The following is a 288,358-nucleotide window of genomic DNA, read 5'->3' on the forward strand; positions in this document are numbered from 1 at the left end:
CATTTTTAGCGCAGCAATACCCTTGTATATATCTTCACAATAATAGCTATGGATCCTTTTTGATGAGGTCAAAGAATATGAACATATCTAGTCATTTCTTTGAGAAACAAACAACAGCCAGGAAAGAGGAAGTGAAGAGAAAACGTGTCATCCTAGAGCGGATAATTGAAACCATCAAGCTGATTGGAAAGAGAGGCCTAAGCTATCGAACGACAGCTGAAGCAGCATATACTTTAGATAATAAAAAGTTGAACCATGGAAATTTCCTTGAGATTTTGCTACTCCTAAGCAAATTTGATCCCTTTCTGAGAAATCACCTCGATACAGTTATTAAAAAGATTAAAAAGCAGCATCAAAGTGCAGCAAGTAGCAAAGGACGTGGTGGCTTTGTTACATTAATTTCAAAAAACGACAGTAAACAATATCCTCAGACCAGTGTTCAGTAATAATTCGGTATGTCACAGATGTGGTCCATGAACGTTTGGTTGCTGTGGTAAACTGCACATCCACGACAGGGAAGGCTTTGTTGAACTGGTTTGCGATGTGTTGGAATCCATGGAAATTGAAGTTACAAACTGTGTTGGGAACTCAACAGATGGAGCTTCTAATATGCAGGGTCAGTACAACGGATTTAGCACATGGCTGAGTAATAAAGCACCTGGCCAGATTCATGAGTGGTGCTATGCACATGTTACTAAATCTGGTGATGAAGGATGTCACAAAGATATCTGTTCAGTCAATACTATTGTTCGGCTTGTTAAAACTCCTGTGCTGTATTTATTTGTGAATCCTACCTCCGGATGAATGTATGGCGTGAAAAGTCTCAGGAAGAGAGATTTCGATTTCTGTTATTGGAGAAACAAGATGGTGGTCCAGAGATGCAGCACTTACAAAGGTGTTTGGTTCATTTAATGATCCAAGTCAAGCCATGTATGTAAATTTGATCTAGACCATGGCAGAGATATCTGATCATTTTAATGCTGACATAAGATACAAGGCTGGAACTTACTTAGAATCCCTTAAAAAATTCCACACAGTTATAATGGCACAGCTGTACTTATTTGTTTTCAATAAATACCACTCCACTATCCTTGTACCTGCAAAAAAGGTATGGATGTACTGCAGGCATACCGAATGGTGACAGAAACGGTTAACAACTTGCAAGCACATGATCGTGATTCCCAAATGATTGTAGATGCAGCAAAGAAGTTTGCAGTCTGGGCAAACAGCAAGTTGGATACAACTGCCTGCCATGTTGTGATTGAGGAAGACTTTCCATCGCCTCGAAGAATACAGCGTAAGAAAAGAATGGCTGGTGAGCTTGAAGTAGACAAACCAATTCTGTTGGCAAGTGATAAGTTCTGGATGGAGGTGTACAATGTGACCTTAGAAAAGATCAATAGTCTGCAGAGCCGATTTACAACACATGGTCAGTTATTTGCAGATTTGGCATGTTTGGATCCCAAAAATGTTGAAGATATTTTAGTAGACCTTCCCAACAGTGCATTAGAACGACTGAGTAGACTTGTGATTAAATTTGATACCAATGCAACTAAAGAGAAACTGCAAAGTGAGCTACTTGATTTTGCATCAAAGTGGCAAAGATTGAAAATGTCACTTGATGAAGAATATAGTGATAACAATGAAGGTCAAGATGAAGACACCATCCATTCTCATCTCATCTCTGAAACTGAGGAACAGCCATTCTCAAATGTTGGTGATAAAAGTGGAAAGTGCAAGACTTGTAAGAGCTGTATAGCCTGCTGCTACAATGTATTAGTGCATTACAACGTATACAGTCTAACATATAGTTCACTTTTTAACCACTTGCCGACCGGTCACGTTGACCCTACTGCGGCAAAGTGGCTCAATATCGTCCAGCGACGTAGAACTACTTCGCTGGACTTCGCTGGACTTCTCCTCTTGTGGGCGGCGTGCGCGTGCTGCCGGAGGCTCGCTCCTGCTGTTTTCAGTCACAGCGGGAGTCAGGCCAGGGGAGGAGCGGCGGTGATCACCGCCGCTCTTCCTCGATTGTCGGGGATCGAGTGTGAAAATCCGCCCGCTTGTGTAAACAAAGCGGGCGGATCTCCTAGGTGACATTCAGGGACAGATTGCAGGATTCAGCATAGCTGAACCTGCGATCTGTGCCTGTGTCACATAGTCCCCTCCCCCCACACACGTTAGTAAGCACCAGGCATACATTAACCCCTTGATCACCAATAAAAGTTAACCCCTTCCCTGCCAGTGTCATTTTTACAGTAACAGTGCATATTTATAGCACTGATTACTGTAGTAATGTCACTGGTACCCCCAAAAGTGTCAAAAATGTCAGTCAAGGGTCCGATCTGTCCGCCGCAATGTCGCAGTCCGGCAAAAAAAATATCGCAGATCGCCGCCATTACTAGTTAAAAAAAAAAACAATAAAAATGACATAAATTTCCCGTAGTTAGTAGCAGTGATAACTTTTGCGCAAACCAATCAAAATATGCTAATTGCGATTTTTTATACCAAAAATATGTAGCAGAAAACAAATTGGCCTAAAATGTTAAAAAAAATGGGATTTTTACATTTTTTGGGGGGAATTTAATATAAAAAAATGTGAAAAATATTGCTATTTTTTCAAAATCGTCGCTTTTGTTTATAGTGCAAAAAGTAAAAATCGCACAGGTGATCAAATACCACCAAAAGAAAGCTCTATTTGTGGAGAAAAAAAAGTACATAAATTTAATTTCGGTACAGCGTTGCACGCCCACGCAATTGTCTGTTAAAGTAACGCGGTGCCGAATCGCAAAATATGGCCTGGTCAGGAATGGGGTAAAATCTTCTGGTCTTAAATAGATTAAAATTACGCTCATTGAGAATTTTTTTGTCAAAGACATGTAGCTAAATACATTTTGGCCTAAATATATGCCGAAAATTGAATATATTGGATATTTATTAACTGTCAAAGTAGAAAAATATTGTTATTTTTTTTCAAAAGTTTTGCATTTTTTTATTAATATCACAAAAAATGAAAAGCGCACAGGTGATCAAATACCACCAAAAGAAAGCTCTGTTTGTGGGAAAAAAAGGACATAAATTTTGTTTGGGTACGCCGTTGCATGACCGCGCAATTGTCAGTTAAAGTCGTACAGTGCCAAATCGCAAAAAGTGGCCTGGACCTAAGACAGGAAAATCCTCCGGTGGTAAAGTGGTTAATGCATATAAATTGACACTGACACTTTCCTCTTCTCAAGTAGCATGTGAGAGGTCATTTTTCAAAACTTAAATACATTTTGAACAGACTAAGAAATTCCCTCTCTCAAACGCATTTGGAGGCCCTTATGCTTATGTCCGTGGAGAAAGAGGCCTTGATTGAACTAAGCAATGAAACCATCATTGATGTTTTGGCTTCGAAAAGCAGCTTACAAGGGATGTTGCTTACATAACATTACAATGTTGGTTAATATTTATTTTTCAAAATTTTGATTAGATTATTTTATTTTAAAGTTCTAATTACTTTTATAAGTTGATGCATATTTTATCCTCTAAAACTTTAGAAAACAGTTTGCACATTGCAACCTCCTAAAGCAGGGCTGTCCAACATGCGCCCTCCCCAGATGTTACTGAACTACAACTCCCATGATTCCCTGGCTGTCTGTTTCATTAAGAGGATCATGATAGTTGTAGTTTAGCAACATCTGGGGGGCCCCGCAGGTTAGACCTCTGCCCGAAAGGTTAATGAGCCCTGTTTTTATCTACTGTTACACTAATTTACTTGTTTTAAAGCACTTTTTGAGTAATGTTTGTACATTATGTTTTGAAAACTGCTGGGTTGCTTGCCAAGATACTGGTACTATTTTCCAGTTCTAAAATTGGACTAGAAAGCTAGTTAGCAATTTGTTTCAAGGTACTTTATTGAGTTCCAAATGTTTTTGCACATTTTGTACTGTTACAGAATTAACAGCAAGTTTATTATAACTGTTACAATATTTAATTACTGTCTAGTAAAACATTTGCACTTTTTGTGACCTTCAGGCCCCATTCACATACGAGCGACGCTACTTCCAGGGGCGACCTCCAAGGTCGCGGTGCGAGTAGCGCGCCGCGACCTCGGAGCGGCCGGCACGGACTTCATAACATTGAATTCTATGGCGGTCGCCTCCTGGTCGCCCCAAAGAAGCTCCGGACCCTTTTTCTAAGTCGGAGCGACTTGTTTTTTTTTTTTTTAAAGCCCGTAGCGTGTGCAACACACTCAAAAGACTCCACCCCTTGCATAAAAAAGTGCACACACACAAAGTGAGAACACAAAAAAGCACAGGGTGTGCAACAACGTATGGTGTTCCCTCCGAAGAGGTAGGACCCGAAACCTCAATCCCCCGGGGCGCAAGACTCCTGACAGGGACATAAGGTACTCATGGTCTGTCTGGCCGAAACCAGACCGACCCCGTTCTTCAGGGGGACTGCCGAAACAGCCCCCACCAAGTACTAAGTAGGGCTCCCCCGAAGGGAGACCCCATGGGAGAGGGCGAACTAAGCCAAAAGGCCATATCCACCCCCTCCCAAGACTTAAGGCTGGGCCCGAGGACCCACACACTCCAGTCTAGTGTGAACGGGGACTTAAAAGTTTATTTGCATTTACTACTGTTTTGTGTGTTTATGAGTTATTTATATATGTTACATTAATAACGTTTGGAAACTAGTTGCGTTTCCTATACTTTGAAGTAAAGCTCTTTGATTATTCTTTATTTGGACAATTTTGATACGGCTGGCACAATTTCATGGGATAATGGTCTACTGTGATATTTGGAACAATGGGGGTTCTAAATAAAGAGCCATTGTGGGGCAAAGTTTTAAATGTAGTCTAATCACCAAAACAATAAAGGGTCTAATCTTGATGATTGCTCCACGTTTACAACTTTTTTTTTGCTCTTTATATATAAGTCCTTTGTGTGCTTTTATATCTGTCTTATCTATAAATAATGCACTCAATAAATGTGCTTTAAAATGCATGATTTTACCTTTTATGAACAAGAAATTGACGTTGTGCTGGTATGACCAGGGCTGGTTTTCATATCCAGTCCAGCCCTGCCTCTGTCCTCCACTCGTTACCTAGTTATCAGTATCAAAGACACCTGTCCACAACCTCAAACAGTCACACTCCAAACTCCACTATTGGCAAGACCAAAGAGCTGTTGAAGGACACCAGAAACAAAATTGTAGACCTGCACCAGGCTGTGAATAATAAATCTGCAATAGGCAAGCAGCTTGGTGTGAAGAAATCAACTGTCGGAGCAATTATTAGAAAATGGAAGACATGGAAGGCCACTGATAATCTCCCTCGATCTGGGGCTCCACGCAAGATCTCACCCCGTGGGGTCAAAATGATCACAAGAATGGTAAGCAAAAATCCCAGAACCACACGGGGTCCTAGTAAATGACCTGCAGAGAGCTGGGACCAAGGTAACAAAGACTACCATAAGTAACACACTACGCCGCCAGGGACTCAAATCCTGCAGTGCCAGATGTGTCGGAGTACCATTAAGGGGATGTCGAGCAGGATGAAGGGTCCAGAAAAAGGAGGAGGGAAATGGGCTGAAAGGGATATATAATCTGGCAGGAGTAGATCTGAAAAAAAGGAAATAAATGTTTTGAACGCAGGTTAAAAAAACAGTAAACAAGTTCAATGTTTATATGGACATTCAAAAAAATATAAGGAAAGTTAACATGAAAAGATACTTCCTAAATAGTACGAATAGAAATCCTAGTTTAAATCCAAAACTCACAATTGGAGTTGATAGTGGATTGAAGAACAAATCGTTATTCAACCCTCCACAAACATCAAATCAAAATATAGATGTCTTTAGGCAATTAGTGATTAACCACTTGCCGACTGCCTAACGCCGATCTACGTCGGCAGTCAGCCCCTCACAGGCAAAGTGACGTAGGGCTACGTCACTAGCTTGTGAGGGTCTAGGGAGCGAGCGCGCGCCCCCGGAGGCGCGCTCCCGCTCCCGCGTGGTCACGGACCCCCCCGCGCGTGTGACCGGCGGACCCGATGTCCGCCGGTCACTCGGCGATCGGCGGGGGAGAGGGAGAATGTCAGGCAGCTTGTGTAAACAAGCCACCTGTCATTCTCCTTGCTGTTTGGATACTGATCACTCGGATCTAGTATGTAGATCCGTTGATCAGTGTCCATACAGCTCAAGCCCCAGCCAATCACAGTAGAAAGCACGCCCCTAGGGATACACACAGCCCCTCCCTCCCAAATAAAGTTAACCCCTTCACTACCAGTGTATTTTTACAGTAACAGTGCATATATATAGCACTGATTACTGTAGAAATGTCACTGGTAACCCCAAAAGTGTCAAAAATGTCAGTCAAGGGTCCGATCTGTCCGCCCCAATGTCTCAGTACCGCAAAAAAAAAATCGCAGATCGCCGCCATTACACGTTAAAAAAAAACAACAAAAATGACAGAAATCTTTCCCTTTGTTAGTAAACGCGATAACTTTTGCGCAAACCAATCAAAATACGCTTTTTGCGATTTTTTTTACCAAACATAGGTAGCATAAAACAAATTGGCCGAAAAAGTAAAAAAATTTTGATTTTTAAATTTTTTTTTGGGGGAATTTCATATAAAAAAATGTGAAAAATATTGCTATTTTTGCAAAATTGACGCTCTTTTTTTGTTTATAGTGCGTGATCAAAAAATCGCACAGGTGATCAAATACCACCAAAAGAAAGCTCTGTTTGTGGGAAAAAAAGGACGCCAAATTCGTTTAGGTACAGCGTCGCACGACCGCGCAATTGTCCGTTAAAGTCACGCAGTGCCGAATCGCAAAATACCCCCTGGTCGGAATGGGGGTAAAATCTTCCGGGGCTTAAGTGGTTAAAGATCTTGAAAAAAAATCAAACCTCGAAGAGATGCTAACCCCAGATACATCCAAGAAGGCATTGAATACCTGGAGAAACGTAAAGATGTAATCATAAGGCCAGCGGATAAGGGTGGGGGTGTAGTGATTCTGAACAAGTCCTTTTATCACACTCAATTATCCAACATGCTGAGTGACACTACAGGTCCTTCTCAAAAAATTAGCATATTGTGATAAAGTTCATTATTTTCTGTAATGTACTGATAAACATTAGACTTTCATATATTTTAGATTCATTACACACAACTGAAGTAGTGCAAGCCTTTTATTTTTTTAATATTGATGATTTTGGCATACAGCTCATGAAAACCCAAAATTCCTATCTCAAAAAATTAGCATATTTCATCCGACCAATAAAAGAAAAGTGTTTTTAATACAAAAAAAGTCAACCTTCAAAAAATTATGTTCAGTTATGCACTACAGGTACAGGGACCGACGTAAAGGGTGAGTGGGTAGATTTCTGAGAGATGAGGAGGCGCCAAGATCTCAGCGAAGCTTGGGAAGTGATGGGCAGAGTTTTCAAGTCTAGAGGTTTCCACGTATCTGCAAGCAGAAGTAGGCTAAGGTCCGACGAATGAGACAACGCCGCTTCTATTGGGATTCAGGGAAGGCGGTAGTGGGTGGAAAACCAGTGTTGGAGGGGGGCTAGTCTCGTCGCATGGTAATAATCTGTTATATCTGGTAATCCCAGTCCTCCCACCCGTTTGTGGCGTACCATATGCAAGTATGTGCATCTAGCTCTTTTCCTTTGCCATATGAACGTGCGCAGGATTTTAGATAGAGAGGCAAGATAGGCGTGGGTGATGTGTATGGGGAGGGTACGGAAAATGTTTAGAATTTTTGGTAAGCAGACCATTTTAAAGGCCGCAATGCGCCCCGTCCAGGAGAGTTCGGAGGCCTTAAGTGTAGCAACATCCGTGGTTATAGTGGAGAGCAGGGGTTTCATGTTGGAGGAGAGTAAGTTGGAGGTGGGAAACGCTAGCTGAATCCCTAGATAGCGTAATGATTTAGAGGTCCATGCGTATGGGAGGTGTAGCTGTAGATGCTTGCGGGTATGTTTGTGTACGTTCATGCCTAGTATCATTGACTTACTAAAATTGACTTTGTAGAAATAAATGTTACTAAAGTCCTGAAGAATCTGATGTGCTGCCGGGAGGGACACTACAGGATTTGTCAAACTAAGGATGAAGTCATCGGCAAACAGTGTGATGACGTGTTTGGATGGTCCAAATTTGAAGCCTGAGACCAGTGGGGTAGTGCGAAGCAGTTCTGCCAGTGGCTCTATCAGTAAGTTAAAGATGAGGGGCGATAGCGGGCATCCCTGACGCGTGCCATTGGTGATATCAAAGGATTTGGAAAGCATGCCAGTGGAAAGGACCCGGGCTGAGGCAGATGAATAAAGGGCCAATATGGCCGTTAGAATTGGCCCTGAAAAACCAAACTTACGAAGGACCGTCTCCATGTATCCCCAATGTATGCGGTCAAAACGCCTTCTCTGCATCTATGGAGAGAAGCAGAGAAGGCGTTTTGGCGTTCTCGGCATGGTGCATCAGGTTAATCACTCTTCTGGCCGCGTCAGGTGCCTGTCTACCCCGGACGAACCCCATCTGGTCCCCTCCTAGCATTGAAGGTAGAATTCGTGCCAGACGGTTTGCAATGAGTTTAGCGTACAGCTTAACATCGTTGTTCAGCAGGGAAATGGGCCTAAAGTTTGCAGGAGTTGTAGGGGGTTTGCCGGGTTTGGGGAGGGTGGTGATGTTGGCCTGGAGCATCTCTCGTGGGAAGGTACCTGAGGAAACGGCTGCAGAGAACGTCGTTAACATATGAGGTGAGAGTATGTCAAGTAGGGAGCGGTAATACTCGTTTGTCAATCCGTCGGGGCCAGGGGATTCGTTTAAGGGAAGGCACTCAACCGTTTGGGACAGTTCCTGGGGCGTAAAAGGGTTATTAAGGGTTGCTAGGTCTTCAGCCGACAGGGTGGGTAGACGCATACGAAGCAAAAAAGCCTGGATCTCCGCCGCCGTCGGGTTGGGGGTGCCTGCGTCAGTGTGAAGGTTGTACAATGAGCCATAATAATCGGCAAAGGTGTCGGCAATTTGTTGCGGGTGGGTATGCTTCTTGCCCGTGTGTGGGTGGGTAACATAAGCAATTTTGGATTTGACCCTCCGGGCTCTAAGCCTAGAGGCTAAGAATTTGCCTGCCTTATTGTGGGCCGAGTAGTATTGGAGGCGAAGTCTCGCTAACATCTTATCATGTTTAACAAGGAGAAGCCTACGAAGTTCTGTGCGCAGGGAGGAGAGCTTAGACGACACTAGCTGGGATGGGCTCTGCTTATTAGTGGTTTCCAGGGATCTCATTTCTTCAGGAAGATCTGTAAGTGATTTCTGGAATTTTTTCTTCAGTCTAGAAGCCAGTTGTATAAGAACCCCCCTGGCGTAAGCCTTATGGGCATTTCAAAGAGTGAAGGGATCTGTCTCAGGGATGGCATTGTGTGAAAATAAGTCTCGGAGTTGAGCGTGGAGGTGTTTGATGGAGTCGGGATCGGAGAGGATGGAATTGTTACATCTCCATATATAGGTCGATGGCGGTGAAGCACATGTGGAAATGGACATATGTATGGCGGCATGATCCGACCACGTGATAGGGGAGATGGAAGTGTGTAGAACCAGGGGAAGGGTAGGGGAGTCAAGCAAAAACAAGTCGATTCTAGAGTATGATTGATGACATGCTGAGAAGCAGGAGTAGTCCCTCTCCTCAGCATGTTGGTACCTCCAGACATCGTGGAGACTCTCTGAGTGTAAAAGAGCAGCCATAGAGGTTGATTAGGATTTACCCCCTGACGGCGTATCCATAACAGGGTCTACCACTAGGTTAAAATCCCCGCACATGATCAATTTACCCACTGTAAGCTTGTGGACTTTAGTAATCAGTTTCCGCAAAAATCTGAGCTGGTGTTGCTTTGGGGCATTAACATTAACTATAGTGTACAAACAATCATCAATACTACAATTAAGGATGATATATCTGCCTTCTGTGTCCCCCACCACCCGAGAGTAGGAGAAGGCCACAGAGTTACGTATAGCCAGTAAGACACCTCGTTTTTTTTCTGAAGCATTTGACATAAAAACGTGAGGGTAGTCCGGATGGGAGCAGCAAGGTGTGGATCCCTGTTTAAAGTGAATCTCCTGAATCGCCAAAATATCGACTTTATGTGACTTGGCCTCCTTCCACATTGAAAAGCGCTTAACGGGGTGGTTTAGCCCCTTAACATTCAACGACAAAAATTGTAAAGACATGGCTGCGGGCAAAGGAGACCGGGGTACATGCAATTATACTTTGGCGGTAGGGGTGTAGGCAGTCTATATCCCATGTGGAAGGTGAGGGAGACAAAACGAGGTACCTGAGAGGTGTCTGCAGTTGCAGCGATTAGAAGAGGGAAAACAAACGACACTTGAGCAGTCCTTATAAGGAGCTTGTTGGGTGACACTGGAAAAGACGTGGAGTACTGGAAATCTGGAGCCAGTAGAAGAGGCAGGAAAAGACAGTCGAAGGACATTTCAATAACCGTAGGTGAGTTCTGTTCTGAAAGAAAGATGCAAAAAACAGCAAGAAAAAACAACAAAGGTAAAAAAGGCATGGTCCTGGCGGACCATAGGAGCAGCTGTGGCTGCATGGCTGGTGGGGTAACTAGCACAATAGCAGGTGCTATAAAGAGCGGGAGGTCCAGGGTACCCAGTCTTAGGCTAAAAATCAGATATTACTTGGAACGATGAGAGGACCTGGATCTGGAGGGCCTGGACACTCTGTGCCATTCTGGTTGTAGGTGTTGCAGCGGAGGTTCAGTAGGCTTTGTGCGCTGGTCGGAGGTGTCAGGGAGGATGTGCCACTGTTTGAGGAGGCGAAGGCCTTGCTCCATGGAGGCGATTTGGGATGTCGCACCCAAATGGGTCACGCACAGCTTGGCAGGGTATTTCCATTTGCATGTAATTTTGTTGTTTCTAAGGGCCTTGGTGATGGAGTTCAGGTTCCTCCTTAATTGGAGAGTGTATTGATAGTCAGGCAAAATTTGAAGAGACGTAGCCATGTCTGGTAAACGGTCCTTCCGTCTAAATGTGTCTAAAATTTTCTCTTTAGCCTGAAGGAAATGAACCCTCAGGAGGACATCACGAGGAATGTCTTGCGGCAAGAAAGAGGGCTTGGGGATCCTATGTATGCGGTCTATGGTAAGGTCCTCGTTAGAGAGCTCAGGCACAGCTTTGTGGAAAAGATCCTTAACAAAGGTGGGCAGTTGATTAGGTTGGACCGACTGGAATTCCACGGATTTTGAGGTTATTACACCTCGATCTATCCTCGAGGTCAGCTATTTTTGCCTGCATGCGGTGGATATCCTCCTGGTGTGATGAATGGGCATCCACTAGAGTGTTATAGGAGACTGTAAATTCCTCCATTCTATTTTCCATAGTGTGGACTCTGTCACCCAGACCATGTAATTCTCTCTGGCAATAGGAGATGGAAGCCTGAATATTGGCCTGCATGGAGGTGTGTAACAGACAGCATGTCCTTTAGGGTAGTGTCTGACACTGGTTGCCCAGAAGTTGCTATGTGTGCAAATGGGTCAGGTGGTGGGGAGTAGGCCCAAGGGGTGCATGGAGCAGTATTACTATTGCTCACCTCCATCGACGTTGTCCCTGCCATCAGCGGTACCGTGTCCCTCCTGGGACGAGATTTTGCGGGGCTCTGGGATGATGGAGTCGAGGGAGAGGAGTCCGCTGAGCGTGCCGGCCGCATCGGGAGAGAGTCCAGTGTTCGCGCCACTAACGGCGCCACGGTGACGTCATAGGCCCGCGACTCAGGCGATAGAGGGTGCGGTTGACAGGGCATGGAAGTGGCTCCGCCGCCATGTTGACGGAGACCAGGTGGTAACGGTCCGAAGAATTCGGACAATTTGCGGACCGGAGGGACCCCCTTGTTCTTCCTTGTCATCACGGCGGTGGTCTCCGAGAGTTCCCCCGCAGGATTCCAATCGATCCAGGTACGTGAGGTGGTCTTGAAGGGCCGTAGATGTGGGTAAGACTGAGCACTGGCTGGAGCTCCTCGCTTAAGCGGCCATCTTTCTCAGCGGTCGCCACGCCCCCTTTTTTACCTGGATAGGTTTTTACAAGACGGTGTGGTCTGCACAAAGGCCTACTTAAAAGATACTAAGGATTTTTTGAAATGTCATTAAAGGGTTAACACTGCCAGATGTACCAAATATTTTCCTGGTAACAGCGGATGTTACATCCCTTAATACAATCATACAGCATGATGATACCCCCCTGGCCCTAAATTGGGCCTTGTGCCAGAGATCTGATCTCCCTCATAGCCAGAAGACATTTTTGGGAATGGTATTAGATTTTTGCCTTTCCACAATTACTTCTGGTATGGAGTTCAGCTCTTCACCCAGAGAAGGGGAGTTGCGATGGGTGCAAAGTTTGCGCCCAGTCTGGCAAACCTTTTCATGGGTGAGTGGGAAGACTGAAGTGTTTACGCCGTAAGAGGGAGGAGTTGCTGATATAAGAGGTATATTGATGATCTCTTCTTTATTTGGGCAGCATCAGAAGCCTCACTTAATGACTTTGCCACAGAGACTACTTATGCTTTCGCCCCTCAGTTTTCTGCTATGATGTATTCATACCGCATGTAAATTGTATTGTTTTTATCTCCCATTGTATGTCATTAAGAACTATTTTTTATGTCTTTAATAAATTTACATATTTACTTTTTTAATTTGTGCATACACCTCTATTATTATTTTGATGGTCCTTTGCCCTAAAAGTCCCGAACCCAGGGGGATTTTCTCTTTTTCTATATCCATATTAGGGATGTTGGCAATCTTCCATCTAGACACCACTGCCCAAGCATAACCTATATTTACCTTACAGGGTAGCAAATACCCACTCCCCGTCTCTGCTTAGACCGTGCTGTCAACTATTGAATATACTATATTTATCCATTAAGGACACGCACTAATGCTTATATAATATACTTATATATTTTATTTTCTCTTTTTTCACCTTTATCAGAAAATACTTTTCTTTTTTGGAACCACAACCATGTTTAGGGGCAACGGCTTTGACAGCCTTATGTTAACGTACAGGGAACATACCAAAAGGGAAGCACAGGATACAGAGATAGAATCTCTTTTCTTCCAACTTAGAAGAGCGGTGGAAAGAAAAATCAACCTCTACCTACATATCGAAAATTTTGAAACTTACAACAGAGAGAATTTGAGCCCCCTAGGTTTGAGAGTTCAGATTTTTCCCACATTGGAAGACATTGACGACTCATTTAAAAATAAATGGGAAGCCAACTTACAATTATGCTCCTCCTTACAGAGGAGTACCAAAAAAGAATAAAGGATCTAGACATTACAATAGACAAAATCTATGAACAACTTATTCCTTTCCAAGAGGTGCTTAAATTCAAAACCTTGGAAAACAGCACAAAAACCCACCTAGACAAAAACATCAGAGAGACGATCAGTAAAAAGGAACGGAAATTATGCCGCGACAGGATAGCTTTTAGGGACAAAAAAGCGTATAAGTGGCAACAACCACACAGTAGAATCCAACGTAGGGACTTTAAAAGAGCCGAATCAACATTGGGTTCCAACTCGTCTCTAAATTCTTCATTGTCTTCTTCATCCCAGCAGGTTGATGGACGACCCAAATCTTACAAAACTAAACGTACATCCCCATCAGAGGATTCCAATAGCTCAAAAAGACGACCTTCCATCACAAACAGGCCAACATCTAAACCTCAGACTCTCAATGAAACATGTTGAATGGTAAGCACAAACATCCCCAACAAAAAAACATCTGACAATAGAATTAGTAATATCACTGACAACACATGCTATGGCCCCTGAAGAAATAACCCATGGACGATCCTTTATGAACTGTCCACCCCACTTTACATCGACCTACCATGCCATGTGACGACAACAACAGTGATATTATTAATCTCTCGACATACCAATTAAATCCATATCAAAAGTCAGTCCTACGGAAAGGACTTAGTTTCTGTCCTGACATGAACTTCAATAAATTTGAAGTTAAAAAAAGACCTGGACCTATTTGCGCGCAAGTTGCTCCTCCAGAGACAGCACGCACAGAGGTTCAACCCCAGTGCCCTCCAACCGAAATCTAAACGTCTGGAAGAAAAAGCACTGGACGCTCTAATTTCATTATTAGAAGAGCAGGAAAATGTGGACCTTATTGACAAAACTGACTTAGAGGCTCTCCTTAATAAACAAGACAATACTGATCTCACTACTTTTAGGTGGATAACACACCATTTCTTCCTATCCGTGAACAGTGGGAGAAGGAGAACCAAATATTTATGTATAATCTTTGATAAAGATATCCTGTGATACCTTCAAAAATGTTTTGTATTTTCTAAATTTTGTATACAATTGTGATATGATTAATCACTATATCTGTCTTCTCTCTGAGATATAGTGATTGACTAGAGACATTTGATTTAATATGGCAGACTCTAGGAAATGATTGGGAGGGTTACATGTTAAAGATTCAAAAGGAATGTTCTGAAACCATAGGAGGGGATGTAGAACTAGAGGTGGTAGTACAGAAACTATAACTTGCACTTGAGCGTAAAGCCAGCCTATTCTGGCATATAAGATATTTTCAGAGATATATTGCGGAAGACCTGAACCCGAAAGAATTGCGGGTTCAGGTCTTCCCCAATATCTGGGAGATCAGTCCGGAATTTAAAAGTCAATGGGAACATAATTTAAAATTATGTTCAACCAAAATGATGGAACTGTTGATGGGCTACTACCAACAACAGCTACAAGCCCTTGATTTAGAGATTACTAATATGCAGACTGATTACAAACAAATATTTGCGAAAGCAACCTTTAAAGAAAAAGAAAAAAAAGGAGGTAAAAGAACACCTAGAAGGCTTTACCAAAGACCTGATTCGGAAAAAAGAGAAAAAAGTCTCTAGGGACAAGCTAGCATTTGGGGGCAATCAGGCATATACATGGCCTCAGCCACGCAATAATCCCATCGGTCATGAATGGAGGGGATACAGTAATAGAAATAACACCTATCCTAATGACAGTGAATCTGATTCTAATATGTCTCAAATTTCTTTCTCTTCTCGGACTAACCAATACTCACGACTACGGCATCGATCAACTAGAAAGAGGACCAACACGCAGGACGATCACGGTGGCACTAATAAAAAAAGGACTGGTGGAGGCTGCATCTCACTCACAGGTTTCTGGTAATCTTGGTGATGGGATTACTAATCCGGGGCCTATCCCGAACTCTAACCTTAACACTCAGTGTAACACGATGGAAACGAATCCTAATTACAAACTGCGCAGTAACAAAACTCACAGCAGTAACGATAATGCAACTACACATACACAACAAGTGCTTCTTACCACTTACACTGGAACACAAAACATCAATACAGGAGCCACACCCAAAACCACGAACAAGAAACAACAAGTGCCTACTAGGTCACCCACACTATTTTCTATTGACTATGACACAGCGATCTTTTCTATTATCAATTTATCTTCATACACTTTATCACCAAATGAAATGGAGGTCCTTTGCCGTGGCCTGACCTTCTGCCCAGATCAAGATACTACACATTTTGACATTATAAAAGATTTAAACTTATTTGCACGCAAATTTACGTACAAATACATCTTCGACAAGGAAAGACAACAAGTTAGAAAAAAATAAGGAAATGTCCGAGCTGTGGAAAGACTTCACAGTACGAGACTTTAGAGCACCGAAAGACGTCATTCAATTACTAGACAAAAACGAATCTCAGTCACAAGACGAACTAATAACGACACCAACAATGGATGACACCAGCCCCTCCATTATATCCATCACACAGACAAAGAATCCACTAAATTTCCCCCCCTACAAACCAACCCAAATGTTTGGGCTTTCATGAATAAAATGATGACAGATATCAATTGCCTTACACTAAAAAATAAGGAACAGGAAAATATACCCCCTTCTCTAAAAGAAGCCATTCTGTCCCTTAAAAACAACTCCGAAATAGTGATTAAACCTTCGGATAAGGGGGGGAAAATTGTAGTGATGGACCATCTTGATTATCGGAATATGTGCTGGGATATTCTCAAGAACTGTGAATGGTATCGACCAGTTAACATAGAAAGACTCAATGTTGCCCATGCACAGTTCACGAGATATCTAAACGAGGCATACAATAATGGTACCATTGACAAAGAAACCTATGACTATCTTAAGATTGATGTACCACGAACACTAACGTTTTATTCGCTACCAAAAACACACAAAGACACGCACCATCCCCACGGTCGTCCAATCGTCTTGGGAATTGGCTCATATACAGAGCCCTTAAGCAGGCTGATTGATCAGTACCTCCGCCCACATGTGGTCAGCTTACCATCATACATACAAGACACCCCAGACTTAAGCCCTGTACACACGTAGCGATTGTCGGCCGTAAATATTCGGCCGCCGAACGATCGGCCGATTGTCGGCTTGTTAGTATGATGCTTCCGACAACCGACAGCAAATTTTCGGCCGAACAGAATCTGGCGTGCAGACTTTAAAATTTTTGTTGGCCGTCACCAGAACGGCCAATTGTTCGCCAGTCAGTACAGAATTCGGCCGACAAACAGCAGATTAGCAAGACTGGGCATGCTCAGAAAAGAAAAAACACACGGAAAGTTAACCATCACATGACATCACTTCTGCAGTCGGCTGTTGCTGGCCGACAAAATTCGCGTGCAGTCTTTAGCACTTTTCAGCCGACAGGACAGCACAGGATAAAAGACGGCTGATCGCTCAGCCGACATTTGGTACGTGTGTACGGGGCTTTACTAAGAACTTTGTATGACAAAAATATGCCACCAAATTGCATTCTAATAGCTTTGGACATCGAGGCCTTATACTCCTCCATCCCACATAATCTAGGTCTAAGAACAATAAAACATTTTCTCAATGAACGGAGTCCATTATTTGAAGCATACAATCAATTCATCTTAGACGGGTTGTCACACATACTTCACAACAATATATTTACCTTTGATGGCTCCCACCTCATCCAGGTGCAGGGAGTGGCCATGGGCACTTGCTGTGCCCCGGCATACGCCAATCTGCACCTGAGGGGGTGGGAGCAAAATTTGTTCAGTGATGAGTCCCTCGATATGTACCTGAGCAACGTTATCTTGTGGCTCAGGTACATAGACGATGTCCTCATCATTTGGGATGGAGGTAGCCTTCTTTTGGGAATTACACAAAAACACCCTAAATCTCAAGTTTACCATGAATTGGAGTGAACATAGAATTGACTTTTTTGATACTACTCTTTTCTTCAAAGAGAATGGTCAAATTGGGTCTACATTATATAGAAAACCCACGGCAGGAAAAACCATTTTACACTCTGCTAGTGCACATCCAAAAACATTAATAAATAGCATTCCATATTCACAGTATCTCAGACTAAAACGTAACTGATCTGAGGATACAGATTTCAAAGCGGATATTCCAAAACTATATTACGTTGATCGTTCAACAAAGCAAATAAGAAAAATCGTCATGATCTCCTCTTTGCTAAGAAGGAGAAAAACGATGACAATAAGATAAGATTCATTACCACATATTGCAAACAACACAAAGAAATTCACAATGCCCTTACGAACAACTGGGATATTTTGATGAATAATCCAATTTTATCGAAATACCTGGATACCCATCCTAATATTACTTTAAGGAGATCTAAATCCATTAATGTAGTCTCAAGTCATTACAGAAGACCCAATGATACTGACCGTATTCAAAAGGGCCTATACAAATGTGGGGAATGCGATTTCTGTTCATTCATTTTGAAAAGGAGATTCCTTCAAGCTACCCAACGGACGAAGGAGGTTTATCAATCAGTACATTACATGTCAGACCAAAGCCGTGGTATATATTATGTTTTGCCCATGTGGAGCATTCTACGTGGGCAAAACCATCAGACCACTATGGAAACGCATTTCTGATCACGTTTTATACATTAACAACGGCCACCTTCAGTACCCTAGGCAGGACACGGAGAGCCATCAACCCCAAAGGTATGTATTGAAATACTTCTGAAAACAATTACAGCGATGGAGTTATCAACATAGCCCTACATAGACTATACATGCCTTGTGATTATAGGTTACCCCGATGGTCATGAACGGATATCATGGCTTGGAATGGTGTTTAATCTAAACCATTCATTATCCTGCCTCCATACCCCCTTTTGGACTATACTGAAGGTATGTTACCCACTAGATGGATCACCTATTGGTAGCAAACTATCCCTATCTATCCCCTCTTCCTTCTGGTCCCTATACTATTTGATCACTTTCAAATTCCTTCCTAGTATATTCCTGCACCGTGTGGTTTGTCCTCTACCCCCTAATAAGGTGGACCCCAAATATGGGCTGGATGATTACGTCCTAGGGCAAAAAACAGACGATAAAGTTAAGGAGGTAGGTATAGGAGTGTTATCTTGATTCTTTTGATACTATACAGAACCCTAGATGAACAAAAAACTCCCCCCTATCCGAATGTCATCCTCAATAATATAATATTATTATTCACAGCCATATTACGGTGTTCCTTTGGCTTTTTGAGTCGGGAAGAGGGTGAAACCTCTACAGAGGTATATACTTCGGGATCGCTACTACAACACGAGGGCTCTATATCACTTGACAGAATAATACGAATACTGGTTTATACCTTCAGCCATCACCATAATATACATTCTACCACAGGGACTTGGTTTTCCTGCTTGCTATCAATACTCCCACACACAGCAAGGTCAGTGCAAGATATCCATAAAGGCCTTAACAAGATGTGTTCCACAGTATGATCTTTTGAAATGAATGTAAAATTGAAATATACTGATATCATGTTATGTATATTATCTAATGTTTTTTCTTTTTATATATATATATACTGCAGAAATATCGGTATTGCTCGGTCTCTCTGGCCCTGACGAAGCCTGATGTGAAACGCGTTGGCTCATTGGGACCTTCAAACCGAATATCAACAAAGACTTCTTGCATCAACATTAGCTTGAAGCATGTATTGTTCCCGTACTAGGGATATATTTCTGTGCTGCTGTTTTTAAATATGTTGGTGAATATATGAGGGATTTATTTTTCTTGTCTACATATCCCTCATATTCTTTTATATACTTTAATAAATTGTTCAATTTTAAGTGGTTGTTTTCCTGGTTTTCCTTCTCCCAACTGGCCATAAAACCCCTACTTTCTCTGTACTTTGTCCTTGTATACATTTTGGGGCATGGGCCAACCTCCACGGTTGATTTGCTCACTACATGTCATGTACCTGGGTGTCCTTGAACCGGGAGGTTCCCTGTTTCATAGCTTGCAGTCTTATCTGTTGTGCCACAAAGAAGCACTGGAGTTTTTGCAGTGATTTTCCAGCCTGATGCTTTACCTTTGGACTCACTAGCTCCACCTGCTGCCAGCTGCGAACAATGTACAATTTATCCAGCATTTAAATAGCAGCACTTCCTGTTCCTCAATGCCCGTTTGTTTGGAATATCTTCCTGGGTGTGGTGTTTGCTCTTTTACCGACTATCGTGTATGAACTTTTGCCTGTATTCTTGACCCCTCTTCAGCCTGCCGAATTTGTACTTCACCGCCAGCTTGAATCCTCAGCACTCAAACTCCACTTCGAACTTTACCTAATAGGTACCTAACATGAAAATGGGTCATAATGTCAGTGGACCCTGCTGAGATTGTTAAGGCGCTTACGCATCAGGGACAACTGATTGGAGCTCATGAACAGCATATTTCTTCTCTGGATGCTAAGCTAGATGAACTTTGTGCTATGCTAAAATCCTGTTTGCCTGGCTCCTCTGTATCTGTCCAGACTCCTGCTCCAATCCAACCCACCTCTTCTGTGCCCCTCAAACTTCCTTTGCCTGAAAAGTTTGGTGGTGACACAGAGGACTGCAGAGGTTTTTTAAACGTTTTTCGTTTGCACTTCCGCAACAACCCTGGGGCTTTCAGTACTTCTTCTGCCAAAGTGACATTTGTAATTTCATTGTAAAAAGGGAAAGCCCTGGCATGGTTCTCTCCTTAACTGGAACGTAATTGATCCTGTGCTGCAAGATGCTGATAGATTTCTGGCTTCTCTTCAGACTGTATTTGACAAGCTAGATAGAGCTTCTACAGCCGAGTGCTCACTTTTGGACATACAACAAGGTAACAGGACTGTGGCTCAGTATGCTATTGAGTTCCGTACCCTGGCGGCTGAGACCAAATGGGACTCAGGGGAATTACGTGCAGCTTTCCGTAAAGGTCTTACAGATCGCATTAAGGATTAATTGGTCTATAAGGACTCCCCAGAAGATCTTGAAAAATTCATAGAGTTGTGTGTTCGTCTGGATCTTCGGTATCATGAAAGGTGCCAGGAGAGACTCGGAACTCGTAAGCTTCCTAGGCCGGTATATCGCTTGGCACCTAACTTCCAAGCACCACCTCAGCCTGAACCTGAAATTTCTGTTGAATCCAAGTCTCCTGTGGAACCCATGGAAGTCAGCCATCTCCACCTCTCAGAATCGGAGAGACAGAGGAGGCGTGCATTGGGCTTATGCTTATACTGTGGACTTAAAGGAAAGGACATTTGCTATCTGGTTGTCCAACCCGTCCAGTTAAAGGCAGGGTCTAACCAGTGTCGGAGGAGCTGGGTTAGACCTAACAAGTACTTCCTCCAAAACCAAGACTACTGTACCCGCAATCTTCCACTTAGCCTCTAAACTTGTCTCCTGTGAGGCTTTTGTAGATACGGGAGCCGCTCTTATATTCTTGGATTACAATTTTGCTAAAGAAAATGACATTCCATTTGTTCCAAAGTCTAGACCCCTGAGTATTACCACCCTGAATGGACAGCCGTTGGGAGATGGCCTTGTCAAGTTTGAGACCACCACTATCACCCTTCAGGTAGGCGCACTCAATAAAGAGGAAATCATTCTGTCTCTTATTGATTCCCCACTTCTGCCTGTTATCCTTGGTTACAACAACACAACCCTTCCTTTGATTGGGTAAAGGGAGAATTAACTTCTTGGGGGTCTTCCTGTTATTTGAACTGTTTATCTCGACCCACAAGACTTTCTGGTTGTCTCTTGGCTTCCACGGCCATCCCTCCTACCTTGCCTCCTGAATACTATGAATTTGCAGACGTGTTTTGCAAGAGAAAGGCGGAGGTTTTACCTCCACATCATTATTTTGACTGTGCGATTGATCTGATCCCTTGAGCACCTCTTCCCATAGGAAGGACTTATCCCCTGTCTTTGCCTGAACAAAAGTCCATGGCGAATATGTCAAGGACAACTTGGAAAGAGATTTTATTCGACCCTCTTCTTCTCCAGTAAGGGCAGGTTTCTGCTTTGTCAAAAAGAAGGATGGGGGTCTTCGACCATGCATAGACTATCGAGGGTTAAATCAGATCACTGCAAAAGACACCTACCCATTGCCTCTTATTCTGGAGTTATTTGATGTGCTTAAGGGAGCCATTATCTTCACTGAACTTGACCTCCGAGGGGCTTATAATCTGGTTTGAATTAGAGAGGGAGCTGAGTGGAAGACAGCTTTCAACACCCGCAATGGACACTGAGTATCTGGTTATGCCATTTGGACTCTGTAACGCTCCTGCTGTCTTCCAACGTTTCATGAATGACATTTTTCATGACTTCAGTAACAGTTTTGTGATAATCTACCTGGATGATATCTTAATTTTTTCCAAGACTCACCTTGAGCACTGCTCACATGTAAGGCAAGTATTACAGCGGCTGAGAGAAAACCACCTTTATGCAAAGATTGAGAAGTGCAATTTTCATCAAAACCAGATATCTTTTCTTGGATACATCATCAATAGAGTCGGTTTCCAAATGGACCCACAGAAACTCTCTGCTGTCTTGCAATGGCCCCAACCGACCACTTTGAAGGGACTCCAAAACTTTCTGGGGTTTGCAAATTACTACATCAAGGGTTTTGCCTCCATAGCTGCCCCCCTTACTGCTATTACTAGGAATTGCAAACTGTGGCCCTCAGAAGCAGAATCAGCTTTCCAACTTTTAAAAGGTATGTTCAGCAAGGCTCCATTTCTTCAGCATCCAAACCCTGATCTCCAGTACATAGTTGAGGTGGATGCCTCTGAGGTAGGAGCAGGTGCTGTGCTGTCCCAGAGACAACCTAAGACCGGTAAAATTCATTAAGTGGCGTTTTTTTCTAAAAAGTTTTCTCCAGCGGAGATGAATTACGATGTTGGGAATCGAGAACTACTGGCTATAAAACTTGCATTAACCGAATGGCGACATCTTCTTGAAGGTGCTCTAAAGCCTTTTTCTATCCCGACAGACCATAAAAACCTGCTGTATCTTCAGACTGCTAAACGTTTAAATTCACGTCAACCTCGATGGGCTCTGTTCTTCTCTCATTTTAATTTTGTCCTTTCCTATGTCCCTGGGCATAGGAACAGGAAGGCAGATGCTGTTTCCAGACAGTTTGTTACTTCTGAAGAAGATCAACCTACCGAACAATATATAATTCCACCTCACAAGATTGTCGCACAGATCTCTGCAGCTCTTTCCCAACAGTTACAGGAAACCCAGAATCGTGTTCCTCAAGGGCTGAAAGTACCACCAGGTCGCCTGTTTGTAGCCCCCAACCTCAGGAAACCTGAACTCCTCTGGGCACATGATGGAATGTTATCTGGTCATCCTGGTGTCACAATCACTCTTAAGACCTTGCAGCATCATGTTTGGTGGCCTCATATGAAAAGAGATGTTACAGACTATGTGGCTGCCTGTCCAACCTGTGCTGCTAATAAAGTACCTCAAACATTGCCTGCTGGGCTATTACAACTGCTTCCTGCACCTCGCCAGCCTTGGACCCATTTAACTAGTTACCTAAATCTGATGGCATGACTGCTATATGGGTCATAGTGGATCACTTTTCAAAAAGGTCTCATTTTGTACCACTCTCTGGATTACCTACAGCGGAGGCTGTGTCTACCCTCTTCCTTTCTCATGTTGTGAAACATCATGGTATATCTACCAATATCATCTCAGACCGCAGATCTCAGTTCATTTCCCAATTCTGGAGAGCGTTTTGTAAGAAACTGGGAGTAACGCTCTCACTCTCGACCTCACATCACCCGCAAACAGATGGTCAAACCGAACGCATGAACCAGACCCTTGAAACCTATCTTCGGCATTACATCAACTCGCTACACTCCAATTGGTCTAAGTATTTGCCCTTGGCTGAATTTGGCATTAACTCTCGTTGGCACAGTGCTCTACATACCACACCATTCTACGCAGCCCTGGGATATCACCCTCAGACCTTTCCATTACTTCAGCCTTCATCCAGTGTACCAGCAGCAGATCAACGGGTGAAGAATATCTTGCTACACTGGAAAAAGATTTGCTTATTGCTACGGAAGTCAGCAGGCAGATATGAACGTTTCTCCAACAGACGAAGACGCCATATAGACCTCCATATGCAGTGTTGGACAGAGTTTGCCTGTCTACCAAATACGTAAGACTGAAGCAACCCTCTACCAAATTTGGCCCTCGATTCATTGGTCCTTTTAGAGTAATTGCCAATGTTGGACCAGTCTCCTATCGGTTGAAATTGCCCTCCTCGCGGGTGAGAGGTGAGTTGGTTGGACATAGAGAGGAGACATTGGTGGAAGTGGCAGCAGAGGAGAGGACCAGAGTAACATGACCTAGAACATATTCAACCTCAACCTAGAGATCATCTACCTGCTGCCCGGAGAGATATTTCCTCCTCTAGTCAGGTGATTATATGACTATCACAGTCCCTCAATGGGACTCCCTAAAACCTGAGAGACACAGCACGCAGGCGATTCTAAAAGTCATCAAGAAGAGGATGGAGCTGCTGACAGCAGAGGTTCCTATAAGCCATCAGGAGGAAACTCTTTATTACTCCGTGGAGGAGACGGTGACTATCATGTATGAACTTTTGCCTGTATTCTTGACGCCTCTTCAGCCTGCCGAATCTGTACTTCACCGCCAGCTTGTGTATGACTTCTGCCTGCCTGACCATTCTTTGGATTACGTTTGGATACCGCTTTGCCCGATCTGTTGCCGGCCTGATCTCTGACTACGTTTTCGCCTGAATCCTCAGCACTCAAGCTCCACTTCGGGCTTTACCCAACAGGTACCTAACACTACACCCCTTGAAACAGGACCCTCCTTCCATAAAAAAATCAGACAAGTTCCCTGCTCTTAGTCTAAACACCAACCTGGCTGCTTTCGTGATGCTAACTTCCGCCAAAATTGAAAAACGTAAACCCTCACGGTCCCTCTTCAACCTTAACCTCAAAGAGAAACTTGCCCTTGAGACCCTATCCAAACAGTTCCACCTCACTATCAAGCCCTCTGACAAAGGGGCAAATATTGTGGTGATGTCGAACGACCAGTAAAAGAACATGTGCCAGAGAATTCTGGAGAACACTAACTGGTACAGAAAAATCTCCAAACTGACAATAGACCGATTTTACACTGAATTCTACACCTTGGTAGACAATGCTTACCTAGCCAATATCCTAGACAAACCGACTTGGGAATTTATCAGGATAAAATACCCTAAGGTTCCAACTTTCTATAGTCTCCCCTAAGTACATAAAAATATCCATGATCCCCCTGGGAGACCCATAATATCCGGAAAAGGCAACATCACTAAAAACTTGAGCAAATGCATTGACAGTAAACTGTCTCCCTTTTTTCAAAGCTTACCTTCCTACATAAAGGACACCATCCATCTCCTTCAGACACTGGAAGACTTGTACGTACGCCCGGATGCCCTGCTGGTGGCCATTGATGTGGAAGCTCTATATAGCTCCATTCCCCACCAGCAGGTCATCCGGGCTGTTAGTCAAGTCCTACTACAATGGAACCATGATTCACCATTAATACATAACTTTATTCTACAAGCTCTAGAATACATATTGACGCACAACATTTTTTCCTTTGACGGCTCCCACTTTCTCCAGGTATAGGGCATTGCGATGGGGACTTGCTGTGCCCCATCGTACGCCAACCTGTACCTGGGGGAGTGGGAGTGCTCTTTTTTGTCAGACGAACGTCTGTCCCAATTTACATGTCATATACTTTCTTGGAATTGTTACATTGACGATATACTGGTGGTTTGGACTGGCACCAAGGAAATCTTGCTAGATTGCATTAAATGTATGAACATAAATACAACTTAAATTTCACTATTACCCATGACACACAACGTATAAACTTTTTGGATGTTACAATCGAGAAGGACAGTGAGGGCCATATTTCAGCTACCCTTTTCCGTAAACCTACTGTGGCCAATACAATACTGCATGCCTTAAGCTCCATTCCCACACCTTGAATTAGATCAATACCGTATGGACAATACAGGCGTCTCCACAGGAATTGTTCCAACGAGTCTTCTTTCAGGATCGAAGCAGACAATCTCAGATACAGACACCTCCAACATGGCTACTCTCATTCTTGCCTTAAAAAAGCCTATCGCAGAGCCACCCTACCAACCAAACAAGATCTTATTTTCAAAACCAAACAAGAACCTGACTCCAAAACATCAACTTCTCATCAAACACGCATTCATACCAAATACACACGACAACACAGACAGATACATAAAATTATTAACAAGTATTGGCACTTGCTCACAATAGATCCAAACCTAAACCCCTTCATTGCAGGTAGACCTAAGATCACATACCGTAAGGCACGATCATTGAGAGACCATCTAGTTACTAGGGAGTTTGTAGGGGAGTATAGGTGAGACCCCTGCAAAAGACCTGGCACCTTCAGGTGTGGAGGCTGCAACCTATGTAGGTACATGAATACCAACAACAACATCTTACTACCAAATGGGCAACAATACAACCCCATACACTATGCGAATTGCAGGACTTTTGTGTCGTCTTATCTCCTCCTCTGCTGCTGTGGGTGTTTTTATGTCGGCAAGACAAAACAAGAATTCATCAAAAGAGCGCAACATCATATTTCTACCATGCGAACATGCAATCCAGATCTCCCTCTGGGGAGACATGTCCGCAATACCCACAACGGGATCTTTCCATATATTCACTTTACGATCTTGGATAGAGTGCACCCCAGCAGCAGAGGAGGAGACAAGACTCTCCTGCAAAGGGAATCCAAATGGATTGTCCATTTATGGGCCACAATGCCCCCGGGCCTTAACGACAGTATCAGCTTCAAACCATTCTTAGAGGGTTTCTCTTCAGGGAGTTGGAAACTATAAAAAATCCTCCTAAAATCTTGATTACAATATTTACATTCGTGATTCCCCTTACCCCTCTTCTCTTCAGAATTCTATATTTTCATACGTTTTGTTGCTATCCTGGACTTGCATGTCCCACACAACCGGGGTATTACCAGGTGGCACACACTTTACACAGCCTACAAAGGGATTTCCTCCGGTATGATATCTGAAACCCCTGATGTGAAGTTGGGCTGCAGTTGACGGCAAGCAGCATATACTACAGACCCTAGGTTCCTGCTTACACCGGGTCCCCAGAAAGATGTCACAGTAGCTTATTTTTATCCCTCTTCCCCTCTCCTCTTTGCCCTCAAAGTCAAGCAGGCCCTTTTAAGGTATCTAAAATCTTCCACCTTTGGACCAAGAAATTGGTCTTTAGAATACAACGCATATTTTAACATAACTATTGACTTTTCTCTACTGTTTCTACACATATTCTTTTATTTTAATATTTATTTTTTCCTCATCTGGTTGATTTTGTTATCCCTTATACTTTTGGGTATGCAAGACATCACAATACCTGTTAACTCTGTATGATATGAATAATGGATCTATTTGTTGCTCCTGTTAAATTGTTAAATTTGCAAATAGTCCCCATTGTGCATCCTCATTGTGCCTTTCTTATTGGGGGTATTTTTTTGACATCTGGATATATTGTATTTGTTTTCTCTTCATTTGGTTGATGTTGCTATTGTCTATACCTTTGGGCATCCAAGACGTCATAATACCTTTTAACTTTGTATGATATGAATAATGGATCTATTTGCTGCTTCTCCTTAAATAGTCCCTATTGTGTATCCTCATTGTGCATTTTTATTGTGGGTATATCTGATATTTACAAACATTGCATTTTGGGGTCCATTACTATTACTTTCACATTTTTGCATTTGGGGTCCATTACTATTACTTTCACATTTTTGCAAGAAATTTTTTGGGGGATTTTCTCATTGTCACGGCTCCCTCTACCACCAGACACCTCTCCCCTCCCCCTTCATATTTTTTCTGGGGATTTTTTTGTTTTTGCCCTTACCCCCATCGGTGCGCTTCCATATAGCACTACGGCTCTTTCGAACCGTGGCAGCTTCTTATATATGCGGTCACAAGCATCTGCAAACCTGGCGAGCAGTGCGTATACATACCTTCATGCGTTTTCACCATTTTAGAGACAACAAATGCAATGTATATATACAAATATTTTGTTTTCTTACTGTACAAAATCTGGTGCTATGAAATTAAGAACTATTTTTTTTTTTTTTTTTTTTGTAGAGCATATTTTTTTTTTATTCTTAAATCAGATATACATTTTTTTTTTCTTGGAAAAAATTCTGTTCATTCTGGTGTTTTGGGGCAGAAAAAAAAACAAAACGATAAAAAAAAATTGAGGGGCAGAAAGGGGGTGTTGGTGAGTGACGAATCAGGTGGTTGGTCAGAAAGTTGGCAGCTGGAACAGGCAACTGAAGAGGCAGCAGCATCAATAGCTTACACCCCTCAGGTACTTTATGGTTTCATGACATTTTTGGGTCAACTGTCCACCGTGAATGCCGTTCCCTCCTTTGAGGAGGAAGATTGCTTGACATGTTTTGGCTATGTGTATGTTGAAGGTTGTTCCTCCGTCTGAGCTTTTTGTCCTTGTATCTAGGCACTGTTGTGATTTGTGAAACCAGAGGTCCCTGAGCACACTGCATTTCACCCCTCCAATCCCTATGCCATTGATAAATAATTGGCTTCGATCTTTGGCAATGATAGCAGCCAATTCTTGTGATGAGATAGAACCTAAGCCCCCTCCGGGGTAGGCGGCCCACACGCAATGCGGAGGAGCCAAGGCGTAGATGGCGCAGTCCATGCACGCGGTGCCGTCCACCATGGTGTTGACGTAGTCTATCCAAGACATGGCGGGGCGGCTGTGGGTGTTCTTCGGGCGGGTGTGAGAGGAGAAGGGAGAGACGCCTCGTGCTTTTTGGAGGGGTGCGCGCGCAGCTAAATTAAAATAATTTGTACTCTCTTCATCCATGCTTAGAAGTGTACCCCAACTGACCTTTTGGACAAAGGGTTTTTACCCAAAACGCAACAGATCTGACCTTGGGAGACTACTTATGCTTTCGCCCCTCAGTTTTCCGCTATGATGTATTCATACCGCATGTCAATTGTATTGTTTTTACCTCCTATTGTATGTCATTAAGAACTATTTTATAGGTCTTTAATAAATTTACATATTTAGTTTTTTACATCTGCGCATACACCTTATAATTTTGATGGTCCTTTGCCCTAAAAGTCCCAAACCCAGGGGAATTTTTTCTTTTTCTATAACAATTGGCAATAGGATTGTTAAAAAGGTATTAGATCCTCCGCAGATACCAAAAATAGTTTGGAACAAAACTGGCTTCTATGCGTGTATGAGGTATAAAAAGCCTGTTGACAGGTTAACACACGTCTAAGAGGCCTGACATCATTCACATCCAGCGCCAACGGAAAATGTTTTGAATTCAATGATTTTATAACCTGTTCCTCAACACATGTACTCTATGGCCTTGAATGTCCATGCAGCCTCATTGGCTGTACTAAAAGGACATTAGGTAAACGTGTATCGGAGCATATATACAAAATTACTATAGGCTTCAAGGATCATAGTGTGCCCTTACACTTCAGAGAAAAACATGGTAGGGACCCTTCAGGTCTCAAATTTTGGGGAATAGATAAGATGCCCCCAATCTGGCAAGGATCCAATAGGGTCAGGGAATTGTCAAAGAGAGAAACACAGTGGATATATGTGACAAATTCCCTGGCTCCTAATGGAATGAATATAGATTTGGACTTGAATTGTTTTTTGAGTAACTATTATTCTGGCCATTAATGGATCTAGAGGTTCAGATAATTCAAGGTAAATTACTAGTTTTTGTACCAGGAGATAGAAAGTGGACCATATGTGCAAGTAGGAGAAAGATGGCTCTCTAACATGTAAGAATTTTAAGTATCATATATTATGATTAAGATTTCAACATTGTCATGGATAATATATAATTGTGTATTTAATTGGATTTTTAAGATTCATATTATTATTGATGTATTTTAATGGGAAGTATGTCTATTTATTGTATTTCTATATCTAATTTTTCCTTTATATGAATGATTAGAATGTTACATTTTAAACATGAGATATAGTGTGTTTACAATGCACCGCTATCGATTAGGGGTGAATGTAATACATCTATGCAAAATGTGATTCAAATTTCGTTTATGAAGCTTGCCCCTAAAAAAAGTAAATATGCGGGACCTGTCTTAGAATTATTAGAACAATTGTAACTAAATCAGAAATCCCGTGTGGACGTTGTATTAACATTCACTCAAAATATAGTGTGGATGGTTGGTTTTGAATAAGCATCGGCGTCAGTGGTTTTGCGGAGTCTAGCCTGATAATCGCTGACGGCCATCTCCGCTATATCAGTTGAATAGGTGTTAAATCCAGGTGGAGTCATAGATTGCAGTACATATAAACCGAGACCCATGCCACGCGCCCACACCCTCTGTAGAAGTCGTAATGATGAAACGCGTCAGTGTGTGAGCACGTGGTCTTCTAGGACACGGTGACGCCAGGTACGCTACTACGGAACTCCCTGCAAGAAGCGACCCGGCAACAGCACATTGTGCGGGGAGAGCTACACGGCTTACACCGGATCCAGTAGGAATATTTAGGAAGAGAGGAACTCATACCCATATCGGTGAGGAGAGGAGCTTTTCTATTTACCTATTCTTTGGCAAATTTTAAAGATGCATACAATGTAAGCAGAATGATTGAAGGGGAGGGAGTTTTGCTGCGTTGTGGTTTTAATAAAAGTTTGAAATGATATCACACTATTGGTTCCCCCCTGTTTTTCTTCCTGACCACTTATGACCTATATGTTCCTATGGTGGAGATTATCGGTATACACTTAGATATATCGGCCAATTAAAAGAAGGCACGTCTGTCCAGTGGCTATACCTATAAGGAAGTGTCTAGTGGAGTGAATTTGGAGAAGAATTGAGAAAGTTCTTATACAAACAAGTGTCTATTGCATTTATATCTGGTGAGTGACCATTACCTTAAAGGGGAGCACACGTGGTGTGGTGAAGGAAGACACTATCTTGATAGCACCCAAAACACATGGAGGAGCACCAATGGGATGACTTATATGGACTTTATGTATTTATGCGATGACCCTTAAGATCTTTATGTACAGTCACTCATTTATTTTCATATTTGAAAGAATAGTGTGTAACAAGAACACACTAGCGCTGCTAAGTATTGTTATTGAAGTGTGATTAGACGTGCTTTTTAATTACATTATTTTGAGGAAAGAAGGATAGCCAAACGTTCCAGAACGGATTACAGCGTCGCTGGAACCTCAAAATCATCTTCGATAATTACTGCAAATTGCAAATGCAATTATCATCAATTTCCACAACCGAACAGTTGGCACACATACTGGGCAATTTGACTTTCCCTCAAAAAGTCTGAGGAAAGTTATATAAAATTAGCAAAGAGTTTGTGAACTTGGATCATTCATATTCACAATATGAACATGAATCCATACCACCCCTTCATGCATCCACACCAGACACCCATTCAAATCGGAAGCCTATACGATCCTCAAACATCATTATTTGTACAACACCTCAAGAAATTGACCCATTGGATTGATCATCTCCTTCCTCGACTTTTTTTTACAAACTCCCGAAACAATACAAGATGATAATATGTCCATTTTGGGGTCTCCATCTGAAAAAGTTGGAACAAAAAGAAAACTAAAATACTATGATGATCCAAGCTTTCATGCATCCGATTGTGATACACCACAAAAATGCGATATTAGTATTTTGGAAAGTGAAAGTGACATAGCACCTGCACCAATCGAAAAATACCCTCTCAAGTTGCTGAAGAAAAAAAAAAATTATTGTTTTTCGAAAGCTGTTTGGACCAGTTACTATTGAAAATGAGATGTCCCCAGCAAGCTTGTTTTTCAAAGGTTACAAAAATAAAAAAATAATTATTGGAAGCATGGTTTTGATATATTCTGTCTGTCCTTTGATGCATAGATGTAAAGTTTGGTAAAGCCAGCCGAAGATCAAAAGTTTTGCATCTGGTAATATTTTGATTGCTGGGGCCATATGTTTATCTGGGGCAAGCTATGCCAAAGTAAGGCCCCTTTCACACGGGCTTTCTAACCCGATCCGCCTGTCAGTTTTTCAGGTGGACCCAATCGGATGCTGCATGCACCTCTATGGAGCAGCGGATGTCAGTGGTGACATGTCCGCTGACACCCGCTGCTATCCAATCCGATTCTGTCCGTGAAATCCAGATGGATGGAAACCCTATTTTCCATCCATCTGGAGGATCAGATACAATCGGATAAAAATGGACAGGCGGTGCGTTTTCACCTGATTTCCCATAAAGGAGAGCGGGGATCTGACAGCCCCATCTCTGCAAAGTAAGCAGGGATGGACCTGTCATCCACCTGCTCAGCGGGGATCGGCGGATCGATCCCCACTGAGAAAAACAAAGTCTGCCGAGCGCACCGCTCGTGTAAAAGGACCCTAATATAAATGTGCGATCTCTCAGGTATAATGATTTTTGGAAAACCCTTTTATTCTTTCTCAAAATCATTTTATTTTCCCAGCACTAATCTATCAAAAAATAAAAATGAAGTTAGAAATTAATTTGCCTATAAACCACTATTCATTGTAGAAAATAGGTTTAATGCGCTCCCAGATAGCGGCAAACTGGGTGCCTATATATGATAATAAGTGCCACATCCTATTGCAAGACTATAGAACATGGACTTTGGAGGCACTGGGTACTTAAAACATAACATTTTATTACATCACACAAGTTAAAATTTACATCACATAAGTTAAAACATCAAAAAAGAAAAAAGCAACAATCACAAACATCCCCTTCCAAAAAGATGGGGGAACAAAAATATAAATCTAACCAATTCTTGCAATTCCATTGCTGATTTTTAATTAACAGATGCAGATCATTGGAATATTATGATATAATGGTTGATACTTTACATCAAGGCGATCCGCCGAAGGTGACAGGGAGATGATCTTCCCAGGGAGATCGATTGATATGTTTACACATAGAGATAATTAATTGAGCCGTGTTGCTCGACATGTTTCACATTAAGTAGTAGATAGAAGTGTTTTTCAATAGTACCTAGTCAAATGTACCGACATCCCTTAAGATCGTTGATTACAAAGTTGGGGATAGCCCCTTAGTAGAAGAGAGGCAAGACCAGGTGATAGGGTCTGTCCTACTCAAGATAAAGGAGGAAGGGATCTTCCCAGAAACAATAGAGCAGAAAGAGGGAACAGAATAAAGCATGTGAGGGCAAATGGGATTTTTATGGTACTTAGCCCTGATTAAATAAAATATGGTATGGAATGATAAAGAATATATAAAAACTTTATAAATTTTATTCCAAAAATTTAAAATGACAGACAGAAAGAATATTAGACATACAATAGACAATATAAAAATTATCAATACAGGAGTACATGTGAAGGATCTTGTGTATTAAATATATCCAGTAGAAATACTGGATCAATCCGACATGTTTCGCAGTTTTCCTTTACTGCTTCTTCAGGGGTATATATTTAATTGATATTGTAACTTTCAATTTTCCTGAGTATTCCTGCATAACAATAAGGCCCCTTTCACACTATTGCGACGCAATTTTACCACGATCTTGCGGCGCGATTTTTGCCGCGATTTTGAAAGCAATGGCAAGGCTATATGCCTCAAAACGCATTAAAATCGTGGCAAAGTAGAGCAGGAACTACTTTTGAAGTCGGTGCGACTTCAAAACGCACTGATATGAATGGGGCTCATTGAAAATAATGGAAAACGACTTGTCATGCGATTTTGCGGTCCAAAATCGCGGGACAAGTCGCACTAGTGTGAATGGGGCCTAATCGTATTAGTATACATAACATGATTACAATTTAATTATAAATCTTTATAAGGAACAAACGATTTCTCAAGGTGCGCCCACCAGAAAGCCTCAAAAAGTCCCAGTAGGTGCCGAGAGAGAGGGAAGAACACCACAACCATACGTCTCACCGACGAGTGTGGAGGCAACATGCAGCATGCATCGGCAGTTTAACATATAAAGGACCCATAGAATGAGTCAACCACTATAGAACGAGCTTCAAAAAAAGGGTGTTGAGAGATTTGAAAATATGAGGGTACGTGAAAATAGAACAGTATTAAAGATGATGATGATGATAATCATACTCATGGATACATCATAAGATGTACAGAGAAATGGTAAACATACCCAAGGCTATACATCGCTGAGGACACGGTCTTAAATGGAGATGGACATAAACATGTTTAATATTCCCAGATGTTCAATATGGTATACACCTGAATTTATACCTAAATGGGATGGGAAATGGTATCAAAAATAAATACTACCAAAGGGCCAACAAAAAGGGAATCAATAATATCCACCCCTGATTATTACACATATAACATACCTCATTCAATAATGAGTTGTGGGTGTATAGGTATATACTACCACACCCCTGAGGGGGAGAGAGGGGGGGGGGAACAGGATGGTCCTCTGTATGTCCCCGACCTTTGGGTCAAACCACCCTAGCTCGGAGCGGTGAGTTTTCAGGTTGAACTGGAGTACAATATGTATGGCACTAGTCACAATCTGGATAAAGGACAATACATAAAATTAGGCAGAGGGGAAACATCCATAGCCATTCAGCACTCAGGTCTCTAAGGGCCAATGTCCAATGCATGGAAAGTCACAGTAAACTTACCCAGTGTGTCGATCGTATGGGAATACCTCTCGTAGTGTGGGGAGGCATCCCATAAGCTGCCATTTATGCTGCGGCCTCAACCCGGCGTGTGAGGTCAGACAGCCCTGGGCCGAGCGCCAGATATGACGCACGCCGCCAATACGATCCACGTGCGTGAGAACGCCGGAACTCCGTCCGAGGCTCCGGAAATGACGCAACACCGCCGGGTCAGGTCTCTAAATGGGCACGCCTCTGCAAGGAGGGGACGTACACAGTGCTGCATTCATGGGCGGTCATTATTGACACGACCATTAGCAGCCACAGTGCGATTAATAAATTGGCCACAATGTCTGGAGACCACACACCTGTCCGGGACATATTGGGCGGACACCCATCTCCAACACCCACAGTGTGAGACAAGGGGACAGAAAGGATGGCGCACCAGAGACATCGCGATTCACCTACATATATCATACAATTTCATCAAGGATATATATATTAATGAAAATCATAAAACAAAAACAACACCTTGCAATCAACAAGATATCTGACATACATATAAACAGAAATGGCAGTCAAATAAAGACTTCGCATACATAACAGGCCATAATAGACCTGGAATATTATGTGTAACAATAGTTATATATATGTGTGTGTGGCTGTGTAGGAAGGCCATACAGAAAGGGTTGTCCAGAAAGCCACACACTCTAAATAACAGCATCATACTGGGAAAAAGAGATGTATTAATGTATTAGTACATCGGTTGCAAAATAAATCTTTCAAAAACGGAACCTATCCAAAAATCACACAAAATTACATAATGAGATCTACCAGAGAAACCATTCTGAGCCCGCTTTCACAAGGTCTCCATAAGAACAGGAAAAAAGAGGCAGCCAGTTATCCCTCACCAAGGCATCCCCACCAGTTATGGCGAAGCTAAAGAGGCCACACCACACTGGATAGGATGTGTCGCCTTGGATCGAGCCATTCGTTTAGAACAGACAGAAGACACCAAACAACCAGTGCAGCAGCTAAGCAAGAACAATGTATTTAATATATTTTTTAGCTGCCTAAAAAAGGCTTCTAAGATATTGCCTCAATAATTCCAGGAGGCTTGGTCGCATCCAATGTCTCTATCCAGAGAGTCTCTTTTTGGAGTATACGCTTATCCCAGTCCCCCCCTCGGGGGTCTGGGAAAATCACCTGTAAAACAAAGAATGAGACCACTGTATTGTCTTATCTATGGTGGAGGCCTATATCGCTGGTTACGCTCGTTTGGATTGTACCGCCCTCAGAATAATAGGTATGGTCTCCTATTCGTTGACTAAGCTTGCGCTTTGTTTTACCTACAGTATGTAAAATGCTCCGCAGGTAAAGGTCATCAGATATACCAAACTCTGGGTATTACAATCCGCAAATTGTTTTGATTTATGCCATTTACCATTAGGCAAATTGATACCCCTGCCGGTCAAAACCCACGGGCATTTGTTACAAGACCCACATGGGTACGTGCCTTTTCTATCACGGGAGTGCTCCTCATGAGGAGTATAATGGCTCTTGGTGAGCTGATCTCTTAGGGAAACGGCTCTCCTAAATACAAGATTGGGTTGAGGGTTCAAATACTTAGCTAGGGTATAATCCTGAGTTAGTAGTGGCCAATGTTTTTTTAATATATTGCGTAGGGGCACTTCATGTGAGGAAAATTTGGTAATGAATCTTACTGTGTTTTGATCCGTTTTAGGCTTGGTTTTATATAATAGCTCTGCTCGAGGGCGTAACCTAGCCCGATTGAAGGCCCTTCTCAAGAGGGTCCGGGAGTCTCCTCTAATAAATGGGTTTGGAGCTGATTAGCCTGTATCTGAAAATTTGCATCAGTAGAACAGTTCCTTCGAAGCCTCAAATATTGGGCGTAAGGAATACTTTTAATTAGGGGGGTGGGATGGGCACTTGCTGCGCATAAGATGGTATTTCCCCGCGCTAGGTTTGCGGTAAAGATCAGTATCGAGCTGACCATTGGGCAACAAACTGATCTGTAAATCCAGAAAGGATATTCGTTCTTTTTCAATCGTGTATGTAAGTATGGCTAATTTGTTTATGGCCAAGTGGGAGGATGACATCCTCTATGGTAACCGTAGACCTGAATTAATTGTTTGGCGAAGGTACATAGATGACGTCCTCCTCCAATGGGATGGTGACAGAGAATCCCTAGATCAATACATCTGTGATCTTAACAGTAATGTTGTAATTATTACAACATGAGGTTAGCCCTGTACGGATTAACCTTTTGGATTTAACGGTAGAGGTTAAGGATGGTGCTTTTATTACCAGCACCTTCTTCAAATCTTCAGATCACAATAGTTTTATAGGACAGGGAAGTTGCCATCACCCTTCATGGCTCAAATCTGTACCTAAGAGCCAATTCCTGAGACTGAGGCGTAATTGCACATGTTTAGAAGATTTTTTTCCAGCAGGCTACTATTTTGAAAGATACATTTTTAGATAAGGGTTATGATAATACAGAAATTAACACTTATAAGTGAGGTAGGCTGCCTTCATAGGACCTCAGAGAGGGTCGACCTAGAATTCAGAAAGATGCTAATCCATTGGGGCATCCTGTCATTACCACCTATTCCAAGCAATTTAGTGATATTAAGCGCATTTTCAATAAACATTGGAGTGTTCTTAAGAACTACATAGTTTTGGGGTCCCAGTTACCTACTACCCCTCAGGTTGTATTCCGAGGGGTCCAACCTCTGCGATTGTATGTCGCTCCTAACGTTTTTGATAAACCTAAGAAAGTTTCCTTCTTTCAAGATTTAAAAGGTTTTTATACTTGTCAGAAATGTGCCGTTTGTCGAGTCAATGCTTTGTCCGGTAGACGTATTTGCGCATTCCAGTCCATGGCTAATTCTAAGAAATTTGATATCAAATCATTCATTACCTGTTTCTCAATGAACATAGTTTATCTTTTACAATGTCTGTGTGGCTTACAGTATGTAGGCCGCACTATCAGAACATTAGCGATCAGGGTCAATGAGCATCTTGCCAATATTAGCAAGGGTTTTCCAAAACAGTGTTTCTAAACACTATGCACAACATCACAATAAAGACCCTAAAGGAACCCTTATTTGGGGCATCGATCAGTTCACACCTCACTGGAGGGGTAGTCATGTCCGGTGGGATTAGAGACCCGCTGGATTTAGGACATTAAAATCTTACACTCCGTGGGGCCTGAACATTGATTGGGATGTGAGCTGTTATATAAACAACAGTTAACCTATTTTATTTTTTTCATGTGAGGTATAATTTAACATCAATCATTTCTGAGGATGCCCTTGCACCACGACTAGATTTGGTTTTTATTTTTGTGGTACTAGAAAATTTCTTATTTTAATCATTATTACATTTTAATCATTGTCACATTTAATGTTTTATTCATTGGTGCCTTTTTTCCATGAGTGATCTGTTAATTTGTTCTTAAGAACAAACCCAGCTGTTATTTACCCATGTATATGTATGTCATGTATACTTCTTTTGATTGAGATCATTCTTAGTTAGCTGTATGGCTATGCTGCTGTTTCTGGAAGTGTAGACCGGTCTTGGAACGCAGTTAGCTATTGCCGGTTATGTTATTCGTCACATCCGGCAAAATGCTGTGGTTTCCATTTCTGGAGCTCGCAGAATAGTGGCGCACTTCCTGGTGCATCATATACGAAGCCAGTATTATTTAGAGCGTGCTTGCGTCTGACGGGCCATGCCTCTGATGACGTCAATTAGATGAAAAAACGTGTAAGGCGGGATCCTTACGTCGGACAACAGCACGCCGTGTACTGCGTTTTTTACCATTTGTTTACATGCCAGCTTTCTACTGAATCCATGCGAGTGTGCTTTTAATAAATGTCATTTTATTTGGAACGTATTACACCACTCCAGTCTCCATCTTACTCTAAAGTACAACCTTCATCATATGCTGAAAGTCACCCATACATCATTTGTTTGGTGCCATTGCTGCTGGATATCTATCATCATTGCCCATATGACCACTCTATAATTTGAGAGTCATGTGTGTCCAGTAAGCAGTTTGGATTATCCACGCGGTGATCTATGCATTACATCTGCCTCTATTCACTGGTGCTGGACGTATCTTTATTTCATCTTCATATGGACTTTTATAGTTGATTTACGAATTATACTCCATTTTTACTATTGATGCTGTATATACAGTGCCTTGCAAAAGTATTCGGCCCCCTTGAACTTTGCGATCTTTTGCCACATTTCAGGCTTCAAACAAAGATATAAAACTGTAATTTTTTTGTGAAGAATCAACAAGTGGGACACAATCATGAAGTGGAACAAAATTTATTGGATATTTCAAACTTTGTTAACAAATAAAAAACTGAAAAATTGGGCGTGCAAAATTATTCAGCCCCTTTACTTTCAGTGCAACAAACTCTCTTCAGACTAATGATGATAAATAGAATCCACCTGTGTGTAATCAAGTCTCCGTATAAATGCACCTGCACTGTGATAGTCTCAGAGGTCAGTTTAAAGCGCAGAGAGCATCATGAAGAACAAGGAACACAGCAACACCAGGCAGGTCCGAGATACTGTTGTGGAGAAGTTTAAAGCTGGATTTGGATACAAAAAGATTTCCCAAGCTTTAAACATCCCAAGGAGCACTGTGCAAGCGATAATACTGAAATGGAAGGAGTATCAGACCACTGCAAATCTACAAAGACCTGGCAGTCCCTCTAAACTTTCAGCTCATACAAGGAGAAGACTGATCAGAGATGCAGCCAAGAGGCCCATGATCACTCTGGATGAACTGCAGAGATCTACAGCTGAGGTGGGAGACTCTGTCCATTGGACAACAATCAATCAGTCGTATACTGCACAAATCTGGCCTTTTTTTGGAAGAGTGGCAAGAAGAAAGCCATTTCTTAAAGATAGCCATAAAAAGTGTCGTTTAAGGCTTGCCACAAGCCACCTGGGAGACACCAAACATGTGGAAGAAGGTGCTCTGGTCAGATGAAACCAAAATCAAACTTTTTGGCAACAATGCAAAACGTTATGTTTGGCGTAAAAGCAACACAGCTCATCACCCTGAACACACCATCCCCACTGTCAAACATGGTGGTGGCAGCATCGTGGTTTGGGCCTGCTTTTCTTCAGCAAGGACAGGGAAGATGGTTAAAATTGATGGGAAGATGGATGGAGCCAAATACAGGACCATTCTGGAAGAAAACCTGATGGAGTCTGCAAAAGACCTGAGACTGGGATGGAGATTTGTCTTCCAACAAGACAATGATCCAAAACATAAAGCAAAATCTACAATGGAATGGTTCACAAATAAACATATCCAGGTGTTAGAATGGCCAAGTCAAAGTCCAGACCTGAATCCAATCGAGAATCTGTGGAAAGAACTGAAAACTGCTGTTCACAAACGCTCTCCATCCAAGCTCACTGTGCTCGAGCTGTTTTGCAAGGAGGAATGGGCAAAAATTTCAGTCTCTCGATATGCAAAACTGATAGAGACATACCTCAAGCGACTTACAGCTGTAATCGCAGCAAAAGGTGGCGCTACAAAGTATTAACTAAAGGGGGCTGAATAATTTTGCAAGCCCAATTTTTTAGTTTTTTATTTGTTAAAAACGTTTGAAATATCCAATAAATTTTGTTCCACTTCATGATTGTGTCCCACTTCTTGTTGATTCTTCACAAAAAAATTACAGTTTTATATCTTTATGTTTGAAGCCTGAAATGTGGCAAAAGGTCGCAAAGTTCAAGGGGGCCGAATACTTTCGCAAGGCACTGTATTTCCTTTTCAACTAAATCATGGACTTTTTTTGTTAATTGACTTATTATATTGGCACTACCTTGTTTTTCTATTGTATTTTTGGGTGTTTAATCTAACCTTTATGGTTGGCTGCCTTCCTAATCTGCTGATATATACATAGTGTGTTCCAAGCGCAAATTATATTCCCCTCTTTTCCATTTATATACGTCTCTCAAAGCTTTTTTTTTTTTTTTTTTTTCCTTGGGCATATTTGCTTAGTTTCTTATTATCTTACACTGCTCAAAAAAATTAAAGAAACACTTTGAAAACACATCAAATCTCAAAGGGGAAAAATACCATGGTAGTCTAGATATCTAAACTGATAGGGAGTTGGTAATGTATTAGGAACCAAATGATGTCACATGGTTTGATGAAAATTATAACTATCAGCCTACAGAGGGCCTAATTTAAAGACACCCCAGAAATCAAAGTGAAAAAATGATGCATTTTGCTTGGTTTGTTTGTTGCTTGGCTGGTTTTTGATTGGTTTCTCCAGCCTGTGGTACAACTGACTAAATCCTACCTCCGTGATATCAAACATCTAATTCAGTTAATAGAGGAGATCAATAGGAGAACAACACCCCTAATACTAGCAACAGCAGACGTAGCTTCCTTATACACCATGATCAATCATCAAGAAGCTTTTAATGTTACAGAATAGGCTTTGAAGCGATATAGTGACATGAAAGGTACACAAAGAAGATTTTTATTGAAATGCTTAGATTATAGTTTGGGAAACAATTATTTTTGGTATGGAAAAAGCTGCTATAAACAAATAAAAGATATTGCAAAGGCAGCTAAATTTTCCCCAAAATTTAGCAAACCTTATTATGTCCCAATGGGAACAAGTGATATACAGTGGGTACGGAAAGTATTCAGATCCCCTTAAATTTTTCACTCTTTGTTATATTGCAGCCATTTGCTAAAATCATTTAAGTTCATTCTTCTTCCTCATGAATGTACACATAGCACCCCATACTGACAGAAAAACACAGAATTGTTGACATTGTTGCAGATTTATTAAAAAAGAAAAACTGAAATATCACATGGTCCTAAGTATTCAGACCCTTTGCTCAGTATTTAGTAGAAGCCCCCTTTTGATCTAATACAGCCAGGAGCCTTTTTGGGAAAGATGCAACAAGTCTTTCACACCTGGATTTGGGGATCCTCTGCCATTCCTCCTTGCAGATCCTCTCCAGTTCTGTCAGGTTGGATGGTAAACGTTGGTGGACAGCCATTTTTAGGTCTCTCCAGAGATGCTCAATTGGGTTTAAGTCAGGGCTCTGGCTGGGCCATTCAAGAACAGTCACGGAGTTGTTGTGAAGCCACGCCTTCGTTATTTTAGCTGTGTGCTTAGGGTCATTGTCTTGTTGGAAGGTAAACCTTCGGCCCAGTCTGAGGTCCAGAGCTCTCTGGAGAAGGTTTTTGTCCAGGATATCCCTGTACTTGGCCGCATTCATCTTTCCCTCGATTGCAACCAGTCGTCCTGTCCCTGCAGCTGAAAAACACCCCCACAGCATGATGCTGCCACCACCGTGCTTCACTGTTGGGACTGTATTGGACAGGTGATGAGCAGTGCCTGGTTTTCTCCACACATACCGCTTAGAATTAAGGCCAAAAAGTTCTATTTTGGTCTCATCAGACCAGAGAATCTTATTTCTCACCATCTTGGAGTGCTTCAGGTGTTTTTTAGCAAACTCCATGCGGGCTTTAATGTGTCTTACACTGAGGAGAGGCTTCCGTCGGGCCACTCTGCCATAAAGCCCCGACTGGTGGAGGGCTGCAGTGATGGTTGACTTTCTACAACTTTCTCCCATCACCTGACTGCATCTCTGGAGCTCAGCCACAGTGATCTTTGGGTTCTTCTTTACCTTTCTCACAAAGGCTCTTCTCCCCCGATAGCTCAGTTTGGCCGGACGGCCAGCTCTAGGAAGGGTTCTGGTCGTCCCAAACGTCTTCCATTTGAGGATTATGGAGGCCACTGTGCTCTTAGGAACCTTAAGTGCAGCAGAAATCTTTTTGTAACCTTGGCCAGATCTGTGCCTTGCCACAATTCTGTCTCTGAGCTCTTCAGGCAGTTCCTTTGACCTCATGATTCTCATTTGCTCTGACATGCATTGTGATCTGGAAGGTCTTATATAGACAGGTGTGTGGCTTTCCTAATCAAGTCCAATCAGTATAATCAAACACAGCTGGACTCAAATGAAGGTGTAGAACCATCTCAAGGATGATCAGAAGAAATGGAAAGCACCTGAGTTAAATATATGAGTGTCACAGCAAAGGGTCTGAATACTTAGGACCATGTGATATTTCAGTTTTTCTTTTTTAATAAATCTGCAACAATGTCAACAATTCTGTGTTTTTCTGTCAGTATGGGGTGCTATGTGTACATTCATGAGGAAGAAGAATGAACTTAAATGATTTTAGCAAATGGCTGCAATATAACAAAGAGTGAAAAATTTAAGGGGGTCTGAATACTTTCCGTACCCACTGTATGCAAATAAACCCAAAGACTTATTATTGTACAAAAGATTCACTGGGGATGTACTGATTCTATGGGAGGGAGATGAAAAAAGCCTAATTCATGGAAAAACTTAATGATAATCAAAAAAATGTCAGATTGTCATGGGAAATAAGCACAAAATGAATACACTTACTTGACCTAGAAAGATGTCAAGAAATAAATGTATTATGAATAAAAATCTATTTTAAATCAGTGGATAAAAATAGCTATCTACATATTGATAGCTGCCACCATGAATCTTGGTTAATGTCCCCGAAAGGGACATCTGGACTATCTGATTCCTCTACTTCTTTTTATCAGCAGTACCCACAAGGATTTACGCCAACTGCACAAGGAGGCAATCACTCAGGGGCACGGAAGAGGAATCTCTTCGGTGGTGCTAATGACTTTTCACAACTCTCTAAAAAACGCCCAGATGAAAGGCGTTCCTTTAACTTTCAGACTTCACAAAATAGTGATGTCAATACTAGAACTGGTGAAGGTTCTCGTCACATCACGAAACATGGTAATTTAGGGAATACCACTAACAAAGGCACACATTTAAATCCAGTAGCTGCACAGGCTTTACAACTCTTTACATCTCAACATTTGTCACAATACACAAACCAAGGACACACTACGAATAGTGGAAACACAGAGTCACAGATTTCAGGAGATAGAAATACCTCTATGCCTTTTAGCCAGGGGCCTACCGTATTAGGATCATCTCATCCTGAAGGAGCAAGACAGGGTACATTGGACCCTTTTGTTTCGTGCGCGATTCCTATACCCCAAACTTAACACCAGAATTTACGGAGTGCAGTGTCATCAATCTGACTCAGTTTGTGCTCACTGATAAGGAGGTTGAGGGTTTTAAAACTGGGACTGAGTTTTTATCCGGCTATGAATATTGATAAATATGAGGTCATTAAAGACCTGTACTTGTTTGCTAGAAACCTCACATTCAAGTACTGTACATGTTTGATGATGATAGATGTAGGATTAAAAGAGACAGGGAACTCACAGAACAAATGAAAAATTCCAAGATGGAGGATTTTAGAGCTTTGAGAGATTTGATTCTACTTTTAGAAGAAAATGAATCCAATGATGATAATACAAATATCAAAAAAACAGAGAAGCACCAAAGAAAACTCAGTTTTTGCCTAGTTTACCTTTATGCATTGCCTTTTATCTTTGCTTACCATGCAAGTGCATAGGGAAAAGGTGGGTTTTGTGGATTAAGTGCTTACAGACTACACTATGCGCTGTCCTCTTTTCCCATGATCTATGGTCCGTATGCCTCTTTATCCATCTGGAGTGGACAGGATCAGCGCCAGTGTCTGACGATATGAGATCTATTGCCTTGTAATAATAAGGTTTTATTGGCGGTGAGTTTTCTACTATAGGGAGAGGGCTTCCACGAGGTGTGGTGACGGTGTTTTCAAGTTTGCCTTCAGCCATATACATCCCGATCATTTATAACCACCATTTTTTCACTGGGTGCTATGCAATACTGTATATGGACAGTGATTATAGGACTGCCATTATTCATTTGCAGCACTATTTATTTAGCGTCACTAATGTTGGATCTCAGGCCAGGGTTATGGGACTAATGTCCTGAATATAGTGACCGAAGTGCGGTGAAGAGGCTGTGAGAAGAAATATTTGTGGAAGTCACGCCAAATTGGGATGATTTAAATGCAAAGCAGCGGAAACTCTGTGGTAAGTGTTGAAGGTGATTTCCTATTTGCCCAACTTTTTTTTTTTACTTTATTTTTATTTGCATATAAAATTTAAAATTTATTACAACATTTCCCAAATTGGGATTCACATATTATGCATTAATTTTATAAAGGAAAGAAAAACAAACCCAATCAGCATTCCCCTCTCTCCTCCCACCCCATCCCTCCCAAAGGATCTCCTCCTCCCCTCCCCATCCCTAATCCTACCAACTTCCTAAAGGTAATTATGCTGGGCTGTTTATTTCAATATATTTAATTGTTTTTTTAAATTCATTCCATTTTCTCCATTTCCTTTTCATATTTATTGGGTTCTCTACTTGCGTGTTACTTATGTACTCCATATTGAAATTTATGTCTATCTTTTTACACCATTCCTTCACGTTCGGGCTCTCTTCTTCTCTCCATTTTTTTGGTATAATTCCCTTGGCTGCATTTAGCAGGGTTGGGACCAGCATCATTTTGTATTTTTTTAAGGGAATAGTTGTTTTGTGGAAAAGGCAGACCCACGGGTCGTCTGATATTATTATTCCTGTCATTTCTTCGATCAGTTGTCTAACCTCAGTCCAGTAACCTCTTATCCTCGGACACTCCCAAAATATGTGGTACATTGTTCCTATACTACCACATTTCCTCCAGCATTTATCTGTCTTGTCTGGTTGGTATTTATTTATTACTTCTGGAGTGATATACCATCTTGTTAAACATTTATAATTTAATTCTGTTGTGCTTACATCCATAGCAGAGGATCCTACCGCCCCTAGTATAACCTCAAGTTCCTGTCTTGGCAGTTGTGTCCCTATTTCTTTCTCCCATTTAGTTATATATGGGGGTCTCTCCAGACTATGCCATTCCGTCAACATTTTATATATCTGAGATACTCCATGTCTCTGGTTAGAGGAGTAACTCAGCTTCTCTATGTTGTTAAGATCTTTTTCCGACCTAATCGGCTGTGGCAGCGACCTAACAAAGTGTTTCAACTGAAGATATCTCCAGTCATCCAATTTCATATTTTTATTTTCTTGTTTTAATTTCTGAAGTGATTTTATGTGACCTTTGTGAATGATATCTTTTAATTGCGTGTTTCCTACCCAATTCCCAAATTTTTCTTCCTCTCCTGGTGGGAAGTATTTAGTGCCATTTAGTGAAATCATAGGTGAATTGTATTCCCATTTCATTTGTTTGTTAATCCCATCCCATACTTTATAGACTACTTTTGTCAATTCGTGTTCTCCTTGTGTTTCTCTATATTTTGGTGGTATCCATATTGTTTTGTGAAGGTGATTGTTATTTTGTGCACATTCTATCTCTACCCATCTTTTTTCCCTTTCTATTTTTGTCCATTCTACCATTCGTGTAATAATTACTGCCTTATAATATCTTTCCATATCTGGTGTTGCTAACCCTCCTTGTGTTTTACCTCTTGTTAGAATTTTATATTGAACTCTAGGTTTTTTCCGCTGCCATATATATTTTGTTAGTAAAGTTCTAATTGCTCTGAAGAAGGTTGCGGGGATGTTTATTGGCAATAAAGAAAAGGTGTATAAAATCTTTGGAAGAATATACATCTTAACTACGTTGTTTCTTCCGATCCAGGAAATTTGATTATTTGATTTCCTTCGTATTTCTGTTTTTATTTCGTTCAATAATGGTATATAATTAATTTGATATAATTTTTTTATTTGTGGTGTTAAATATATCCCTAAATACTTTAATTTGTCTTTTGTCCACGTGTACGGGAAATATGTTTTTATTGTTTGTTCTTCTTGGGTATTTAACCTTAGGTTGAGGATCTCTGATTTTATAGGGTTTATTTTAAAGTTTGATAGTCTACCATACTCTTTCAGTTCCTTTTGAATATTTGGGAGTGTAATCCTAGGATTTGTTATGATGAACAGTAGGTCGTCGGCATATGCCGCGACCTTATGTTCATCCTGGTTTATCTCTACTCCTTTTATGTCACGGTTTTGTCTAATTTTTGCCAATAATGGTTCTAAGGTAAGGACGAACAATAGAGGCGACAGGGGACATCCCTGTCGCGTTCCATTGCTCATTCCAAATCTTTCCGATAGGCTCCCGTTTATTTTAATTTTTGCCATGGGTTTCTTATATAATGCTTCTATCCATTGTCTCATTCTTGGGCCAATCCCTATATTTTTTATCGTTTCTTTCATGAAGTCCCAATCTACCCTATCAAAGGCCTTTTCGGCATCAATCGATAATAGGATGGAGGGGACCTCATGTTTTTTTGTTTTTTGTAAGAGCAGCAAAGTACGAATTACGTTATCTTTCCCTTCCCTACCAGGGACAAATCCAGTTTGATCCGGGTGGATCCACAGTTTTAATAAATCTTTTAGTCTTGTTGCCAAAATTTTCGCAAACAGCTTCGTGTCCGCGTTTAGCAACGCAATTGGCCTATAGCTAGAGCAGAGGGTTTGGTCTTTCCCTTCTTTCGGTATTATCGTGATATAGGCCAATAAAGATTCTTCCCTTAATTCTTCTTTCCCAATTCTGTTCATATAATTTTGCATTTTTGGGATTAGTATTTCTTTGAATCTTTTATAATACCTTACCGTGTATCCATCCGGACCTGGACTCCTCCCATTCTGTGTAGTTTTTAACGCTTCTCTTATTTCGTTTTCCGCAATTGGTGCTTCTAAAAGCTCCAATTTATCTCCTAGAATTTTAGGTAGATTTGCTTCCCTAATATATTTTTGGATCTCTTTTATTCTTTCCTGTCTTACATCAGAGGTTTCTTCCTTTCGCACGTTATATAAGGTGTTATAATAGGCATGAAATACCTTAGCTATTCCTGTGGTTGAGTTAATTATTTCATTTTTACTGTTTTTGATTTTTTCTATGTAATTTTTGGATTTCCCCTTCGTCAGTAATCTGGCTAAGGATTTCCCTGGTTTATTTCCAAATTTATACCTATATCTAGCTATCTTATTAAAATAATTTCTGGATTTTTCCTCCAGTAGTTCTTTCAATTCATCTCTTTTTATTATTAGATTTTCTTCTGTTTCTTTTTTAATTTCTCTTTTATGTTTTTGTTCTAATTCGTGTATTTCTCCTATTAGTTTATTGATTGAGTTATTTCTCTCTTTCTTTTTTTTTGATGCTAAGGATATCAATATTCCTCTGATGTAGGATTTATGTGCTTCCCAAAGTGTGGCCGATGAGGTTTCCGGTAAATCATTCTTTTGGAAATAAAACTCTAATTCTTGTTCTAGTCTGTTTCCTATTTCTTCATCTTGAATTAATTCTTCATTTAACCTCCATATTCCCATATTTTTATGATTATTTGGTATCTCAATTGTTAATGTTGAGGGGGCATGATCGGATAGTGTGATTGTACCTATTTCTGTATTTTCTATAAATTCCACAAGCCGGTGGTCGATAAAGAAATAGTCTAATCTTGAATACATTGAATGTACTGAAGAGTAGTAAGTATAATCTCTTTTTTTTGGATGTTGAACCCTCCATGCATCTATTAATTGGGTCTGATGTAATTTTTTCCTTATTTTTCTGAGTTTTTGTTCTCCGAGCGTCCTTACGACCGATGTACTATCAACATTTGGGTTCATACAAAAATTTAAATCTCCTGCGATTATCAGGTAGCCTTTTTTAAAGCTTTCTAAATCATACAGAATTCTCCCTAGATATTCACTCGGATTTTTATTTGGGTTATATATATTTGCTAATGTCAGATCCATCCCTCTTATTTGGCCTTTAAGAAAAATATACCGGCCGTTTGGGTCTGTTTTAATTTCTTCCAGGGAGAATTCTGTATTTCTTGCCAGCCCTATTGCTACCCCTCTCGCACGTTCTATTGGTGAGTCCCCATAGTACCACTTAGGGAAGTATTTGGAATAAAGTTTTACGTTTGAATGTATGGAGATATGTGTTTCTTGTAGGAAAGCTATATTTGCTGCTTCTCTTCTCAATTCATCTAAGATTTTATACCTTTTTATGTGGGAATTTAATCCTCTTACATTATAAGTTATTATTTTTATTTGTTCATTTTTCATTTTTAATTTTTGATCGGTCCCGCTCTTGCTCGAGCGTAGTAGGGCTGAGTCGATCGGAGTCTCTCTAGTAGAACATTACCCATGTTGGTGGATTGATCCTTCCTTAGCATTTTTATTCTTTTTTGGTAGTAGGGATTTCCCCTCCCCCTCCTCCCCCCTCCCCCGCACCCCATCCCTCCTCCCTCCCTTCCCCCACCCCACCCCTCCCTCCCTCTCCCTCCCTTCCGTCTCATATTGATGTTTCCTTGATCTACTTTTGATCTCTGGGTATCTAGTTGTGTCCTTGGGTTAATTACCCTCATACCCATTTCCTTTCGGGGTGATGCTCTGTTGGCCTGACACGTTCTATCCCCTCCACCTCGGAAGGGGGTGTTGGCCGTCTGGGTGGCTGTTCGTCCTCCTTTTTATATCCTGTTCCTCCTCCCCTCCTCTCCCTCCTCCCCCCCCCCCGCCTCCCCCATCCTCCACATAAGGACATATCGAAGTCAATCATCAAACAGCAGAGAGAAAAAAAAAAAAAAAAAAAACCGGATGGGGAGATGGAAGGGGAATTCCTCTGCGGCGGTTTCCCTCCTCTCTATCTTTGATATTTATTCCTTCCAGTTAGTCTCCATTGCTGTTCTTCTGTTTGTGGATTTTCCTCCCATCTTTTTCTACTGTTATCATCTTCGTACCATCCAGGCATGTCTGGCTCTTGGATATCCAATTTTTTACAGAATTCCTGAGTTTCTTCTGGGAAGATAAGTTTTGCAGATCGTCCGTCTTTTTTCCCTATCAGGCATGCCGGAAAACCCCAGTTGTATCTAACTCCTTGTTTTTGCATTTCTTCTATCAGGGGTTTTAAAATTCTCCTTCTCCTCAATGTTTCTGGCGCCAGATCGGTGAAGATCTGTATCTTATTATTTCCTGTATTTATAAAAGTTTTATTTTTCTTTAAATTTTCCCAGATTTGTGCTTTGTCTGTATAGTTTTGAAATCTGATTATCACATCCCTGGGTGACTCTACTGGAATTCCTGTTGGTTTTCTTATGCGATGTACTCTTTCAATCTGCAATTGTTCGTCTTCTCCTCTTCCTAATACTGGGTTGAGAATTTTTTGCATTTTTTCTCTTAAATTTTCTTCTTGTAGGTCATCTGTCAGTCCTCGGATCCTCAAATTTTTTCGTCTTGCTCTGTTCTCTTGATCTTCAAGCCTATACGCCAGGTCCCTGGCTTTTTTCTTAGTTTCATTTATTTCTTTTCTCATCCCCTGTATTATTTTTGTCTGAGTTGCTTGTTGTACCTCTAACTCTTCTACTCGTCCCAAAGCATGTCCTAGATCTGTTTGAACATGTCTCAGGTCTGTCTGGATTTTGTTCAGTTCAACTTTTAATGATTTTTCTAATTCTGCAAACATTTCTCGCATGTCTCCTTTTGTAGGGGCATGTTCCTTTATTACACTCTGGTCTTCTTCTTCCTCATTTTCAGTTCTTAGGCTCGATTCTGAGTTTGCTGTACTTATTGGTGATTTATTCAATTCCATTTTTTGACTTTTCTCCTTTGTCTCCCCTCTCTTCTTCCCTGTTCCTAGTTGTTTATCTTGTTTTTCCTGAAAAGTTTTTTCTAGAGGGTTTTCTTGTGTCATGAATTTCTTAATTGTATTTGGACTTGCGGTTGTCCGCGGTGATCTTGCTGTGGCTCCTCCTCTTGTTGTTTTCCCCCTCATCATTCAGAATATGCTTTAAGGCTTCCCTATATGTTTTTCCCGCAGGATAGGTTAGCAGGAGGGAAAAAATAGGGAGGGTGGAGGGTGTTGGGATGTTTTACTGGGGTGTGGATGCGAGTGGACAGGTTATCACTGTGTTGCTTCCTTAGCCGGAAACTACTACAATACAGCGCCCACACACGTTCTCCAGGCTTCGGATTTGCAGTTTTAGCTCTCAACACCACGTTGGATTTACCCCACACCCTTCCTTAAGAGAAATCAATAACTCGATCAAATAGTAGAAAAATAATTCTTATTCAGCTACATGTATCAGTCCTCTGACAGACCTTAATTGGTGTCGGGAGAAAATAGGTGTTTATCTCACAGCCAATTTTACATGAGGTGAGGTAAATAAAGGAAAACTTCTGTTGCTACCAATAGATAGTCTTTATTTTATACGTATGAGGGGCTAAATGAGGCTTGCTTGATACTGTGTTTTCTTCCTTCACAGTCCCATTTAAGGCTTTAATTAGTTGTGTAGTTATATCATGTGTTGTGGAATTGTTTTCAAAAACTACATCAAACTCAGTTAAGGCATTAAAATTGTTAGAGTATCCTGTGCTTAAATCGGCATTTTACCAAAGTCTATGAAAAGCCACTCTGCAGGAATCCAGTGTTTTATCCTAGGTAACTCGCGGTTTTGAATTTAACAAAATCTAGATATGGCCTCCAAAGCCGCTGCTGAGGGGATGATCCGAAAGGTTGCTGTGAATTTTCTGCCACAGCATACAAAATTACCGTCTTAATTAATGTCATAGACTATAGATCATCTACTGATTCCCAGTTAGTTTAGGTAACATTTATAGTTAAATGAAAGGGTTTTTACTCCCAAACTCACAGTTTTGCAGTGTTACCAGTTGCCTCTGAGGTTTCAGTCCATAGTCGTGCTGTTTCTTGGCTGGTTAGAAAAGGGTGCTTGGGGCCCTGGGTTGTTGTGTGGTGATGCTCCTGTATATTGCTGCAGATCTCTCACGTCAGCCGTGTTCAGGGGGGGGGGGGGCATCTCTCTCCTCAGCTCATCATTGCTCCTCCGTTCTCACAGCTCCACAGTGCCTCCCTTTCACACAGCTCCTCAGTCCTTCAGACCGGATACCACCGGACACCCGAGCACACCACCCGGGATCCACGCGACCGGGAGCCCTGGAGTCTCGGAGCAGAGCGGAGCGGCCGGTGAGTAGAGGCTTATGTGGGGGGGGAGAGAGCTGGGAGTCCGTCTTCCGTGCCGGGTGTATGTCCACTTATCCTCGGCTTATCTTCGGCGGCTGTAAGACATGTAGCGGCTGGGTTCAAGGTGCGGGTCTCGGAGGGGTGAGATGTCTCGCTTCATCTTCAAACAGCCTTCCCGGCGGCCTACGTGCGTGCCGTCAGGCTCCTCCCCCTCATGACGGGCTCTGGTTCCCTATTTGCCCAACTAAATACCTTAAGTGTATATATATAATAAGTCCCTGACTTATAGCAAAGTCTGGTCTGTTCTATGTAAAAGAAAGGCAGAGCTCTGGAGAATGCTTTGTCCTGTGAAATAGACACATGCAGTCAGTGTTCATTCAAAAGCATTCTAAACTTTATTTTGAAGTGGGGTAATTTACGTCTTATACAGAAAATGTCACAGGAAATACAATTTGGAGGGGGGAGAGTGCTCTCAGAAGTTAAACAATGGGTTAATACAGAATGTTCGTTAGAAATTGCAAAATATGCCTTGTCTAGACTCTATAGCTCATAATAACAAATGAGGAAGTGAATGTGCGATAAACAGAGGAAACAGAATGTATCTTTATCTAAGGTGCTAGGACATGGGGGGACATGGGGTGATTTATGAGTTTCATTGTTCTTGTAACTAAAGCCTTAAAGCAATCTTTAACAGTATATAATGAAATAACTCAACTTAAGTCAGAGCTGCATTAAAATGGCGTGACACAGGTCAAGCTAGAAAATGGTGGCGAGCAACAAGTTAGAGGTGCACATTCCTGTCATTCCCCTTCAAGTGTCTGCCTAATATTTTGGGGAAATTGTGATCAGTATCACCGGGGGGCATACTGGAACTACTATGTATCTATTCTTTGTCATGCTGACACTTGTAGTCCACCTACATATCATCCTATGGCATGCTGACACTTGTAATCCACCTACATCTCATCCTTTGGCATGCTGACCCCGTTAGTAAACCTACAGCCCACCCTTGGCATGACACTTTTAGTCCACCTACATCTCATCCTTTGGCATGCTGACCCTGTTAGTACACCTACATCCCACCCTTGGCATGCTGACACCTGTAGTCCACCTACATCTCACCCACAGCGTGCTGACACCTGTAGTCCACATGTGCTCTTAAAATAACATTACGTTGTTTTGGAAATTCTTTCCAGTCATTGTGTCTACTATTCAATAGGTCTAGGAAAAAAAAGTAATGAGAAGGTGGAGATCAATCAGGGACCGTTACAGATGGGACCTCAAGAGGCAGAAGAATGCCGTAGTGGTTCTGGAGCCGGGAAGAAAAAGGTGGCCATCCTTTTCAACATGCTGGACTTTCTGCAAAGTGTTATGGACGTAAGTGACAACTATTGGAACATGTTATATCGACCTTTTCAAAGCAATGGCTTTGCAAAGAGCAGTTTGATCCCCTACTTCTCAGGTCCTATGATGGTGCCCCATGGTTTACTCCCAGAGAGTGCGCCCATAGCAAACAGCTTGCTATCTGGGAAATTGTGCATGCTCACTACCTAGACTCGCTGCCTGTATCCACTGACACAGACAGTGCAGCTCAGCCCAGCTTCACATGCTATGCTCAGTGGCTGTGATTGACAGCAGTGGGAGACCATTTTTTCCGCTGCTGTCTTTAACTAGGTTTGGGGGTTGCAGATTATTGTAGAAGGTATGGTGTACCGGGGCACCGCCTTATTAGTCAAGGGGACTTTTAATCCCTGCAACTTAATATCCTATTCATACCTATGAGGGTGTATGGACAAGAGGTATTTGAATTGGTCAGCATTGTCACATGGACAGTGCTGACCTGTCAGAATCTATCAAGCCTGTCCTATCATAGCTGCGTGGAGAGGAGAGAAAGCTAGAAGGATTTCAAATCCCCAGATCGGTGAAGTGGCATTTTGGTGCCTGCCAACAGGGGATCACATGACACTGGTACAGTGGAAATGAGGAGGGGGGGGCAGTGTAAGGTCACCTTACAGATTTTTGAAGAACTTACTCAACGGGTTTATTTACTAAAGCTAGAGAGTTTCAAATTAGTCACAATTCTGCAGAGAAACCAACCAGCTTCGAACCCAAGCTTTAGCAATAAGGCTCATATCATACTGGGGCGAAAAAGGTTTCTGCACTATTTGGGACCGACTCTGGAGCGTCTTGCATTATCTTCTATTGAAGAAGTCCTTTCTGACACCGCCCTGTACAGCGTGACTTCAGTGTGGCTTGCAGTCGGGCGACTTTGAAGCCACCCCAGTGTGAACCGAGCCTAAAACATGGAAACTGAGTTTCTCTGAAGAATTGTGACTAATTTTACCTTTAGTACATAAACCCCATGGTTATCATTTTTATGTTATCCTCCTATAATGACCGATTTAAGATATATTTGCAAACATTTTTACATTCTTTGTTATAGTACCACCTCAAACCTCTCTGATGAGGAACAAGAACCAGAGGAGGATACAGAAGCAGGAAGCAGACGTGGGAGGAGCAGATGTACTGGAGCAGTTTGAGGACAATGCTCAAGTGTCCCCGCAACCCAGGGCTTCCCAAGATCGAGGAGGACAACATGTGCCTGCAAGGATTTACAAAAAAAAGCCTTAAAAATTATTACAAAAATCAACATGTTTTAGAAAGTCAAATATCAGAATAGGATTGTACTCTAGAGAGTCATCCCTCAAAGAACAAGAAGCTCTGCAAGCTCCGGGAAGTTCTCTGCAGCCTAGCGGAGGTTCAAGAAAGACATGGATGCAGCCATGCTAGCATTTATGGAGGACATGAAGACAATGCGACAACAAGACTACAACACGGATCCGTTTGCGGACAGAAAGGATCCATTTGTCGTATACTCTGTAACAGTCGAAAGTCTGTATAATCATCTTTTTTTTTTTTTTTTTAACATTTTTATTATTATCCAACATTATCATACGAGTAATATCAAAGCACATGACAATCAGCCTATTCCACAACATATATATCAGAGAGACATCCAAACCGTTCAGAAAAAATGTAACACTATGTAAGCAGATAACACAACAGTACCTCCTATCAATTGTGCAATAGCTGTAAAACTCAGTTGGATAAGGAGAAATGTTTTTTTCTTTTTAAAACTGAAACTAAATACCTAAGTATTCCCTCTCCGCTCCTCTTCCCGTAACAAGGAAGGGGAAGCCATCCAGGCTAAACATAGCCCCAAATCCCCCCGTTGTGACCAAGGTATAGGAACTTCCCCCTTCAACAACAAAATAAAAATAAGAATGAGGAGAATGGTGAGAAACATGGGAAGGCAAAAAAAAAAAAAAAAAAACCCACCCCCTGTACCTCTTTTGGTGCGTGTTCGGTAGTCAATCAATTAGGGATCCTGAAGATCTTTTCCCCTCCTCTGCCAGTTAAATTGTCACCAGTCTAGTCGTCAGTCTCTCCCACAACCCATCTATACCATATCTTCCAAAACTTCTTGGGAGATCCCCTAGCTTCATACATCATACGATACATGGGAATGTCAGCGTTGACCACCCTCAACCACATAGGCAGCGTTAAATTATCAGTATAGATCCACCGTCTTGCAATCAGCTTTCATACACAGAAAAAGAGTATACGCAGAAAAAGCTTTGTTGCTGTATTCATCCCATCAATCTCTATAACCCCCAGGAGACACACCAGAGGGGAGCATATATTGGGAAGACTGAATTTCTCAGCTATAAATTCAGTTACCTGAGACCACAAGGGCCTAACTCTAGTGCAGTCCCATACCATATGAAGAAAGGAGCCCTGTCCCACAGAGCATTTATGACAGGTATCCGAGTCTCTGTTATGCATACGAAATAAGCGTACCGGTGTATAATAAGTTTGATGTAAATATCGCAGCTGAATCATCTTGTCTGTAGAGGATATTACTGTGCTAAGGTACGTCTCAAGTACCTCCTCCCAAAGTTCCTCGGACGACTCTGGTATGATGCTCAGCCACCTAGCTCTAGCACGATCCACCGGGTTGGAACCCCCAGGACAAAGCGCCCCATAATATCTGGAGACCTTCTTAAGTGGATCCGGGTCCAAAATCACAGCTTCAAGAGGTGAGTTAGCCAAAGGAACTGCCTCCACCCCAAACTGCGCCCTCCTGTATAATCATCCTAGCCAAACTCCTATCACTCGGAAAATGGATGTCCAAATGCCCATTTGTGTTAGGGCTGCAGTTGCTGGAGATCCCATGCCGGAGTTCCATTATGTGATCCCTCAACGCAGGCCTTTCCATATGTACCCCTCTGATGCATCTCCACCAAACATTCAGCAGCTACATGTCCAGCAACATTATCTGCCTCACCTACATAGCCAACTCCCACCAAGCAACATTTGCTCAACTCCACCAACTGCATCCCAGGGATCATACATCAGTCCCAACAATACCCAATCCCAATCCTACGAGTCCTCAGGTTCCCAGGTCCATTATGGAAGTTCCTCCCAAATTTTTTAGCCCGGTTTTCAAATTACCACAGTCCGTATTATCAGGATCTTTGAAATGGTGTGAAACATGTATCCAGTGAGCTGAACTCCATCTTATGTCTGACATTACATACAGTGGGTACGGAAAGTATTCAGATCCCCTTAAATTTTTCACTCTTTGTTATATTGCAGCCATTTGCTAAAATCATTTAAGTTCATTCTTCTTCCTCATGAATGTACACATAGCACCCCATACTGACAGAAAAACACAGAATTGTTGACATTGTTGCAGATTTATTAAAAAAGAAAAACTGAAATATCACATGGTCCTAAGTATTCAGACCCTTTGCTGTGACACTCATATATTTAACTCAAGTGCTTTCCATTTCTTCTGATCATCCTTGAGATGGTTCTACACCTTCATTTGAGTCCAGCTGTGTTTGATTATACTGATTGGACTTGATTAGGAAAGCCACACACCTGTCTATATAAGACCTTCCAGATCACAATGCATGTCAGAGCAAATGAGAATCATGAGGTCAAAGGAACTGCCTGAAGAGCTCAGAGACAGAATTGTGGCAAGGCACAGATCTGGCCAAGGTTACAAAAAGATTTCTGCTGCACTTAAGGTTCCTAAGAGCACAGTGGCCTCCATAATTCTCAAATGGAAGACGTTTGGGACGACCAGAACCCTTCCTAGAGCTGGCCGTCCGGCCAAACTGAGCTATCGGGGGAGAAGAGCCTTGGTGAGAGAGGTAAAGAAGAACCCAAAGATCACTGTGGCTGAGCTCCAGAGATGCAGTCAGGAGATGGGAGAAAGTTGTAGAAAGTCAACCATCACTGCAGCCCTCCACAAGTCGGGGCTTTATGGCAGAGTGGCCCGACGGAAGCCTCTCCTCAGTGTAAGACACATGAAAGCCCGCATGGAGTTTGCTAAAAAACACCTGAAGGACTCCAAGATGGTGAGAAATAAGATTCTCTGGTCTGATGAGACCAAAATAGAACTTTTTGGCCTTAATTCTAAGCAGTATGTGTGGAGAAAACCAGGCACTGCTCATCACCTGTCCAATACAGTCCCAACAGTGAAGCATGGTGGTGGCAGCATCATGCTGTGGGGGTGATTTTCAGCTGCAGGGACAGGACGACTGGTTGCAATCGAGGGAAAGATGAATGCGGCCAAGTACAGGGATATCCTGGACAAAAACCTTCTCCAGAGTGCTCTGGACCTCAGACTGGGCCGAAGGTTTACCTTCCAACAAGACAATGACCCTAAGCACACAGCTAAAATAACGAAGGAGTGGCTTCACAACAACTTCGTGACTGTTCTTGAATGGCCCAGCCAGAGCCCTGACTTAAACCCAATTGAGCATCTCTGGAGAGACCTAAAAATGGCTGTCCACCAACGTTTACCATCCAACCTGACAGAACTGGAGAGGATCTGCAAGGAGGAATGGCAGAGGATCCCCAAATCCAGGTGTGAAAGACTTGTTGCATCTTTCCCAAAAAGACTCCTGGCTGTATTAGATCAAAAGGGGGCTTCTACTAAATACTGAGCAAAGGGTCTGAATACTTAGGACCATGTGATATTTCAGTTTTTCTTTTTTAAAAATCTGCAACAATGTCAACAATTCTGTGTTTTTCTGTCAGTATGGGGTGCTATGTGTACATTCATGAGGAAGAAGAATGAACTTAAATGATTTTAGCAAATGGCTGCAATATAACAAGGAGTGAAAAATTTAAGGGGATCTGAATACTTTCCGTACCCACTGTATGTCCCTCACTAACGTGAGATCAGTAGATGCACAGTCCAAACTGTAAGCAGCTGTTGCAAAATACAGCATACCGCACTTTACGGGTTCAAGCCAAGCACTCAGGGCACAGTGCGGTAGGCTGTATGTAGCTGCAGCTACATACAGTTTAGACAGCACATCCAGAGGCCTTACATATGTTAGCGAGTTACAAGTTTGTAGAATGACGCCGACTATTGTCCCAAAGTCTGTTGCTTCAGTGTTTTTGAATTTTCGGTCAGATGCTACTATGGTATAAAGTATAATTACCATAATTAATATTTGTGGCATTCAGCAAACTTTGGGAAGAGAATCACTCTACTCCACACAACTCACAGGGACAGAGCTGGGTCTGTCAATATGGTGGAGGTTCCTTCCCTTGCACCATTTTTGTTTACTAGTTCTATTTTCTTGTTAGATACACAGTGAAGTTACAAGTTCGATGGCTAAAATACCCACCTACGTTTTTTTTTACTTTTCTATCTGCAGCACTTGCCTCTCTACATCTGTTCAAAAGTGATACATTTCAAAGGCTTGTATGAGAGTTCCTAAAACTGAAATTTAACTTAATTCATAATGTAGAGTGATTTGTTTTCTTCATGTGTCATGTCTCCATTTATTGGCAATGTTGGGATACGTAGTTGTCTCTCACTGAAAATAAAAATATCATATTTAATGCAAGAACAATGGGCTATATTTCTAAGTTTAAACATAGATGCAAAGATTACACACATTGCTAATCAGCCAGTCACATGGAAGCAACTCAGTGCATTTCTCATCTATACGTGGTGAAGATGACTTGCTGAAGTTCAAAACGAGCACCTAATAAAGTGGCTGATGAGTGTTATTTACACATGTCGATACTGCCATGGAAGGTTCTTCGTAGGTTTATACATGCGTATAGAAAAATAAACCGTTGTCAACCATTAGCCCAATTCAAGGTTATGTGAGAGGAATTCAATTATTATTTTTCACCTAAGTGCCCATTCTGATTCCAGTTCAGCATACACTTATTGCTATTCTTTTAATCATGATACACTACATACATCCTACCTTGAGCCATGTGTAAATTAAATCGGGAAGTGTGCACTTGCCCATACATATACAGTGCCTTGGGAAAGTATTCGACCCCCTTGAACTTTTCGACCTTTTGCCACATTTCAGGCTTCAAACATAAAGATATAAAATTGTAATTTTTTGTGAAGAATCAACAACAAGTGGGACACAATCATGAAGTGGAACGAAATTTATTGGATATTTCAAACTTTTTTAGCAAATAAAAAAAGGAAAAATTGGGCGTGCAAAATTATTCAGCCCCTTTACTTTCAGTGCAGCAAACTCTCTCCAGAAGTTCAGTGAGGATCTCTGAATGATCCAATGTTGACCTAAATGACTAATGATGATAAATAGAATCCACCTGTGTGTAATCAAGTCTCTGTATAAATGCACCTGCACTGTGATAGTCTCAGAGGTCAGTTTAAAGCGCAGAGAGCATCATGAAGAACAAGGAACACACCAGGCAGGTCCAAGATACTGTTGTGGAGAAGTTTAAAGCCGGATTTGGATACAAAAAGATTTCCCAAGCTTTAAACATCCCAAGGAGCACTGTGCAAGCGATAATATTGAAATGGAAAGAGTATCAGACCACTGCAAATCTACGAAGACCTGGCCGTCCCTCTAAACTTTCAGCTCATACAAGGAGAAGACTGATCAGAGATGCAGCCAAGAGGCCCATGATCACTCTGGATGAACTGCAGAGATCTACAGCTGAGGTGGGAGACTCTGTCCATAGGACAACAATCAGTCGTATACTGTACAAATCTGGCCTTTATGGAAGAGTGGCAAGAAGAAAGCCATTTCTTAAAGATATCCATAAAAAGTGTTGTTTAATGTTTGCCACAAGCCACCTGGGATACACACCAAACATGTGGAAGAAGGTGCTCTGGTCAGATGAAACCAAAATCAAACTTTTTGGCAACAATGCAAAACGTTATGTTTGGCGTAAAAGCAACACAGCTCATCACCCTGAACACACCATCCCCACTGTCAAACATGGTGGTGGCAGCATCATGGTTTGGGCCTGCTTTTCTTCAGCAGGGACAGGGAAGATGGTTAAAATTGATGGGAAGATGGATGGAGCCAAATACAGGACCATTCTGGAAGAAAACCTGATGGAGTCTGCAAAAGACCTTAGAATGGGACGGAGATTTGTCTTCCAACAAGACAATGATCCAAAACATAAAGCAAAATCTACAATGGAATGGTTCACAAATAAACATATCCAGGTGTTAGAATGGCCAAGTCAAAGTCCAGACCTGAATCCAATTGAGAATCTGTGAAAAGAACTGAAAACTGCTGTTCACAAACGCTCTCCATCCAACCTCACTGAGCTCGAGCTGTTTTGCAAGGAGGAATGGGAAAAAATTTCAGTCCCTCGCTGTGCAAAACTGATAGAGACATACCCCAAGCGACTTACAGCTGTAATCGCAGCAAAAGGTGGCGCTACAAAGTATAAACTTAAGGGGGCTGAATAATTTTGCACGCCCAATTTTTCAGTTTTGTTAAAAAAAGTTTGAAATATCTAATAAATTTCATTCCACTTCATGATTGTGTCCCACTTGTTGATTCTTCACAAAAAATTACAGTTTTATATCTTTATGTTTGAAGCCTGAAATGTGGCAAAAGGTCGAAAAGTTCAAGGGGGCCGAATACTTTCGCAAGGCACTGTATGTATGTACAATCTTCAGTAATGTAAAGTGTTCAGCTCAGTTTTTTTTTAATCCTTATCTTTTTTGTGTGTGGATTTTACATTTTATTATTTTCTACGAACGTATATAATTCTTAATCATTTTTTATATGTTTTTTTTTTCATATATGTTTTATAAAATACCTTTTATGTGTATACATGTAATTGATATAAGTTATACTGACACAAATGTAAATAATTGCTCTTGGTATCGTCTGGGTAAGGGAAAAGCAATTAGAGAACATAGCCTCTTTTCGGTCCCACCAAGCTCCTGTAGATTACATCTTAGCTTGTGCCCTTTAAAGCCATCTTCCAAACTGGTACATGGCCTGAAGGAGCCCAAGCTCGGCAAACTTGTCAACTAGGTCTAGGCATCACAACCCGGAAGGGACGTCACGGACAGCCTTACGTTCCACGGACCTGGGAAGCAGCGGAGGCCACCGCTGCAGTCTCTGCACTGGAACTGCGTGAATATCATGATGGAGCACCCCCAGGACAGTGATGCTGAGGACCTCCACTTAGTGCTACATGCCTTTAGTAAAAACTTACCTTTGTGAGTAGTACTTTACCTTTGAATTGAATATAACATCCCCTATATGCTGCACTTAGAAGGCGCGTGTGTGTTTCCTTATACCAGTAAAGTCTGTTCTTTTTCTCTTTTCTTTTTTGGAGAACTTATAGGGCTCTTTAACATTTGCAGTAAGCTTAACGCCTTTTTTTTTTTACTTTTATATATTTTTTTTAATTTAAATCTTTTTTTATTTTATCGTTGTTGAAAGTTACAATCACTGTGTTACAAAATATCACCATAAAAAGAAAAAGAAAAAAAAAAAAAAAAAAAAAAAAAAAAAAAAGCACATTCCGGCAACACCAATATAGTTATCAACATCTTCATATTCTTAGATGTCTTCAACTAGAAAAAACATGTTAGACCATATCTGCTATAAACCCCCCTCCCCCCTTACCTGTGAAAAAAAAAAAACCCAAGGGTGAGGGGAAACCCCCTCATACCCCCAAAATCCAACACTGTGATCATCATGGAGGAGACCAGTCTACCAACCGAACAACATACTCTACCGACCACACAATTGTAAGGCTCCTTCCTCAGATGTCACAAATCCATCCCAGCCTCCCCATAGTAAAGTGAATTTCTCATGCTTGTATTTAGATGCCCATACTAACTCTTCCATCCTCCTGATTGCTTCCACTTTAAGTATCCAACTCGAAACCGTAGGGGGTGAGTTTTGCTTCCATTTTGAGGGTATGCAAGCCTTCGCTGCGCTAAGGAGATGGCCAATAATGCCTTTTTGAAATACTGACATCAGAAGATCCGACATATTCAATAAAAAGAAAGCAGGATCATTTGGAATCGTGTGTACAGTACATTTCTGAATAATCCTACGGACTTCCGACCAGAAATGTGTTAATCGGGGGCAAGCCCAGAAAATGTGGAGCATAGTTCCCTCTGCACTGTTACAGCGCCAACATGCCTCTGACGCTTCCGGGTAGCATTTATGCAGTTTAGCTGGTGTATAATACCACCTTGACATAATCTTATAACTTGTTTCCTGCAATTTAGTGCATTTAGATACTTTTATATTTTACTTTGAGGGATAACCATTGTGAGCTGAGAATTTGACGTGCAGTTGCAGTGCGGCCCGTTAAACTCAATAGGCAAGTTCAACAGGGGCTGCCACATGTCAAACCTTATACCCTGAGGTAAAGATGCCAGGACCATGGTACGTGTACAGCCCCATGCGGCTGTATTTAAAAAATTTAGATTTTTTAACTTTTTTTTTTTTGGGAATATTATATAGCAGATTGTGAAACATATATATATATATTTTTTCCCCATAATTGTTGCTCTTTTTTTGTTTATAGCACAAAAAATAAAAATCGCACAGGTGATCAAATACCACCAAAAGAAAGCTCTGTTTGTGGGAAAAAAATGACATCAATTTTATTTGGGTACAGCGTCGCACAACTGCGCAATTTGTCCGTTAAAGTAACGCAGTGCCGAAATGCAAAATATGGCCTGGTCATTAAGGGGGCAAATCTTTCCGGTCCAGAAGTGGTTAATCACCGCTGGGTTTTTATTTTTTGCTTAAAAAACTAAAAAAAGATCAAAAATTTTGGAAAAACAATTGGCTTTAGTTTTCAGTAAATTTTGTAAATAAGTCCTCTCTACTGATGTGTGCTGATGAGGCGGCACTGACTGGCATCACTAATGGGGACTGCTGGGACTGTACTGTAATCAAGGCCCTGATTACCAGTACAGGTCTCCCCTGCGAGGAGATGCCGCTGATAAACGGCACTTCCTTGTTTACATGCGACCACCAGGAATTGGACACAGCTAATCACATGGGTAAAGAGCCACACCACCAGCTCTTTAGGAGATTGAGGTTGCACTGTGTCCTAAGAACACAGTGCGATCCTGTGTTCCTTGCGATCCCCAAGGTTCTGTCCTGGGACCAATCCTGTTTAATTTATGCATAAATGATCTAGAGGAGGGGATATCTACAAGCACTGAACTTATTCTCTCTGGAGAAGAGACGATTGAGGGGGGATATGATATCAATGTACAAATACTGTACTGGCGACCCTAACATAAGGAACAAACTATTCAGAGAACGGGAATACAATAAGACACGTGGCCACTCACTAAAACTAGACGAAAAATGGTTTAACCTTAAAATACGTAGGGGGTTCTTCACTGTCAGAGCGGTAAGGATGTGGAATTCTCTTCCACAAGCAGTCGTATCAGCAGGGAGCATCGATAGTTTCAAAAAACTATTAGATGGGAACCTTAAAGACCACAACATACAGGGGTATACAATGTACAACATACAGGGGTATACAATGTACAACATACAGGGGTATACAATGTACAACATACAGGGGTATACAATGTACGGTTAACAGCAAACACACACACACATCATAGGTTGAACTGGATGGACTGATGTCTTTTTTCAACCTCACAAACTATGTAACTATGTAACTGTCATACGCCCCCCGCGAGAGCGGCGGTTCTAGGGCGCTGTCATATGATGGCATCTCACCCGCCATTTTACTATACTGTGGGTGGGAAGTGGTTAAGCTTTTACCATCCTAGACTGGTCCTCTATCATCACAGAGATAACGCTATTTAATTCTTGTCACCCCAAGTACATATTACCTGGGAGAGGATCATTTTCTAGGGGCTCTTTACATATTTATCCACTTTCCGACTTCCAGCAGTACATCTACTACGGCAGGTCGGCTCATTCCTGTACGTCGCTTCGCAGGACCGTGAGTGGGGGCACACGCCCAATCGCCTCTGGGGGAGCCAATCAGCTGGTCTGGTGCCTGTGAATGCCGCCGGGCACCCACGATCCATCCCTGTGGAGACAGAACGGCGGTCTGCCATTGTAAACACAGCAGACCACTGTTCTGTCAGTATCGAACATAGGGATCCTGTGTTCCTCTTATTTAGGAACACAGGTCTGTGTTCATGCAGCAAGCCCATCCCCCTAGGGCAGTGATGGCAAACCTTGGCACCCCAGATGTTTTGGAACTATATTTCCCATGATTCTAATGCAGTTCTGTAGTTGAGAATCATGGGAAATTTAGTTACAAAACATCTGGAATGCCAAGGTTCACCATTACTGGCCTAGGGAAACATTTAACCTTTTGATCATCCCGCAGAACACAGGAGCCCTGTTTCCATCCACCAAGTCTGGCCCCCATACAGCTAGAATCACTCCCTAGGTACACAATTAACCCTTTGATCGCCCCTGGGGTTAACCCCTTCCCTGCCAGAGTCATTAGTACAGTAGCAGTATATATTTTTATGCAACATTTGTCTGCCGCAATGTCGCAGTCCCGCAAAAGAAAAAAAAAAAAAAATTAAAATGACAAATCTAGTTTGTAGAACGCGATAACATTTGCATAAGCCAATCATTATACAGTTATTGGGATTTTTTTTTTTTATACCAAAAATATGAATACAAATTAGCCTAAAATTATGAAAAAATGAGATTTTAATTTTTTTTTCTTTATTGGGAATATTATATATAAAGCAAAAATTTTTTTTTTTTTTTTCAGAATTGTTTAAAAAAAAAAAAAAAAAAAAAAAAAAAAAAAAAAAAAAAAAAAATCGCACAGGTGATCAAATACCACCAAAATTAAAGCTCTATTTGTAGGGAAATAATAAAAAAGGATATAAATTTTACTTGGATACAGCGTTGCACGACCGCGCAATTGTCTAAGTAACGCAGTGCCGTATCGCAAAAAATGACCTGGTCATTAAGTGGGTTAAACCTCCCGGTCCAGAAGTGGTTAATACAGTTTTACAATCCTAGACTGGTCCTCTAACATCGCAGAGATTAGACTTTTTAATTCTTGTCATCCCTCACTCCAAGTACATTACCCAGGAGAGGATCATTTTCTAGGGGCTCTGAATGAATTTAAGTCCCTTTCTCCCTTTTCCAAAGGAGTGCAAGTAGTCTCAATGGTTCCCGAGGGAGCAAGATCAGTCCAAATGGCCAATGGCAGACTTCGTGGTGCAGCTTCTGGACCACATTCTCCGTTCTAACGTTTTTACGTTCAATGGCGTCACCTACCTCCAGGTACAGGGGGTGGCAATGGGGACATCTTGTGCCCCATCGTACGCCTATCTGTACCTAGGGGGTTGGGAGAGGGACCTGTTTTTCAGACGATGGCGCATCGATGTATCTGCGCCATCTTGTTTTGTGGTGCAGATACAGCGACGATGTGCTCATCGTCAGGACAGGGACCTCGGCTGAGTTGCTGGACTTTGTTGAGTACATATCAGGAAACAGCTATAACCTCAAATTTACGGTCCAATATGATACAAGGAGCATCTCGTTCATCAACAATGATGGTACCTTATACACCTCACTGTACCGCAAAGAAACGGCAGGAAACACCATACTCCATTCAACAAGCGGTCATCCGCTTTCGTTGGTAAGGAGTATTTCTTACACCCAATACTTAAGAATTTGACAGAACTGTGCTAAGGAAGGTGATTTTCAAATTGAGGCAAAAGCCCTACAACAATTATTAATGGCTCGAGGTTATAGCAGGAAGTCCCTAAAGAAAGCATACAATAGGGCAGTAACTCACTCGAGGGAGAGGCTCATTTTTGGGTCCAAAATTCGTAAATCAGTTGATACCACCAAAATTGTGACCAAATACAATTCTCACCATCAATTGATTCGAAATGCAATCAAATAGAATTGGCGCTTCCTTACTGACGATGTGACTGTAGCTAAATATATTTGTGCATCACCTGAAATTGTGTATCGCAGGGCCCCATCCATTAGAGACCATTTGGTCCACAACCACTATCGTCCTCATGAGGAAACTTTAGAAGGAGCCACTGGAGGTCTGGGTACCTACGGTTGTGGCAGCTGCAAACAGTGCCCCAGGGTTAGGGAGGACAATACACTTCCCCTCCCACGTGGAGGAGTTTTGAAACCCTGCTTCCACGCTGCTTGTCATACAGAGGGTGTTGTATATTTGGACAACTGCATTTGCGGATCTTTTTATGTTGGAAAGACCAAAAGGCCTTCTCACGACGCATACAAGGCCATCTTTAATACATCGATGTTGGCCTTCTATACACCCCCATCTGTAAACACGTGGGTTTGAACCATAGTTTTGATCGTCATAATATAGTTTTCAGTATTGGAAACTATAATAAAAAATCCCAGGGGTGGCAATTTTGACAACCATATACTGAAATGCGAGGCCAAATGGATATATAACCTGCAGGCCACACGATCACCTGCTCTAAATACAGCCCTGTCATTTAAGCCATTTTTGGAGTAGCAAATTCCTATCTGAGATTTATATATGTAAATTTATATTTATTTTTATTTATTTTTTATTTTTGTGTGTATGGCTTTGCAACCCCCTTGTTCCAGAGAAAATATGGTTTTCATTATATGTATTTCTCTTTGTTTACATGTATCAGCATTGATTTTTCCATATAATATTCAGTTATATGTTTACTGTATCTGTGTTACATAACTGACATTTTTCTGTGTCATATTGATAATTGTGACATTTTTCTGTGTCATATTGATAATTGTAACTATTGTTGTCCATTTTTCCGCAGAGCATGCTGAATTTTGGCCCCTAGATGGCAATAGAGCTACGATGGCTAAGACGTTTTTACCCTTTTGTTGGCGTGCACTCGGGCGCCAAGCCGGGGTTGGAACAGGGTTTCCATCTTAGGCCCTCCCCTCGAGACCCCGAGCCCACCCGCGTGACGTGGCGGGCTGTTCTGCGACCCCTCTCAGCGTTTGTCCACAGTACCATATGCGGTTCACGCTGGAGTGCATGGTTCGTAAATGGCGCCCACACCGGAAGTGACGTATGGGGGCCAGGTTACGGCCCAGTCACTTCCAGTGGGACCGCTCTATTTAAAGTCTGTGGCGGTGTAGGAAGCCGGACATGGCTCCCTCTACATGCCGGACTTGGGAACAGGGACTTTGTAGCATGGCGCTTCTTCGACCAACTGCATTTCACAATTAGGTAGGCTCCGCTGGCGTCTCTCTATAATGAAATAGTAGGCATAACTAAATTGACTCCTTTGTCTTTTGCTATCATCTGCTTACCCTGGAACTTATACGTTTTTGCTTTACACTGCTTTTCACTCTCTTTCTCCTCCATTAGATATTTACGATGGGAGCGAGTAGGGGTTGAAGCCGAGGCACATCATTACCCCTTTGTTTCTTCACTGTGGTATAACTCCCTCTTATGGTGGAAGCTCTATCCAGGAACCTAGGGTATTAGGCCATTTATGTAGCTATGACCTAAATTTATAATTTGATGCTACGTTTATTAGGATTGATTACAGGGGTTTTCTTTCCCTTATTCCCTTTTTCTCCCCCCTTTTTTGAATTATATAGGCATAGTCATCTGCCCTTTCCCTGTTTTCATGGTCACGGCAACATTCTCCATGGACTATAGACTCGGTCCAGTGCCCGCCTTGTGGTTGTTGCCTTATTATTGTGTGCATAACTCTCCCCTTTGTTTATGTAATTTTCTATATAGAGCATGTAAAAACAGTGGTGTGACTCCATCATTTGGTCCTTGATAAAGCCAAAATGAGAGCTTTTTTGCCTCGGCGAAACATGTAGGACTTATCTAGTCACACTCAGTGCTTTAAGTGGGCCAGTACGTACCATTACTCAGTACCGCCACTTCCAAATATAGCTCTTGAGCGTACCACCACCTCTCCATGCGCCCAAAACGTGCTTTTAGCGTACCGATGCGCTCATTTGGACATCTGCCGCTTTTCAGAGCGCCCTTCACAATGCACGCTTCCTAATTCCTCCCAACGAGAGCAGAGACTACATTACCCATAGTACACCCTTGAGTTTTACAAGTGAAAAGCGCATGCGTCGCTTTTGCCGATGTCAGTGTCAACAACTCAACGTGACTCGGAGAGGGTGTGTGAAACACGAACACTCGGCTCGGTAATACAAATACAGTGTGAACAACACTAGATGTGCTCTCCTGGCTTCAGACTCTGAGTACTAAAAGAACACGGTCAGAATCAGATGACTCGCTGGCTGACACCCCACCAAGCCAGAATGATATCGCTGCAGGTCAGACGCAAGCTAATGAAAGCAGCACTTGTGCCGCGGTCGAGAACGAGGACTAGAATGGCATCACTCCTTCTACCGATGACAACAGCCGCATTAGCGATCAAGAGTGGCCAGAATGTTGGTCCCAAGCACAAGTCCAGTATTTCTCCACAAAATTACAAGTGGCTGATGAGCTGAAATCAAAAGTTGAGTTGTAGTTTGTGTAGTCAAGTTTGTGCTCGCATGGACATGCAGCAAGGGCAGAGAGTGTCGCAGGAGTGGAGTGGGTGCTTAATCTCGTCTTTTGGAAGGGACAAGGCTGCACAACAAAACTCACTACGAAAGAAAATAGAGCACAGAGACTCAATTTATCACAAGAAAGCAGTTGAAATAAAAGAGAAGGCAACACAAAATACAATGCAAAAACACATTGAAGATATGAGAAAGGCTGAATACGCTTCAACTTGCAATGTGTTTAGAACAGCTTATAAGATTGGCAAGCATGGGCATCCCTTTACAGACATGCCAATAGATGTCCAGTTGCAAGTCTTAAAAGGGGTCAAGATGGGCAGAGTTTTGCACTCTAATAACTCATGTGCAAATATACTGGATCACGTTGCAGCTGAAATGGAAAAGAAAGCAGTCAATGACATAGTGATGAATGAAAGAAAATTGTGTGTGCTCATTGATGAATCCACTACAATAAGAGGAAAGTCTGTGCTTGTCGTGTGCCTGCGGTCAGCTATTTCTAGTGAACAGCCACACACAATATTTTTTGAACTGATTGAGCTGCAGGGGACCACAGCAAAGGACAGCACTGAAGGCCTCTTTCACACGGTCCGCCTCCGTAGGCGGATCCGTGCTGCTCAGCAGGGATCGATCCACGATCCCCGCTGAGCCGGCGGATGACAGCCCCATCTCCGCTTGCAGAGCGGAGAGGGAGGTGTCTCAGCCCCCGCTGCCCTCTATGGGGGATCGGATGAGAGCAGACTGCCTGTCCGCTCTCATCCGATCCGATTACTGAACGGATGGAAAAATAGGGTTTCCATCGGTCCAGATTTCACGGACAGGATCGGATACGGATGGCAGCGGGTGTCAGCGGAGGTGTCTCCGCTGACATCCGCTGCCCCATAGAGCTGCATGGAGGATCCGATCAGATCCGCCTAAAAAACTGACAGGCGGATCTGATCGGATCGCCCGTGTGAAAGAGCCCTTAGGATGTCTTCATAACAATGGCTTTGACCCTCACTACCTACAGGAACATTTGTTGGCATTTGCTTGTGATGGAGCCTCAGTGATGCTTGGGAGGAAAGCAGGAGTTGCTGCGCAGCTTTTCTCCAAATTCCCTTAACCGTTTGTCTGGCATTGTTCCAATCACAGACTGGAACTGGCAGTTTGTGATGTTTTGAAGGAGGTAGGAGGAATCAACCACTTTAAAATATTTTAGATCAGCTTTACTCCCTCTACCACGCATCCCCAAAAACCAAAGGGAGTTAACCGAGAGTGCTCACAATGTTGGACAGTGTCTCTTGTGCTAGCCCGTGTTTTATCAGTGCTTTGGGTTGCTTCAAGTGAAAGAACAGCGAAAGCAGTATGGGAGAACTACCAAGCTCTGCAGGTACACTTTACAAATGCTGCTGCTGATACCAGCAGGGATTCAAGAGAGAGAGAAAAATACAAAGGACTCAATAATGTTCTCACTACGGTTTCTTTTGTGGTCAATCTTGGCATCATGGACGACGCTCTCACAGAACTCCGTGACCTCTCAAGAATGCTCCAGAGACAGGACATGACTTTGGATCAAGCCAACAGGTAGCTGGACCGACAAATCCGGGTGTTTGAGTCAATGGTATCCACACCTGGTCCCTTCACACAAACTGCCATTGATGCTGAAAAGAAGAAAATCTTCAGAAATGTATGTCTGCATGAAAATGACAGGGTTATAAAAATCAACCCTGGGCAATTTTTTTGTAGCCTGGCTGAAAATGTTAAAGTGCAGGATGACTCCAACAACTTCCTCACATGTCTGTAGAACCTCATCTGAAAAGACAGATAGTCACCTCCTCTCAGACATCAAGGTCCTCCAATCTGACTCATGGCCTGCATCTCTAGATATTCAAGACGGGGATGCAGCGGTCAGACGTTTATGTCAGAGATTCAGAGTTGGGGAGAGGGAAAGTGTCCTAGGATTTAGGGAGTATAAAGACCTAAAAGCTTCCAATACACCAGAAGCCCTGAAGCCTCTTCTTAAAGCTGTCCACACCATTGCAGTATCAACAAGTGAATGCGAGCGAGCTTTCAGCTCAATGAATGATACTTTGACAGATAAAAGAACCTCTCTCTGGTAAAAAAAAAAAAAAAAAAAAAGGCTTTACAATCACTTTTAAGAGTTTTCACAGTCAGCCCATCTTTACATACAAGTGACATTAATTTCTGTTATCTCTGAACACCGTATCAAATTTACTGACCTCCAGACTCCCAAATACCTCATTGTAGGATAAGGAGACCCACTATCGCTATATTCCACAACAAGACATTCCAAGGATCTGGAGATCAACAATTTGTTCTGATAACATCATTCTGAGAAGTCTTTCAAGCAATCCAGCCTGTCAATATAGAAAGAACCCAACATAACATTTGTAAATCATATAATAAAAAAAAAAAGTTATCATATGCTTTACAAATGTTATGGTGCATTCTTCCTATATTGACAGGCTGAATTGCTTGAAAGACTTCTCAGAATGATGTTATTAGAACAAATTTTTGTTCTCCAGATCCTTGGAATGTCTTGTTGTGGAATATAGCGATAGTGGATCTCCTTATCCTACAATGAGGTATTTGGGAATCTGGAGGTCAGTAAATTTGATACGGTGTTCAGAGATAACAGAAATTAATGTCTCTTGTAATTAAAGATGGGCCGACTTCTGAAAACTCTTAAAAGTGATTGTATTTTTTTTTTTTTAATCAAAATGATATACCTCCCTCGTCACCTGCCACAATACAAACAAAGCTTTAAAAAATAAATAAATAAAAAGAAAATGGCTGTTCAATGACATCTGTTCATCATTTACACATTTATTATAGAAAAAGAAAATTACATTGATAGTGACAGATGAGTCCCCGCACCCGTGTCAACCATAACCGATAGAAACAAGACTAGCACTGGCTGTGCTAATAGTGAGGATTATTACAGCCGATCACAGTGAAGGGAATGAACAATCATAGATTAATGACTTGTGAGGACAGAATTGAGGAATTCTCATTGTGGATAATAAAGGGTGTGTCTAGACAAAACCTATTTTTCTAGTTTTGGACGGACCAAAACCATTGCTTTTTACTGCTACCTGGGGATCCGTTAGTTAGATAGTTTTCAATCACTTCCCATCCTGGTAATATTTTGCTAGACAGGAAATGAAGGAAAATCTTCAACAGGGACACAGAAATATAAACCAGACAGGGGTTCTAGCCCACTTTTATTTGACAAAAGAATTTTTTTTTGTCTCCATGGTGTCAGATATTTCCCTTCACTCCCTTCCTGGTATATCGTGGTCAGCAGGACAGGTAATAAAAGGAACATTTTCTGAAAGAGCCCTGGAAAGAAGTAAAATAAAAAGGAGAGACAGGGGTTCTAATTCTTACCAACTCCAACCAAACCTGAAAAAAAAAACATTTTTGGCTACAGATACTCTGTACAGGTTCACGCTTAGGGGCTGTTCTCACGATCCTGGCTATACTACCTTGCTTTTACCTGGAACAAGCATGCAGCCAATGAAAGTCTAAAAATTAGACGACCTGTATGCTTGTTCTTGGCCAGTGACACACTGTGTAGCCTGCAGATTTATAAATCAATAAAGTTGGTTCTCCACTGCTTCCTCCTATTGGCCAAGTATTTCCCCAGATTCTCCACCTTGTGATGTCACCAGTCTCTGGGCAGACTTCTCACATCTGATTCCCCCCAGATATCTTAATACAACCTCCCCATACACCTAACGCAGCATGGAGGGGCTCAGTGAAGGTGGTGGTGAAGGTGTGGAGGTGTCGGATCGGGTAACGCAATTCATAAAAGGAGATCCGCCCGGCCTCATAATCCAGCTCTATCCTGACTCTGTTACTGCAGACTTTGCCAGGTAATAGGATCTGATTACCGTCATGTGTCACCGAGTGCAGATTATCCCCCCACCAAGCTGAGGACTGATCCTTCCTCAACCTCAAACTCCAGGACTTCTTGTTTAATCCAATCAGAGACTGCTCTCCTCTCCTGTCTATACTGGGGTAACACATTCCGACTCTCCACAGATCTGACCCCCCGACATCCACTTCCCAGTAATGTCGACCTGAGGAGAAACTTTGACTGCTCATCACCTGAGAACTCTGAAATCTCTCAGGTGTTTTTGGGAGATTCTGATGGGATGAGGTGTAGGATGCAGTTTTCCTGTCATCTGATATAAGTAGATTATTACCAGCTGTGCTTACATCCAGTAATATACCTGTAACCCCCGATGTTTGCTGTACAGTCCCAATATCTGGTCCTCCAGCCTGGCGGTGTGAGTGTTGTATGGTGGAGGTGGGTTGGGGACATCTCCTGAATGGTTCATCATAGATGTGACCTTTGCCCTTTGTAGTAGAATGTGGATAAACATGTGTGCCTGTATATTTCTCTACATTTACCCCAGACATGATATCAAATAAACCTGTGTGTAAGATCCCCGCCACATCCAGATTGCCTCCATCATGGAGGAGTTTATCATGTCTCTCTCTGTGCTCATCTCCATCCTCCGTATCACACAAGTCACCTGTGTCTGATTCCTGTAGGACAGTCAGTGGATTTGTCATGTTACACAGCTCCTCAATGTCCTCCATCTTCCTGGACAGCTTCTCCTTCTTTATTTCCAGCTGTTGGATCATATCAGACAGTGATAGAGAGACCCGCTCTGCCTGCCCAGAGATCTCACTCAGGACTTTCATCTCCAGGTCTTCCAGACGTCTCCAGAGGTCTCTGAACAGGGCAATGACTTTCTCCGTTTCATCATCTGCTTTTCCTTGTACTTTCCTCCTGCGTTCCTGCAGACTCTGGACTCTCTTCTCCGTCTCTTCTCTCTCTGTCATCAGTTTCTGCAGAACATTTCTCAGCTTTTTTTTCTTCATCTTAGAAGCCTCATCCAGAGTTTCCACCTGGTGACTCCGATGTTCTCCAACAAGCCTGCAGGACACACAGATACAGGTGGAGTCCTCAGTGCAGTAATACTTCAGTAGTTCCTTATGGACGGAGCATTTCCTGTTCTCCAGGAAACTGGTGGGGTCACATAAGATGTGTTCTGGGGACTTGCTGTGGACTCTCAGGTGATTGTCACACAGAGAAGCATCACACAGCCGACAGGATATCACAGCCGGTACATGATTATGAATACAGTAAGTACAGAAGACCCCGGACGACTCCTGATCTGGCTGAGCAGACAGAAAATTCTGCACAATGTTACGCAATGTTATGTTCCTCAGCAGTGCAGGCCGCTCCTGGAACTCTTCTCTGCATTCAGGACAGGAATAACCTCCAGACCTCTCCTGTGTATCCAACACACGGCCAATACAGTCCCAGCAGAAGTTGTGTCCACATTTCAGGGTTACAGGGTCTATATAAATGTTCAGACAGATGGAACATTCCAGCTCCTTCCACAGATCAGCAGATGCCATCCCTGAGAGCAGAAAAGATAAAGGACAGTGAAAGTCTCTGATACTCCGTAACCAGTATGATCAGTTCTGTATATTCCTATAAAAAGGGCGAGGCTGAGAGGGAAGTTAGCCATAGATGGATCACAATTTACCCATTCAACAGGAACTGGCTTAATTTTGATCCCATCTATGGCTGCACCCACTTCAGATAAGTCAGTCTAATTACCAACTTCTCTCAAGTGGGAATATTAGAAACTTTCATTTCGATCAGTGCCTGCAGCCAATTGGTTGCTGCACTGATCAAGGATTCCCCACTGTCAGAATAAAATGGCACAGCAGGGAGGATCCCCCCAATTAACCTCACTTGTGTGGATGGCAGAATCTGATCTCTTTTTAATCAACCTGGTGGCAGAACCAAAAAAAAAAAAAAAAAACACATAATCCATGTGTAACCAGTCTGACATTCTTAGACACGGGTTTGAGCCTGCCCAAGCCACCAGCCAATCATAGGTAGTGGGGAAATCCCTGCCCCCACAGTATTTAAAGATGATCTCTAGTAGCCATAGGAATCCTTATAGGGAGGGACACAGATGATTCCTGACAATCTCCCTATCTAGGATAAAATAAAAGTCATTAAATAGGCTGTGGAAACATTGTTTAGTCTAAAAATATAATCAGGATTGATATGTGCTTAATGCACCCCCAGAGCTGCTGCCTTGTCTACCTCACCTGAAAAGACCAAATCAGATAAATATACATGATGCCAGTACTTTTAATTTTGAATTAAACTAGAAAACTTTTAATGGGATGATTTCTGTCCACCTTTGTGAATATCAGCTTCAAACACTTCAGGGTAATTATTAATCACAATCTAATACAAAATATCATTCCATCCCTTATTATACCTTTTCATTTGGATAAATTCCTCATTCAGCCTTATCCCCAGCCCAGACAAAATATCTCTCCTTAGTGTAGTACATGCCAAACTCATCCTATATAGAAGAGCTCTCCTAACAGAATAGAACCCTGCAGAATTTGTCCTGATCACATCCACCTCTTCCTGTACACACCACTTACATCTCGTTCTGAGTCTGGCACTGCTGCTTGTAATCCACCTTTCCTACTTCCACCCAGAGCTTCCCCCCCCCAGTCTATGGCGCACTCCTCTGGTCAGCGCTCTCCCCCAGTCTATGGCGCACTCCTCTGGTCAGCGCTCTCCCCCAGTCTATGGCGCACTACCCCGATCAGAGCTCTCCCCCAGTCTATGGCGCACTCCCCTGGTCAGAGCTCTCCCCCAGTCTATGGCGCACTCCCCTGGTCAGAGCTCTCCCCCAGTCTATGGCGCACTCCTCTGGTCAGCGCTCTCCCCACAGTCTATGGCGCACTGCTCTGGTCAGAGCTCTCCCCACAGTCTATGGCGCACTGCTCTGGTCAGAGCTCTCCCCCAGTCTATGGCGCACTCCTCTGGTCAGCGCTCTCCCCCAGTCTATGGCTTGCTCCTCTGGTCAGAGCTCTCCCACAGTCTATGGCTTGCTCCTCTGGTCAGAGCTCTCCCACAGTCTATGGCTCACTCCTCTGGTCAGCACTCTCCCCCAGTCTATGGCGCACTCCCCCAGTCTATGGCGCACTCCTCTGGTCAGAGCTCTCCCACAGTCTATGGCTCGCTCCTCTGGTCAGAGCTCTCCCACAGTCTATGGCTCACTCCTCTGGTCAGCACTCTCCCCCAGTCTATGGCTCACTCCTCTGGTCAGCACTCTCCCACAGTCTATGGCTCACTCCTCTGGTCAGCACTCTCCCACAGTCTATGGCTCACTCCTCTGGTCAGCACTCTCCCACAGTCTATGGCTCACTCCTCTGGTCAGCACTCTCCCACAGTCTATGGCTCACTCCACAGGTCAGAGCTCTCCCACAGTCTATGGCTCACTCCACAGGTCAGAGCTCTCCCGCAGTCTATGGCTCGCTCCTCTGGTCAGAGCTCTCCCGCAGTCTATTGCTTGCTCCTCTGGTCAGCACTCTCCCACAGTCTATGGCTCACTCCACAGGTCAGAGCTCTCCCGCAGTCTATGGCTCGCTCCACTGGTCAGAGCTCTCCCGCAGTCTATTGCTTGCTCCTCTGGTCAGAGCTCTCCCACAGACTATGGCTCACTCCTCTGGTCAAAGCTCTCCCACAGTCTATGGCTCGCTCCTCTGTTCAGAGCTCTCCCACAGTTTATGGCTTGCTCCTCTGGTCAGAGCTCTCCCACAGTCTATGGCTCGCTCCTCTGTTCAGAGCTCTCCCACAGTCTATGGCTTGCTCCTCTGGTCAAAACTCTCCCACAGTCTATGGCTCACTCCTCTGGTCAAAGCTCTCCCACAGTCTATGCTTCGCTCCTCTGGTAAGAGCTCTCCCGCAGTCTATGGCTCACTCCTCTGGTGAGAGCTCTCCCGCAGTCTATGGCTCGCTCCTGTGGTCAGAGCTCCCCCACAGTCTATGGCTCGCTCCTCTGGTCAGAGCTCTCCCACAGTCTATGGCTCGCTCCTCTGGTAAGAGCTCTTCTACAGTCTTTGACTTACTCCTCAGATCAGCGCAACACAATTTTGTTCCAGAATGGGAAGGAAAGTTCCTGTCCCACTGCCACATCAGTATTGTTTATAGCTTAGGATTCATACAGTTTAGACAGCGCACCCAGCGGTGCAAACTCTAATATAGACTAGCCAGCTTGACCCAAATTAACTAGTGACCGTAAAAGGTGGAGATCAGGTTTAAAACTGAAAGGAAAGAATAATTCTATGATTTTGACAGCTGTTGGTTACTTTCAGAGAAAACTGGCATTGTTCAATAAAGATCTTTAAAGTGGATGTAAACCCCCACATATACCCAGCTGATTGTAGGAAAAGGCACTCCCCCCTCCCCCCCATAGGCAGAGGAATGAAAAAATTTGCAGTGTGCTGTGAATAGACAAGTTCATTGCTTATCTACCTTTAAGTTACCTCCATTAAACAAACTTACAGGTGCTTTAATTTCCTGTGTCTGAGAGCTTGTCAGAAGTTATCATGCTAACAGAGGAAGGGAGCAGCAGAAAAAACACGGGACTTAGGGCTTTGGCAAGAGATAAGTAAACACTACAGATGTGGGTGCCCATGTCAAATTTCATGAATGGGGTTTACTTCCAATTTAATGAATGTATGCATTTCAGTACCAGTCAAGTTGTGATATGGCAAACAGTGGTGACTTTACTGGTGCCATTTCCGGGTACTGCACAATGCTTCAGAGGAAAAATGAAACTTCAAACAAAACATAGGCATGTCTCAGCTCTATCTACACATTAGCAATCCCAACTAATAGGCTGCCCAAACCTATGGTCAGCCTCCACATACACAATTTTTACCAACCTTTAGCTCTAACAGAGAAAACCTGTTCCCTCTCCAGACATCTGACTGGGTGTGTCAGGTGAGACTAAATTGACTGAAAGGGAGAGGTGGAAAACCTGGAATAGATAAAGAATCAGAGGTCTTGAAAAGTGTCTGGGAGATATGTAAAATCTGGCTGCAGGAAATAGTTTCAGGCTCCATAGTTCTTTCTGGATCAAGCTACGACAAACGGAAATAGCTGTGTGATCTCACAGGAATTCAGGTGTTTGGAAATCTACTTTTCATCAATGTCAAAACCACTTTATTTTCCCTGCAATAGACCTACACTGGCAAAAAGAACAACACGGAGTAAAATGTTAACTAAAAACCTGTATTCCTGGTGGGCGATGGAAAATGTGACAGCCCAGGATTTTTGGCAAAATATTGTACATACACATTCATGGACTGAGTGTCTAAGAAAGTAGTTGAATTTCAGGCCCTGTTCACACCTGAGTGTTTTTCAGCTCGTAAAATGCTCATCTTTGAAGTCTCAAAACGCCCAACAAGCAAAATCCCATTCATTTCAATGGCCCCTGTTCACATCTGAGCATTTTGTCTCCGGAAGCAAAGCGCCTGAAGCTCAAAAAAGTACATGAGCTTCTTTTTTGGCAGATTGCAGGCGTTGTTAGATGTTAATGCCTGCCTCCAAACACCTGCAAAAAACGCCTGAAAACGATACGCTCAGGTGGGAATGGAGTCTGAAGTTGTACAGGTCACTGTCTAAGCACAAATGCTTAGACAGAATTTGGGACGCATGGCTAGAAGTGCATTTTGTTGGCACAGATCGCCACAGGAATTCACAAACTGTTAAGCACGAGTACACTGATCAAAATTGTAAACGCAACACTTTTGTTTTTGCCCCAATTTTATATGAGCTGAACTCAAGACTTTTTCTATGTACACAAAAGGCCTATTTCTCTCAAATATTGTTCACAAATCTGTCTAAATCTGTGTTAGTGAGCGCTTCTCCTTTGCCGAGATAATCCATCCACCTCACAGGTGTGGCATATCAAGATGCTGAGGAGACAGCATGATCATTGCACAGGTGTGCCTAATGCCTCGTACACACGCATCGATAGTTGGCCGTGAATTTTCGGCCAACGTCCGATCAGCCGATTTTCGGCTTGTTAGTATGATGCTTTCGACAACCGTCTCCGACTTTTCGGCCGAATAAAATCTGGTGTACAGGCTATAAAAATTTTGTTGGCCAACAACATAACGGCCGATTTTCCGTCAGTCAGTACAGATTTCGGCCAACAAAAAAACTGATAAACAAGTCTGGGCATACTCAGAGAAGAAAAAACACAAAGAAAGTTAACCAAAACATGACATGACTTCTGAAGTAGGTTTTTGTTGGCCGAAAAAAAACGTGTGCAGTCTAGAGCACATTTCAACCAACACAACTAGACAAAAGACGGCCGATCGGTCGGCCGATAATCGTTGCGTGTGTACGAGGCATTAGGCTGGCCACAATAAAAGTCCACTCTAAAATGTGCAGTTTTATTATACAGCACAATGCCACAGACTTTCAGGGAGCGTGCAATTAGCATGCTATGCTGACTGCAGGAATGTCCACCAGAGCTGTTGCCCATGAATTGAATGTTCATTTCTCTACCATAAGCCAACTCCAAATACATTTCACAGCATTTGGCAGTACATCCAACTAGCCTCTCAACCACAGACCACGTGTAACCCCACCAGCCCAGGACCTCTACATCCAGCATTTTCACCTCCAAGATCGTCTGAGACCAGCAACCCGGAAAGCTGCTGCAACAATCGGTTTGCATAACAAAATAATTTCTGTACAAACTCTTAGAAACCGTCTCAGGGAAGCTCATCTGAATGCTCATCATCCTCACCCGGGTCTGGACCTGACTGCAGTTCATCGTCGTAACCGACTTAAGTGGGCAAATGCTCAAATTTGATGGTGTCTGGCACTTTGGAGAGGTGTTCTCTTCACGGATGAATCCCGGTTTTCACTGTACAGGGCAGATGGCATTGTGTGGGTGAGAGGTTTGCTGATATCAACGTTGTGGATGGAGTGGCCCATGGTGGCGGTGGGGTTATGGTATGGGCAGGCGTCTGTTATAGACAATGAACACAGGTGCATTTTATTGATGGCATTTTGAATGCACAGAGATAAGCCCCGTACACACGCACAGATTGTAAGCCGTAAATTGTTGGCCAACGTCCGATCGGCCGATTGTAGGCTTGTTAGTATGATGCTTCCGACAACCAACTGCGAATTTTCGGCCGAAAAAAATCTGGCGTGCATGCTGTAAAATTTTTGTTGGCCAACAACAGAGCGGCCGATTGTTCCTCAGTCAGTACAGATTTCGGCAGACAAAAATCAGATGAGCAAGACTGGGCATGCTCAGAGAAGAAAAAACACACTGAAAGTCAACCAGAACATGACATCACTTCTGAAGTTGTTTTTTGTTGGCCAACAAAAGTCCAGTGCAAGTCTAGAACACATTTCAACCAACAAACAACACTGGACAAAAGTTGGCCAACAATCTGTGCGTGTGTACGGGGCTATACAGTGATGAGATCCTGAGGACCATTGGTGTGCCATCATCTATGACCATCACCTCATGTTGCAGCATGATAATGCATGGCCCCATGTTGCAAGGATCTGTGCACAATTCCTGGAAGCTGAAAACATCCCAGTTCTTGAATGGCCAGCATACTCACCGGACATGTCACCCATTAAGCATGTATGGGAAGCTCTGGATAGGTGTATACGACAGCGTGTTTCAGGTCCTGTCACTATCAAGCAACTTCGCACAGCCATTGAAGAGGAGTGGACCAACATTGCACAGGCCACAATCACCAACCTGATCAACTCTATGTGAAGGAGATGTGTTACACTGCATGAGGCAAATGGTTGTCACACCAGATACTAACTTGTTTTCGACCCCACCCAATACAGTAAAACTGCACATTTTAGAGTGGCCTTTATTGTGGCCAGCCTAAGGCACACCTGTGCAGTAAGCATGCACATGCTGTCTAATCAGCATCTTGACATGCCAGCCGCTGCAACAATCAGTTTGCATAACCAAAGAATTTCTGCACAAACGGTCAGAAACCCTCTCAGAAAATCTCATCTGCTTTCTCGTTGACCTCATCGGGGTCTCGACCTGACTGCAGGTGCCCCCCCCCAGCTTGTGTATAAAAGGAGGAAAGATCTTTCTTGGAGATGCCAGCACATTTGAAAAGTTGTCAAAACTTGACAACGACTGAAGGTACATGTTTTTAAATGTACAAGTGTTCCAAACGTTGGTACCTAAGTGCACTTCTAGCTCAGCAGGACCACGGAACATTTCTCATTCTCAAACTTATAATATGGCACACTCTCAAACTTTATCTGCTAACTCTGGTAATATGGCTACAGAACCTTCTATTTATTTTCAGACACCTACTTTGCCTAAGGTAAGCCATTCAAGCATTAACACTATAGGTCGGGATGTATGCACTGCACCTATTTTTTTTTACCACCGGCAACAAAGCTCTCCAATGTGGAAACACAGGAGTTAAAAATACTTTTGAGTCAAATACACTCGAACTAAACTTTCTTCACATATCTTAACAAATGATCAAATACAGTTTGCCCCAAAAATGGTACCTTGATAACAAAGGGTTCACCTCAAATCCAGATTACTCTATAAAGGAAGCTATGTTAAAATCTCAATTCCAGATCTATGTTAATGAGATTTTTTGAAAACAAAAGAGAAAAAAAATTCTAAATCCTCCAATAGGCAAGGAACAAGGAAAAATAATACTTCTGTTACTCATGATGGTGATTTCAGAAAATTCTTCTAACTTTTCTTCTGTTTCCTCTACACTAGCAGGTTCTTCACGAGACCCTTCTAACTTCAATACTTGTAAAAAACGAAAAGGTGATGGGGACAAAGTGCACTTTCCTACACCTATTTCTAATTCATTATCAAAACAGTCACAACCCTCTTTAAACAAACAGCACAAATGGTAACCCTTTACAATCACTTCCCAATGGGGTACCTTCTTTTTCTTCTACCTCCAATCTCACTGGTGGCTTACAACACTCAGAATACTACTAGTAAGGTATTCAATGTTGTAACCACGAATTTCATGTGAACCATGCCCTGCACCTATTTTTGGAGTCAACCCCTCCGAAGAAAAAACTCCAATCCCAATTTTTAATTTCTGAAACTTCCCCTAATCAAAACCAGTTTTAAGTAATACATTTGTCTTCATATGATCTATCGCTGGACAAGATCCATGTCCTCATCCTGGGCCTGACCTTTTGTCCGACTCTGGGTGTGAGCGTGGTCAATCTGATCTTATTAATGTCCATTTGTTCGCACGTAGGCTAATGTATAAAGTGATGATGTTCGATAAAAGTAATTACACTTCCCAGTTTACCTCACTAACAAATCCAGAATGGAAAAATGTACCCATTCAAGATATGAGAGCACTCAATGACCTCATAGAACTGTGGGAAGAAGGTAGCTTGAGTGGTATGGAGGAAAAACAGCCTAATCCTCTTGCTGTCTTTCTGCCTCCTTCAAATTATAAACCAGCATCTCGATCCTTCCCTATTTTGCAGGCGAATACCAATATTTGGGCCTTAACGTAACAGGTCTGTATTGAAATTATCAAGACAGATTGGAAATGTATGTTAACATATAACTTAAATCACTTTCAATGTAATGCTATTATGTCACTTGAAAAGAACAAACAGATCATTATCAAACCCTCTGATAAGGGGGGAAACATTATGGTTATGGACTTGTTGCAGTATGAGTCGCTAGTGAATGATATTCTTAAAAATCGCACATGGTTCAAACAAATATCAGCAAACCGGGTAAATTCCACTCAGAGTTCAATGCTCTAATAAGCCGAACATAGAGTTTAGGTATTATTGACAAAATCACCTGGTCTTTTTTTAAATGTGAAACATCCTAAAACCCCAACTTTATATGCCTTAGCCAAAATTCACAAAAATCAGAGAACCCTTGCAGGTCGACCCATAGTTTCAGGATGTGAATGCCTTACTTTAAAGGCAAGCCATTTAGTAGACGGTTATTTACATCCCCATGTGACTTCTCCTAACCCCTACGTTCGTAATACTTCAAACTCTAGCTGCAATGCATGTAGCAAAAGATGCATTGTTGGTTGCAGTTGATGTTGAAGCTCTGTACAATTCTATTCCACACAACCAAGGAATTCAAACTGTTGATTTGTTTCTGTCCAAAAGGGGGCAATCGGCCCATAAATATAATCAGTTTTAGATCTATTATATTTAATTTTGACCCACAATATTTTTATGTTTCACAGCTCCCACTATCTTCAGGTGCAGGGAGTGGCAATGGAGACACGGTGTGCCCCACCCTTTGCAAACCTTGGGGGGGGGGGGCAAAATCTTTTCTCTAGGGATGACTTGTAACAAGACTTGAATAACATAATTACTTGGCATCGTTTTATCGATGACATTTTATTGTCATAAAAGGAACCCAACATGAACTTCAACAATTCTTATCAAAGATGATCATTTACTGTAATCTTTAATTTACTATGAACTATGATCAAAGATACATTTCATTTTTAGATGTCGTTATCTATATTGATAATGATGGTAACATTGGATCATCTGTTTCGTAAGCCCTCAGCAGGCAATACAATCCTTCATGCAACCAGTTCACATCCCCAAGTTTTAATTTTAAATATCCCTTATAGTCAATATTTGATAAAACGCAACTGTACCAACTCACTAGACTTTGAAAGAGAGGGCAAGCCTTACAAAATCGTCTCCAACAAAGAGGATATAGCAAATCCTGTTTAAAAAGAGCCTATAACCAGGTTAAGGATACCAAGAGATCCCAATTGATACATCAATCTAAAATCAAAACCAACTCTACTAGTACCAGACTCATTACCAAATGTATGGGTCAACACTAGACCGTACGTCAAATAATGAGTAAATATTGGTATCTTTTGCAAGCTGACACCACTGTATCCAAATAAATTGGTAAACATCATGAAATTACTTTTAAGGGATCAGAATCTCTGAAACAGTACAGGGATATCCTGGACAAAAACCTTCTCCAGAGTGCTCTGGACCTCAGACTGGGCCGGAGGTTTACCTTCCAACAAGACAATGACCTTAAGCACACAGCTAAAATAACGAAGGAGTGGCTTCACAACAACTCCGTGACTGTTCTTGAATGGCCCAGCCAGAGCCCTGACTTAAACCCAATTGAGCATCTCTGGAGAGACCTAAAAATGGCTGTCCACCAACGTTTACCATCCAACCTGACAGAACTGGAGAGGATCTGAAAGGAGGAATGGCAGAGGATCCCCAAATCCAGGTGTGAAAGACTTGTTGCATCTTTCCCAAAAAGACTCCTGGCTGTATTAGATCAAAAGGGGGCTTCTACTAAATACTGAGCAAAGGGTCTGAATACTTAGGACCATGTGATATTTCAGTTTTTCTTTTTTAATAAATCTGCAACAATGTCAACAATTCTGTGTTTTTCTGTCAGTATGGGGTGCTATGTGTACATTCATGAGGAAGAAGAAGAATGAACCTAAATGATTTTAGCAAATGGCTGCAATATAACAAAGAGTGAAAAATTTAAGGGGGTCTGAATACTTTTCGTACCCACTGTATAATTTGATTTAGTCCATCTAAAAATTACATAAATTAATTGGGTCCAAATAGAATTTGCGCTAGTTTTTCACACATTTTCCAAGTATTTTTGTAGTTTATCTACAAGACAACCAGCAGCATTTTTTATTGACCCCCATTCATGTATAAATTGACTTCAGGTGGATAGTCCTTAATTGTATCCAAAGCTAAATATCCAAGGCGCTTGATCACATATATTTTTTCATTTATCCTAGACCTAGAGGATGTAAAAGGGAAATCGATCTGTGTGAATAAAGTTTGGGGTCTGAATTAGACTTCGAAGAAGAGAAGAGCATTATTGTAATCAGAAGTTTAATAAAGAGGGGGCGTAACCGGAAGTCGACCGCGCTGGACGTTCTCTTCAAGTGCTCCAGAACGCCGGAGCACAATCTACTATCATCTGAGCGTCCAGAGCAGTTTAAACTTCCACATCCACCATAAAAATATTGTGGAACCCGAGAGGCACCTGGGGATATCCATATTTTTTGCCTAGCTGACCGGAAATAGGAGCTCCAGGACCCGAGGCCTACTCGCGATCCGCCGCAGCTGAATCCCCGGACTCGCGTAGGCCGCCACCGGCCGCGATCGGCATCGAGGTGAGCGATCCGACCCTCGGTCATCCTGAGTACATGTAGCGGAACATCCTAAGCTTCCAACCGAGGCTGCCACCACTGATTCCCTGCATAATCCACCTCCTCCAGCCCGGGCCTAGCACGGCCGGCCGCCATCTTGACTAGGCCGCAAATATCTCATTTGTATCCAGGGACCCTCCGGAGGCCACTGATTCATATTCTCCTGCAAAAAAAATAGAGACTCTCTCCTCACCGCTGCCACCCTGCAGATTTGGCCCATATAAAACTCCTGCCATTAAGGTAGACACTGCTCAATTAAAACCTCTCACTGGGCCCAGGCTTTAACATAAAGACCTCCATTCTCACCTAAGAGGCGCTGAGTCCCACCCTACCCCCACGTGACAGCACACCATTCCAGCCATCTGCAACGGTTGACAATTAACCTCCTTCTAGGAGGGATAGCATAGATCAGGACTACTAATGACCACTTAAGCTAACTGCTCCATGTGGCCTTAATGAACCGGACCCCATCCATCCACCCCTATACCAAATCCGAAGACTCTGACCCCTGCTCACCCCGCAAACTTCTGTGGTCATGACACGTAGGCGCAGAGAATCAACAAAACTTACTAAACTTGAACAGATCCACACAAACACCCTACAACAAAACATCTGCAGCAAAGGCAGTGGGGGCCTGCAAATACACCCACAAACGACATCAATAAATAACAAAAGAGGCAATTCACAGACTCTGTGCCAAATAGGGAATCCTGACAGTGAATACTCATCAGGATCTTCCTCCCCGGAGTCCCCCTTCTCAAGAAGTCCAGCTAAAAATAAGCCCCGTATCATATCTCCAGCCAAACAAGGCCAGGAGCAATATAAAGGGATGGACCCAGCTCAGTCTTATGCCTCGGGCTCTGCGCCCCACCAACAAGATACATTTGCTGCCTTTCCCACAGAGGGACGTCTTTTCTCTGACATTATGCTGAAAGAAATGCTGCACTCCTTTAGATCATCACTCCAAGCAGACATAATGAGCTGGATGCAGCAATACAGACAGGAAGTCCATAGTCTGGGGAATAGAGTAAATACAGTCGAATCCTCTATTAGCAGCCAAGCTTTGTCCTTTAACACAATGGTTGAGGCCCACAATCAACATTCTGATGAGATAATGTGGCTTAAGGACAAGGTTGCTGATTTAGAAGACCGATCAAGGAGAAACAACCTGAAACTGAGAGGAGTTCCGGAATCAGTGCAGCCACAGCAACTAGAACAATATGCCACCCTTCTACTTTCTACGCTTGTTCCTACACTATCCGAAACGGATAAGATTATTGACAGAATTCATAGGGTGCCCAAACCGGCTTTCCTAGCGCCAGAAGTTCCGAGGGACGTACTCCTGCGAGTTCCTTTTTTTCTATTCCAAAGAGAAAATAATGTCCTCATTCCGCCAATCCTCTGAAGTGCCAGCTGAATTTTCAGCAATCCAAATTCTACCTGACCTTTCAAGACACACCCTTCAGAGAAGGAGGAATTTAGCGACAATAACAAAAGCGCTAAGAAACCATAAAATACTACATAAATGGAAACATCCGGCAACCCTCACCATAACTCACAACGGTACCACCACTTCAATATCAACCTTGGAAGAAGGAATTTCATTGCTCCAGAAATGGGGCATTGTCCCTCCAACTCAGGATTCCCAGCACAGGGCTCCTACCCCTCTGCCTGTCAACGAGGATTGGAATGTCGTTACTAAGAAGAAATCTCAAAAAAGAAGAATAAGCTGCAGGGTGGATTACCCAACACCTCCAACCAGCATCACACCGGTTCCAAGCCAATGGAGTGAGAAATGTCCTTATGGCCCCTTATCCACACAGGATATCGACCACCTTTGTCGATCTCGGACCACCTTTATGGTCCTTTTTTTACAATGTTCTATTTTTGTATTTTTTTGTTTCCTTCATCAGTTTTGTTTTAAATTCCTCTTCACACAACAAGGAATCTTCATCACTTTCGACCCTTGCCTCTCGAGACCAAAGATATGAGTGCAGTACATCCCCATTAACAAGTAAATCCATTCCAGAGCCTACCCAGCACATCCTTTCTACACATAAGAATGCCATTTAAAATAATCTCGATAAATGCAAACGGCCTGAATCATCCAGCCAAAAGATACGCTCTTTGGAAAGAAGCCAAATCTTCTAATGCAGACATTACAGTACAAGAAACACACTTCCAGACGTCCAATCATCCCAAATGCTCTCACAGAAACTTCCCCAACATCTATCTAGCTACATCACCATCGAAGAAAAAGGGAGTCCTCCTAGCAATTAAAAAATACTATCAATTGGCAACTCAAGGATTTAGTGACTGACCCAGATGGCCGCTATATTATCCTCACAGGATTGTTCAACGGACTACCCATGACCCTAGCATCGATCTACGCTCCTAACATGCATCAACTGCGATTTCTCAGAAGAACACTCAAAATCATCTCTAAAGTCAAATATGGCGACCTTCTGATCTGTAGTGATTTCAACTTGACATCCAATCCAGAGATGGACACTTCCTCCTCTCCAAACAACAGAATAACTTCCTTACAGGGTTTGTTCCATAAGGAAAGTTTGTACGATGTTTGGAGGTGTCTCCACACATCTGAAAGAGATTACACTTTCTACTCCTCCAGACATCGTACATACTCAAGGTTGGATATGTTTGTGTCTGATTGGCGACTTCTGGGGATGATCTCATCCGTGACCATCAAGGATATCACATGGTCTGACCATGCTGTGGTGGAGGTGACCGTAAATGAGGGAATACCCAGGGGGGCTAATTCTGTATGGCGTTGCAACATCAGAAACCTACAGTCCGATTTGTGTAAAAAACATGTTTGCCAACATCTTACTGAATTCTTCAAGCTAAACGCAAATTCGGTGTCAGACCCTTGGAGCCTCTGGGAAGCACACAAGGCCTACATGAGGGGAATCTGCGTACAGCAGAGCTCTAAACTTAAAAAGAAATATAATCGAAAGCTCTCACACATCCTATCTCAAATTCATGACCTTGAATCCAAAAACAAAATTCTCCCAGACTCGAAAATTACGAAAACTTTGGCTAACCTAAGAATGGAACTTTGTTCTGTCCTATTGGAAAAGAGCGATATCCAATTTAGGAAACTTAAATTAACATGCTACGCACAGTCCAACAAAATAAGTAAAATCTTAGCAAATAGGCTTAAATCCCGACAAACTAAATCTAGGATCTCTCATCTTACTCAGTCACAAAGCACAAATTAACACATCCCCAAGTAATAGCAGATGAATTTGCTGACTATTACTATTCACTTTATAATTTGGAGTCAGATCCCACAATCCACAAACCAATAAATACAGATATTTCAGCCTTTCTAGAAAACCTTAATCTACCCCGTCTCTCTGAAACCCAACTCCAAATGCTTAATAAACCCATGACTATCGACGAAATTAGAAAAATAATAATTGCCTTACCTCAAGGTAAATCACCAGGCCCAGATGGCTTCCCAAGCGAGTACTACAAACTATTTCAACACACCCTCACGCCATTTTTACTCGATGTATTCCAAAAAGTGGTTGACACGTCATCATTCCCAAAAGAAATGCTAGGAGCATATGTGACCACAATCCCTAAACAGGGGAAAGATCCCTCGAAACCCGAAAACTATAGACCGATCTCTCTGTTAAACACAGACCTCAAAATATTTGCTAAACTTCTGGCAAAACACCCGCAGAAGGTATTACCCTCTCTGATCCGGAAAAACCAGTTGGGATTCATCCCTGGGCGTCAAACATTAGACGCAACCAGGAGAATTGTAAATATCCTTGATATAGCGGGAAAACGTTGGACGCCTTCTCTGCTGCTTACACTAGATGCAGAGAAGGCGTTTGACAGGATCAATTGGATGTATATGTCGTCCGCCCTACGTAAATTTGGCCTGGAGGGCAACATCTATTCAGTAATTATGGCACTCTACTCCCAACCTACAGCCAAAGTTTTCACGTCTGGAACGCTTTCCAAATCCTTTAAAATCTCAAATGGCACAAGACAAGGATGCCCCCTTTCCCCAACGATCTTCAACCTATCCATTGAGCCCCTAGCCGAAGCAATAAGAAATTCTCCCAACATATGAGGCTTCACCATTGGTGACACAGAACACAAGATTACGTTGTTCGCAGATGACATTATCTTGATGTTGACGTCTCCAGAGTCATCCCTACCTGCAGGCCACACTATCCTTACCTGTTTCAGTAAGATCTGTTACTATAAAGTAAATAATTCCAAATCACTGGTCCTGAATCTAAATGTTAGTCCTGACACAAAAAAACGTTTGCTAGAAAACTGCCCTTTCTCATGGACAGATGAAAAAATATCTTACTTGGGAATTACCATCACACCTCGAACCTCTGACCTTATTCATTCAAATTTAAAACCCCTAAAGCAAAAAATCTGTGAAGACCTTAATAATTTCTCAAAAATTGACCTAACATGGGGAGCGAGAATGGCGGTAATAAAAATGACCATCCTTTCTCAAATTCTATACCTATTTAGAGCATTACCGGTCCCCATGCCCAAAACACATTTGAATGCCCTTACAAGTATTATTAGAATTGATATGGTCAGGAAAAAAAGTCAGCATAGCCTTCGATGTACTCACTGCGCACAAATCCATGGGAGGAGCTTGACTACCAAATTTACAAGCTTATTGGTGGGCCTCCAGGCTAGACCAAATAAAACATTGGAGAACCAGTAGTGAAACCCCATTATGGGCATTAATTGAGGAAGACTTGGTGCCAACTAAAAACCTGACATTCAGGCTTCAGTGTGATTTATGGATACCTTGGTACTGGCCAAACATTCTCATCACGGTCAAAGCTTCTCTGCAAGCTTGGAGAGCCATTTCCAAATTAACACCCACAGTAAACCTTTTCCACGCCTGTGATATTCCCATCAAGATATTAGAATCTAAATTTAAAAAGCTTAATGTCACTAAGTTAGGTGATCACGGTCTATCACTCATAAAACAACTCTACAGTAATTGTAGGCTCAAAGATAAAGAGGAAATTATCCAGGAATTCTCCCTTCCTCTTGACCTATCACTCACCATCTCTAAGATAATTTTCACTCTAGCTAAGCATCCAATATCAGAACTACTAATTCCCAAACATGGAATTTCATCTCCACTGTACCGCCCCTTACTAAAAGGTATATCCCTCTTTTACTCCTGCCTTACATCTGATTCCCTTAAAATTAAATCGCCACATATGCTGAAATGGGAGAAAACGCTTAATAAATCCTTCACCCTAAAGCAATGGCAAATAGAGATCAATTCTACCCACACACTATCACATTGTACAAATCATTGGCAAATGATGACAAAAATTGTAAATAGGTGTTATTTCACTCCCTATAGGTTATCCAAAATAAATCCCTCCCTTTCACCACTATGCTGGAGAGAATGTGGTAGAGTGGGTACCTTACAGCACGTCCTCTGGGAGTGCCCCTCCCTCACAAGCTTTTGGAAAGCAATTTTCAATTGTATGGCATCTATCACTGGAATCTTAACTCCACCAAAACCAGAGTTGGCATTATTGAATCTAAATATTGAATTATACCCACTGACATATAGACAAATGATAGTACATCTACTTTCGGCTGCCAGAATTTTAATACTTCGTAAGTGGAAAACCACCAATACCTTTCTGACGCAATCACCCTGGTTAATGAGAACTATAAACTAGAAAAAGCTTTATCCTTCAACGCATTAACCCATCACAAAATTTCAAAAGGCTTGGTCGGAGTGACCCTATTTGACACCTGATATTAGAAGCTTATAATGTAACTTTCTATTCTACTCATTCTGATCCGCAAATATGAGGTTCCCCTTGGGGTGGGACTTTTTAGGCACTATTTGATCAGAAGTACACAATTCTTGATTTTTTGAAACTTTATTGAAAAAATATAGTTTCAAAAAATCAATTTTTTCTGATTTCCGGACACAATCTACATCCCTAATTATTGAACTTTTGCTCAGCAGGATTGCCCAAATTTGGGGTTTCAGCTACTCCCACCCAGCCTCCTAATAGGAGTCTGGTTTGCAAGCAATCTCGAACACTGTGATACCTAAAGACCTTCCTTGGTTTTCCGGATTCAACATCTAGAATCCACAGACGGCACCCCAGCAGGCGATTGTGGGCACACTGATTTCCTGTTTTTAGCCTTCAAAGGCAGGCAAGTTCTTCCATTCATTACAGTGAACTATGTAAGTGTTTTGAACCTCTTTTTGATAATATCTTTATAACATTAATGTATTTGATATTTCTGTGTATAACACATTACCTATATATTAATTACATTTAGACCACCCTATGCGGGCACCCCTGAAGAAGGAGTCTGGTGTTTCTACTCCGAAACGCGTCGGGTGATTACCCGGGGGTCATGTGGTTTAGATTCTCTGTACATGTAATGTATTAATCAACTTGCCCATTTGATTTTATCCATTTGTACATATTTTTTCAATAAAGTTTCAAAAAATCAAGAATTGTGTACTTCTGATCAAATAGTGCCTAAAAAGTCCCGCCCCAAGGGGAACCTCATTATATTTGTAGTTCTAGTTTGGGATGTGGCACTCAGAGGGTCACTCCACATGAACATAACGTTTTCATCATTCTGATCCGGGAGATGATGAGGGGTGTCGACAGCCCGTGGCTTGGTGACATTGTTCCCCTATGGGGTTCTAAGTCAGGGTAGTTCAACACCTATCTTCTCCTCCCTTCATCAGAATAAACTTTATTAACCTTAGCATGCATGATGCCTAAGCACTTGTACGAAGCTAATACTACTGCTTGAAAAATGTATTATTCATTTTTTGACAATGTTATACCGTGTTGTGGTTATTTTCCTAAATCACATTCTGTTACTGTGATTTTCTGTTTTTTTTTTTTTTTTTTTTTCATCTGTATTTGAAACTCAATAAAAAAATTTATTGATTGAAAAAAAGAAGTTTAATAAAGATAAGGAAACCTTGACAAGCAGCAGTCCATCAAGACCATCTACAGTTGGCTCATCAGGAAAATTTGACAATGCAAGAACTTAAAAGACATTACAGGCAAAGTGGAGCTCTGGATGTTTTTTGGTTTTATTAAGTCAGCAGCTACAAAAACTGTAGCTGCTAACTTTTGAAAAGAACACTCACCTGTCCCACTATCCAGCGATGTGATCACCCGAGCCGCCCCCTTCCGATCTGCTTCTCTCTCTGGCATCAGCATTTCAACTGTGGGCACCCAGCTATGACAGATTGTGGCTTCAGAGCCAGGTGACCACTGCGCATGCACTAGTCACTGGCCTAGCCAATCCGAGCAGAAGTGGAAGGGGGTACCTGTCATAACCAGGTCCCCATTCCCCCCACTAAACAGTTGCATGTGTAGAAGAGAAGGGGGGAATAGAGGCCTTAAAGGGGAACTTCCCCTTTTGGGTGGAACTCCACATTAATATGCTAAATATTTTTTTATCTGCTGCAGTTGAGGATTAGAATCTCTGTCATGCTTTATTGCTGTCTGTGGCCTCCTCATTATAGTTGTAATCCAGGAAAAGAAATTAGAGGGTTGTGGGATTCATTGGGTCAGGAATGCATGGACAGCAGTAGAATACCTTACAGAAGTTCTGACCATTCTTCACTCCATTTTTGGAGTTTTGTGTGGAATGTGTCAGATTTAGTTTTTGGTTTCTCCGCTTTTTTGTGTCCTACCTATACAAACAAAAGAAATGAAAAGAAAAAGGGGCATTTTATATGCCCCCTTTTTCTACATGGGAAAATGGCAGGAAAAATAATAGGTAGTATAGTCAGGTTTTTGGAGGGAAATAGAGGTAGGTATTCACCTCAGGAAAAAGCGGGACTCTGCCTGGAGATAGCTCCAGGAGGAGGGATTAGGAGCATCCTGACAGGTGATAGGCTAGGTTTAGGGAAACTTCTGGAAGATCCAGGAAGCCTATTTATGGTCGGTAAGGTACCTCAGGGGCTCATTCTCCTCAAGAAAGCACCAGTGTTCGTCTCCTTTCACTGGTTCGGTTAGCTTCCCTTCAACATGAGCTTGATTAGGCAGCTCATTGAGCGGGCTGGGGAGGCAGGAGGAGAGGATTGGGTGAGACATTGCCTGAGCCTACCTCGTTCCAACATATCCGGAGCAGAAGGAGTCGCCGGGGTCTCTGAGGGCCGGTCTGGAGAAGCGGAGGAGAGCGGGCCGCCATTGCTGAATGCCAGAGGACAGCTAGTGACAGTGACGGAGGTTCCGGGTCACGGTGACATCATATCCGAAGTTCGGGGAAAACGGAAGAGGACCCCGAGGCGACGTCAGTCCCCATCGCCGGTGCGGTCATTTCCGGCTAAAGGCGCCGGGCGTACTCCTGTGCGCCGGCGTGAAGAACGGACGGCATCGGTGGTCAGCGAAGGAAGAGGAGGTGGAGACCGTCGCGCGGCGAGGCAACGGGACCCCCCTTCTGCAGCGGAGGTTCGGCAGACCAGTGGACAGTCGCCCAGCAGCGCAGCGGTGGAAGGCACAGAAGACCGGATGGGAGGTCGCTCCATCCCGGTTCTGGGAGCGGCAAGCGGGATCGAGGAGCAGTCCATGGGACAGGGTGAGTCAAATCTGCCTGTCCTGTCCAATATCCTGGAGCTGTTAACAAAGCTTAGCAAAGATGTTCTGGAGCTGCAGGGTAATAGACAGCAAGCTCAGAGGAGCGTTAGTGATGTGTGGTTGCCATCTTGTGGCAACATTGCAAACTGCAGTGTAGAGCAAAGTTCTCCCTTTTCACCATTTGAAATTGCTAGATCACAGAACATCCGAGGTTTGTATGGAGGAGGCTCTAGCTTGTGACATTTCCCCCCTGGGTTTTCACCTACCAGTAGCCTTGAAAGAAAAAATCTGGAGGGGGGAGTTTATTGATATTCTCTCTTACCATCAGCGAAATAATTTTTACTAAAGGGTGATAAGAAGGAGGACAAAGAGGATGATAGGAGACGGCCTGTTGTCAAAAGTTTTAATAATTGGTTGCAGGCTTTCTGCATATACGCTGCTGTACTCTGTGAGAAGTCCCCTGAAAAGAGTGCTGGTCTATTTCAGCACGTTGACATCATCCTTGAAGCGTACAAGAACTTTAGCAGTTCAGCGTGGTTTACCTATGACGAGGCTTTTCGGCAGAAGCTGTCCATTCACAAACAACTCAGATGGGGGGTTAAGGATGTCAGTTTGTGGCTGAACTTGTTCCTCCCACAAAAGCCATCCTTTAGTAAGCAGCCTAATACCTTGAATCAGCAAAACACTACTTCCTTTCGTAAAGGAGTGTGTTTTAATTTTAATGAAGGACAATGCAAGTGGGCAGCAGCGTGCAGGTACAAGCACGAATGTGCTTTCTGCGCCGGTACACACTCAGTGGTCAAGTGCTTTAAAAAAATGGCCAGTGCCAACATACAACAACCACTGGTTCCAAAAGGCTCAGTCACCAAAAAAAATATTGTACTGTTGGAACTTTTTCCAATTTTAGTGGCATTGGAGATTTGGGGGGCTGAATTTAAGAACAAAAGGCTTCTTGTTAGAACGGACAATAAAGGAATTATGTATGCGCTAAATTGCTTATCTGCTAAGTCTCCGCCCGTCATTGCCCTGATGAGATATTTGATTTTTAAATGCCTGAGTTTAATCATCTGGCTGAAAGCGAAGCATATAGCAGGCAAGGACAATGACGTGGCGGATGCTCCCTCTCGTTCGCAGATGGAGAGGTTTTTCGGTCTACTTCCGGAGGCAGATCTGACTGGCATCCCTTGCCCTGCAAATTTGTGGAATCTAATTTGAGCTGCATCCCTACCTTCATAAAAAATTTGGTTGCCCCCTCCACGTGGGCTGGGTACCAATCGGCCTGGATATCGTGGTTGGCTTTTCTTGAGGAGGTCGGAGAAGAGCGGTCTGCTTTTTCCGAGGGCCTTATTCTGCGTTTTTTGGAAAAATTAATGATTGAACAATATTCTGCTGCTCATATTCAAAAAGTACTGGTGGGTATATCTTTCTTTTTCAAATTAAATGACTTACCGCCTTGTATGTCATATTTTTCCGTCAGACAAGCAGTAAAGGGGTATAGAAGAAAGAATTTTAAGAAAGATACCCGTATGCCAATTACACCTGATATTTTAGGTGGCTTATGTAAAATGACTATTGGGATCTGTTTTTCAAAATTTGAGGCGAGCCTTTTTCAAGCAGCATTTTCCATTGCATTTTTTGCTGCGCTAAGGATCTCAGAAGTCGTTAGTATTCGTCGGGAGGGTGTTGTTTACAATCAGAAAGAAGTGAGGATTCTTTTGGATAGTTCAAAAACGGACCAATTAAGGAAAGGAGCTTGGATAACTTTGAGGGCTCTGAAAGACTCTCCAATTTGTCCAGTCAGTTTGTTGGGCAGTTATATTAGCCATAGGCCCGTAGGTAGTTTTACACCTCTTTTTGTCCACGAGTCAGGAGCTGGGATGTCGAAATACCAATTTGAAAGGGTTTTTAAATTGTGTATGGCAAAATTAGGTTTGAGTGACCAAAAATTTACCTCTCATTCATTTAGGATAGGAAGCCGCTAGGGCAGGTTTGGAGCCAGCAGTCATTAAAAAAAATGGGTAGGTGGAAGTCTGACTGCTTCAAATTATATGTTCGTCCTAATTGTTAATATTTTTCTTTTTTAGGTGTGCACAGAGTGGTCTGGATTATTGGCCACTCGTTTGTATATTGGGCGCACCAGAGGGCGAAGCGGAGAGTATATACCCAGAATCTAGGATTGGACGCACAAGAATTTAACGTTTTTTGGTGCGGTAGACGAGGTATGGTTTGGGAGGATTTCTGGTTTGAGGTCGGTAGAATGTCAAAGGTCTTTCCTTCTCCAGATATTCTGATAGTGCACCTTGGAGGAAACGACATAGGTCAAGTGAAAACATTGGAGCTTATTTTTAAAATTAGGGATGATCTTTTTAATTTCAGTGTAGCATTTTCCAAGTCCATAGTGATCTTCTCGGAAGAAGTGCAGAGGTTGAGATGGTTGGTCTCCCCGTCTCTGCGCCCTTTCGAGAAGATGAGGAAGAGGATAAATAGAGCTGTAGCAAAATTGCTTAAAAAAGTGGGCATTTTGTCTTTCAGACATACGGAACTAGAAAATGGCTCAGATGGCCTTTATAGATTTGATGGGGTTCATCTTTCTGATATAGGGCTGGACATTTTTAATTCTGATTTAAGCTCGTGTGTTGAAATGGCCGCGGTGGTGGGGTAGGGACAGAAGAGGTTGGTCGTTCTCTCCCACCCTTCTTCTGTCGTATGGGAATTCATTTTAATGAATAATAAAATACTTTATTTATGATGCAGCCTGAGCTTCTTATGGCTAGGCTGTCTATGGATGTTTTAATATTTATTTCAGTCTTTATTATTTATTTATTGCTGTTTTTAAAAAAAACAATAATAAACGGCCGCGGCCAATTTTTAAGCCAAACATTGAGTCGTTTGTATTTTTATAGTTTAGAGGTAATAGAATCCTAGCCTATTATTCCCATAAACATGAGATGCCTAAACATTTGTCATTGCAACGATTTTCTGGGCGAAGACTGAGGAGCCTGCTTTGTAATGACTGACCTTTTTCCTAATTAGAACATTTTTGCCTCTGAGATGCCCAACTTTAACATGAAGACCATAAGAAAATCGGATTATTCCGGAGAGAACAACTGTCTCTCATTAATGATGTTATGTATGACCTCACATTATTAGGAGAGGAGGTTTCATATGGAATTTAAATGGGACATTTAAATAGGGTTATGTAAAACCAGAGGTCTTGTTTGTTGCTGATGCAGAGCAATGCTTTAATTCACTTTCCCTGTAAAAGGACAGTTGTAGTGAACTTGGAAGTGTTCAGTCCTAAAGTGGTGCTGACATGCAGTGGAGCTAAAAGAGAAGTATGGCCAAAGCTTTTTTAGCCCCAATTCTCTTCAGGGTCACTGGAGTGCACTTATTTCTGCACATTCAGCCAACAGCAGACTAAAGCTCACTGTTGGCTGAGATCACAGAGACGGTCCAGGCTCTGCAGGCAACCCAACAATGTCTCGATTCTCCCAGATGCCTGACCGAAAGCAGCCTCAGCCTCTCAGTGCACCACTTAGAGCCAAAGCCAGCCACCCTGGCACCCTTTAAAGCCCAGCACTGCAGTGGGTTCTGAAGGGGCAGAGCAGTCACCGCTCTGTTTAGTGAAGACTGGGGGCTGAGTGATCAGTGGTCATGTGATTGCTCAGTTCTCAGGCTTAGAGCTAACAGGTTTATGCTGCAGCCATCTCTGTGAGCATGAATGTTTTTTTTTTTCCCTTTCATTCATTGATGGACACAGCTCCTGATTCTTCTTGACTTTTGGGTTATACTGTTCCCTACAGGAGTAGGACACTAGGCAGGAAAAAGCTTGACTACGCCTATGGGCAGTCCCAGGGGGTATACACCCACTCTCAGCTATAGGCTCTCAGTTTTTGTTCTGCCTAGTCAGGAGTAGGGACCTAGTTCCTTGCTGGGATCTCTGGTCCTGGCAATTTATTTTTTTTTTTTTTTCATTTTTAATGGAATTTTTTTCCCTCTTTTTTTATTATTTTGTTCCTGTGAGAACTACAATCAAGTTCCGGACTGGGCGAAAAACTGGATAATATAGATCCTTTGGGTCCCCCCAGTCTGGCTAGCGAGCGCGTGCAGACCGAGACATAGCCCCAAAACTGAACATTTAATAATTATTTACTTCTAGAAACCTGATGTGACAGCAGTGCGCACCCTTGTGCTCCGAGGCCTCCCTGTTCTACTTGGTGATGACCCCAGCGCATTCTACATCACCTGCTTCGTAAGTGGTCATAGTTGCATCTTGGCACACAGAATTGTGGGGGGATTGGCTTTGTATTCCCTAGAAATACAGATTAATGCTGACTATATCACTAGAACAGTGGTGGGCATGGTAGTTTTTAGAATGTAAACCCTAAGATCCCATTCACACTAGCACGACCTGTGAGGCGACTTGTGTAGCCCCAGGTCGCTTGACATAACAAAAGCAATGTTAATCAATCAGTGCCGTCTTAATTGGCACTACTGAAGTCGCTCCGACCTCAGAAAAGGGTCCTGTACTACTTTGAGGCGACCTGTGATCCGACTGTCCCATATACTTCAATGGGAGTCGCCTCCTTATCTTAATTGAAGCGACTTGTTATCAGACTTTCCAGGAAGAAGAAAGAGATTAGCCAGGCATTCCCCACAGACAAAGTCGCCTGTCTCTTCAAAGTAGTGCACAAGTCTCATCCAAGTCTCTTCCAAGTCTAATCCAAGTCTAATCCAAGTCTAATCCAAGTCTCTTCCAAGTCTCATCCAAGTCTCTTCCAAGTCTCTTCCAAGTCTCTTCCAAGTCTCATCCAAGTCTCATCCAAGTCTCATCCAAGTCTCTTCCAAGTCTCTTCCAAGTCTCTTCCAAGTCTCTTCCAAGTCTCTTCCAAGTCTCTTCCAAGTCTCATCCAAGTCTCTTCCAAGTCTCTTCCAAGTCTCTTCCAAGTCTCTTCCAAGTCTCATCCAAGTCTCATCCAAGTCTCTTCCAAGTCTCTTCCAAGTCTCATCCAAGTCTCTTCCAAGTCTCTTCCAAGTCTCTTCCAAGTCTCTTCCAAGTCTCATCCAAGTCTCTTCCAAGTCTCTTCCAAGTCTCATCCAAGTCTCTTCCAAGTCTCATCCAAGTCTCTTCAAAGTCTCTGAACAAGTCTCTGAACAAGTCTCTGAACAAGTCTCTTCAAGTCACGGGGCGACTTTCTGGTCGTGGTAGTGTGAACCGGCTCTTAGTGATGGAGGGTAAAACAAACGTTTAACACCTAAACACAATTTTGCAACTTTGACATGTTAAGGCCCGTGCACACGTACCGATTGTCGGCCGTAAATATTCGGCCAACGTCCGATCGGTCGATTGTCGGCTTGTTAGTATGATACTTCCGACAACCGACTGCGACTTTTCGGCCGAACAAAATCTGGTGTGCAGGCTATAACATTTTTGTAGGCCAACAAAGAACGGCCGATTGTTCGTCAGTCAGTACAGTTTTCGGCCGACAAAAAGCAGATGAGCAAGACTGGGCATGTTCAGAGAAGAAAAACACACGGAAAGTTAACCATCACATGACATCACTTCTGCAGTCAGCTGTTGTTGACCGACAAAATTCGTGTGCGGTCTTTAGCACTTGTCAACCTACACGACAGCACCGGACAAAAGACGGCCGATCGTTCGGCCGACAATCGGTGCGTGTGTACGGGGCTTTAGTAAAACTGTTTTATTGCAACTACTTTGTGTAACCAGGTGGATTATACTTTTTTTAAATAACAAACGTGTTATACTTGCCTGCACTGTGCAGTGGTTTTGCACAGAACAGTCCAGATCCTCCTATTCTCGGGTCCCCTGCTGGCACCTCCCTCCTGCTTAGTGCCCCTACAGCAAGCAGCTTACTGCGGGGGCATTTGAGCCAAGGCTGTGTGTGTGTTCTTTTACACACACAGCCGTGGTTTGGCCCTGCCCCCTCTGTTTCTCCTCATTGGCTCACTGACTTTGATTAAATGCAGTGGGAGGCAATGGTGCCCTTCTGCTGTCTCAGCCAATGAGAGGAGCGAGACCCCGCCAGTTGAAACTTTCCTGCAATGTTGCTGGATCGAGATGGGGCTCAGGTAAGTATTTTTTTTTTTGGAGGGGGGGGCTGCTACACACAGAATGTGTTTTCTCTTAATGCATTAAGATAAAAACCTACCTTTGAGAACTACTTAAAAAAAAAATGCTTTATAGGAAAAAACTTACCCAAAATAGACTGATCTTGAACTTTTGATCATTACCTTGTACCTAACACTAACCCTACACGATGCAGTAACAAATGATCATGTTTGTTGTTTTTGTACAGCCTTCTGACAGCGATGAGGTCTGGGCACATTTATCTGTTGGACTGCTGACTGTCATTGATGAAAATATGCCCGATTCGCCAAATCCTCTTCATCTTGACCCAGTGTCTATCGCCATCATAGCCGAGGGAGGTATTGTAATGGATGATTTCCAGAACCTACCTCAAGCACTTTGCCTCTTATTTGGATTTGTATATGCTTTACACCTGGAATACCCTAAAGTCATGAAAAACACTTTCAACTTTATTCAAAGAGTGATGTTTGGCCTGGGAGAGAACAAACTCCCACCAAAACTGCAAAGTCTCAAAAATCTTAGAATGTTAACTGTTTTTTTTTTTGTGCACTCCTTTGACCTGTTTTTAGGAGACTAAAGTTAGCTGAAGTCACAGAGCCCAGAAAACCTTAGTGCACTGTTACTTTTAGATTTATTGTAAGGGCTCTTTCACACATACGGAGTCCGCCAGCTGTCAGATCCCCATACATCCCTATGGGGGAATCAGGTGAGAACGGACCGTCTGTCCGTTCTCATCGGATCCGCTGAACGGATGGAAAATAGGGTTTCCATCCGTCCAGATTTGACGGATCGGATGTCAGCGGACATGTCTCCGCTGACATCCGATGCCCCATAGACAGAGATGTATAGTAACTAAGTAGAACTACTTCACTGCTGTACTTAAGTACCGAAAGGCGGTATCTGTACTTTCCTGGAGTAGAATTTTTTTCTCCTACTTCCACTTTTACTTCACTACATTTTTTCAATGATTTCAAAACTTCTACTCCAATATTTTTTTTTTGTGCTGCATAATTACTCGTTACAATTATAAAAATGACCACTGCCAGAACAATAGATGGCAGGTTTCATGAAGCTCAAAACATGTGTATTATCAGCGCATACGAAAATATATGATGTTCAAACTTTTGACTTCTTTCTTTAATAACTACATAACACAGTACTTCTACTTTTACTTTCAGTACTTGAGTAGCAACATTTTTTAAAAAACTACTTGCAATACTTAAGTACAAAAAATGTTGAATAGTTTAGTACTTCTACTCAAGTCACTTTTTGATCGAGCACTTGTACTTTTACTCAAGTATGGGTTTCGAGTACTTTATACAACTCTGCCCATATGGCGCTTTTCCACTGCATGGAACCGTACCGGTTCGGCACGCTTTTGTGCTTTTCCACTGCGGTACCGCATGGTATAGGGTCGGAACGGTTCGGTACGGTACGGTATAGGTTTGCTTTTCCACTGCATGGAACCGAACGGTACGGTACGGCTCTGAAAAAACAGTACCTACTCGATTGTGGTTCCAACAGGTACCAAACTGGTACCATATCCCACAATCCTTTGCATGCAGTCACTACTAGCCACTGATTGGTCAGAGAATCACACCCACCCCGTTGTTATCCCACCCACTTAACTTTAGTACTACTTTAGTGGAAAAGCAAACCTATACCGTACCGTACCGAACCGTTCCGACACTATACCATGCGGTACCAGCAGTGGAAAAGCAAACCGGGCCAAGCAGGGCCGAGCCGGTACTAGCCGGTACTTGCAGTGGAAAAGTGCCAATAGAGATGTATGGGGGGACCGTTCAGATCCGCCAAAAAAACTGACAGGTGGATCTGAACAGTCCGCATGTGTGAAAGGGTCCTAATAGATGTTCAATCTGGCCAACTGCATCAAAGTGATCTCTCCTGTCCATGCATACCAAATCACTAAAATAGAAAATATAGGTGGTTGTATATTACCAATACAGGCTAAAGTAATTTCATATATAATGCAAATGATGTTCAATATGTCCAACTGCCTCAAAGTGATCTATCTCCGATCATATAACAAACATACCTGAGTGGTTGTATAGTACCAATTTGGACTAAACTCATTGCATATATCATAATTATTATTAAAGCTGACCAACTGCCTCAAAGTGATCTGTACTTGCATAGAATAAACTCATTGATGCAGATGGCCAGCTTGTACATCATTGTGATATATGCAATGAGTTTATTCCACGTAAGCAGGGCCGCTGATAGGGGGGGGGACCACCAGCCCTCTTGTAGGGGGCCCGAGCACACAGGGGGGCCCACACAGAGAGGGGGATTAGTGATGGACAACAAATACAGAAATCTTCCTCCAGCACCTGAATCTGATCTGTCCCTCTCCCTGCTATTAGCTTTTATCTGTTGAGAAAGAGACAGTTGTCCCTCACTAATCCCCCTCCCTTGTGTGGGCCCCCCTCCCAGCACTTATCTCTGCTCAGGAGTTTATTTGTAAATTGTAACTTTGTTTCTCTCTCTCTGTCTCTCTGATCACTGAGCTTTAACTGCCCAGCCTGTATATTTTTCTCATCTCATCTTTTTTATTTAACATAGTTTTTTTTTTTAGTTTTAGCAGGAATTATGTGAGTTATGTTATATTTGTGTCTGATAATAGTGATTTTTTTGTAATTTTAGCTAAATATATCTTTAATATTTTCTTGGGGGGGCCCTGCCAGGTAGTCTGTATGGGGCCCCGCGATTTCTAAAAGCAGCCCTGCGCGTAAGTACAGATCACTATGAGGTAGTTGGTCAGCTTTAATCTCAATTATGATATACAGTGGGTACAGAAAGTATTCAGACCCCCTTAAAATTTTCACTCTTTGTTATATTGCAGCCATTTGCTAAAATCATTTAAGTTCATTCTTCTTCCTCATGAATGTACACATAGCACCCCATACTGACAGAAAAACACAGAATTGTTGACATTGTTGCAGATTTATTAAAAAAGAAAAACTGAAATATCACATGGTCCTAAGTATTCAGACCCTTTGCTGTGACACTCATATATTTAACTCAGGTGCTTTCCATTTCTTCTGATCATCCTTGAGATGGTTCTACACCTTCATTTGAGTCCAGCTGTGTTTGATTATACTGATTGGACTTGATTAGGAAAGCCACACACCTGTCTATATAAGACCTTCCAGATCACAATGCATGTCAGAGCAAATGAGAATCATGAGGTCAAAGGAACTGCCTGAAGAGCTCAGAGACAGAATTGTGGCAAGGCACAGATCTGGCCAAGGTTACAAAAAGATTTCTGCTGCACTTAAGGTTCCTAAGAGCACAGTGGCCTCCATAATCCTCAAATGGAAGACGTTTGGGACGACCAGAACCCTTCCTAGAGCTGGCCGTCCGGCCAAACTGAGCTATCGGGGGAGAAGAGCCTTGGTGAGAGAGGTAAAGAAGAACCCAAAGATCACTGTGGCTGAGCTCCAGAGATGCAGTCAGGAGATGGGAGAAAGTTGTAGAAAGTCAACCATCACTGCAGCCCTCCACCAATCGGGGCTTTATGGCAGAGTGGCCCGACGGAAGCCTCTCCTCAGTGTAAAACACATGAAAGCCCGCATGGAGTTTGCTAAAAAACACCCGAAGGACTCCAAGATGGTGAGAAATAAGATTCTCTGGTCTGATGAGACCAAAATAGAACTTTTTGGCCTTAATTCTAAGCGGTATGTGTGGAGAAAACCAGGCACTGCTCATCACCTGTTTAATACAGTCCCAACAGTGAAGCATGGTGGTGGCAGCATCATGCTGTGGGGGTGTTTTTCAGCTGCAGGGACAGGACGACTGGTTGCAATCGAGGGAAAGATGAATGCGGCCAAGTACAGGGATATCCTGGACAAAAACCTTCTCCAGAGTGCTCTGGACCTCAGACTGGGCCGAAGGTTTACCTTCCAACAAGACAATGACCCTAAGCACACAGCTAAAATAACGAAGGAGTGGCTTCACAACAACTCTGTGACTGTTCTTGAATGGCCCAGCCAGAGCCCTGACTTAAACCCAATTGAGCATCTCTGGAGAGACCTAAAAATGGCTGTCCACCAACGTTTACCATCCAACCTGACAGAACTGGAGAGGATCTGCAAGGAGGAATGGCAGAGGATCCCCAAATCCAGGTGTGAAAGACTTGTTGCATCTTTCCCAAAAAGACTCCTGGCTGTATTAGATCAAAAGGGGGCTTCTACTAAATACTGAGCAAAGGGTCTGAATACTTAGGACCATGTGATATTTCAGTTTTTCTTTTTTAATAAATCTGCAACAATGTCAACAATTCTGTGTTTTTCTGTCAGTATGGGGTGCTATGTGTACATTCATGAGGAAGAAGAATGAACTTAAATGATTTTAGCAAATGGCTGCAATATAACAAAGAGTGAAAAATTTAAGGGGGTCTGAATACTTTCCGTACCCACTGTACGCAATAAGTTTAGCCCAAATTGGTATTATACAACCACTCAGGAATGTTTTGTTATATGATCAGAGATAGATCACTTTGATGTAGTTGGACATATTGAATATTAATTGCAATATATATGAAATTGCTTTAGCCTTTATTGGTACTATACAACTACTAAGGTATGCCTAGGTTTTTCTATTTTGGTGAAGTGGTATACAAGGACCAGAGACAGATCACTTTGTTGCAGCTGGTCAGCTTGTACATCTCTATAATATATGCAAAGTGATTTGTCTTTGACTAGTCCCTACTCATCCTGTAAAAGGTCCTATACTTGCAGGCAGTTGTTTTAGTGGACCTATTGTCAGTATGGTGTAAAATGGCATATTGTTATAAACCAAGCATCAAAGTTTGTTATTATGGCTGTTGCTTAAGCCCCGTACACACGTACCGATTGCCGGCCATAAATATTCGGCCGACGACCGATCGGCCGATTGTAGGCTTGTTAGTATGATGCTTCCGACAGCGCATTTTCGGCCGAACAGAATCTGTCGTGCAAGCATTAAAATTTTTGTTGGCCAACACCAGAACGGCCGATTGTTCGCCAGTCAGTACAGAATTCGGCCGACAGACAGCAGATTAGCAAGACTGGGCATGCTCAGAAAAGAAAAAACACACGGAAAGTTAACCATCACATGACATCACTTCTGCAGTCGGCTGTTGTTGGCCGACAAAATTCATCTGCAGTCTTTTGCAGTTTTCAACAGACACGACAGCCCTGGACAAAAGACGGCCGATCGTTCGGCCGACGATCGCTACGTGTGTACGGGGTTTTACTTGAACAGTTTGTATATGTAATATGTAAATTCTCTACAAGGGCAATAAACAGTTCTATGTAGTTCTATGTGCCCTGTTCACCCCACAATGCTCATGTCAAGTCCTTTCCTTTTTTTTTTCTTCTCACAGAAAACTCCATACATGTTGCAGATTCTTGTGCAGACCTCATCCAGACACAATACCAGTTTTGTGGTGTGAACGGGGCACAGAAAAAAATACGTTTTCAATCTTTTGCAGAAAAACTGTGCACAAAAACTCATGTCTCTGTACATGATGTGAACGAGGCCTAAAAATATTTTCAAAAGTAAGTTGTTATGGAAGTTTTTTGAAAGAAAAATGTAATTTCTTATAACAGTAAGAAAAAGAAATGTTTTTGAACTTTGGAACTGTGTCATTTATTTTATGTGTAACTGTGAGAATAGAACCACTTGCCCCATAGAAGGTTTCTCCCCTTCATGATCAGGCCATTTGGTTTTCTATTCAGCACTGTGCTACTTTAACTGACAATTGCGCAGTCATGTAACGCTTTACCCAAATTTAATTTTATATCCTATTTTTGTTTTTTGCACAAATAGAGCTTTCTTTTGGTGGTATTTGATGTTGCAGATTTGGCATAAAATATCCAATAAAAAAATCTCTTCATAAAGAAAAAAATACATTCTTAATATGTATTCTGATACATGTTTCTGGGGGAAAAAAATCAAAATAAGTGTAAATTAATTTGTTTGTATGAAAGTTATAGTGTCTATACAAATAGGGAATTTACACAGCTATAGATTCTATCCTGTAATGGCAGTGCAGCAACTTAGTGTGACTGTGATAGAATGGTGGGCAAACTGGAGCTAACACACTGGCTGGGAGGGACAATAACTGACATCAACAGTGACACTTAGTGCCGGGTCACACTTGTGCGATGCGGGAAGGCTGCAAATTCGCAGCCTGTTCCTGCATCGCAAACGCACATCTGACAGTTCACACTGCCATATGCAATACGCAGGGGGTGTCAATGAAATCTTAACGACATCCCCAGTTTGATCGCATATCGCAGTGCGATCTGACAGTTCGCACTGGATCGGATCGCACAAGTGTGAACCACTGTGCGATCCGATCCTGATGCGGCGGAAAAAAAGGGTCCTGTGCGTCTTTGGTGCGGGTTCAGTGCGAATTTAGCCATACAAAGTGTATGGCTAAATTCGCACTGCACATCCGATCGCATGTAATGAAGGAGCAGTGCGCTCTGATATTACATGCGATCGCCGCACACGCTATAGTGTGAACAGGCACTAATGGCACTTTTCCACTGCAAGTACCGGCACGGCTCTACTCGGCCCGGTTTGCTTTTCCACTGCTGGTACCGCATGGTACGGTATGGTTTGCATTTCCACTAAAGTAGTACTAAAGTTAAGTGGGTGGGATACTCTGACCAATCAGTGGCTAGTAGTGACTGCATGCAAAAGGATTGTGGGATATGGTACCAGTTATGGTACCTGTTGGAACCACAATCGAGTAGGTACTGTTTTTTCAGAGGCGTACCGTGCCGTACCGTTCGGCTCCGTGCAGTGGAAAAGCGCCACCGTACCGTACCTACACCGTACCATGCGGTACCAGCAGTGGAAAAGCACAAAAGCGTGCCGAACCGTTGGGTTCCGTGCAGTGGAAAAGTGCCGCCGTACCGTACCGAACCGTTCCTACACCGTACCATGCGGTACCAGCAGTGGAAAAGCACAAAAGCGTGCCGAACCGTTCAGTTCCATGCAGTGGAAAAGCGCCATAATACAGTGATAAGATAATACTGTATGAATGACACTGGCTGGAAAGGGGTTATCTGTAGTGTAATGTGTGTCATGTGCTGCTGTTAACAGATTTGGTTATCAGGGAGAAGAGACATCCAGGGTTCTGTGTCTTTGTAAGCGATGTGATTTGAAAGAACCAGTCAGTAGGTTTCAATCATTGGCTGAAACCTATTGATTAACTTGCTGCGTCCAATCACAGCAGGGGGTGCCCGTGCCCCAAGCCCAGAAGCAGGCCTAATCCTGTACAGTTACATGGTCTAGCCTGCCTGTGCTGCTCGCCCGAAGTAAAATTTGAGCAGGTGGCAAGAGTTTAAAGGGTAAGTTCACCTTTACAAAAAAATCTATAAGGTGAACTTACACTGGATCCCCCCTCCCCATCGCACCCGATCCTGCAGTAATAGAAGCTGGCAATCTAACACACTGACACATCATAAAGCCTCTTTACTGGTCCGGAGATCAGAAATCCCCCCCGCGCTGCCTAATCTCCTACACCTTATAAAAGGTACGTATAGATGAAGGCATTCTAATTGGTCAGCGCTGACCAATCACAACCCACGTAGCGTGTCCTTTCAGCGCTGGAGAAGTGGACAGAAAGATGGGAGGGATTTCAAATCCCAGGACCAGTAAAGTGTCTGATGTGGCAGTGCGGGAGATTGCTGGCTTCAGGTACTTCGGGACCAGGTGCATTGGGGGAGGGGGTTCAGTGTAAGTTCATCTTACAGATTTTCTGTAAAGGTGAACTTGCACTTTAATGCAGGGATCCTCAAACTACAGACCTCCAGCTGTTGCAGAACTACACATCCCATGAGGCATTGTAAAACTCCAACATTCACAGACATGACTAGGCATGATGGGAACTGTAGTTCCTGAACAACTGGAGGGCCACATTGAAGACCCCTGCTTTAATGTAATATGGATGTTTGGAAAAACGAAAACACAAGTAACACTTACTTGGTTTTTTTAAGGCAATCAGTTTGCATAGTTTTAACAAGTAAATCGGAAAGCTATGGAAGTACAACTCAAACATTCAAAGTTGCAGTAAATATCACATTAGTTAGCCCAACCTAAATAAATGTGTAATTTGGAATACAATACAAAGTAAACTTAACTTGAAATGATTTTGTTTTTTAAAATGGCAAATCTGAGTACTTCATAGTGACTTAGGAGTTCACCTAAATTAAAATTTCCAAGTACTATACACTATTTTTTTGTTAGTTGTGTATACTAAAGTGTAAGTGCACCACACTCAATAAGCATTTGTGAGTAGAAAATACATTTCCTATTCTAGTTTACTTGGTTTTTTTGAGGCAATCGGTTTGCATGCTTTTTTTAAGTAAGGTTTACTAATTGGATTTTACAGTGTTCCTTTAGAACAGTCAGTGGATTTGTCATGTTAGGGCTCTTTCACACGGCCGCTCCGCTTGTCCGCAAATCATCCTATTTTTTTTGCGGATGATTTGCGGACATAATGTAAGTCTATGGCATTGCGGATGTCAGCGGAATACCATCCGCTGACATCCGATTTTCTTCCTTTCAGTCCTGTTCCGTTTTTTGGAACGGAACAGAACCCTATTTTTCCTCCGTTCAAAAAACGCAAAGGAAGGAAAATCGGATGTCGGCGGTGTCATCCGCAATGCCCATAGACTTAGACATTATGTCCGCATATCATCCGCAAACGTGAAAAAAAAAACAAAAAAAGTCCAGCAGCGGACAAGAACAGCGGAGCGGCCGTCTGAAAGAGCCCTTACACAGCTCCTCAATGTCAACCATCTTCCTGGACAGCTCCTTTATTTCCAGCTGTTGGATCATATCAGACAGTGATAGAGAGACCCGCTCTGCCTGCCCAGAGATCTCCCTTCAGGAATTTTATCTGCAGATCTTCCAGACATCTCTGAACAGGGCAATGACTTTCTCCTTTTCATCATCTGCTTTTCCTTGTACTCTCCTGTGTTCCTGTGGACACTGGACTCTCTTCTCCAATAAGCCTGCAGGACACACAGATACAGGTGGAGTCCTCAGTGCAGTAATACCTCAGTAGTTCCTTATGCATGGAGCATTTCCTGTTCTCCAGGAAACTGGTGGGGTCACATAAGATGTGTTCTGGTGACTTGCTGTGGACTCTCAAGTGATTGTCACACAGAGAAGCATCACACAGCCGGTACATGATTGTGAATACAGTAAGTACAGAAGACCCCGGACTCCTCCTGATCTGGCTGACCAGACAGAAAATTCTCCAGTGTTATGTTCTAAAGCAGTGCAGGCCGCTCCTAGAACTCTTCTCTGCATTCAGGACAGGAATAACCTCCAGACCCCTCCTGTGTATCCAACACACGACCAATACAGTCCCAGCAGAAGTTGTGTCCACATTTCAGGGTTACAGGATCTGTATAAATGTTCAGACAAATGGAACATTCCAGCCCCTTCCTCAGATCAGCAGATGTCATCCCTGAGAGCATAAGAGATAAAGGACAGTGAACGTCTCTCCCACTCAGTATGATCAGTTCTGTATATTCCTATAAAAAGGGTGAGGCTGAGATTGAAGTTAGCCATAGATGGATCACAATTTACCCACTCAACAGGAACTAGTTTTTTTTTTTTTTTTATCCATCTATGGCTGCATCCACTTCAGAGAAGTCAGTCTAATTAACTTCTCTCAAGTGGGAATATTAGAAACTTTCATTCGATCAGTGCCTGTAGCCAATTGGTTGCTGCACTGGTCAATGTATTCTGACAGGAGAGGATTCCCCACTGTCAGAATACAATGGCACAGCAAGGAGGACCCCCCCCCCCAATTAACCTCACTTGTGTGCATGACAGAATCTGAAGTCTGTGAAGTCTAAAAATTAGACGACCTGCATGCTTGTTCCTGGCCAGTGACACACTGTGTAGCCTGCAGCTTTATAAATCAATAAAGTTGGTTCTCCACTGCTTCCTCCTATTGGCCAAGTATTTCCCCAGATTCTCCACCTTGTGATGTCACCAGTCTCTGGGCAGGCTTCTCACATCTGATTCCCACCAGATATCTTAATACAACCTCCCCATACACCTAACACAACATGGAGGGGCTCAGTGAAGGTGGTGGTGAAGGTGTGGAGGTGTCGGATCAGGTAACACAATTCATAAAAGGAGATCTGCCCTGCCTCATAATCCAGCTCTATCCTGACTCTGTTACTGGAGACTTTGCCGGCTAATAGGATCTGATTACCGTCATGTGTCACCGAGTGCTGATTATCCCCCCCACCAATCTGAGTACTGATCCTTCCTCGACCTCAAACTCCAGGACTTCTCTCCTGTTCTCCTCTCCTGTCTATACTGGGGTAACACATTCCGACTCTCCACATATCTGACCCCCGACATCCACTTCCCAGTAATGATAGAGAGAAACCAAATAGGAAACGTAATCTTTCTCCTCAATCTACACCAAATGCGCAAACCACTCCAACTGTAGGAGTTGTCAGGGATCTAGGAGCAGTCCCTAAAACCTCTAGAAATGAGATGAGTTCGGGTTTAGCGACAGGGGACTTACCCCAAGGGCCCCCTTTGGGGACCCCTCTTCCCTCACAATTGACAGACGACAAGGTAGAAAAAAAAGAGGAGGAACCCTAGTTACCTTCGTAATATGGGGCCAAACTACAGACCCAGAATAAGTGATTCAACTAGGGATATTCAAGTTTCAGCCCTTAAAAAGAGATCACTAGAAGGGAATAATAGATTAGTACCTACTAAATTACATAATGTTGATAATCCTCTTGATATCATTAACCTGTCCTCTCGGCTATTATCAGAGACAGAAAAGGAAGTACTTCAACTTGGCCTAAGCTTTTGTCCTGACCAAAAATTTAATAAATTTGAACTGGTGAAGGACCTTCACCTGTTCGCAAGAAACCTTACACATATATACCTCTTTGATAAAGACAAGGGAAACACCAATACACGTGATGAGGACCTCTATAATTCAAAGCCCAGGACTTCCGCAATTTGAAAACATTAATGCAATTACTGGAAGAAAATAGACAATACTCTGGAGATTCGTCATCCTGCTCCTCCTCTGATGAAGATGAGGGGCCGCGTGACGATCCTAACAAGTTTAAACCCAAATCTACGCGTTTCCCCAAGCTCCAAACCTGCCCAGCGATTTGGGCATTTGTGAAGCACACTCAGAAGGAGATAGACAACTTGGAGGCCCCCACATTTGGGACCTCGAATTTGTCTGCCTCCCAAAGAGCTGCTTTAGATGACCTTGTCCATGACGACCTCGTTGTCATTAAACCCTCTGATAAGGGAGGCAACATGGTCGTCATGGACAGGCATCAATACGAAACCATGTGTTTCGACATACTCTCAAATCGAGAATGGTACAGACCGATATCTATGGATGAAGTTGACGCTATGAAAGCTAAATTTAAATTGATACTCCTTAATGTCTTGCACTCCCATGTCATAGATCAAGACCTGTACGATTATTTAAATGTGAAATGGCCAACACTGCCCACTTTCTACGCACTACCCAAGGTGCATAAAAACTTGGAAAAACCACCGGGTCGCCCGATTGTTTCGGGGATGGGCTCAATCACCGAGCCAATCTAGTCAGTTCGTAGATGACCAACTCCGCCCAATTGTCATGGGTTTTCCATCATATTTGAAAGATACCCTGGAATTGCTCAGAGTTCTGGAGGGTCTTACGGTCCCCAAAGACTCTTTACTTGTCACGCTGGATATTGAGGCCCTGTACTCCAGCATTCCGCACACTAGGGGTATAGAAGTCATTACTTCCTTCTTGAAAGAGCAGACCCACCACAAATGGGCCCTTGCCGATTTCACATTGCAGTTGTTGGACCACATCCTAAGATCAAATGTGTTTACATTTGGCGATACCACTTACCTCCAGGTACAGGGGGTAGCGATGGGGACTTCGTGTGCCCCATCGTATGCCAACCTGACCTGGGGGGGGGGGGGTAGGAAAGGGAGCTTTTCGCCAATGATGCCGCCTCGATATATCTGCGCCACCTTGCATTGTGGCGCAGATATATTGACGATGTCATCGTTGGCTGGACCGGTACAGTCCCACTATTACTCGAATTTATTGAGTTTATTTCCAACAACAACTACAACTTGAAATTCACAGTCCAATTTGATATCAACAAAATAGCATTTCTTGATACCATGGTCTATCTAAACCCAGATGGGAACTTGTATACCTCGCTGTACCGCAAGGACACAGCAGGTAATACAATCCTGCATTACACCAGTAGTCACCCACGATCACTTGTACACAGCATTCCCTACTCTCAATATTTGAGAGTGCGACAAAATTGCGCTCTGGACTCTGATTATAAAAAAGAGGCTAAGGATTTACAACAGAGACTTTTAGCCCATGGCTATAGCAAAAAACTTTTAAAAAAAGCCTTTAACAGGGCCAATCTCCAACCTCGTGACAAACTAATCTTTGGGTCTCGACAGAAAATGGCTACAAACACTACTAAACTAATTACTAAATTTAATTCCCAGCATCACACAGTACGTAATATTTTGACTATCAACTGGCACTTTTTGGCGGATGATGCCAGAATCTCTAAGTACATTAAACCTTACCCCGAAGTGATGTATCGCAAAACAGCCTCTTTGAGAGACAAACTGGTGCATAGTCATCATAAGCCTATGGATGGTGAGGAAGCCATGGGAGCGGTGGGAGGCTTAGGCACATATAGATGTGGACAATGCCCCGAATGCCCTTGGGTAAGAGAGGGGTATTTATTCCCCTTACGGCGCGGGGGCACCTTTAGACCTTGGTTCCGTGCTACTTGCCTCACAGAGGGTGTGGTATATTTGGCCACATGCCTCTGTGGGGCATTTTACGTAGGCAAAACGATAAGACCCTTTGCCCGACGGGTCCATGACCACCTTTACTATGTTGACACCGGCCTTATGTACACACCAATATGTAAACATGTAGGTTTACACCATAATTTTGATCCGCACACTATTCAATTTATAGTGTTGGAAGCGGTTAAAAAGAACCCACGGGGGGGGGGGGGTAATTTTGACAACGCCATTCTTAAAGCAGAGGTCAAATGGATTTATAGATTACAGGCCACCAAACCGCCAGGTCTAAACACAGCCTTATCTTTTAAACCGTTCTTGGAATAACATCTGGATACAAAAACTATCTGTGCCTCCCCCATATCTTGGGGTTATTGCTGGAATTATCTAATGACCTTTGATGTACTCTCTATCTCTCTGGTATATATCTCCATGTGATTCCATAATGGGATTAAATGGTTAGATATACACGCACGTATACTGATATTTGGGTTACTTGTAAGCTATTTTTGATATAAAAGCCCCCCTATGTTGTATGGCATAATGTTTGTGCCATTATAAAGTGTTAGTATGATATAATTCTGACTTTATATTTTTCTGTATGTATTAAATAAGATTTGATTATTGTTTGTATAGGATTAATGCACATGTATGTAATCAAAACTCTGTTTTTTAAATGTATAATTCATTTCCGTTCCCATGAGGGTAGGTTGTGGTTATATTGCATCCACCAGGCTGTGACACGATCCTCCCCCTTTTATTATCGGCAGGGATTCGGGCGCCAAGCCGGGGTTGGTGAGTAGAGGACACATTTCCACTTCCTTGTCTCCTCCCATTTGTTCCCCGAGTCTGCCCTTCTCTGGGCGGATGTGCAGCGATCCTCTCCGGTTGCCCCGCCTCTTCCTCTTAGGCGATGGCGCGGGAGAGGATTGTAAAATGGCGCCCGCACCGGAAGTGGTTAGTCAAAGGTCAGTTAGGACCTCATCACTTCCGGTGGGACCGGATATTTAATGCCGAACACGGCGAGGTACAAACAGGCCACGACTACTGTGGCGCGATTGGATGTACCGCTACCGCTGTCGCTAAAATACCCATGTAAGTACCTATCCCTATTGATGATCTATCGGCCCAATGGTAAGTTTGGATATTCCCTTCTCACACCTTACTCTTTGCTTTAACTAAGCACTTGGTGGCAGATTCTTCTGATGGAACGTGGGGTATCTTTTTCACTATTCTCTTTGGCTCTATTTTTTCAGTGCTTGCCCCTGGCTATTTGTTACATGTATCTTCCTAGTCTGACTATTACACAGTCTCATTCTCAACCTTTTTCCCATCCTCTTATCTGCACTACAAGCATATGGTTGATGCTTGTCTAGCAACACGGTGATGTGGTTTACCTATCTCACTGCCTATTCCTAGGATGGTGCATGCATTTATCCCTCATTTGGGTCTTGAGTTTAATACAATGGCTCATAGCCAATACACGTGGTCCTATCTCTTTTTTTTTGTGGCCTCAAGGTTGGCAGTAAATTTTGTACTATTGGTTCTACAGATTTTTTCTGTGGTCCGGTATTGCCCGGTCCGGTTCCTGTCATTCAGGGAGGACGTGTCCAGCTGGACTTTGTCCAGGAGTAACACTCCCATGTGGGATGCAGAGCACCTGCCTCTTGGGATAGATGTATTGATTATGCCCCGGATGTGACAATTGGTGAGCAGAAATTAAATAATAACTTTTTTCATAATTATAGTAATTTTAAATTGTTTGAAAGACTCATAATGTATTGTTTATATATTTAGAACCCTCTTTGAGGTCACCAGTTTCTAAATGTCCCTGAGGAAGCCAGCACTACAAGATACGGTTCTCTTGTCGCAATATTGTATATCCATGTATATTTATTGAACATCAGTATTGTGATTTGATTTTACCATGAAATTGTATCAATAAACTTTTTGTATTTTATTTATCTGCCGCCTTGTATTATTGTTTATCCAAACACACCAAGTGAACCCCACCTTTAAAATCCCACCTCCTGGGTTGTTCCCACCATAGGCATGTACTCATTGGGGCAATAGAGAGCCCACAGCTCTGGTGACACCCATTTTTCCCTTTAAATTGCTCTCCTCTCCTGTCTATACTGGGGTAACACATTCCGACTCTCCACAGATCTGACCCCCGACATCCACTTCCCAGTAATGTCACCCTGAGGAGAAACTTTGACTGCTCATCACCTGAGAACCCTGAAATCTCTCTGGTGTTTTTGGGCGATTCTGATGGGATGAGGTGTAGAATGCAGTTTTCCTGTCATCTCATATATGTAGATTATTACCAGCTGTGCTTACATCCAGTAATATGTCTGTAACCCCCAATGTTTGGTGTACAGCCCCAATATCTGGTCCTCCAGCCTGGCGGTGTGAGCGTTGTATGGTTGGGGTGGGTTGGGGACATCTCCTGAATGGTTCATCATAGATGTGACCTTTTCCCTTTGCAGTAGAATGTGGATAGACATGTGTCTGTACATTTCTCTACATTTACAGACAAGATATCAGATAAACCTGTGTGTAATGTGTGCAAGATCCCCACCACATCCAGATTGCCTCCATCATGGAGGAGTTTATCATGTCTCTCTCTGTCCTCATCTCCATCCTCAGTATCACACAAGTCACCTGTGTCTGATTCCTGTAGGACAGTCAGTGGATTTGTCATGTTACACAGCTCCTCAATGTCAACCATCTTCCTGGACAGCTCCTTTATTTCCGGCTGTTGGATCATATCAGACAGTAATAGAGAGACCCGCTCTGCCTGCCCAGAGATCTCCCTCAGGACTTTTATCTCCAGGTCTTCCAGACATCTCTGAACAGGGCAATGACTTTCTCCGTTTCATCATCTGCTTTTCCTTGTACTTTCCTCCTGTGTTCCTGAAGACTCTGGACTCTCTTCTCCGTCTCTTCTCTCTCAGTCATCAGTTTCTGCAGAACATTTCTCAGTTTTTTTTCTTCATCTTAGAAGCTTCATCCAGAGTTTCCACCTGGTGTCTCCGATGTTCTCCAACAAGCCTGCAGGACACACAGATACAGGTGGAGTCCTCAGTGCAGTAATACTTCAGTAGTTCCTTATGGACGGAGCATTTCCTGTTCTCCAGGAAACTGGTGGGGTCACATAAGATGTGTTCTGGTGACTTGCTGTGGACTCTCAGGTGATTGTCACACAGAGAAGCATCACACAGCCGACAGGATATCACAGCAGGTACATGATTGTGAATACAGTAAGTACAAAAGACCCCGGACTCCTCCTGATCTGGCTGAGCAGACAGAAAATTCTCCACAATGTTACGCAGTGTTATGTTCCTCCGCAGTGCCGGCCTCTCCTGGAACTCTTCTCTGCATTCAGGACAGGAATAACCTCCAAACCTCTCCTGTGTATCCAACACACGACCAATACAGTCCCAGCAGAAGTTGTGTCCACATTTCACGGTTACAGGATCTGTATAAATGTTCAGACAAATGGAACATTCCAGCCCCTTCCTCAGATCAGCAGATGCCATCCCTGAGAGCATAAGAGATAAAAGGACAGTGAACGTCTCTGACACTCAGTATGATCAGTTCTGTATATTCCTATAAAAAAAACGAGAGTGAAGTTAGCCATAGATGGATCACAATTTACCCATTCAACAGGAACTGGCTTTTATTTGATCCATCTATGGCTGCATCCACTTCAGAAAAGTCAGTCTAATTAACTTCTCTCAAGTGGGAATATTAGAAACTTTCATTCGATCAGTGCCTGTAGCCAATTGGTTGCTGCACTGATCAATGTATTTTGACAGGAGAGGATTCCCCACTGTCAGAATACAATGGCACAGCAAGGAGGACCCCCCCCCCCCAATTAACCTCACTTGTGTGCATGGCAGAATCTGAAGTCTGTGAAGTCTAAAAATTAGAAGACATGCATGCTTGTTCCTGGCCAGTGACATACTGTGTAGCCTGTAGCTTTATAAATCAATAAAGTTGGTTCTCCACTGCTTCCTCCTATTGGCCAAGTATTTCCCCAGATTCTCCACCTTGTGATGTCACCAGTCTCTGGGCAGACTTCTCACATCTGATTCCCACCAGATATCTTAATACAACCTCCCCACACACCTAACACAACATGGAGGGGCTCAGTGAAGGTGGTGGTGAAGGTGTGGAAGTGGCAATGGGTACAAGCTGCGCCCTGTCATATGCCAATATTTATCTAGGGATGTGGGAACAGGACTTTCTGGCCGACAAAACAAATTCACAATACTCCAGTCACATAATGCTTTGGCAAAGATATATTGATGATATCTTCATCATCTGGAATGGCCCGGGACATCTCATCAAGATATGCTTGAATAGAATGAATAACAACCAATATAATATGTTGTTTACTATGCAATATAGTAAGGACAAAGTAAGCTTCCTAGACAACACATGGGTATACAAGGATATCAATGGAAACCTAAACACTACCCTATTCAGAAAAGAAACCGCAGGAAATACAATTCTCCACACGGAAAATTTTCACCCGATAGTCTTGAAAAAATGCATTCCGTATAGTCAATATTTGCGAATAAAACGCAACTGCACTAACCCAGATGATTTCAAATGGCGCTTTTCCACTGCATGGAACCGTACCGGTTCGGCACGCTTTTGTGCTTTTCCACTGCTGGTACCGCATGGTATAGGGTCGGAACGGTTCGGTACGGTACAGGTTTGCTTTTCCACTGCATGGAACCGAACGGTACGGCTCTGAAAAAACAGTACCTACTCGATTGAGGTTCCAACAGGTACCATAACTGGTAATATATCCCACAATCCTTTGCATGCAGTCACTACTAGCCACTGATTGGTCAGAGAATCCCACCCACCCCGTTGTTATCCCACCCACTTAACTTTAGTACTACTTTAGTGGAAAAGCAAACCTATACCGTACCGTACCGAACCGTTCCGACACTATACCATGCGGTACCAGCAGTGGAAAAGCAAACCGGGCCAAGCAGGGCCGAGTAGAGCCGGTACTTGCAGTGGAAAAGTGCCAAAAGAGGGTATACAAATACCTCCTTAAGAAAGGCATTTAATATGGCTAAAACAATGGATTGACAAGAAATCCTCTTCAAAAAAACAACTGAAACAGGAAAAGAAAGAAGAAAGTAGAATCATCATGGAGGTACATAAACCAACACCCACAAATACGCAAGCTTTTGAACAAGCATTGGTCTATTCTAACTGAGGATCCCACCGTAAAACATTTGATCACCGACCATCCCTTAATCACCTTTAGGAAAGGCGGATCATTAAAATTATCGCTGGTACACAGCGAGTACAAGGAGGGACCAAGAAAAGATCCATGTAGAGATAAGGGTACTTTCCCATGTGGCAGCTGCACCCAATGCAAAGTTATCCCCAAGTGCACCTCAAAAGTACTTCCTAATGGGGAATCCTTTAAAGCAATGCATGTTAACTGCAAAACGCATGGAATTATTTATTCAAATGTGAATGCGGTGCCTATTACATAGGCAAGACTTGACAAGAATTCAGAAAAAGAATCAGCAAAACATATGCAAAGTTTGCAAGTTGGCAACTTCTATCTCCCCCTAGGGAGACATATGGCTTATGAACACAATTGCAAGATGCCCATGGTCAGGTTTATGGCCTTAGACAGACTCCACATACCAGTATGGGGAGGAGATTGGTATAAAACACTGCTGCAACAAGAAATGTGCTGGATTAGGCGCTTAAAGGCAACGACTCCCCCAGGCCTGAATGAGGCAGAGAGCTTCCACCCATTCTTGGAAGGATTTGCATCAGGTAAAACTGACTAGGACAAAAGCACAAAAAATTTGGTTTAAAACACCGGATTCGAATAGCCACTATTAGCCTACAAAGGTATGGCCGGAAAATGAACAATCAAATGCGCTAACACAAATTAGGTACGCACATGCCCGTGAGTACCACACATCATGCTCGCATGTGCGTATACTTATCACATTATTAGTACTATTTTTTATGATTATTTCTTTCATATTTCTTTTTCTAATTTTTCATCTTTATTACCATTATTATCCAAGTAATTCATTTCTCATGTTTGGTTTCTTTGCCCTTTGTTAAGCATAAGACATATACAGAAGACAGAAAAAAGGAGGCTGATTCTATGAGGTACCTTGTAATCTCACTTGCCTGTCTCTGTATCAAACTTTCACCAAACTCACAGTTTTATATCACTTCCCATCCTGGTAATATTTTGCTAGACAGGAAATGAAGGAAAATCTTCAATAGGGACGCAGAAATATAAACCTGACAGGGGTTCTAGCCCACTTTTATTTGACAAAAGAAAATCTTTTTTTTGTCTCCATGGTGTCAGATATTTCCCTTCACTTCCTGGTATATCATGGTCAGCAGGACAGTTAATAAAAGGAACATTTTCGGAAAGAGCCCTGGAAAGAAGTAAAATAAAAAGGAGAAGACAGGGGTTCTAATTCTTGCCGACTCCAACCAAACCTGAAAAAAACATTTTTGCTACAGATACTCTGTACAGGTTCACGCTTTGGGGCTGTTCTCACGATCCTGGCTATACTACCTTGCCTTTACCTGGAACAAGCATGCAGCCAGTGAAGTCTAAAAATTAAACAAATTGCATGCTTGTTCCCGGCCAGTTACAGTGTTTAGCCTGCAGATTTATAAATCAATAAAGTTGGTTCTCCACTGCTTCCTCCTATTGGCCAAGTATTTCCCCAGATTCTCCACCTTGTGATGTCACCAGTCTCTGGGCAGACTTCTCACATCTGATTCCCACCAGATATCTTAATACAACCTCCCCATACACTTAACACAGCATGGAAGGGCTCAGTGAAGGTGGTGGTGAAGGTGTGGAGGTGTCGGATCGGGTAACGCAATTCATAAAAGGAGATCTGCCCTGCCTCATAATCCAGCTCTATCCTGACTCTGTTACTGGAGACATTGCCGGCTAATAGGATCTGATTACGGTCATGTGTCACCGAGTGCTGATTATCCCCCCACCAAGCTGAATACTTATCCTTCCTCAACCTCAAACTTCAGGACTTCTTATTAAATCCAATCAGAGACTGCTCTCCTCTCCTGTCTATACTGGGGTAACACATTCCGACTCTCCACATATCTGGCCCCCCGACATTCACTTCCCAGTAATGTCACCCTGAGGAGAAACTTTGACTGCTCATCACCTGAGAACTCTGAAATCTCTCAGGTGTTTTTGGGCGATTCTGATGGGATGAGGTGTAGGATGCAGTTTTCCTGTCATCTGATATATGTAGATTATTACCAGCTGTGCTCACATCCAGTATTATGTGTGTAACCCCCAATGTTTGCTGTACAGCCCCAATATCTGGTCCTCCAGCCTGGCGGTGTGAGCACTGTATGGTGGGGGTGGGTTGGGGACGTCTCCTGAATGGTTCATCATAGATGTGACCTTTGCCCTTTGCAGTAGAATGTGGATAGACATGTGTGCCTGTATATTTCTCTACATTTACCCCAGACAAGATATCAGATAAACCTGTGTGTAATGTGTGCAAGATCCCCACCACATCCAGATTGCCTCCATCATGGAGGAGTTTATCACATCTCTCTGTCCTCATCTCCATCCTCAGTATCACACAAGTCACCCGTGTCTGATTCCTGTAGGACAGTCAGTGGATTTGTCATGTTACACAGCTCCTCAATGTCAACCATCTTCCTGGACAGCTCCTCCTTTATTTCCAGCTGTTGGATCATATCAGACAGTGATAGAGAGACCCGCTCTGCCTGCCCGGAGATCTCACTCAGGACTTTTATCTCCAGGTCTTCCAGACATCTCCAGAGGTCTCTGAACAGGGCAATGACTTTCTCTGTTTCATCATCTGCTTTACCTCCTCCTGTGTTCCTGCGGACACTGGACTCTCTTCTCCATCTCCTCTCTCTCTGTCATCAGTTTCTGCAGACCATTTCTCAGTTTTTTTTCCTTTATCTTAGAAGCCTCATCCAGAGTTTCTACTTGGTGTCCCCGATGTTCTCCAATAAGCCTGCAGGACAGACAGATACAGGTGGAGTCCTCAGTGCAGTAATACCTCAGTAGTTCCTTATGGATGGAGCATTTCCTGTTCTCCAGGAAACTGGTGGGGTCACATAAGATGTGTTCTGGTGACTTGTTGTGGACTCTCAGGTGATTGTCACACAGAGAAGCATCACACAGCCGGTACATGATTGTGAATACAGTAAGTACAGAAGACCCCGGACTCCTCCTGATCTGGCTGACCAGACAGAAAATTCTCCACAATGTCACGCAGTGTTATGTTCCTCAGCAGGGCAGGCCGCTCCTGGAACTCTTCTCTGCATTCAGGACAGGAATAACCTCCAGACCTCTCCTGTGTATCCAACACACGACCAATACACTCCCAGCAGAAGTTGTGTCCACATTTTAGGGTTACAGGGTCTCCTAGGACATAAAAGGATACCATACACTTCCTTCAAACACTGGACGGCATAGTGATTGCAAGAGATGCTTTTCTAATAACGGTGAATGTAGAATCACTCTACAACAACATCCCGCATGAGAAAGGACTCATGGCGGTCAGACAAGCTTTGGGACAAAAAAGCAGATATGACAAGAAATTCAATGAATTCATCTTACAAATGTTGGAATTCATCCTCTATCACAACTACTTCTCGTTCTCTGGCTCATACTTCCTCCAGACGTATGGAGTGGCAATGGGTACAAGCTGCGCCCTGTCATACGCCAACATTTATCTAGGGATGTGGGAACAGGACTTTCTGGCCGATAAAACAAATTCACAATACTCCAGTCACATAATGCTTTGGCAAAGATATATTGATGATATCTTCATCATCTGGAATGTCCTGGGACATCTCATCAAGGTATGCTTGAAAAGAATGAACAGCAAATATAATATGTTGTTTACTATGCAATATAGTAAGGACAAAGTAAGCTTCCTAGACAACGCATGGGTATACAAGGATATCAATGGAAACCTAAACACTACCCAATTCAGAAAAGAAACTGCAGGAAATACAATTCTCCACGCGGAAAGTTTTCACCCGATAGTTTTGAAAAAAATACATTCTCAAAGCACCAATAAGGCCGGGAACCCCTTCTGTGGATCTTTGGGGTATCATGTGCAGTGTTTCCTCATAGGAACGCATACTGCCACTGTCTCTTTACATCTCAGATGTTTGGATTTGCACGAGGATCGTCTTTTTTTTTTTCTCTTCCTTTTCCTCTCTTTTTTGCAGGTGTGATTCCCCTTTATGTTTTCCAATACTTTTTTTTCCCCTCCTCCTCTCCTGTTCCTTTTCCTCTCTTCTCTCCCCCTTCAGTCTCTTTCAGTTTTTGTTTATGTCGTTCCTTCTCCCTCCTAATCTACATCTTTTCCCTTCTCTTTCCCATCTTTTTCCCATTTGCTTCCTTCTTACCTCCTCTACAGTCTGTCCCTTTAAATTCGGCAAGGCATCCAATCCTTTCTTGATGGCTTCCAGCCCTGATATTCCCCATGCAGCGCCATTTAGCTCGAGGCCGCCCCTCTCCTGTACAGTTTATCGGCGTCTCTGCGGGCCTCGAGGGAGGGGTTTTCCCTGTTCCCTTGCTATTAAAGGGCCATTCCGCCTTCTGTCTACCTGAAGACAGCCTCTCTTCCCTGCTCCTGCTGACTTGCTAAAAGCCCTTGGTAGGTAGCACCTTTTGACACTTTTTTTTCCTCTCTCTCCTTTCCCTTTTAAACAGGTTTTTTTTTTTTATTTAATTTTTTAAATATTTTTTTTTCTTTCTTTCTTCTTCTTTTCCATTTTTCTCTCTTCCCTCTTCTTTTCTCCTTCCTTACACAGCCGATTCTCCTGCAACGCCCTGCAATGAGCCACTCGTCACGCAACCAAGATCCTCACAATAGGTATGGGACCACCTTTTTTTAAGTATTGAATAAAGAAGAAATAGAGTGCTTTTATGGACTGACAAATGTCCTTTGTTCCAGCCCAACGCATCGCGACCATGATAGTCCAGACCGCAGATCAAGATCTTCCCACTATAGATCCTCAGAGAGATCGAGGTCTAGACACCATCGCTCTCCTTCTCCACCATCCCACTCCTCGAGGAAGAAGTGCTGGGCTTGTGGCGCAGTGCCTTTACCCAAAAATTAGTCTGTCAGGACTGTTTTCGGGACTACACGTCCAACCGCGAGCTGGAGAACCAACAAGTGGTAGATCTGCTCAAGCAGACTATGAAGGATTCCCTCTCAGAATTGACAACTCTGATCCCCGCACAGACGGCTCCTTCTACAGCTCAGGTTCCGGACAGGGATGCTAGCGCTCCAGGCCCCTCAGGCCTAAACCCTTCGTGATCTTCGACTCTATTACATGGGGAGGCATCTTCAGGGCACCTATCAGAGGAATCCTCAGAGGAGTCGGACCCTTCAGGCTTTAATTATGCCTTGATCCCACCCTTTATTCAGGCAGTCAAGACGGCGATTGCCTGGGAGGATCCTATAGAACCCATTCCAAAATCAAAGACATATTTTCCCTTCCTTAAAAGGAAACAGGTATTCTTTCCTCTAATGAGCGAGATGAGAGAAATCATTGAAGAGGAATGGAAGAAGATGGATAAAAAGTTCTCCTTAGGCCGTCTTAATAAGCTCTACCCTCTAGCCGAGGCTAAGGCGCAGTCATTAAATTCCATGCCGGTGGTAGATGCTGCAGTCATACAACTCGAAAAATCGAACTAGACCTAAAAAGGAGCTACTTGGCTTCGGCGCAGCCTGTAAACCAGCTATTACCCTCAAATCTGTCTCCAATGCCATCAGGGCATGGACTGAAAATGTCGAGACAGCTCTATGCCAAAATGTCCCCAGAGAAGACATTGTCAAGGCACTGGAGGAATAAAACACTAGCTGTGGCGGCTAAACCCTAAAAAATCCCAAGTGAATGGGAAAGCAGTCCATGATAATATGTCTCCACTTTTGAAGAGGCAAATCCAGAGTTGAAGAACCACCACCAGAAAAGCACTCCAACACCACCACTCCTTACCAGATGTTGTTGACCCCCATAACAGAGATCAAATGCACATATGTAAAGGGTATATAGACAGGAGACTTCCCACTCAGATGTCCAATTCACAGGCTCAGAGGTAGTGTATGATTGTAAAAGAAAAAAGGGAACATCACATAGCGCAGACTGCTTATTTGTACTTTATTCCCACTCATAAAATCAGCCACTTACAGAATCCAAGAAGGTATCTCGCATCCATATATATGAGAAATCCTCCCCGCTATTTCCTGGGCATTCCTGATGTTTGACACTCGATTGATGGCCGCTCTGTCTCCTTCACGCTGTGGCATGCGTCACCAAGCACGCCACCCGACGCACGTTTCGACATGAAAAGTCGTCGTCAAGGGGTGTGGCTGCGAGGTACGCTAATGCCTTTTAAAGCGGCGGAGGAGAGACAGCCCATCGGAAGTGCGCAATGACCGGAAGACGGATATGCGCTCCACGGTCGGGAACCAACACCCAAACCGGAAGGAAGAGAGGGGAGAGGCGATATGAGAAGATAATGAAATGAATCAGGAATCATTCCCTATACTAATATTTATAACTCTATCCCCACCTCCAAAATGCCCTAAACTTCGGAATGACCTAAATGGAGCAAATAATAAAATACTCGGTGATAAATATATCCACCATAGAGCTTAAAGCCGTAGCCCGGGGAGACAGCGCCACCTACCGGTGCAAACACCAAGAGCACCCAAAGAGCTGGGGAGTTACAATAGTCAATCATACAATGAAAACTGGATACCTAAAATACTTTAAAATACATAAAAATACAAATACATACAAAGTATAAGGCACATATATGACAATATTAAAAAGCATTAAAAAAACATTTAAAAAGATAAATAAATATCAGCACCCAAAAATGTCACATATTGCACTGAAAGATAGGAACTAAGAATTATTAATATGGGCATTCAAATCCCATTCAATATTGAGGCCTAAGGGGGTATAAGATCTAAGTCTATAGATCCAACTAGTCTCAAGCTTTGAGACCCCCCTTGTCATGTTGCTTCCCCTCCAGTGGCCCGAAAACCTATCTATGCCCAAAAATAGGGTTCCACTGGGATCTCTGTGATGACACTCATCATAATGCCTCGAAAGGCTGTGCTTGGGGAAAACGCAGCCAAGCTGATAACAAGAACACAGTTAGGTTTATAACTGGCTACAATGACCAATATAGGGCCATTTCACACATTATCAAGAGACATTTCAATATTCTTCATCTCCACAGTAGATTGGGTCCCATTTTATCTCCAGTGCCACAGGTTACTTTCAAAAGGGCACGCACAATTAAAAACATCCTAGCCCCAAGCAAATTAAAACCTCAGGTGCGTGCTCCTAATGACAGCAGGTTTTACTTTGATAACCGCACGGGCACCTATCAGTGTAAGAAACGCGGTTGCCTGACATGTCAATCTATAGTGCAAGTTTGTACTTCCATCAACAATAGAGATGACATCTTCCACATCAAGCAATTTATTACATGTTTCACCGAATATGTAATATATGTGCTAAGATGTCCATGTCAATTGATTTATGTGGGTCGTACTATGCGGACATTACGGAATAGGATAGGAGAACATCGCCGACTCATCCACAAAGGATGTGACAAGCATAGCGTCCAACGTCACTTTTTAAAGTACCATAACAAGGACTTCAGGAAACTTGAGGTCATGGCAATAGAAAGTATTCCTAAAGGTACCCTGACAGAAAACGAGCGTTTCTCTCTTTTATGTAAAAGAGAGACTTATTGGATCTATAAATTTAATTGCCTAGCGCCCCAAGGCCGAAACAAAGAGTTAGAGGTAAATTGTCTTGTCTGATGCAGTTTTTAACTTTTTATCTTTTATATTATTTTTTAATCCACATATCCTATTATTGGTATTTTAGAATTGAGCCTGCTAGTGTATAGAGAGATCCAGGTGCATATGGAGATTTTTTAAGCTAAGTATAATAGCAATTCTTATGAATATAGGGTGTAGTACCCATTTATTTATTATTTTATTTCCATGTTATATTGATAGCCATTGTTCTAAGATGTCCTTTATGGTCTGTTATATGACAGTGCAGGGGCTTTGTTTATTTACCATCACATTGGTGTATAATTTGATATACACATGGATTATTTATGCATGATTGTAATGTTTTGCATCATCATGCCCTTACCTCCATGAAGCATTCTGGGTTTCCAATATGCCAGAAATATATTTTTTTCATTTTTTGACCGCCATTATTATTCATTTTTTGCATACAGATTTTTTCATTTATTATTTAATTTACATTTAACTTTCTTTCTTTTCTAGTTCTACCATTTCATCCATTTGTTTTTTATTTATTGTTTATTTCTTGTCTTTATACCAATTTTTTCTTATTATTATTCCGTTTTCTATATTCAGCCTATAGGGGTTTTCCTATTGGCCAGTTAGCCAACCCCGCCCACCATTTGGCTTCTTAGAGCCCCCGATTGCCTCCAGCCACAACTTGACAAAGCTACAAACGTAGCGAAACATGTCGTCGTGGCAATCGGGAGGCTCTGTAGAAGCGAGTGAATCCAGTCCTCCGCTCTCCCCGGCCTCCAGGTGACTCCTTTGCCGGCTGCGTACGGACTTCCAGTCGACAGCGGTGACGTCATCCGCGTGCGACCTCCCGGTGCTCACAGCGGGCACTGGGTGAGCACAGCGTGGGCTCCGGTCTAGGAAGCGGCCGCACACCGGACCGTGCGAGCCCTCCCCCCCCCCCGGCTTGGACCCGCTCCTCTCTTCCATCCACCTACTCTGCTTCTTCCTTCCAGCTGCTAGCCTTCTCCCTCCCTTCGGGACCCACATCAGGGATTCCTGTCGCAGGCAGCTGTGACTGGTAGGATGATTTATTTTAATATATTGCTTCACCATTGTGGATCCATTCAATACATTTTTATCAGACTGTCTATTCAAGTTTCCATTGGGGCTAATCGTCAGCAACATACATACCTGAGTGCCATCCTTCATTTTTTCCTATTAGATCAATATCCGAGCTATCTGCTCTCTCCTCGGCCTCTTCACATTTTTCGCCATCACGGCATATTTTCAAGACCAACCGGGGACGCAATAGAAAACGTGGAAACAGTGGTGGTCAGGATAACTCATCAAATGATCATAAAAAACGGGGTGTATCAGTTCAGAATCCCGGCTCGGGGAGGAATACATTACCCCTAGCCGAGGGCTCACGGAACACAAGAAATGAAGGCAGTGTGTCGATGTTTCAGGGGAATAGGAACCCCAATAAAACTGGTAAACCACATCCTGACCCTGGAGCGGTCCCAAAGAACCCCTCAAGAGTCGGTGATTTTCCTCCCTCTGACCCCCCTTTGGCCCCCCCTTCAGGGGTGGCCCCTTTGGAACAGCCGATGACCAACTTGGCCACTCCTTTGGGAGCGGAAAGGAGGGGGGGAACCTTGGACACCTTTGTACTGAGACAGGTAGGGACCCCCACACTTAGACATTATTAATTTATCCTCCCACCAACTAACTGACTTGGAATGTGAGGTGCTCAGACTAGGTTTGAGTTTTTGCCCTTTGCGGGGATTGAGTAAATTTGACCTCGTAAAGGACGTGCAACTCTTTGCTAGAAACCCAACATTCAGATTTCTCTATGACAAAGAACGGAGTAAAGCCAAGGGTGGTGATATAAACCCCTATAAGGACTTCAAGGTCTAGGACTTCAAAGTTTTGAAGATCCTAATGCAGTTATTGGCGGAGAATGAGCATAACGACCCTGGGGGTACAGATTCCCCCTCTTCCTCCGAGGATGAAGGTGCCGACTCAAATCGAGCTCAACAGCCTACCCCGTTTAAACCCAAATCGGAAAAATTTCCTAGACTTCAGACTTGTCCCTCAATCTGGGCTTACGTCAAACAGACAATGAAGGATATTGAGAAGTTACCAGATAAGTTACCAGATAACCTGCCATACAAATCCAACTTGACTAAACCCCAGAGGGAGGCTTTGAATAGTTTGACCCGCAATGCCAATATCATCATAAAGCCCTCTGACAAGGGAGGCAATGTGGTGTTGATGGAATGGCTAAATTATGAAAGGATGTGTCTTAAGATCCTGTCAAATGAGGAGTGGTATTCTATCATCCCCTTCGAGAGGATTCAAGTGTTTTCAAACAGATACTGGTCCATAATACTGGATGCCTATCATCAAGGAATTATCTCTCATGACACGTACCTGTTTTTGAAAGTGCAATGGCCTATTATCCCCACGTTCTATGCGTTCTTATGAACCTTGGGGATCCCCCCGGACGTCCCATAGTTTCGGGTGTGGGATGTGAAACGGAACCCACAAGCCAATTTGTAGATAGCCACTTGAGGCCGCTGATCCTGGGGTTACCCTCATATTTGAAGGACACCCTGGATTTATTACGGGCGGTAGAGGGCATTGTGGTTCCATCAGGGGCCTTATTAGTCACAATAGACATTGAGGCTTTATATTCAAGCATCCCCCATTCCAGGGGTATTGAGGTCATTTCCACCTTCCTCTCTGAGCAGGATCAGTCTGAATGGCCAATGGCGGACTTCATTGTCATCCTTTTGGACCATATCCTATGGTCAAATGTATTTTTGTTCCAGGATGTTGCCTACCTCCAGGTACAGGGCGTGGCGATGGGGACTTTGTGTGCCTGGGGGGCTGGGAGAGATCAGTGATCCTTTTTTTGGTGCAGGTACATTGATGACGTCTTCGTCATTTGGACTGGAAGCGAAGGGGAGCTGTACCAATTTATGGAGCTATTAGCAAGAAATACCTATAATCTAAAGTTTACTATGCAATGTAATATGGAAAGTCTCCCGTTTTTGGATACCAGGCTGTTTGTAGATGAGGATCGTATGCTCCGCACTACCTTGTACCGCAAGGAAACTGCGGGCAATACGATCCTACACTACACAAGTAGTCACCCTCGTCCTTTAATCAATAGCATCCCGTTTGGCCAGTACCTCAGCCTTAGGAGAAACTGCGCAAGGAATGACGACTTTGAAGTAGAAGCTGCAGCCTTAAGGAAGAGACTTAGGTCTCGGGGCTACAGCAAAAATGTACTTCGTAAGGCATATAACAAGGCTAAAGCCCGTACGAGGTATGAACTAATATTTAACTTTAAGAAAAAAGCATCAGGCTCTGGAACTACAAAACTGGTTACCACGTACAACGGCCATCATTCGCAGATTAGAGCAATGATGAGGCAGAATTGGCACTCCCTGACAGATGATAGGGTCTTATCCAACTATGTCCGTGAATGTCCAGAATTAGTCTTTCGGAAGTCCAAATCACTCCGTGACTCTATGGTTCATAGCCATCTTCAGCAGGCGCAGTCAAATGGTGATCAGACACGGAGAGGTACGTATCCATGTGGCCAGTGTGACATCTGCCCGTGGATACAGGCAGGAACAACCTGCACCCTCCCGAACGGCTCTATACACAAACTCAATTGTTATGCAGACTGCCAAACAATTAGAGTGGTCTATGTGGCCCTCTGCGAATGTGGCTCATTCTACGTGGGCAAAACAAAGAGGTCCCTAGCTAGCCGAATAGGTGATCATTTGTACTATATGGAGGTGGGGTTGATATATACGCCCATCTGTAAGCATGTAGGCAATCATCATAATTTTGACCCTGAAGTAGTCAAATTCCATGTCTTGGAGGTTATTAGTCCCAGCATTCGGGGGGGGGGGGGGCAACTTTGATAATAGGATTTTAAGATTAGAGGCCAGATGGATTTACAACCTGCATGCCACAACTCCTCCTGGCTTAAACTCGGTTATCTCATATCAGCCTTTTTTTAAATAAAAACCTCCCCCCCCTTTTTCTAAAAAAAAATTTTCCCCCCTTTTCTATATTTTTTTTTCCAAAATTATGTAACTAATGTGTCATGTATTTAATAATAATTTGCAACAGTAATTGATATATCAATATACTGTAATATATATGCTATTGTCATGTTTGTATTGTTTTATGTTTAGTGCTGGTTTCTGCTGGAATGCTGGGAAGGTATCCCGAGCATGGGCTGTGCACCTTACACTTCAGGGGCCAAGGGATCAACTATGAGATGTTATAGGGAAGTGTCCGGGCGAAAGGCGGTGAGCAATTGTCTTCTCCTCTCCTGGTCTGGCTAATTAAGGTTAGCCTGTGATGAGGCTACATCCCGTATGTCTTCTGACATCCGGGTGTATGCCTCCTCCCGCTGCGCCGCCCTGAGGGCGACGTCAGTTCCGGGTTCGTCATTTCCGGTGGGGTCTTCGGTACTTGTGCCGGAGATGACGCGACTTCCGGTCGCGTCACTTCCGGTGGAGTCCCGTACTTTAGGGGGAGGGCGGCCGGCGTTCACACGCGGCTGTCTCTCTCCCCCTTGGATGTACACGGGGGGGCTCTTCTCCACTGGGGGCTACCTATTCCTTTCGCGAGACCACTCATTGAGGTTGGGCTTAGCTGTCAGATACAGCGGGTGTCGTGCTGTCCTCGTCTTGCAAGTATACTGGGTAAGCTGGAAATCATTAATCCCCTTCTTTCCTTCCTTGCAAGAGGGTTTATTATTATCCCTGGGGATGCCTTAAGCCATCTATTCTGACTTTATTTTGTACATTATATATTGGAAACTTGGTTAAGGGGTGGGATCTATAAGCCGCTGTGGTAGGTGCCTGATGGCAGACCCCCTCCCATTTCTTTATTTATTTAAATGTATATTTATACACGGGGAAACCTGTATGTTTTTGTATCAACTTGTTTTCAGAGACCTGTGCTTACTCCCTTGATATTAGGAATTTCTCCTTATTATGCTTATTCCCTAGATGGGATTCCCTCTGTGCCTTGGGGGCTCTCGAGTGTGAGGGGGTGTACTTCCCCGTCTGCGTTTTGAGGGTATGGGACTCGGCACTCTCCCTGTCTCTACGAAGTGAGGAGTTAGGGGTGGTCACCCTGAAGTCCCCACTTGGTTGTATCCCTCCTGCACGTGGCCCTCTGTGTGGTGTTCAGCACGGCCTATGCTTCTGGTTTCATGTCCGCGCATTTGCAGCACTAGCACTTTGGTTAGCATCAATTTTTGTTCTATAGGATTTATTTAGATACAAATGTCTGTTTATATAAATACGTACGCATCTCTTAAATGAATATTGTATGTAATCTCCTTTTGTGTTTTTTCCTATATTTTTCTACTTTGTGATAGTCAACTGAGGATTATCAAGCGGTCTTTGAGAAAGCGCTACCTATGTGAAATGCGTTAGACCCATCCTCATCGGTTGCTAATTGTCGCCTATTGCAAGACAAATGATGTCAGGTTTATGGAGTTGGCTCCATTTTTACCTTTTTGTATGTCTTAATAAAATAAAATGAATTTTTTATACAACATTGTTCTTTATTCTTTGGATTTTGATGTTTTGATGCTCTAACTTACTGGCTTATGACACCCTCCTTACCATCCCTTTTCTTTTATAGGCATAGTTGGGACTCCACTTTTTAGTAGGAGAATCCCACTATCCCTGTTGTGTGTTTTTTTGTCTCCATGGTGTCAGATATTTCCCTTCACTTCCTGGTATATCATGGTCAGCAGGACAGGTAATAAAAGGAACATTTTCTGAAAGAGCCCTGGAAAATAGTAAAATAAAAAGGAGAAGACAGGGGTTCTAATTCTTACCGACTCCAACCAAACCTGAAAAAAAACATTTTTGCTACAGATACTTTGTACAGGTTCACGCTTTGGGGCTGTTCTCACGATCCTGGCTATACTACCTTACCTTTACCTGGAACAAGCATGCAGCCAGTGAAGTCTAAAAATTAGACGACCTGCATGCTTGTCACGGTTATGACTAAGCGAATATAGTTTTGTGAAACGCGTCAACTGTTATTTGCCCTCCTGTCCCTGGTTTGTCGTTTTGGATTTCATGGATTTTCAATAAAATGTTTTTATCATTTACTATCACTCTCAAGTTGGTGTGCGGTTGCCTTCTTCTAATTGTACAGCTGTCGGGACTACGGACCTAACCTGCACCCTTCTGATTGTGAGGACATTTCAACACCAGAGTGGTCTCTGTGCTCTCATATCTATTTGGCTGATTCCCACCATCCCACCAGATATCTTAATACAATCTCCCCATACACCTAACACAGCATGGAGGGGCGTGGTGAAGGTGTGGAGGTGTCGGATCGGGTAACACAATTCAAAAAAGGAGATCTGCCCTGCCTCATAATCCAGCTCTATCCTGACTCAGTTACTGGAGACTTTGCCGGCTAATTGGATCTGATTACCGTCATGTGTCACCGAGTGCTGATTATCCCCCCACCAAGCTGAATACTTATCCTTCCTCAACCTAAAACTCCAGGACTTCTTATTAAATCCAATCCAATCTATACTGGGGTAACACATTCCGACTTCCACAGATCTGACCCCCGACATCCACTTCCCAGTAATGTCACCCTGAGGAGAAACTGACTGCTCATCACCTGAGAACCCTGAAATCTCTCAGGTGTTTTTGGGCGATTCTGATGGGATGATGTGTAGGATGCAGTTTTCCTGTCATCTGATATATGTAGATTATTACCAACTGTGCTTACATCCAGTAACATGTCTGTAACCCCCAATGTTTGGTGTAAAGCCCCAATATCTGGTCCTCCAGCCTGGCGGTGTGAGCGTTGTATGGTGGGGGTGGGTTGGGGACGTCTCCTGAATGGTTCATCATAGATGTGACCATTGCAGTAGAATGTGGATAGACATGTGTCTGTACATTCCTCTACATTTACCCCAGACAAGATCTCAGATAAACCTGTGTGTAATGTGTGCAAGATCCCCACCACATCCAGATTGCCTCCATCATGGAGGAGTTTATCATGTCTCTCTCTGTCCTCATCTCCATCCTCAGTATCACACAAGTCACCCGTGTCTGATTCCTGTAGGACAGTCAGTGGATCCGTCATGTTGCACAGCTCCTCAATGTCAACCATCTTCCTGGACAGCTACTTTATTTCCAGCTGTTGGATCATATCAGATAGTGATAGAGAGACCCGCTCTGGTGACTTGCTGTCACACAGAGAAGCATCACACAGCCGGTACATGATTATGAATACAGTAAGTACAGAAGACCCCGGACTCCTCCTGATCTGGCTGACCAGACAGAAAATTCTCCACAATGTTACGCAGTGTTATGTTCCTCAGCAGTGCAGGCCGCTCCTAGAACTCTTCTCTGCATTCAGGACAGGAATAACCTCCAGACTACTCATATAATTTGAACCCTTAATCAAAGTAAAAAAATTCTGTGGATCTATTTACAATAAAAACTATTGATCCAAATTTATGACTATTTACTTAAATGGTTATACGTTGAATATTATTAATATACCTTTTGGTATGACATTTAGGCTCTTTTGAGCAATCACCATTAGATTGTCGAGCTTACAAATTTTTCCTTTGGTTTATATTAATTTAAATATTTATCCTCTTTTCCTAGTGGTATATTCCATATTCGGGACCTTCCAACAGTGTCACCTTCATTGGTTCACTATCTTATATACCTTTCTGGTTTTTCCCTTGATTTTTGCCTTCATCAAACATGGCGAACAGTACACCGGATGTTTACCTTCTCCACCTCCGGTTTGCGTCACGTGACGCCGTCGTCCAATTACGACGAACGCTGTTCGCGGGTTCTCATTGGCTAGTCTGGAGCACCTAGCTCTCACTCCCTCGGTGACATCAGACGCCGCAGGAGTGGAGGGGATGTTTAAATGCCGGCGCACTTGTTCAGAGTCTTTCTGGACAATCGGGGAGCAGGAACGGCGGCTTTGGACACGCGGTAATGGCTGACTTTGCTTTTAATGCTCACTATAGACTGGAGTGACCAGCTTTTCTTGGTCTGACTTCTCTATATTATGGCATTTATAGAAAAACCTTTTCCTCTTTCCCTTTAGTTTCTTATCCACTGGAGATGGTCTGAGGGGCTTTATTCACTTATACCGTTGTCCTCCCAATCGGATGCAGCTCAAATTTTTGAGTATTTGGGATTCAGTGTCTTTGCATTCCTATGCCTCTCGGCTGTTTTGCGAGGTGACATTGGACTATAAGGGTGAATATATATTATCATTTTCTTTTCACTATATGTGGATACATGTACTTTTTTCCTTTCAAATTTAATGATTGTGAATTTGAACGCTCTCTCCTTCCCTTGTCTGTTGATCTTTTTAGGACATTGGTATAGTTCTCTATTGAGGTTATCTCCCCTCAACCTTATGAAAACTTGAATCATCTTCTATAAATCTCCTAAAAAATCTTTCAAGTTCACGACTCATCCTCCTGAACTAAGGGTAATTGGAGCTATTTTAAATTTAGATTATATTTTCTATCAAATTTAAAGTGGAATTTAACTCTGTATAACATTTCCCCATGTTCTAGCCGTCCCATTTTTCATCTTTGGCTTTGCCTACATCTCCTCTATGGGGTAACGCTAAAGGGCAGGTGTCTCCGCCCCTGTCTCTTTCTCCCCTCCTTTGGGCCCTTATCCATCCACGGCTCTCCCCAGCATATAAGGGTTCAGGTTCTCCTTTAAAGGTACAATATATATTTTGTTTCTATTTTCATTAAGTGTATACTTTTTGAATATGACAGTATGATGTCACAATGAATCTTTGTCTTGGGCATTTAATATGCTTATTGATATATGCTAATTTTTGCTTGATACATTCATTTGTTTTTCTCTTTCTGTAATTTAGAATGCTCACTCTTGAAAAATGTCTATCAGACTCCTGAAGAAGCCATTATGAAGATGGTGAAACATGTAGAGCTGACATAATCGAGTGCTTTCATTCTTTTAAAAGTTTTGTCTTTTTCAATGTAATTTTTTGAATAAAATGTTATATTTTTACAAAAATTCAGATTTTTCTCCATCTTGAAATTACTATTTGCACCTTCAAAGTCCCATTCTCTTCCCCCATTTGTAGTTACATTTATTCAGGGATGCGGTGCATAAACCAATTTATATCTCTGGCAATATATTTACAAAAATTCCAGACCTCTCCTGTGTATCCAACACACGACCAATACAGTCCCAGCAGAAGTTGTGTCCACATTTCAGGGTTACAGCTAATGGAGTCTTGCCTCTATCCTGGAAGCTAAACCTTATTCCTGTAAACTGTAAGGCACAGGAAGTGCACTCCTAATATGGTCATTCCAGGAAGTCCAATGAGGAGACGGACTGTCTGAGGTGGCTCTCCATTCACCTATTGTCGGGTGTGCTAATGAACTTGCCTGCTGTCTGCTAAGAGATGTAGTGACACTCAGAGTAATGTGTATTGAGGGCTCGTTAGGGAACCATTGTTCTGTGTCTGGCTATTGTGTACATTGATTACCCCCTGGGGGCTTCTGTCTCCTTGCACATGGCAGTCCTTCTGGTCAAGCTATCTGACCAATCACTGCTGACTCATTTTCAAGCCCTCATTTGCATGGCTGGAGAGGACCTTATGGGGAACTGCAGGTACTGTGCAATTGACCAATGGGAAAGCGGTTGTTGGGGGAAGGATGTTCCAAATTCTGTATAAAAGTGGTCTGTGTTCTTCCAATAAATGTTGTTCCTGTTTTAACCTCAACGCGGTGCCTTGTCTCGTTATTGGGGGGATTTATTGTATGCTTTTCCAGTTTGACTGCTAGGAGCGTAAACCCTTCATATGGTTTTTCCTATTCAGCTGTATGCCGCATTCATAAGGTTACAGCTACACTGTTTGCATCATTCCTTGGTTTCCAGTTCGGGAGATTGGTGTCCTGCAAGTAGCTGTGCCATTAGCTCTGGAAGATCTCCTAAACGGTTTTAACCCTTTTTTGTCCGGGGGGGCGTAACAATTGGTGGCAAGCGGCGGGATCGTTCCCACAGCCAGAAGGACAGCTACAGGAGACACCATTCCGTGGATTTACAAGTTGGGGGCAACGCATGTCTCAGTACAGTAACCCTTAAAGCAACAGGATGGAACCAGCAGTGGAGTACAGATATTCTCTGAAAGAATATGACCGTATTGTGTGGTTACGGCTGAGCTTCTTCGGACCCAATCCACTGGAGAGATCCAAGCGGTTCGTGAGGAACTTAGTGTTCATGTCTCTGCTAGACAGGGCAGAAAGTAAGGGACAGCTAGCACGTTGGGAGGAACTCCAGCGGCAGGTACAGTTAAGGGAAGAGGAGGACCCAGTCTCCATTCCCCAGCGGCAGCCTGATTTATTGGGAATTGGGAGCCCAGTCTCCAGCGGCAGGCTGAGTTACAGGGGGCAGAGACAGTTGGTCCTGTCGCCCAGCTGCAGATTTATTTGTTGGGAATTGGGAGCCCAGTTTCCATCCCACAGCAGCAGAGTGTCCTGCAGGAGCCTAGTCTCCTTTCCCCAGCAACAGGACACTGTATTGGGAGCAGAGACAGTCAGTCTCCCTCCCCAGGGGCTGGAAGTATATTTGGGAGAGGAGCTTGTTACCCCCTCTCCCCATGGACAGTTTGATTTGTTGGGAATTGGGAGCCCTGTCTCCATCCCACAGCAGCCGAGTGAAGTGCAGGGAATTGGGAGCCCAGTCTCCATTCCCCAGCGGCAGGCTGAGTTACAGGGGGCAGACACAGTTGGTCCTGTCCCCCAGCAGCAAATGGATTCATTGGGAATTGGGAGCCCAGTCTCCATTCCACAGCGGCAGAATATTTCATTGGGAATTGGGAGCCCAGTCTCCATCCCACAGCAACAGGGCTGTTTAGCCAAAGGGGAGACAGTCGGTCTTCCCCCACAGCAGCATGGTGGGTTATCTAAAGTGGAGACAGTCGGTCTCTCCCTACCGCAGTATGGTGGTGTATCTAAAGGGGAGACAGTCGGTCTCCCCCTCCAACAACCAGGCTACTTCCGTGGTAGCGCTTGCAACAGGGCAGAGTACCGCTGGTCTCTGCCCACTCAGCAACCCACCAAGGCAGTCTACCAGTCCCCCACACAGCCAAGGTGAGGCACCTGGACATGGACAAATTTCTCTTCTACCCAGGTGTAGTAACCAGTTATTTTGGGTGGGCTGTACTGCTGTTTCTGTTTTGTGGGTGGGATGCTGGACTAACAAGGGCACTGACCGGCAAAAGGTCAGATAACCTGTTAGTCTGTTTGGAAAAGGGGAGAAATGTGACGTGACCAATCTCGCCACTGGGCATTGGAGAAGCCTGGTTGCTCACCTCCTGCAATGTGACTATGGACCCTCTCATCAGCCCATGCTAAACGTAAACCCCATGGTGATTTGACTGTGTTAGTGGCATCTGAGCGCTGTTTGGATATGTTGAGCGCTCAGATCCAGGCTATCTGGGGATGGGTTGAATGTGGGGGTTCTGTTCAGTAGACTGGGAGTTATGCATTTTTGTGTCTTTTTGTGTTTCTTTAACCATGTGGCTAATGGAGTCTTGCCTCTATCCTGGAAGCTAAACCTTATTCCTGTAAACTGTAAGGCACAGGAAGTGCACTCCTAATATGGTCATTCCAGGAAGTCCAATGAGGAGACAAACTGTCTGAGGTGGCACTCCATTCACCTATTGTCGGGTGTGCTAATGAACTTGCCTGCTGTCTGCTAAGAGATGTAGTGACACTCAGAGTAATGTGTATTGAGGGCTCGTTAGGGAACCATTGTTCTGTGTCTGGCTATTGTGTACATTTCAACAGGGCAGAGTACCGCTGGTCTCTGAACACTCAGCAACCCACCAAGGCAGTCTACCAGTCCCCCACACAGCCAAGGAGACAGACAGCCCTGGGGGCTTCTGTCTCCTTGCACATGGCAGTCCTTCTGGTCAAGCTATCTGACCAATCACTGCGGACTCATTTTCAAGCCCTCATTTGCATGGCTGGAGAGGACCTTATGGGGAACTGCAGGTACTGAGCAATTGACCAATGGGAAAGCGGTTGTTGGGGGAAGGATGTTCCAAATTCTGTATAAAAGTGTGCTGTGTTCTTCCAATAAATGTTGTTCCTGTTTTAACCTCAACGCGGAGCCTTGTCTCATTATTGGGGGGATTTATTGTATGCTGTTCCAGTTTGACTGCTAGGAGTGTAAACCCTTCATATGGTTTTTCCTATTCAGCTGTATGCAGCATTCATAAGGTTCCAGCTACACTGTTTGCATCATTCATTAGTTTCCAGTTCGGGAGATTGGTGTCCTGCAAGTAGCTGTGCCTGTAGCTCTGGAAGGGGAAGATCTCCTAAACGGTTTTAACCCGTTTGTGTCCGGGGTGCCGTAACAAAGTGGAATGAAATTTATTGGATATTTCAAACTTTGTTAACAAATAAACTGAAAAATTGGGCGTGCAAAATAATTCAGCCCCTTTACTTTCAGTGCAGCAAACTTTCTCCAGAAGTTCAGTGAGGATCTCTGAATGATCCAATGTTGACCTAAATGACTAATGTTGATAAATAGAATCCACCTGTGTGTAATCAAGTCTCCCTATAAATGCACCTGCACTCTGATAGTTTTAGAGGTCCGTTCAAAGCGCAGAGAGCATCATGAAGAACAAGGAACACACCAGGCAGGTCCGAGATACTGTTGTGGAGAAGTTTAAAGCCGGATTTGGATACAAAAAGATTTCCCAAGCTTTAAACATCCCAAGGAGCACTGTGCAAGCGATAATATTGAAATGGAAGGAGTATCAGACCACTGCAAATCTACGAAGACCTGGCCGTCCCTCTAAACTTTCAGCTCATACAATGAGAAGACTGATCAGAGATGCAGCCAAGAGGCCCATGATCACTCTGGATGAACTGCAGAGATCTACAGCTGAGGTGGGAGACTCTGTCCATAGGACAACAATCAGTCGTATACTGCACAAATCTGGCCTTTATGGAAGAGTGGCAAGAAGAAAGCCATTTCTTAAAGATATCCATAAAAAGTGTTGTTTAAAGTTTGCCACAAGCCACCTGGGAGACACACCAAACATGTGGAAGAAGGTGCTCTGGTCAGATGAAACCAAAATCAAACTTTTTGGCAACAATGCAAAACATTATGTTAGGCGTAAAAGCAACACAGCTCATCAGAACACACCATTCCAACTGTCAAACATGGTGGTGGCAGCATCATGGTTTGGGCCTGCTTTTCTTCAGCAGGGACAGGGAAGACGGTTAAATTGATGGGAAGATGGATTAAGCCAAATACAGGACCATTCTGGAAGAAAACCTGATAGAGTCTGCAAAAGACCTGAGACTGGGACGGAGATTTGTCTTCCAACAAGACAATGATCCAAAACATAAAGCAAAATCTACAATGGAATGGTTCACAAATAAACATATTCAGGTGTTAGAATGGCCAAGTCAAAGTCCAGACCTGAATCCAATCGAGAATCTGTGGAAAGAACTGAAAACTGCTGTTCGCAAACGCTCTCCATCCAACCTCACTGAGCTCGAGCTGTTTTGCAAGGAGGAATGGGCAAAAATTTTATTCTCTCGATGTGCAAAACGGATAGAGACATACCTCAAGCGACTTATAGCTGTAATCGCAGCAAAAGGTTGTGCTACAAAATATTAACTTAAGGGGGCTGAATAATTTTGCACTCCCAATTTTTCCGTTTTTTATTTGTTAAAGTTTTAAATATCCAATAAATTTCGTTCCACTTCATGATTGTGTCCCACTTGTTGATTCTTCACAAAAAAATACAGTTTTATATCTTTATGTTTGAAGCCTGAAATGTGGCAAAAGGTCAAAAAGGTCAAGGGGGCTGAATACTTTCGCAATGCACTGTATATCATGCAATTTGTGTTTTACATTTTATTTGTTTTTGGAACATCTGAGACATCTATTTGAAAAGAACTTCTGGTGCATTTAGTCCTATTGGCAGGAAGTATATTCCGGGGTTTTGTATAAAAACACCATTTTGGCTCTATACACCAAAAGTACAAGAAAATCATTCACCCCATGTTTGGCCTTTACCAAATTTAGTTGATTGCTGATTTTTTATATATTTTAAGCCCATTTGGAGTAGCGGTACATACGTTCCTGACACCGGAAGTTCTGTCGCGATCTCAGACTTCAGGGCGGAAGTGACGATGCGAGGCATCTCCTGTCTCAGTTGACGTCCGCATTAGGAGGAAACGCGTCAGAGAGGAGCGCTGCATTGTCACCAGTAATCGCCGCGGTCTGAGCTGAAGGCAAGCGCGGTCTTTCTACCTCTTGGATGTTTATGCCTCTGATGGGACCATGTTTGTAAGTCTATTTTTTATACATATTAATAAACTGGTCTGAGGATATTACACTATAGTCAATCCTTCTTTTACATGGTATACCGTGAGGATCTGTGTCCGTAACATACTAGAGGTGACCGATCCAACCATATGCCAGGAGGAGAGGAGGATATCTGTTTCCAGCTGAGCCATTTCACCAGCTTTTATAATATACAGATCTGGTAAGAGGCTTATTCACCTTTTCCTATTGAGGAGAGGAGTTGCTGATATTCCCCCTACCCCTCACCTTAGCATGAGAATTGCCACCTGTGGATCAGGTCATCTACACGCCCTTTTTTTCCACACACTCTGGTAAGGGAGCCAGCACATTATCGGTGGTGGGATCAACTTCACATCCAGTTGCTGTGGACTTTTTTTTCACTTGGGGTCACACTGAGTGTGTTTTATCTTACCACAGACTTTAATTTGGATTATGAACCTTTGCACAGTTGAAAGAATTTGTTTATTTGCACATGTTCATGCTATTGGCTGCTTATTGACCAGGTTTCCTTCTGTTGGTACACACTGGTTCAATTGGTAGTCATACATTGTGTTTTGCACATACGTTCATTTGTTTGCACCAATTTATGTTATTGGCTGTACTTTTACCAGTCTTCCTTTGGTGTTTAAACTGGTTCAATTGGTCAGTCATATTTTGTGTTTTGCACACATTGATTTTGTTATTTATGACAGAATTTTGTTTTGCACTTCACAAATCTGTTTGCTCTTTATTTTGTCATTTTTTTGACCAAGAGTTATATTAGTTTGGCGCACCTGCTTTATTACTTCATCACATTATAGGCTGGGGTACCATAAGGATCTAGATTATCCAGTGCGAAGCCCAGCCCGGCAGTCGCTTGTAGTTCTCCAGGAGGATCCCCCAGACTAGCTAGCATTATTGAGTGAGAAATAAAAATAAACATTTTTCAAATGAAAACCAAGACAAGGAGTCCCAGCAGGGTGTCCTAGTCCTACTCCTGAGCAAGGCAGCAAGAAACTGAATAGTAGCTCTGAGTGTCTGAGGGTAGTGTCGAGAGGGACAGCCCCTAAAAGGTGTGTCTTGTTTAAGCTTTTTTATCAAGTTTTCACTACCTAGACTGCTCCTGCAGAGGGCGCCATTACCCAATAGTGAAGAACATATGGAAGAGCTGCGACTGTCAGAGGACGTAAGAGAAATCACATTTCATTACAAAATTTCATTTAAAAAACAGTCAACAAGAGACAATGGCAGGCCACTGGGTAGTGGGTATATTATTTTGAGGACTTCACAAACTATACCGAGGTCGAGCCCGGATGTCCGTGACTTTTCTCTGTTATGTTTCATTATCAAATCATTGGATACATTTTTTTCAGATGTGTGCATGTACACACATTTTTTCTAATATGGCATGCCATTATCCCTTGTTGACTGATTTTTAAATGAAAATTTGTAATAAAATGTGTTTTTTTATAAAAATCATTCAAGTTTTCATGTAGTACTATTAGTCTTAGATGTGACCACTAAAATACCGTTGCTTGCCCCATATCCCAATTTTAGCTCCACTGTCTAATTTGGGATGAGGTACCTTTCCATTTACATTTCTAGGATCTGAGCTTATTCAGCTGTTTCCTCTATGAAGTTGATTTTGCACAGAGCAGCCCAAATCCTCCTCTTCTTGGGGCCCTTTTTGCTACTCCTGGCCCCTCCCTCCTGTCGAGTGCCCCCACAGCAAGCAGATTGCTATGGGGGCACCCGAGCTGAGCTGCAGCTCTGTGTGTCCATTCTGAAACAGAGCTGCATTTCCGCCACACCCCCTCTCTCAACTGATTGGTTAAATATGTTTGATTGGCAGCTGCTAGAGACAATGGTGCTGTGGCTGTGTCCCAGCCAATCAGGAGGGAGCATCACAGGAGGCCAAGGGACTTTTAGACATCACTGGATAGAGGGGGACCTCAGGTAAGTATTAGGGGGGCTGAGGAGGGCTACTGCACACAGAAGGCTTTTTATCTTCATGCATAGAATGAACCTGACTTTACAACTCCTTTAACAAAGTATTTTGAAACTCAAAACACAATAGTTAAATAACAATTGAATAACAGATTGAATGGGCACATAAAAAAGGATGTGGCCAAAATAAAGCCCTGTACATACGCTACGAATTTCGGCCGACCGATCGTCCGTCTTTTGTCGAGAGTGCGTGTCCCTGATGTTGGAATGTGTTCTAGACTGCTAGAATTTTTTCGTCCGACAAAAGATGACGGAGCTACATCCAACGCTATAAAAGAGGAAGTGAGTTTGTGGACGTGACCCTTCTGGGCATCTCGCACGGATTTCGGTAGCATTTGTTCAGTAAACGACATTTCGCTATATTTCGAGACATCGTTCGAGGACCAATTATGATGACCGAGAATGCTACTCTTGCTGTTGTTGGGCTGGGAGTAATTCCTTTAAGCTGAGAGTAATTCCTTTAAGCTGAGTTCTTGGCAAGATAAAGAAAAAGAGGACCTCCTGGTCCAAAAATTGGTTGCTCAACCGTGAGCAAGTTTCACACATGTCCTTTGCTGATGACTTCAGGAATTATCTGAGGATGATGGATCCCTGTTTTAACCGACTTCTTGCCTTGGTGTCCCCCTATATTCGGAAGCAGGATACATGTATGTGGGTTGCAATTACTCCTGAGCAAAGGCGAATTGCAACATTGAGATATCTTGCAGCAGGGACAAGCCTGCAGGATCTCAAGTTTACCACAGGTATCTCCCCCCAAGCTCTTGGAGTCATCATTCCTGAGACCTGCTCTGCTATAATTAAAGTCTTGCAGAAGGACTTTGGTATGTTTATTGTTTTTCAATTACATTCTATGTGTTTGTCATGTCAACATAATTTAGTTTATTTTGAATGTACATCAAATTACATATTTCATTATTTTGTAACTGCCCTCTGGCCTCATGCACATGCACTTGTTGTAATGCTCTTTTTGGTTTTAAGCAGTTTTACAATTAGCCAGTAACCACCCCAGCATCCTCTACTATGTGTCCATCAACGCATAGCCTGTAACAGTATATTTTATCTGTGTCATTTTCTGACGTTCCCAGAATCCATTCTCCCTTTTTATTGTGTATGTTTATTTTCTGCTGTAAAAACGTCCAGTGTGCAAAAGGCCTTAATAAAGTTTAAAAGCATAGTTCTACCCACCCACCCATGCTAAATATAAAAGTCAGCATATACAAATACTGTAGCTGGTGAATTACAATATTATGACATTAGGAGGCGAGTATTAAATGTATGTAGATGTTATACCCAAAAATGCTAAAGATTCCCTTCATTTTGTTCTTATCTTAAAGTTGCATAAGCATTTGTGTGCCAAATGTGTGTGTAATAATGTGATGTGAACAAGCACTAATTTTTATTTTTTCCTACAGTTTCCGACCAACCCAGAGCAGTGGCAGGAAGTTGCTGGCCAATTCCAGGAGCAGTGGCATTTTCCAAATTGTGGGGGTGCTATAGATGGCATCGTCCCACCACCTAACTCTGGCTCATATTATTTTAATTACAAAGGTTTTTTTTAGCATTGTAATGCTTACCATTGTAAATGCTAATTATGAGTTTCTTTTTTTGGACATTGGGAAGAATGGCCGAAACTCTGATGGCGGAGTCATTGACCAAACCGAGTTTGCTCAGCGTCTACAAAATGGCACTCTCAACTTGCCTTCCAGTGACCAAACAATTGAGGGTCTAAATTTTGTTTTCTTTGCTGATGACACCTTTGCTCTTGGAGAACATCTTCTGAATCCATTCCCTCTGCGAAACCTCACCCCCAAGCAAAGGATTTACAATTATCGGCTATCCCGTGCCAGAAGAGCGGTGGAGAATGCCTTTGGGATTATGTCCAATAGGTTTAGACTTTTTCTCAGCTCAATCAATCTGGCATTGTACAAAATCAATGTTGCCCTCTGCTGCTGCATTCTGCAAAATTTGTGCAGGCATGCAGAGAGATATGTTACCTCTCTGCCAAGACCCTGCCAGGGCCTAGTGTAGAGGCTAAAGGACGTGGGGCTGCAGATCCAATGACACCCATGGAAGTAGCCCGTTCTGGCTTGGCCTCCAGAAGTGCCCGTGATGTGCGGCAAAAATGTTTACTATTTTGTTGGTAGATGGGGCTGTTTCTTGGCAGCAATTCCTGCTCAATACAGTATAATTTGTCAATATATTTTATTTGTGAATTAAAAAAAGTTTGCATTTATTCAGGAGTGTGTATTAGACTTTTTTTGGTACATCCCAAAATCAACATGTTTTTTGTTCAGCATGTGTTAGATATGTGTCACTTTTTTAGGGTTAAAATATTGATCAGTGTGTTAATCTACTGTTGTCTCTCCCCTGCTGTTAAAAATATATTTTTTAACATGTGTGCTTGGTTTACCACTTGCTCCAATAGAGAAATTAGACCTTAACTGATCCACGAGGTCACTATATCTTATTTATTTTTAACCACCACATGTTTCAGTAAAGATAATCTAAATTGTAGAAGATACGTGTGCGTTTGGGTACGTATGTTAAGTATCTTGATTCAGATTTTTATCGTACAATTTAATATGCAAAATATGAAATCGCCAAGCTCAGGGGCGTTGCTAGGTGGCCAAAAGACCAGGGCATTAAGGCCCCCAGGTAAATTAGATAACCCCTCTCACATTGTAAAGTAGGTCCTGCCCAAGGTCCACCCAATGTCTCCTTACATTGGTGGCCATTGGGTAGAAGTCCCCCATACATAGTTTGGTTTTTTTATTAAACGATTAGTGTAATACAAACTTAGCTACACCTGTTATGTTGTGTTAATTTATGACATCCTTCTCACTGACCACCAATGTAAGGAGATGTCAGTCTTGTATGAAAATCGCTCAGTGTAGAGATATAAGTGTTATATATAGGTAATATAAAGGGAAATGAACAAAAAAAAAGCTGTGATTCACTATATATTACACTGATCTCAGTACACTGATTGCTAGAATCTATAACACTGACATCTCGAATCCTATGAGTGCTAGTCCTTAAATATAACCTTGATATGTGTAGACTGAATGCCACGATTCGCCATCGGACAGATCTGTCACAGGAGCACGATCGATCGGCAAACCACGAATCATCTCAGAAAACAAAGGTACAACTTTAGATTAGAGCATGGGTGCTTAGTGGCCTATACAGCTTATATTGGGCCTATCTTATGGGAAAACAACATGAACTTTCACTATGTTTTGTGTTGTGTTGAGTCTTGCAGGCATCATGGTTGACAAATTTATGTCACCCGATTTCTTACCCCAGTTTATTGAGGAATACAGGCAAATGCCGTGTTTGTGGAGGGTGAAGAGTAAAGACTACTCTAATAAGCAAATACGAAATGCTGCTCTGCAAAAATGGCAGATTTGTGCAAAACATTCTGCCCCAATGCTGACATCATGTCCGAAATAAAATCTCCAATCTACGCAGCACCTTTAAAAAGGGAGCTCAATAAAATACGAGATTCGGAAAGGTCAGGAGCTGCTGCAGATGACATTTATGTACCAAGGCTCTGGTACTTCGAGAGCCTGCGCTTCCTGACAGAACCCAGGCCATCCCTCTCTACTGTCCCTTCCACTTTGGCAGAGGGCCCATCTGCTGAAACTCAGGAGGAAGATGTAGATGAGCCAACCTTTTAAAAAACAATATGTTTTTTATTACAGTGTTTTTTTTGGCATATATATTTTTTTTCATTAATTTTATTGCCATCTGAAAAGCCTTTTGACATATATGTAGTTTTTTCACCATATGTATTGTAATACAAGTAATTTTTTACTTATTGTTTATTTACACTGAACACAATTGGAAACGGCGCTACCTAGCGCATGTGTAAAGATGCGGGTGAAAAATAGAGGAAGAAAGTGCTTAGTGCATAATATATAGTGCAAATATTATGTGGGTGTATATGCCTGTGACAACTGGCAAGTCACTGGCTAAAAATACAATATAAAAAGACAATATAAAACCAATCGCCTAAAAATGATTAAAACGTGGTGATACATATAGTGGTGGAATAGTTCCTAATAAGTGAAAGTGACGTCCTGTGACGAAACGTACGTCGCTCCCGTAGACGTCCTGTGACGAAACGTATGTAGGGCGGAACCTGACGTCACTTCCGGTCCGCAGCTCGCCCCAGTTGGAACGCGGAAGCTTCCACAGCGTCGCCTGCACGAGTCTGAGCTGATCTGATGCTGCCTACAGCGTGAGTTACTACAAGCCCTTTGGTATATCTGCCTTTACTACCGCACTAAGAGGTTTGGTGTCTTCTCCCCTTTATACCCAGATGCAATCCATCGGTCCGTGGGGACACTCTGGGAAAAGGTTTGAGGCATTTTTTACACCCTATTCGGCTCCTATTCACACTACCAGTTATACAGGGTAAGTGCGACCTCTTGTGGCCTTTTTGGAGATATACCATTAAGAAGGCATTTATAATATTCTCTCTATTTTGCATTTAGCAATCAACTTTTTTTACTATACCGTTCACCAAAATATTTATTTCACTGTCACTTATTGGGAACTATTCCACCACTATATGTATCACCACGTTTTAATCATTTTTAGGCGATTGGTTTTATATTGTCTTTTTATATTGTCTTTTTAGCCAGTGACTTGTTAGTTGTCACAGGCATATAGACCCACATAATATTTGCACTATATATTATGCACTAAGCACTTTCTTCCTCTATTTTTCACCCGCATCTTTGCACATGCGCTAGGTAGCGCCGTTTCCAACCTCTCACCCCCACACTATATATCCTAGCCCCTAAGTTTTTTCTTAGGGGTCAGTTGGTGGCTGCAACCTAATTCCCCAAAAAGCCTGGTAGTTCTGATCCGTAGCGCTGGTTTCCACCCTCTCCCCTATCACTGAACACAATTGTATCTTCAAATTACATCTTTGTCAAGTTAGATGTACAGGATTGAGTGCCTTCTCTGATGGATCTTTTGCGGAAAAACCTGGACAACGCTAATTGTCTTCAATTGAAATCATTTGCATATTTTGATCCATAAGAGAATCCACACACCCTATGGTAATCAGCAATGATTAAGCACTATCATGTGAAACGCGTTTGCTGAATGGTGTGTTGTCCTATGGTCTATGTTGGATTATTTTATGTGCAATAAACTCCATGATCAACTGCATTTTGAAGTGCCGCATCCTCTCTACTTGTAAGTTTGTACTTTCCGGGGCGCGGACCTTAGCGAGCACCCTGCATGGGTTTTCTCCAGCCTTTCTGGGATCATTGCTCTGCGGACTGTTTTGGAGCGGTGGGTTCATTCCTTTTCCGTTTTTGCCTAGAGGAGCCAACCTTGACACAGGTATAGCATTTAAGAATATATTGTCTGCAATAAATATGATGATGCTAAACAAATATCATCAAGGCAATAATTTATCCTTAATGTAAAGTCTGTTATTTTGTGAAAATAATCAAACAAACGTGACATTTTATATACACTATAACATTATAATAATAGACTAATTTCCAACTCAGAAAAGTGTCAATGTGGAGGAGCCGAGTGGAAGCCAGGCGTCAGAGCAGGCACTAACAACACAACCTCCTGAAAAAACAAGGAAGAAAACCAAAAACTTGGAGGAGGCCACTGCTTCCTTCCTAAGCCAGGCCTCTATGGCCCTGCAAAGAAAGCCAGATGAGGCTGATTTGTTTGGCTTTCTTACAGCAAATAAATTACGCATGATGACAGAGGACCAAACACCAAATGGCCGAGGTCCTCCTACTGCTGGTGCTGAAAAAAGGTGTCCGAGGCCAAATCCACGGGGACACACACCTGTCCGACTACCAGCCATCGCCTCCACCTCAGCCACAGCCACATGGCAGTTAGTGGCAATATGCACCCGATCCCCACCTACCCCCATGGTCACAAGATTATACATATTCACATTTCTAAATTAATTGAATGTGTTTTTTCTGTTCCAGATTATTATTTGTTTCTAATTTATTTGAGCACGGAATGCACTTTTGTTTACAGTTATATATTTTTAAATGAGAGGATCTCTATGTTTATTTTTGGATACATTTATTTTCCAAGTAAATAAAATGGTTACTAAACTACTTGCCTATCTTTATTGCAAAAAATCAAGCATCTTGGGATTAGGCAGCAATATATGTATTATACGTTTATGAAAAAATTAATAAAGGGACACATAAATAGTTAGATATTTTCCATTAACATTCCATTGATAATGGTGTGGAGTTAACGTTATAAAAAAAACACCATGCAACATTCAGAATAGCCAAATCATTATCATCATGATTCATAACAGAATACATGCCTCTTTAATTAAAAATTATACAATTATGAGCAGAAGCTTCCTTCTTCTCACATTAACCAAGATGAGCATGTGCACTGCATTTCAAACATTAATTTGCCTGCCGCGAGACGAAAGTTCTTTCTTGATACAATGGCTATTTTTCGGGCACAAATTCTTCCGGGTCGTTATTTGCTTCCGACCATGCGTGTTCAGATTTTAGATTTTTGTACAGACTTAACGAAAATCGGACGTTGTGTTGACGGACGACAAAAATTATATAGCCTGCGCATCAGGATTTTTTCGGACGAAAAGTCTGAGTCGGCTGTCGAAACACCATACTAACAATCCGAAAATCGTCAGATCGGTTGTCGGACAAATTTTCCCTACAGATTTTCTTATCGTGTGTACGGGCCTTTAGTCTGAAAGAAAAAGGAGCAGTAAAGTAGAATCCCTGTGCAACACTCTTAATAATGAGAAGACTAATAGCAGGTATATGCTTTGAATATGGCCCAAAAATTGAATTTATTACTTCACATGGATTTGAAACCAGTTAATGTTTGTGTTTGACCAGGACTGCCAATCCATCAAGCTCACAGACTTTGACCTTGCTAACGTCAAAGGGACAATGATTAGAGGGAAGTGTGGCACTGTGTCCTACAGGGCGACAGAAATGTGTGAAGTTGACACTTTAGATGGTCTGGTTGTGGATGGAAGCCTTGATGTGTGGGCGTTTGGTGTCGTTACCTATTGCCTACTTACAGAGGAGCTTCCATGGGAGGATGCCATTCTGGACTATGAAAAATATAAATGTTTTGTTGATTGGCAAAACAGCTTCTAGACAGATAATCCTCCAGAAGCATTGACCAAGGTTGCCTCTGAGATATGAAGGATGTTTAGTGATCTTTTGGACATTGACTATCCTAAAAGAAGTCAAACTAAGGAAGTACTGAAATACATGAGAGAAAGCTGGAAAGCAGAAAACCTAAATTCAGCCACAAGACAAGAGGATGAGGATCTCATAGAAAGGTACTCTTGTGTGCAATCGGATGAACCCTTGTGTGAGGCTTCCCAGATGAACTCACTGCAGAGCAGGGATTCCATCATGTCAACTTTCAGCTCCACCTCTGGCCATTTGGTCATAGATACCTCTATATCCCAGTCTGAGATAGCTCCAGGGCCACCGAAGGAAGAGGTTCTAATCCTGTTTGAAGAGTTCTCTTTACATGTAGGTGCAAAAGTAGATATTGAATGAATGAGATTTAGTAGGTGATGGAGCACCTGAAAGAACAATCACATATGGTCAACCTTCTCAGGTATGTGGCTTCCTGGAGAAAATAAAGAGGTTATACGATTCTTTTGTATTAGTCATCTCCACAATTCAAACTTTTAAGGGCATGTCACACTACCAGTACTACACTAAGTGTGTAGCCATTACTCTTTGCACCACCATATCCACCACTAATTTTATTTTTACTAAAGTCATGGCATCTCCATCCAGAGCACAGCTCCCAACTTTCCTCATTTAGAAGGATTACTCCTTATTTGGAGCAAAATCCCTCTGTCCTCCTCAGTTGCCATTTTAATATGACATTACCCTAACTAATTATTATAGGTTTAGTTGTAGTAAATTGTAGGAACTTGAGTGTTTTTTTTTAACCAATATATAGCAGTGAGTCAATTGAAGGACAGTTACTTTTCGGTTGGTGTAGGTCTCTCCTCTTTCATATTGCTTTGCTGACTAGGATTGCCTATTTTAGGGCTATTTTCCAAATTAAACAAAAAATCTATAAAACCAGTTTCTGTAACCTTTTAATTATGTATGCAACGCTAATAAATTATAGCATGATTTATTTATCTGTCACTCCTCCTGTCCCATTCCCTCTCTCCCTTCACCCCCCCTCCTTTTTCTCTCCCCATACTAATCTCTTCCCTTCTCCCCCACCCACTCTGCCCCCCCCTCTCTCCTGTCCCCCCCCTCTCTCCTTCCCTCTCCCCCCCATCCCCTTTCTCTCAATCCTATTCAATTTAAATAAGTTTTATTTTTAAGATCACACACATTTTAGCATTTGAAGAGTTTGTATGGGAAGGAAGGGAAGTATGAATAGCGCCTAGGGCAATATAAAGGTGGATAGGGGAAAAGTAAATGTAGAGGATTTATAAGTCCACAGTTTGTAATGTTCCGTTTTAGTCTGTGACATGCTGCGATATATCGTGGAGCTATTTACCTTGTTGGCTCCTCTTCTCCCAGTAGAATGTGGTAGAATGGTTTCTCTTCTTTTCTATATGTTCCTCTTTGCTTCACAGTTCAACAGTTGATTCTGGAGGACCCCTTAGTTTCACAAGCTTCCTTGGTTTCCACAAGGCCACCTTGTTAAGATCATAGACCAAATTTTGACACACGTCCAAACCTGAGAACTATTAAAAAAAAAAAAACTCTTATCAAGTGTAGCTCTTCTGTTTAGAGCACATCAGGAGGAGGTATCTTCTGCCTACAGAAACAACAATACTAGCAGCATTACCGAAAACTTGGACCTATAACAATGCCTCCAGCCAAAAAACATGCAGTGAAGTCCAACCTAACCCTTACCATGCCCCCCTTCACGTTCCTCTTTCCAGGCCTCCTGAGGAAGGAGCACACATGCTACGAACCGGACGTGATGCAAGGAAACGAGAACACCACCAGAGATCTTCCTAACATCCCCACAGTGTTGCAGATGAACCATCCATTATGCTAACCCACTTTCTCCTCTGTGTGAGTTACTACATTGTTTTTATGTAATAAATTACTTTTTAACCTACACTGAGGTGGCGCTGTTTTTTCCTCCTACCCCACTTGTCTGTTACAGAGTCCATCTAGCTCTGTCTGAAGCATGCAGCCACCTCCTCATGTCTCTCAATACACTCCAGTGATTGAACTATGCTGCATACCACCCCACAAAGACTGATCAGGGAAACAGTCATGCAATTTCTTGGCATGTACTGATTGTACTTGATATTTCACTAGTGCTGGTCAAACGTTGTACATACTTTGCTCTTTCCAGGACCAACCTGACCCTTACCATGCCCCCCCCCTTCAAGTTCCTCTTCCCAGACCCTGCCTTACATACCTGCTCATGTAAAAAAAAAAGCATTAGCTTCTGCCTCCCAAATGTCCCTAAAGCCTCACCTCAGCATCACCCATTAGGCACTGTAGGCATGAAAGAGATTTTATACAGCCATCTGGACACTACAGGTAAGGGTGTGTAGAATATATGGAAAGATTTTTTATTTCTGCAAAAGAAGTACATTAATGCTAGTATTCGCATCAATGGTAGGTAGGAGGGTAAATTATGCTAATCAGGTCTGCTGGTCAACACCTTCCTGCGTTATGACTAAGTCTGTCCAGGAAGCAAGGGAGACATTTTTTTTTTTATATAGCCATCTGGACACTGAAGGTAAGGGTGTCCTTTTTTATCTCTGCAAAAGCAGTACATTAATGCTAGTAGTACCATCAATGTTCTCAGGTTCCAGAAATAAGTGCCCATTTTTTCAGTCCCGGCTACTCTAGAACGTATTCTGTGTTATTGCTTTAGGCAGAGTGCATGTACCAGACAGCTTGAGTGAACCAAAAAACAGTGGGTATCAGTTTAAAAAACAGAGATGAAAAAAAAAAAAAAAAAAAGTCAGAGCAACTCTTTAGCAAAATTTAAAAAAAATTAGTTTTATTTCTTATTTTGGTAGTCTAAATAATAGCAAATAACATTGGTGTATTTTAACTATTTGCACAGTTTGACCCATTTTTATTGCAACATTTGAAAGAATATGGAAAGGTTGGGAGTCGCGATACATCTTACCTCTCGTAGCATTTGTTTGGTTGACGACCTTTCGCTATTTTCCAAGACATCGTTCGAGAGTTAATTATGGAGACCGAGAATTCGACCCTTGCTGTAGTTAGTGTTGGAGTTTTGGCTCTGAGGCGAGTTATGAGCAAGAGGAAGAAGAAGAAGAAGAGGACCTCCTGGACGAAAAATTGGTTGCTTAACCGTGATCAATTTTCCCACATGTCCTTGCTGAGGGAGCTCCAGGAAAATAATCCTGATGATTTCAGGAATTATTTGAGGATGACGGATCCCATCTTTCACCGTCTTCTTGCCCTGGTGTCCCCCTATATCATCAAGCAGGATACGTGTATGTGGGTTGCAATTACTCCTGAGCAAAGGTTAATTGCGACTTTGAGGTATCTTGCAACAGGGAGAAGCCTTCAGGATCTTAAGTTCACCACAGGCATCTCCCCCCAAGCTCTTGGTATCATCATCCCTGAGACCTGCTCTGCTATCATCAAGGTCTTGCAGAAGGACTATATCAAGGTATGTTTTATTTTTTACATTACATTACATGTATTAGTCATCTCACCCGAATTATGATGTTTTTGGATGTACATCAATTTGCAGATGTCATTATTTTGTAGCTACCCTCTGTCCGCATGCACATAGTAGTAAAGATTTATATTATCTTAACCATTTGTAAAATTACCCACTAACCACCCCAGCATTCTCTTCTATGTGTCCTTAAACGCATTGCCTGTTAACAGTATATTGAATCTGTGTCATTTTATTACTTTCCCTGAAACAATTATTCCTTGGCCAATGTTTTAGTACCTAGTTTATGATTTATTTTGAACACATCAGTCCATTCATTCCCACTTATGATTGTGTATATTTATGTAATGATGTAAAAACGTTCATTGACCACAAGCCCTTATTGATGTATAAATGCATAGTTTTACTTACCCATCCCCCCACCCACCCATGCTAAATCTAAAAGTCAGCATATACCAAAGCTCTAGCTGGTGAGTTACAATATAATAAAATTAGGAGGTGTAAAATAAATGTATGTAGATGTTAGATTTCCAAATCCAAACGATTGGCTTCCTGTTGTTTGTATCTTATTAAAGTTGCATAAGCATTTAACAGACAACTGTGTGTGTAATAATGTGATGTGCTCAAGCACTAATTTTTTTTTTCCCCCCACAGTTTCCTTCAAACGCAGAGCAATGGCTGGAGATTTCTGCTCAGTTTCTGGAAAAGTGGAATTTTCCCAATTGTGGGGGTGCTATAGATGGGAAGCACGTCCGCATTGTCCCCCCTCCGAATTCCGGCGCATTTTATTATAATTATAAAGGTTTTTTTAGTATTGTCATGCTAGCCATAGTTAATGCTAAGTATGAGTTTATTTTTTTGGATATTGGCAAAAATGGCCGCAATTCGGATGGGGGAGTTATTGAGAAGACGGAGTTCGCTCGTCACCTTCGTAACGGCACTCTGAATTTGCCATCCAGGGATCAAACCATTGAGGGGATGAGCTTCGTTTTTATTGCAGATGATGCTTTTGCGCTTGGGGAGCATCTTACGAAGCCCTACCCTCAGAGGAACCTCACCCCCGGGCAAAGGATCTACAACTACCGGTTGTCCAGAGCTCGCAGTGTTGTGGAGAATGCCTTCAGGATAATTGCCAACCGGTTTCAGATATTCCTGACATCCATACACCTGGCACTCTACAAAGTAGATCACGTGGTCCTCTGTTGCTGCATTTTACACAACTTTCTATGCAGGAATGCTGACAAATATCTAATGCAGCAACTGGATACTGACCCTGCTATGCCAGGGACAAGTGGAGAGGCACAGCCCCGTGAGCAAGTGGAGTCCATGACCTCAATGGAAGTTGAACGTTCCGGATTGGCATCACAAAGAGCCCGTCAGATCCGCCAGGAATATCTGGAGTATTTTGTGGGGAGAGGAGCTGTGTCCTGGCAGGAATCACTGCCAGACACCCATTAATGTTGTGATATCTGCTAGACACAAGATAAATGTCAGAGATATAATCTTTTTCCAAAAATTAGAACAAAATTGCAATGATTCTGTATTGTGTATTCTATTAATTTGGGCACATATCCCAAACATAATTTTTTGGGTTAATCATGTGTTATATATGTGTGACTTTAGAAGGGTTAATACATTCATCAGTGTGTTTCTTTACTGTAGTCTCTCCCCAGCTGATCCAAAGTGATGATGGCCATGTGTTATTTTTTAGCCAGTGGTGTAAATACAAGGGCCTTCTGCACCCCATTAAATTTCCACAAACCCTCTCACATTGAGAACTAGGTCACACCCAAGGTTCATCTAATGTCACCTTACATTGGTGGTCATTGTCCAGAAGGTGCCCATACTATATATTTATTATAATATATTAGGGTATTAACAACTTACCTCCACCTGTTATGTTGTGTTCATTTATGACATCCTTCTCACTGCCCACCAATGTTAGGATATGTCAGTGTTATGTGAAACTTGCTCATTGTTGAGCTCAAAGTGTTATATATAAGTAATGTAAAGTGAACTAGACCAAAAAACCAGCAATACACTATAGATTACACTGATCTCCCTACACTGATTGCTACTGGCAATATCAATGCCATATTGAATCCTAGGAGTGCTAGTACCTTGAGTGTTGAGTCACACTTATGCGATGCGGGAAGTCTGCGACTTTGCAGCCTTCCTGCATCGCATAAGGGTGACCCGCCACTTACAGTTTGCACAGGATTGTATTCCACAAGTGTGAAGCACTGTGCGATCCAATCCAGATACAGCAGAAATAAAGGGTCATGTGCGACTTGTGTGCGGGTTCAGTGCGAATGTAGCCATACAAAGTTGACCTTCACCACAAACAAAGGTACGACTATTGATTCAAAAGTGTGTGTTTTTGGCCCTATACAGCTTTTATTGGGAATATGTTTATTATGTGCCAAAATACATACTCTTTTACTATATTTTGTTTTGTGTTGTGTCTTGCAGGCATATCCTGAATTTAAAATGGTGGACAACTACACCACCCCAGAGTTTCTCCAGCTATTTATAGAGGAGTACAGGAAACTGCCCTGTTTGTGGCAAATTAAATCCTCAGCCTACAAAAATAGGCAAATTAAGGAAGAGGCCTATAAACAACTAGTGGCCTTCTACAAGCCCGTTTATCCCAAGGCAAATATAACATACATAAAACGAAAAATCAACAGTATTAGGACTGCTTATAGACGTGAGTTCAACAAAATAACCAAAGCCACAAGGTCTGGAGCTGCTGCAGGGGAGGTCCCTGTACCACGGCTGTGGTATTTTGAAAACATGAGATTCCTGGCAGACATGGAGGAATCCAGACCATCCCTTTCCACGCTGCCTTCAACATCGGCAGAGGCCTCAGTTGAGCCCAGCCAGGAGGAAGATATCCTGGAGGACAATTTGACTCAGGTATGGCATTTCACAATATATTGTCTGCTAAAAATGTAATCATGTAACAAAATAATAAGCAAAACCATAATTGACCCTTTATGTAAACAGGAGCATAGCAAGGGGTTGGCATGACAGGCAACCGCCAGGGGCGCAGGCTAAGGGGGGGGGGGGCGCAAAAACATTGGCATTGTTTTAGTGATTTTTTAAAAACTCCACTCAGCCTGCACACCCCAGAAGCCCCAGTTTGCATGCGGCTTCATCCAGGTTTAAAACATTGAGAACAGCTTCATCCAGGTGTAAAACATTGAGAGCAGCTTCATGCAGGTGTAAAACATTGAGAACAGCTTCATCCAGGTGTAAAACATTGAGAACAGCTTCATCCAGGTGTAAAACATTGAGAGCAGCTTCATGCAGGTGTAAAACATTGAGAGCAGCTGAGCCAACAGACCAGGAGACTGAGACTGCCTCACACTGCATCCCCAGCACACCTCCGGTCTTACAAACACTGCTGTAGCCTCAGCATTCCTCCAGCTCAACCTTTTTTTTTTTTTAACTCTAACAAACGAACAGCTCCTGCAAATGATACATCCATCCTTGCTTCCATGTCTCTGGTCTCTCACTCCGGGTCAGCAAGGTAGGTGGCTTCCTTATTCCTGTTTCCCTGTACTGCTTCACCCTTAATGTCATACATCAAGCCCTCTGCAAGTTCCGGCCCCTCTCTCTCTGCAACCCCCCTCCTCTCTCTCTCTCTATCTCTCACCCCTCTCTTTCTTGTTTTTCACACCTGAGAAAATGATTGCCCACTAGAGAGCTCTACACTGGGCAAACAAGGGACAAATGAGAAACATTTAATGCCCTTTTAGATTTTTTTGGGTGCTTACATTTCTTCCCAACATTCAAGCTTCCTATGCAGAGTTTTGGGTACCCTTAGGAGGACACCAGCCACGGTGCCTTCCTAATGCAGCCATAGTACAAAACATACATATAGAGGCCTGGTAAGTTCAGCTCCATTATTGTGCCTAGTCCTATACTCCCCACACAGGGGCTGTCCTTTCCCCAATACAACATTTCATTATAAATCTTTACGTCCCACAGAAAAGAGTGTCATGCTGATTGGCTACAGCAATACAGGCATTCCAAGCAGCAAGCAATTACTTCTTGCATACAGGTAATTCACTAGTATATACCTTCTAAGGATTCTTTTTATATATATATAATTACCTCATACCTATCGCACGCTGCATGTTTAACCCCCTCCACATCCGTGGGTGAGGCGTTCACTGGGTGGCCACTTTTGCATGTGTGTGGTGATGGAGACTTGAGACATCTGGGGTGCATGTGCCTGTGAATGATTTTCCTGTGCAGCAATGTTCATTGTATTATTCTTAATGCATATTCTCTGTTATACAGGAACTCCAAGGCAAATCTACTTATTACTTAACAAAAATACCCCTGAAGAAGCGGATCCTTGAGACCGCGAAACATGTTGGGTTGATACCCGATGCTTTTTTGAATCACCGGTCTTTGTATGTTATATTGTATTTGCCTACAAGATAATATCTGTATGTATTTGATATACTGCTCTGCATTTTAATATTACATGTTCAATACCATGTCCTTTTTGTTTTTAAGATAATAATAAAATTTACATTTTTATATATGTTGTTTATTTACAATCAGCTATAGTACCGTTCAAAATCCCACCAGCCCTCCACGATTCTTTCCTCTCTTTTTTCTCCCCCTTCTTTTTCCCTTTTTTCTTTCCCCTCTTTTTTGCCTCCTACACGTCCTTGTCTCTTCCCTCTCCCTCTTCCCTCCCCATTCTTCACCTCTTCCCAATCCCATTTTCTCTTCTCCCTTTCCCGTCCTCTCTTCCATTCCTTTCTTTCCCTTCCTCTTCCCCCCTTTCCCAGTCCACCTTTCTCTTTCCCCCCATTTTTTCTTTTCTTCTACCAATTTTGAAACACAGTCTTAGTGTTGGACCCTCACACCCGGGTCCCGCACAGCCTGTATTTCTTCAATAGTTTAACAGGGATGTTGGTACTTTTATGTATCTATATAACAAACACCCATCTATGTAAATTTTTACATTGATCTTGGGGGGGGGGGGGGGGTTGTTGCCAAATACAGCTCCTCAACAAGGGCACTGGAGACCCTAGATACGCCACTGTATGTAAAGTTTGCTATTTGTTCACAATAATATAACAAACATGCATTTTTATATATACACTATAACATTCTAATCAATTGTTCATTTCATCAACAGGGAAGTGTCACTGAGGAGGAGCCAGGTTGCAGCCAGGAGGCTGTGGAGCCCTCGGAATTATTTCCACCACCTCCTGCCAAACGGAGGCAAAAAAGGAAACACACAGATGACATCACTGACCAATTCATAAGCGAGGCCACCATAGCCCTCCGTCGGAAACCGGAGGCACATGAATCCTTTGGAAATATGACTGGGAAAACTTTAGGGCAAGTGGACCTACTGCAGCGGCAATATGCCCAAAAAATAATTTTAGATGTGCTGCACAAGGCAGAAAGGGGCTGCCTTACAGAGCACAGCCACGCGTGCGAGGAGCACCCGTGCCCTCCACCTCCACAACAACAGCCACCACCTCGCCAAATGCCACATGGCAGCCAGTAGCAATATGGCCAGCATGATGCCAACATGCCCTCATGGCAGCCTGATTATAGTTATCATCAATTATAATTTTTGTACCCTATTATTTATTTTACCCCTGTTTGATTTTATAAGTTAATTTAGTCCAAATGGACCTTTTTTATGTTTATTTTTTGAATACGGAAAGTATTAATGTTTTCTGTTTGTTTTTTCTGATTTAAAAAAATAAAAAAGATTGCAATTAAAAAATGGCCTATTTTAATTTGTTAACATGTTTAATATTGTGCATAACCAGCAAAATATGTTTGATACATTAATTCATAAAAGAATAAAGGGACATATCAATAGTTAGATCTTTGCAGTCAAAATACAAAGATAATGGTGAAGAGTTAAAATTATTTAATTCTAAAATTTGATAGAACAGATAGAATAGACAAACATTATCTTCATCATAACAGAACACATGCCTTTTTATTTGAAAAGTATTGCATTATGAGCAGCATCTTCCTTCTTCTCACATTTATCAAGATGAGCATGTGCTCCGCATTTCACATTTTTTGGCCTGCCGCGAGCCGAAAGTTCTTTCTGGATAAAATGTTGTTTACTTGAGAAGATTCTTCCAGGACGTTATTTGGTTCCGATCATGCGTGTTGAGATTTGTAGCTGTGTGTCGGCCGAATTCTGTACTGACTGGCGAACAATCGGCCGTTCTGGTGTCGGACTACAAAAATTTTAATGCTTGCACGACAGATTCTGTTCGGCCGAAAGTGCGCTGACGGCTGTCGGAAGCATCATACTAACAAGCCGAAAATCGGCCGAATCTTTTCGGCCGACAATCTGCACGTGTGTACGGGCCTTGAGACTGCCTCTCACTGCATCCCCAGCACACCTCCGGTCTTACAAACACTGCTCTAGCCTCAGCATTCCTCCAGCTCATCTTTTTTTTTTAACTCTAACAAACGAACAGCTCCTGCAAATGATACATCCATCCTTGCTTCCATGTCTCTGGTCTCTCACTCTGGGTCAGCAAGGCAGGTGGCTTCCTTATTCCCGTTTCCCTGCACCGCTTCACCCTCAATGCCCTACATCAAGCCCTCTGCAAGTTCAGGCCCCTCTCTCTCTGCAACCCCCCTCCTCTCTCTCTCACACCCCCTCTTTCTCTCCCTCTCTCTATCTCTCACCCCTCTCTTTCTTGTTGTTCACACCTGATTCAATGATTGCCCACTAGAGAGCTCTACACTGGGCAAACAAGGGACAAATCAGAAACTTTTAATTCCCTTTTAGATTTTTTTGTGTGGTTACATTTTTACATTGATCTTGGGGGGGGGGGTTGTTGCCAAATACAGCTCCTCACCAAGGGCACTGGAGACCCTAGATAAGCCACTGTATGTAAAGTCTGCTGTTTGTTCACAATAATATAACAAACATGACTTTTTATATACACTATAACATTCTAATCAATTGTTCATTTCAACAGGGAAGTATCACCGAGGAGGAGGCAGGTGGCAGCCAGGAGGCAGGAGGCTGTGGAGCCCTCAGTTTCTTATCAACCTCCTGCCAAAAGGAGGCAAAAACAAAAAAATGTGGATGAGATCACAACCCAATTCATCAGTGAGGCCACCATAGCCCTCAGAAGAAAGCCCGAAGCCCATGAGTCCTTCGGTAATTTGACTGGGAAAACATTGGGCGAAGTGGAATTACTCCAGCGGCAATTCGCTGAAAAACTTATTTTGGAGGTGCTGCATAAGGCCGAAAGGGGCCGCCTGCAGGAGCACACGCACGTGTGCGATGAGCACCCATGCCTTCCACCTCCACAACACCAGCCACCACCTCGACAACTGCCACATGGCAGTCAGTGGCAATATGGGCAACATGATGCCAACATGCCCTCATGGCAGCCTGACTATAGTTATGTTCATTTATAATTTACAACATTTGTACCCTTTTATTTATTTTACCCCTTTTTCTAATTTACTAATTTATATTAGTCCAAATGGACCTTTTTTATGTTTCATTTTAAAATACGGAGAGTATTGATGTTTTTTGTTTGGTTTTTCTTTTTTTCAAAAAATAAATAAGATTGAAAATTAAAAATGGCACATCTTAACTGTTGAATATGTTGAATATTGTGCATAACCAGCAATATATGTTTTATACATTAATTCCTAAAAGAATAAAGAGATATATCAATAGTTAGATCTTTGCAGTCAAAATACAAAGATAATGGTGAAGAATTTAAAATATTTAATTCTAAAATTTGATGCAACATGTAGAATAGACAAAGCATTATCTTCATCATAACAGAACACATGCCTTTTTATTTGTAAAGTATTGAATTATGAGCAGCATCTTCCTTCTTCTCACATTTATCAAGATGAGCATGTGCTCCGCATTCCACATATTTTTTGGACTGCCGCGAGACGAAAGTTTTTTCTGGATAAAATGTCTAGTTTACTTGAGAATATTCTACTGGCACATTATTTGGTTCCGATCATGCGTGTTCTGATTTGTAGATGTGTGTCGGCCGAAATCTGTACTGACTGGCAAACAATCGGCCGATCTGGTGACGGACAACAAAAATTTTAAAGTCTGCATAACAGATTCTGTTCGGCCGAAAATGCGCTGTCGGAAGCATCATACTAACAAGCCTACAATCGACCGATCATTCATCGGCCGAATATTTACTGCCGACAATCGGTACGTGTGTACGGGGCTTTAGGCTCAACTCACACCTACAAAAATAATGAAGATAAGGAGTCCCTCATGGGGGGGGGGGGGGGTATCCAAAAGAAAAGTTTAAGCAGAGGACCAACAATGGTATAAATTTGCAAAAATTTATTGAAAAATGCTGGCACAAAGAGTTTAATAAAGGAAAAGGAATTGGCAGCACTACAGGTTGAGTCAAAATCCAGATTTATTGACTGGACATCCAAATTATGACAATCGTGACAAGGTAGACGCGTTTCACACACTGACTGTGTGCTTAATCATTAATAATGGGTAATGATTAAGCACACAGTCAGTGTGTAAAACGCGTCTACCTTGTCACGATTGTCATAATTTGGATGTCCAGTCAATAAATCTGGATTTTGACTCAACCTGGAGTGCTGCCAATTCCTTTTCCTTTATCAAGTTTTCACGGAGGCGAGTCAGGGCATGCACCTGTGTGAGTCATCAGGCAATTACACCACCTTGAGCAGTGAGTCCTTGTCTGTTCAATTACAAAGAGTTTAATTACTAAAAATCTCCCAGTGAATACACAAAATAAACCTGGTCAAAATAAGCACATAAAATGGACTCCATACATACACTCCATTCAGAACCTCTCTTAAGAAATGCTTCTCCAGATGTTGGTGTCAATGTTGTAAGATAATTTTAAAGATAGAGTATCTGAATATGCTGAATAGGTATTTGGCACTAGACTGAACATGGAATATAGCAGTAAGGGGTTCACATCAAATAAAAAGCTCAGAGCAATATCAGGCCTCTGGGTATTGCTCCTTAACTAGCGCTGGTAGTGGAAAAGCTATTTCTTATATCAAGGGTCATGTCCGTATAACATACAGTAGAGGACCCCTATGAGAGCATAGCCACCTCAGAGCATTGAAGTTAGAAAATCAAGTCAGCCACCAGTTTCCAGAGGAGCATAATCTCTAACCAGAGCAGAGTCATTAATGAGTAGATGGAGTGGTCCCAGAGATGGAATAATAGATATTTGGCCAGACTAGTACTCATGGACTCCTGCACTTGGGTTAATCACCTGGACAGCATATCCGATCAAAGTAGCAGATGGTGTAGCTTAGCGGTCTCAGAGGGTGACTCACTCATTTTTAGACCCCGTACCGCTGTCAATGAAGCCCATCAGGTCCAGAGTTAAAGTCTCCCACTGCAGCCTGATGGCACCTAGTCGGCAGGCAGATAACCAGCTCCACTCGTGGTGATGGCGTCCGGAAGTCAGAGCCGAAACCGGAAGTGCACTGAGCTGTGATGTGGAACGCAAGTCCCTTCATGCTGATTACGTCAACGCGTTTCACATAAGTCATGTACGCTTCGTCAGGATGTACTGACGCTGTTTACCTCCATCTCGTATACTCATTACACTTTTTATTACTGGATTTATTTAGTAATTAAACTCTTTGTGCCAGCATTTTTCAATACATTTTTGCAAATTTATACCGTTGTTGGTCCTCTGCTTCAACTTTCCTTTTGGATATCCCCCCTGTGAGGGACTCATTATTTTCAATATATTTTTTTATATGTCTCAGTTGTAGAGGTACCCGGTCCTACTGGACAATGCGGTTATTGCATTATTAGGAATACCATTCCCCTTATTTGTTGGGTTTTGAATAGTAGAAGGATCCCATGACTTTTTATATTTAGTTTCTCTGGAACTTGATCCCCTTTCGATCTACTTTTTTCATGGGAGCCTCCTTGCCTATAGTATTTGGAGATTGGCTTACCTAAGACACCCAGTGTTTAGAGGTCAATCCAGACCATTACAAACTAGGAATTTTTTTGTTCTTAAGAGACCATGGCATTTGTTAGGAGACAGTTTAGACAATGAAATAAGGGCAGCCTTTAATCGAGAATCTAATGACCGAGGGTCATCTGCAGATGATGATGTTAGGTCCCTCTTTAGGGAACATAAAAAATTAACTATTAAATCACTAAATAGGAAATGGGATATTCTTTCCCTTGAATCCTATATTAATCATGGGATTATTCTGAGGGGCCTGAGAGAACGGGTAGTTACGGCTACCCATCTGCAGACTGACCGCTTTCTTGAAAAATGGAAGAACCAGTGCATAAGTCATGGAATAGAGATCATGAAATTGATTGTAGAGGAGGAGAAGGTACAGCTGGAATCCCAACAGGAAGAAATGAATATCACAAAAGATAAATTAGAGCCATTTAAAGGTCATGCAGACTTTGTTAAATTGAATGATTTACTGAGGAAGGAGATTGATAGAGTCCAGAGAAACTTGAGTACCAAACAGTCCAAGTTTCAGAGAGACCTGGACGATTGGGCTAAAGGGGAGATCTTTGACCTTACACCTAAAGGTAGGAGTAGATGTAGGCGCCAAGGTAACACCTTGAGAGGTAGATCAAATACTAGATCTACTATCTCAGGCAGTGACGGGGATGATGAGAGGTCAGTGTCTTTTTTAGACAGAGATCTGTCAGAAGATCACGAACCCCCACCTCCCAAAAGTATCTTGAAAACAAACCCCCTAATATGAGCCGCAGGAGGGAAAGGAGAGGTAAGAGGGAAGGCAGAATCCAACAAGGAGTCACGAACCAGAACGAGGAGTCAAAAATAGCTTCTCTGGAGTCCGTGGGGCCCTGCGCAGATGTAATACGTGGTACCCTGGCCTCCCCACAAAAGGATCAGAAGGTCATAAATTATCGAACTTCCCACTTAAAGACAGACATATTAGTCTGTTACGGAAGGGCTTGCCCTTCTCTCCAACTGAAAAAATTGACAATTTTGAGGTCTACAAAGACCTCTGTCTGTTGCTTAGAAAAGTCTACTATAGGCTACTATATTATGGAAATCCAGTGGAGTCTGGTGATGCATCTACGCTGGATCCAGATGACCAGGAAGCTATAGAAATTGTTAATTCACTACTGGAGGAAGGAGGTGATATGTCAGATGAAGAGGCGTGATCCGGCTCTCAGATTCTCTTAAGAAAATCTAGTATTATTATTAAATCGACTTCGATCCCACAATTCCAGAACAACAAGTGGCTGGGAACCTTCTTGGTATTGGTCGATGAGGACCTCAAGAAAATATGCTGGAATACCCCTCACACTGACATTCTCACCTCAGAATAAAGAAAAGCCCTTTATGAACTTACACAGGCTGACGGCATTGTCATAAAAAAAGAGCAATAAAGGAGGTAACGTGGTATTGCTGTCTGAAGGCAGCTCTGAAAAAGAAGTGGCTCGCCTACTTGCAGATGGCCAGACTTATAAAAAGGTTAGATTATAACCCGTTTCCCAACTTGGTAGCCTTAATTAATGAAAAACTGAAATTTGCCTTTGAAGCTAATTTAATTACCAGAAAAGAGCTCAGATATCTCTCAGTTGAAGAATTTAACATACCGACGTTCTATATCATTCCAAAAATCTACAAGGATGAAAAAAAAAAAACACAGGAAGGCCAATTGTATCAGCAGTCACAGGGCCCCTAGAAAGACTAGGTAAGTACCTTGACTCATTTATCAAAGAACTAGTGGTTGATTTGCCCTCAGGGGATGTTCTGAATAGGATTTCTGAGTTACACTTTACAGGAAAGGTACTACTAGTGGGGATAGACGTGGAATTGCTGTATACGTCGATCCCCAATGAATGGGGCCTGGCGGCTACATTCCACTTTCTTGAGTCTAAATTCCCCCTACTAGGGTCACAAAATGAATTTCTAATAGAAATTCTCGATTTGGCATTGAATAATAACTATTTCCAGATCCTAGGTAGGTATCATCAACAAATAAGGGGTACTGCCATGGGTGCCCAATGGGCCCCTTCTTATGCCAACCTCCATTTGGGATGGTGGGAGAAGTTGTGTATGCTTCCTTGATTTACCTCAGCCATGTACATTGAGGACATACTCCTGGGATAGGACGGCACTGGTGGCGAGCTTGAGATGTTTATCAATGAACTCAACCAGAATAGCTGTAATATCCAATTAAAGTACGTAGTAGATCCGGAGGAGATTCCTTTTCTGGACCTCTACGTTAGACTCAATGATGGCAGGTTGACTACTGCCACGTATCGGAAGAAGAAAGCAGCCAACACTCTGCTTCACGCAGATAGTCAACATCCAAAGTCCTTTATCAGAGGAATACCAGTAGGGCAGTTTATGAGAATTAAACGGAACTGCTCCAGCCATGGTGGGTATCTGTGTGATGCAGAGAGCTTATACCATCAATTCAGAGAGAGGGGTTACTCCCATAGCATTCTAAAAAGAGCTAAAAGCCTGGCAGGGAACTAGGCAAGAACTCCTCAAGCTGAAACTGTTGAATCAAACACTCCCCTGAGAATCATCACCAAATATGGGGTACAGTGGGAGGAAGTTTGTAGGGTGCTCAATGGCCACTGGCATATTCTGACTAAATCAAAGAGGTTGAAAGCAGTTGAGGGGGCCTAAACCCCTGATGGTTGCCAGACGATCAACAAATCAAAGAGATATGTTGATACAGAGTTCCAAAAGAAAACAAATAGGAGCTGGCTGACTGACCTCCCTGCCCCTAAAGGGATGTATGCCTGTGGCCAGTGTAGCATGTGTGGCTATGTTGACAAATCCAGTCGTTTTTCAGACTCAAGTGGGTCTGTTAACCACCTTATCGGTATTCCTGAGTGTGGCTCGGGGTCAAATTTCAGTGCCATTAGCGGTAACCCCAAGCCACACTCGGGGTACCACCAGGGAGCATCGCTGGATCCAGAAAGAGAGAAAATAATTCTTCAGGGAGTGGTGGGGAAACCCCATGCAGAAGTGGTATTGGACCACCAACAAATTACTGGCCACTCCTTTTTTGGCACGGTCATGTCGGAATACAAATTTTCGCTCATTATGAAATATTTGCACTTTGCAAATAATGATGAATTTGACGAGACTTCTCATCCAGCTCCAAAACTCAAAAGATATGGGACGTTTATCAAATCATTTTGAAAATTTGTGCGATGCGGGAACAGGCTGCGGATTTGCAGCCTTCCCACATCGCATAAGTGTGAACCGGGGCTAAATGGATATCCTAAAAAAATATTTTTTGATAATAATATCCAGATTTCCTATTATCTTCTTTCCTGTTAGATAAGGGACTCTCTTTTGTGTCGGGTGGGATTCCCACATTCGCCGGAATAGACGTTCTCTTCTCTGGGCCTCCATCATCTGCTCTCATTCTGGGTAAGAGCATGCATGAGATGTCACCACACTTTTGCGGAGATATATATATCTGTACACTGTTGTTCAGGATCTGAACTAATCACTGTTGTCAAGTTAAATTATTACAGCATTATATGTGAATACTGCTCTATAATTGGCTGTAAGCTCCTGAACAAGCCATGATTGCTCCACGATACACGTTGAGCGTCCAATATCCAGATGGTACCTGCTATTCAGTGGGAAAGAAAAAAACTGATTAGACTAGAGAAAATGAGGGGATGCCGGCCCTGGGATGCTAGAGAGGAGCAAAGTCTCAGCAGTGCCATAAAACAAAAATTCTGTCTGGAAGAGAGATAGGGAAGTAGCTGTCTCTGTATTCTCTCCCTGTTCCCTATCTCTCTTCCAGACAGAATTTTTGTTTAAGGCACTGCTGAGACTATACTCCCTCTAGCATCCCAGGCATCCCCTCATTTTCTACAATATCTGTCTTTTGTTCCCCACTCTTCTCTAATAAACAGCCATCTGCTCTCTTCTTCTATCAGTCACGTCTGTAAGGGTCCTTTCACACAGCGCACCATCAAACGAGGTCCGTTCTGCTCAGTGCAGGATCGATCCGCCAATCCCCGCTGAGCAGGCGGATCACAGCTCCGTCTCCGCTCTGTGTGCAGAGATGGAGCTGTCAGATCCCCGCTGTCCTTAATGGAGAGATCGGATCCCATCTGCCAGATGGATGGAAAATAGGGTTTCCATCCGTCCGGATTTGACGGACAGGATCAGATAGCAGCGGGTGTCAGCAGACATGTCTCCGCTGACACCTGCTGCCTCATGGGGGTGCATGGAGCATCCGATCAAGTCCGCCTGAAAAACTGAAAGACGGATCGGATCGCCCATGTGAAAGGACCCTAACTGTTAACTTTCTATTGTTTTCTTGCCCTGTCCAAAATTCCTTGTCCCCCCCCTTTTTCTCTGTTCCCACCAGTGCTGAGTTGTGCTCCATGTGTCGTGGGGGGGTGGTAGACGGACCTGACCACGGACCACACCAGCTCCAGCCCACACCGCACACCATACCCCCCTCGGTTGCCAGCTCACTCACCCTGTGCTGCCCCTGGACTGACATGTGGAGGCAGCAGCGGCTTCCCCCTCAGTCTCCTCCGTGTCCCCCTTCGTTGGTCGGGCTTCTCAAGTGTCTCCTCCCTCCTCCTTCGCTAATAAGATGGCTTCTCCTTTCAACCAATCGGGAAACAGGTCTCACGACCCGCTTCCTGATTGGCCAGGAGAATCCGTGTGACAATAGCGAATATTCATTCGCTATTGTCACAAAAATAGGTGGGCTCAGGGTGCAGTGCTCTGCGCCCCGCGCCCACCCATTTTTTGAAGCCTATTAGAGCCTCTGGCTCTAATCACCTGCTTAAAAAAAAAATCTTCTGTTGAAATCCATGCGTCCGGCGCCCTGCATGTAGATTAGGGGGCTGGACAAATGGATAGGGGGGTGGCGCCCCTAATGGATGGGCCGCCACTGGTTCCCACTCTATTACTTCCCCTTAAAACGGTTTTCTCACTGTCTCATTCAAATTTATTTAAAACAGGTATTTATAGTGCTGTCAATTTATGTAGGGCTATGCATATATTGATTATTATTATTATTATTATATATTCTATATTTACATCAATCCCAGCAATTAATTAACTTACTATCTAAGGTCCCTATCTTACATGAATACATACACCAACTTAGGCTGTAAAAACACACACAAGAGGGTGCAAACGCCTAGTGCATTACCCCCATAACCATTTATGAGGCGTGCTGGGCAAGGGGGGAGGGAACAAATAGCAGCAGAAGCACTTGGAATGCTCATTGGAGACTCTCAGCTGGCTCCAGAACTGGGCATGAGCAATGCTGAGCTGGGAGTGTTAGCGGTGCAATGCTGCCCTTCTTAAAAGTGCCGCCTGGGTCCAATGGACCCAGCGGGACCCATGGTAGGGCCGGCCCTGGATCCTATATAGCAGGATCACACAGTCTCTGTGTTCATTGCAGGCAGAAGGACGGACGGCTGTGTTTACATCAGCCATCCGTCCTTTTATCTCAGCAGGGAGAGATCGAGGGTGTCAGGCGGCCATCGGAGCCGCCTGACACATGCATCGGCTTCCCCGCTGATAGGCGCACGCTCGCCCCCTAGCTCCTCCCAGGCAAGTGACGTACCGATACTTGACTCTGCCTGGGAGAGCCAACTTGCCGACATATATACCTGTATAAGTATACGGTCAGCAAGTGGTTAAGTTGTCAATGTTTCTGTGACGAGACCAGTCTCGCCACATTGCATTGGAGGAGCCTGGTTGCCTGCCTGCTGCAATGGGACTATGGACCCTCTCATCAGCCCAGGCTAAACGTAAACCCCATGGCGATTTGACTGGGTTTGTGGCATCTGAGCGCTGTTTGGATATGTTGAGCGCTCAGATCCAGGCTATCTGGGGATGGGTTGAATGTAGGGGTTCTGTTCAGTAGACTGGGAGTTATGCATTTTTGTGTCCTTTTGTGTTTCTTTAAACATGTGGCTAATGGAGCCTTGCCTCTCCTGGAAGCTAAAACGTATTCCTGTAAACTGTAAGGAACAGGAAGCCAACTCCTAATATGGGCATTACAGGAAGTTCTGAGGAGACGGGCGGTCTATTGACACTCAGAGTAATGTGTATTGAGGGCTCGCTAGGGAACCATTGTTCTGTGTCTGACTGTTGTGTGCATTGATTGCCCCCTGGGGCTTCTGTCTCCTTGCATTGGTCAAAGCTATCTGACCAATCACTATTGACTCATTCTCAAGCCCTCATTTGCATATACTGGAGAGGACCTTGGTGAGAACTGCAAGTACTTTACAATTGACCAATGGGAAAGCGGTTGTTGGGGGAAGGATGTTCCAATTTCTGTATAAAAGTGTGCTCTGTTCTTCCAATAAATGTTGTTCCTGTTTTACCCTCATCTCGGAGCTTTGTCTCGTTATTGGGGGAATCTGCTGCAGGGATTGCTATGGTCTTCCATACTCCCTTAGAGAATCACTTAGCTCTTGTAAGAGCTTGTGTAGAGCTTGTTCGTGCTGCACTCTCTGGGGAAAGAGAGGTTCACCCACAGGAACCTGGAGCCTTGTCGTTGGTCCAGGGTGGGTAGGAGATGCCAAGACCCTAACCAAGCTGCGGTGGTTCGTGGAGTCTGAAGTGCTTACGGTGTCTGGTGGAGTGCTTGGAGCCCTCGGGAAGCACTAGGAGCATCTGTCAACGGAGGTACCTGCTCAGGGGTGCCCTGTTCCGTAACAGTTTCCCTCATTCATCTTATTTTTTTTTTTTGGTGCCCCATTTTTTCGGTTGTGGCCTCTCCATACTCCACCTCCAATCTGTTCTCCCCTTTTTTTACTCACTGTCCCCAGCCACCTTTTGCCTTCTGTTCTCTTCATGTCCTCCTGGCTGCCCTTTTTCCTACCTCCCTGTCCATGCTTTTGCCTGCATCTTGGTGATGTGTGTGTTCGCACCATCTCAGCTTCATGAGTTCGACATAGCACAAGCAGTGAGTCCGGCAGTGAGCGGGGGTGGGGTAAAGCTCTGCTTTTCGGCTTTCAGGACATTTGATGTATGAGAGGTGGTAGAGCTGCAGAAGGAAGCAATGGGTAGTTGGGAGACATTACACACAAATAATAATAGACATTAATCATTCTCTGACAGTTGCAAGTCCTGGTCAGTGTAGTGTAATGATAAGTGCAGTGTAATGGTCAGTGTAGTGTAATGGTCAGTGTAGTGTAGTGTAATGATATGTGCAGTGTAGTGGTCAGTGCAGTGTAATGGTCAGTGCAGTGTAATGGTCAGTGCAGTGTAATGGTCAGTGCAGTGTAATGGTCAGTGTAGTGTAGTGGTCAGTGTAGTGTAGTGTAGTGTAATGGTCAGTGTTGTGTAGAGTACGCATGCAACCATGTGCACATTAATACCATACACAACAATATGAAAACAACTGGGGAGGTTATATTATTATCAGAGGCTTAACTAGAACATTCAGGGCCCCGCAAGAAACAATGAAGGGCCCCCCGGACCCCTGGCTGGGGCCCTTACCTTCCGACTCCTTCCTGGTTATCTATTGTGACACATCCCCTGCAGCAGCCGGCAGGAGAGGGAAGAGAGCACAGTGGGGGGGAGCACACAGGGGCCCAGAGACAGCAGAACACAAGTGAACTGGATAGTAGGAGTGGCGGGGGCAGCAAAGACGAACCAATCTCGTCAATTTTCCTCCTGCAGCTACAGGAGGAAAAAGGAGGACAGTGATTTCTCTACATGCTGCATGATGCTGGAAGTGTTGAATCTTGAACTTGAATGACAAACTAAAGTCTCCAAATAGCTTTCAGCAAAGGTAGGAATAATCCTGACTGGATGAAATGTTGTTCAAGGTGTTGATATGCTAGTTCAGGACTTGACAAATGTAATTTAGTTTTAAAATGGCATATCAATCATGCAAACTTACACACACAATCATGCAGACAGTTGTGCGCACAGTTGAGCAGTAAAACAGACAGTCACACACACACACACACACACACAGACAGTTATGCACTGAGACAGTAACACATACACAGAAGCCAGCATTTTTTTTTTTGGTGTCTCCCCCCTCCTGCTTTATTACCTCATTGCAGGAGAGGGGGCATTGCTGCTGCAGCCTCCTGGTCTGTGCTTCTCACACAGGCACAGACCATCTTCACTTGTAGTCCAGCTGAGTGTCGGGATGCCACATGACACCCAGCGCTCAGGCACTGAAACTGTGAACAAGGGGGGTGAAGCATAACATTGCTCTGAGACAGAGTATCTTCAAGATATGCTAGTATGTATCTCTCCCCATGTTCACTGAGACTGGGAGCGAGGAGGGAGCCAGGGAGTGTGGGGAGAGATACATACTGGGAGATAATGTCCCAGTATTGTTCCCCCCCCCGCCCCCCCGCTGAAAGACAAATTTACAGGCAGCCTGCTTCTTAGTGAAGCATGACAGCTGCTGGCCAGAGAATAAACTTTTACATTTAAGTACAAGGCAGCCACAAAGCTTCCCCATGCTAGCTTATCCTCTGATCAAGTTTTCCTGTGTTGTACTTTTAGTACATACCAGCTTATCCTCTGACCATCAGCTGACAAGTTGTCCTGTGCTGCCATGCTTTTCTAAGAAGCAGGCAGCATGGTCTGGTCAGTGACTGTCTCTCTCCACTGGTGCAGATTATCCTCATACTAGGGGCACCCTTTATTTCACTTATGCTTCTGTATTATTTGCACAAGGGGAGAGAAAATTACATTTTGTGTCCATTTAAAGCGGAGTTCCACCCTAAAAATACACTTTTCCCCTTCTGCTTGCTCTAAATTACCTTAAAAACAATTGGATAATTACATTTTTTTTTCTATTCACACACCTTGTTTTTAAAGAAAATATACTTACCTTACCTCCTCTTCATCCTTCTGCGGCCGCGGCTCGCGCCATCACTTCCTCTTTGCGTTGACTCCTGGGAGCTGAATGTCATCGCTCCCAGGAGTCAATGTGCCTGCATCGGCCCTGCTCGTCACTTCTGGTGCAGGCGTTTCATTCCCTGCTAAACAGCTTCTGGGCATGCATTGGCATTGTGGGACGGAAGAGGACGCTCCGGCTTCAGCTGCCAACACCTGAGATGGCAGCGCTGGACAAGACATTTTCAAGGTAAGTATTTCTTCTAAAAGTTAAGTGCGACCCGGGACAGATCAGAGGCTATCCATTGTGGAATGTACTAGCCCTGACTGTCCCGGGGGGATTTTTATCTAAATTTTTTTTTTTTCAGGCCGGAACTCCGCTTTAAGTGTCTTTGCCTTGTGATCCAAGGTTTTAAAGAATTTCACACAGCTCAGTTATTTTTACAGATGCATCTCTCTGCTTGTGTGCGTATTCCTAAAACCTGTGCTATATGCTTGTGTATTTCCCTGAACTTGCCTTAGGGCACCTTCTTAATGGTTTTATGCAGGGCTGGACTGGGAATAAAAAGCAGCCCTGGAAATTTTTTTATACCAGCCCTAACATTAATTGTGCCAGTTGTGACATATATACAGGTAGAGAAAGCCAAAAGATTGAAAATTATTTACCCAAAAAGGAGCGCACTCAAAGGACTTAAAAATAAACCAAAGAGCTTCTTTTGTTCTAAGCAGACATGCAACATCTTGCATCAACGCTTCATCCCCATAATCCTTAATAGTCCAATAATGGGAACAAAACATTGACTGAATGCTGCTGCATGTTTGATTTAAATAAATGTTATTTTGCTTAGTCCTCAATGCTATGAGTGCACTGTTTGTTGGATATAGTTTTCACACAGCGATTCATTCTGACACACAGAGTAATCCATATTGACACACACTATCTATCTATCTATCTATCTATCTATCTATCTATCTATCTATCTATCTATCTATCTATCTATCTATCTATCTATCTATCTATCTATCTATCTATCTATCTATCTATCTATCTATCTATCTATCTATCTATCTATCTATCTATCTATCTATCTATCTATCTATCTATCTATCTATCTATCTATCTATCTATCTATCTATCTATCTATCTATCTATCTATCTATCTATCTATCTATCTATCTATCTATCTATCTATCTATCTATCTATCTATCTATCTATCTATCTATCTATCTATCTATCTATCTATCTATCTATCTATCTATCTATCTATCTATCTATCTATCTATCTATCTATCTATCTATCTTCAAACCTTTTCTATCTATCTATCTCCCCAGGTTAGTTTTTATTTTTTTAGTTACGGGAAAAAAAATATCTTTATGAAGAAAAGATGAGCTCCAAAAACCGTAGCATATTAGATTTCTTTAAACAGAGATCTGAGAAAGGACCTGCAGGCCAAAGACAGGCAAATGTTGCTAGGCCAACTGATAAAGCAATTGCAGAACAAGGAGAGCCAAGTGATGCTTTTCCAGTTGAAAGAAGATCTATAGAGGAAGGATGCGTAAGTGGCACTCCTCCAGCCGAGAGAGTGTCTGAAGAAGAAGGACATGTAAGCGGCACTCTTCCAGTGGAGACAATTCCTGAAGAGGAAGAGCATGTAGGTGGCACTCCTCCAGAAGAGAGAATTTCTGAAGGGGAACAAAGTTTGATTCTTCCATTAGAGAAAGAGCCTGGAAAACTAGGGGAACTGAGTCAGCGCTTGCCACTCAAGAGATTAAAGTCAGTGGAATCCCTACCAGCTAAAAGTGGAAAAAAGCGAAGAAGATCTGGTCCTGCTCTGCCACTTAAAACAATTGTCAGAAAGCGAGGACAACCAAGTCTTGCTCTGCCAGTTGAGAGAGGGACAGTAGAGAGAAGGTCCACTGAGCGAGGAGAGCAAAGTCTGCGATATGTAATGGAGACAGCAGAGGAAAGAGAGGCAGAAGTAGAAGATTTACCTATTTCTCTGTCAGACCCAAGTGACACAGAAGAGATAAGACTAGCAAGTGCTACTCTTCCAGACAGTGATCAGGGTCAACTCAGTGTCAGTCATTCTTTATTAGTTTCCCCCCAAAAAAGAAAAATGCTCTCAAAAGGAGGAAAGACTACTAAAGTAGGCCATAAACGTTTATGCAGTTTTAACACCAATTGGCCATCCCAATTTCCTTTAAAGCAAGTAGGATAGGTAGTTCATATGCCTTTTGCACATATTGCTATAAAGACATAAGAATTACACATGGTGGAATTAATGATATCAGAGTGCACATAGAAACCAAGGTCCATATAGAAAAGGCTGGTGTGTTTTCTGCTGGAGTGTCAAGCAAAAAAATAACAACTTGGGCATCAACGGCTGATACATCTCCAGCATATGACCAGGCCAACAGAGCTGCACTGCTTTGGACTGGTTATTTGATTGAACATAATATTGCATTCCTGTCTAGTGACCATGCTGCAAAACTCTTCAAAGAAATGTTCCCAGGAGAAGTTTCATCCAAATTTTCATGTGGGAGAACAAAAGCTACACACCTGTGCAATGGTATTATAGCACCAGAAGCACAAAAGAAAGTGTTAAATTCATTGGTGGACACTAACGAAGGTTGGTTTTCCTTGGCTACAGATGGCAGCAGTGATAGTGAAGACAAACTTTTCCCAGTTTTATTAAGACACCATGAAAAAAATTCAATAAATGTCATTACTTCTTTACTTGACATGTTTCCATGTAACAAGGCAACTGGAGAAAATATTTTTAATGGAATAAATGATGTGATTTTAAAAAAGGGATTGGATTGGAAAAATTGTGTGGCCTACAGCAGTGACAATGCAAGTGTTATGGTTGGTAGACACAACAGTGTGCTGAGCAGAGTAAAAGCCAAACAATCTACCGTGTTTGATGTGGGTTGTCCATGCCACTTAGCCCATTTGTTGAGCCAGCAAGCCGCAAAAATGTTGTCAGTGAGTGTTGAAGACCTTATTATTGACACTTACTACCACTTTAAAAAAGCCTGCTCCAGAAAAGAAGATTTGCGCGACTTCATGATTTTCTGCAATACGGATGTCAGGAAAGTTCTGAAGCACTGCTCAACACGATGGCTAAGCCAAATGAAATGTGTTGAAAGGATTCTTTCTAAATGGGATGCACTAAAAGGATATTTTTCTACTTACTTTGGTGATGGAGAAGATGGCAGAGGAAGAAATAAGGGAGCAGAGAGAGAAAAACGTTTAGTCTCACTGTATGAAAGCAGAATTACAATGATCTATCTTTGTTTTGTTCATGCAGTTCTCAATAATGTTGACAACTTTAACATAATGCTACAATCCAATGACCCCAACGTTCATCTGTTACATGAAGAGGTAATTCAGCTGTATAAATATTTCCTCGTCAAGCTTGTAAAACCAGAAGTTTTAGCAAACAAAACAGAAGAATTGTTGGATGTTGATTTTTATTCTGGGGAAAACCAAAAAGACAATAAGCAAATGTTTATTGGATTTGCTGCTCGACAGGCTCTTAAGCCCCGTACACACGTACCGATCGTCGGCCGACAGAACGTCCTACAAATGTTCGCGGCTGGTGTGTTTGTTGTTTGTCTGTTGAAAAGTGCTCAAAACTTGCCCAGGACATTTGTCTTCCGACAGAAAATGACGTCACTACGTTCCACGCACGTTCGCCGCTACAAAAGAGGAAGTGAGTGTTTGGCCGTGACCCTTCTGGGCATCTCGCGCTGATTTCGGTAGCATTTGTTTGGTTGACGACATTTCGCTATTTTCCGAGACATCGTTCGAGAATTTATTATGGCGACCGTGAATTCGTCCGTTGCTGTCGTTAGTGTTGGAGTTTTGGCTCTGAGACGACGTACGAGCAATAGGAAGAAGAAGCGGACCTCCTGGACGAAAAATTGGTTGCTTAACCGTGATCAATTTTCTCATATGTCCTTGCTGAGGGAGCTCCAGGAAAATAATCCTGATGACTTCAGGAATTATTTGAGGATGACGGATCCCATCTTTTACCGTCTTCTTGCCCTGGTGTCCCCCTATATTCTGAAGCAGGATACTTGTATGCGGCTTGCAATTACTCCTGAGCAAAGGTTAATTGCGACGTTGAGGTATCTTGCAACAGGGAGAAGCCTGCAGGATCTGAAGTTCACCACAGGCATCTCCCCCCAAGCTCTTGGTATCATCATCCCTGAGACCTGCTCTGCCATCATCAAGGTCTTGCAGAAGGACTATATCAAGGTATGTTTGATTTTTTACATTACATGTATTACTAGTTTCACCCGAATTATGAGGTTTTTGGATGTACAGCAATTGACACAGGCCATTATTTGTAAACTACCCTCTGTCCGCATGCACATAGTAGTAAAGATGTAGATTATCTTTAACCATTTGTAAAATTACCCACTAACCACCCCACCATTCTCTCCTATGTGTCCCTAAACGCATTGCCTGTTAACAGTATGTCGAATTTTTCAAATTTTATTGCTTTCCCTCAAACAATTATTCCTTGGCCAATGTTTTAGTACCTAGTTAATGATTTATCTAAAATACATCAGTCCATCCATTCCCACCTATGATTCTGTATGTTTATGTAATGATGTTAAAACCTTCACTGACCACAAGCCCTTATTGATGTATAAATGCCCAGTTTTACTTACCCATCCCCCACCCACATGCTAAATCTCAAAGTCAGCATATACCAAAGCTCAAGTTCAGAGGTCTTCAAACTATGGCCCTCCAGTTGTTCACGAACTTCAATTTCCATCATGCCTAGTCATGTCTGTGAATGTCAGAGAATTACAAGGCCTCATGGCATGTGTAGTTCTGCAACAGCTGGAGGGCCGTAGTTTGTAAATCTCAGCTCTAGCTGGTGAGTATAATGGGCCATACACACTAGAAGATTGTCAGAACAATTTATCCTTCCGATTTACCAAAACCAAATAATATGAGGTCCAACAAACACTTTCAAATCCTATGCAATCTGGTAGGCCCTTGCACTACATAGAAAAGGTAAATCTGCACGAAAAAGTCTTCAGAGAATCTTCTAGTGTGTATGGCCCTTTACAATATAAGAACAATAGGAGGTTGAAAATAAATGTATGTAGATGTTACATCCCCATATCCAAACCTTTGCCTTCCTGTTGTTTATTTTTTTAGCAAGTTGCATAAGCATTTAACAGACAACTGTGTGTGTAATTAATAATGTGATGTGCTCAAGCACTAATTTTTTTTTTTTTTTTTTTTTTCCCCACAGTTTCCTTCAAACGCAGAGCAATGGCTGGAGATTTCTGATCAATTTCTGGAGAAGTGGAATTTTCCCAATTGTGGGGGTGCTATTGATGGGAAGCACGTCCGCATTGTCCCCCCTCCGAATTCCGGCACATTTTTTTTATAATTATAAAGGATTTTTTAGTATAGTCATGCTAGCCATAGTTAATAAAAATTATGAGTTTATTTTTTTGGATATTGGCAAAAATGGCCGCAATTCGGATGGGGGAGTTATTGATCAGACGGAGTTCGCTCGGCGTCTAAAGAACGGCACTCTGAACCTGCCATCCAGGGAGCAAACTGTTGAGGGTATGAGCTTTGTGTTTATCGCAGATGAGGCTTTTGCGCTTGGGGAGCATCTCATGAAGCCCTACCCTCAGAGGAACCTCACCCCAGACCAAAGGATTTACAACTACCGGCTGTCCAGAGCTCGCAGAGTTGTGGAGAATGCCTTCGGGATAATGGCCAACCGGTTCCGGATATTCCTGACGTCCATAAACCTGGCACTGTACAAAGTGGATAATGTGGTCTTGTGTTGCTGCATTTTGCACAACTTCCTACGCAGGAATGCACAAAATTATGTATTGCAGCAACTGGATACTGACCCTGCTATGCCAGGTACAAGTGGAGAGGCCCAACCTTCTAACCAAGTGGAGTCCATGACGTCAATGGAAGTTGGACGGTCAGCATTGGCATCACACAGGGCCCGTCAGATCCGCCAGGAATATCTGGACTATTTCGTGGGGAGAGGAGCTGTGTCCTGGCAGCAATCACTGTCACACACCCATTAATCTTGTTAAAGATTGGACACACAAGATAAATGTCAGAGATATATTATTTTTCAACACATTAAAAAAAAATTGCAATGATTCAGTATTGTGGATTCTAATCATTTGGGCACATATGCCAAACACAATTATTTGGGTTAATCATGTGTTATATATGTGTGACTTTGGAAGGGTTAATACATTCATCAGTGTTTCTCTTTACTGTAGTCTCTCACCAGCTGATCCAAAGTGATGATGGCCATGTGTTATTTTTGAGCCAGTGGTGTAAATACAAGGGCCTTCTGCACCCCACAAAATTTACACAAACCCTGTCACATTGAGAACTAGGTCACACCCATGGTTCATCTAATGTCACTTTACATTGGTGGTTCTTGTCCAGAAGTTGCCCATAGTATATATTTAATATAATACATTAGGGTATTAACAACGTACCTACACCTGTTATGTTGTGTTCATTTATGACATCCTTCTCACTGCCCACCAATGTTAGGATATGTCAGTGTTATGTGAAACTTGATCATTGTTCATCTCAAAGTGTTATATATATAAGTAATGGAAAGTGAACTAGAGCAACGAACAAGCAATACACTATAGATTACACTGATCTCCCTACACTGCCAATATCAATGCCATATTGAATCCTAGGACTGCTAGTACCTTGAGTGTTGAGTCACACTTATGCAATGTGGGAAGTCTGCGACTTTGCATCCTTCCTGCATCGCATAAGGGTGACCCACCACTTACTTTTTCCACAGGATTGTATTACACAAGTCTGAAGAACTGTGCCATCCAATCCTGATACATCAGAAATAAAGGGTCATGTGCGACTTGTGTGCGTGTTCAGTGTGAATGTAGCCATACAAAGTGTATGTCTCAATTCGCACTACACTCGCACAAAAGTCGCACATGATGCATTTATTCAGCTGCATCAGGATAGGATTGCACAGTCGTTCACACTTGTATGATCCAATCCTGTATGAAATGTCAGATCGCACTGTGATATGCGTATAAACGGTTGGGATCTTTAACATTTCATTGACACCTCCAGCAACTCGCATATGGCAGTGTCCAAAATGCTTTCATTAACATGTAAATGTGGGAATAGGACAGCCATCATACATGTAATGCTTCTTTACACAGCTTTAGATCTCGACCCCCCCAACGAAAGTCAAATAAAGAATGGAACACACATTGTTGAATGTACAAAATTTTTTTTTCCAAACATTCACAGGGTTAGGGTTAGGGTTAGGGTTAGGGTGTTTTCAAGTTTTTTTCCCAAACGTGGGTACACTCTTAACAACTGAGTGCCATCAAGATATCATAAAATATTAAAAAACTTTTGTAAGAAAAGGAACCAATAAAAACATAAAAAATGTCTTTAAAACTTTTTAAAATTTGGCAATCATGTCGACAAAATCTCACATTTTTGATTGCAATGCCGTTGCTGTTTCCTTGATTTGCTCGAGGTCTGAGCAACATTGGAGTGCCTCACGGGTTAGTTTTGCTAAAGTGCAAGTAGGTAAATCATGATCTGTAAAAAAAATATACAACTGAGTCAATGTGAATCACCTACATGAGGTCATAATAGAGAAACATTTGGTGTCCAGGTTATTTTTAATTACTCTCGAGTTAATACCTACCCTGTTCTTATGCTCTTTTGCCCTAGGCTCTTCTTCTTCCTCCTGTCCTCCTCTGATCCTGTTGCTGATGATTCTGCCGGTCTCCTGAGCTTACTATATATTCATTAGGGGTGTGAACGCATGATGACGTCATTGTGAGGGCATGGTCGTAATGTATATATATTAAGCTGCAGAGACCAGAGACGGGCAGAATGCACGGCAACAGCATCAGATGAGGACAGGAGGAAGAAGCAGAACCTAAGGCAAAAGAGCAGACAACATAAGAGCAGAAGATTGCACAGCAGAAGAGTGGAGAGGAGAAGATCCAAAGAGCAGAGTGGAGAAGACCGGATGAAGATATTTAAGAACATTTCATAAATGTCTCCTGTCGTTATTCACATACACTTCCATTTATGTGGTTAATGTGTAGGGGTACTATGTACCCCATACCCATTCACACAGTGATTGGTGTCCGGGATCTGGGGGCCACCCTTTGTTGAAGGTTGCTTCCAAAGTCCTAGGAACCCCCTGGCCGCATGACCCCCCAAAACCACCAGACAGGGTTGTGGGGATGAGGCTCTTGTCCTCCTCTACATGGGAGTAAGGTGCTTTTGGGTGTGCGGTGCAGAGGCCCCCTAGCCCAAAGCAACAAAACCCCCCCCATGTTGAGGGCATGTGTCCTGCTGTGGTCCAGGGGGTGTTTGTTCCGCTTGCTCGTTCTCTTTCCTGGCCTGACAAGCTGCATGCTTGTATAAGGGTCTGGTAGGGGTTTTGGGGGTAACCCACGCTGTCTTTTTGTTGTGGGCATACCCTCAAACTCAATACCACACACAAAAGGCCTGGTTGTGAACTTGGGGGGACACCCACGGTGGGTTCTTCAATTTTTTGGTGTAGTTCCCCCTCAAAAATCTTCACAACGCAAGTGGCCCCGCAAGTCAGAGCATCCTGATCCGACTTACGGTGCGACTTCCATTCAAATAAAGAGGCTCCCATAGGGAACTAGTGTTGTAAATTGGAGGCTAAAAATAACACTGATAAAAATCATTCTGAAAAAACCTACGTGGGCACACAATTGGCTCTTGGACACTTGGTCCGGGATCCTCAAGATTTTGGGAAGTGGCTTCCACGCTGCTTGGCAAGTTGCCAGGAGATCTGGGTTCTGAGCTGGCTGGGGATGCCACATCCTGGCATGATGCAACATCTGCAATGTAAATTTGTAAGGGAATACAAGAATATAAGGTTAAACAATCATTGCAAATACACATATTTCTATGATCCCACTACACAAAAATCTGTGACTACCAACCTTCTTGTTGTTCTGGTGTCTGGTCACTTGTTGGCTCCACCAGAATAACCTCAGGCATAATGTCTTCATCTACATAATACAAAACATTGGCCATATCATAAAAGTCACAAGAGGTACATTTGTTAGGACATGGTGCCCTGCTTGATAGCTCTTTCAGTAACAAATATGAAGACATGTACATGGTTATCTACGAAAAATATGGTACATTAATGTTTGACAGTGCATAGGAACCAATTACCTTTAGTCGAATCTGTGCCACCATCTGGGCCCATGTCCTCCTCTTCTTCCACAACTGCCGATGGAGCTGCCAAACTTCTCCTCCTCCTTTCCCATTGTTTGGCACGGAGTTTACGTTTTTCTCCTATTTAAAGGTTTGAATAATAATCTGTGATTAATAGGAATGTTTGCTGAGAAGATTCGTGCAGGAAAGAACGTTCGTTGCAACACAATACATATATTTTTAACTATGGCTTCCTGACTTTTAATGTCATATACTAAAACATCAACAATAGATCGATCTAATCACGACATGACAACTAAAATGAGTAATCTAACTTTTTACATAGACATTATAATCTAGACATGTTAATACAACATACACCAAATGATAAAAAACATATTGCATGATTAAAAATAAAAAAAAAAACTAAAACTTACTTTTTTTCAAAATCCTATGGATTTGGGAAAGCTGATCCTGCTCACGGTGTTTCAGGTCAGACCACCGTTTCCGAATCTGATCTTTCGATCGCTCCACACCGAATTTTTTTACCAAACAGGCCACCACCTTATCCATGATGCCATCTTTCCTGGCATTGGGCCGATCGTAATTTGCCAACTTGCCATCATAGTCCATTTTTTCTAAAATGGAGACCATCTCCACCATTTCTGGCTTTGACATGGGTGTAGCCCTTGATTTTCTGGTGGCCCAATCACTTCGGCCCACACTAATTGAGCTCCCAGATTGTTGAGACATGGTTCGCAATTAAAAAACGATTGTTCCTCTGCTTCAGGTGTGAGTGTCGCATGTAGGCCTGATCTTCGGCACGTACACACCCCTGCACAAGCCCGCCACTGGAGGAGGAGTTGACGCCTGCGCTGTATTTAAAGGACGCAAGTTCGTTCGGCCGACGATTCGCTAGCGGACATATCGAGGGTTGGAGCACGATCGAGCGGCGAATCACGACTTTTCCCCACAAACAAAGGTACGACTCTTTTAATAGAAAGTGTGTGTTTTGGGCCCTATACAGCTTTTATTAGGAATATCTTTATTATGTGCCAAAATACATGCTATTTTAATATGTTTTGTGTTGTGTTGTGTCTTGCAGGCATATACTGTCCTGCAATATGGTGGACAATTTCACCACCCACAACTTTCTCATCAGTTTCATTGATGAGTACAGGCAACTGCCGTGTTTGTGGCAAGTGAAGTCGGCAGAATATAAAAATAAGAAACTAAAAAAACAGGCCATGGAACATTTGGTGGCCTTCTACAAGCCCGTCTGTCCTGGGGCAAATTTTAATTATATACGCAAAAAAATAAACAGCATTCGCACTGCCTACAGGAGGGAGGTAAAGAAAATAGAAGAATCCACCCAGTCTGGAGCAGGTGCACGGAATGTACATGTACCACGGCTGTGGTACTATGATAACATGCGATTCCTGGCAGACACCTTGGAATCCAGGCCGTCAATTTCTACGCTGCCTTCGACTTCGGCAGAGGGCTCAGTGTCTGTAGATCCAAGCCAGGATGAGGATTTCCTGGAGGAGAGTTTTACTCAGGTATGGCATTTCACAATATATTGTCTGCTAAAATGTAATCATGTAACAAAATTATAAGCTAAACCATAATTGACCCTTTATGTAAACGGGCATAGCAAGGGGTTGGCATGACAGGCAACCGCCAGGGGCGCAGGCCAAGGGGGGTGGGTCACAAAAACATTGGCATTGTTTTAGTGTTTATTTTAACAATCCACTCAGCCTGCACACCCCAGAACCCCCAGTTTGCAGGCGGATTCATGCAGGTGTAAAACATTGAGAGCTGCTTCATGCAGGTGTAAAACATTGAGAGCAGCTGAGCCAAAAGACCAGGAGACAGACTGCCTCTCACTGCATCCCCAGCACACCTCTGGTCTTACAAACACTGCTGCATCCCCAGCACACCTCTGGTCTTACAAACACTGCTGCATCCCCAGCACACCTCTGGTCCTAACAAACACTGCTGTAGCCTCAGCATTCCTCTGGCTCAACCTTTTTTAATACAAAACTAACAGCTCCTGCAAATGATCCATCCATCCTTGCTTCCATGTCTCTGGTCTCTCACTCTGGGTCAGCAAGGCAGGTGGCTTCCTTATTCCTGTTTCCCTGCACTGCTTCACCCTCAATGCCCTACATCAAGCCCTCTGCAAGTTCAGGCCCCTCTCTCTCTGCAACCCCCTCCTCTCTCTCTCACACCCCCTCTTTCTCTCCCTCTCTCTAGCTCTCAACCCTCTCTTTCTTTTTCACACCTGAGACAATGATTGCCCACTAGAGAGCTCTACACTGGGCAAACAAGGGGCAAATTAGAAACTTTTAATGCCCTTTAATTTTTTTTTGGGGGGTGGGTTACAGTTTTACATTGATCTTGGGGGGGGGGGGGGGGTTGTTGCCAAATACAGCTTCTCAACAAGGGCACTGGAGACCCTAGATACGCCACTGTATGTAAAGTCTGCTATTTGATCACAATAATATAACAAACATGCATTTTTATATACACTATAACATTCTAACCAATTGTTCATTTCATCAACAGGGAAGTGTCACTGAGGAGGAGCCAGGGTGCAGCCAGGAGCCTGGGGAGCCTGCGGAACTATTTCCACCACCACCTCCTCCTGCCAAACGGAGGCAAAAGAGGAAGCATGTGGATGACATCACTGAGGAATTTATACAGGAGGCCACCATAGCCCTACGTCGGAAACCGGAGGCCAATGAGTCCTTCGGCAACATGACGGCAAAAATTTTGGATAAGGTGGACCTCAGGCAGTGTCAGTATGCCAGAAAAATTATCCTCGATGTGCTGCAAAAGGCTGAAAACGGGATCCTTAATGAGCACAGCCATGCATGCCAGGAGCACCCGTGCCCTCCACCTCCACCTCCACAACACCCACCACCTCGCCAAATGCCACATGGCCAGTGGCAATATGGCCAGCAGGATCCAAACCTGCCCTCATGGCAACCTGATTTCAGTTACCAGCAACTTTAATTTTTGTAACCCCCTATTATTTATTTTACCCCTGTTTGCCAGTTTCTAGTTTAATTTTGTCCAAATGGACCTTTTTTATGTTTAGTTATACGGAAAGTATTGATGTTTTCTTTGTTTTTTTTTGCTGAGATACAAAAAATAAAGACAATGAAAATAAAAAATGGCCTATCTGAATTTGTTAACATGTTTAATATTGTGCATAACCTGAAAAATATGTTTTAGACATTAATTCAGACAAGAATAAAGGGTCATATCAATAGTTAGATCTTTGCGGTTTACAAAATAATAATGGTGAAGAGTTCAAATTATTTAATTATAAAATTTGATAGAACAGATAGAATAGACAAACATTATCTTCATCATAACAGAACACATGCCTTTTGATTAAAAAAGTATGGCATTATGAGCAGCATCTTCCTTCTTCTCACATTTATCAAGATGAGCATGTGCTCCGCATTTCACCTATTTCTTGGACTGCCGCGAGCCGAAAGTTCTTTCTGAATAAAATGATGAGTTTACTAGAGAAAATTCTTCCGGGAACTCATTTGGTTTGATCATGCGTGTTGGGATTTGTAGCTGTGTGTCGGCCGAATTCTGTACTGACAGGCGAACAATCGTCCGTTCTGGTGTCCGCAGACAAAAATTTTCATGTTTGCAAGAAAGACTCTTGTCCGCGGATTGTGCGCAGACAGCTGTCGGAGGCACCATACTAACAAGCGTACAATCGGCAGATCTTTCGTCCGCCGACGTTTGTATGACGACGATCGGTACGTGTGTACGGGCCTTTAGACTCCATGAGGATGATCTGAATGAAAATACCATCAAAGTCTTTTATGCAGATGTGAGGGAATTTTACTGTGCAGCCCTTGGCTACATGAAGAAAAGGTTTCCCATGAAGAATGCTGTTTTAAAAGCTGCAAGATACCTTGATCCAAGAAAACGCCTGTTTGTACCTTTTGAAGATATAATGGGCATGCTCAGTTACTTTCCTGGTATTATTTCAGATGGAGAAGTTGATAGTTTGCAGTGTGAGTACGAACTGTATCAAATATCAAAAAATACAGAGATCGGATTGACTGAAGAGCAAGATCAAGGTTCAGTAAGGATTGACAGCATATGGCAACAGATTTCAAGTCTTAATGCCCCGTACACACGTGCAGATTATCTGCAGACTTTTGTCTGCAGACTTACCAAAACCATATAATATGAGGTCAAACCTAAACACTTTCAATTTGTATGCAATCCGGCAGGCCCTTGCACTACATAGAAAAGGTAAGTCTGCAGACAAAAGTCTGCAGATAATCTGCACGTGTGTACGGGGCATTACCTATCCATCATCTGGCCAGAAAATGTATCCTCTTCTTTGCAAACTTTCAAAATACTTACTTCTGATTCCACACAGTAACGCATATTGTGAAACCATATTTAACATGGTGAGAAAAGTACAAACTGAAACGAGAAGTCAGTTGGGAAAAGACAACAAACAAGCACGGTCTTCCTCAAGTGTTTATTCCGATTCTACAGGAATTAGAAACACACTTGTTGGCATTTTGTCTGCGAAAGTAAATTTATTTTCCTCTGTTGCATGTTATGAATGGAAGCCGAGCACTGAACTTGTTAAGAAAGCACGATAGATCACATATAAAACTTTAAAACAACGAAGAGAACAGCAAGAACATGCTGAAAGGACCGCCTGAACAGGAAGGACGTGCAGTTTAAAAACCTAAAAGTGTTAACTTCCAGCAAATAAAACTTGGGACATGGACAGGTTTTTCACACAGATTTATGCTATACTTGTTTTTTTGGTTTCTATTATTATACATAATTGAAACAAATGTTTGTTTTATTGCATAACGCAATGCCGTAACAGTTAAGAATATAGTTCTATAGCATCACATTTAAGGCAACAGATGTGACAAAGACAGTTTTAGTTTTAAAAAATTATTTCATTGTTTAAAAAGAAGGAAAAGTTGAGAAATTGGAATTATTTTAGAAAAGTTAAAATTCAGGTTAAATATATGTATTTGTTATTTAAAAAAAATACAAGAAAAACTTAGCACGCTTAAACTGAAGTGGATCTTTTCAAATTATATTTTCTAAAATAACAACATAAATATACATAATGCAGACTATATGATAATACAACATAAAATATAGGGTGTGTCTGGGAGAGAACTCATGAAACATAGCCCTATCACCCCTGGCCTTGGGTTAGAAGTACTTCAATGGAGAGGAATAACTCCCATAGCAAAATATCAATATGGATGTCACCAGGTGATGTGTTCAGTAAGATGTGCATCAATCCTTTTGGCATTGGTGGGTATGCCAGCAAACTAGCCACAACTAGGCAAGTATATAAAACGCCATCGGCACACAGTCACTTCTGGGTTTCACTAATTCTCAATCATGTGAGCCTCATGGGTCCGCCTCTCTATGAGGTCATCCGTGCCGTGTTTCGCTCGCCTTCTCGGGCTGAAGCCCACCATTACCAAAGGATTGATGCACATCTAACTGAATATGTCACCTGGTGACATCCATTTGGATATCTTAATATGGGAGTTATATTGGGGTTTTTGGTGCCTCAAACCAAATATGGATGGGACTTTACGGGCAAGTAGAAGGGGGTGTGTATAATGTGGGTTATATAACATAGATGCTCAATTAGGCAGTAAAGAGAATAGTGTTTGAAAAAATCAAAAGAGATTTTTATCTTTAATATCTATGGGAAAACAACCCCACAAACTCCTCAAGAACATGTCACTTTTGCACTATTGTCACTGATTCCCTCAGAATCAACCTCCTTTTTACTTCCTCACACTTGGGCCTCTAACCCAAGCACATTATTCACCATTACGGTATTAATAATATTTGGAATTATATGTAAATAAATCTCTGTTGATTTTTTCAAAAACTATTCTCTTTACTGCCTAATTGAGCATCTATGTTATATAACCCACATTATACACACCCCCTTCTACTTGCCCGTAAAGTCCCATCCATATTTGGTTTGAGGCACCAAAAACCCCAATATAATTTTTACCAGAGACGGTGGCAACACCTACTTTTTGTGTGCAAAAGAAAAAACCCCCCCTTCAACTACTTCTCGGATGGACAACACATCCACTGCCTCGTTTTTCTTTTGTTTTCACATCCAATTTTAGAATACTCATAATACCTACCAGGGTCTAAAGCAGGACCCCACCTTATACTTTTTATCTAAGGGCCCTGGAAGTAGGGAATTCTACCTCCCTTGGTGTGACTAAGAGCCCCAAGGGTAAAGGTAACCCACATAACCAGTGAGCCCCAATCTCCCACTCTAGTGAGAGACCATGAGTGCTCCCGAAAGGGAGGACCCACCCACAGGGAACTTGATCGGAGACGGATGGAGCAGCCTGATGCTTGACATCCAGAAGAGTTTCCGAGGTAATGAGCAGCAGGAATCGGATGTTTTGGCTCTATTCAGCACACTTAGAAGACAACTCGAACGGAAATCAGCATTATTTTGGCATATCAAAAGCTTTGAAAGATATGTGATGGAAGATATAAACCCGGTTGGCCTTAGAATTCAGATATTCCCGACAATGGACAATATTACAGCAACAATGAAGAAGGAATGGGAAGAGATCCTTAATGACTGCTCCAAAAAGTTGATGATTCTCCTACAAACTGAATACGCTCGACAGATGGAAAACCTCGATATAGAAATAAAACAAATATATGAGAAACTTAATCCCCTGAGAAATGCATCACTATATAGTGAACAGGAGAGAAAACTGAAAGAACATATCGAAGAGTTTAGCAAAGAAATGCTAAAGAAAAAGGAATGGAAATATTGGCGAGATAAAAATGCCTTCGCACAAAACCGCGCCTATAGATGGGCTAACAATAGACAAAACAGGAGAACTACATACAGGACACCTAGGAATCCCGGTCCACAATACTCATCAGACTCTTCAGCCTATACGTCAGGGCAGGAACAACAACCCTTTCGACGCAGGGGTCAAAATAAACCCCCAGAAAATCCTGAACCCACTGAAGACAATGATGACCAATCTTCACAAGAAGCCGAAGAACCTAATACTTCAGAAACTACTCCCTTTGCCGATGAAGGAGCCACCGCTACGACGAAAAAATACCCTAAAATGTTCACCAGATCCCAACAATCTAAACATGACAACCCAAAATCGCAGAGGCCTTTTTTAGGGGTAAAGCAGAAAACGAAACAAACGAACAAATAACTGAAAATGAAGACATGGAACACGAAGGGCTGACAATTATCAACTTGTCATCACACATCCTAACAAAAGCCGAAAGGGAAGTGCTATCCCTGGGACTTTCTTTTTGCCCCAACAGGGGAACGGACACTTTTGAAATCATAAAGGACGTCAATTTATTTGCGAGGAAATTACTCCTCAAAGTCAAATATAATAAAAAAACAACTACGGATGAAACACCCCCTACCAGCTTAACAGCCGCTTAATTCAGGGCCATTAGAGATCTTAACCTATTACTTGAAGAAGGAGCCATTGACGACTGGAATGACGGGGATACACATACTGGAAATGAAAATGAGGAGGCAGAAGATCCTCAAGGAGCTCAAGGCCCCATTTTCAAGAAAAAATCACATTGAGAACCCCTCAATCGCCCTGTTTGTCAGAGAGACCACAAAAGATCTCGAGAAACTAAAAAGTAAAAATACAAAACAGAACCTCACAGAGGAACAAAAAACTGCTTTATATGAATTAAAAAACAATGAATCCATAACAATCAAACCCTCCGACAAGGGGGGGAACATTGTTTTAATGGATAATGACGACTACAAAAATATGTGCCAGAGAATATTGGACAACACTCAATGTTACAAAAAGATCATGCCCATCATGGTAGAGACATATAAAGAAGACTTTTACAAAAAAGTAGATGGAGCACGAAACCAAGGGATGATTTCAGAGACACTCTGGCAGTATATTAGAACCAAACATGCTAGAACCCCGACATTTTACGCTCTACCTAAAATTCATAAGGATAAAGACAACCCCCCAGGCAGGCCCATCATCTCGGGGAATGGCAATTTAACCGAAAATACCAGCAAGTTTATCGATGCATATTTAAGACCGCATGTAACTAAACTCCCCTCGTACACCAGAGATACAGGACACCTCCTTCAAATTTTGGAAGATATCACCATACCAGCCGATGCTTTTCTTGTCACTATTGACGTTGAGGCACTGTATAACAACATCCCACACAAAAAAGGAATGGAAGTCATCAGACAAACCCTTGAAGAACAGAGTGGACATGATCAAAAATTTAATGATTTTATTATTATGATGCTTGACTATATCCTTAATAACAATTTTTTCGTGTTCAATGGTACATACTCCCTACAAACATGTGGTGTCGCAATGGGCACAAGCTGTGCCCCGTCCTATGCGAACACATATTTGGGAGCCTGGGAACAGGAATTCCTAGCCCAAGAGGAAAACAGCATCTTTGCCAACAACATCATCATCTGGCAAAGATTCATTGACAATATCTTTATTATCTGGACAGGCACAGAGAATATGATCAAAGAATGTCTCCAGGCTATGAATAAGAACAAATATAACATGTATTTCACCATGAGTTATGATAAGGAAAAAATACCCTTTCTAGATATATGGATCATCAAGGATAAGGATGGACTTCTAAAAAACCACACTATTCCGGAAGGAAACAGATGGTAATTCTATATTACATGCATCCAGCTTCCATTCATCCTCACTTAAAAACGCTATCCCTTATAGCCAATTTCTGAGGCTAAGAAGAAATTGTACCACTGAACAGGACTTTCAAAAGGAAGCTGATTCCCTGACAGCTAGACTCAAAAAGAGGGGATACACAAAGACAACCTTACGGAAAGCCTTCAACAGGGTTAAGAAACTAGAAAGACATGACATTCTGTTTAAAAAGAAAAAGAAACAAACATCAGATGAATCAGAAAACCAAACAAGGGTTATCATGAGATTCACAAATGACTACCCCGAAATAAGGAATATTATAACAAAACATTGGCAAATCCTAAAGGAGGACTCCACCATAAAACCATTCATACCAAAAAATCCTCAGATCACATATAGAAAAGCAGGATCCATGAAACAGTCGCTCACCCATAGTGAGTACAAGGAAACCAGAAGGGATCCCTGCAAGCTAAAAGGCAAATTCCCCTGTGGTAACTGTGGACAATGTAATGTGATAAAAAAATGCACAAACCTAACACTTCTAAACGGAGACTTTTTTACACCTCGGCACTTTGTGAACTGTCGCACAAGAGGGGTGGTCTACCTTATGATGTGCCAATGTCAATCCTACTACGTAGGTAAAACCAAACAGGAGTTTGGGAAACGTGTCAATCAGCATATCAACAGCATGCAGATGTGCAATTTTTACGTACCTCTGGGCAGACACGTAGCACATTATCACAAGAATATCATGCCAAAAGTCACCTTTACAGCCCTGGAAAGGATCCATATTCCGTATAGAGGGGGGGATTGGAATAAACGTCTGTTACAAATGGAAATGAGGTGGATAAGACGCCTCCAAGCCACTAAACCACCTGGACTGAACGAGAACGAGAGTTTTCGCCCTTTCCTGGAGGGCTTCGCATCAGGAAAGACGGATTGAAATTATATTCTTTCTCAAAAATAAAACATCTAAATTAACTTCTGTACAGACATAAAACTTCTCTCCACATAATACGTTCCTACTCCCATGATCTCGATAGGTTCGTTTATGATCAACTTAGACATTAACCATCCATCCATCCCTTATCCCTACCCTCTCGTTCTTATGTTGGGAAACAATCATATGTGGGATTCTAATTCTTTCCCCACATATTTGAGGTTTTCAAACTCCCCCTAAGACAATATCTCATATTGTGCTGTTTGCCTGCGTCCGACCCTGCTGAGCATGGCCTCGGGATGACCCTGGAGTGCCCGGGTTTTGGGATTGCTCCTTCTCGACCCATAAAGTCCCTGAAGTGGGATTAATGTTTTTTGCTTTAAATCATCTATACTCTCTTTATATTATATCCTCCTGTATCATTTTGTTTACTGCATAATTAATCCAATTGTGTATACCCTGTTACCCTTATTTAATTAGTATTATTGCATTTTGTCACCGCCAGGTACGGCATATGCATAATCCTGTGTTTTAACTTATCCATGAATGTATCAGTCCACGTACGTGATATGTAGCTGTCAGTGCTACAGAATGGCTGGCCCCAGTCCTGTTAGTCACACCCAGCACGGGTAGCCCTTGCGTATCCACGTAGGGGCAGTTTGGGGATCCACCAATTAACTTCGGGAAAAGGTGGGCTCCCCCCTCCGTGCTGGCGACCAGAAAGCGTCCAGCACTACGAGCCCTAGTAACCTGCGCGCGCACCCAAGCGCAGGAGTACGTACTGACGTCTCTTCATGCTCGCAGCTAAAGCCGTCCCATGTGCAGAAACCACTGCGCATGCGTCGAGGGCTTTAAAAGGCCGGGGATCGACGAACAGTCCTCACTTCTCTCGTGCAGAGAGAAGGGGACAGTCGTAACCTGCACCAGCCGGATGGATTTTTCTCTTTACTTTCAAGACCAAACCACCAAATGTAAGTTTTAAAGGGAAAACTCCCGAGCTATTTCTAATAAAAGTTTGAGCACAAATGAAGTCACACTACTTCCTTACGTTTTTAAGCACTAAAGCACCATTATGGAAACTATTTTACCATAGTACCTACATACCATATATTATACTACAGATTGGAAACAGACTCTGGTACAAACAGAGGAAGAAAAACTACAAAACCCACCCGCTTGGAGGAAGTGGTTGTTAACCCTCCGCCAGCCAAAAACTGTAAGTGGTCATTATATATATATAATATATACACTTATATTGGACACAATATACTCATTTAAACTTATATATTTTTTATATATATATATATATATATACATTCATTATTCAACTATTTACCACCATCCCAGGCTGCACGCAGAACATGATCTCGTTGTGACTACAAAAAGGACAGGGGAGCCATATGCAGTCAATGCCAGCAGCACCCATGTACGTGGAACACAATTATCTTTATATACAAAATTATGTGTATTTATCTTTGATGATAATACTGAAGGTATATATTCCTCTTTATAGAACAAGCATAGAGTGACCATTAACGCTTTGAAAAAGGCCTATGAGCCGAAACGCGTCAGCGAACATTGAGGATCCTCTTGCGGGGACCAATATCCCTTTAATATCTATGGGAAAACAACCCCACAAACTCCTCAAGAACATGTCACTTTTGCACTATTGTCACTGATTCCCTCAGAATCAACCTCCTTTTTACTTCCTCACACTTGGGCCTCTAACCCAAGCACATTATTCACCATTACGGTATTAATAATATTTGGAATTATATGTAAATAAATCTCTGTTGATTTTTTCAAACACTATTCTCTTTACTGCCTAATTGAGCATCTATGTTATATAACCCACATTATACACACCCCCTTCTACTTGCCCGTAAAGTCCCATCCATATTTGGTTTGAGGCACCAAAAACCCCAATATAATTTTTACCAGGGACGGTGGCAACACCTACTTTTTGTGTGCAAAAGAAAAAACCCCCCCTTCTTAATATGGGAGTTATTCCTCCCCATTGAAGTACTTCTAACCCAAGACCAGGGGTGATAGGGCTATGGTACATGTGAGTTCTTTCCCAGACACCCCCTATATTTTATGTTGTTTTATACATTATGTATATTTATGTTTTTTTATAGAATATCATTTCAAAGATCCACTTCAGTTTAAGTGCACTATGTTTTTCTGGTATTTTTTTTCCTTTACTTTGTGCCACTTTGGGGAAGTGCAGCTATAACTGTTGACATACATCACTTTAATTTGGTTCTTAAGCACTTGTACACTTTGTGTTTTTTTTTTTTTTTTTTGTATACATTTGTTATTTATTTAACATATATTGTTTATATTAAATTATAATGTTTCAAAGGTTTTGTTCTCTTTATATACATTCTCTACAACCATTTAAAGCGGAGTTCCGGGCACAAAAACAATATTTTTTTTGTGCCCCTCCGCTAGGTAGAGCTCACCTGAAAAGGAATTGGATAGTTATTTTTATTTTTTTTGTTTACTCACCTTTTTATTGAAGATCGTAAATACTCACCTATGACAGCTTCCTCCTCCAGCGCCGAGGCTCACCCCGTCACTTCCTGCCTCGCGATGATTCCTGGGAGCTAAACGTCACAGCTCCCAGGAATCAATGCGACGGTACCGGCCCCGCTCGTCATTTCCGGGCGACGCCGCATTCCCCTGCTAAACAGCTTCTGGGCATGCCCAGAAGCTGTTTAGGAATGCGGCGCCGCACCGGAAGTGACGAGAGGGGCCGGTGCAGTGCATTCTGGGACACGAAGACGCGGAAGAAGACAGAGAAAAGGACCGCGCCGGCTTCAGCTGCCCACAACAGAGATGGAAACGCTGTGGAAGAAATTTTCTAAGTAAGTATTTCTTCTAAAAGGTAAGTGCGAACCGGGACAGATCAGAGGCTAGCCATTGTGGAATGTACTAGCCCTGACTGTCCCGGGGGTATGTTCAGCAAAAAATCATTTCTGTGCCCGGAACTCCGCTTTAAGTTATATATAAAGGTTGGAACTATATACAGTAGATTATGTAAAGGTTGGAACTTGAAACTACAGAAATCCTCTCAGGTGCATCGGAATCAGGGTGGATTGTACACACAAAGCCTGGAACTAGGGACAGTGAACTGGATTGTACACACACAACCAATCTGAAACTTAAAATCAAGCAGTTTGTTTTTTTTACTATATTCAGAAGTAGTGCAGCTGAAAGGGAGAATTATTCCAGCTCTGCTACTTTGGTCTTGAGTTTGAAATTCCCTTTTCAATTTCCTGTAATTCTCTCTTTATTGAGTAGACCCTATAATCGAATAAGTAGGCAGAGATTATGTGGAGTGGGTGGAGCTTCAGGGAACTGGGTGTGGTAAGTAATTGATAGCTGTGCTGCAATGTGTCCCTGGAATTTTTTTTCAAATGTTGGCAACTATGCAATCAGGCAATGACATTTTACCCGCCGATGCGGAAGCAACATAAGAAATATTACAAAAAGATTTTCAGGCATCTCCTTAAACAATGCCTTTGGAACGCCTATATCCTTTATAAAGTAAACACTAACATACCTCTTGTTCATTCTGACTTTATCTGAAAGGTGGCTGAGCAGATTTTTGTCAACCACCCGACGCCATCAGTATCTGCTAACAGACCCGGACGACGCGTTGTTGATGCTGGCAATCCAGAACGCCTGACAGGTCGTCATTTTGTAGACTTCGTACCGCCAACCGCAAGAAAGTTAGCGCCTACCAGGATGTGCGTCGTTTGCTGTTCCAAGAGAGATGGCAATGGAAAAAAAGTCCGAAAGGAAACAAGGTACTATTGTCCTGATTGCAACGTCGGACTTTGTCTAGTTCCATGCTTCAAACTGTTTCACACTCAGGATGTGTATTGAATTTCTTTGACAAATTTCATTATTTTTCATTGCATTATTGAATAAAATTATATTATTGATTAAATTATAAGTCATATGTTTGTGTTTCAAATTTATCACATCTGGGATGTCTACTAGAGTCTTGGTGAGTTAACCGGACATACACTTTGGACCATTTTGCTGCATTATGATTATTTAAAGCTACCTAAATACCCCTGGCCTTTCTTTTTCAGTACTGAGTCTCTCTACTATGCGCACAACCAGCGCTTCCTCTGGGGGCTATTATTACCCATATGCTCCTAACTTTTGAACTCAGACATTGTAAAGATCAGGCTTCAGGTATGTGCCATTACAAATATAGTGACTGATTTCTTCTTTCCTACCCTTGGTTTCTAGTGGGTTATTTTCCTCTATATATAACCATATTGGGCCTTTGTGTTACTGTGTATAATCTTTACCCCTATTATTGGATTTCACAATGTGTGACTCCATGGCTTCTTATACTCTAGCCTAAACTGGGCCTAAAACTCCTCACTATATCATTTTATATCCCACAACCTTTGCACACCTGGGTGAGCTATCCTGATTGAAGACAATGGTGTACCATCAATAAATGTTCCTCTTCCTTTCTCTAATGCAGGCTTGTGCTGGTTTTATGTACCAGCAGGTCCTAAAATAAGCTCATTCTTCACAACTCTCTGATACCTGGTATCCAATCGCAATTACTGATCACCTTCCTCGTTAACTCTTTATGATGAGCCCAATTACTTGGCTCATGGCACTACAATAAAGATACAGGTATGTATCATTTTTGAGTCTATTAGCTTGTAGTATTTTTGTCAGAGTTTCACACCTCCCTCTACAGGGGGGTCTCCCCACATGTGATTCCATGTTTGGTGTTCCGGTCCCCCGGATTACATCTGCTCCCCTTTTGATTCAAGTGAACTGCGACTGTCTAACCTCTGCATTACTGTATATCAATGCTGTTCTTCTCTATGGTGTATATGTCTATCAACTAATATGGATAACTAATGTTGATAGTCCTTCGATGTTTATGAAATATTGAGGCTCCGTTCACATGTCAGCGTTTTTGGGCGTTTTTGGGGCGTTTTTCTGCTCACTGATCAGCTCTCAAAACGCCCAACAAGACAAATCCCATTCATTGCAATGACCCCTGTTCACATCTGAGCGTTTTGACGCCCTAAGGAAAACGCCCAACGCTCAAAAAAGTACTTGAGCTTCTTTTTGGGCAGATCACAGGCGTTTTGTCCCATAGACATCAATGTAAAGTGTTATTTGGCGTTTCACAGGCGTTTTACAAGCGTTTTGTTGCTCCTGATCAGCGCAAACAGCACAAATCTCCACCCAGCTCCCCACCCCCTTGGCACGCCTCTGTGAGCACATTTTCCGGCAACATGGAAGAAACCAATTTCTTGTTAGAAGCAGAAGCTTTTATTGCACTTATCCGGACATATATCCCTGTCTTTATGACACTAAAAATGTTCATTATAAGAACAGAAACAAGAGGCAGAGGGCATGGGAGGAAATAGCTGCCAAAGTTATTGCAGGGTGGTCGACATTGAGCAAGAAGCAGCAGCATGAGAAAGGTAAGTGTTCAATGTGTTCTGCATGTCTTGCCTTGTGTCTGATTTCATGACTGCATCTTTACAACAGCATGTATGTGGGGGGAGATATGTGTTGCATTGCATATCAGTGTCCACCAGTGCCACATATCAGTGCCACAAATAAGTGTCCACCAGTGCCACAAATCAGTGTCCACCAGTGCCACAAATCAGTGTCCACCAGTGCCATGTATCAGTGTCCATCAGTGCCACGTATCAGTGTCCACCAATGCCACAAATCAGTGTCCACCTATCAGTGTCCACCAGTGCCACATATGAGTGCCACAAATAAGTGTCCACCAGTGCCACAAATCAGTGTCCACCAGTGCCATGTATCAGTGCCACAAATCAGTGTCCACCAATGCCACGTATCAGTGCCACAAATCAGTGCCACAAATCAGTGTCCACCAGTGCCACGTATCAGTGCCACAAATCAGTGTCCACCAGTGCCACGTATCAGTGCCACAAATCAGTGCCACAAATAAGTGTCCACCAGTGCCACGTATCAGTGCTACAAATCAGTGCCACGTATCAGTGCCACAAATCAGTGCCACATATCAGTGTCCACCAGTGCCACGTATCAGTGCCACCAATCAGTGTCTTGGGGCGACTTGAGAAGTCGCCCGAAAAGTCGGAGTAGTGTGAATGGAGTACAGGGTTGTTTTTTTTTTTTTAATAATGCTCTCGCTATTATTTTTTTGACCTTGTAGTTTAATTGCACAAACAAAATCCCTGGTCACATGACACCACAAATAAGCACTTTGTATGATACCATGAATGCACACCAATACAGAATGTTAGATTGCAATAATACCTTTATTTGAAATGATACCTTTAAATTTATTTAATGCACATCAATACAGAGATTGTCACTTATCAATTGTCATTAGCAATTTTCAATGGCTTCCAGTTGCCATGGAACCTGTCCTGTGTTCATGAAGAAGTTGTTGAAGGTATCTCGAACATATGCACCAGTTGTGTTCCCACGACTCCCGCTCCATTGTGCCCTCTGCATTGTGTGCATTAAAGCATCTTCAAAGCACACGCCATCCCGCTTCCTTACAAAATTATGTAAGATGCACGCTGCCTTGGCTGCGCATATTGCGTTTTGCATGTTGAGATTTATGACGCTGTGTAAAAATCGCCATTTGTTTGATAGCAGGCCGAAAGCACACTCAACCACTCTCCTTGCTCTGGTTAGCCTATAGTTGAACACCCTCTTGTCCACATTGAGGTTTCGGCTTGAGTATGGCCTTAGAAGGTGTTCATGAAGCGCAAACACTTCATCCCCAACAAACACATAGGGGACAGGTGGACCATTGGTTCCCGGTAGTGGATTGTTATCAGGTAGGTCTAGGTTATTGTTACGTAGCATCTGGCCAAAAGTAGAATGCGCAAAGATGCTGGAGTCCGAACTACTCCCGTAAGAGCCAATATCAATGTAGCGGAAGCAATAATTGGCATCCACGACCGCCAATAGAACAAAAGAGAAATATTTTTTATAATTAAAATATTTTGTACCACTGTCAACTGGTTTAATTACTCGTATATGCTTGCCATCTATAGCTCCTACACAGTTTGGGAAATAACATCTTTCCCAAAAGACTTTAGAAATTGAGAGCCACTCGTCTTCCTTAGGTTGGGCCATCTCCACATCATGTAAGACATCCCAGATTTTGGCACAAGTGTCCCGTATAATGTAGCTAGCTGTGGATTTCCCAATCATAAATGCAAAGTGAAAACTGGCCAGGGATTGACCAGTTGCTAAGTACCTGTAGAAAAAGAAAAAAAAATACATAATTATTTTATTTTTTTACAGTTTTTCTACTCAAAAAAAATGGAAAAGCTTAAAGGACGCTTACGCCCGTTACAAGCGCCAGTTAAGAGAATTCCGTAGTGGGCAGGCAGCTGAAGAACCGCTGCAATACATACATGCAAGAGACCTGGACTTTCTGTGGCCTTCATTACAAATGAACAAGTAGGTCATGTTACTTTGAAAGTTACATATGAAGTATGCATGCAGACATTCTAGAGCATGTTTTTTTTTTCCACAGTACCCAAAGTTCCTGGAGCAACACAGCTCATGAAGAAGAGGATGACATGTATGCAGCGGAGGAAAGTCAAGAACTACCAAGTCAAGAAATAGCAGAAAGGCCAGTACCGGACATGGCAGTACCGGACATAGCATCTCCCTCCTTTGAAATGCCAGGTCCAGACATGACAGTTACAGAAATGCAATTAGAAGAAAGACCATTGGCAGAGGTATCAACACCCAGTGAAATTCCAACCAATAACAGACCATCTGCCAGCCCTGAAATGCCCCCCCCCCCCCTGCTGCTACACTACGGCGAGCCACCACAAGGGCCCCTAGACGAAGGAATGACAGATACATCAAGTAGTCAGCATGATGTCGCAATTTGCGCAAAGAAGGGAGGAAAAACCCACAGTCATGTTCCTCAAAAGTCTAGAACCATTTGTGGACAAAGTGCCAGAATCGAGGCAGATAGCAATGAGGAAGGCAATCCTTGATTGTATTTCCTCCTTCATCCCCTCAGATGACCCACCCTGCCCATCTTCAGCACCTTCCCAAATGACCTCAGCACCTTCCCAAATGACCTGTCCTCCACCTCGTACTTACCACCACGCACCATCCACATTAACACCAGCACCACCACCGCCAACACGACCACCTCCCTACTCCGGTTTTTCCGCATTACCCAAACACCTCTTCTGCTCCATCCACATACTATAATCCCCAGGGAGCAATGTTTGGAAATATATGCCCAAGCTCCCCTTCTCTTACTTTTCATAATTTGTGAATTTTTTTTTCTACAGTTTTCTAATAAAATGGAATTGGTTGCAACGTTCAGGTTTACTCAGGACACTCTCCTGTGTTCAACAGTTTTTATTACTTAGCATAGAGTTCTATGCAATTAAGCATATTAAAAAAATTTAAAAAAAATGTACCACAAGTACAAATGTTGTGTTTGTGTCTCTTATTCATACGGGGTATAGCATGGCTTATTCATAGGGGGTAGAGCATGGATGCTCAACTTGTGGCCCTACATCTGTTGTGGGACTAAAAATCACATCATATCTCCGCCTTTGGGAGTCTCATGCTTGTAACTGTCAGCAGCTTGCAATGGTTAATGGGACTGTTAGTTCTGCAACAGCTGCAGGGCCACAGGATCAGCAATACCTGGGGTAGAGGACAAGGGGGAGGAGGTTGGAGGTCTTTGGAGTGTGGGAGTAAACCCACACAGGCACAGGGAGAACATACAAACTCCAGGCAGGTAGTGTCGTGGTTGGGATTCCAACCAGTGACACTCTTGCGGGTGCACATGGTGGGTGGGAAGGGAGGTGTTTGTACGTGGCACTGGTGGACACTTATTCGTGGCACTGATACGTGGCACTGATGGACACTTATTTGTGGCACTGATACGTGGCACTGGTGGACACTTATACGTGGCACTGATACGTGGCACTGGTGGACACTTATACGTGGCACTAATACGTGGCACTGGTGGACACTTATTTGTGGCACTAATACGTGGCACTGGTGGACACTTATTCGTGGCACTGATACGTGGCACTGGTGGACACTTATTCGTGGCACTGATACGTGGCACTGGTGGACACTTATTCGTGGCACTAATATGTGGCACTAGTGGACACTTATTCGTGGCACTGATACGTGGCACTGGTGGACACTTATTTGTGGCACTAATATGTGGCACTGATATGTGGCACTGGTGGACACTTATTCGTGGCACTAATACGTGGCACTGGTGGACACTTATTCGTGGCACTGATACGTGGCACTGGTGGACACTTATTCGTGGCACTGATACGTGGCACTAGTGGACACTTATTCATGGCACTGATACGTGGAACTGGTGGACACTTATCCGTGGCAGTAATACGTGGCACTGATGGACACTTATTCGTGGCACTAATACGTGGCACTGATGGACACTTATTCGTGGCACTAATACGTGGCACTGGTGGACGCTTATTCGTGGCACTGATATGTGGCACTGGTGGACACTTATTCGTGGCACTAATACGTGGCACTGATACGTGGCACTGGTGGACACATTCGTGGCACTGATACGTGGCACTAGTGGACACTTATTCGTGGCACTGATACGTGGCACTAATACGTGGCACTGATACGTGGCACTGGTGGACACTTATTCGTGGCACTAATACGTGGCACTGATACGTGGCACTGGTGGACACTTATTCGTGGCACTGATACGTGGCACTAGTGGACACTTATTCGTGGCACTGATACGTGGCACTGGTGGACACTTATTTGTGGCACTAATATGTGGCACTGGTGGACACTTATTCGTGGCACTAATACGTGGCACTGGTGGACACTTATTCGTGGCACTGGTGGACACTTATTCGTGGCACTGGTGGACACTTATTCGTGGCACTAATACGTGGCACTGGTGGACACTTATTCGTGGCACTGATATGTGGCACTGGTGGACACTTATTTGTGGCACTAATACGTGGCACTGATACGTGGCACTGGTGGACACTTATTCGTGGCACTAATACGTGGCACTGGTGGACACTTATACGTGGCACTGGTGGACACTTATTTGTGGCACTGGTGGACACTTATTCGTGCCACTGATACGTGGCACTGGTGGACACTTATTCATGGCACTGATACGTGGCACTAGTGGACACTTATTCGTGGCACTGATACGTGGCACTGGTGGACACTTATTCGTTGCACTAATACGTGGCACTGATACGTGGCACTGGTGGACACTTATTCTTGGCACTGGTGGACACTTATTCGTGGCACTAGTGGACACTTATTCGTGGCACTGGTGGACACTTATTTGTGGCACTAATACGTGGCACTGATTGTAAATGGAGTAGGGTGAGGGAGATGGGGTTTGAGAGGAGATGGGGACGTGGGTTGTTGCTTACCGCAGTGTAATGACCAGCCTTTCCACAGGTGGAATACAGTCACGAAAATCAGTGTCTTGTCGCTGAAGATGTGCAGAGAGTAACTCCAGCAACTCATCAAAACTGTACAATATAATATTGATTGTTAGTGGGCAAATAATATATCATACATAGTACAAGCTTATTGAGGATATTAGGAGATGAACACACCTTTTTACTGACATCCGTGTGTATTGAAAAAATTTGTCCTCGTGCACACGAAGGTCATCATACATTGCCCAGAACTGGCCACGCTGTCGCCAATTAGCAATCACAGGATGGACCCAGTATTGTCGATTACTCTCTTCCTTCTCTTCCTCCAGCATCAGAAGTGCAAGTGATGCACAAAACAGAAATCCTCGTTCATTGTCGTCCATTTTAAACAGCAGAGAACTCACACAGACAAAAAAGAACACCACAAAATGAAGAAGAGGAGGTCCCTGGGAGGTCCAATGCAGGGGAGGAGGTCCCTGGGAGGTTCCTTTGCAAATTTTGTAAAAAAAACACAATGCTTTTCATTGGCCAAGTCACTACACAAAAACGCCTATAAAAAACGCCTGTAAAACGCTTGTAAACGCTTGTAAACGCTTGCAAAAACGCCTGAAAAACGCCTGAAAAACACCAAAACAAGGCTGGAAAAACGCCAACGCTGACATGTGAACGGAGCCTTAGTCCAAATGGACCTTTTTTATGTTTATTTTTTAAATACGGAGAGTATTGATGTTTTTTGTTTGGTTTTTCTTTTTTTCAAAAATAAATAAGATTGAAAATAAAACTGGCATATCTCAATTTTTTAACATGTTGAATATTGTGCATAACCAGCAATATATGTTTTATACATTAATTCCTAAAAGAATAAAGAGACATATCAATAGTTAGATCTTTGCAGTCAAAATACAAAGATAATGGTGAAGAATTTAAAATATTTAATTCTAAAATTTGATGCAACATATAGAATAGACAAAGCATTATCTTCATCATAACAGAACACATGCCTTTTTATTTGAAAAGTATTGAATTATGAGCAGCATCTTCCTTCTTCTCACATTTATCAAGATGAGCATGTGCTCCGCATTCCACATATTTTTTGGACTGCCGCGAGACAAAAGTTCTTTCTGGATAAAATGTCTAGTTTACTTGAGAATATTCTTCCGGGACGTTATTTGGTTCCGATCATGCGTGTTCCGATTTGTAGATGTGTGTCGGCCGAAATCTGTACTGACTGGCGAACAATCGGCCGTTCTGGTGACGGACAACAAAAATTTTAAAGTCTGCACGACATGCGCTGTCGGCTGTCGGAAGCATCATACTAAAAAACCTACAATCGAAGGATCGGTCGGCGGCCGAATATTTACGGCCAACAATCGGTACTTGTGTATGGGGCTTTAGGCTCAATTCACACATAGAAAAATAATGAAGATAAGGAGTCCCTCATAGGGGGGGGGGGGGGGTATCCAAAAGAAAAGTTTAAGCAGAGGACCAACAACGGTATAAATTTGCAAAAATGTATTGAAAAATGCTGGCACAAAGAGTTTAATTACTAAAAATCTCCCAGTGAATACACAAAATAAACCTGGTCAAAATAAGCACATAAAACGGACTCCATACATACACTCCATTCAGAACCTCTCTTAACATATGCTTCTCCAGACGTTGGTGTCAATGTTGTAAGATAATTTTAAAGATAGAGTATCTGAATATGCTGAATAGGTATTTGGCACTAGACTGAACATGGAATATAGCAGTAAGGGGTTCACATCAAATAAACAGCTCAGAGCAATATCAGGCCTCCGGGTATTGCTCCTTAACTAGCGCTGGTAGTGGAAAAGCTATATCAAGGGTCATGTCCGTATAACATACAGTAGAGGACCCCTATGAGAGCATAGCCACCTCTCAGAGCATTGAAGTTAGAAAATCAAGTCAGCCACCAGTTTCCAGAGGAGCATAATCTCTAACCAGAGCAGAGTCATTAATGAGTAGATGGAGTGGTCCCAGAGATGGAATAATAGATATTTGGCCAGACTAGTACTCATGGACTCCTGCACTTGGGTTAATCACCTGGACAGCATATCCGATCAAAGTAGCAAATGGTGTAGCTTAGCGGTCTCAGAGGGTGACTCACCCATTTTTAGTCCAACAATTCAGTTCCTCTGAGACCCCGTACCGCTGTCAATGAAGCCCATCAGGTCCAGAGTTAAAGTCTTCCACTGCAGCCTGATGGCACCTAGTCGGCAGGCAGATAACCAGCTCCACTCGTGGTGATGGCGTCCGGAAGTCAGAGCCGAAACCGGAAGTGCACTGAGCTGTGATGTGAAACAAGTCCCTTTGGGCTGATTACGTCAACGCATTTCACATACGTCATGTACGCTTCGTCAGGATGTACTGACGCTGTTTACCTCCATCTTTTATACTCATTACACTTTCTATTACTGGATTTATTTAGTAATTAATCTCTTTGTGCCAGCATTTTTCAATACATTTTTGCAAATTTATACCGTTGTTGGTCTTCGCTTCAACTTTCCTTTTGGATATCCCCCCTGTGAGGGACTCCTTATTTTCAATATATTTTTTTATATGCCTCAGTTGTAGAGGTACCCGGTCCTACTGGACAATGCGGTTATTGCATTATTAGGAATACCATTCCCCTTATTTGTTGGGTTTTGAATAGTAGAAGGATCCCATGACTTTTTATATTTAGTTTCTCTGGAACTTGATCCCCTTTCGATCTACTTTTTTCATGGGAGCCTCCTTGCCTATAGTATTTGGAGATTGGCTTACCTAAGACACCCAGTGTTTAGAGGTCAATCCAGACCATTACAAACTAGGAATTTTTTTGTTCTTAAGAGACCATGGCATTTGTTAGGAGACAGTTTAGACAATGAAATAAGGGCAGCCTTTAATCGAGAATCTAATGACCTAGGGTCATCTGCAGATGATGATGTTAGGTCCCTCTTTAGGGAACATAAAAAATTAACTATTAAATTACTAAATAGGAAATGGGATATTCTTTCCCTTGAATCCTATATTAATCATGGGATTATTCTGAGGGGCCTGAGAGAACGGGTAGTTACGGCTACCCATCTGCAGACTGACCGCTTTCTTGAAAAATGGAAGAACCAGTGCATAAGTCATGGAATAGAGATCATGAAATTGATTGTAGAGGAGGAGAAGGTACAGCTGGAATCCCAACAGGAAGAAATGAATATCACAAAAGATAAATTAGAGCCATTTAAAGGTCATGCAGACTTTGTTAAATTGAATGATTTACTGAGAAAGGAGATTGATAGAGTCCAGAGAAACTTGAGTACCAAACAGTCCAAGTTTCAGAGAGACCTGGACGACTGGGCTAAAGGGGAGATCTTTGACCTTACACCTAAAGGTAGGAGTAGATGTAGGCGTCAAGGTAACACCTTGAGAGGTAGATCAAATACTAGATCTACTATCTCAGGCAGTGACGGGGATGATGAGAGGTCAGTGTCTTTTTTAGACAGAGATCTGTCAGAAGATCACGAACCCACACCTCCCAAAAGTATCTTGAAAACAAATCCCCCAATAAGAGCCGCAGGAGGAAAAGGACGGAAAGGAGAGGTAGGAGGGAAGGCAGCATCCAACAAGGAGTCACGAACCAGAACGAGGAGTCAAAAATAGCTTCTCTGGAGTCCGTGGGGCCCTGCGCAGATGTAATACGTGGTACCCTGGCCTCCCCACAAAAAGATCAGAAGGTCATAAATTATCGAACTTCCCACTTAAAGACAGACATATTAGTCTGTTACAGAAGGGCTTGCCCTGCTCTCCAACTGAAAAAATTGACAATTTTGGAGGTCTACAAAGACATCTGTCTGTTGCTTAGAAAAGTCTACTATAGGCTACTATATTATGGAAATCCAGTGGAGTCTGGTGATGCATCTACGCTGGATCCAGATGACCAGGAAGCTATAGAAATTGTTAATTCACTACTGGAGGAAGGAGGTGATATGTCAGATGAAGAGGAGTGATCCGGCTCTCAGGTTCTCTTAAGAAAATCTTGTATTATTATTAAATCGACTTCGGTCCCACAATTCCAGAACAAGTGGCTTGGAACCTTCTTGGAATTGGTCGATGAGGACCTCAAGAAAATATGCTGGAATACACCTCACACTGACATTCTCACCTCAGAAGAAAGAAAAGCCCTTTATGAACTTAGACAGGCTGACGAAATTGCCATAAAAAAGAGCAATAAAGGAGGTAACGTGGTATTGCTATCTGAAGGCAGCTCAGAAAACGAAGTGGCTCGCCTACTTGCAGATGGCCAGACTTATAAAAGGTTAGATTATAACCCGTTTCCCAACTTGGTAGCCTTAATTAATGAAAAACTGAAATTTGCCTTTGAAGCTAATTTAATTACCAGAAAAGAGCTCAGATGCCTCTCAGTTGAAGAATTTAACATCCCGACGTTCTATATCATTTCAAAAATCTACAAGGATGAAAAAAAAAACCACAGGAAGGCCAATTGTATCAGCAGTCACAGGGCCCCTAGAAAGACTAGGTAAGTACCTTGACTCATTTATCAAAGAACTAGTGGTTGATTTGCCCTCCTTTGTCAGAGACACAGGGGATGTTCTGAATAGGATTTCTGAGTTACACTTTACAGGAAAGGTACTACTAGTGGGGATAGACGTGGAATCGCTGTATACGTCGATCCCCAATGAATGGGGCCTGGCGGCTACATTCCACTTTCTTGAGTCTAAATTCCCCCTACTAGGGTCACAAAATGAATTTCTAATAGAAATTCTCGATTTGGCATTGAATAATAACTATTTCCAGATCCTAGGTAGGTACTATCAACAAATAAGGGGTACTGCCATGGGTGCCCAATGGGCCCCTTCTTATGCCAACCTCCATTTGGGATGGTGGGAGAAGTTGTGTATGCTTCCTTGATTTACCTCAGCCATGTACATTGAGGACATACTCCTGGGATAGGACGGCACTGGTGGCGAGCTTGAGATGTTTATCAATGAACTCAACCAGAATAGCGTTAATATCCAATTAAAGTACGTAGTAGATCTGGAGGAGATTCCTTTTCTGGACCTCTACGTTAGACTCAATGATGGCAGGTTTACTACTCCCACGTATTGGAAGAAGAAAGCGGCAAACACTCTGCTTCACGCAGATAGTCAACATCCAAAGTCCTTTATCAGAGGAATACCGGTGGGGCAGTTTATGAGAATTAAACGGAACTGCTCCAGCCATGGTGGGTATCTGTGTGATGCAGAGAGCTTATACCATCAATTCAGAGAGAGGGGTTACTCCCATAGCATTCTAAAAAGAGCTAAAAGCCTGGCAGGGAAGAGAACTAGGCAAGAACTCCTCAAGCTGAAACTGTTGAATCAAACACTCCCCTGAGAATCATCACCAAATATGGGGTACAGTGGGAGGAAGTTGGTAGGGTGCTCAATGGCCACTGGCATATTCAGACTAAATCAGAGAGGTTGAAAGCAGTTGAGGGGGCCTAAACCCCTGATGGTTGCCAGACGATCAACAAATCAAAGAGATATGTTGATACAGAGTTCCAAAAGAAAACAAATAGGAGCTGGCTGACTGACCTCCCTGCCCCTAAAGGGATGTATGCCTGTGGCCAGTGTAGCATGTGTGGCTATGTTGACAGATCCAGTAGTTTTTCAGACTCAAGTGGGTCTGTTAACCAACTTATCGGTATTCTTGAGTGTGGCTCGGGGTCAAATTTCAGTGCCATTAGCGGTAACCCCAAGCCACACTCGGGGTACCACCAGGGAGCATTGCTGGATCCAGAAAGAGAGAAAATAATTCTTCAGGGAGTGGTGGGGAAACCCCTGCAGAAGTGGTATTTGACCACCAACAAATTACTGGCCACTCCTCTTTTTGGCACGGTCATGTCGGAATACAAATTTTCGCTCATTATGAAATATTTGCACTTTGCATATAATGATGAATTTGACGAGACTTCTCATCCAGCTCCAAAACTCAAAAAGATTTGGGACGTTTATCAAATCATTTTGAAAATTTTCCAGCAGTCCTATGTACCAGATAGAGACATTTGTATCGACGATAGTCTAATGGCCTACAAAGGAAGACTCAGCTGGATACAGAATATAACATCCAAGAGAGCACGATTTGGCATAAAGTCATTAATGCTATGTGAACCCAGCACTGGTTACTTATGGAATTCGGTCCTATACACCGGGAAATGAACCAAATTCAATGAAAGGTTCAGCAGTTTTGGAATGAATGTCAACCGCTTTGGTTCTTACGTTGATTGAGCCATTGCTGAATCAGGGGTACTGTGTCACCACAGACAATTTTGACACGTCTCCAGAACTCTACGAGTTCCTTCTTCAAAACAAGACGGATGCGTATGGGACCGTTAGCGCTAACCGGCGTGACATGCCGCCAACCTTTGCCAATAAAAAGCTCAAGGCAGGAGAAATAGTTGCCTGGCAGAAAGGCAAAATGATGTTACTGAGATGGCGTGACAAAAAAGATGTGTGCCTAATGAGTACCATTCACAACACCTCTACTGTCATGGTACACACAAAAGCTGGAAAAGACGTAATGAAACCACAACTGGTGATGGATTACAATAACACCATAGGAGGTGTGGACAGAGCTGACCAGGCCATGACTTTTTATCCGGCAATGCGGAAACAACAAAAAAAATAACAAAAAAATCTTCAGGCATCTTCTTGAACAATGTTTGTGAAACGCATTTATTCTACTAAAAAAAAAAAAAAAAAAAAAAGAAGACGGACAGGCCTGGGGTTTATGTGGACTTTGTTTGTAAGGTTGCCGAACTGATATTTCTCAGGCACCAAACACCAACGGCTGTAAATAGACCTGGATGTCGTGCTGCTGGTGTTGTGAACCCAGAACGAGGGGTGTTCGGTATCATTCATACACACATCAATCTGGGGGGGAGGGCGGGAAGAGGGGATTGGTATCATTCATACATCAAACTGGAGGGGTGAGGGGGGGGGGGGTCTCGCAGGTTATACGCTCCGCACCTTCCCCTGCGCTGCCTCTCCATGTTCACCCGTGCTGTTTACTCACACGATCCGCAGCGCAACACCCCCCCCTGCTGTTCCCTAACCTTCTCCGGTCTCCACGCCATGGGTCTTTGACCATTTGAGGCCCACCTTCCATACGTATCCACGGTTCTCGTCCATCAAACCGCACATACACGCAATTGGCACACATTGTCCAGGAGGGGCACCTACGCAGGCCGGCCCCCCTCGCACATTAGGGTTGGCGCTGGTAGGGCTTTTTAATTAGTTTGAGTCAGTTTCTCATGTCATCTCACATCAATAGCGGCAGCCACAGTTTTGCTTACCCACAGGTAGTTCGCTTGAACATTACCAGACGTTTAACCAAGCTTAAGACCCCTCAAGAGTCATCAAGGTATGCTTTTCCATTACCAAGAGTACCCCCTCTTCGTTAACTGGCATGGGGGGGGGGGGCAGGAGCTTTGGCAGGTCACTTCTTAGTTATCGCGAGACCAACACCCATCCTCACACGGAGGTATTTTCGCCCATTGGCTAAAATCATAGCTAGCGTCTCGCTGTTTTGGTCAGGATAGTCAGGGCTTCACCTTCCCAGAGGCCTACACCCCGCCATCGTTCATGGCACAGCTTAGGTCCAAATCATAGCTAGCGCCTCTACCAGCCGCCGGGGTTTAGCAGGGCCTCACGTCCCCCGTTTCTCCAAATTGTCTCCCGGGTCAAAAAAAAAGGCGCCAGTTAAAGCCCTGTCGTATGAGTTTTTCATCCCCCTTCTCTTCTATGTCATCTCAGCATGTCTCACGCATCAGACCAAGGAGACAACTTCTCCCTGCCTAGCACCCCAGCCAGGCCACCCACTCCGGTTTCCGTTCCTGCCGCAGAAGGTAGCTGGGTTCCGTCAAGTCCCGGTTCTATGAGGACATAGACCATTCCCAAGATTGCCGCCGAGTTGAGACGGAGAGGCATACCATTTCCGGCCACAGCCAGGAAGGCAGAGTTGTACAGGAACTTGTATCCAACACTGTCGACCCGCAACCAGGGACTGACTCACAGGGCAGTGTCAAGGACGCTTTAGCCAAAATTCAGGCAACTATGGCGTCCATTCTGGCATCCGTTAGTAGCCTAAATCAGAGGTTGGAAAAATTAGTATCCCCAGCACTGGCCTCCGCAGCTTCCACAGGTTCCCTGCCCTCTCAGGTCCCTCAGGGCACCTTCGCAGGTATGCAAACTCCTTCAGGCTCCATTTCTCACATTATTACACCAGCGCACATGGTCCCCCCCAACATCAGGGAAGACATTCTGGAGGGGAAGGACGTAAATCTTATGTCTCTGTTAATTGCGTCCCAAGACATAGTCGAGAGCAAGACCTACAACTATGGGGACCTGTCTGTGGTTCTGAAGCCCAAGGACCCCAGACTGAACAGGAAGCTGTCCATTCCCAAGTTCGTCTTGGCCTTCGGTCTGTTCAGGGATGTGGTCTGCTTTAACTTCCCTCATCGCAGAAAAGAACTGGACTTGTATCTGCACACGTTGGTCGACCTGGGGCATAAGTACGCGGAACCACCTTTTACGATTATCACCGCTCGTTCTCGGCCAAGGTGGCGGCCACCTTTGCCCAGTTCAACATCAGGGTAGATTGGGGTCAGCTGGACACCGAGTTGTTCTGTCACCACTTTGCCGAGCTAGTGCCACCGGCATGCGATATTTGCGCGTCAAACTCCCACTCCACCAACTTGTGTGCTGTCGAGCCCAGTTCTCCTGCCGCCGGCGACGTCACCCCAGGCCCCAGCAGATCTGATCAGAGGTCCGCCAAAGATAAATTGGGGAGACCGATAGTGTTCCTGGGCAAGGCGCAGGTATGCAACAACTTCAACGCGGGGGGCTGCAGTTTCAGTGCCTGCAGGTTGTTGCATATCTGCTCAACCTGCTTCTGGGCACACACCAAGTCCATGTGCCCCAGTCGCCTTTTTCCCAAAAGCTGACTGACCGAGGTACAGGTCGATTTCCTGGCTTTGTTCCTGAAATCCCATCCCTCTCCGGACTTAATAAGTAATTGGGGTTATGTTCACCCCTGGTCTGGTTAATATAGAAATCCTATTGTGATTTGACAGGCCAGTATATTGATATACTCCCGAACCTACATACCTTTCCTGGTGAAACACAGAAACAGTTGGAATAATTATTTTTGTTCCAACTAATATATATATATATATATATATATATATATATATAAAATCAAACTTAACAATAGCTCACAGCCCTTATGATTCTAGTTCCTCTTTTTCTTATTTTCACTAACATTATGTATGTTATGCACTAAACAATTTTTTGTTGTATATATCTATAATCTGATTTTGTCCTTGTTTGGGTTTAACTACATGGACACCATCGCTGCAATGCACTGATGTAACATTTATACATTTATGTAAAGTTTTGTATAAACCGGTTTTTGTAACTTGTGGGCGTTTTGCAGATCCAATGTAGTTAATACTGCTCCAGAACCTGCCTGTGGGGACATGCTTGCTTGGACTAAGGGCGCAATCTGGTTTGGGGACGAGTGTGCGGTCTCCTCATAGGCTAGCGGGTATTCCATTTGGCATCCCGAGCTGCCCTATGGCTGTAGGAACTTGGGCATCCCTTGTTCCCTTTTTGTAGCACTGTGCATGCGCCACAACTTGGCGCAAGCGCAGTTCGAGACCGGACCCGGCTGACGTCACTTCCTCTCGGAAGTATGCGGCCGGGTTGGAGCCGGTATTTAAACTGGCGCCGTCAATGGCGGCGTCAGTTCATGGGGATTTGACGCGGGACCACACACACAGGCAAGTACTACGATCCATCCTGCAGTTTTTTGACATGGAAAGCCATCCATCTAATCTCCCTGTGATATTTTGTATTTGATATGATTACAAGCTCTTAATATATTGTCCATTTCTTTACACCCTGTAGTACGATCTCTACCCTGAATCGTCTATGACATTAACGATTCCGTACTGGCAGTATCCATTATTATCTGAATCCCTCTCTGACTTTATCTCCTAAGACTGACTCAGATATTTGGCTGAGAGCATCAGTTTAAATAAATTTGTAAGTCATTTTGGACATATATGGAATGTACCAATCAACATATTATTCACCACTAGAGAAAGGGCTTTTCTTTATATATATATATATATATATATATATATATATATATATATATATTTATTTATTTATTTATTTATTTTTTTTTTTGCAGCTCGGTAATTCTTTTGATTACCAGGGCTGATCTTTGGTGTGTTCCCGTTTCTCCCCGTGGCCTCTTTTCAAGAGCTTTTTAACGTTATCAGGATATATGATATGCAAATGAGAAATCGAATTAGGTGTCTACTAAGGTACATTGAACATCCTTTGCTTTCAACTGATTTCACCATGTGTGGGGATAACTATCTATTTGCACCTATGTCATATGATGCATGTACCATAAAAATATATCTATTTCTATCTATCTATACACATATACAACTTGATTTATCTAATATCAGCTCCCGCACTTGTCCCCCCCAGTTTCTCTGTGTTCTCTTTGATCCTATGCATGCATGTCACCCCATGGCTATTCTTTCTGGACTTTTGGGCATCTATTCCAACTTGTGTGGCCTTTTGGCGGATCTGTATGGTGAAATGCTCACATAACCAATGTCTGTTTGTACAAACTATATGTAATAACTGTTTTATATTTTGATATAGCATCATTACGACCATATTTCCAACAGTCAAATGCCCCTGAAGAAGCCTCCGGCGAAACATGTTGGTAGCTCTTTTGTGGACAAGAGCCGGGTTACTCACCGGATAAGCCACCTTCATTTAATATGTATATTGTCTTGTAACACTGTTGTATTTACTCATGCGACATATCCTAATCTTTTTGTATCCTTTTATCTTTCTTCGCTCATTTGTAGTGTGGATGATTTTAGATGTGTAATTAATAAAGCTTTAATGATTTTATATTTACTTGTGAATTTTTTATGTTTATCTGGTACCCTTAAAGTCCCATTCTCTGGTCCTCTAGCCCTCATCAATCTCGCTACGGCGAGAGCTCTAAACTTTTAGAGCAATGTTCTTTTGAATAGTTAACATGGGGACGTTGGTACCTTTTTTTAAATTTTTGGTATAAACTCCAAGCTATATATAGACAAGTTGTGCGCTGTTCGGTCCTGGTGTACGGGGGAAGAGGCTTCGATTTATTGCTGCGGAGGTGCTGTGCAGCATGCAATTTCTTCATTCCAGAGGCATCGCACATAATGACCTAACACCGGACATGTCAAGATTATCGATTTTGGATTGGCAAAGATAACAGGATATCCTTTGTGCCCGGACAATCCGTGTATTACGTCCACAAAGATATATCGGGGAGACTTCGCTTTGGCTACAGAGGAATACCGCCCAGAGTGCCAGGATTGAGGGGATTCACCAGTTTAGGAGTGTGTACATCAGCCCTGCTGTTGTCAAGATCTGGTAAGAGGCTGAACCCCCCCTATCTGAGTGACTTCACTCCCTCTCCTGAGCATCTATTTCACACCGGAGCTGATATGAACGCTCTCATACCTTCTCCATTCTGGTAAGGGGCTAGTCTCCACTAAGGTGGTCGGATCTGTCTACACCTGACAGTCTCAAGAGGGTTCTTCCCTAGGATGTCTCCACATCCCTGTGGGAATTCAATTGGGACTAGAGACACTTACCCTTTTTTTCTTACACATTCCACAGTGGTGTTATCCCTTGAACTGAGTGTTATAGCCCCGCTGAGGGTTATCGTTTTTCTTCATTTACTCACAGATATTTTATTTGTCACCTGTATCTACGTTTGTGGATTATTATTGTTCATTTATCACAACCCCGGTGAGGGTTTTTGCCTTGTGGTTTGTTTTGGATGATCAGTTATCACTTGCACATGTGATTGTGGACACCTTCACCTAACTAGCACTGTTATTTGTTAAGTAGAGTGCTGATTATCACCCAACACAGACGTTTTCTGCACTTTGATGCACATTCATCTATAGCAGACATACAGTTCATTGTATATTAAACCCGGCACACATTCCAGAGGCGTGAGTGACACTTTATATAGTGTCAATTCCACCTCTGACCTGAGGCACATACCAATTTAGCGCACCTGATTTTTTTATACACCTATATATAGACACACCTCAATCTATTCCTCTCCGGACTTAGTCGAGTTTTTAGTCTCAGGCTTCACGAGGTTCCACACGGGTCTGGTGGCACTGCTGTCAGGTACAATCGAGTGAAAAAAACCTACAATCAGCCTCGGCTGACCCAGCTGTAGTTGACACTCTGTTGCAAGAAGAAGTAGACAAGGGTTTCAACTTAGGGCCTTTCTGTACCCCTCCTTTTTCCTGTTGGTGAACCAACCCATTGGGGGTAGCCACCGGAAAATATACCAATAAAAAACGATTGATCATAGACCTCTCGGCTTCTCATTCCATCTCCACGCCCAGTTTCAATTCACTTATTCCCTATAAGTTGTCACCATCCGGACGGGCGGAAGTGATGTCATGCGGTGGTACGCATGGCAGTTCCGGGATGAGCGGCGTGCGTTCCACCGCTGTTCCGCCGTTATGATACGATCGGTACAACATTCAGAGACATCATGCTAACAGCAGACATCACTAGATCACCAGGTAATGTGCCTAGTACTATTCTTTTTTGGCACATCCACTGAATTACCCTTGAAAGTTCACAGTCTGGTACATTAGTCTTATATATCGCTCGCCTGCAGGAACTGTGTATACATATATATATAATTTTTTGGATGTACACAAGCATTGGTCTGACTATCATTATGCGCCGGATTGGTCTTACATCACTGCAAGAGGAGGATGTGACGTCCTGTACAGTAGGGACTGAGTCATGCACTGGTTTGTCTCATTGCACTATCCAAAATGTATTACTTGGAATGTATGATTTTTTATGAAAAATCTATGATGAGTTGGGAAGTTGTTGTGGACTGGCCAGCTTACCAGTGGAGTGAATGGTCGCATAGGGCTAGCAAATTGAAATTGAAATCTGTAATGTTTTGGGCAATTAGTTGTGTAGCCACGCCCATCTCCTCCCACATCCCCAAGGGTCATGTGGAGGCCTGGTCTTCCATACCATATTTAAGCAACGGATTTGACCATGGTCTCCAGGCTCTGTCGGAAGAGGCACGGCCTCGAAACGCGTCAGCCCTCTGCTTCCAGTAAGATGTCGGACCTCTGCTATGAGGCGGCTTTATGGAATTGATGTGCCTGAATTTCACGAATGTTTGTGAGTAGCTGATTTTTATTTTTGATTTAATAAACTCGCTGAGGATAATGCGCTAGGCTGGTGCGCCCTTTCTTTGTTTTGTATCTACAGTCCAAGGAGGAACAACCAGGCAGTAGCTGTAAGACCGGCCGGGGGTCAAACACAGGGCTCGGCAGGAAGCTGCAACAGGTGCAAGCCAAAGGTATAGCAGGAAGGCCAGAAGCAGACAAGTTAGTGGGAAAGCCAAGATCGGGTACTAGAGGGCAGGTAGACAGGAAGAAAGTCCGTGAGCCAAGCCGAGATTAGATAACGGGAGAGCCAAACTGGAGCAGGGATGGTCAGACGAAGCCGGGGGTCAAAGCCAGGAGAGAGAGCAGACAGGTCAGGAACAAGCCAGGTCAAACTGGAATCCAGGAAGTAGCAATGCTCAGGAAACAGGAAGAGCTGAAGACAATCCAGCAATCTGATGGGCTGAGCAGAGTCCTCTTATAGGCCAGTGAATTAGACTATGGCCTGAGTCCATTGCGGCCATGGAATGTTTGGCAAAGTTGCCAGTTGCAGCACAGCCATTTCACTGACAATGAGTCTATGGCCTGAGTCCATTGCGGCCATTGGAATTACTGGCGGAGTTGCCAGTTGCAGCATGGCCGTTTCTCTGACACTGTGGGATCTGCATGGTGCAAAATGGAAGGGGTTTTACTATTTCGCCATTCGCCTAACCTTCGTGGCCAAAAGCAGCCCCGAGATTTTTAATTTGTTCGTAGAGGCTCTGTGCTGGCTCCTATTAAATATCGGTTGCTGTCCAGTCATCATCCATTACCTAGATGATTTCCTGACAGTGGAAAGTCCCACATCCACTCCACTTAGCTTGGTAAAAACAGTGGAACTCTTTTCGGCTCTAGGGGTTTCAGTAGCCGAGGACAAAACAATAGGTCCCTCCACCAAACTGACCTTCCTAGGCACTTGCCTAGACTCGGTCGCCATGCAGGCAAGCCTGTCCCCGGACAAAGTTCAGAGGATCAAGGCAGAGATCGAGGGTTTCCTCGTTCGAGGTTCCGCATCTCAGAAAGACCTCCTGTTTCTTCTGGGTTCCCTGAACTATGCCATGAGAATAATCATTCCTCAAGGCCGTGCTTTTGTCTCCAGGCTCCTCTGTCTGCTCCCTGACCTCCCGCATGACGGGAGCACTATCTCGTTGGACGGGCAGGTCAAGGCGGACTTGTCCATGTGGAGGCAGTTCCTGGCACATTGGAATGGGGTGAACATGTTCATCCCGCCTTTTTCCAACAGCTCCCCAGTCTTATGGACCGATGTGACAGCTCATTCAGGGTTTGCAGCCATTTGCGGGATCAACGGGTTTAGAGATTTTTGGCCACCCGAGACTGCCAATCTACCATCTTTTAACCGCACTTCCGCACTTTTCGAAATTTATCCTATAGTGGCAGCAGCCCGGGTCAACAACAAATAGTGTCATCAAGTTCACCCTATACCTGGCCTTCTACGGATTCTTGCGTCCCAGCGAGTTCACCGCGGGGAGGTTAATCGGGGCCTCCAACTTGCTGAGGGTGGCAAATTTGATCAAAGTGGGGGATCACTTCCTCCTGACACTACGTCATTTCAAAACCAACCAGGTGGGGCCGCCGGTTGAAGTTCCCCTGTACCCTTCAGGCAATCAGTGGTGCCCAGTCTGGTTACTGGACCATCTTCTCCCATCCTTGACAGATCGTGGCCCAGATGCCCCCCTTCCGAGTCTCCACAGCTTGCCACTCACCACCTCAAAATTTATGCAGTACGTGAGAACCCTGCTGTCCAAAATAGGTTGCGAATCTGTAGCATTCTCAGGTCATCCTTTCGCATAGGGACAGCTTCAGCCGTGTCTAGTCACAGCATAGCCGTGCATATACTGTAATCAAAAAGGATGGGCCGATGGAAGTGCTCTGCTTACAGCCAGTACATTCCCCAGCCGGAGGATGAACTCAGACTGGCTTTCAGAGAACTAGCCACCTAGCACTACAGTTTTCGCTTCTTTCCGCTTTAGGGATACGTGTGTATTAAAGGTTGTTTTGGTTAAGCTTATACTTTTGCCCTCTTTATTTACAGGCCTGCCGGAACCACAGTTTCGGCATGCTTCAACCGTACTTCATTAAATGGTATAATTCACTCTTTTGATTCCCTGATCACAACTAATATTGCATCCTTGTTTGGCCAAAAAAAGTCAATGTTTTTGATTACATTATTTACTATAATTTATTGAATAAAAAGTATTAATATTTGTTATTATTTATATTTATTATAATTTATGATTTTGTGTTTCAAACGTTATCATACCCGAGATGTTATAAAGAAGAACACACAGTAAAAAAAAAAAATCATATGTAAATAGTTGGTTTGGGCTGCTCATCCTTAAGAATTACATGCAAAATAATGGTACCGCTTTCAGCACCTAAAATCTGAAATAATCATACCGCCAGGGAGGTTAACTACGACATTAGACAGTTTATTAACTGTGTCACATCTAGGGCCCTATATATCATTGAATACCCATGTAAGAAACTTTACATAAGGAAGACCAAGCTTTACATAAGGAAGACAGCTAAGAGTGAGAATTGGGGAACACCTAAAAAGTATTAGATTGAAGGAAGAAACTCCCATGGGTCTACATTTTGCTGAAAAACATGGAGGGTGCCCTAAGGGCCTAAAGATTAAAGTCTTTTGACCATGAACGGAGCTGGTTATCTGCCTGCCGACAAGATGCCATCAGGCTGCAGTGGAAGACTTTATCTCTGGACCAGATGGGCTTCATGGACAGCGTTACGGTGTCTCAGTTATTAGAACTGAATTGTTGGACTTAAAATGGGTGAGTCAACCTCTGAGACCCCTAAGCTATACCATCTGCTACTTTGATCGGATATGCTGTCCAGGTGAACTCGGATTGCCCAAGTATAGGTGTCCATGAGTACTAGTCTGACCGAATATCTATTATTCCATCTCTGGGACCACTCAATCTACTCATTAACCCCCTTAGCGGTAACCCCGAACGTGACTCGGGGTGTTTTTTTATGCTAGGATCGGTATCCCTGAGTCACGCTCGAGGTAGATGTGCAGAGCCTCTAGCGGGAATTCCTTACCTTCTCCTGGCGATCCAGCAATGATCTCCAATTGCTGTGATCTCCGCCGAGATCCCTGCCGCTCGTCCGTCGGTCTGATTACTTCCTGGTTCCGTTCCCTGCAGCAGCAATGGTGCATGAGATCGGAACTGGGAGGGAAATTCAAAAGTTGCACCACCACAAACACATAAAAAGGAGGTGATACAGTGTAATCTGAGAGGATTACACTGTATCACCTTAGTATCAGACACAGTGCCCTTTCAGTGCCCCTTGCCATTGTCATTTGTGACAAATAAAACCGTTTGGAAATGGCATCAAAAGAGGGCTGTCCTACAAATGCGCCTCAGGGATCAGCTGAGCGACTGCGACAGCGGCATAGACACGGAGCTGCTCGCAGAACAGAGCGACAGTGAGTCGTGGGAAGATTTGTCATCTGACTGACACCGACACTGATCCAGAAAGTGACAACGCTGATGATCCCGCACCTGACCTAAGCAATATGCGCACTTGGTGCCCTCTAAACAGCGATGCGGACCAGGCAGCGCCCCCGAGATTCCGATTCACTGGATCTCCTGGGATGAAGGTTGATGTGGAGAGTGGCAACCCTCTGGCGTACCTGAAATTATTTCTTACTGAGGAGGTAATTTTAAAAATCGTCACAGAAACCAACCGCTACCATGAGCAGCAATCCGCTACGTGGCAGTTTCTGGGACTCCTCATCCTTCAGGGGGTGGTGGGGAAACCGCTCCAGAAATGGTATTGGACCACCAATAAGATGCTGGGCACTCCATTTTTTGGCACAGTGATGTCCGAATATCGTTTTTCACTGATCATGAAGAATTTACACTTCCCCAACAACAAAGAGTTTGATGAGGCCACTCATCCTGCGCAAAAACTCAAAAAAATCTGGGAGGTGTGCCAAATGATTGTCACCAACTTCCAGCGGACCTACGTGCAAGAAAGGGATGTCAGTGTGGACAAAAGTCTGATGGCCTACAAGGGACGCCTGAGCTGCACACAGTTTATTGCATCCAAAAGAGCGCCGTTTGGCATCAAATTCTATATGCTCTGTGAATCATCCACCGGATATATCTGGAATGCGGTCATTTACACAGGTAAAGATGCCAAGTTCAATCCCAGGTACAGTGGCTTGGGGATGGCCACATCATCTGCCTTTTCACTGCTGGACCCATTGCTGAACCAGGGATATTGCGTGACAACGGACAATTTTTACACCTCTCCGGAACTTTTGCGTATAAACGAAACTGATGGGGATAGTACTGTTAGGCCAAACCGGCGTGACATGCCATCAATGTTTGGCAGGAAAAAACTAAAAAAAGGAGAGATGGTTGCCTTTCAAAAGGGTAAAATGATGGCAATGCGGTGGCGAGACAAAAAGGACGTGTGTCTCATGAGCACCGTGCACAGCACCTCCACTGCCATGGTCCGCACAAAACACGAAACAGATGTGCTGAAGCCGCAAGTCGTGATCGACTATAATCACACAATGGGAGGTGTCGACCGAGCCGATCAGGCAATGACATTTTACCCTGCGATGCGGAAGCAACATAAGAAATATTACAAAAAGATTTTCAGACATCTCCTTAAACAATGCCTTTGGAACGCCTATATCCTTTATAAAGCAAACACTAACATACCTCTTGTTCATTCTGACTTTATCTGGAAGGTGGCTAAGCAGGTTTTTGTCAACCACCCGACGCCATCAGTATCTGCTAACAGACCCGGACGACGCGCTGTTGACGTTGGCAATCCAGAACGCCTGACAGGTCGTCATTTTGTAGACTTTGTACCGCCAACCGCAAGAAAGTTTGCGCCTACCAGGATGTGTGTCGTTTGCTGTTCCAAGAGAGATGGCAATGAAAAAAAAAGTCAGAAAGGAAACAAGGTACTATTGTCCTGATTGCAACGTCAGACTTTGTCTAGTTCCATGCTTCAAACTGTTTCACACTCAGGATGTGTATTGAATTTCTTTGTTTGACAAATTTCATTATTTTTCATTGCATTATTGAATAAATTTATATTATTGATTAGATTATAATTCATGTGTTTGTGTTTCAAATGTATCACATCTGGGATGTCTACTAGAGTCTTGTTTTGGTCAGGTTTAAGTAAGTATTTACTAAGAATTGTAGGCCTACAATACATAACGCCAAATTTCCATGTAAAAAATTGTACCGCTTTTGGTACATAATTCCTGACATAATCATACCGCCAGGGAGGTTAATGACTCCGCTCTGGTTAGAAATTATACTCCTCTGGAAACTGGTGGCTGACTTGATTTTCAAACTTCAATGCTCTGAGGTGGCTATACTTTATGTTATACGGATATGACCCTTGATACAAGAAATAACTTTTCCACTACCAGCGCTAGTTAAATAGCAATACCCGGAGGCCTTGTGTTGCTCTGAGCTGTTTATTTTATGTGAACCCCTTACTGCTATATTCCATGTTCATTTTAGTGCCAAATAGAGTATCTGAATGTGCTGAATAGCTATCTTTAAAATTATCTTACAACATTGACACCAACGTCTGGAGAAGCATATGTTAAGAGAGGTTCTGAATGTAATGTATGTGTGGATGCGTGGGGCCCGTTTTATGTGCTTATTTTGACCAAGTTTATTTTGTGTATTCACTGGGTGTCTTTTATTACTGGAGATTTTTAGTAATTAAACTCTTTGTGCCAGCATTTTTCAATACATTTTTGCAAATGTATACCGTTGTTGGTCCTCTGCTTCAACTTCTCTTTTGGATATGCCCCTTGTGAGGGACTCCTTTTTTATTATTTTTGTATACGTCTCAGGTGTAGAGGTACCCGGTCCTACTGGAAGATGCGGTTATTGCATTAGTAGGAATACCATTCCTCTTATTAGTTGGGTCTTGAATGGTAGAAGGATCCCATGATTTTTTATACTTAGTTTCGATTCACACCTATGCATGTTTTTTTTATAGCGTTTCAGATGTGCTTTTTGCTATACTTTCTGCGGGTTTTAACCGCATTTGTACCGCGTATTGCATTTTGCTTTTTTTTTTTACATTCACTATATATATCCAGTTGCTAAGAAGCTGGCCAGGAAGCCGGCTGCCGATTCCTTAACAACCGATTAATTATTGTCAGCGTCCGCTTACAGTAAATAAAATAATTATATGCCGGCAAGAAACATTTGTAAAAAATTAATAAACACATGAAGTCCTCCCCCAGGTCCATATGAGGCCTTTCAAATGGGCCCCCCCCCCCCCAAAATGTAAACCAGACCCTTAAGCGAGCATGCAGCCCGGCAGGTCAGGAAAGGGAGGGGACGAGCGAGTGACCACCCCCCCCCGCACCAAACCATACCGGGCCACATGCCCTCAACATGGGGGGAGGTGTACCAGCCAGCATGAGTGAACCAAAAAACAATGGGCTCCACCCCGAAGCACCTTGTCCCCATACTGATGGGGACAATAACCTCTTCCCGACAACCCTGGGCTGTGGTTGTCGGGGTCTGCGGGCAGGGGGCTTATCAGAATCCGGAAACCCCCTTTAACAAGGGGGCCCCCTCCCTATGTGAATGAGTATGGGGTACATTGTACCCCTATACCCATTCACAAAAAAAGTAGTGTAGTGTGACAAAAAAACAATAGACAGTTTTTGACAAGTCCTTTATTAAAAATGTCTTCTTCCTCCGGAGAAAGAAGACGACGACCAGAGAAAGACGACGATGACGACGACCAGAGAAAGATGCGGATGACGACGACCGGAGAAAGATGCGGATGACGACGACTGGAGAAAGTAGAAGAAGAAGATGAAGACCGGAAAGAAGAAGACGACCCGAAGAAGACGAAGACCCAAAGAAGACGACGACGACGAAGACCCGAGGAAGAAAAAGACGGCAACGAAGACCCGAGGAAGAAAAAGACGGCAACGAAGACCCGAGGAAGAAGACGACGACGAAGACCCGAGGAAGAAGGAAGACCCGAGGAAGAAGGAAGACGACGAAGACCTGAGGAAGAAGGAAGACGACGACCCGAGGAAGAAGGAAGACGACGACCCGAGGAAGAAGGAAGACGACGACCCGAGGAAGAAGGAAGACGACGACCCGAGGAAGAAGGAAGACGACGACCCGAGGAAGAAGGAAGACGACGAAGAGCTGAGGAAGAAGGAAGACGATGACGAAGACCCGAGGAAGAAGGAAGACGATGACGAAGACCCGAGGAAGAAGGAAGACGATGACGAAGACCCGAGGAAGAAGGAAGACGATGACGAAGACCCGAGGAAGAAGACGGCGATGACGAAGACCCGAGGAAGAAGAAGACGATGACGAAGACCCGAGGAAGAAGATAACGACCCAAGCAAGAAGAAAAGAAGACAACACTTTTAATAAAGGACTTGTCAAAACCTGTCTATTGTCTTTTGTCACACTACACTACACTACATTTTTGGTGAATGGGTAGGGATACAATGTACCCCATACTCATTCACATATGGAGGGGGCCTGGGATCTGGAGGCCCCCTTGTTAAAGGGGGCTTATGGATTCTGAAAAACCCCCTGCCCGCTAACCCCCACAACCACAGCTCAGGGTTGTCGGGAAGAGGACCTTGTCCCCACCAACATGGGGGCAAGTTGCTTTGAGGTGGTATGGTTCAGGATAGGGGGGGGGCGCTCACTCATCCCCTCCCTTTCCTGACATGCCAGGCTGCACGCTCGGTTAAGGGTCTGGTATGGACTTTTTTTCCCATACCCGAAGGGCCTGGTATGGACCTGGGTGAGGACCCCATGCAGTATTTAACACATTTTTTTAATTTTTTGCTGGCAGTTATTTATTTTTTTCATTCAGCTCTCAGTGCGGAAACCCGCTGACAGCTGATGACTCATTGGTTGTTAAAGACGCTGCAGCCTGCTTCCTGGCCAACTCCTTAGCAATCAGCTATGTATGGTGATTGTAAAGCCAAAAATTATTCAAATTCTAAGTCGCAGTAAATACGCAATACTTGCGTTTTGGATGCAGATCTATTGAAAAGAAGAAAGAGATATGAGAGCAGGGAAAAGGGAACAAAAAAAGAAAAATACCAAAAGGATAAGGTATAACATTAGCAGTCAGACATTAGCTAAGGAAGAAATAAAAGTTTTGGATAAAGGATTAAAATATGCTCCTGGCAGGATTTTAAATAAATTTGATACATTTGTACAAGTACACAAGTATATACATACATTAAATCAAATTTCCTATCGAAACTAGATAATAGACCTCCCCAGTTGAGTAACACTGTCCATTCCAATCTTAAGCCCCGTACACACGTACCGATCGTCGGCCGACAGAACGTCCTACAAATGTTCGCGGCTGGTGTGTTTGTTGTTTGTCTGTTGAAAAGTGCTCTAAACTTGCCCAGGACATTTGTCTTCCGACAGAAAATGACGTCACTACGTTCCACGCACGTTCGCCGCTACAAAAGAGGAAGTGAGTGTTTGGCCGTGACCCTTCTGGGCATCTCGCGCTGATTTCGGTAGCATTTGTTTGGTTGACGACATTTCGCTATTTTCCGAGACATCGTTCGAGAATTTATTATGGCGACCGTGAATTCGTCCGTTGCTGTCGTTAGTGTTGGAGTTTTGGCTCTGAGACGACGTACGAGCAATAGGAAGAAGAAGCGGACCTCCTGGACGAAAAATTGGTTGCTTAACCGTGATCAATTTTCTCATATGTCCTTGCTGAGGGAGCTCCAGGAAAATAATCCTGATGACTTCAGGAATTATTTGAGGATGACGGATCCCATCTTTTACCGTCTTCTTGCCCTGGTGTCCCCCTATATTCTGAAGCAGGATACTTGTATGCGGCTTGCAATTACTCCTGAGCAAAGGTTAATTGCGACGTTGAGGTATCTTGCAACAGGGAGAAGCCTGCAGGATCTGAAGTTCACCACAGGCATCTCCCCCCAAGCTCTTGGTATCATCATCCCTGAGACCTGCTCTGCCATCATCAAGGTCTTGCAGAAGGACTATATCAAGGTATGTTTGATTTTTTACATTACATTACATGTATTACTAGTTTCACCCGAATTATGATGTTTTTGGATGTACAGCAATTGACACAGGCCATTATTTGTAAACTACCCTCTGTCCGCATGCACATAGTAGTAAAGATGTAGATTATCTTTAACCATTTGTAAAATTACCCACTAACCACCCCACCATTCTCTCCTATGTGTCCCTAAACGCATTGCCTGTTAACAGTATTTTGAATTTGGGTCATTTTATTGCTTTCCCTCAAACAATTATTCCTTGGCCAATGTTTTAGTACCTAGTTAATGATTTATCTAAAATACATCAGTCCATCCATTCCCACCTATGATTCTGTATGTTTATGTAATGATGTTAAAACCTTCACTGACCACAAGCCCTTATTGATGTATAAATGCCCAGTTTTACTTACCCATCCCCCACCCACATGCTAAATCTCAAAGTCAGCATATACCAAAGCTCAAGTTCAGAGGTCTTCAAACTATGGCCCACCAGTTGTTCACGAACTTCAATTTACATCATGCCTAGTCATGTCTGTGAATGTCAGAGAATTACAAGGCCTCATGGGATGTGTAGTTCTGCAACAGCTGGAGGGCCGTAGTTTGTAAATCTCAGCTCTAGCTGGTGAGTATAATGGGCCATACACACTAGAAGATTGTCAGAACAATTTATCCTTCCGATTTACCAAAACCAAATAATATGAGGTCCAACAAACACTTTCAAATCCTATGCAATCTGGTAGGCCCTTGCACTACATAGAAAAGGTAAATCTGCACGAAAAAGTCTTCAGAGAATCTTCTAGTGTGTATGGCCCTTTACAATATAAGAACAATAGGAGTTTGAAAATAAATGTATGTAGATGTTACATCCCCATATCCAAACCTTTGCCTTCCTGTTGTATATTTTTTTAGCAAGTTGCATAAGCATTTAACAGACAACTGTGTGTGTAATTAATAATGTGATGTGCTCAAGCACTAATTTTATTTTTTTTATTTTTTCCCCACAGTTTCCTTCAAACGCAGAGCAATGGCTGGAGATTTCTGATCAATTTCTGGAGAAGTGGAATTTTCCCAATTGTGGGGGTGCTATTGATGGGAAGCACGTCCGCATTGTCCCCCCTCCGAATTCCGGCACATTTTATTATAATTATAAAGGTTTTTTTAGTATAGTCATGCTAGCCATAGTTAATGCAAACTATGAGTTTATTTTTTTGGATATTGGCAAAAATGGCCGCAATTCGGATGGGGGAGTTATTGATCAGACGGAGTTCGCTCGTCGTCTAAAGAACGGCACTCTGAACCTGCCATCCAGGGAGCAAACTGTTGAGGGTATGAGCTTTGTGTTTATCGCAGATGAGGCTTTTGCGCTTGGGGAGCATCTCATGAAGCCCTACCCTCAGAGGAACCTCACCCCAGACCAAAGGATTTACAACTACCGGTTGTCCAGAGCTCGCAGAGTTGTGGAGAATGCCTTCGGGATAATGGCCAACCGGTTCCGGATATTCCTGACGTCCATAAACCTGGCACTGTACAAAGTGGATAATGTGGTCTTGTGTTGCTGCATTTTGCACAACTTCCTACGCAGGAATGCACAAAATTATGTATTGCAGCAACTGGATACTGACCCTGCTATGCCAGGTACAAGTGGAGAGGCCCAACCTTCTAACCAAGTGGAGTCCATGCCGTCAATGGAAGTTGGACGGTCAGCATTGGCATCACACAGGGCCCGTCAGATCCGCCAGGAATATCTGGACTATTTCGTGGGGAGAGGAGCTGTGTCCTGGCAGCAATCACTGTCACACACCCATTAATCTTGTTAAAGATTGGACACACAAGATAAATGTCAGAGATATATTATTTTTCAACACATTAAACAAAAATTGCAATGATTCTGTATTGTGGATTATAATCATGTGGGCACATATGCCAAACACAATTATTTGGGTTAATCATGTGTTATATATGTGTGACTTTGGAAGGGTTAATACATTCATCAGTGTGTTTCTTGACTGTAGTCTCTCACCAGCTGATCCAAAGTGATGATGGCCATGTGTTATTTTTTAGCCAGTGGTGTAAATACAAGGGCCTTCTGCACCCCACAAAATGTACACAAACCCTGTCACATTGAGAACTAGGTCACACCCAAGGTTCATCTAATGTCACCTTACATTGGTGTTCATTGTCCAGAAGTTGCCCATACTATATATTTCATATAATACATTAGGGTATTAACAAAGTACCTACACCTGTTATGTTGTGTTCATTTATGACATCCTTCTCACTGCCCACCAATGTTAGGATATGTCAGTGTTATGTGAAACTTGATCATTGTTCATCTCAAAGTGTTATATATATAGGTAATGGAAAGTGAACTAGAGCAACGAACAAGCAATACACTATAGATTACACTGATCTCCCTACACTGATTGCTACTGGCAATATCAATGCCATATTGAATCCTAGGACTGCTAGTACCTTGAGTGTTGAGTCACACTTATGCGATGCGGGAAGTCTGCGACTTTGCAGCCTTCCAGCATTGCATAAGGGTGACCCGCCACTTACTTTTTGCACAGGATTGTATTCCACAAGTGTTAAGCACTGTGCGATCCAATCCAGATACATCAGAAATAAAGGGTCATGTGCGACTTGTATGCGTGTTCAGTGCGAATGTAGCCATACAAAGTGTATGTCTCAATTCACACTGCACATCTGATGGCATGTAACATCGTAGCGCACTGCTCCTTTATTACATGCGATCAGATGTTCATGCGAAAATCAGCTATACAGTTTGTATGGCTCAATTCGCACTGCAATCGCACAAAAGTCGCACATGATGCATTTATTCAGCCGCATCAGGATAGGATCGCACAGTCGTTCAAACTTGTGTGATCCGATCCTGTGTGAAATGTCAGATCGCACTGTGATATGCATTAAAACTGGGGGTATCTTTAACATTTCATTGACACCTCCAGCAACTCGCATATGGCAGTGTCCAAAATGCTTTCATTAACATGTAAATATGTGAATAGGACAGCCATCATACATTTAGTGCTTCTTTACACAGCTTTAGACCTCGACCCCCCAACGAAAGTCTAATAAAGAATTGAACACACATTGTTGAATGTAAAAATGTTTTAGTATCAAACATTCACAGGGTTAGGGTTAGGGTTAGGGTTAGGGTGTTGTAAAGTGCTTTTCCCAAACTTGGGTACACTCTTTAACATCTGAGTGTAATTAAAAAGCCATAAAACATTATAAAAAATTTGTAACATCAGGAACATCCCAATACAAACATTAAAAACGTAGGAAAATTGTGGCTTAAAATTTGCCAATCATGTCCACAAAATTGCGCATTTTGATTTGTAATGCCGTTGCAGTCTCCTTTATTTGTTCCAGGTCTGCGCAGCATTGGAGAGCCTCACGGGTCAATTTGGCTAATGTGCAACTATGTAAAACATGGTCTGTAAAAAAAAAAAAAAAAAGAGTCAATGTGAATCACCTACATGAGGTCATAATAATAGAGAAACATTTGGTGTCCAGGTAATCTTAAATTCCTCTCGAGTTAATACCTACCCTGTTCTTATGCTCTTTTGCCCTAGGCTCTTCTTCTTCCTCCTGTCCTCCTCCGATGCTGTTGCTGATGATTCTGCCGGTCTCCTGAGCTTACTATAGATTTATTAGGGGTGTGAACGCATGATGACGTCATTGTGAGGGCATGGTCGTAATGTATATATATTAAGATGCAGAGACCAGAGACGGGCAGAATGCACGGCAACAGCATCGGAGGAGGACAGGAGGAAGAAGAAGAGCCTAGGGCAAAAGAGCAGACAACATAAGAGCAGAAGATTGGACAGCAGAAGAGTGGAGAGGAGAAGATCCAAAGAGCAGAGTGGAGAAGACCGGATGAAGATATTTAAGAACATTTCATAAACGTCTCCTGTCGTTATTCACATACACTTCCATTTATGTGGTTAATGTGTAGGGGTACTATGTACCCCATACCCATTCACATAGGGATTGGGGTCTGGGATCTGGGGGCCACCCTTTGTTAAAGGTTGCTTCCAAAGTCCTAGGAACCCCCTGGCCGCATGACCCCCCAAAACCACCAGACAGGGTTGTGGGGATGAGGCCCTTGTCCTCCTCTACATGGGAGCAAGGTGCTTTTGTGTGTGCGGTGCAGAGGCCCCCTGGCCCAAAGCAACAAAACCCCCCCATGTTGAGGGCATGTGTCCTGCTGTGGTCCAGGGGGTGTTTGGTCCGCTTGCTCGTTCTCTTTCCTGGCCTGACAAGCTGCATGCTTGGATAAGGGTCTGGTAGGGGTTTTGGGGGTAACCCACGCTGTCTTTTTGTTGTGGGCATACCCTCAAACTCAATAACACACACAAAAGGCCTGGTTGTAAACTTGGGGTGGACACCCACGGTGGGTTCTTCAATTTTTTGGTGTAGTTCCCCCTCAAAAATCTTCACAACACAAGTGGCCCCGCAAGTCAGAGCATCCTGATCCGACTTACGGTGCGACTTCCATTCAAATAAAGAGGCTCCCATAGGGAACTAGTGTTGTAAATTGGAGGCTAAAAATAACACTGATAAAAATCATTCTGAAAAAACCTACGTGGGCACACAATTGGCTCTTGGACACTTGGTCCTGGTTCCTCCACAGTTTCGGAAGTGGCTTCCACGCTGCTTGCCAAGTTGCCAGGAGATCGGGGTTCTGACATGGCTGGGGATGCCACATCCTGGCATGATGCAACATCTGCAATGTAAATTTGTAAGGGAATACAAGAATATAAGGTTAAACAATCATTGCAAATACACATATTTCTATGATCCCACTACACAAAAATCTGTGACTACCAACCTTCTTGTTGCTCTGGTGTCTGGTCACTTGTTGGCTCCACCAGAATCACCTCAGGCATAATGTCTTCATCTACATAATACAAAACATTGGCCATATCATAAAAGTCACAAGAGGTACATTTGTTAGGACATGGTGCCCTGCTTGATAGCTCTTTTAGTAACAAATATGAAGACATGTACATGGTTATCTACGAAAAATATGGTACATTAATGTTTGACAGTGCATAGGAACCAATTACCTTTAGTGGAATCTGTGCCACCATCTGGGCCCATGTCCTCCTCTTCTTCCACAACTGCCGATGGAGCTGCCAAACCTCTCCTCCTCCTTTCCCATTGTTTGGCACGGAGTTTACGTTTTTCTCCTATTTAAAGGTTTGAATAATAATCTGTGATTAATAGGAATGTTTGCTGAGAAGATTCGTGCAGGAAAGAACGTTCGTTGCAACACAATACATATATTTTTAACTATGGCTTCCTGACTTTTAATGTCATATACTAAAACATCAACAATAGATCGATCAAATCACGACATGACAACTAAAATGAGTAATCTAACTTTTTACATAGACATTATAATCTAGACATGTTAATACAACATACACCAAATTATAAAAAACATATTGCATGATTAAAAAAATAAATAAAAAATAAAACTTACTTTTTTTCAAAATCCGATGGATTTGGGAAAGCTGATCCTGCTCACGGTGTTTGAGGTCAGACCACCGTTTCCGAATCTGATCTTTCGATCGCTCCACACCGAATTTTTTTAACAAACAGGCCACCACCTTGTCCATGATGCCATCTTTCCTGGCATTGGGCCGATCGTAATTTGCCAACTTGCCATCATAATCCATTTTTTCTAAAATGGAGACCATCTCCACCATTTCTGGCTTTGACATGGGTGTAGCCCTTGACTTTCGGGTGGCCCAATCACTTCGGCCCACACTAATTGAGCTCCCAGATTGTTGAGACATTATTCTTGATTACAAGATTTTTCCACTGCTTCAGGTGTGAGTGTCGCATGTAGGCCTGATCTTCGGCACGTACACACCCCTGCACAAGCCCGCCACTGGAGGAGGAGTTGACGCCTGCGCTGTATTTAAAGGACGCCAGATCGTTCGGCCGACGATTCGCTAGCGGACATATCGAGAGTTGGAGCACGATCGAGCGGCGAATCACGACTTTTCCCCACAAACAAAGGTACGACTCTTTTAATAGAAAGTGTGTGTTTTGGGCCCTATACAGCTTTTATTAGGAATATCTTTATTATGTGCCAAAATACATGCTATTTTAATATGTTTTGTGTTGTTTTGTGTCTTGCAGGCATATACTGTCCTGCAATATGGTGGACAATTTCACCAGCCATAATTTCCTCATCAGCTTCATTGATGAATTCAGGCAACTGCCGTGTTTGTGGCAAGTCAAGTCCGCAGATTATAAAAATAGAAAACTCAGAAAACAGGCCATGGAACATTTGGTGGCCTTCTACAAGCCCGTCTGTCCTGGGGCAAATTTTGAGTATATCCGCAAAAAAATAAACAGTATTCGCACTGCCTACAGGCGGGAGTTAAAAAAAATAGAGGAGTCCACCCAGTCTGGAGCAGGTGCACGGAATGTATATGTACCACGGCTGTGGTACTATGATAACATGCGATTCCTGGCAGACACCATGGAATCCAGGCCGTCAATTTCAACACTGCCTTCTACTTCGGCAGAGGGCTCAGTGTCGGTTGATCCAAGCCAGGATGAGGATTTCCTGGAGGAGAGTTTTACTCAGGTATGGCATTTCACAATATATTGTCTGCTAAAATGTAATCATGTAACAAAATTATAAGCTAAACCATAATTGACCCTTTATGTAAACGGGCATAGCAAGGGGTTGGCATGACAGGCAACCGCCAGGGGCGCAGGCCAAGGGGGGTGGGTCACAAAAACATTGGCATTGTTTTATTGTTTATTTTAACAATCCACTCAGCCTGCACACCCCAGAACCCCCAGTTTGCAGGCGGATTCATGCAGGTGTAAAACATTGAGAGCTGCTTCATGCAGGTGTAAAACATTGAGAGCAGCTGAGCCAAAAGACCAGGAGACTGAGACTGCCTCTCACTGCATCCCCAGCACACCTCCGGTCTTACAAACACTGCTGCATCCCCAGCACACCTCTGGTCCTAACAAACACTGCTGTAGCCTCAGCATTCCTCTGGCTCAACCTTTTTTAATACAAAACTAACAGCTCCTGCAAATGATCCATCCATCCTTGCTTCCATGTCTCTGGTCTCTCACTCTGGGTCAGCAAGGCAGGTGGCTTCCTTATTCCTGTTTCCCTGCACTGCTTCACCCTCAATGCCCTACATCAAGCCCTCTGCAAGTTCAGGCCCCTCTCTCTCTCTGCAACCCCCCTCCTCTCTCTCTCACACCCCCTCTTTCTCTCCCTCTCTCTATCTCTCAACCCTCTCTTTCTTTTTCACACCTGAGACAATGATTGCCCACTAGAGAGCTCTACACTGGGCAAACAAGGGGCAAATTAGAAACTTTTAATGCCCTTTAATTTTTTTTTTTGGGGGGTGGGTTACAGTTTTACATTGATCTTGGGGGGGGGGGGGGGGGTTGTTGCCAAATACAGCTCCTCAACAAGGGCACTGGAGACCCTAGATACGCCACTGTATGTAAAGTCTGCTATTTGTTCACAATAATATAACAAACATGACTTTTTATATACACTATAACATTCTAATCAATTGTTCATTTCATCAACAGGGAAGTGTCACTGAGGAGGAGCCAGGTTGCAGCCAGGAGCCTGGGGAGCCTGCGGAGCCTGTGGAACTCTTTCCACCACCACCTCCTCCTGCCAAACGGAGGCAAAAGAGGAAGCACGTGGATGACATAACCGATGAATTTATCCAGGAGGCCACCATAGCCCTACGTCGGAAACCGGAGGCCAATGAGTCCTTCGGCAACATGACGGCAAAAATTTTGGATAAGGTGGACCTCAGGCAGTGTCAGTATGCCAGAAAAATTATTCTTGATGTGCTGCAAAAGGCTGAAAACGGCATACTTACTGAGCACAGCCATGCATGCCAGGAGCACCCGTGCCCTCCACCTCCACCTCCACAACACCCACCACCTCGCCAAATGCCACATGGCCAGTGGCAATATGGCCAGCAGGATCCAAACCTGCCCTCATGGCAACCTGATTACAGTTACCAGCAACTTTAATTTTTGTAACCCCCTATTATTTATTTTACCCCTGTTTGCCAGTTTCTAGTTTAATTTTGTCCAAATGGACCTTTTTTATGTTTAGTTTATTATACGGAAAGTATTGATGTTTGCTTTGGTTTTTTTTTGCTGAGATCCAAAAAATAAAGAAAATGAAAATAAAAAATGGCCTATCTGAATTTGTTAACATGTTTAATATTGTGCATAACCTGAAAAATATGTTTTAGACATTAATTCAGACAAGAATAAAGGGTCATATCAATAGTTAGATCTTTGGTGTGAAAATACAAAAATAATGGTGAAGAGTTCAAATTATTTAATTATAAAATTTGATAGAACAGATAGAATAGACAAACATTATCTTCATCATAACAGAACACATGCCTTTTTATTAGAAAAGTATGGCATTATGAGCAGCATCTTCCTTCTTCTCACATTTATCAAGATGAGCATGTGCTCCGCATTTCACCTATTTCTTGGACTTCCGCGAGCCGAAAGTTCTTTCTGAATAAAATGTTGAGTTTACTAGAGAAAATTCTTCCGGGAACTCATTTGGTTTGATCATGCGTGTTGGGATTTGTAGCTGTGTGTCGGCCGAATTGTGTACTGACAGGCGAACAATCGTCCGTTCTGGTGTCGGCATACAAAAATTTTCATGTTTGCAAGAAAGACTTTTGTCCGCGGATTGTGCGCAGACATCTGTCGGAGGCACCATACTAACACGCGTACAATCGGCAGATCCTTCGTCCACCGACGTTTGTATGCCGACGATCGGTACGTGTGTACGGGCCTTTAGAAACAAATCTGTGCTTAATCCTCTGAATACAGATAATAAGTTCCTAGAGGTATTACCTTAGTAGTTGATGACCTAGAGAAGTTGAAGATAAGATCAATTACCCACATTGAATAAAAAAATGATATCGAAAAGATGGAACAGAAGAAGGATGTTGTGATAAAACCTGCTGATAAGGGGGGGGGGGGGGGGAGACCAGGTGGTGATGAGCAAACGGTATTACTCTGAAGAAATGATGAGACAATTGTCGGATAGGGAAACATATCTACTATTAAATAAAAATCCATGATTATAGAATGATAATATAAAAAGGAATTGGATGCACTCATTAGTAAAAGGACTTAGAAAAAACTTTACCTTTCAAAAACAGAGGCATTATACCTAAACCCACAGGCATGCAAGACTCCAACTATATATTTTTTGCAAAAAATTCATAGGGATATCACCAGGCCCCCTGGCAGGCCGATAATCAATGGGATTGACTCGGTTTGTTCCAGACTGGGTCAATATATTGGAGTGGGGGCGTGGCTTGGACTGCAAGCATGATGGCTGCTTGAACACAGAGCTCCCGCACTGATCGGCTCAGTACAGCATACACAGGCGACACATCTAAAAAATATGGGCAAAATAACAAGGTCTGGTGCCATCTCTAAACCATGAAGACCTGGATCGAGCAATTCCGCCAAGCATATCCCCGATTTCTTCGGATCCCAGCTCTCACACAGAAGAAGAGGCTCCCTAGACCCCAAAATGGCACGGGCTGCAAGACAGGAGGATGAGGGGGAATATGACACAGAATCCCTTGCTGATACAGAGGAAATGGTAGGTGATCATGAACCCCTTGACCATCCCCTGACCTTTAAAGATATGACAGCAATTGCAGCAGACATCAAAGGGTCCTTCTTGGCTGCAATTACAGACCTGAAGGCAGACATCACAAGACTGTCGGATCAGATGGCTGCAGTTAAGAAAGCAGGGAGACACAGGGATAAGGAGATCAGAAAGCTAGAAAATGTCACACTTACCCACTCCTCACACCTCATCAGCATGAACAGGCAGATAGAGGACTTGGATAATAGAGGCCTCAGAAACAATGTTCGAGTCAGAGGGATTCCAGAGACAGTAGAAAGAGAGCAAATCAAACCAGCCCTGCAATCTGTCTTCAATAGTCTCTTAGAAAGACCAGAGGAATCACCCATTTATTTTGAAAGGGCGCACAGAGCCCTTCGCCCTAAAGCTACAGGGGACGCTCCCCCCCAGGGACATTATATGCTGCCTGACGAGCCACCCCTTGAAAGAAGAAATTCTTGCAAAAGTAAGACAAAACGATCAGATCCTCTTTAATGAGACTCCTATATAACTTTTTCAGGATCTTTCACCTATCACTCTCAAAAACAGAAGAGAAATAAAGCCCCTATTGGAAATCCTCAAGGAGAAAAATATTCAATATCGATGGAAATTTCTGTTCGCTCTTCAGGTCCTATTTGGCGGCAAACAACATCTCCTCTGCACCCCTGATGACCTACCAGAGTTCTGCACCAACCTCCATCTAGATGCGATTGAACTTCCTGACTGGTACACAGAATTTCTGTTTCCCCACTCACACAAGGCATTACCTGACAACCAAGAAACCGCTGCTTCTCGCTCCCCTCATCACAGAAGAGGAAAACAGCAGAGGAAACGTGAATTAAATTCACTTTTTGGGTCTCCTCCCAAAACTCCCAAAACCCCCAAACAGAGAGACCGTATATGAGGGCCCCTGCGTTTTTTTCTTATCTCAGTCATCGAGATCTACCACTGATTAATGCTATCTTTGCTCTACTTCAGTACAAGTTTTTCAACATGCTCTTTATCACAATGCTAAGTTGCCCATTTAATCATCATCATTATCTGGTGATTCACTCCCTTGTTCTATAGCTGAAGAATTGTTCCATGTAATTACCTTAGCACACCGCTAGATGGCAGCGCTAACCTATCTCTGTTAGCCTACACAGGATATGCTCCACATAACAAATGTTGCTCTGCTTTTTCACCTTTCTTCTCTCTGACTGCTTACAGGGGAGACAATATTGATTATTAAACACGCTCAATATGAACAGAGATGGAAGGAGGTTAAAGATTATGGGACAAAAAACTCAATAGGGACATCATCTGTAAAAAATAGACCAAGTTCCTGAAGGACAAAATGGCCTTCACTGAAGGCTTTGCCTACAGGTGGCCAGGACCAACTGGATCACGAAGACCCCGTTTTTCTCGGGGTCCCCGTGAACCGTAAAAAAACTCTGAACCCAGAGAGACCGACTGGGAATCAGATTCCTCTTCGATATCTCTACAATCCAACAAATCTAGATCATCCATGAATCCCAACCCTGACACCAGACCCAAAAGTGATCTAGGTACGCGCAAACGTTGCCAACAGGAGGGTGGACATTTCACACCACGTTCAAAAAAACGACCCAAAGAATCCTCTAAATTTCAGAACTCAATGGGGGCTACACCAATAGGACACACCTTCAGACCTGCCAACACACGTGCACAAGATTCTATAGAAGCACCTGATCCATATTTAGGAGGGCTTGCCCTTCAGGCACTACAAATGTTACAACCTACACAGAACACCAGTGCAAGCACTTCCCTATCACATGGCCCCACCCCCAATCTGCAAACACAGCCTTTACAATCTAGTTCACAAGCTTCTTCCACTATTTCACCATCACTTACTACACTTAACTCCAGGCAAACCTCACTCGATGCACACTTTAATGCTTCACAGGCTCAAGCATCAAATTTTCAAATTGAGCCTACCATCCAATCTTCCAACTTAAAACTTTCTATTGTAAACCTAACCCCTTATGAGCTCACCCTAGAGGAACAGGAAGTTCTGGAATTAGGTCTTACCTTCTGTCCCTCGGTAGGTTTGGACAGATATGAAACAATTAAAGATTTATATTTGTCTGTTAGGAATTTGACATACCGTTACCTATTTGATCCTGAGAGAAAGCGGGCCCTACAAGAAAAAGAGATATCAGAGAAGATTAAACACTTCTCTATGAAGGAATTTTCGGGCCTTACGAGATCTTATCTTATTACTTGAGGAAGGAAATCCCTCAGATTCCCAGTATCCCAGTCAACCGACACAGACAGTGACTCCATCAGTACAGCAGGCTATGTTTAGACCTAAACTCAAGCCACAAACTTCCCGGACTTGACCACCAATCCGAATGTGTGGGCATTTCTCACCACATGTATTGGTGAGATAAAAAGATGCCACCTCGACGATAAACAGGGTAACTTATCCAACCAACAACTCAAAAGGATAACCAAGTTAAAAAAACACCCGGACCTTATCATAAAACCCTCAGACAAGGGGGGAAACTTAGTCTTAATGGCTAAGAACTTTTATGAACAAAAGTGTTTGGACATCCTTACCAATCGAACCTGGTACAAGAAAATATCCCCTTCGGTAACAACTAGATTCCAGGCAGATTACCTCGACTTGATTGGACAAGCACACCAATCAGGTCTGTTGGACCAAGACTCTTACAATTATTTAAACAATCGATTTCCGAGACAGGCGACTTTTTATGCTCTCCCGAAGACCCATAAGAACTTTGAAGCCCCACCCGGTAGACCCATTGTCTCAGGTATTGGGAGCTTGACGGAAAACGCTAGCCGTCTAGTAGATTTCTTTCTGCTACCGCATGTGGTTAGACTTCCATCTTATGTAAAGGACACATTGGATTTTCTCAAAATGATTGAAGATATGGTGGTTCCTCCCGACGCCCTGCTCGTGACTTTGGATGTTGAGGCTCTGTACTCTAGCATCCCTCACGGGCAGGGCGTCGGGATGATTCGCACCTTTCTTTATGAGCAAGATCACCGCACATGGCCCTTTTGTGATTTTCTCTTAAAATTACTATCGTTCATTTTTAGACACAATTGGTTTGTATTTAATGGCTCCCACTACCTCCAGGTACAGGGCGTGGCCATGGGCACTTGCTGTGCCCCGGCCTACTCCAATTTGTACCTGGGGGGTTGGAACATCACATTACATCTGATGATGCGTTATCACACTTCTTTGCTTACGTAGAAGTTTGGCTACGTTTCATTGATGATATTTTTGTGGTATGGACAGGCCCCAAACATCTATTGGACGAATTCATTGCGATACTCAATATCAACACGTTCAACCTTAAACTAACTTGCACAATTAACCAATCACGGGTCAATTTCCTAGACCTTACGGTATTTAAACAAAACAATGGGTATTCAACCACGGATCTTTATCGGAAAGAGACTGCGGGCAATGTAATTTTACACACCTCCAGTGTTCATTCTCCTGCGCTGATATGCAGTATCCCTTACGCCCAGTATATTTGCCTAAGGCGTAACTGTACCTCGGACAGGGACTATAAAAGACAAGCTGACCTACTTTGTGATCGGTTGAGATCTAGGGGCTATAGTAAACGCACTCTACGTTAGACGTTTAACCGAGCCTCGGCACAAAATATTTGACACATGACAACATATTAAGATCCATTTTGGAAAGACATTGGTATCTATTGCGTGGTGACCCCATCATTAAAAAACATATAAGTGAACATCCTCAAATAGTCTTTAAGCGTACAACCTCTTTAAGGGACCATTTAACTTCAAGTCATTACCAACAAACCAAAAAGAGGAAATCACCCTTAAGAGGAACCTACAGATGTCATGAATGTGCCTTATGCCCGTGGGTTGAGGAAGCAACACACTATACACTCCTTAACGGTGAAACCTTTACACCCAAGTTCAGAGCGCACTGTAGTACCCATGGCGTAATCTATTTGATGTACTGTGCCTGTGGCACATTTCATGTGGGTAAAACCATACGGGAGTTGCGCCAACGGAATAACGACTACGTATATGTGTCGGCAGGAGGGAAGATGATCACACCGGTCAGTAGACATTTGGATCTTTACCACAAATTCAATCCCAAAAAAAGCCAGTTTCTTTGTTTTGGAAATTATTCCCCAAGATCCCCGCAGGGGAAATTGGGATCGGCGGATTCTCCAGAGGGAAGCTCTCTGGATAGAACGCCTCAATGCTACACACAGGCCGGGAATTAATGAAACGCAATCATATAAGTCCTTCCTTTAGACATTGGGTGCTTATACTAAACATCCAGAGTCCGATAAATGCCGACAAATTCTTCAACACTTGAGGACCATGTGTCTTTTTCTGTATTGCAGACCGCGGTGATCGTCTTCCTTTCTTCCCAATGCATATTTCTAGTTTGGAAATTGGGTACAATTTCTATGTAATAATCAGGAACATGTAATATCTAGAGATGGGCCTACTTTACTGTGGTTTACTCGGTCTTAGTTAAGATACATGTTCCTCCCCTGTCATATAGTCTTGTGACATTTATGTACTGTTTAGGGGCCCTTCTTTCCACAAATGCTTCCTTCCTTCTTTATGGCACTGACCTTATGTTCTAAGTCAGACCTATTTGCTAGAGATTTGTTTCTCGGTTCCTACAATGTATGATTATATGTAATACAAAGGTATACTTCATAGCCTTTTTTGAATACGAACTGTATCTTTTACATCTGTAACACATTGTGTATTTAATGCAGTGTTAAATCCTGATTTTCGTGTGTATTATATGCATATGCAGTGTTTTCTATCATTGTTGGCTGGCTGTTCCCGCAGATGTTCGGATCTGGACCTCTGGGGGCGCTGTGTGTCGTGATCCGAGCGGCTCCTTTTGTTGGTGCATGTGCGGCCAGAAAGGCCACAGTTTGGCTCCGACCCATCCGACGGGGACTTCCTGTGGCACTATGAGCACCTATGCACTATGAAAAAGTCAGACACCCAGCCGTTGGCCACCACTCGAGCACGGGGTTCTGATATAGAAGCGTAAGCCATTTAATAAAGCGTGGCCCAAACCTGAACCGCCGCAGACAATGCCATATATACCTCCACTCTACAGAGTCAAAGGCCTTGGCTGCATCAAGGGTACCTATCACCCTAGTATCAACTGTATCGTGAGAGGCCTGGATGTTCATAAACAAATGACGCGTGTTACAAGCGGTATTCTTAGTGGGCATGAAGCCAGTTTGATCTGGGTGGACAATCGACAGGATAACCTTGTTAAGGTGAAGGGCCAGTATTTTAGCTAAGACTTTAACATCACACTGCAGAAGGGATATAGGGCGATATGGGTCGGGATAGTGAATGTCCTTACCGGGTTTGGGGATAAGTACAATTAGGGGCTCACACATGGAGGGGGGCATAGCGTCCGCTCCGAACATCGCGCTATATAATTCCAGGAGTCTAGGGGCCAGGGAGTCGGCATATTGGAGATAAAATTCAACTGGGAGCCCATCAGAGCCGGGGGGCCTTGGAGCGAGCAAACTCAGACAAGGCCTCTGTAACATCGTCCAACGTCAATGGGGCATCAAGCATAGCAACCTGCTCCTCAGTCAGTGTAGGGAAGGGGAGAGGGTCGAGGAGGTCAGTAAGGTCACCGGTATCATACTGAACCCTGGTCGTGTAAATGTCTTTAAAGTATCTAGCAAATTCCCCCGCGACTGCCATGGGATCAGACGGATCACCCTGGGAGACGCGATGGAGGGTGATAACTACCGTGGGCCTATCATTCATGTGGACCAGGTACGCCAATAGTTTGCCTGCCCGCTCCCCCTGTTCGTAAGCTCTCTGTTTACAGAAAAATAGTTTGCGATGGGCCCTCTCGCGACACAGCTGCTCAACGATCCTGGTTTATAGTCTCAAGGGGGCCAAAGATTCAGGGGATGGAGAAAGAGAGAGTGCTGACGCTCAAGATCAGCCAAGCTCTCCTCTGCTTCAGTGTGAGCCAACCTAGAAATCCGTTCAGTAAGAAGCAATCTGGCATGACCCTTGAACGACTCCCACACAATAAGAGGACATGCGGAGGGTGCATTCACAGTAAAAAGTATTCCCACTCATCCCCCAGGCCAGTCAAATCCGGGACCATCGTGAACCAAAACGGGTTCAACCCCCACACCCTAGGAGGGGACAGTGCAAACTGAGTTATTTCAACCCAGTAAGGAGCATGGTCCAACAGTAATCGGGGCCCAAATCCGGCAGACCTGAGGCGAGAAACTAACACCCATGATATCCAGATAGCATCAATTCGAGACATGGTGGAATGAGTGGCAGAGTAAGAGGAGTATGCATGGGTTGAGGGGAACAAGCAGTGCCAGGTGTCCAGTAAACCAAAGCCCTGTAGCATACGACAAAATCGAGTGTCACGAGAAGGAGAGGGCGGGGTAGGTGCGGGGCCCTGACGGTCAAGCCCGGGATCGGACACCATATTATAGTCGCCCATCCAGATAGCTGGGATGGAAGGGAAACGGGACTTAAAGTGAAGGCCCTCCACCAGTAGCGAGGCCACATATGGGGGAGGAACATACCAAGCAAGAAGCAACAGTGCATGCCCACCCACCGTATAATGAAAAAAGACATACCTGCCCTGGGGGTCAGTAAGCACCTCCAGCGGTACAAATGGCACCAATTTAGAGATAAGGAGCGTGACACCTCTTGAGTATGAGGAATGTGTGGCATGGTATGACCAGCCCACCCAAGGGCGACGAAGAGCACGGCAAAGTTAACCCTCAGCATGCGTCTCCACCAATGCCACGACATCCGCTCGGTTGTCCTTGAGATATAAGATCACAGCACGTTTAATTCTTTCATGAAGACCACGCACGTTCCACGTGATCACTTTTAAGGTGGCCATATGAAGAGGGGGCTAATCGGGAGAAACAGAATGAGAGGGGTGATCCCCGGGACAGGCAGGCCCACCCAGCATACAAAACAGCACATATAGCACATTATGCAGCACATAAGTAAAATCACATATGTAGACTCCATACTCACATTAAACCAGAAAATAAAACATAAAACAACCCACAAGACCAACTTAACCCACCCAGCTCCGCATAAACCCCAACACATGGGAGCATTCAACCCAAAACTGTGGCACCGAAGTGCCATACAAACACGGCTCAGCCCGCAGGACTGCAGGCAGGGGGCTAGTGCAAAAATCACCCCCCACAGGGTAGGGGCAGTCCGAAGTGCCAGTCCTGGGGCAGGAGAGCAACTGGGGCGAACATCCTCTGAAGTGCGGTCCCCACGGAGTGACCCAAATGTGAACAGGTGGAAGAAGTTTGGTAATAGCGTGAGCCAAGAACAGTCCCGGCAGTAAAGTTCCTAAGAAAGGGGCCCACCCAGCCCTAGAGGGTTAGGAGCAGTCCATAGGATCAAGGCACAAAAAAGAGGAGGGGGAGAACCAGGAGATAAGCAAGTGCAGCACAGATCAGGGTAAACTATCCAGCCAGGCGACAGCAGCTTCAGGGTCCTTGAAGAAGTGAACACGGTCCTCGCCCACCACCCGCAGGCGAGCAGGGTACAACATAGAGTATTTAAGATTGCGCACCCGGAGGCGCCGTTTGATGTCCATAAACTTGCTGCTCTGTTTCTGCACCTCAGCAGAAAAGTCTGGAAAAGCCATAACGTTAGTATTATTAAAGGGAATATTGCCTTTTTCCCTAGCAAGGCGAAGTACAGCATCACGATCCCTAAAATTCAGAAGTTTAGCTATGAAGGCTCCCGGGGGGGGGGGGTTCTTGGCCGGCATTCTACGTGCACGCTCCACAACAAAGGCATGGGAAAATTCTGCATGGCCATAGGCTGTAATAAGAAGTTCCTCCAGGAATGTGGCAGGGTGAGACCCCTCAGCCCCCTCCGGTAAGCCAATGAATCGTAGGTTATTGTGCCTTGCCCGGTTTTCCAGGTCATCCTGTTTGTGCAGGATTTGCTGAAAATCCCTGGAGGCCTGCTCCACCGCCGATTGTACAGGCAGCACAGCCTCCTCCACCAGGCCCACCTTATCCTCCACCTCGGTGATGTGGCCGCGGAGCTTTTGCATATCCTGACGAATTAGGGATATGTCCACCTTCACCTCCTCCAGCTTGGAGGTGAGGGAAGTTTGACATACAGAGATGGCCGCAAGAAGCTGGGTATGGTAGGCATCGGCAGCGGGAGAACCACCGGAGGACGGGGAGCTGCCATTTTGGGCCTGTGCAAAGCTCTCCCTGCGGAGGAATTTGTCCAGTTTTTGAGCAGCCTCGGAGGGTTTCTTCGGTGGAGACATACCGGGTAAGTGCAGCGGGTCAGCGTTGTCCAGCAGTAGGCAGCTGAGAGCGATGGATGGGCACAGGAGATCGGTACAGGATATCGGCCAGGAGAGAGCAGCTCACACACGTCTGCTCACATCAACCCTTAGGCCATGCCCCGCCATCAAAGCTTTAAAACCAGGCAAAAGCCCCAGACCTGACGGCTTTACGTCACAATACTAAAAAATGAATGCAGAAATCCTGGCCACTCATTTAACAGACGCCCTCAATGTTATTAAAGACAAACATCAACCCTCCAATGAAATTCTTTTGGCCCATATACAGTTATACCCAAGCCAGATAAAGACGCATCTATTTGCTCGAGCTACCGGCCCATCTCCTTATTGATTTTTTTTTTTTTTTTTTTCAGTTCATTCTGGTGTTTTGGGGCAAAAAAAAAACAAAAAATGATAATAAAAAAAAAAATGAGGGGCAGAAATGGGGGGTTGGTGGGTGACAAATCAGGTGGTTGGTCCAAAGTTGGCAGCTGGAACAGGCAACTGAAGAGGCAGCAGCATCAATAGCTTACACTCCTCAGGTACTTTATGGTTTCATGACATTTTTGGGTCAACTGTCAACCGTGAATGACTCTGGGAGGAGCAGGTAATTTATCCATCCCCAATGTACCTCAGCCACTCCCACACGTGGCTGAGGTACATTGATGATGTCCTGCTCCTCTGGGGCAGTACCTCTTTTGAACTTGACCAGTTCATTAATGAACTTAATAGGAATGATCGGAACATTAAACTTACTTACACGGTGACCCCCAACCATCTACCGTTTCTGGACCTTCTTATCTCCATTGAAGATGGAAAAATTAAGACTAAGACCTACCGTAAAGATACGGCTGCCAACACTTTGTTGGCAGCAGACAGCCATCACCCCAGATCCCTTATTGAAAGTATCCCCGTAGGGCAGTTTCTTCGCTTGAAAAGAAACTGCTCTGACTCTGCAGATTATCAGACAGAGGCAAAACAGCTTCATAGACGTTTCAGAGAGAGAGGATACACACACAAGACAATAAGAAAAGCACGTAAGAAGGTGGCTCTCAGGGAGAGAACAAGTCTTTTAGGCGGTCAGAATGGCATTGAAGCCAGATCAGGCCCAAGTGAAATAGCACATCCACGAATAATAACACCATATGGTACCCAATGGAACCAGGTAAGATCGGTTCTTTCAAAACATTGGCAGGTTTTAACGGTGTCACCACTAATTGAACAGATAGTTGGCCCACGACCCTTGCTAACGGCTAAGCGGGCCAAGAACTTGAAAGACAGCCTATGTCACTCAGAGTTTGTTTGCTCCAAAAGGAGTGAAAACTGGCTGACCTCTTTGCCTCCACTGAAAGGGATGTTCCCCTGTGGGCGATGCTCCATATGTAAGTTAGTAATAAAATCTAAATAATTTCTGAGTTGCAACGGACAAGAAGAATTCACAATTAATAGTTTTATTAATTGCCAGACAGAATGTGTTATATACCAGATAATATGCCCTTGTAACAAGTCATATATCGGTAAGACTAAATGCCAATTGAAGGTACGCATTGCAGAACATATAGCAGACATTAGAAAGAAGGTGGACAATAGGACTGTACCCCTCCACTTTCTCGAGCACCATGGTGCCAGCCCCGAGGGACTGAAGGTGAGAGGTATATATGCCCTAAGGTTGCCAGCAAGGCGAGGTGACTTTGATAACATTCTTCTACAAAAAGAAAAAATGTGGATTTATTAAATGGGATCTCTTGCGCCTCAAGGACTGAACACTGAGTTCAGTTTACAACCTTTTTTAATCCCGTGACCCTCGGGACTGGCATTGTGCCTGCCAGGTGGTGGTGGGGGAGCAGTCTTTAATGTCCATATGTATGGGATGTCTTTCTGGTATATTACTTTTATAGAGTTTCCTGTCCTGACTACGTTCTATCTGTAGAGACCTCTGGACCGCAGCTCATAGATAATAATACTCTTTCTCTCTATGGGTACTTCATTGGATCCTCATTTAATCCATTACACATTTATCTCCAGGTTACTTTGTCTCTCTATAATTTCTACCTTCTATCATCCTCAAATGCAGTAAATTATCTTTTGCCTACATCTAATTGTCTAAAGATCCTCTTTATCATGTAACAACAGGTTCAGATTTTCGGAACCAATGAACATACAACCTTAATAAAAGCAGTGATGTACTTATGTATATGTTTTAATTTTTATGTTTTGTTATCTGTGCAGCTTCTTTTAGTCATGTTTTGTATCACTATGGTTATAATCCCACATGGATAATTGTGAATACTTGAGATAGATGAACTATACTTTCTATTGTTTAGGAGCAAATATATATATATACTGTGGTTATTTATTGTGGAAATTTAACCTTGACGCTGGTGGGGCTATGATGCCATGAACTTATGAGTATACTTTGCTGGAGGTGCATGAGTAGTGACATCTGGTGGAGGGAGAGTGTAACTGTTGCTCCATCAGGTCCACTGGGTGTGCACACCTGTATTCAATGGATCAATTTAGCCAATTACTGTCACTATAAAACATGGCACCATTGAGTTCCACCTTAGCTCTGAGGAAACTGACGTTCAAGTCCGTGAAACGCGTCAGCGTTAAGCGTCTACCATCTCTACACTGTGTAACTGCCTGTCCCGGGATCTGGGGATCTCCGTCTTGCTATCCATCGGCTGTTCCCCTGCATGCACCCGGCAAACCGGACATGTCAGGCGGCAACCCCTGACCTGGACGTCTATCCAAGGATACCGGTGAAGCAAACGCACTGGTTGAACGCCGCATCAGAGACACCACCGACCGGATGACTCAGGCAAGTGGACCAAGCTACGGACCCATGTAGCCTCTGTTTCCGACCTACCAGCCGTACTTTACTGCGCCACAATTGAAGTACATGGCTGCAACCTCTGATTCCTATACCCCTCACGGGACTAAACTACAGTAACTACCACGGGTCTCTTATCGGATATCCAGTTTATGTCTTATAAGCACGGCAAGTATTGGATTCACTTCAGTTCTGATGTGTATATCACCACTATACCATCTCTTTTGAGGTCCTGAATAGGAAGTCTATTCCCCATTGTGTTCTATGATCTACATAGAGGGGTCCTTATACCACGGACCACTGCTGCTGTGACTATTTTTTAATTGTCTACAACATTAAGTTATTTCCGTCAGAATTGAGCATTATCATCTTCTCCCAATCGGAGTTACTTTCTGTACTCCATGGAGCCCTGACCTAGGAACCAGCCATGTATTATTTGGTACATTGAGCTCATAGCCAATTTTTGGAGGTCCTCACATATCACCGAGCACGGCAACCAATTCACTTTGTGTATTGATGCATGTTCGGTCATATGATACTTTTTCCTAAACACTGGGTTACTATGCTTTTTCCTAAACACTGGGTTACTATGCAACTAGTTGTGCTTGGAGGCCTCACTTATAGGCCGATTTAGCCGTTATTGCACATATTGATGTCCTTTCAGTGTGTTTAGGTATCTAATCTTGAGTCCTTACAGCACGTGTATGTGTATGTTTTATTGGTTTTAACTGTTGTGTCATTCAGTGTCACCTGCACCACCTTGCTCCCCTTTTTTTCAGGCATACGTGCCTAATAAAAATTATCGTTTTACATAATTTTGTGTCTCCAGTGCCCTTAGTTGGTCTCTTCTGAGATTGATCGACTACGGTCTTTCATCTCACATTTTTCTCCTTATGCATTGGGTTTGTCCAACGGTCACGGTGTGAGACCTAGTTAATACATATTTACAGGGACTTTTTTATAAATTCCCCACTGCGGGTCACTAGCAAGGCCATTTTTGGAACACCATTCTCTACTTCTTCATAGTTCAGTTTCTGGATCTGCTTATGATCCCTTCCCCGTTCCTGGCCTACTATCCAAATTCTGTATTTACAAATTAACAAACGTTTGTTACACTATGTCCCTGCTTATTTGACTAAGGCTCCGTTCACATGTTAGCGTATGGATCACGGGCAGAACTGCCGCGGTTCCGCCCGCAATCCGGAGATTATTGCAAATCGCGGGACGCCTGTGCGTTGCCCGTTGATTTGCAATAGACCCCCAAACGCTGAGCGATGTTGCCGCGATTTCCGCCTGCCGAATCACGGTAACATCGCGCAAAAAAAAATTGCGGGACGCATTACGACCAAAAAAGTACAAGAGCTTCTTTGGATCGTATTGCGTCCCGCAATTTTTTTTTGTGCGATGTTACCGCGATTCGGCAGGCGAAAATCGCGGCAGCATCGCTCACCGTTTGGGGGTCTATTGCAAATCAACGGGCAACGCACAGGCGTCCCGCGATTTGCAATAATCTCCGGATCGCGGGCGGAACCGCGGCGGTTCTGCCCATGATCCACACGCTAACATGTGAACGGAGCCTAATGGTGATGCTTGGTGACACTCTGTGGCAATACTAAACGCTGCACAGTAGTTTTTTATTTATATTACATTGTACATCGCTGCTTGATAAGGTGTGTGGGTGCTATTCTTAGCGACTGTTTCTTTCTGTGGGCATTATGGCATACTGTATCGACTCAAATATCGAACAGGAGATAGAGGTGGCCTTTAATAATCAAGGGGAATCTGATTCCTCCTCTTCAGAACCACTCAGTAATTTATTTAAACAACATAAACTTGTGATTAAGTCTCTAAATTGAAAATGGGACATTGCGTCCCTCCAATCCCATGTTTTACATCGGATTATACCAAGGGGACTCAGAGAGAGACTGATCCCGGCTCAACACTTGCATACCCCCAGGTTTCTGGAGATATGGAAACAGGATTGTATAGCCAGAGGTATACATATCATGAAGTTAATTATTGAGGAGGAACAAATCGCAATTACAGGACCTACAGGCCGAGATTGAAACCAGCATAGCAGCCTTAGAACATTATAAAGATAAAGAGGAATTTCATAAGCTTAATGACAATCTTAAAAAAGAGGTGGAAAGAACCCAGAAAAATGTAAAAATTACCAAGCAGAATAAATTTAGGCAAAATATTACTGATTGTGAGAGTGAGGATCTCTTCAACCCTATGATAATTAGAAGTAGGAGCAGGTCTAGAGGAAGATTCAGGAGAAACAGAAATTCCAGCTGGTATAGGGGACAATCATCAGGAAGTGAGTCAGATACAGGGGACAAGTCTGTGATTTTTTTAGTACCAGAAACAGACCTACAACATGGGGGGATACATCCTCAGCAGCTGGAACCATCGAAAGGCACCCAAAGGGAGAAAACAAACCCAAAAGTCAAAAACAGAGAGGGTCAACACAAAGTAGGCCCACAAAGATCCACGAGGTCAAACAGTCTGAAAAAACACAGATAAATACTTCACCTGGGGACCTCAAAGTTGTGAACCTCTCTGATTTTGACTTGCAGGAAAGACATATTAGGCTACTAAGTAGAGGATTGTCCTTTGCACCGACTTCTTCTATGACTGAATTTGGTGTATTTAAGGATGTCTGTCTCTTGCTCAGGAAAGTCATTTTCCAGATATGGCATAGTGGGGAGAGAGAAAATATGGACAAAGATGTCCCTCTCTCCGATCAAGACATTGAACTAATAGAGATACTCACTTCTCTACTTCTGGAGGGTGACGACCCTGACGAGGAGACCAAATTAGAAGATCTACTTAGAAGGGATGCCAACCTCCGTATAAAATCTACGAAGATGCCCTCCCTATCTAAACATAGGAATATCAAGGTGTTTGTGGACCTAGTCCAAGAGGACCTTCGTGAAATCAAGTGGCAAAGGGAAGGGCAGGATAATCTCTCTAAAGAAGAAAGAATAGCTTTGAGAGAACTGGAGGAGGCACCTAATGTGGTTATTAAGGGCAGCGACAAGGGAGGGAATGTGGTACTACTGAGCGAAGATATGTATGTTATGGAAATACAGAGGCAGCTTAGTGATACTGGCACCTATAGGAAATTCAGCGATAGTCCCCTTCCCTCCCTTGTATCTGCCCTTAACCACAAGATATCCTTAGCAAAGGAAGTTGGTTTAATTTCTAAAAAGGAGGCTGATCACCTGATGGTTAAAAACTATAATATTCCTACATTTTATACCATTCCCTGTCTGAACCACCAGGGAGACCCATTGTTTTGGCAATAGGGGGTCCCCTTGAAAAAACAGGCAAATTTATAGATGCTCTAATTAAAGATATGGTGATCAGCCTACCCTCGTATGTGCAGGATACGAGGGATGTCCTTAGGAAATTATCAACAACTCCTATTCTGGACAACATACTACTGGTAGGTATCGATGTGGAAAGTTTGTACACATCGATTCCCCATGAATGGGGTTTAAGAGCTGTCACCCATTTCCTTGATCTTAAGTTTCCACACCTAGGGGCTCACAACGAGTTCATTGTGGAACTCATACAGTTTATGTTTCAGCATAACTATTTCCAATTCTTAAATTCATTTTATCAACAAATTAGGGGTACCTTGATGGGGGCTCCGTGGGCTCCGGCCTATGCGTGCCTCCATCTTGGACTCTGGGAGGAGCAGGTAATTTATCCATCCCCAATGTACCTCAGCCACTCCCACATGTGGCTGAGGTACATTGATGATGTCCTGCTCCTCTGGGGCAGTACCTCTTTTGAACTTGACCAGTTCATTAATGAACTTCCTTCTTATCTCCATTGAAGATGGAAAAATTAAGACTAAGACCTACCGTAAAGATACGGCTGCCAACACTTTGTTGGCAGCAGACAGCCATCACCCCAGATCCCTTATTGAAAGTATCCCCGTAGGGCAGTTTCTTCGCTTGAAAAGAAACTGCTCTGACTCTGCAGATTATCAGACAGAGGCAAAACAGCTTCATAGACGTTTCACAGAGAGAGGATACACACACAAGACAATAAGAAAAGCACGTAAGAAGGTGGCTCTCAGGGAGAGAACAAGTCTTTTAGGCGGTCAGAATGGCATTGAAGCCAGATCAGGCCCCAGTGAAACAGCACATCCACGAATAATAACACCATATGGTACCCAATGGGACCAGGTAAGATCGGTTCTTTCAAAACATTGACAGGGTTTAACGGTGTCACCACTAATTGAACAGATAGTTGGCCCACGACCCTTGCTAATGGCTAGGCGGGCCAAGAACTTGAAAGACAGCCTATGTCACTCAGAGTTTGTTTGCTCCAAAAGGAGTGAAAACTGGCTGACCTCTTTGCTTTGGAAGGGATGTTCCCCTGTGGGCGATGCTCCATATGTAAGTTAGTAATAAAATCTAAATCATTTCTGAGTTGCAACGGACAAGAAGAATTCACAATTAATAGTTTTATTAATTGCCAGACAGAACGCGTTATATACCAGATAATATGCCCTTGTAACAAGTCATATATCGGTAAGACTAAACGCCAATTGAAGGTACGCATTGCAGAACATATCGCAGACATTAGAAAGAAGGTGGACAATAGGACTGTACCCCTCCACTTTCTCGAGCACCATGGTGCCAGCCCCGAGGGACTCAAGGTGAGAGGTATATATGCCCTAAGATTGCCAGCAAGGCGAGGTGACTTTGATAACATTCTTCTACAAAAAGAAAAAATGTGGATTTATAAAATGGGATCTCTTGCGCCCCAAGGACTGAACACTGAGTTCAGTTTACAACCTTTTTTAATCCCGTGACCCTCGGGACTGGCATTGTGCCTGCCGGGTGGTGGTGGGGGAGCAGTCTTTTATGTCGATATGTATGGGATGTCTTTCCGGTAAATTACTTTTATAGAGTTTCCTGTCCTGACTACGTTCTATCTGTAGAGACCTCTGGACCGCAGCTCATAGATAATAATACTCTCTATGGGTACTTCATTGGATCCTCATTTAATCCATTACACATTTATCTCCAGGTTACTTTGGGCCTGATTCATAGTACGGTGAATTGGCGTTTCGGCGGGATTTTGCGAACCGGCGAATTTTTAAGTCTGAAATTGGTATTCAAAGAACGGCGGGCGGAAAATAACGCCAACTGTGAGATTCATTAAGATGCTACAAGTTTAGAGCGGGACTTAAAAACACGCCAGCTAAAAGCTTGACAAATGTTTTGCCAAATTTTCCCCTGTACCCCCAAAAATCCCAAATCACTGTGGAAGGTGTGGAGAAGAATTTGGAGATGACTAGCTTTTAAAAAATCTCAAAAACTGACTTAGAAAGAGAGATATCTGCAAAAGTGTAAAAAGGTAAAAAAAGCTCCTCCAGCCCCGAGCTGCGAACGCGCGAATGTGCGCATGCGCAACACCAAATAGGCTCAAAAAATTCCGCCAGCGCGATTTTGGGCAATATTTTCTTTGAATACCGATTGAAAATCCGCTGTCTCGCCCATAGAAAATGGAAAAAAACGGCGGAATTGGAAAAACATGCACACTTCCAACAAGGGATCCCTTAGTAAACACCATCACATTCCATACACCTTTCCTGCTAACTCAGAAATCATAACAGTGAAATCTACAGTGTTTATATAGAACCTCCACATTATCTGAAAAATCCCACAAAATATTACATTGGGGAATGGGTCGTCAGATAGAACAAAAATAGATGTAAAACATATTTCAAAGAAAGATTATTAGCATTTCACAAATATCAAGGAAATGTCACAATTTTGCCAATATTCTATGTGTTTACAAAGAATGTTTTTCAAAAATATAACAACATTTTCTTCCATATGGGTATGGCCAAGTGTTAGCATTTGACTACCCATGTAACTGAAGGTATATATATATATCCCCATACTTGGCTAATTAGCAAAGTATGCCCAACAAACAAATATAGCTTTAGCTCACTCACAATATTGCTACATATTCACTTATGTGGCATCTTTTGTATTTTGTTCATGTCTTTAGATTACAAGTTTACTGATACACATGCCTTTTTCAAACATAAGCAAAATTATTGATGTAAACATTTGGAGGTTTGGAGACCTCCAAGTGTTGCCCATACAGAGGGCTCCTTCTGGATTCGAACTTACAAACCTACAGCAGGAAGGCAGACTCCCTAATCATTGTGCTATTTCTCAGTCCTTACTGCCATTAAACAAGCTAATGTCCTCTTGTGAGCGTTGGGTGTTTTTCTCATGCTGTCAAAATGCTCACATGGGAACAGGGGCCATTGAACTGAATAGGATTGGACTTTTTGGCTGTTTTGGGAGTTGATCCTTGAGCTGTACAAATCCCCCCCAAACGGGCTATGTTCACATGTAGGTGTTGTGGTCTGTTTTTGGGGCTTTTTAACGTTATTTCATATAAAAATGCCTTGCCAAAAAATGCATGTCAAAACGCCTGGGAAAACGCCAGCAAAAACGCCCATAAGAACGCCTGATATAATTGCCACGACAAGATTAGGAATGTTCATGAGTGATGAGTCAGATTGTTGGCTTACATATCTGTTCAATGTGTTTCCCTAAATATATATCTCGCTCTCTCTCGCTCTCTCATGTAATTGTATGTATTCCTGTATCTAAACCTTCTAAATAATGACTAGCAAACTTGAAGAGAGAATTTTCTCAATTCACATTTCTATTTCCCTTTTTTCCCAACTGAGCATGCTCCAAAACACACAGGACACACACAGTTAAATTTTTGCCTGGGAGTAACCATTACTCGATGTGTCTTTCCCTTGATTATATATAGGTCACTCAGACGGGAGTAAAGATTTGGCCTAGCAAGAGGTCAAATATATTGTGTGTCACATGCTTTATGGTTAACATTTGGGGTCCTTTGTTATTTATGGAGGTCGGATTTTGCTGTGTTGTCTGTTATGTCCAAAGACACATAGCGCACTTGACTCTCTCTCTCTGTAAGTATTTTTTGGTGTTAACATAATTGTGTATTGTTCTGTCAATCTGCACATGTATCTGCAGATTATGGGCTCTTTGTTGATGTATATGCTATAATAGTTGTACAAAGTGTGTTTTGCTTTAAAATATTCAATTCTGTGGTTTCAATGGTATACTGTGGAGATTGTGCCAAAAATATGTCATGTGAAATCTTTGAGCTGTGTATTGTCTTTGTAATAAAGAGCATGTTTCAAATGTTTCTTCTAAATGTCTTCATGTGTCTAAATAAAGTTTTCTGGTGTCCACAAATGTATGTTTTGTCTATTTGTTAGATATGCTTAATGGTTGTGTAAGGTGATTATTTTTGGCGAATTCGCTAATATAAAAAACTGCGTTATCACATTTGTAAATGCAACCGGAAACGAAACTATTTTTGGGTGCACACGTTTCCGGAAACAGTACAGTTCGTTCGGCAAGTTAATTCATAATGGCTCCTGCGCTCTTTACCCACGAGATTGTGGCATTTATCTGTAAGGTAAGAAGGAGGGGGGGTGAATGTGCGAGATGGGGGGGGATGGTGGCTGGGGGGGTGTCGCTTATCTAGCGGGTGTGCAGTTAACTTTTGGTCTGCAGATCTGCGCATGCACTTTCTGCCTATTAGACGTGAGATAGAAGCTTCCTGTTATAGAAAGTTCCTAGATGTGAACCTGTTCCCTACTCTATGTGTGTATATTTATATATATATATATATATATATATATATATATATATATATATATATATATATATTTATATATTTATATATATATTTATTTATATATATATTTATTTATATATATTTATATATATTTATTAGTAGGGAACAGGTTCACATCTAGGAACTTTAGATATAGATAGGCATACCCTGCTTTAAGTACACTCACTTTACATACACTCGTGAGTAAGGACTCAGCTTGGACAGACGCATTAGATGGTGCAATGTTGGCATTCATCGGTGCCTTGTTTGAGGAGGCCCTAGCACAGGAGGCAGCAGAAGGTGGGGAAGCAGCAGCAGCAGCACCTCCAGTCCGTGTGCCCTTACCTCGCCAGCCACGCATTTTTGTTCCAAGGATCTATTTGGACAAGCTGCGGGATTCTGATGTCAGGAGGAAATTCCGGCTCGAGCGAGGAACTATTCTCCACCTCTACCAGCTCATAGCAGACAAAATTGACCCGGACACACAGCGCGGCCATGCGGTGCCCGGCATGGCCAGATTGCTGGCCACTTTGTATATTTTAGGGCGTGGCAGCTTCCAAGCCACTTCGGGAAGTATCATGGGCATTAGCCAGCCCACAGTTTCAAGGGTGTTCATGTTGGTCATTAATGCCATAGTCGATATAGTGCCCAATTTTATCCACTGGCCACAGAATGAAAATTAGTGGAATGAAGTCAAGTTGGGTTTCTACCTGCGGGCACACATGCCGCAAATACTAGGGGCAATCGATGGCACCCACATAGCCATTAGGCCACCAAGGAGCCACGAAGTGGAGTACCGCAACCGCAAGCAGTACCACTCCGTGAACGTCCAATTAGTTTGTGACGCCAAACAGTGCATCATGAGTGTCAACACTGGTCACCCAGGGTCGTGCCATGATTCCAGTATGTTAAGAACCAGTACTCTGTATGAGGCGTTTGAAAGTGGCCAAATGCCCCAAGGGTGGCTTATTGGTAAAGTATTTTGTCTTAACAACATAAACTGTAAGATTACATAAACATAGGAATAAGCTACATCGGTGTACACCCTGATTTAAGCAAAGCCTACCTAAAATGGATGTGTTAGGAGTTGGCAGGCTGTTCACACACAACCAGATCAGCAGCTTAGCAGCTCACAAAAGAAAGATTTCCAAAGTTGTCTTTGAGTCAAATGAAGGTGGTTAACCAATGTGTAAATGGTGTCCTCTAGCCACCCAAACAAAACCTACAAATGATTCCAATGGTATTGCCATATCCCCAAAGTACTTTGCATAAGTGAGTCAATATTGGTTTCCTCACTCTAGTTGCAGATATATTTCAGAAGTAATACCTAGGCTAATGTAATAGGAACAAAATAGGGGCCAAGTTGGAACTTGCAAGAGAAACACACCACTTTGTGAGTCCTTTTTCCCATTTGTATTAGTGATTTAGGCAGTTAGACAGAGTTGAGATGTTTCATATGAGTTTTTGCAAACAGACGAGCAGGTTGTTTAGTAAAATGCATAATTGTCTCCCATTTTGAGGAGTCATCTAAAGTCACATGATATGAAGAACTAATGTATATTTTTCATTTTTTTCAGGGGATGCTGGTTACCCGCAGCTGACGTGGCTGATGGCTCCAATCAGGTACCCCCAGGGCCGAGCAGAAATGAATTACAACAGGGCCTTGCGGAGAAGCCGGAGTATCATCGAGTTGACCATAGGTCTTCTCAAATCCCGGTTTCTCTGCTTGGCCCGGCTTGGGGGTGAACTCCTGTACTCTCCTACAAAGGCTTCCAAGATCATCCTGGCGTGCTGCGTGTTGCACAACATGTGCGTTGCCCGGGATGAATCTTGGGAGCTGACGGAGGAGAGGGAGCCAGAGGTCCGTCAGCCGGCGGCCCCCAGGCGGCGGAGCACCGCTGCAGGTTTTGCCACCCGGAATACCCTGGTTGCTAGCCACTTTACATGTAAGTACTGTAACCGGTCAAGATAGGGCATGTGTATTAATTTGCTAGTTAGCAGAGGTGCCACTCACAGGGAGACAGAGGGTAATTATCATCTGCCAATCACACTTGCCATTGTAGATAAAGTGTAGTCAACATTGGTAAAATTGTGTTACTTGAGCAAAAACATGCACCTCTAACCATAAACATGTTGGTATTGTGAATAGTGGAAAGGGCTGAGAAGAGCTGGCAGGTGTTTATTTGTGTCTATGCCACCTGTGTAGTTATTGATAACATGAACGGCTGCTTGGTATCTTATGGTGTTCTAATTTTCCAGAACGTGAACATCTTGGAATCATGGCATGTACCATGAGAAGCCTGTGGTGATGGGCTGTCTGGCGTCACAGGTGTGTATTCAAATGTTTGCATTAATGATTTCTGGTTTGTGTAAGTTGGCAGAAAATGTGTTATTTCACTCGTGATGTCGAAATTAAATGAAGTTCAGAATGAAGCAAACAGGCATTAAGATGTGATTTTCATAATGAAATGTCTTATCCTTTGTTTTATTTTTCCAGGAGTGGTACTGCTTGCGGTTGTAGCTGGTAGAAACCCACCTTGATGGACTCCACTCATCTTCTTTTGTGGTCAGTGGATATTTGGTAAGGCACATGGCAAAAAGCAGCATCGATGACCAACATGAACACCCTGGAACTTACAAATTGGCTTGGAAGCTGACCAGCAACCTGGCCATGCCTGTCCCCTATGAGCTGGTAGAGGTGCAGAATGGATTCTGAACTCTGCATGAAGTTGGGGGAAGACATCAGAATCCCGTAGCCATGGAGCAAAGATCGTGGGCTGGTGCTGTAAAGGCACACGGACTGGAGACTGACAATATTATCTTGCTGCATCCCTCCTTATGCTGTCATTCTAGAATAAATAAAGACTTTTGAATGGAACATGTGTTTTTTGTTTTGTGTGGGTGCCTACAGACAAAAGGGCCATACACACTGTAAGATTTAGAGAAGACTTTATCCTTCAGATTGACATTTTCTATGTAGTGCAAGGGCCTGCCTGATTGCATACAAATTAAAAGTGTTGAGGTTTGACCTCATATTATATGTACTGGTGATGTGAGGGGTTGGAATGTAGAGTAGGGATGTGACAGTGTTGTGTTGAGGTGTGAGGCAAATGTAGTGTTGGACTATGAGGGTCTGTGTTGTTGAAATATGGAGAGAGTCCAATATCAGACACCTATGTTTATTGGTCAAGAAATTGTAAGAACCATGGTAAATATGTAAAGAATTGCATCTCGAGAAAACTAGGACCACACTCATAAAATCAAAATTGTGTTGGTTCCATTAATGTGCTTGAAATTTGGGTAGGACACCCCCCCCCCCCCCCAAATTCAAGATAGTTTAAAAAAACTCTAAAAAAAATGAGAGTGAAAAGAGATCCCAAGTGTAGTGATTGTTGGGATTTGAACCCATGACGTTGTTAACTGCAGTGAAGTTGCAAAGCACTTAGCTATTGTGCAGAATAAAGCTGTTTGGTGGAAAAAAAGGAGTGTGTTAAGGCTAAAAAGCACATATAGCTAAAGTACTAAACATTGTATGGAATCTGGGAAGAAGACCATGGTAAAATTGTGAGGTTTCATCTTGACCTGAAGTAGTGTAGGGGTTTGGTCACTTGCCTTTGCTACTTTCAATCATAAGATCGATTCAACACACAGACAAGATCATAAAACCTAATATATATATATATATTTATATATATATATATATATTTATATATATTTATTAGTGGAGAACAGGTTCACATCTAGGAACTTTAGATATAGATAGGCATACCCTGCTTTAAGTACACTCACTTTACATACACTCGTGAGTAAGGACTCAGCTTGGACAGACGCATTAGATGGTGCAATGTTGGCATTCATCGGTGCCTTGTTTGAGGAGGCCCTAGCACAGGAGGCAGCAGAAGGTGGGGAAGCAGCAGCACCTCCAGCAGCACCTCCAGTCCGTGTGCCCTTACCTCGCCAGCCACGCATTTTTGTTCCAAGGATCTATTTGGACAAGCTGCGGGATTCTGATGTCAGGAGGAAATTCCGGCTCGAGCGAGGAACTATTCTCCACCTCTACCAGCTCATAGCAGACAAAATTGACCCGGACACACAGCGCGGCCATGCGGTGCCCGGCATGGCCAGATTGCTGGCCACTTTGTATATTTTAGGGCGTGGCAGCTTCCAAGCCACTTCGGGAAGTATCATGGGCATTAGCCAGCCCACAGTTTCAAGGGTGTTCATGTTGGTCATTAATGCCATAGTCGATATAGTGCCCAATTTTATCCACTGGCCACAGAATGAAAATGAGTGGAATGAAGTCAAGTTGGGTTTCTACCTGCGGGCACACATGCCGCAAATACTAGGGGCAATCGATGGCACCCACATAGCCATTAGGCCACCAAGGAGCCACGAAGTGGAGTACCGCAACCGCAAGCAGTACCACTCCGTGAACGTCCAATTAGTTTGTGACGCCAAACAGTGCATCATGAGTGTCAACACTGGTCACCCAGGGTCGTGCCATGATTCCAGTATGTTAAGAACCAATACTCTGTACGAGGCGTTTGAAAGTGGCCAAATGCCCCAAGGGTGGCTTATTGGTAAAGTATTTTGTCTTAACAACATAAACTGTAAGATTACATAGACATAGGAATAAGCTACATCGGTGTACACCCTGATTTAAGCAAAGCCTACCTAAAATGGATGTGTTAGGAGTTGGCAGGCTGTTCACACACAACCAGATCAGCAGCTTAGCAGCTCACAAAAGAAAGATTTCCAAAGTTGTCTTTGAGTCAAATGAAGGTGGTTAACCAATGTGTAAATGGTGTCCTCTAGCCACCCAAACAAAACCTACAAATGATTCCAATGGTATTGCCATATCCCCAAAGTACTTTGCATAAGTGAGTCAATATTGGTTTCCTCACTCTAGTTGCAGACATATTCCAGAAGTAATACCTAGGCTAATGTAATAGGAACAAAATAGGGGCCAAGTTGGAACTTGCAAGAGAAACACACCACTTTGTGTGTCCTTTTTCCCATTTGTATTAGTGATTTAGGCAGTTAGAGTTGAGATGTTTCATATGAGTTTTTGCAAACAGACGAGCAGGTTGTTTAGTAAAATGCATAATTGTCTCCCATTTTGAGGAGTCATCTAAAGTCACATGATATGAAGAACTAATGTATATTTTTCATTTTTTTTAGGGGATGCTGGTTACCCGCAGCTGACGTGGCTGATGGCTCCAATCAGGTACCCCCAGGGCCGAGCAGAAATGAATTACAACAGGGCCTTGCGGAGAAGCCGGAGTATCATCGAGTTGACCATAGGTCTTCTCAAATCCCCTGGCGTGCTGCGTGTTGCACAACATGTGCGTTGCCCGGGATGAATCTTGGGAGCTGACGGAGGAGAGGGAGCCAGAGGTCCGTCAGCCGGCGGCCCCAGGCGGCGGAGCACCGCTGCAGGTTTTGCCACCCGGAATACCCTGGTTGCTAGCCACTTTACATGTAAGTACTGTAACCGGTCAAGATAGGGCATGTGTATTAATTTGCTAGTTAGCAGAGGTGCCACTCACAGGGAGACAGAGGGTAATTATCATCTGCCAATGACACTTGCCATTGTAGATAAAGTGTAGTCAACATTGGTAAAATTGTGTTACTTGAGCAAAAACATGCACCTCTAACCATAAACATGTTGGTATTGTGAATAGTGGAAAGGGCTGAGAAGAGCTGGCAGGTGTTTATTTGTGTCTATGCCACCTGTGTAGTTATTGATAACATGAACGGCTGCTTGGTATCTTATGGTGTTCTAATTTTCCAGAACGTGAACATCTTGGAATCATGGCATGTACCATGAGAAGCCTGTGGTGATGGGCTGTCTGGCGTCACAGGTGTGTATTCAAATGTTTGCATTAATGATTTCTGGTTTGTGTAAGTTGGCAGAAAATGTGTTATTTCACTTGTGATGTCGAAATTAAATGAAGTTCAGAATGAAGCAAACAGGCATTAAGATGTGATTTTCATAATGAAATGTCTTATCCTTTGTTTTATTTTTCCAGGAGTGGTACTGCTTGCGGTTGTAGCTGGTAGAAACCCACCTTGATGGACTCCACTCATCTTCTTTTGTGGTCAGTGGATATTTGGTAAGGCACATGGCAAAAAGCAGCATCGATGACCAACATGAACACCCTGGAACTTAAAAATTGGCTTGGAAGCTGACCAGCAACCTGGCCATGCCTGTCCCCTATGAGCTGGTAGAGGTGCAGAATGGATTCTGAACTCTGCATGAAGTTGGGGGAAGACATCAGAATCCCGTAGCCATGGAGCAAAGATCGTGGGCTGGTGCTGTAAAGGCACACGGACTGGAGACTGACAATATTATCTTGCTGCATCCCTCCTTATGCTGTCATTCTAGAATAAATAAAGACTTTTGAATGGAACATGTGTTTTTTGTTTTGTGTGGGTGCCTACAGACAAAAGGGCCATACACACTGTAAGATTTAGAGAAGACTTTATCCTTCAGATTGACATTTTCTATGTAGTGCAAGGGCCTGCCTGATTGCATACAAATTGAAAGTGTTGAGGTTTGACCTCATATTATATGTACTGGTGATGTGAGGGGTTGGAATGTAGAGTAGGGATGTGACAGTGTTGTGTTGAGGTGTGAGGCAAATGTAGTGTTGGACTATGAGGGTCTGTGTTGTTGAAATATGGAGAGAGTCCAATATCAGACACCTATGTTTATTGGTCAAGAAATTGTAAGAACCATGGTAAATATGTAAAGAATTGCATCTCGATAAAACTAGGACCACACTCATAAAATCAAAATTGTGTTGTTTCCATTGATGTGCTTGAAATTTGGGTAGGACACCCCCCCCCCCCCCAAATTCAAGATAGTTAAAAAAAACTGTTAAAAAAAATAAGAGTGAAAAGAGATCCCAAGTGTAGTGATTGTTGGGATTTGAACCCATGACGTTGTTAACTGCAGTGAAGTTGCAAAGCACTTAGCTATTGTGCAGAATAAAGCTGTTTGGTGGAAAAAAAGGAGTGTGTTAAGGCTAAAAAGCACATATAGCTAAAGTACTAAACATTGTATGGAATCTGGGAAGAAGACCATGGTAAAATTGTGAGGTTTCATCTTGCCCTAAAGTAGTGTAGGGGTTTGGTCACTTGCCTTTGCTACTTTCAATCATAAGATCGATTCGACACACAGACAAGATCATAAAACCACTTAAAATGCTGTAAGTTTGCAAGCGCTTCTGAGTGTAACATTATTTAGCAATATATATGATGTAATCCGTTACATTTTTGAAATATAAACAAAAAAAGAAAATAAAAAAGTTAGGTGGAGATGGTAAGCCTCGAACCTACAGCAGAGGGAGATAAATTACAGACGTGATGTGTGCACTAATCCACTAGCCCACATCGCTATGTGAAACTGCTATAAGCACGCGAATTTGCGAAGCCGCGATCGTAAGTGAATACCGCTGACGGCGGAATTCATTATTGCTGTTTCACTAGCCAATTCGCCGCAGCGCCAGTTAACTGATTTGAAAGCGGCGAAACTTAAACACGTCATGGATGTCTGAAGCTGCAGTTTCTTTAAATCCGGCCGTTTGTCTCTCTATATTTTCTACCTTCTATCATCCTCAAATGCAGTAAATTATCTTTTGCCTACATCTAATTGTCTAAAGATCCTCTTTATCATGTAACAACAGGTTCAGATTTTTGGAACCAATGAACATACAGCCTTAATAAAAGCAGCGATGTACTCATGTATATGTTTTAATTTTTATGTTTTATCTGTGCAGTGTCTTTTAGTCTGCATGTTTTGTATCACTATGGTTATATTCCCACATTGATAATTGTGACTACTTGAGATAGATGAACTATACTTTCTATTGTTTAGGAGCAAATATATATATACTGTGGTTATTTCTTGTGGAAATTTAACCTTGACGCTGGTGGGGCTATGATGCCATGAACTTATGAGTATACTTTGCTGGCAGGGCATGAGTAGTGACATCTTAGGGAGGGAGAGTGTAACTGTTGCTCCATCAGGTCCACTGGGTGTGCACACCTGTATTCAATGGATCAATTTAGCCAAATACTGTCACTATAAAACATGGCACCATTGAGTTCCACCTTAGCTCTGAGGAAACTGACGTTCAAGTCAGTGAAACGCGTCAGCGTTAAGCGTCTACCATCTCTACACTGTGTAACTGCCTGTCCCGGGATCTGGGGATCTCAGTCTTGCTATTCATCGGCTGTTCCCCTGCATGCACCTGGCAAACCGGACATGACGTCAGGCGGCAACCCCTGACCTGGACGTCTATCCAAGGATACCGGTGAAGCAAACGCACGGGTTGAACGCCGCATCAGAGACACCACCGACCGGATGACTCAGGCAAGTGGACCAAGCTAAGGACCTATGTAGCCTCTGTTTCCGACCTACCAGCCGGACCCAACCGCTTTACTGGGCCACAATTGAAGTACTTGGCTGCAACCTCTGATTCCTATACCCCTCACGGGACTAAACTACAGTAACTACCACGGGTCTCTTATCGGATATCCAGTTTATGTCTTATAAGCACGGCAAGTATTGGATTCACTTCAGTTCTGATGTGTATATCACCACTATACCATCTCTTTTGAGGTCCTGAATAGGAAGTCTATTCCCCATTGTGTTCTATGATCTACATAGAGGGGTCCTTATACCACGGACCACTGCTGCTGTGACTATTTTTTAATTGTCTACAACATTAAGTTATTTCCGTCAGAATTGAGCAATATCATCTTCTCCCAATCAGAGTTCCTTTCTGTACTCCATGGAGCCCTGATCTAGGAACCAGCCATGTATTATTTGGGACATTGAGGTCCTCACATATCACCGAGCACGGCGTTGGGTTTGTCCAACGGTCACGGTGTGAGACCTAGTTAATACATATTTACAGGGACTTGTTTATAAATTCCCCACTGCGGGTCACTAGCAAGGCCATTTTTGGAACACCATCCTCTACTTCTTCATACCACCGTGAATGCCGTTCCCTCCTTTGAGGAGGAAGATTGCTTGACATGTTTTGACAATGTGTATGTTGAATGTTGTTCCTCCGTCTGAGCTTTTTGTCCTTGCATCTAGGCACTGTTGTGATTCGTCAAACCAAAGATCCCTGAGCACACTGCATTTCACCCCTAAAATCACTATGCCATGGATAAATAATTGGCTTTGATCATTGGCAATGATAGCAGTCAATTCTTGTGACGAGACAGAACCGAAGCCCCCTCCGGGGTAGGCGGCCCACACGCCATGCGGAGGAGCCAAGGCTTAGATGGCGCAGTCCGTGCACACGGTGCCGTCCACCATGGTGTTGACGTAGTCTATCCAAGACATGGCGGGGTGGGTGTTCTTCGGGCGGGTGTGAGAGGAGAAGGGGAGGTGTGCGCGCGCAGAGGCTTATTGAATATTGATTTAAAAATATTAGCCAAAATTTTAGCGGATAGAATACGCCCCTATCTAGAGAGAATCATTGGCCCTGACCAAGTCGGATTCATGCCTGGAAGGGAAGTCAGGGATAACATAATTAAATCCCTGAACCTAATACATGGTGCCAGGTCTGCCAAGTTTGAAGGTCTCTTACTCTCCACTGATGCGGAGAAGGCCTTCGACAGGGTAGCTTGGGATTTCCTCTTTGCCACTTGTGCACATGTAGGTTTTGGCTCAAATTTAAGGTCTTGGATACAGACTCTCTATTCTAATCCACAGGCTAAAGTCAGGGTCAATGGGGTTTTTTCCAATCCACTATAATTACACAATGGTACTCGACAGGGATGCCCCTTATCCCCTCTCCTATTTATTCTCACTTTAGAGCCCCCGATTAGATCAATAAATCTCGACCCATCTATTCAAGGCATTAGGCTAAACAAAAAAAAGAGTTCAAAATTTCAGCGTATGCTGATGACCTTCTTTTTTATATCGCTCAGCCACATATCTCAATCCCAAACCTAAACAAACAATTCCAACTATACAGATATTTCTCCAATTTTAAAATAAATAATTCAAAGTCTGAAGCCATCAACTTAACACTCCCCCCACATTTAATAAACCTAACTACCCATATAGATGGGAATCAAAAGCTTTAAAATATCTAGGCATAAGATTACCAGCTAAGCTTGACTCTTTGTTTGACATCAACGATCTTTCCTTACTAAAGACACTGGAGGGCGATTTGAGGAGATGGGACAGAGGTAAGCTCTCTTGGTTTGGTAGGGCAGCCATTATCAAAATGGCTGTTTTGGCCAGACTGCTCTTCCACGCGCTTCCTATTCATATACCTGCTTCCTTTTTCCGAAAGCTTACCACTCTGCAGAGATCTTTCATATGGGCAAACAAACACCCTAGAATCAACTTCGAATACTTGCAACTTAGTAAGGCTGACGGTGGCATGAGTATCCCGGACTTTCAGAAATATTATTTTGCTACTCATCTAACCAGGATAATTGATTGGCACTGCCATAGTTCAACCAAAGCCTGGGTTAATATTGAACTTGACTGGACTAGATATGACACTCACTACATGCTCTGGTCCAATCCGTCCTCACATCCACTAGAAATCAAAAAGCACCCTCTAATAAATACCACCCTTGCAATATTCCAAAAACTACTACACAAACACCAATAATCTACATGCCCTGGCCCCCTCACTTCTCTATACAACAACCCGGAGTTTCCACCAGGTTTGGACAAAAATTCATTTGTCACTACTCAGAAAGGGGAACTGAAAAGGGTCCTGGCTAGTAACTGTTTTTACAACTCCAAAATACTGCAATTTACAGCGATGAAGAGAAAATGTTCAGTTAATAGCCCTCTGTCATACTGGAATTATGTACAGATGCACGACTTCCTTCATAGCAATAAGGACAAGTCACAATTCCATAGAGACCTCACAAGCTTTGAAAATGCTGTCTCCTTCAGACTCCAATGAGAAAGGTGACTTTGCAGGCCTATAAATGGCTTAAGGAAACCTCATCAGACTTTACTGATCCATATAAATTACTTTGGGAAAAAGACTTGGGCAAAACCTTCACAAATGCACAATGGAGGAAGTCGTGCATCTTCTCACATCAATGCTCTCTCAGCACACAACTCCAGGAATCAGCGTTCAAAATCAGAGCACAATGGTACAAGGACCCCTGTAAAACTTAAAACACTGGTACCCCTCACTGTCAGACTCCTGTTGGAGATTTGGAGGTGGTCGTGGCACTTTCATGCACATCTGGTGGTCCTGTCCCCAAATACATACATTTTGGAAAGAAATTACATACTGGATAAAATATATAACAGATGTAGATTTAGATGCTCCCACATTTCTCTTACACATAAATACTTTTTCATATTGAAGATACAAATCCTCTCCGATACGACACCTACTCAATACAGCAAAGAGCCTGATCCCGTTACACTGGAACTCTACCCACACACCACTTATCAGAGAATGGATAGGCAAGACGGACCAGATCTATGAGATGGAAAAGGCAATCGCCATGAAAATGGAAAGGAACGATGGGTTCCGGGAACTTTGGTCCATCTGGCAGATTTTCGCAGTATCACAAGAATATAACTCTTTAAAATACAATGGGTGAAATCGAAATAAGAGTTATCGTTTTAAACATTGCTATACTCTCGAACCGTGCCTAAACGGGATATTTCTTTCACTAACTGGACGTCAACCCTAGGTTACCCCCCCCCCCCCTCCCCACCTTCATCTTCCCCTCCTCACCTTCATCTTCCCTCCTCTTCCTCCATTTATTTCTTCCTGTCCTCGCCCCTCTTATTCTTCCCCCTTATTTCTTCCTATACCTTTGAACCCCAACTCAACTTCTTCGTTCTGGAGTTGGAGGTTTAAAGTCTCTCTCCACTGTTCCTATCAGATAACACATTAAAACTATCTGGATTCCTATCCACCTCTACGCAGAATCTACTATTCAACATATCTTTGATGAAGCTTCAATATGAAAGTACAGTATCTTCAATTAGGTACAAAGCACTATGTATATTTTAGTAGATCGGATACTCAATCTCACAGTTAAGTTGTATTGTTATTTGTACACACACTTGATGTTACAAGACTGTTTGGATATGTTATCCTATTTCCATCCTCTATTTAGAGGCTTGTTTGTATATCTTTTTTGAATTTGCTCAATAAAGCACTTTATTGTGAAAAAAAAAATATATATATTGATTATATTTCTGCAACCATTAGTTAATCAGACAGAAGCCTACACTAGCGATACCAAACACAATATACAGACTCGGAAGTCGCTGGAGGAAGTAGATTCTTGTGTTTTAGCCACAGCTGATGTGGGCTCTCTATACACAATTATTAGTCACGATGAAGGATCTCACTTCAGTTGAATGGGCTTTAGAGGGTGCCAATATAACTGCAGGTCATAAGAGATATATCCTGGAGTGTTTAAGTGTTTGTTTAAAACACAATTATTTTTGGTGTGGGGGTGATTATTATTTACAGATAAGGGGTGTAGCTATAGGTGCCAGATTTGCCTCGAGTGTGGCAAATCTATTTATGGCCTCTTGGTAAGCTTCGAGCATTTTGATAAATCGTCCTGAGCTACTGGTTTGCTACAAAAGATATATTAATGATTTACTTATTATTTTGAAAGGTAATTAATTGTCCCTAGATGAGTTTGTAGCTAAAATTAATAATACTTCTAAGAGTATCCAATTAACCTGGACTATCAGTGAGAGTCGGGTATTTTTTTTTTTTAAATTTGGAAATTTTTAAAGAATCAAATAAATTTTTTATTAAGAATTATTTAAAATCCACAAATAGGAATGCTTACTTACCACTTGATGGTTGCCATAAATCATACTTGGTTCCACAATGTCCCTAAAGGGCAATTCGCCAGAATACAGAGAAACTGTTCTAAAAATAGTGATTACTTCCGACAGTCCGAAGTTTTGGTTGATAGATTCATAGAAAAAGGATACAATACCACTTCTGTCTTGCATGATTGAGATCAGGTAGTCATGATGGATAGGGACTTATTGTTGGTAGATAGGAGTACTAAATCACTGGATTTATTTGAATATAAAGTTATATTCAATTATAATCACCAATATAAACAAGTAGAGAGAATATTTAAGAAAAATTGGAATGTTCTTTTAAGAGACAAAATATTGAGACTGTTTTTTTTTTTTTTTCCCCTGATTTGCAATGGGCAATTATTGTGGACAGTCATGGGAGGGAATGATGGACAAAATGCTGCACCTTAATGGGGATGGTTACAGCTCTATTGGGGAGGAAGATGGCCACAAAGTTGAAGGGGCTTTTAAACTAGGAGTTGGGGGGGGGGGTCAGAGGTAGAGTCAGTTAGTAGGAAGCAAAGGACAGAAGGTATTATTGGGGTCAGCAGCAAAAGTAGAACCATAGCTACAACCACTGGGGGGAGGGGTCTGTGCGGACAAACCTCAGACCAAACAGGAATAAACTTAAGCCCAATTTTCTATCCACTTCTACAAAACTAAGAGGGGTATACGCAAATGCCAGGAGCCAAGCTAATAAAAAGGATGAGTTGGAACTGTTAATACATTAAGAGGACATAGACCTTGTCAGAATAACAGAAACTTGGTTCGACCCCCTCACACAGCTGGCTGGCCAATATCCAAGGGAACGTTAGGACACGGAAGGAAAAATAGGGGGAGGGGTATGACTCTATGTCAAAAATAATGTAAGGGTAGTAGAGGAGGAGTGACATTATGGAAGGGATGAGTATGGAGATAGAATCTGTGTGGGTAGAACTCCATAGGGAAGAAGTAATAGAAGGGGTATGTTTTAGGCCGCCCAACCAAAGGGAGGAGGTTGAGCTGAAATTTATATCACTGTTGGGTAACACGGCAAAGCTGTGATCAGTCATCATATTAGAAGACTTCAATCATCCTGACACTGACTGGGAAGAGGGGACTGCACACTCACTCAAGGCCCGTCCCTTCATGGAAACCTTACAGGACAACTACATGTCTCAATTGGTGGATTCTCCTACTACAAAAAAATGCAGTGCTGGATCCATTAATTACTAATGACCCAGATCTAATTTCAGATGTAGGAGTCCAGGACAACTTGTGGATGCAAATTCTATGTACACTAGTATTAAACAGAAGGATGGGATTAAAGGAGTAAAGAAGGCCCTACATGAATGTTCAGATCTTAAACAGGTGCAAATAGACTATATCCTGGAAGGGTTACAATTAGCAATGTCCAATAACTATTTTTGGCACTCTAACACTTTTTATGTTCAAACCAAGGGAGTTGCAATGGGGGCACAGTATGCCCCAAGTGTTGCGAACCTTTTTATGAATTTACTTGAGGATGAACTTAAAAACGCAGAGACCTAATTTATGTTTTTACCGGAGGTATATCGATAATATTTTTATGATATGGAAGGGATTGCAACAAACATTGGATGCTTTTATTGAGGAATTCAATAATAACAAATATGGAATTAAATTCACGGGAAATCAGGATACATCACAGGTTGATTTTTTAGACTTACAGATATATAAAAAAATGGGAAGTTGCAAACGAGAACATTTTTTTAAATCACATTCCTATAACCAGTTGCCACCACCCTAAGTGGAAGCAAAATATACCGAAGAGCCAGTATATATGAGGCTTAGACGCAACTGTGGTAAAATAGAGGAATATGAGGAACAAGCGGAAATACTTACTGGAAGATTCATTGAAAAAGGATACAATAGAGACACATTGGAAATAACTAAGAACAGGGTGAAGGACATGAAGAGAAGATCTACTTACTAAAAGAACAAGAAATAAAAATACAGAGTTTGAATATGCTTTTATTACTGGCTTTAACAATCAGCATAGGAAAATGGAGAAGATTTTTAATAAGTACTGGCCCATTTTAAAGTCGGACAGGACCTTGGCCAAGATTTTATCCAATAGGCCAAAATGTATTTATCGCAAGGCACCAGCATTGAGGAACAGATTGGTCCATAATGTAGTGGATCCACCCAAACAAATTAGAATCTTTCCCGACATGAAAGGTTTTATACGGTGTCGTAAGTGTTTAGCATGTAAGAACAACCCATTGCAACCTACAAAGATTACAGAATTTAAATCAAATGTGAATAGAAGGAATTTCAAGATCAATGACTTAACGTGTCACAGCACACATGTGACTTACATCATAGAATGTCCTTGTCAACGCCAGTACGTGGGAAGAACAACTAGACCCCTCTATATACGTATAAGAGAACCTATAAAGAATGTAAAAAAGGGCTTCCCTAAGCACAGTCTGTCTAGACATTTTTTAGAGACACAACAAAAACCCACAAGGACTAACATTTTATGGAATTGATACCATAAAAGAACATTGGAGAGGGGAAAACAAAACCAGGAAAATTTCTAGGAATGAGACAAAGTGGATTTACCAGTTAGAATCACTTCAGCCTGGAGGCTTGAATTTGGATATAGATTTAAACTGTTTCATATCCAATTTTTAACATTTGATATTTATTTATAATGTTTTTAACTCATCCAGAGCTAATCTCATTTTAATTCCAGCCCCTCATACCTATTCCTATACTCTCTTCTAGACCCACAAGATAAATTTTGATTCACCTTGTTTTTAGTCATGATCCCATTTTATATGTATATATATATATATATATATATATATATGTGTGTGTATATACATATATATATATGTGTATATATATATATATATTAAAACATGGGGAGTTCATATCACTGATCTCCTGTGTTTACTCTACATTCCACAACTGTACCCAGTCTCTGATTAACTGTTTACCAACATATATTACTTCAATTATGTCCCACATACCTTTGGACACTACATATAAAATTTTCCTCATAACAATTTGTTGATAAGTTCACATGAATTTATACACATTTAATTTAGATGTAATATATTTATAGACAAATAGTTTTTTGGACATCTTGTGCCTTTAAATGAGCTTTCTATTTACATACAACTCTTTTACATATATATTTTTTGTACATATTCATATATACCTATACATTTATTGTCATAGTATTCAATTTTTTGATTTAATACACCTTCCATATTAACCCAATTTTAAAAGAATTTTTAATTTATTCTACAGTACTTAAAAATATCCATATGAAGCTCTACTAATTTTTTAAAAATTCTATATTTTTAATTTAATCTAGTATATATTCATGCACTTGAGTATAAATATTACCCATATATACTTGAGATTATGTAGGCTATTTATTGTATACATGCATTTTTTAATATGTGGTTTTTAATATGTTTTAATATGCTGTTAGATGTGCCATGTATACCTATACTAAATGTTTACCAGACCACAGGCTCCGAAATTCACCTCCCATATATTAATACTGTTTTAATCTATTCATTTATATTTAATCTTTTACTTTAGGTTTTTAAATATTAATATATATGACATCAAACATGTGTATATATACACACGTTTCTTAGATCTATATATCCTCCTTTATTCTGCCCTTTACTTGTTTTAACCATGTCTCCTTATACCAGTTTTGCAAAAACAATTTTAATTGGTGGTTCCGATTCCGAAATTTATGTATACACACTTCCTTGGAAAATCTACCTAACAACTAATGATACCGGAGTTGTTTTTAACATTTAGTTTATTTTGATTGGTCCATTTAGCTTTCAGTAAAGTTGCATACTCATAATCTGCCCGGCAATAGCTGATATAAGACCATGGGTTTATCTGATTGGCTAGCCGTCTATGATTTGCAGACGCTTGGTCGGGTTGCCTGGTAACCATTGAGTATTTATGAGAGGCGGAATGGACGTGGCTTACGCTACTCCCGATGACGTCAGTGTGACGAAACACGTTGAGCGTACCACATCACTTCCGCCTTCCTTGGTCCGTCAGCTTGAGACGCATATCCGGCGGGTGGAACGCACGGCGTTCCGGAAATACACCGCTAGAGAGGAACTAAGCCAGACAGATGCGCTTTCACTGTATTTTCTATGTGAGTACCTGTTTTTATGATAGAGAATAAAGTTTTTGCAAACGATCCTTCACTATAAGTGGCAATTTTTCCATACATGTCCTGGGATGGTCTTTTGGGATTCCCTTTGTGGAGCAATGATGCCGGTGTAAGCTTGCTACTGTTTACACGGAGAGTGACCTGGGCAGTTGGAACCATGTAAGGAGGACCAGGGACTGGACCCCTGCTACACGGGAGCGATCCCTAGTATCCTATTATCCTAGTATCCTAGTGCCTATTTGGGTGATCCTTCTCTCCCTCCTTGATTCCATCTTCTGGTTTTGGACTTTTTGGTTCTTTGCCTTGTTGGGGTGTATCACCATCATTTGTGGGACTCTACATTGATTTGAATTGGACATTTCCTACAATTTATGCTTGATACATGTTGGCGCTGTACTAAATCTATGACATCCATTTATGTATGTACTGGCAGCCTTCATTCACCTATTATTCATCTATAGTAGTCCATAGTGTGACCGAGCGTGGCTGGTTGTTTTTATATATTTATTTCCTCATTTGATTGGTATTAGCTGCTGCTGGTTTACTACAAGTGTCACACATGGATATTTTCTCATTTTGGGAGAACCACACTGCCAATTTCAAGGAGGCCTTTGAAGGTACTCCAGATCCTGACAGATCTGATATTGGGGGTGTGTTTCTCAGATTAAGGAATGTAATGGTTTCTGAAACCCATGTTAACTGGGATATAGCTATATTAGAGAAGTATCTCAAAGAAGGATTGGTCCCTCGTAGTTTAAGATGGGAGGTCAATCCCCAGGAAGTACGAGAGGGATCTAGCCTTGTGGTTCAAATTCTTCAACAATGCAGGTCTGAGCATGTTGAGGTTTTTGAAAAAAATAAATTAGATGAAGAGCTAACTACTCTTAAGACCCAAGTATCCCCCCATATGGAAACCCCGGAATTCAAAACTAGATCTGAGGGAGCTCAAAAAAGTTTTCGAGAAGGAGGAGTCTGAGCAAAAAATAAAAAAAAGGAAAAAAAATTCAGGGATTTGAGGGATTACAAGGCCAATGTAGTTTTTTAATGGCAGAAAATGAGGGTGGAAGCGGAAGCCATTAAGGCCGGGAATTCTGGCCCTCAAGACACTACGAGTCCTCGCCTTCCAGGACCTTCTGGAGGTGGTGCTAGGGGACGACCCTTGGGAAGGGTATCCGTTAGTTCTCCATCCAGACATCCACCACGGCAGTCCCCACATTGGAGAGGGGGAGGATGGGCTCAGGGGAGACCAGTCAGTGGAGATCTTTCACAAGCCCCTAACACTTCTCAACCTAGAAAGGCCCGTAAAAAGGCCCCTGAACTTTAATGGAGGGTCTAGAAAGAAAAAGGGTAAAAACAAACAAGCAACATCATACCGCTTCCCACAACAGATCTCTCCCTTGGAGGATTATCAGGGGGAATAATTTGATGGGTATGGTGATAGATACATCAAGCAGCATCCTCAACCTGCTCCCTACAGGACTAATTATCCTCAGGAGCAATGGTGGTAACCGCCCAGACGAATTGAACACCCCCAAAAGGTACCTACGTTTTTTTTCAGAGGGATCGTTACGAGTACGAGTACGATCAAAATATAAGTCAAGGAGAGGGACCAGAGGTGGCAAAAAGAAAAGAAAAAGGATGTAATTGGAGCAGGCATTTTCAATTTAAGCCAGGCTACCCTTACTGATGAGTCATTTGTTCTGGATAGTGGTCTCAAACATGCGCAATTTAAGCCCCTTGACAAATTTGGGGTTTTTATGGATATCCAGAAGTATACTCGCAGACTCAACATCAAGCGGTATATGCTCTCGAATCCAGTGAGAGACCCTGTAGTTATCAGAGAGGGGGTGAGACATTCTGGTCTGTCCAATGCCTCCCTCTTTAACCCTCCTGGTTTTCTCGCTCCTTTATTGGGGGTTTTCAGAGACTTAGCGATTAAAGATCTGGAAACTCTCAATATCAGAAAATCTTATAGTGATCGGAGGTTTACATCTGGTTTGAAAAGTCTGCAAGGGAGAAAGGACATAGTGATGAGGCCCGCCGACAAGGTCGGCGGGATCGTAATTCTGGATAAATCCGCCTATTTAGGGGAAATGTCCAGGATTTTGTCTGATCAGGATACCTATTCTTTGCTGAATGGTAATCCTACCTCTAAATTTAAATCTGAATTGACCAAACTGATTAATCAGGGCTATAAGGACATCCTAAATAAAAAAGAAAAAGGCTTTTTGGATTCCCACTGCTCCCAGTAATATATTACCTCCCCAAGGTCCATAAGGATCCAGTCCATCCCCCTGGGCGCCCAATCATCAGCGGGATCGACTCTGATGTCCAGAATAGGTAAAAATATTGATGGATACCTGCAGCCCCTGGTGGTTAACACACCAACTTTTCTGCAGGATTCCACTCAGGTTCTGAGGCTGTTAGGGGATGTGGTGTGGAGGGAAGGCTACGTCTTAGCCACGGCGGATGTGGCCTCCCTATACACCATTATCTCACATAGTGCTGTTGAGTCTTTTTTGCAGCGAGATTCTCAACTTATCCCGGCCCACAGGAATTGGATCCTTAGTCTCATCTCCTTAGCCATGGCACATAATTATTTTTGGTTTGGGGCTCCTATTACCTACAGACCAAAGGGGTGGCCATGGGGGCAAAATTTGCACCAAGCATGGCCAACCTCTTCATGGCAAAGTGGCAGGAGGACTTTATTTTTCAAGATCAGAGACCAGAGCTTGTACTCTGGAAGAGATACATTGACGACGTGATTGTTATCTGGAATGGTACGATTGCATCTTTGGATGATTTCTTATGGGATTTGAATGAAAACACCTATGGCATCAAATTACAGCATGAGACCAGCGAAGTTAACATTCACTTCTTGGACCTGGACATCACAGTTAGTGGCCACTCTCTAGTGACCACCACACATTTCAAAACCACAGATCGTAATGGGTTCATTGGCATGGATAGTTTCCATCACCCATCTTGGTTAAAATCTGTTCCCAAGAGCCAGTTTCTTAGGGTGAGAAGAAACTGTACCCATTTGGAGGATTATTTTCAGCAGGCCCAAGTCCGAAGAAGGAGGTTTATTGAAAAAGTTTATGCTGAGGCAGAGCTTGATGGTGTGATCCATGAGGTGGCGAATAGGGACAGGTCTTTAATGCTGTCGGATGTTCCAAAAACCAAGACATTTGACACCAGTTGGGTTGCCATTTATTACCTCATATACCCAGCAATATAGGGATATTAAGAGGATTTTTTCTAGACATTGGAAAGTGCTCCAAAATGATAGGGTCCTAGCATCAGTAGTTGGGAATCAACCCACAGTGGTTTACTGTGGTGCCCCTCCCTTGAGACTAAGGGTGGCCCCTAACATTGTTGACTGACCAATTAGGTCTTCCTTCTTTCCACAGATTAATGGCTTTTTTCCATGTAGAAAGTACGTGCTATGTAGGGCTAATGCTATTAAGGATAGAAGGATCTGTTCCTTCCAGTCTAAAATTACACATACAACTTACACTATTGGGTCTTTTATCACTTGCTCCTCTAAGAATGTGGTGTACCTTTTGGAATGTCCATGTGGCTTCCAATATGTTGGAAGAACCATTAGGACTATGCAGGTGAGAGTCAACAAACATCTGGGAAGCATAAGAAGTGGCTTTCCTAAGCACAGTGTCTCTCGACACAATTTAGAGTGCCACGACAAGAAAGCCACCAGTACATCAATTATAGGCATTGACAAATATACGGCCCATTGGAGGGGGAGCAATGTGAGACGTGAGATCTCTACGAAAGAGACACGCTGGATTTTTGACCTAAAATGTTACATGCCACATGGTCTGAATATGGACTGGGACATCAACTGTTTCATCAGTAATAGTTGATTGTTGATTTCTCATAAGAGACTGTTAATGTTTTGCTGTAAGGGGCTGACGTCCCATTCCACGTTTATACTCTTGGTCTCTGGCATATATGAATTTAGTGATAATCTTTTTACAAAGTATTTTTAGCATACCCTTTGCATTTATTTAATTCATTTTTATTTATATATACATTTCTTCCTTTCTTTTAATTATTGTTGTAATATTGAGGCGACTATTACATTTCTTAATTTCTTTTAATTGATTTTATTGAATCATTAATGTTCATAATATGTAAATATTTTGATGATGTTTATGTTATATTTATGGTGCACTTTTGAGTGTTACATAAATCAGTTTTAACCTGAACACTGTTTATAAATGCACCATAGGTTTTTTTCCGTTTTACCTATGGATGTTATTTAAATAGGTTTGACAGCCATGAAGTGTATCACAAAGTTGGATAGGATATTTTATGTGTCTGCCTATATGTCATGTTTCTATGCGGCCCCCGATGGAAGTTTTTCACTACCGGTTAGCTGGTAGGTCTAGGTGGAGCGCAAGCATCCACTTAATACAGGAGAGAAGGGAGTGGGTCCTTCTGTGGCGACGCGGTTTCCGGGTTGAGCTTGGGTGGAACGCAAGCTCTCTTCCGGTGAGCTGGAACAGGAAGTGATGTACCTCCCCAATGACGCGGCTTCCGGTTTTCTTAGTCCTGACGTGGCTTCCAGTTTTGGACTTCCGGAACCCACATAGCGATATGATTTCCGGGATATACAATATTTCAAGCGAGCTGACGGGTGCGGGCTTTGCCTTTGACAAAGTCCTTATGGAGACGAAACGCGTCAGTATGCCCGCACGTTGACACGCTCACCTTGGCTGTTCTAACATTTCATGCGATGTTTATCCAAAAACGATTTTTGGTACAAAAGGATGTACTTTTTACAGACCAGAGGAGTTGCAATGGGCGTGCGATTCGCTCCAAGCGTGACCAATTTATTTATGGCCCACTGGGAGGAAGAGGTTGTGTTCAGAGATCGCCCTCCTGAGCTGGTCTGTTATAAACGTTATATAGATGACCTATTGCTCATCTGGATTGGAGGCCGAGAAGGCTTGATTTCCTTTATGGACAAATAGATCAATATTAAAAAATATAATACTCACATGGAATACCAGCTCTGAGAAGATAGTGTTCTTGGACTTGGTTATTTCTAAGGATATAGATCACTTTAAAACATATAATTATTTCAAGCTTACAGATCGTAACTCATACATCCCTCTTGATAGCTCATCACCGCTCCTGGCTGTGCAACATACCAAGGGTACAGTTTGTACGCCTAAGGCGCAACTGTTCCTAGGAGGAGGATTATGTTGCACAGTCTAGGATGCTGATAGGTCGATTTGCACAAAAGGGATATAGCTTAAATATACTTGAGAGAGATATGTCATCTGTAAAAACAACAAGTAGGCATTTCCTAGTATCCAATAGTGCTCGAGATGATAAGTCTAATGATAAGTTTAGTGATCCTTGACAATAACATCCAGGATAAAAAAAAGTTGAGAGTATTATCAAGAAACACTGGCTTATGTTACAGCAAGATAAAACTTTTGGATCCATTTCACCAGTCAGGCTGGAGTTTGTATATAAAAAGGCTCCTAGGTAAAGAGATTTGGTAGCCCCAGGAGTGATTGACCCCCCAGTTCATGCTGAGAATAGGTTATTCTCTTTTTTGTCTGGCTTTTATGCCTGTGGGAGGTGTGTGGCATGTAGAACCTCTAAGGGTAAAACAAAAAAAACTGAAAGAATTTGTATCCCATGCCACAAGTAGGCCCTATAAGATTGCGGACCTGATTACGTGTTCCACCACTGGGGTGGTGTATATGCTGGAATGCAGCTGTGGGCTGCAGTATGTCGGCAGGGCGTCTAGGACACTACAGGTCCGAGTGACTGAACACGTAAATAATATCAAAAAAGGTCTTAAGTCACATAACATCACCCAACATTTCAAAATGTGTCACAATAGGGACCCTCGAGACCTCAAATTTTGGGGAATTGAAAAAGTGAAGAAACACTGGCGGGGCGGTAATTTCATTCGGCAACTCAGCCGATGCAAATCATATTGGATATATGAGACAAAGGTTGGTGTACCGAGAGGGTTAAATGTGGACTTTGATTTGAAATGTTTTATTTCTGACCATTAATTTTTTAATGTCTTTTACTTTTTCATATTTTTCTGGTTGTGTTTGTTATATATTTGTTTTGTTTTATTGTAAACCGGTTGACATATTGTGCATATTGTTCACTACTCCCGTCATATTCTGAGTTACACTCATAATGTGATTTTTTATCTTAAACTCACGTTAAGGTAATGACATGCCTTATTTCTTAGAGTTATTTATTGGCTTAGAGTATGTTTTAGGGCTGTTTTGTTCTTGTCCTTCTGCTCAATAGTTTTTTTATATATAAATTTTTATGGCTGGCAATGTTGTCCTGTGACCCCGGTTTGTTAAAGATTGGTTTTAGTTCCTGACAGCTATGTGAGGCTGTGGTATCTCCGTTGTCATGGATTAATTTCATGAGGTGAGAGGCTAATCTGTGTGGTGGAGGATATTTGCACAGTGATCACCTTATCCTCTCTCAAATAGAGTGTTGAGCACTTTTCCAGCCACGGGCCTTCCTTGCATGGTGCTGCACTGTTTTATTGTATATTCCACAACACATACCAAGCCAAAAAAAAAAAGAATCAGGTGCAAGGCAGGAAAATGAGGAGACAGAAAAAGGAGGAAGGCAGGGAAGCAGCAACAAGCTAAGCTACCTGGAAGCCTTCACAGGTTTCTTGTGAACACCAATGAAAGTACAGCAGGCTCATCAGCAGCACAAGAGCCTCATGTCCCTGGATCCAGTGTCTGTGGACATTCCTCTTCTTGCTTCTGAAGCAGAGATAGCTTTGCCTGAGGATATTTCTACTTCTACTCTACCAAAAAGTTTTCACATATTGGCTATTGGCCTGAAACTGGATGAAACTTGTCAAGCGAGGGACAGTGGAACTGCAGGATAAGGATGCATTGTTTCCAAGAGACAGTAATGGCAGATCATTTTCCTACATACATTTGGAACATGGTGAGACTAGTTTGAGGACATGGTTGGCATTTTCTCCTGTAAAAGAAGGCTACGTTGTTTTCCTTTTTTCTTTTTTAAGAATGCCAAAGAGTAAAGTTCTTTTGGAATGCCAAGTGGATTTATTGCATGGAGAAAGCTAAACCCCAGATTACTAGAGCATTAACGCAGTTTTCACCTCGTTGCATTTTCAATGTGGAAAGAATTTGAAATGCAGCTGTAGAAACAGGAGACTATTGATGCTGCTGCCCAGCTTGCACAACAGAGGTCATTTGAGAAATGGAAAGCAATCTTACTCAGAATACTTGATTGTGTGCTATAAAAATTTGCAAACCTATTCCATATCCTGGTGTATATGGCATTTGTAGAGCCCGTTCTGAAGCTTTGCAATGTTTTTATGACTTCTGGGGTACATCCTTATACACCAGCATATGGAATAGGTTCGCAAATTTCGCGACCGGTCGTCAATTCGACCCTAGCAGCCCTAGCGTTGCACAGATACTGTCATTCCTACAAACGGCTGCAAAGTCTCCTCTGGAGGTCTTAAGAGCTCATTCAACCAGAGCGGTATCTTCTTCCTGGGCAGCGCGTGCAGGGTTATCTCTAGAGACTGTGTGCAGGGCAGCAAGCTGGTCTTCCAACCACACGTTCCTGAGGCACTACAGGGTGGATCCGAATTTGGGAGAAGGACTATTCAGGCATCCATGTCTAACTGTTAAATAAAGACTGGATTATCTCACTAAACCCTCCCTCTCAAAGCTCATCATTTATCATGTGTATGCTGCCATGTTGGCGTCAGGAAAATGGAAAATTGTATCAAATACTTACTGTAATTTTCCTTTCCTGACGCCAATACATTGCAGCATACGGACCCTCCCTCTGATCTTTATGCTTAATACAAAGAATGGCGAGATTGTTCTCAGTCATGCTTTTATATATTTCAACAGGTCCTCTGGGTGGATATAGGGGCGGAGCTATATCAGAATACTTGATTGTGTGCTATATCTAGTCAGGCAAACCTTACCCTTACGTGGTCAATCGGATCTAAAACACAGATGGGAACTGTGGAAATTTCCTAGACTCTTTCAAGTTACTTGCCAAATATGACCCAGTTGCCAAACAGCATCTTCACAAAGTTCATCTGACAGATGGCAAAGTTATGTCCTATCTCTCTCCACAGAGCCAGAATGAGTTCATCAGCCTCCTGGGTATTCACATTAGAACAGCCATCTTTAAAACAAAAAAAGAAAAAACTAAGGCCAAGGATTTTGCTATGATGTTTGATAGCACTCAGAATATTTCTCACATGGATCAAATGTCCCAAGTAATTAGATATGTGCACATTGAAGATACAGAAGTTCATGTGACAGTGTCTTTCATTCACATGGGTAATCAGATGATAACATTACAAAATAAATTGGTGACAAGTTGCAAGTAGAACCTTAAACAGGAGCACTGCTATAGATACCACAATGCTGGATACAACAATGCTGCAACTATGGCTGGACACACTCCATTTTGATATGAATCCCAAATCGGTGTTAATGCCATGTAACAAACACTCTCTCAGTCTTGCTGGTGTGCATGCAGTTAGCGTTGGGACACAGTCTGTAACTTCCTTTGGCACTGTGGAAAAGGTGTACACATTCTTTTCAAGCTCCACCCATATTGTCAGGGAAATGGCCAAAGAACTGGGAATAATACCAATACTCATGTAAAATGGCACGCGCAAGGCGTGACAGATGCTAGCGCCCACTGGCCTATATAAAACCTACTGCTGAGACCTGTAGATTGCTGGATTAACTTCAGCTTCCCTGTGTTTCCTGGTCCTTGGACCTCCCGTTTACAATCCAGGTTGCCTTGACCTGCTTCCTGACCTCCTGGTTTGACCCCTGACTTGGACTTCTGACTCTGCTCCTGCTTGCTCCACTGTGTGTCCACAGCTTGGCTAACTGACTCTGCTACTATCCGCTTACTGAGTAAAACCCCTTTCTTTTTTTTTAGTTCTGCTGCCTGACCTGCTATTTAATGATCCACCATGTATGACCTCCGGCCTGGCCCCTGGTTCTGCTCTTGGTCTGCCCTTCTACCAAGTAGGGATGATCAAACGATTCGGGTCGACCATCGGTTCGACCCGAACATTGGGTGTTCGAAATTCGGCCGAATTCCGAACTTTTTGCGGTAACCCGAACTGCCCAAAATGCAATGGGACAGGAAGTGGGCTTAAAAAACGTGATTGGCCCAGCAACGTCAGTAAAAGCAAATGAGGGGGCAGGAGTCTGCTAGGAACGTGATTGGAGTGACTACGGGGACCAGAGGCAAATCAGGAGTGAATACCCCCCCCCCCCCCCAGTATATAACATAGCCCCGCCTAACCTCTAGCACTGCAATACAGAGGCTTTGAGAGAGACTGGAAGCATTTGTATTTCTCCTGCTGTGTTAAACAACGTTTGCTGCATAGCCGATTGCTTGTAAAGCTCCATATCAGCAGAAGAGCAGTGAGCTTACAGAAAGATTGTCAATGTAGTTAGAAATACAACGATTGTGCTGTTTGAGTTAAAAAAAAAAATTGAAGGGGACAGTGTCAGTTAGAAATTATCTTCTGCTGTATGGAGCTGTTCTTTTAGTGTGAGGAAAGGGATATGCAGTGTAGTTAGGGTACTATATACCACTATAGTTAGATTCCATAATCTAGTTTTTGTAGGCATAGTGTTAAGTGTCAAGGTTCCATCTAGTGAGCACGTTGCACTGCTGATATATCTACAGCAGGTATACATGCCTGCTAGTCAGCTATTGTGCAAAACACATTTCAGCGATACACACCTCTGCTGTATTTAGCGACAACTTTGGGTCGCATAGCAGTGTGCATCTTGCAGGTGATTTTCACATCGCACAGTTGATAAAGCCTCAGTGACAAGTTAATGCCTGTTCTTGTTGTAAGCATTAAGTCCACTGCAAAAGGCTTTTCTACTCTGCGTCACACACATCTGCTTTATTTGACAACTTTGGGTCGCATAGCAGTGTGCGTCTTGCAGGTGATTTTCACATTGCGCAGTTGATAAAGCCTCAGTGAAACTATGTCAGGTAGACCAAGGAAAGGCATAAGTGGCCCTGCTGCGGAAAGGGGCACAGCTTCTAGGGTGTCTAGAGGCAAGGGTGGACGTGGTGGTCAGTCCTCAGCCAGGCCACCATTTCGATTGGTCTCCCGCAGTGGCCAAGCTATACATCCAGACGTACAGGAGGTGGTGGACTATATTACCAAACCCTCATCATCGTCATCATCAGCAACTACAGTGACCCAGTCAGAGAAAAGTGGTCAGTCTTCTGCAGTTGGCAGAGCAAATAAAGATGAGTCCATGTCCACCTCAAGTCCTCCCTTAGACCCAACTTCAGACATGGCAGAGGAGTCAGCTGAGCTGTTTGACCACAGTGTCGGCCATCTACTCCTGCCTGATGCTCAGTCCTTTACGGAGTCTGATGTTGGGTCTGAGGTTCAGGAGGAGACAGAGCAAGCAAGAGGGGAGAGCAGACGGCCCACTCCATCTAAGGCCGCACCTGTTGTCTCCTGGGCCACTATACAAACCTCTTCTTGCTGGGCCTTTTTTGAGACATCTCATGCAGATCGAACAGTTGCGATCTGCAAGATTTGTCATAAGGGAATAAAACGTGGCAAAAAGGTCAAACTACTTGGGTACAAGCTGCCTAACCAGGCATTTGACAACCCACCACTGGGCCGCATTTAAAGAATCTGCAAAAGGGCCAAAGATCGGTCAATCGGTCTCCTAGTCCTCCTCGCGCTCCTCCTCGTGCTCCACCTGCACATCAGTCTGTCCCTGCTATAGTCACTCGTCACCTGTTGGCAGCCTCCACTGACAGGGATGATGATATAGCACGCAGTGTCGCATCTACCTCCAGCACACCACCAGCTGTAACATCTAGACGGCAAATTTCGATTCCACACATGCTGGAAAGAAAAAAAAGTATACTCCCCGCCACCCACATGCCCAGCGTCTAAACAGTAGTTTGGCAAAACTACTGGCTCTGTAACTCTTACCATTTAACCTGGTAGAGTCTGCTCCCTTCCGCAACTTTGCAAAATGTGCAGTTCCACAGTGGCAGGTGCCAAGTCGGCATTACTTTGCCCGTAAGGCCCTGCCATCCCTATACCAACATGTGGAAGGCAATGTAGTGTCGTCCCTGGCCAAGTCAGTCAGCCGTAAGATACACCTGACGGCTGACACTTGGTCAAGCAAACACGGGCAGGGACAGTACATTTCTGTCACTGCTCATTGGGTGACAGTGCTTGCCAGTGGAAGGGATTGTGGCCAGGGCTCGGTGCTGCAGCCAGTATTGCCCCCACGTCCGCAAACAGCTGGTGGTGTCGCTGATCCGGGTAGATCGATCACTTCTACCCCCTCCTGCTCCTCCTCCATGCCCTCCTCTGCAGAATGGTCCTTTGAATATGATGAGGTACCACGTAAGCGTTCAAAGGGCTATTCTATGTCTCAGGCCAAAAGGTGTCATGCAGTGCTGCAGCTTGTGTGTCTAGGGGACAGGCAGCACACTGCCCCTGAGATTCTTGGGGCTCTGTAGGCACAGGCCCAGAGGTGGTTGACACCACGCCAGCTGCAGCCAGGAATGGTGGTTTCCGATAATGGGTCAAACCTCCTGGCCGCCCTTCGGCAGGGAAAGTTGACCAATGTGCCATGCCTGGCACATGTCCTAAATCTCGTGGTACAGCGGTTTTTGAACTCATACCCGGGAATGCAGGATGTGCTAAGGATGGCAAGAAGGGTGTGAAGTCACTTTAGGCGGTCGTACAGTGCCACTACAAGTTTGGCCGAAGTGCAGCGTGAGTTTCACCTGCTGGTACACCGCCTCATCTGTGACATGACCACCGGCTGGAACTCCACCTTTCGGCCGACGATTCGCTAGCGGACATATCATTGGTTGGAGCACGATCGATCTGCGAATCACGACTCTTCTCCACAAACAAAGGTACGACTATTTGATTAGAAAGTGTGTGTTTTGGGCCCTATACAGCTTTCATTAGGAATATCTTTATTGTGTCCCAAAATACATGCTATTTTAATATGTTTTGTGTTGTGTTGTGTCTTGCAGGCATATACTGTCCTGCAAAATGGTGGACAATTTCACCAGCCATGATTTTCTCATCAGCTTCATTGATGAATTTAGGCAACTGCCCTGTTTGTAGCAAGTAAAATCTGCAGAGTACAAGAATAAAAATCTTCGAAAACAGGCCTATGATCATTTAGTGGCCTTCTACAAGCCCGTCTATGCAGCAGCAAATCTAAAGTATATTAGGAAAAAAATTAACAGTATTCGCACTGCATACAGGCGAGAGGTTAAAAAAATTGAAGAGTCCACCCAGTCTGGAGCAGCTGCACAGAATATACATGTACCACGGCTGTGGTATTTTGACAACCTGCGGTTCCTGGCAGACACGTTGGTATCCAGGCCATCCATCTCAACACTGCCTTCTACTTCGGCAGAGGGCTCAGTCTCTGTCGATCCCAGCCAGGATGAAGATATCCTAGAGGGCAATTTGACTCAGGTATGGCATTTCACAATATATTGTCTGCTAAAAATGTAATCATGTAACAAAATTATAAGCTAAACCATAATTGACCCTTTATGTAAACGGGCATAGCAAGGGGTTGGCATGACAGGCAACCGCCAGGGCCGCAGGCCAAGGGGGGGGGGGGGGGTCGCAAAAACATTGGCATTGTTTTAGTGATTTTTTAACAATCCACTCAGCCTGCACACCCCAGAACCCCCAGTTTGCAGGCAGATTCATGCAGGTGTAAAACATTGAGAGCTGCTTCATGCAGGTGTAAAACATTGAGAGCAGCTGAGCCAACAGACCAGGAGACTGAGACTGCCTCTCACTGCATCCCCAGCACACCTCCGGTCTTACAAACACTGCTGCATCCCCAGCACACCTCCAGTCCTAACAAACACTGCTGTAGCCTCAGCATTCCTCTGGCCCAACCTTTTCTTAAACCAAACTAACAAACTAACAGCTCCTGCAAATGATCCATCCATCCTTGCTTCCATGTCTCTGGTCTCTCACTCTGGGTCAGCAAGGCAGGTGGCTTCCTTATTCCTGTTTCCCTGCACCGCTTCACCCTCAATGCCCTACATCAAGCCCTCTGCAAGTTCAGGCCCCTCTCTCTCTGCAACCCCCCTCCTCTCTCTCTCACACCCCCTCTTTCTCTCCCTCTCTCTATCTCTCACCCCTCTCTTTCTTGTTTTTCACACCTGAGACAATGATTGCCCACTAGAGAGCTCTACACTGGGCAAACAAGGAACAAATGAGAAACATTTAATGCCCCTTTAGATTTTTTTTGGGGGGAGTTACATTTTTACATTGATCTTGGGGGGGGGGGGGTTGTTGCCAAATACAGCTCCTCAACAAGGGCACTGGAGACCCTAGATACGCCACTGTATGTAAAGTCTGCTATTTGTTCACAATAATATAACAAACATGCATTTTTATATTCACTATAGCATTCTAATCAATTGTTCATTTCATCAACAGGGAAGTATCACTGAGGAGGAGGCAGGATGCAGCCAGGAGCCTGGGGAGCCCTTGGAACTCTTTCCAGCACCACCTCCTGCCAAACAGAGGCAAAAAAGAAAACATACCGATGAAATAACAGACCAATTTATAACTGAGGCCACCATAGCCCTACGTCGCAAACCGGAGGCAAATGAGGCCTTCGGGAACATGACAGGCAACATTTTAGGGCAGGTGGACCTCCTGCAGCGGCAGGAGGTCCACCTGCCTATGCCAGAAAAATCATTTTAGATGTGCTGCATAAGGCCGAAAGGGGCTGCCTTACAGAGCACAGCCACGCCTGCGAGGAGCACCCATGCCATCCACCTCCACCTCGCCAAATGCCACATGGCCAGTGGCCATATGGCCAGCATGATCCAAACCTGGCCTCATGGCAGGCGGATTATAGTTATCATCAATTATGATTTTTGTAACCCCCTATTATTTAGTTTACCCGTTTGTCATTTTCTAATTTAATTTAGTCCAAATGGACCTTTTTTAGGTTTTAAATACGGAGAGTATTAATATTTTCTTTTTGTTTTTTCTGAGTTTCAAAAATAAAGATAATTGGAAATAAAAAATGGCGTATCTTAATTTGTTAACATGTTTAATATTGTACATAACCAGCAAAATATGTTTGATACATTAATTCCTAAAAGAATAAAGGGTCATATCAATAGTTAGATCTTTGCTGTCAAAATACAAAGATAATGGTGAAGAGTTAAAATTATTTAATTCTAAAATTTGATAGAACAGATAGAATAGACAAACATTATCTTCATCATAACAGAACACATGCCTTTTTATTAGAAAAGTATGGCATTATGAGCAGCATCTTCCTTCTTCTCACATTTATCAAGATGAGCATGTGCTCCGCATTTCACATATTTTTTGGCCTGCCGCGAGCCGAAAGTTCTTTCTGGATAAAATGTTGAGTTTACTTGAGAAAATTCTTCCGGGACCTTATTTGGTTCTGATCATGCGTGTTGAGATTTGTAGCTGTGTGTCGGCCGAATTCTGTACTGACTGGCGAACAATCGGCCATTCTGGTGTCGGCCTACAAAAATTTTCATGCTTGCAAGACCGATTCTGTTCGGCCGAGAGTGCGCTGTTGGAAGCATCATACTAACAAGCCTACAATCGGCAGATTGGTCGTCGGCGAAGCTTTTCGGCCGACGATCGGTACGTGTGTACGGGCCTTAACTCTCAATGTATCCGTGCATATATGTCTGTTTCTTGTGAGAATTCAAGTTAAAGTGCACCAAACACCATTTTACATGAAATAAAGTGCATCTGCATACATCTTTGGACTTCTTGAAAACATTTGGTAATAATAGCCCCATTGTGAAAATACACCCGATAATTATATCCACATTTAAAGAGACAGCACCTTTTTTTAAAAAAAACTCTAATCTTGTTCCCAGTGCACTGCATTATGTCCCCATCATACATATTGGCTGTGCAGTTGATTAGGAGCAAAAGAAAGGCGCGGTTAAGCAAAAAAGTCATTTTTGAAGGTTTGGTATGCTATAATTCTGGTTCTGGACATGCTACAGGGCAGAAACTTCACAGGTACACTTTTTAGACCCCCAGACACTAAATCCAAAGAAATCTCATTTTTTCTTTTCAATAATTGGCTCTCTATCAAAAAGGACAATTTTTAAGAACGTTTTTTTGCCTGATTCATAGACCCTGGGGCATGACCCAGAACTCTAGGCACTTTTTAAGGGCATTTATTAGGTTTTTAGGGCTTCAAAATGGTGTTTTTTGATTCCCGAAATTCGGGTACAATTGATTTCAATGGGGTCCGGGAATCCGAACCAAACTTTCAGGAAATTCGGGTGTTCTGGTCGAACCAAACTTTTCAAAAGTTCGATGATCCCTACTACCAAGAACACCAGCCCTAAAGTGCATCCAGCCTGTTACAACTATCTTCTGGTGATACTATCTTCTGGTGATCAGCTCTCCAGACTACAGTATCTGGCAAACCTTCTTGGGAACTGCCTGTACCACCTTCAGGGGCACCCCTCCCAGCACCTCGACCTTCAACTGGTATGTGACACATAGATGGGATGTCCTTAAGACACATGTACCCATTAATGTAAAGCGATCATGTGACAAGTTGGAGTTGAATGCATGAAGCTGTATGCATACTTGCTGAGCACACCAAGGAAATAATAGAAGCTTGGGAAGTGTTGAGTTAGGCCAGAAAAAAACCTCTGAAAGCAAGGGTGATGCAGGACATCTGTTAGTTTGCATCATGACCTAGATTTTTTTTTCTCACATTCTTGGATTTTTGGAGCCCAGCACTAACCAAAGTGAACGATGCTCAGATCTACCTGCAGCAAGAAGGACTTGTGCTTGATCAATGTGTGCAAAAGTAGAAAGCATTGCCTTTTTTGCCAGGAAAAATGAGATTGTCTCATGTCAAAGAGAAAGCTTTACATTTCTACGGAGAGAAGAGTTGGAAGATGTCAGAAGATGCCCGGGGAGCAGAGTTGTGATGCTGGCTTGATTGACAATAATACAAGAAACACGCAGAGAAGAACTGAAAGCAATTGATCAGCTTAAGGCAGAAGTGATAAAACATACAATGCACATGAATGCACTTCACTTGCAATTTGTTTTCCACCAAAGCCAGACATTGTTGGATACCGAAAAAAATGGATTTTTGACTTACCGTGAAATCCATTTCTCCGATGTTCATTGACGGACACAGCTCCAATCTTCTTAACCATTGGGTTATACTGCCCCCTACAGGAGGAGGACACTAGGCAGAAAAAGTCTAGCTAGGCCTATGGGCAGTCCCAGGGGGTATACTTCCTCCCTCTGCTATAGGTACTCACATTTGTTACAAGTAGTGTCAGAAGAATTAAAACTCCATAGAGGGACGGGTACTGTGTCTGTCAATGAACATCAGAGAAATAGACTTTACGGTAAGTCAAAAATCCCATTTTCTCTTTCGTTCCTTGACGGACAGAGCTCCTGATCTTCTTAACCATTGGGATGTCCCAAAGCAGTGTAAAACATGAGGGGTGGGAACAGCGAAAAAGAAATTCACAAGGCTAGCTATAGCCAACCAGGTAAACAGGAGCTCAACCAAAACAACTGGAGCTCAACTGAAAAAATTAAATAAAATACACCCTCATAGAGGACTAGGTCCTCTAAAAAGCAGCCAAAGGAAGCATCCGCAGATGCCAACACATCCACTGTGTTTGTACCCATTAAACGACTGCACTTAGATGCGCTCTTCCTGTCTTCTTTTTATCCTTATACACAGAGTTGGCTTCACTCTCTTGAAGAGCCCTGCCCGTTGTTGCCTATTCTCCATCAGCCTACCTGGAACTTAACATAATTTATAGACCTTGCCAATGGACTAATGATTTTTATCAGTTTACCTCTACATATATGGTTTTAAAATTTGTCCCATTCTGTCCATATACCTGGAGCGTCAACATTACCTGTTTTTTTCATGCTATTTTGACTGAAATCTCATTGATCATCATATTTCCACCCTTTCCCTATTCTTGTGTTCATATGACCATGTAACTTCCTTTTTAACTTTCCCAGTATTTATTCATTATTTTTACTCTACTTAAATTCCATTTTACTCTACCCATATCCCATAGAATTATCATTTATAATATGTTTTTAACTGGTTGTTAGTGATACGTTATAGGATATATATATATATATATATATATATATATATATAGGGGTTAGCTCGGTAGCGGGTGTGGGTGACCCCTTGGGTGGGTTCGTTACACAGAGAGACAGCCGAGGAGTGGTTGTAAACAACAGTCTATGGTTTATTCTTCCAATTTGCTGGAAACAAGTGCAAGCATCCAAACATCATAAATCAAACATAAAATAAACCCTGGCCACTTGGGGCGTCTACCTTCACAACACAGGAACCTGCCTATGGTGTCTGTCCCAACCTACTGCTGGGCAGACACTGCTGGTCATACAGCAGAAGACCAATAGTCTATTGTTTTCTTTTCACACAGAAAAAGTCCAACACCACCTCGCCATTAGAAGTCTCTTAGCTCGCTGCTCTCCTTAACGCACAAAGCCTCAGGATGCAGCCATCAGTAGTCATCCTCTGGATAACTTATAGAGGCCTTAATTGCCTCATCCTGAATAGCTGAAGCTTTCCAACGTCCTTAAACCTTTCTGGCTACCTCCTGTTAAGATATATGACATTTTGTTTATATGCCCTTATACAGCTTATCCATTGATCTACAGTCATATGAATATGTTGTCTGTTTGTTAACCATGAAGTGTTTAAATAAATTTGCACTCACAAAAAAAAAAAAAAAAAAAAAGAGAAAAGAGGTAGCAGAGACTGCAGTGTGTGTTCCTGAGAAAACTAAAGCATGGTGCCTGTGTGAATTTGTCCTCCATCAAAGATCTGCTATAATCCGGTTATCCTATCGCTTAAGTAAAAAATGGCAACACCTCCGCAGCCGACACCCGATAGTAATTGGTGAATTGTCTAAACAAGGCGGAAATGTATCTCCCAGAAAAAAATGGAAAGGGGTTGGTTCCTAGACTGGCCTCTATAAGAATAAAGATGTCACACTCAAGGGTATCTGGATAGGTACCTATTGATCCCAATGAACAAGGCCTAAAAAACAAGGTGTGTGAATTGGGTGGAAATAGAGATATAAATCCAACCCCACTTCACCAAAAAGCGGTGATCAAATATAGGTACCGATGATACACAATGATAACTGAGGTGCTGTAAAAATATGAAAAATATTTATTAGGCACTTATGCCTGGTGAAGGAACTGACCCCATATATGAACACAAGACATCATTTAAAATCAATTAAAAAACACACAAGCAGTGGATATGCATCAACTGGGGCCAGGAACATGGAAATAGTGGTGCGGTTCAAAGCATATAGTAGGGTTACCATACAGAGTGGAGGGTATGAGATGCTCCGGTCATGTAGGGGTCCTTGACACAGCAGAAAGTAATCCTGTGTGGCGAGAAGTGTAGAGCAGATACACTGTGGCAGGACCAACAAACAAAAGGAAGTTGAATAAGATCCTCTGGGGCAAGTCCGGAGTCTTGGTTGAAAGATAGTTGTTTATCCGGTCATGAGCTGTGCTATTATTGCATGGTAGAAGAAAGATTTCCCCAAAAATGGTAATTGGAGCACAACTGGTGATGATATCCGTAGAGATGCGAACCAGCCCAAAATGGTGCAATCCCCTCCAGTGTGAGCCGTTGGGACTGATGCTGGGGGTACAAACTGTCCACAAGATTGTCAAGCAACAGACCAAAGTATGTGCGGGGATACAAAGTGGTGAAGTCCTCCGTGCTAGGCAGTGGAAGAGTCATGCACCGTGATGTGTGCGGGCTGAGTGAAGCAAAAGTTCATACCTCCGTGTTTGGTGAGATGACCCTGCCGGCTCGTGCAGTCCTCCGTCTGCGTTTTCCCTTCCGTGCTGGCTCAAGCCTCCTTCCAGGTAGTGATGAATGGGTCCGTGGATGCCGGCCCGACGTCACATCCGGTGTAGCGAGCAAAGTGCAGGGGGAGCCGTGGTTTTTTATGGATAGTGTAGGACCCACTGATAATGGAGTACTTTGACGCAGTGGTGGGCTTGAGCACGATATGGCCATATGGTGGGACTAAATCCCCATTTTTATTTATGGATTGTCTCCATATTTAATAGTCATTTCTTTTGCATGGTTGCGCTATTCTTTTTTAATATACATGTTGCTTGGTCCATAGCTGCACCGGCTTTAGATATACATGTTCAGGGTTTGCTCCCCCAATTTTTTGCTTGTTTATTATGTATTCGGTCTGACCAGACTTCTGAGGTTGAGCATCCCCCCACACACACCTGTACTCTATCAGAGTCCACCATGAAGTAGATATAGGAGGAGTCCTTTGTAGTGCATTAGCACATCCATCCCAGTAAGGAGTGTTGTCTCCAAGGGTTGGAGAGGCTGGATTCACCCCTTTTTTATGGATAGTGTAGGACCCACTGATAATGGGGTACTTTGACGCAGTGGTGCGCTTGAGCACGATATGGCCATATGGTGGGACTAAATCCCCATTTTTATTTATGGATTGTCTCCATATTTAATAGTCATTTCTTTTGCATGGTTGCGCTATTCTTTTTTAATATACATGTTGCTTGGTCCATAGCTGCACCGGCTTTAGATATACATGTTCAGGGTTTGCTCCCCCAACTGATAATGGAAGAAAAGCGCTGAAAATCCTGAGAGATCATTATGCTGGCCAAGGTAAGCCACGTATCATAAATTTATACACAGAACTAACATCTCTTCAGAAGTCTGAATGTGAAAGTGTCACAGACTATATCATACGCACAGAAACAGCGATTACAGCACTTAGAAATGCAGGAGAGACCCTCAGTGATGGACTGTTAGTCGCTATGATTCTTAAAGGCCTGCCTGAATCATTCAAACCATTTGCAATCCACATAACACAAGGTAAAGAAGATATGACTTTTACTGACCTTAAAACCCAGTTAAGGATTTTTGAGGACACTGAAAAAATATCACAGCAGCACAAGCACTGATAATGTAATGAAGATCAGCACCCATGTTGTGCCAACAAGGGAGAAAGACATCATTGTCTGCTACAGTTGTCATCAGAAAGGTCACAAAGCCAATGCATGTCCATGCAGAATGAATAAAAGGAAGACACAGTGGTGTAATTATTGTAAGAGCTCCACTCACAGTCAGACATTGTGCAGACGAAAAGCACGAGACAATGCAAAGCATGTAGTGGATGATACAGAACAAACATTTGCTTTTAAAATAAGCGAAGACCAGTTAAGCAATCCCAAAGCAAAAAGCCTGATGGTAGATACTGGAGCAACATCGCATATTATCACAGACACCAAGAAATTT

At 42.9% G+C, this 288,358-nt stretch overlaps 1 protein-coding gene, 1 long non-coding RNA gene and 1 pseudogene across 3 annotated transcripts; 1 reads left to right on the forward strand and 2 right to left on the reverse strand.

Annotated features, from left to right (window-relative positions):
* Positions 1–27,564: 27,564 nt before the first annotated feature.
* LOC309569266 lies at positions 27,565–240,855 on the forward strand. The gene is made up of 2 exons (XR_014226058.1): positions 27,565–27,705; positions 240,764–240,855. It is a non-coding gene; the product is annotated as an uncharacterized lncRNA (long non-coding RNA).
* LOC309545486 (E3 ubiquitin-protein ligase Midline-1-like) lies at positions 70,238–115,216 on the reverse strand (annotated as a pseudogene). The gene is made up of 6 exons: positions 114,343–115,216; positions 114,002–114,197; positions 88,899–89,024; positions 80,561–80,743; positions 71,544–73,411; positions 70,238–70,327 (listed from the first exon to the last, which is right to left on the reverse strand). The product of its transcript is annotated as an E3 ubiquitin-protein ligase Midline-1-like (transcript).
* On the reverse strand, positions 118,856–120,157 carry LOC309545579 (E3 ubiquitin-protein ligase TRIM47-like; the record flags this gene model as incomplete). Its single annotated transcript, XM_082244802.1, is given in 4 exon segments — positions 118,856–119,287; positions 119,289–119,568; positions 119,570–119,905; positions 119,907–120,157. Coding segments are annotated over 4 exon segments (1,299 nt in total).
* Positions 240,856–288,358: the final 47,503 nt, after the last annotated feature.

The sequence above is a fragment of the Pelophylax lessonae genome (assembly GCF_965119305.1).
Source record: "Pelophylax lessonae genome assembly, chromosome: 1".
Lineage (NCBI taxonomy): Eukaryota > Metazoa > Chordata > Amphibia > Anura > Ranidae > Pelophylax > Pelophylax lessonae.